The sequence below is a fragment of the Dendrobates tinctorius genome, unplaced genomic scaffold (genome assembly GCF_039654945.1).
Source record: "Dendrobates tinctorius isolate UK_male_01 unplaced genomic scaffold, ASM3965494v1 ptg000104l, whole genome shotgun sequence".
NCBI lineage: Eukaryota > Metazoa > Chordata > Amphibia > Anura > Dendrobatidae > Dendrobates > Dendrobates tinctorius.
In genome coordinates, this window is record NW_027361772.1 from 17,030,050 (window position 1) to 17,318,407 (window position 288,358).

General features: G+C 44.8%; 1 protein-coding gene across 1 annotated transcript; it reads right to left on the reverse strand.

Annotated features, from left to right (window-relative positions):
• Positions 1 to 80,876: 80,876 nt before the first annotated feature.
• Positions 80,877 to 201,007, reverse strand: FGFR1 (fibroblast growth factor receptor 1). Its single transcript, XM_073588839.1, has 18 exons — positions 200,399 to 201,007; positions 175,154 to 175,319; positions 140,599 to 140,862; positions 138,799 to 138,885; positions 130,632 to 130,798; positions 129,435 to 129,558; positions 123,774 to 123,964; positions 118,896 to 119,040; positions 115,942 to 116,138; positions 114,102 to 114,247; positions 113,882 to 114,003; positions 103,061 to 103,171; positions 98,211 to 98,401; positions 97,869 to 97,991; positions 85,443 to 85,513; positions 85,187 to 85,324; positions 82,408 to 82,513; positions 80,877 to 82,289 (listed from the first exon to the last, which is right to left on the reverse strand). Exons 2-18 carry the CDS (start codon positions 175,242 to 175,244, stop codon positions 82,125 to 82,127), a joined length of 2,439 nt encoding a protein of 812 aa, XP_073444940.1. The 5' UTR covers positions 175,245 to 175,319; positions 200,399 to 201,007; the 3' UTR covers positions 80,877 to 82,124.
• Between the last annotated feature and the right edge of the window lie 87,351 nt (positions 201,008 to 288,358).

Below are 288,358 nucleotides of genomic sequence, written 5' to 3' on the forward strand. Positions count from 1 at the left end.
TTGGCGTTGTGGGGGAACGTGTCTCTTCGTGGGGAATGCCAAATTGGAGTAAGGAGACTTTTAGGCCATGCAATACTCCAATACTCCTCTGGAAATTTAAATCTGCATGTAGCCTCTTTAGAGAGTAAAGCTGACCAGACGCATTAGATCAGCCGACAGCTGTCTATTATTATTTATTATGCATTGCTTATCATATTTTGCAGCCTCATTGGGGCTCACAATCTAATTTCCTATCAGTATGTCTTTGGAAGAAAACTGGAGGAAACCCACACAGACACGGGGAGAACATACAAACTCCTTGCAGATGTTGTCCTTGGGGAGATTTGAACCCAGGACCCCAGCGCTGCAAAATAACTGTGCTGCTCATCTCACTCAATACTCCCATACACAAGAATGCTCGCATCACTGAGCACTCCTGCGTTCTCTGAGAAAGCTGTCGACTGACATGTTGGCCGGTGGCTTATCTCTTGGAGAACAATGCGACCAGCAGTCCAAAATCATACGTGTCTGATCGACATTTCTCCCGACCATCCGTCGGGCAACGCCCCATACACATTAAATAGTCTTCCAAACCAGTCGATTATCAGCGTGGTCAGCCAACTTTAGACTAATGTGTATGGGGGCCTTAAGAGGACTGGATCTTTAGTGCCACGTGTTTTCTGTATGTATGCCTGCATTTGTACAGATGATTCTCACAAAATTAGAAGATCATCAAAAAGTTAATTTATTTCAGTTCTCCAATACAAAAAGTGAATCTCATACATTATATAGAGCCATTACACACAGAGTGATCGATTTCACGTGTTTATTTCTGTTAATGTTGATTATTATGGCTGACAGCCAATGTAGTGTTGAGCGATACCATCCGATATCGTGAAATATCGGATCGGACCGATACCCAAAAAGTATCGGATATCGCCGATTCCGATACCGGAAACCAATGCAAGTCAATGGTACAGAAATATCGGAATTAAAAAAAACCCTTTCTTTCCTTGTAGGTTAATTCTACATGAAGAAAAACAACTTAGAATAATGTAGAATGTATTGGGGGAGGTGGAGGAGATATTAAAGGCATAGAGGTTTAGCCCAATCAAATGGAATAGCAGGAATATATATATTTTTTTTCTAAAGACGTTCGGAGTTACAAAGATATTGACTATGTTAACCTTTTTTATATTTTGTCAGATATGTATGTTTCCAGGACGTCCACCTGACAGCACCATGGAGGACGTCCTCCTCCTCCTTACAGGGACAGGAAAACACACGAGAGGTTAAAAGGCCCCGTCCCACCCCTTTCCCTGAGTGTCTTTCCTGTCCCTGCATGGAGGGACATACGAGAGGAAGAGCAGGAAGCTTACCGGAGGGCGCAGGGGGATCGGGCGGCCAGTCCAATCCTTCCCCCTGTCAGGATGCCCAGGGCCGACACTTCCCTGTGGAGAGTCCCTCTGCCCCAAAGCCAGGAGCAGGACGTCGCTCCTGGAGGGAGACGCTCCTCCCGGTGGGAGGCTCTCGGCTCCAGGCAGGACCGCAGTGCCGTGGTAAGCCGGGTCCCCGCACGCAGTGGGCGGTGGGGGCGCCGGCGACAGAGAACCCGGGCTATGCTGCAAGGGCAGCTAGAAGCCGTGTCCCCGCAGAAAGCTGGGTGGGCGCCGCCATTGCAGGACGCCCGGTGGGCGGGGCTTCAGAGCTGGGCAGGAAGCGGAAGTGGCCAGCGCGATCTCAGTCATCGCGGGAGGACCCGCGGCGATGACGTCACGCGCCAACTTGAAATCAGCACGCCAGCAGCCTGGGCACACAGCAAGCTCAGCGCACGCCAGCAGGCTTAGCGCACGTCAGCGGGCTCACCGCACACCAGCGGCTCACTGCACGCCAGCAGCTCACCGCCAGCAGCTGCTTCGGTGGTATGGACCCAGAGGCGCCAGCCAACAGAGGGGTAAGTGCGCCTGGCGCAATCCAACCCCCACACGGCCTTCCCCGCAGCCCAGGACAACTGACCCGACTATCCCTGTTCTGTATCGTAAAGGAGAAGGGTACCCCAGCCCCCCCGACAGGTTAAGGATTCGGCAAAGGCCACATCTAAATCTGTCAGATGCCCGGTTTGCAGGGTAAAGCTGCCAGACACCTATATCAAGACTCTCTGTGGACCCTGCACTTCAAGGGTTGTAAGAGCAGCCGTCCCTCCTTGCTGAGATGCGATCCTTGATTCGGGAGGAAGTACAGGTCTCCAGATCCAGTCTCACGGCAGCAGTCCCCTAGTCCGGGGCCAAGCCGGAAGCGGCCGAGGTGGGAGATGGAGCTAGCCTCGGAGACAAGCTCGCCTGAGGGGTCAGACCCCCGGGACTCGGATCCCGAGGAGGAGGGGGAGAGCCCGACTGATGGGAGGGACCAAGGCAGGAAATACCTGTTTAAGTTAGAGGACACTGATGACTTGGTGCAGGCGGTAAGGAACACCATGCAGATCGAGGATGTTTCAAAACCGCAGTCCCGACAGGACCTGATGTTTGGGGGACTGGTCGCTCGGAAACAAACGGTGTTCCCTGTAAGCGAACACATTAAGACAATGGTCCTAGAAGAATGGAAAGAGGCAGAACGTCGACTCGTAATGTCTCGGGACTTTAAGAGCCGACTGCCCTTTGACCCAGAGGAAACACGATTGTGGGAGGGAATTCCTAAAATCGATGTTCCTGTAGCTAAGGTGACCAAAAAGACCGGCATCCCCTTCGAGGACTCATCAAGTCTCAGAGACCCGATGGACCGGAAGGCGGATGTTCTATTAAAGCGAACATGGGAAATGGCAGCTGCCCTTACTAAGGTTAACATAGCAGCCACCTCGGTGGCCAGGTCCATGTTCCTATGGGTGGGGCAGTTGGAAGAGCATTTATCCAACAAGACCCCTAGATCTGAGATCCTAGCTTCCCTCCCTCTGATGAAATCAGCCACTGCGTTCCTTTCAGATACGTCGGCCGAGTCAGTAAGCTTCGCAGCCAGAAACAGCTCCCTTTCCAACGCAGCTAGGCGAGCGGTTTGGCTAAAGTCTTGGTCTGGGGATAATGCTTCAGGCAAAGCTTTGCTCCATCCCCTTTTCAGGCTCAAGGGTGTTCGGGCCAGCTCTAGATAGCATCCTAGAGCAGGTGTCTGACAAAAACAAAGGGTTTCCAGAAGAAAAACCCAAGCGTCCCCAGTCCTTTTCATAGAGGGTCCTTTTTCAGGAGACAGACCAACTTTAAAAGCCAGGGTAGATCCAACAGGGGCTCCTTTAGAAACACTCAGCCAGGGAGGGAGAACCAAAGCCCCTCTTTTCGCGTCATCCTCCAGGTCTAGAAGGCAATGACGCCATAGGTGTCGGGGAAGACTGCGACGATTCTGCGACTGTGGATCCTCAGAACCATCACAGAAGGGTACAGCATAGAATGTTATTCCCCTCCCCCCAACAGATACATCACCCCCACCCTAGTCCCGGAAGACTCTACCATGTGGGCAGATCTACAGGACCTGCTCGGGTCAGAGGTCATAGTGCCAGTTCCGCAGCAGGAGAGGGGAAAGGGTCATTACTCTTCCCTATTCTCCATTACAAAACCATCTGGCGAGGCCAGAACGATCATAAACTTAAAACCCCTAAATACTTGGGTGGTATACAAAAGGTTTCGAATGGAATCAATACGTTCGGCAATTCAACTTATAGACAGGAATGCCGTCATGTGTACTCTGGACCTGAAGAGTGCATACTATCAGGTCCCCATCCATCCCTCATCTCAAAGCTTACTAAGATTCGCAATCAGTCTACCGTCCCGGACCTTCCAGGTCCAGTGCCTTCCATTCGGGCTGGCTTCGGCCCCCCGAATATTCACAAAGCTGGTAGCGGAGGTGGTAGCCTACCTGAGAAATTAGGGAGTCATTCTAATACCGTATCTAGACGACTTTCTCCTAGTCGCAGGATCAGAAGAAAGGCTCATTCAGGACAGGAGCCGAACGATCAGAACACTGGAGTAGCTCGGCTGGCTGATCAATGAACAGAAGTCAGACCTAAAGCCAGAAAGCAGGAAAATCTTCCTGGGAGTCCTTCTAGATTCAAGAGACAGAATATGCCGGCTACCGAGAAAAAAGCAGCAGATAATTCAGGACAGAGTCAGGGGACTACTGAAACATCGTTCCTCCATAAGAGGTGCAATGGAAGTCCTGGGTCTGATGACGGCTTGCATTCCATGCGTCAGATGGGCCCAGTCCCATTCGAGGCCCCTGCAAAAGGAAATCCTCGCAGGATGGAACAGGCGTTAGGATTCTCTCGACAGGCCCATATCCTTACCAGACACGGTAAAAAGATCCCTACGGTGGTGGATACAGCCCCAGAACTTACAGGTGGGTGTGCTATGGCCAACCTCGCCGTACGTGGTAATCACCACAGACGCCAGTACGTGGGGATGGGGAGCCCACGTAGAAGGGAGAATTTTCCAGGGAAGATGGCCGGTCAGCATCAGAAACAGATCCTCCAACATAAGGGAGCTCTATGTGGTCTGGGAAGCCCTGCGTCAGAACCGGTCGGTAGTGAGAAATCGACATGTCCGGATATTGTCCGACAACACAACGGCAGTCTCATTCCTGAGGCACCAGGGAGGTCCGAGACATCGACCACTCCAGGCACTTGCAGGACAAATATTCGCCTGGGGAGAAGAGGTGGTCCTCTCCATAACGGCAATCCACCTGGTGGGTTCTCAGAACATAGTAGCAGACTATCTAAGCAGACAGCAGGTCAGCCCGACAGAGTGGGAACTAAACGAAGAAATCTTCCATCAGCTATGTCAGCGTTGGGGGACCACCAGTATAGACCTGTTTGCAAACCGGAAGAACTCAAAGGTCGCCAGATTCTACTTCTTGAACCCAGCGGACCACCCGGACGGAGTGGATGCCCTGAGCCAGGCCTGGAGGGAACCCCTCTTGTATGCATTCCCACCACTGGCGCTGAAACCAGGCCAGCAGGAAACCGATAACATCTGCAATCTACAGGAAAATATTGAAGAGATTCTGCCTGGAAGTGGCAGGTCCGACCTCTCGGCAGGTACCCCCGACCTCCCTAGTGTCTTAGACTTCCTACAGTCGGGATATAATAAAGGCCTTAAACCCAGCACATTAAAGGTTCAGATTTCGGCTTTGAGCGCCTTCTTCGACTACCCTTTAGCCTCCCATCCTTGGGTGGTAAGATTCATAAAGGCCACGCAGCATCTTCGCCCCACAGTTAGGCAGCTCACCCCGCTCTGGGACCTCGGCCTGGTACTGAGATCCTTATGTAGAGACCCCTACACGCCTAGTGAAAGAACTACCATTTCAACTCTCTCTCGGAAGACGGCTTTCCTGGTAGCCATTACCACACCCAAAAGAATAGGGGAGATCCAGGCCCTGTCTACCAAAGATCCATATCTCCAGATCAGAGATGATCATATAACCTTAAGATTAGATCCGGCATTTATCCCCAAGTTAGCCTCTTACCAGAATATAAATCAGGAGATAGTGCTACCATCCTTCTGCAGCAATCCCCGCAATGAGAAAGAACAGCGTCTCCACTCCCTAGACGTAAGACAGGCAGTTATAAGCTATCTAGAGGCCACCAATGACTGGCGTATTGACTCAAACCTGTTCATCCTCTTCGGGGGTAAAAACGGGGAGAAAAGCCTCTAAGGCGTCCATCGCAAGATGGATCACCTCAGTAATTTCAGACGCCTACCAGTCGGAAGGCGCCAGCCCACCAGATACCTTAAGGGCCCACTCTGCTAGGGCAGTTTCAGCCTCCTGGGCCGAACGCGCAGGCGCCTCAGTCGAGCAGATTTGTAGAGCGGCAACTTGGGCCAGCCTGAATACATTTTGCAAGCACTACAAACTTGACGTGCTATCAGGCCAACATACCGCATTTGGGAGAAAAGTTCTCCAGGCGGTGATCCCACCCTGAGGAGGTGCTTTGGTACTCTTCATGGTGCTGTCAGGTGGACGTCCTGGAAAATAGGTATTAGACCTACCGGTAATGATGTTTCCAGGAGTCCATCCTGACAGCACGGGTAGTTCCCTCCCTGTTATGTTATGTCATATGATGTAATATGGTATCATTAAGAGTTATGGCATTATCCACGCTGTGGTACTTGTTAAATCACTGAGGGAAAGGGGTGGGATGGGGCCTTTTAACCTCTCGTGTGCTTTCCTGTCCCTGTAAGGAGGAGGAGGATGTCCTCCATGGTGCTGTCAGGATGGACTCCTGGAAACATCATTACCGGTAGGTCTAATACCTATTTTCACTACTTCCATGCTCTTCACCTTCTTTTTTACTTCTCCCACACTTTCTCCTTCATGATCCTCAGCAGCAGCATCTTTTTCATCAACTTCTTCACCTTATTCATCTTCTTCTTCACATTCTTCATATTATTCTTTTTTTTTTACATTATTCATATTCTTCTTATTCAACTATTATTCTTCATATTCTACTTCTTCATCTTCTTCCTATTCTTCTTCATCATATTCTTATTTGTGACAGTCATTCCTGTAGTTATCTATAAAAGTTTGAAGATTACACCTTCCGTTCTGCCTGTCACAAAAGATTTACAACAGGATTTCTCCGCGTTCAGTTTGGCCTGCAGCATGCATTTTCCAGGGGCACCACGAGGAGGAACGGACTCACCCCCATACACTGCTTAGTCGTCTTCTGCTTATAATTTAGATAATATCTTGTGCTCTGATTTTTAGTCTTATGCTTAATGTTCTTCTGCTTTTTGTTCTTCTGCTTTTTGTTCTGCTTTCTGTTCTTCTGCTTTTTGGTCTTCTGCTTTTTGGTCTTCTGTCTCTTGTTGTTCTGTATCTTGGTGGTTGTCTTCATGTTCTTTGTCCTCTTGGTCATCTTCTTCAGGGTCATCTTTTTGGTCTTCGGGGTGGTCTTCCGGGTCGTCGTCTTCAGGGTCATCGTTTTTGTGGTCGTCGTCTTCTTCGGCGTGGTCTTCAGTGTTGTCCTCTTCAGGGTCGTCGCCAGGGAGATCCAGAGTGATAACCAAAAACCATTTCCGAAAGCTTGAACTTGGAAATGTAGCAGAAGGTACAAGAAGGCTGAGGAACTGCCGAGAACCAGCTGACGGTACTGGAACCCGGATGGGTAGCAGAAAGAACAAGAGCCAATGGCACTACCGAGGACCAACTGACGGTGCTGGAACCCAGAGGGGCAGCAGAAGGAACAAGAGCCAATGGCACTACCGAGGACCAGCTGACTGTGCTGGAACCTGGTTACTAAGCAGGAGGTACCTGTGCTAGAAAGCACTACCAAGGACCAGCAGACGTTGCTGGAACTTGGATACCGAGAAGGAGGCACCTAAGCCAAAGGCACTGCCGAGAACCAGCTGACGGTGCTGGAACCCGGATGGGTAGCAGAAGCTGCAAGAGCCAATGGAATTAGCGAGGACCAGCTGATGGTGCTGGAACCCGGAGGGGCAGCAGAAGGAGCAAGAGCCAATGGCACTACCGAGCACCAGCTGACGGTGCTGGAACCTGGTTACTAAGCAGGAGGTACCTGTGCTAGAAAGCACTACCAAGGACCAGCAGACGTTGCTGGAACTCGGATACCGAGAAGGAGGCACCTAAGACAAAGGCACTGCCGAGAACCACCTGACGGTACTGGAACCCGGATGGGTAGCAGAAGGTATCCCTGAAAAACAAAGTTGCAAGGCCGCGAGCCGGCCGCTGTTACCGAAACCCACAGTCCTACAGGGGGTGCTTGTCCTATTGGCACTACGGAACCAGCCTTTGTTGCCAGATCCCACAGCCCACATAGGAAGCTCATAAACTGCAGGCACCATAGACTCGGCTAACCCGACCACAACACGACAGGACAACGTATTGGTGGCAAAGTGATGTTGACACTACCTGGAAACAGCAGGCGTGCTGGAACCAGGCTGGGCAGGAGGGAGTACCCGTGCCAAAGACACTGCCGAGAACCAGCTGACGGTGCTGGAACCCGGAGGGGCAGCAGAAGGAACAAGCGCCAATGGCACTACCGAGGACCAGCTGACGGTGCTGGAACCCGGTTACTAAGCAGGAGGTACCTGTGCTAGATAGCACTACCAAGGACCAGCAGACGTTGCTGGATCTCGGATACCGAGAAGGAGGCACCTAAGCCAAAGGCGCTGCCGAGAACCAGCTGACGGTGCTGGAACCCGGATGGGTAGCAGAAGGTACCCATGATAAACAAAGTTGCAAGGTCGCGAGCCGGCCGCAGTTACCGAAACCTACAGTCCTACAGGGGGTGCTTGTCCTATTGGCACTACGGAACCAGCCTTTGTTTCCAGATCCTGCAGCCCACATAGGAAGCTCATAAACTGCAGGCACCATAGACTTGGCTAACCCGACCGCAACACGACAGGACAACGTATTGGTGGCAAAGTGACATTGACACTATCTGTAAACAGCAGGCGTGCTTGGAACCAGGCTGGGCAGGAGGGAGTACCTGTGCCAAAGACAATGCTTGGAAACAGCTGGCGGTGCTGGAACCCAGGGAAAATACTACAGAGTGGAGACAGAGGCCTAATTGGAGCAAGTTTTATATCTGATGTAGTTTGAATGTGGAGGCAGCAGGAGACTTTCCCGGACACACAGCAGGGGAGCAGCTGGAGTTACTGAACCCCACTAACACTGGAGCATGTGTTTTTCTCTGTGCAGACGGCACTTCTGAGCAGCAACTGGCAGTGTTGGAGCCCAGGGTCAATCATGGAGTAGACTGAAGCCTACTTGGAGCAAGTGTAAAATCTGATGTAGTTTGAATGTGGAGGCAGCAGGAGACTTTGCTGGATACACAGCAGGGGAGCAGCTGGCGTTACTGAACCCCACTAACGCAGGAGCATGTGTTTTTCTCTGTGCAGACGGCACTTCTGAGCAACAACTGGCGGTGTTGGAGCCCAGGGATTACAGTTTAGGTGGTAGAAACATGAACACAACAGGAGACCTGGATACTGTTGCCAACCAATTATTTATTCTGGAAGAGGACTCGCAAATTCCAGCGAGATCCAGGCCTTGTTCATTTTCAGAAAACTAAGCCGGTCAACATTATCGGAGGATAGTCGCATGCGACGGTCTGTTAGTACACCACCTGCGGCACTAAAGACTCGTTCCGATAATACACTAGCAGCAGGGCAAGCCAGCACCTCCAATGTGTACTGCCTAAGCTCTGGCCATGTATCCAGCTTGGAGACCCAAAACTTTAAGGGGGAAGAGCCGTCTGGGAGTACACTGACAGGGCAAGACATGTAGTCTGTCACCATCTGACGGAAACGTTGCCTCCTGCTGACTGGATGGTGTAGATATTTGTGGCAGGCACACAAAACTTTGCCACATTTGGGCCATGCTAGTCTTGCCTTGTGCTGAGGCGCTGCCTCTGCTCCCTCTTTGTGCAGAGCTTCCTCCACTGCCTTGACGCACAGAGCTGCTTTGTAAAGCACTAGCAGCACTGCTCTCGGGTGGAATGGAGAATATGATGAAATGCACCAGTGTGTCTTGGTACTCCCGCATTTTACGCTCCCGATTCAACGGTGTTATGAGGCTTTGTAAGTTGTCCCGGTAGCGAGGATCTAGGAGGGTGTACACCCAATAATCAGCCGTGCTGAGAATGTGGGCGATGCGGCGGTCATTTCTCAGGCACTGCAGCATGAAATCAACCATGTGCTGCAGACTCCCAACTGCCCAAGAAACTCTGTCCCCTGCTTGAGGCGTCATCTCCCCACCCTCGCTCTACATACTGACTACTAGAGCATTGTGTACCTCCCTCCTCTGGAGAGAGGTCTTCCTCATCCTCACAAAGTGTTCCCTGCCTAGGCCTTTGTGAGGAACCACGTTGCGCAGAGTGTCCAGAAGCAGATGGCATTTGTGACGACTCATCCTCCACCTCTTCCAAAACCTCCTCCCTTAGTGCTTGCAGTATTTTTTGAAGCAGGCAGATACGGGGGACATTCATGCTGACTAGTGCATCATCTGCACTCGCCATCCGCGTGGAATCATCGAAGGCACGCAAAACGTGGCAGATGTCCTTCACAGAGGCCCACTCAGTGGTGCTGAAGTGTGACCGGCGCACAGTGCGACTTGTTTGCGCCAGATGCAGCTGGTACTCCATTACTGCTGCTCACACAAGGTCACATATGATGCGATGTTCCGAAAGGCGGAATCGGCGCTGCAGAGCTGCAATGCGCGATCTTGCCATGCTGGAACGCCGCAAGTGAGCGCACTTTATGTGGACCTTGTGCAGCAGTGCATCAAGATCCGGATAGTCCCTCAGAAAGCTCTGCACGATCAAGTTGAGTACATGTGCCAGACATGGAATGTGAGTGAGGTTTCCTAGGCCCAGAGCTGCCACCAGATTTCGGCCATTGTCACACACTACCCTGCCTGGCTGGAGATTCGCTGGCACAAACCACACGTCACTCTCCTGCTTGATGGCATTCCAGAGCTCCTGCTCTGTGTGGCTTTGATTCCCCAAAGAAATAAATTTCAGTACGGCCTGTTGACGTTTGGCCGCAGCTGTGCTCATATCTGTCGTAACGGGCTCCTCGCGCAGGGCTGATTCAGAGGAACTGGAGTATGAGGAGGAGTCAATGTGTACAGACTGGATTCCTGCAATCCTTGGAGTTGGCAGAACACGTACAGCGCCACTCTCAAGATCTGTACCCGGCTCCACAACATTGACCCAATGGGCAGTGAGGGAAAGGTATCGTCCCTGTCAATGGTTACTGGTCCACGCATCGGTGGTCAGGTGGACCTTGCTACTGATGGCGTTTAGTAGCGCATGTTTAATTTTTCCCTCCACATGCTTTTGCAGGGCAGGGACGGCTTGCCTGCTGAAATAAAAGTGGCTGGGCACAGTGTATTGTGGGACTGCCATGAAGTTATGGAAGGTGTCAGTCTCCACCAGTCTGAATGATAGCATTTCAAGGGCCAGTAGTTTTGCAATGCCAGCATTCAGAGCCTGTGCTCGGGGATGGTTTGCCGAGTATGGCCGCCTTTTCTCCCATGCCTGTGCTACCGATGGCTGTAGAGTGGCCTGGGAGTGTGAGGATGACAGGGAACGTGGTGCTGTGGGTGGAATGTCACTGGGTCTCTGGACAACAGTGCCAGAGGTTCTTCCATGGCAAACCTGTGAGGAAGCCGAACCAGCTGTGTGTGAGCTGGAGGAAGAGGCTACAACATGAGCTGAAGAGGTGGTAGGTGGTGCTGTAGGTTGGCCTACGTCTTCAGTGTGTCTTTATAACTCCACCACGTGCTTGGTCTGCACATGTTTCCACATATTTATGGTATTCAAGTTGCTGACACTTTTCCCTCTTTTGACTTTATGATTACACAGCTTGCATTTGACAAAGCAAATGTCATCTGCAACTGTGTCAAAAAAGGACAACGCACTGCAAGTCCTGGGAGCGCCCGGTTTGGGTTTTGGAAGAGGAATGCTCCTAATGGGTGCTGAAGTGGAGGCTACAGGCAACCAAGTCTGTCCCCTCCCTCTCCCTCCTGTTTTGGCCATTTGGGGAATCTCTTCCTCAGAGCTGCTCCCACCACCTTCCTCACGCCTTGATAGGTCAAGGACCTCATCATCTACACTCCCCTCTTCAAACACCTGCTTCTCCTGGGTAGTCTCGCCAGCACAATACGCACCAGAAAGTGGCACCTGAGTCTCATCATCTGATGCGTACTGAGGTGTGCTGACCATAGGCACTGGCCCACCTGCCTCTTCAGATTCAGAGGGACAAAGCAGTTGCGCATCACTGCATACTACCTCTTCTTCACATTCTAGAATGCTGCTTGGCTGGCCCCCTGTTTCCAAGCCAAGAGATTCAGAGAACAGAAGTAGAGATGGCTCCTGTCCAGGGCTCTCTGACTGCCTGGGCAATTTGGCAGGTGGTGAAGAGACAGATGGTTGCTCTTCAGTGCTCTGGCCCTGAGAGGATGTGGAAGTCATTGAAGTCGATGCGTTAGTACCATCCATCCGACAACGGCTTCAATTTGTTCGTCCCGCAGCAGTGGGGTACGGCGAGATCCTACAAAGCTGCGCATAAAGGACTGTTGCCTGGTAATACTGGGGGATGCTGAGTCACTGGTGCCCGCAGCAGGCACAGAATCCCCACGTCCTCTCCCTGCTGAAACCCCACGACCACGTGCCTTGCTCCCTGGCTTCTTCATCTTGGTAGACTGATAAAGATAGGCAGAAAAGTACAAAGGGGGGGCTTAGTGTGCTTATTCCTGAACAGCTGCTAACAGGTATAAGAAACACTAATTTTATAAAGTGTGTGGACTACACTTTAATATGAGCTAATGTGGCCTACACAACTGTCAAGTGGAGAGTTTGGTGAACTTTATTTACGTGTTTTTTTTCAAAAAAACAAAAAGGATGTGACCAACGATGTGAAAGCGATAGTATCACAAACTTTTTGGAGCTATTACAATGCAGGAAGGTAACCTACAATGCAATAGATGAGGCTCCAAAAAATAGGCTAATACTAATCCTGCTGCAGCTGCAGGGCACAAGCCAGAAAAAAGGCTCTTCTATCTACTCCTATATAGTGTTTGCAACCAACCAATGTAGATGGATACGGATGGAAGCACACTAATAGGAGAAAAAAATCAGGAAAAATTAGCTGCAATAAAGCAAAAAAAGGACTATGTATGAGGCAGTGACGCACGCTGAGCAGACTACAACGTGAGCTGCACTCAGACACAGAGACCTCACAGACAGCCGTGAACAGTGCAGAGAACTGGGCACTAGCACTGAAAGGCTCCGCTGTCTACTCCTATAGTGTTTGCAACCAATGTAGATGGATACGGATGGATGCACACTAATAGGAGAATTAATGAACAATGAGCAGCAATAAAACAAAAATAAATATGTATGAGGCAGTGACGCATGCTGAGCGGCCTACAACCAGAGGTGGCTGCAGGACACACTACAGCGTGAGCTGCACTCACACAAACCTTGCAGACAGCTGTGAACAGCGCTGCAAGGCAAAAGAAAGCTACAGTGATTGATAATGTAGCCTGCGTAAAGCACAATATTATATAGCAAATCGCTATCTCTAACTGTCCCTCAGAGTCTTGAACAGCAGCCTGTCCCTAACTGAATTCACAGCAGAGTGAACCCTAAATGGCGGCTTTTATAGTGCATCATGACATCATTTCAGCAGCCAATCACAGCCATGCCATTAGTTTACATGCCTACATGCCTAGCAGGATGTGCCCACACTTCTGAGTATTCCTCATTGGCTGAATCAAATCAAACTGGCTCATAGCATTATGGGAACTTCCGATTCCGGTATTCGATATGCAAAAAGTATCGGAACTCAGTATCGGAATTCCTATACTGCGAATATCGGCCGATACCCGATATTTGCGGTATCGGAATGCTCAACACTAAGCCAATGAAAATCCAAAAGTCATAATCTCAGGAAATTAGAATACTTTATAACACCAAGTTGTTCAGTAAATGCAGTCAATCCTTGGTCAGGGCTCCTTTTGCATCAATTACTGCATCAATGCGGCGTGGCATGGAGGCGATCAGCCTGTGGCACTGCTGAGGTGTTATGGAAGCCCAGGTTGCTTTGATAGCAGCCTTCAGCTCGTCTGCATTGTTGGGTCTGGTGTCTCTCATCTTCCTCTTGACAATACCCCATAGATTCTCTATAGGGTTAAGGTCAGGTGAGTTTGCTGCCAATCAAGCACAGTGATACTGCTGTTTGCAAACCAGGTATTGGTACTTTTGGCAGTGTGGACAGGTGCCAAGTCCTGCTGGAGAATGACATTTCCTTCTCCAAAAAGCTTGTCAGCAGAGGGAAGCATGAAGGGCTCTAGAATTTCCTGGTAGACGGCTGCGATGACTTTGGCCTTAATAAAGCACAGTGGTCCTACACCAGCAGATGACATGGCTCCCCAAACCATCACTGATTGTGGAAACTTCACACTAAACCTTGGAAATCAAGGTCCCAGAGTCTGGAGGAAGAGTGGAGAGGCCACAATCCAAGCTGCTGGAGGGTACGAATGAAACCGTACCGTGTGCCATAGGTAAGCCATCGCAATTGAGGTGATACAAATGCTCCAGATAGGAGTTATTGAGGAGTCCAGAAGTGAGTGGGTTAGTCTCATTGTATTGACTCCAAAGCCGGACTGATTGTCATGATTTTGTAATGATTTCCAAAAATTTTATAAAGTTTCAAAATTTTACCTTTAGACAATGCCACGATGAGCTGATTAAGAGACTGGGGCAGACCCAGAACTTCAATAGCTTCGGCCTCTTACTATGAAACAGGTAAGGGCGGTCCTCGGCATCATCGGGTATTACAGACGGTTTATGCCTAATTTTGCCATGAGCTTGGCACCTGTGACCGATCTTTTAAAGTGAAGAAAATCAGTCATGGTTTGGTGTACACTTCAGGGGGATGAAGCTTTTCAATCCATGAAGTCTGCATTGTGTGGACAGCTCGTTTTCATCAGCCCCAACCTTAGGAACAGTTTTATTGTTTAAACGGATGCCTCTGAAGTAGGCTTAGGAGTGGTTCTGTCGCAGGAGGTGCACGGAGAGGAACATCTAGTCACCTACTTGAGTAGGAAACTCACCTCGGCAAAGAAAAATTATAGTGTAGTGGAGAAGACTCCTCACACAAGGCCTATAGCCAGAGAATGCCCCTCACACAGGGCCTGTAGCCAGAGAATGCCCCTCACACAGGGCCTGTAGCCAGAGAATGCCCCTCACACAGGGCCTGTAGCCAGAGAATGCCCCTCACACAGGGCCTGTAGCCAGAGAATGCCCCTCACACAGGGCCTATAGCCAGAGAATGCTCCTCACACAGGGCCTATAGCCAGAGAATGCCCCTCACACAGGGCCTATAGCCAGAGAATGCCCCTCTCACAGGGCCTGTAGCCAGAGAATGCCCCTCACACAGGGCCTGTAGCCAGAGAATGCCCCTCACACAGGGCCTGTAGCCAGAGAATGCCCCTCACACAGGGCCTACAGCCAGAGAATGCCCCTCACACAGGGCCTACAGCCAGAGAATGCCCCTCACACAGGGCCTACAGCCAGAGAATGCCCCTCACACAGGGCCTGTAGCCAGAGAATGCCCCTCACACAGGACCTGTAGCCAGAGAATGCCCCTCACACAGGGCCTGTAGCCAGAGAATGTGGGTCGCCCCCCAGGGCTGTGGGGGTACTCTGTACCGGGCCCAATGAGCTTCAATGGAAGATGTCACGGCAGCTGGGACCCGGCCCGTGGCCCTGGGCGCCCATTGTAAAAGGGGAGTTGTTTCAGTGTGCTTGTGGTGGTGAAAGTTTATAAGTGATTCGTGACACCACCTGTGGTGTTCGGCAATGGAGATGTAAGCCGACGCTGCAGACAGATCCTCTGGGACAGATGGTGTGGTGCAGCAATGATGTTATAGCCCTCCACAGGCAGGGCTGTAGTCCCAGGGCAATGTAGGTGAAGTGACACGTAGATGGTATAGTGTTTGGCACAAGGGATGTAGCAGTGCTGGACGGGCTGGCGCAGGAATGAGTGGAGGACACCAGGGCATGTAGTTCCAAAGCTTTACTCACAGTCTGCTGCACAAACAGGTGCCTGCCTCCGTGCCGTGTCCTCCGGGTCAGGGGCTCAGTCAACCTCCAGGCCAGATGGAATACTCCTTTCCAACACTCCGCCAACATGTGCCTTTCTGAACGTCTCTTCTTATAGCGCCTTTAAATGAAGTACTCCTAGTACTGAGTTACACTGGAATTCCTCCTGTCTGTTGTTCTTATGAACTCTACTTGTACGGCAGACAGCTGTAGCCTGCTTCGGGGACTCCTTGCTACGAAGTCCCGGCTCACTATCCAGTTGCTGTTGTGCCCCCAAATCTGGTGTGGGAATAAAGTGGTCACTACTTCTATTCCTCCGGTGTCTGCTGCAGGACCTTTAGTATCCATACAACCTCGGGGACCGGGCCCCGGCCTTGCGCTTAGAGCTTCTAGGAAGGGTTCTCTTCTACCCCACGTCCTCTGTTTTCTTTTACTCTTCACGTTCCGTACTAATCTTTCTTTCTATGGAGAGTCAGGCTTCCAGTCTACGTTGCTCTCTCTCTTCCTTTCCTGTGCCAGCAGACCCAGGTCACTGGGATCTGCTGCAGCACTTCCATCCATCTATCCCTCTCTCCGGGGATCTTCTCTCCAACTCTCTAACCAACTGACTTCCTCCACAACTGTCCTCTCTGCTCAACCCTTCCCTCTATTTTTGTGTAAACTAACTCCACCCACCTCCCAGCACATTTCGTGTTCCAAGCAGACAGCCACCAATGGGTGCTTTGCTATACTCCAAGCAGGGAGCCGCCGAAGGTGCTGTGCTACACTATTTTGTGGTGTGGGTTGCAGGTGCTGGAGTGTGGTCAGGTGTCTCCACCTTACCTGGATGGTGGGATACCACACCTCAGGAGGAGGTGCAGTACCTCTGTGGCGACTGAGTCTCGGGCGCCACAAATGCCCCTCACACAGTGCCTATAGCCAGAGAATGTCCCTCACACAGGGCCTATAGCCAGAGAATGTCCCTCACCCAGGGCCTGTAGCCAGAGAATGTCCCTCACCCAGGGCCTGTAGCCAGAGAATGTCCCTCACACAGGGCCTGTAGCCAGAGAATGTCCCTCACACAGGGCCTGTAGCCAGAGAATGCCCCTCACACAGGGCCTGTAGCCAGAGAATGTCCCTCACACAGGGCCTGTAGCCAGAGAATGTCCCTCACACAGGGCCTGTAGCCAGAGAATGTCCCTCACACAGGGCCTGTAGCCAGAGAATGCCCCTCACACAGGGCCTGTAGCCAGAGAATGCCCCTCACACAGGGCCTGTAGCCAGAGAATGTCCCTCACACAGGGCCTGTAGCCAGAGAATGCCCCTCACACAGGGCCTGTAGCCAGAGAATGTGGGTCGCCCTCCCAGGGCTGTGGGGGTACTCGGTACCGGGCCCGATGAGCTTCAATGGAAGATGTCACGGCAGCTGGGACACGGCCCGTGGCCCTGGGTGCCCATTGTAAAAGGGGAGTTGTTTCAGTGTGCTTGTGGTGGTGAAAGTTTATAAGTGATTCGTGACGCCACCTGTGGTGTTCGGCAATGGAGATGTAAGCCGACGCTGCAGACAGATCCTCTGGGACAGATGGTGTGGTGCAGCAATGATGTTATAGCCCTCCACAGGCAGGGCTGTAGTCCCAGGGCAGTGTAGGTGAAGTGACACGTAGATGGTATAGTGTTTGGCACAAGGGATATAGCAGTGCTGGACGGGCTGGGGCAGGAATGAGTGGAGGACACCAGGGCATGTAGTTCCAAAGCTTTACTCACAGTCTGCTGCACAAACAGGTGCCTGCCTCCGTGCCGTGTCCTTTGGGTCAGGGGCTCAGTCAACCTCCAGGCCAGATGGAATACTCCTTTCCAACACTCCGCCAACTTGTGCCTTTCTGAATGTCTCCTCTTATAGCGCCTTTAGATGAAGTACTCCTAGTACTGAGTTACACTGGAATTCCTCCTGTCCGTTGTTCTTATGAACTCTACTTGTACGGCAGACAGCTGTAGCCTGCTTCGGGGACTCCTTGCTACGAAGTCCCGGCTCACTATCCAGTTGCTGTTGTGCCCCCAAATCTGGTGTGGGAATAAAGTGGTCACTACTTCTATTCCTCCGGTGTCTGCTGCAGGACCATTAGTATCCATACAACCTCGGGGACCGGGCCCCGGCCTTGCGCTTAGAGCTTCTAGGAAGGGTTCTCTTCTACCCCACGTCCTCTGTTCTCTTTTACTCTTCACGTTCCGTACTAATCTTTCTTTCTATGGAGAGTCAGGCTTCCAGTCTACGTTGCTCTCTCTTCCTTTCCTGTGCCAGCAGACCCAGGTCACTGGGATCTGCTGCAGCACTTCCATCCATCTATCCCTCTCTCCGGGGATCTTCTCTCCAACTCTCTAACCAACTGACTTCCTCCACAACTGTCCTCTCTGCCCAACTCTTCCCTCTCTTTTTGTGTAAACTAACTCCACCCACCTCCCAGCACGTTTCGTGTTCCAAGCAGGCCGCCACCAATGGGTGCTTTGCTATACTCCAAGCAGGGAGCCGCCGAAGGTGCTGTGCTACACTACTTTGTGGTGTGGGGTGCAGGTGTTGGAGCGTGGTCAGGTGTCTCCACCTTACCTGGATGGTGGGATACCACACCTCAGGAGGAGGTGTAGTACCTCTGTGGCGACTGAGCCTCAGGGGCGCCACAAATGCCCCTCACACAGTGCCTATAGCCAGAGAATGTCCCTCACACAGGGCCTATAGCCAGAGAATGCCCCTCACACAGGGCCTGTAGCCAGAGAATGCCCCTCACACAGGGCCTGTAGCCAGAGAATGTCCCTCACACAGGGCCTGTAGCCAGAGAATGTCACTCACACAGGGCCTGTAGCCAGAGAATGCCCCTCACACAGGGCCTGTAGCCAGAGAATGCCCCTCACACAGGGCCTGTAGCCAGAGAATGCCCCTCACACAGGGCCTGTAGCCAGAGAATGCCCCTCACACAGGGCCTGTAGCCAGAGAATGCCCCTCACACAGGGCCTGTAGCCAGAGAATGCCCCTCACACAGGGCCTGTAGCCAGAGAATTCCCCTCACACAGGGCCTGTAGCCAGAGAATGCCCCTCACACAGGGCCTGTAGCCAGAGAATGCCCCTCACACAGGACCTGTAGCCAGAGAATGCCCCTCACACAGGGCCTGTAGTCAGAGAATGCCCCTCACACAGGGCCTGTAGTCAGAGAATGCCCCTCACACAGGGCCTGCAGCCAGAGAATGCCCCTCACACAGGGCCTGTAGCCAGAGAATGTCACTCACACAGGGCCTGTAGCCAGAGAATGCCCCTCACACAGGGCCTGTAGCCAGAGAATGCCCCTCACACAGGGCCTGTAGCCAGAGAATGCCCCTCACACAGGGCCTGTAGCCAGAGAATGCCCCTCACACAGGGCCTGTAGCCAGAGAATGCCCCTCACACAGGGCCTGTAGCCAGAGAATGTCCCTCACACAGGGCCTGTAGCCAGAGAATGTCCCTCACACAGGGCCTGTAGCCAGAGAATGCCCCTCACACAGGGCCTGTAGCCAGAGAATGCCCCTCACACAGGGCCTGTAGCCAGAGAATGTCCCTCACACAGGGCCTGTAGCCAGAGAATGCCCCTCACACAGGGCCTGTAGCCAGAGAATGCCCCTCACACAGGGCCTGTAGCCAGAGAATGCCCCTCACACAGGGCCTGTAGCCAGAGAATGCCCCTCACACCGGGCCTGTAGCCAGAGAATGCCCCACACACAGTGCCTGTAGCCAGAGAATGTCCCTCACACAGGGCCTGTAGTCAGAGAATGCCCCTCACACAGGACCTGTAGTCAGAGAATGCCCCTCACACAGGGCCTGTAGCCAGAGAATGCCCCTCACACAGGGCCTGTAGCCAGAGAATGCCCCTCACACAGGGCCTGTAGCCAGAGAATGCCCCTCACACAGGACCTGTAGCCAGAGAATGCCCCTCACACAGGGCCTGTAGCCAGAGAATGCCCCTCACACAGGGCCTGTAGCCAGAGAATGCCCCTCACACAGGACCTGTAGTCAGAGAATGTCCCTCACACAGGGCCTGTAGCCAGAGAATGCCCCTCACACAGGGCCTGTAGCCAGAGAATGCCCCTCACACAGGGCCTGTAGCCAGAGAATGCCCCTCACACAGGGCCTGTAGCCAGAGAATGCCCCTCACACAGGGCCTGTAGCCAGAGAATGCCCCTCACACAGGACCTGTAGCCAGAGAATGCCCCTCACACAGGGCCTGTAGCCAGAGAATGCCCCTCACACAGGGCCTGTAGTCAGAGAATGCCCCTCACACAGGACCTGTAGCCAGAGAATGCCCCTCACACAGGGCCTGTAGTCAGAGAATGCCCCTCACACAGGGCCTGTAGTCAGAGAATGCCCCTCACACAGGGCCTGTAGTCAGAGAATGCCCCTCACACAGGACCTGTAGTCAGAGAATGCCCCTCACACAGGGCCTGTAGCCAGAGAATGCCCCTCACACAGGGCCTGTAGCCAGAGAATGCCCCTCACACAGGGCCTGTAGCCAGAGAATGCCCCTCACACAGGACCTGTAGCCAGAGAATGCCCCTCACACAGGGCCTGTAGCCAGAGAATGCCCCTCACACAGGGCCTGTAGCCAGAGAATGGCCCTATGTCGATGGCTCACAGCAAAAGGGTGTTGTCCTAATTCTGTACGTGACAGCCATATTGAGAGATGAATCGGGTTCTCATGAATTAATGGTAGATATGGTAGAAATATAACAATTTTATGATCCTGTTGGTTCCAAATAGAAAACAACCAAATGAGGAGATGAGAGGAGAGAAGAAGAGAGTATCTGCAGGCTGGTCTAAGACTGAATTAGTATGTGGGTGTCCGGTGTATGTTAGCATATGGGATCTGGTAAGTATTAGTATAGGGGGTCTGGTGTGTGTTAGTATAGAGGGCCCGGTATATATTAGTATAGGTGGTCCATTGTATATTAATATAGGGAGTCGTGTGTACTAGTTTAGGGGATCTGGTGTGTATTAGTACAAGGGGTTGGGTATGTGGTATATATTAGTATAGGGGATCTGGTGTGCATTACTTTAGGGGGTCTTGTCTGGTGTGTACTAGTTTAGGGGGTCGGGTGTGTGGTATATATTAGTATAGGGGGCTGGTGTGTATTAGGTTAGGGGATTGTGTGTATATTAGTATAGGGGATCTGGTGTGTATTACTTTAGGGGGTCTTGTCTGGTGTGTACTAGTTTAGGGGGTCGGGTGTGTGGTGTGTAATATTTAATACTTAATTTCTCAAACTTTCCCAGTTGTTACTTTAGAAAAGTTTGCAATTTGCTTATTTTGTATGCAACGGCACCAGTAATTCCTCAGGTAATTCAAGAATTACTTACAGTACTAATGTATGATTGAGCCCTGTGTAAAGGAAACACAATTTACAATTATGTCTCTAACTTCTGATTTGCGGAAGGTGTAAATCTTCTTTAAAATGTTTCATTCCTCTTCAGCATCGAACTCATCCTGGAGTCAGAGGAATGGCTGAATCACTTGTGCCCTCAGTTGCTTCTCATAGATGACGCTGAATATTTTCCATTAGTCATTGACTGTATTAGTGCACATTTGATGTCAAATTGGGAACATCTTTGCCTGCTGCAGTCCCGGTGTTCTGTCATCAGATGGCGAGCTTGTATTTCAGACTTCCAGGCCATGTAGGACTGAGGCAGGAATGTTTATTTCTAAGAGCTGGAACATGAGAAGGGGGTAATTTATGGGCAGACAGGTTACCTGCCTGCTATAGCAAAACAACAATGTCTTTGTCCTGCTAAATCACATTCCCCTTCTTCAATGCAAAGCAGATTTTCTTGGCAATTCCTAGAGATTTCCATGCCCCCAGCTGCAGCCGTCCGGAAATTCCAAATATGACCATAGTCAGGATGAATCTACCAAAAAAGTTTGCCACATGACTCAACACAAAGCCTGGACCTCTGCGTCCCTTAGCGCGTCATCCTTAGTCAAAGCACGAGACCACATTACGTAACATTCACTTTGCTCGCCAGCTTCTGCTGGTCTCTGTTGTCAGATTTAAAAACATGGCTGATTCCTTCCAGAAGCAGCGCCACCACTGGCTATAGGCCGTGTACGGTATTGCATCCGGAACACATTCAGTGTATTGATCTGCAATACCGAACATGACCCATTGGCAGGAGTGGCGCGGTTTATGAAGGAAGCAGTCATGTTTCCTTTAAGCGGATCTGTCATCAAATTTCACAATCCAAATAGTATACAAGTTGCATACATTACTAAATAGAACCCTTAGACCTGATGTAGCGGATGTACTTACTTAATCCAATTGGTCTTTTTGAAAGGCTATCTCCTAGCCTGACTAACAGCTCCTCAGTGTCCTTCCTCGCTGCTGAGATCTCACACTGCTCACCACAAGTTGCTGTGTCAGGAGAGGTTGGCGGAGACTGAATACACTCGGAATAATGAGCTTTATTTAGCTGGACTCAAAAAGATGCTTGTTTTGTTATCAGGATTATACATTGACATAACTGTTCAAAAAGGACACCAGTCTCATCAGGTCTAAGAGAATTATTGAATAATACATGCTACCTAAAGTGGATCTGACTCCAGATTTCACATTACAATAGACACCTTTGACTTGGAAAAATGTGGTTTGGTTACGATTAGCTGATAAAATTGCATTAAGATTGTGTCTGATCTTCATTCTTACATTCAGTTTAAGACACCCTGATATACAGTTTTTAGTCTGATCCAAGTTTCACATTTTTCTCTTCTGGGAGCATCTCTCTCAGTAATATAGGCTGGATGCAAGGTCTGTGTGTATCCCGGGTGCTGCCATATTGATTAGCTAATATATGAGCACAGATTCTGTTCTGCACTTCTCTTTGTGCTCTCCTTTTTATTGCCTGTTTTCTCTGCTCTCCCAGAGACTGTAGACACTGTCCCCTCTTTCCACTGTTAAATTAGTGTACAAACCCCTCTCTGCTTTTACCGTGAGCAGAATTTTTGTCAGAATTGTATCATTTTTGCAAAGTAAAAGACTATTTGGAAAGTCGCTTATCTTTGCGAAGGTGTAACTAGTCTTAAATGTAATGCATCCCCTTCACTGAAACGGAAAGCAAGCTACCATTATGCCATTCATATTGAAGGGGAAAATAAATCTAACAAAACTAAAATAATGCGGTCGCACAAGTGTGAACACCCTCTTAGGGAGGTGGTTGTGTTCAGAGTCAGATAATCACATTTTTAATCATGTTACATAGTAGTCATTACAGGGATTCTGATATTATTTATTTAATGGCCTTTGGCTCGATCTACAGCCATGGCCACGTGATGGAAGAATGTTCTGTAGGAAGATCTCGTGCAAGCCTAGATAGATTCTGATTAACCCCATATAAAGTTTAGTTGTTCTAGTCTGATTTTCCTGACGTTTTCTTAGTTGCATTTTACAGCAAAAGCCATAAACAGCTGACAACACAGCAAAGGGATCTCATTGTTGAAAGCAGGGCTGCCACTAGGAATTTCAGGGCCCCACATCATGTCAACATTTTTGGCCTCCTTAAGACCACACCCAAACTCCATTCCAGCTCCGATTCTACCCCTTGAACCTTCCACACTCCCACTGCCCAATCTTGGAAAAACTTGACTCCTGCCCCATGTCCTCACCAATCACACATTAACAGTTCCCATCAAACACCAGATCACATACATAGGCATCAGCTTTTGTCCTGCCAAAAGATTTTTTAAGCCACCACCACAACAAGGTAGACACTTTTGGCCCGGCCCTACTGTACTTTAACCTATTAAATATTTGTTATAATATACAATACTTTTTTTTAGCTATACTACTATTTATTTTTGTTTTAGGCAATGTGTCACATGCATTTTTATTTTAAATGACCATTAATACCACATACAAGGGACAAATACCGTCACACCATGACCAGACCACATATTACCACCACATAGTGATCGAACACTACAATACTGATCATTAATACAAAAACCCCCCACAATACTAAGTGCCATTAAACACAGGAGCTCTGTATATATTGTCAGTGTAGAGGTAATACAGTGATCACCAGTGACATTATACACAGGAGCTCTGTATATAGTGTATAGTGTACAGGTAATAAACAGTGACATTATACACAGGAGCTCTGTATATAGTGTAAATGCACAGGTAATACAGTGATCACCAGTGACATTATACACAGGAGCTCTGTACATAGTATCAGTGTACAGGTAATACAGTGATCACCAGTGACATTATACACAGGAGCTCTGTACATAGTATCAGTGTACAGGTAATACAGTGATCACAAATGACGTTATACACAGGAGCGCTGTATATAGTGTCAGTGTACAGGTAATACAGTGATCACCAGTGACATTATACACAGGAGCGCTGTATATAGTGTCAGTGTACAGGTAATACAGTGATCACCAGTGACATTATACACAGGAGCTCTGTATATAGTATCAGTGTACAGGTAATACAGTGATCACCAGTGACATTATACACAGGAGCTCTGTACATAGTATCAGTGTACAGGTAATACAGAGATCACCAGTGACATTATACACAGGAGCTCTGTATATAGTGTCAGTGTACAGGTAATACAGTGATCACCAGTGACATTATACACAGGAGCGCTGTATATAGTGTCAGTGTACAGGTAATACAGTGATCACCAGTGACATTATACACAGGAGCTCTGTATATAGTGTCAGTGTACAGGTAATACAGTGATCACCAGTGACATTATACACAGGAGCTCTGTATATAGTGTCAGTGTACAGGTAATACAGTGATCACCAGTGACATTATACACAGGAGCTCTGTATATAGTGTCAGTGTACAGGTAATACAGTGATCACCAGTGACATTATACACAGGAGCTCTGTATATAGAGTCAGTGTACTGGTAATACAGTGATCACCAGTGACATTATACACAGGAGCTCTGTATATAGTGTCAGTGTACAGGTAATAAACAGTGACCGTATACACAGGAGCTCTGTATATAGTATACAATGTGTAGTGTTAGTGTACAGATAACACACTGACTCACCAGTGATGTCTCTAGCTGAAGTCCTTCATCTTTGCTTTTTTCCATGCAGCGCAAACCGCCATCACTTCTTCCTGCCAGGACTTGTCTCTGCATAAAATAACATATAGTTACCTACCTATAGCACCGCTTCCAGAGCACATTCCCCACTTTTTCCCTTTCTTTTACACTACACATCTGAATACAGACGTGCACCCACCATTCCAAATATAAATTATAATCCACCACTGTGCTCCTGCCAACTATAAATGCCACTTTCTCCACCTAATAACTATATAAATTAATTAGCCCCTGTACTCTTTCCCCCAATTCATTACCAGTCACTGCATCCTCAATGCCCCCCCACTATGTACCTCCCGCTCTAACCCTAACCCCGATTCATTATATTTACATGCCCCCTCCACTCAAATTCATTGTTATGTCTTCTCTTTTTCCCACCCTCCATTCATTATCAACTGCTCTCCCCCACATTCAATACATCATTTACTCCCCCACCCTCAAAAATCCTCATTATTTGCTGTCCCCTCAGGTCATCATTTGGTCTTCTCATCCCACACCTTGAAGTCATCATTTGCAGTCCCCTCTACTTCATCATTTGCAGTCCCCTCTACTTCATCATTTTCAAGCCCCCCTACTTCATCATTTGCAGTCCCCCTCCACTTCATCTGCAGTCACCCTCTCCCCCACTTCATCATTTGCATTCCCCCTCCCCTTTCACTTCATCAGTTGCAGTCCCCCTCCACTTCATTATTTTCAGTCCCCCTCCCCCCACGTTATCATGTGTAGCCCCCCTCCCCCTCCACTTCATAATTTGCAGTCCCCCACTTCATCATTTGCATTCCCCCTCCCCTTTCACTTCATCACTTGCAGTCTCCCTCCACTTCATAATTTGCAGTACCCCCTCCCTCTCTTCATAATTTGCAGTACCCCCTCCCCTCACTTCATAATTTGCAGTCCCCCCACTTCATCATTTGCAGTCCCCCTTCCCCCCATTTTATCATTTGCAGTCCTCCTCTCCTCATCCATTTAATTTATTTTATAAAGAAAAACAAAAGTTTTTCATACTTGCCTCACTGACAATCCCCTGTAGGTGCAGCTCTGCTTCTGGCGTCCTCGTACATGTCGGACATCACCTGAACAAAAGTCTACAGAAGGAGGAGGGAGCCGAAGCTGCGCAGCCATCAATGTTAGACGGCCGTGGAGCTCCGAGAAAGCTCCCAGGCCTCAGCGCACAGCACTTTAGTGCACGATGGGGCCCAGTGAGCAGAAGAATAAGAGAAGGGGTCCGAGCCCCTCTTTACTGCTGCTTACATGGCCCCATACAGTATTAGGGCAGTAATGTCCTGATGGTGGCCCTGGTTGAAAGTCAGGAGAAGGGTACAATTTTTTTTTTCCAAGGCAGTAGATCTACCATGGAACACTGTGAACACGGTCATCAAGAAATGGCTTACATTTGGCACAACAGTGACATTACCTAGAACTGGACGTCACTCAAAAATTGATGAAAAGACAACAAGAAAACTGGTCTGTGAGGTTGACAAGAGCCTTACAGCAACATTAAAGGAGCTGCAGGAATTTCTGGCCAGTATTGGTTGTGTATTGCAAGTCACCATAATCTCCCGTATTCTTCATATGTCAGGACTGTGGAGTAGGGTGGCAAGATCAAAGCTCATACAAACACCAACATCCAAGCCAGGCTATGTTTTGCCAAAACCTACATCAAATTTGCCAAAAGAATATGGAAAAATGTGCTTTGGTCTGATGAGACCAAGGTTGAACTTTTTGGCCATAATTCCAAAAGGTGTGTTTAGCACAAAACCAAACACTGTGCATAACCAAAAAAACGCCATTGCCACTGTGAAGCATGGTGGAGGCAGCATTATGCCTTGGGGCTGTTTTGGGGCAGCTGGAGCTGGGGATTTAGTCAAGGAGGAGAGAATTATTAACAATTCAAAATATCATTCAATTTTGTAACAAAATCTTCAGGCCTCTGCTAAAAAGCTAAAGATGAATTTCACCTTTCAGAGCAGCAATGACCCCAGCAACCACATCAACTAAATAATGGCTAATTAATAATACTGAAAGCTGTGATAAATTCAAAGGATTCATCAACAAAGTATTAGTCTAAGGCTGTGTGCACACGCTGCGGATTCTACTGTGGTTCCGCAGCAGAACCGCAGCAGTTTTTGCTGCGGTATACAGTACCATAATATCCTATGGATCCTATGGATTTTTCCGTGTGGTTTTCCTGCGGTTTCTAAACCGCAGAAAGAATTGACATGTCAATTCTTTCTGCGGATTCCGTTGCGGTTTGCCATCTTCTCCATTGTGGAGATGAAAAACCGCAGGCCAATCCGCAGGTAAAACCGCAGGTCTTTTGACCTGCGGATTTTACAAAATCCGCACAGCCAAATCCGCACCCCATTCTGCAGCGTGTGCACGTAGCCTAAGGCTCTGTGCACATGGTGCGGATTCTGCTGCGGATCCGGCTCTCCAGAATCGCAGCAGAACTGCATGTGATGTACAGTGCCATTCTTTTCTATGTAAAATAAAATCCACTGTGCACATGGTGCGTTTTTTTCCGTGCGGATTTGGTGCGGAATGAAAACTGCAGCATGTCACTTCTTTTGTGCGGTTTTGCTGCAGTTTTCCACCTGCTCCATTCTAGAAATCTGCAGGTGGAAAACCACAGGGGAAAACCGCACTAAAACTGCACAAAAAATGCACTAAATCCGCAGGAAAAATGCAGGTCATTTGACCTGCGGATTTAGTGAATTCTATGCGGAAAATTCCTAAACAGAATACGCACCGTGTGCACATAGCCTAAAGGTGTGCAAATTTATGCAACCACATTATTTTAGTTAATTTTCTTTTACCACTAGAAAATATTTCAGTAAAATTTTTAACGAATTTGCACAAATTATGTGGAGTCGGGAAGGAATTTTTTTCCCCAATGTGAAGCTTACTGTTGCCACATGGGGTTTTTTTGCCTTCCTCTGGATCAACATGTTAGGGCAAGTTAGGATAGGATATGGGTTGAACTAGCAGGGCCGTTTTTAGGGGGGGGGACGGGAGGTGTGATCACCCGGGGCACCACCCAAGCCAGGGGGCGCCTGCAGGGCCGCACCTATCATGAGCCAAGTTGAGCTATTTGCCTCAGGCGACAGTGCTTCCTGAAGACAGGGGGCGGCAGAGTGGCCCCCTGTCAGATAACGTGGTGCCGACTCTCCCTGTAACCCCTGCTGTGTCACATGTCTGACAGGGCAACAAAGTTTTTCTGTGGGTGGAGTTTGTGCTCTGTCCCGTTGTCTCTATGGAGTCTGTTCTGTGCCTGTATTGTCTATGGAATCTGCTCTCCGTTCCCGCCTTTCATCTTCCCCTCTTCAGGATCTGGGTGAGTCCAGACATGGAGCATCTGTTACTGTATGCACAGTCCCGGCCCCAGTGATGTGTATATACCCCAGTGTCTGCCCCAGTGATGTGTTTACACCTCAGTGTCTGCCCCAGTGTCTGTATATACCTCAGTGTCTGCCCCAGTGTCTGTATATACCCCAGTGTCTGCCCCAGTGTCTGTATATACCCCAGTGTCTGTATATACCCCAGTGTCTGCCCCAGTGATGTGTATATACCCCGGTGTCTGCCCCAGTGATGTGTATATACCCCAGTGTCTGCCCCAGTGTCTGTATATACCCCAGTGTCTGTATATACCCCAGTGTCTGCCCCAGTGATGTGTATATACCCCAGTGTCTGCCCCAGTGATGTGTTTACACCTCAGTGTCTGCCCCAGTGTCTGTATATACCTCAGTGTCTGCCCCAGTGTCTGTATATACCCCAGTGTCTGTATATACCCCAGTGTCTGCCCCAGTGATGTGTATATACCCCGGTGTCTGCCTCAGTGATGTGTATATACCCCAGTGTCTGCCCCAGTGATGTGTATATACCCCAGTGTCTGCCCCAGTGGTGTATATACCCCAGTGTCTGCCCCAGTGATGTGTATATACCCCAGTGTCTGCCCCAGTGATGTGTATATACCCCAGTGTCTGCCCCAGTGATGTGTATATACCCCAGTGTCTGCCCCAGTGTCTGTATATACCTCAGTGTCTGCCCCAGTGTCTGTATATACCCCAGTGTCTGTATATACCCCAGTGTCTGCCCCAGTGATGTGTATATACCCCGGTGTCTGCCTCAGTGATGTGTATATACCCCAGTGTCTGCCCCAGTGATGTGTATATACCCCAGTGTCTGCCCCAGTGATGTGTATATACCCCAGTGTCTGCCCCAGTGATGTGTATATACCCCAGTGTCTGCCCCAGTGATGTGTATATACCCCAGTGTCTGCCCCAGTGATGTGTATATACCCCAGTGTCTGCCCCAGTGATGTGTATATACCCCAGTGTCTGCCCCAGTGATGTGTTTACACCTCAGTGTCTGCCCCAGTGTCTGTATATACCTCAGTGTCTGCCCCAGTGTCTGTATATACCCCAGTGTCTGCCCCAGTGATGTGTATATACCCCGGTGTCTGCCTCAGTGATGTGTATATACCCCAGTGTCTGCCCCAGTGATGTGTATATACCCCAGTGTCTGCCCCAGTGATGTGTATATACCCCAGTGTCTGCCCCAGTGATGTGTATATACCCCAGTGTCTGCCCCAGTGATGTGTATATACCCCAGTGTCTGCCCCAGTGATGTGTATATACCCCAGTGTCTGCCCCAGTGATGTGTATATACCCCAGTGTCTGCCCCAGTGATGTGTATATACCCCAGTGTCTGCCCCAGTGATGTGTATATACCCCAGTGTCTGCCCCAGTGATGTGTATATACCCCGGTGTCTGCCTCAGTGATGTGTATATACCCCAGTGTCTGTATATACCCCAGTGTCTGCCCCAGTGATGTGTATATACCCCGGTGTCTGCCTCAGTGATGTGTATATACCCCGGTGTCTGCCTCAGTGATGTGTATATACCCCAGTGTCTGCCCCAGTGATGTGTATATACCCCAGTGTCTGCCCCAGTGATGTGTATATACCCCAGTGTCTGCCCCAGTGATGTGTATATACCCCAGTGTCTGCCCCAGTGATGTGTATATACCCCAGTGTCTGCCCCAGTGATGTGTATATACCCCAGTGTCTGCCCCAGTGATTTTGGGAGGCTTCGCTGATGTCACTTGTCATGTCCTGGTTGGTGGGGGGATGAGTGATGTAATGGCACAGGAGAGGGTCGGAGGCTGCACACAGAAGTCTGCGCAGGCTCCTATAGATGATGATGGACCATTACTGGCTCACAGATGTTCGGTGAGGACGGGAGCTACTCTCGTTATTCTCATACGTTATCATCCCAAATGAAAACCATTGTTTCCTAGAATAGAGATGGATGTCTTACATACATTGTTCACACACTGCAATCTTTGCAATTTGCAGATTGATAGCGCAGGGTCTGTGAGTCACTGTGTGTGAGGCCGGTTTCACACGTCCTGATATTTCTGGTACCGGGAAAACCGGTACCGGAGATATCCGTGACTGAGTGTGTAATACTTGCGGCACACGTGTGGCAACCGTGTGCCGCCCGTGTGCCACATCAGTACAACACAGGAGGCCGCCGGGGAAGAAGCGCTACAGTAAGCGCTGTTCCCCGGCAGCGGGCGCTGAAGACGGCTCTCATCATTCTCCCCTGCTCTGCCGGCGATTGGCGCGAGCAGGGGAGAATTGTGAGCATTATATTAAGGTGAGAACAATGACAGCAAGTGGAGGCTTTTGGGACTATTACTCCTATCAACCTACGCGCTTTTTCGATGTTCGCCCTGTTGGCAAAATTCCCTAGAAACTGCCCTGTGAACTAGATGGACTTAAAGTCTTCCTTCAACCTTAATAACTATGTTACTATGTTATGGTCAACATTAAATTCGGGAAAAGTTTTCAGATGACAAAAACCTGGCATTTTAATGGGTGTGAGACTTTGTGTATCCATTGTACATGTTCACATTGGCTGAGACCTCAATCTCCTTATGTCCACTTCTGTAGTAACAAATGTTGAAGGGGTGCATGAACTAAAAAAAATTGAGGTGTGTATTATGAGGTTCTTGAGTAGCTGAGGTGTGTATTATGAGGTTCTGCAGCAGCTGAGGTGTGTATTATGAGGTTCTTGAGTAGCTGAGGTGTGTATTATGAGGCTCCGCAGCAGATGAGGTGTATATTATGAGGTTCTGCAGCAGCTGAGGTATGTATTATGAGGTTCTGCAGCAGCTGAGGTGTGTATTATGAGGTTCTTGAGTAGCTGAGGTGTGTATTATGAGGTTCTGCAGCAGCTGAGGTGTGTATTATGAGGTTCTTGAGTAGCTGAGGTGTGTATTATGAGGTTCTTGAGTAGCTGAGGTGTGTATTATGAGGTTCTGCAGCAGCTGAGGTGTGTATTATGAGGTTCTTGAGTAGCTGAGGTGTGTATTATGAGGTTCTGCAGCAGCTGAGGTGTGTATTATGAGGTTCTTGAGTAGCTGAGGTGTGTATTATGAGGCTCTGCAGCAGATGAGGTGTATATTATGAGGTTCTGCAGCAGCTGAGGTATGTATTATGAGGTTCTGCAGCAGCTGAGGTGTGTATTATGAGGTTCTGCAGCAGCTGAGGTGTGTATTATGAGGTTCTTGAGTAGCTGAGGTGTGTATTATGAGGTTCTGCAGCAGCTGAGGTGTGTATTATGAGGTTCTTGAGTAGCTGAGGTGTGTATTATGAGGTTCTTGAGTAGCTGAGGTGTGTATTATGAGGTTCTGCAGCAGCTGAGGTGTGTATTATGAGGTTCTTGAGTAGCTGAGGTGTGTATTATGAGGTTCTTGAGTAGCTGAGGTGTGTATTATGAGGTTCTTCAGCAGCTGAGGTTTGTATTATGAGGTTCTGCAGCAGCTGAGGTGTGTATTATGAGGTTCTGCAGCAGCTGAGGTGTGTATTATGAGGTTCTGCAGCAGCTTAGGTGTGTATTATGAGGTTCTGCAGCAGCTGAGGTGTGTATTATGAGGTTCTCCAGCAGCTGAGTTGTGTATTATGAGGTTTTTGAGTAGCTGAGGTGTGTATTATGAGGTTCTGCAGCAGCTGAGGTGTGTATTATGAGGTTCTCCAGCAGCTGAGTTGTGAATTATGAGGTTTTTGAGTAGCTGAGGTCTGTATTATGAAGTTTTTGAGTAGCTGAGGTGTGTATTATGAGGTTCTGCAGCAGCCGAGGTGTGTATTGAGAGGTTCTGCAGCAGCTGAGATGTGTATTATGATGTCCTGCAAAAGTATTTCTTTCCTGGTGCTGCTACACGTTACCACAGCCATGGAGCGCAGGCACCTGGTGTATGTGCACCTATGGGGATATAGGTGACTAGTGCTTATATGTCGGTGTAGTCACAGTTTTCCCCTCCCACCTCGTTGCTCCCTTTGTATAATGGACGTCAGGCAGCCGACTCCTCTGACAAGGTTGTACAGAAAAGACATGGGCGGATTTGCATTGTATGAGTGATGGCTGACAGCAATAGACTTGTACCAATCGATTTCTAAATCTTGTAACAGCTTCATCTGTCTAAAGGGTCTGAGGGAAGAATAAAACGCCCTCATGAATAATTCAGGCCTTTCAGTGTGAAACACATGGGGTCGGCCTCTGTGGAAATAGAAGAAAAGGCCCCTTAAAGTGAATTAACGTGATGAATTGGACGGGTTCCTTTTCAAGGGGATAACTCAGATGCTGGGAAGGATTGATAAAGGCAAAGAGCTTCATCTGTACTTGTCAGTACTAACTCCCATGCCGCTCCTCAGAGACTCCGGTTTAGGATGCTGAGATATGAAGAGCTGTTTGTCCATCGGCCGTTCATGAGCTGCTTCTGATATACAGTATAGGGGATTGATATATCGGGGTGGATTTACCTATAGAGGCAAAATAATACTAGCAATAGGGGGATACAAACAATTACATATGACAAAAATACCTACTTGTTCAATGGATATATGTCATTGTAAGGAGACTTGTAGGCCATGCACTTAAATACGCAAATAGCCTCTTCAAAGAGAAAGGACAGAGACTGTATGGCTTATAAGTCTCTTTATGCCGACTTGACAAAGATAAACTTTACCCCTTAGATCTGCTATCAGAGACCTCTCACCCAGCCAAACTAGTTCTCCTACTTTTCACTGAGGAGGGGCAAACACCCCAAAACACAAGTCTGCAAATGATTTTGCTGGTTTGGCCTCTTATACTAAGACATGTGGCAAGGCTCATAAAAGGGTCGATATTGACTTTTAGGATTGCAACCAGTCCAGAAGGTGGCACTAGATGTCCTGACCTCTTCCTTTCTCTAGAGGCTGACAGCAGAAATCAACTAGCATACCGTGATATGAGTGGGGCCTCCTTTTGGGCACCCATTAGCCCCTCTACAGTGCCATGGCAGCTGGGATCCTACTGAAGATAGGTTGCCTGTGGCTGGATTCCCTAGGGGATCATTAAATTCACTATATACTGGAATACTGAAGTATTGTTAATACCTAGCACAAGCAATCAAATGATCAGTCGTAGGTTTAAGCTTCCTGGAGGGGGGGGGCAACTTTGAATAAATGACTGGGAAGAACTACAACTCTCGGGCCACATCCGGCTCGTTGGCTGTTCCTGTCGAGCCAGAGGACCAGTACAGTCAAAAGGACTGAAAATCAACTGCAATGTAGGCCGTAGAGCTGACCCTTAGACACAAATCAGGAGTGCACGTGACATTGGAGAACAGGATCAAGACAAAGAGAAGGGGAAAGAGAGTCGGAACTGTGATAGAGACAGAGATTGGGACAAGGATAGAGACCATGGGAGAGATCGTAGTGCGGATCACAGCCAATCAAGGTACGTCTATGTTTATTATTCTTAAAAAGGTTGCCCAGGATTTATGCATTGATGACCTATCCTTAGGAAAATTTATCAATATCTGATTAGTGTGGGTGCGACATCCAGTTCCCACCGATCACCTCTTCCTGCAGTCAGTAGTGCACAGCTCCATCAACTGTATAGCGGCCATGGTCTGATATTGCACCTCCTAAGGATAGGCCATCAGTAAAAAAAAATAAAAAAAAAGCCCGGATAAACCTTTTAAGGATGAATAACGGTTTTGATTAACCAATATTGATAACAATATAATAAGTCCTATTGTAATATGTATTAGAAGTAGCAGTGAGTCAACTTTGTTAACACCTTCACAACCGTTGACATATAGGTATGTCATAGGTCAGCTCCCACCCTTTGATGCGGGCTACGGCGCTGAGCACACATCTTTCCTGGCACAAAACAGCTGATTTGATTGTCATCTGATCATCTGTCATGTACCTTTAACACCCATGGGTGGAATTGTTATCCACACGCGGCTGATAGCAAGGTAAATGCCGCTTTCAATCTCTAAGCGTGTCACAAGACACACCTTGCTCTGTCTCCGACATTTAATTCATAATCCCTGGTTATCTGCTTGTTAATGTTTACAGTGTTTTCTGGCTCCATCTAGTGACCAGAGTCATAACCGCAGTGTTATTGTGTGTTTACTTTCACTTTGCTGTTTCCCTCCATTTGCAGTGCATTCTGGTAAGGTTGCAATGCACCCTGGTAGCCTTTTGCAAAGGATTATGGTTAGTTCAGCCCCCATTTTCCCTCTAGTCCACCATTTTCCTTCTGCCTGCATTCAGGAAGCTTCTCATTTCTCTTCTCCCCTTGTGACAGCATCGCTGGTATGTACTTATGTTTCCTGTATCCAATTCCTGCCTCATACTACCCTGCCTAGTTAGTTGTTCCCTGCTAAGATATTAGTGCAGATGACATGTATTAAGTTTATATGTATCCCTGATGAACCCAGTATTGATTGTATGCATATATGTTTTTGTTTGTAGTTTCACCGTGCCAATATACCACTACGTTCAATAAAGCACAGATTCAACCTACAGTCTCCCTGTTGGATCCCGGTATAGCGGTTTAGCTGCCTGTATAAGCTGCAATGACGTCTGTCTCATTCAGTGAGGACAGAACACACCTATTGACACCCTGTCACATCATCACAGGACGCCGATGGGTTGGCATGACAGCTGGGGGTCTGCAGAAGATCCCCGTGATTGTCATTGCAGCCCTCCTATGAACGCCAGACCGTAGTCAGCGTTCATAGAAGATGATGATTTCTGCTACACATGTGTAGCACAAGCGATTGAATGATCGCAGCTTCCAGTCTCCTACGGAGACTATTCAAGCAAGTAAAAAGTAAAAAAAAAATGTTTTAAAAAATATTAAAAAGATATAAAAGTTCAAATCGCCCCCCCCCCTTTTGCCCATTCAAAATAAAGCAATAACAAACTAAAATAAAAACTACACATATTTGGTATCACCACTTTCAAAATTGCCCGATCTATCAAAATACAAAGTCAATTGGTAAACGATGTAACGAAAAAAATAAAAACACCAGAATTTGGGGGGGGGGGGGGGGGGGTTGTCACTGCAACATTGCAATAAGATGCAATAACAGTGAGAAACAAAGAAATGGGGGCACCACCGAAAGGATAATTAAGGGGATCCAACCTAGACCTAAATAGTACATATGTTTGACAAAAAGGAGAGAAAGAAATAGGCCATGAGCAGGGGATCACCCTGAATAGGACATAGCATATATAATACAACTTTTATTAAACACAGCAAAAATTCTTAAAACCATTAAAAATGGTCACAAATGTGACACATACACAGATAATACAATGCTCATAATAGAGCAACCCACCTGGTACCAACTATCACCCTCACTGAGAATGATGCCTATATCCCTAGGTCCATGTAAACAGGATTCTCAATAGGAGAATTAGTAAGCCCACACATAGGTAATATAGAGCATATGAGTCAGAAACACCAATAAGATAGATAGAAATGCACACTAAATATACCTCATATATGCGTAGAGGTACCCCAGCCCAAGATCAGGCATAGGGAACATCAAGGACCAGATCAGCCAGACCATTAGGGGCTAGAGAGGGTCTAAGTGGATAGAGAAAATCTCCATAGCCACCCCAAATGATAACCACACATACAAATCAGCACAATACAAAACCCATGAGAAGTGAAGTGGGGCAGGTAGAGCCAGAGACCCGACGCGTGTCGCCACTCGACGAAGCCACCTAGAGTGGCGACACGCGTCGGGTCTCTGGCTCTACCTGCCCCACTTCACTTCTCATGGGTTTTGTATTGTGCTGATTTGTATGTGTGGTTATCATTTGGGGTGGCTATGGAGATTTTCTCTGTCCACTTAGACCCTCTCTAGCCCCTAATGGTCTGGCTGATCTGGTCCTTGATGTTCCCTATGCCTGATCTTGGGCTGGGGTACCTCTACGCAGATGAGGTCTATTCAGTGTGCTTTTCTATCTTTTTTGTACACGTCATAGTGATCAGCACTTTCTTGGGTTTACATTATCCCTTGTACTGTTTTTTTGTAATTATTGGGTTGGAATTGCATCATTTTTTCATTGTACTTGTGTATTATTGGTGTTTCTGACTCATATGCTCTATATTACCTATGTGTGGGCTTACTAATTCTCCTATTGAGAATCCTGTGTACATGGACCTAGGGATATAGGCATCATTCTCAGTGAGGGTGATAGTTGGTACCAGGTGGGTTGCTCTATTATGAGCATTGTATTATTTGTGTATGTGTCACATTTGTGACCATTTTTAATGTTTTTAAGAATTTTTGCTGTGTTTAATAAAATTTGTATTATATATGCTATGTCCTATTCAGGGTGAACCCCTGCTCATGGCCTATTTCGTTCTCTCCTTTTTGTCAAAATGCAATAACAGGCGATCAAAACATCATATATGCCCCACAATATTAATAAAAAAGTGACTTCGGCACGCAAAAAATAAGCCTTTACCCAGCCCCAGATCCCAAAAAGTGGAGACGCTACGAGACTCGGAAAACGACGTCATTTTTTTTACAAACTTTGGATTTTTTTTTACCACTTAAATAAAAAAAGAAGCTAGACATGTTTGGTGTCTGTGAACTCGTAATGACCCGAAGAATCATAATGGCAGGTCAGTTTTAGCATTTAGTGAACATAATAAAAAAAAAGAAAATTGTGGAATTACACTTTTTGTTGCAATTTCAACCACACTTGGAATTTTTTTTCCCGTTTTCCAGTACAGGATATGTTAAAACCAATAGTGTTGTTCAAAAGTACAACTTGTCCTGCAAAAAACATGGCCATATTGACAGAAAAATAAAAAAAAGTTATGGTTTTGGGAAGAAGGGGAGCAAAAAAAAAAACCAAAAGTGAAAAATTGCAAGGTTGTGAAGGGGTTAAATCTGTTCAATATAGAGCTATAAAATTAATCTTGATATAAAATAGGAATTATTTCTAAAATGCAAATTACTGTTCTCCCCAAAAGTAAAATAAAAAGCAACTGAAATATATGTAATACTAAAAAAAAAAACCGTATCAATAAAAACGACAGGCCGCCCTGCAAAAAAAATAAAAGCTCTCACCCACTTCCATTGATGGAGATGTAAAAAAAAAAAAGTTATGGCCTATGGGTTTTCAAAGATCTAAAAAAAATTATCAATTAGATAAAAAAGCAAAAAAACTGTACTAGTTTAATATCAATGTGATCGTAATGTCCGGGAAAATCATGATACTGGCTATGTCAATGAAAAGTGAAAAAAATTTGTTGCGGAGGAAGAGGGGATGAAAAAGTGCAAAAGTGGAAATTTTTCACAGTTGGTAACGAGTTAATGAGCAGAAAACAAAATGGACCTCTAGTGTGGATGTCCCAGTGATTTTTGGGGCTGAGGTTCGCTGCCATGTCGGGTTGGCCCTAAGGGGAAGCTGTCATCACAGATATAGACCCGCCACGTATCCACATTTATAGTAAATTCTACCACCAAGTAGACACTTACTAATAGTTGTATCCCCAGACTAATATCAAACCAATGCCGTCATCCTATAAATAAACCTTTAATGAATTACAATTGTCCAGGTTAAATTGGTCTAATTGCTTTTATTATGTCCCGCCATTGAGAATATGGAAAAGTATTATAAGGCCAAGCATTTACCATGAATTATGGATTAGGCGGCTGGGAGCAGTCGGATGAAAAAAGCTCAATTTCACGCTGGGTTGGAGGCTCCCGGGTCCATCAGAGCTAATAAATCTCTGATCAATATGGTATCTGGTTTGCTAAGAAGAATGAAATACTTACCTGTATGGAAAGTGGTTTTGTTACTTAGGGAATAACATCCATTAATGTGTTTCCATAATTGATGGTTATCGTTTACTGAAAATGTCGTCCTACGGAAGACTTGGCCTTACGAGAGGGGACGTGACATGGGAAACAGAGATCGTAGAATAAGGGTAGGTTCACACCATATTTTTTTCTTCAAGCAGGTTTTGGGGCAAGTCGGTTCCGAAAGCATCCTGGAAAAGCTCTAATGTACCAACATTGATTTCTATGTAAAAACGACTTGGTTTTTTTACAGTCTTTCGAGCGTATTTTAACAACTTTAGATTTCCAAAAACTCCAAAAGAAGCGACCCGACCATTCTTCAGGCAGATTCCGCATTTAAAATGCTTCATACTTACCATATTAGTCAATGGGAAGGTTTAAAAAAAATCCAAAAGATCCCCGGTCGTCTTTTTGAGTGTTTTGTCGGCTTTTACGCTAACGATTTCTCTATTCTTGAATTGAGTTTTAAAAAAATTGTTTATAAAAATGGCAATAAAAAATACTCCAAAAAAACCCACTGCAAAATAAAAAAAAAAGTCTGTTGGCAAAAAACTTAAAAAAAAAAAAAAAAAAGGGCTCAGGAAACGACCAAAAACGCTATAAAAAAGCTTCATAAAAAATGCCATTGTTTCCTGGAGCGGTTTGTGCTTGAAAACGTTCTTGTTTTCACCCTCCTGAACACATACAGGTCATCAGATCGTAACATAATGTTATCATTCCTACCTCTGCCATGTATTACCATGACTTTCAGACTATAAAGCCCACGTCACACACTGAGTCACAAGTTTTGTGACGCACCAGCGAGATCGCTGTGTGTGACACTTATCAGCGACTGGCCCCAGTGACCAGGACATTTTTTTGATCGTTGGTCTCCCGCTGGCCAGCACGGATCGCTGCGTGTGACAGGCGGGAGACCAGCGATCAGCGAGCCTGGTAATCAAGGTAAACATTGGGTTTCTAAGCGCCGCGCGGCGCTTAGAAACCCAATGTTTACCTTGGTTACCAGCTCCCTGCACCAGCGTACTGGTTTTTAACATACACAGCGGGTAACTAAGCGATGTGCGTCACTTGTTACCCGCGTGTCGCTGGTGCTGATCGCTGGTGAAGATGCCTGTTTGGCAGCTCACCAGCGATCATGTAGCGACACACCAGCGATCCTGACAAGGTCATATCGTTGTCGGGATCGCTGGTGCGTTGCTATGTGTGACGGGGCTCTAAGTCACACTTTTTTATCAAGAAAAATACTTGATAAAAACTTCCTTAATGGAAGTGCCTCTTAATGGAAGTCCCTCTGCCCGATCATGTAACAAACTGTGCGGCTTTTCACCTCAGCTCAGTTGTCATTCTCGCTATCTGGTACTGATCCGTGTGATTGGTGCAATGACGAAGAAATGGAAAATTTTGCAATTTACATCCAGAAAACACGATTTTCATCCACATTGTCATCCGTGTGCCGTTCATGTGTCTGTATTTTATGTCCATGATACATCCATGTAGTGTCTGTATTTCTCCATCAACATTTTAAAATGTTCATCTCTAAATATGGCTTCCTATGTTAATATAGGCAATGTATCCATTCAAAATCAGATGTTATTGTGACGGACTCAGCTTCTGCTGAGCCGTTTTTTGAGTGGACCCTCTGGGTCGTGGCACCCACCCACCGAGGGCGAGCTGACCTTGTGAGAATCCAACCCCTATACAGGGAGGGTCAGGGGCAAGACCAAGGGGGTAAGCCAGCACGACTGCTGGGACCAGACGGCCAGCTCAGGGGGACACTATGTGCGAGTGTCTGACAACAAGGATGAGCAGGAAGCAAGACAAGACAAGACGTAGGTGCAAGGTATCTTCATTAGGAACTTCAGGATAACATTCAGTGCAAACGTGAAAGCAAGCAAACACAGCAAGGTGCGTGCGTGGGCACGCCAAGGTCCATAGCATGGTACGTGCCAGGAGGCAAGCCTGGGTACAGGCAAAGGCACAATGGCATCGGACTCCGGACAGCTGGCAACGATCGACATGATCAGGGCATCAGGCTGTGGACATCAGCTCCGGAGAGCAGGTTGCAGTCATCAGGCTTACGATCTCTGGCAGTGATCGGCAGGTTCCGGACATCCGGCAGGCAAACCAGGGTTCAGGCAAGGAGGCATGACAGATCTCCAGGCATGGTACGTGTTAAGGAACACGCCGAGGTCCAAGGCAGGATTCCAGGCAGGGTGCAAGCTAGGGGCACACCAGGGTCAAGGGTAAGGTGCAAGGCTAGGTGCATGTGTAGGGGACACGCCAGGGTTCAAAGCAAGGTGCAAGGCAAGGTGCATGTGTAGGGTACACGCCAGGGTTCACAAAACAAGACAGGGTGTGTGTGTAGGGACACACCAAGGTACAAGACAGAGTGCGTATGTAGAGACAAGCCAAGGTACAAGGCAGAGTCTTACGCGTGCAAAGAGACACGCCAGGGTCAGGGTTCGAGGCAGGGTGCGTGCTAGGAGCCACGCCAGGGTTCAAGGCAGGGTGCATGCTAGCAGCCATGCCAGGGTTCAAGGGAGGACTGCGTGCTAGGAGCCACACAGGATGCACGCCTCACTGGCCAGTGCACACGGCTGTACACAAACACGAGGCACGACTACGGCACAGGAGGCGGACAGGGATGCGTGCTAGACAGCCACGCCAGGGTTCAAGGCAAGGGTGCATGCTAGGAGCCACGCAAGGGTTCAAGGCAGGCTGCGTGCTAGGAGCCACGCCAGGGTTCAAGGAAGGGCTGCGTGCTAGGAGCCACGCAGGAGGCACGCCTCTCTGGCCAGTGCACACGGCTGTACACCAACACGAGGCACGAATACGGCACAGGAGGCGGGCAGGGTAACACACGCCGGATTCGAGGCAAGGCAAGGACAAGGAAGAAGGCAAGACTAGGTGAGAAACAAGGCAAGACAGGGTACGGACACGGAGCGGAACATAGGCAGAAACAGAGCCAGGTCAGAGCGAGGACAGAGTCTAGCAGCGGAGCGTAGGCGAAAGTCCAGAGCCGGGCCAAGGCAGAGCCTTGGGACTAGTCATAGAAATGTGCAAGAGAGCACAAAAGGTAAGAGAGGAGGAATGGTGCGTGTGCCAGGAGGCACTACAGAGCACCATAGGAAGAGAGCGAGGCAGAACAAGCAAGGACCGAGAACATAGAAAGGAACACAAGGCAGAGCATAGCGAAGGCAAGACATGGCAGAAACAGGCAAGGCAGAGAACAATGGAAGGACAACAAGTCCAAGCAGGACAAGGACGAAACATGGCACGAGAGACAACACAAGATCTGGCACGAGACAAGAGATGGAGTACAAGCACGGAGTGTGTGCAAAGACGAACGACAGAGCAGAGTGCAGGGGCACAGAATACAGGGAGCGACCCAGCAGACCAAGCAGCCATGCAGGGAAGCAACACAATAATCAGGCCCTGACCATAGGAAGGGGCAGTCTGATATAGCACCAGTACTTCCGGGTCGACCAGGGAGGGACTTTGGGTTCAGATCCTCCAGGATCATAGAGAGCATCGCTAGAACAGCCTGGGTAGAACCATAGAGCAGGTCTCATGATCAGGAGTTCCAGGAACACAGCGGATTGCAGAACCAGAGCAGGAGCATAGGAAAGGTCACATGATCAGGGGTTTCCAGGAATTCAGCGGATTGCAGAACCAGAGCAGAGCTGGAACATAGGAAAGGTCACATGATCAGGGGTTTCCAGGAATACAGCGGATTGCAGAGTCAGACAGAGACGGATAGTTACCCAGCAACAGCGTGCAGCCATGAGGTAAGGCGCGCGTGCACACTGCTCCAGGCAACTTGCGGCATAACAGACATGGCGGACGTGACAGTTATATGGATGATCCGTATGAGATCTGATTTTGTTTTTGCACGTCCATCTTCTTGTATAGGCGAGACTCATCCGAGATACAAAAAGACTTCTGCATGTTGCAACTTCTTCTTTTTAACAGAGCGACTCTGTGTGAAAAAAACCTGTCATCTAAACTGCCCTATTGAATTATATTGGTTGGTGTGCGGTCTGATTTTTACTCTATAAACAAAATCGCGATAAGAAACATGGTGACAATATCTACCGCCTCAGACCTCCATGGGTGAATATAACCTGAAAGTTGGGGATCTCATAAAATTCTAGCAGACCTAGCACATCCCATGAACAGCCCCCATATTGAGTTTCCCAAGGGGAGGTATTTGGCATAACTTCAATCTAATAAAAATCAAAGTTTAGGTTTCTGTCATAGTTAATTCTGGAAGACACAGTTCCATTTTCCTAATCGGAGCGCTTCCCTCCATAAAAATAAGAGCCATTTCTGCAACAGCGGGTTTAGTGCTTCTCTTTCATTATTCCTTTTTATGTTATGTAATTGTATAAACTGTATTGTTTTGTTCCCATTTTGTACCATCTTTGTATATTTTTTATAAACACTGCCTACCTTTCTAGATTAAACATATAAAATTTAATAGCTTTGTTCCTCTTGCTCTGTAAACCGCACCCCTGGAGCCATGCACTACATAGTAACATAGTTTTGAAGGCTGAAGGAAGAGACCTTATGTCCATCTTGTTCAGCCTATTTTTAGTGCAGCTGTTCTGCATTGTTGATCCTGGGGAAGGTAAAAAACCCACAGAGTAGAAGCCAATTTTCTCCATAGGGAAAAAAAATTCCTTCCCCTAAGCTGTGTCAACCATCTACCTATAATATTATGTTATTCGTAACCTTCTATACTGTTATACTAACTATATTGGCTGTACAGTCAACCTAATTGGTGGTGGCAGCTAGTGGTTTTTTTATGTTATTGTGCAGTTGACAGTGACCGTACCGGGGGGTAATAGACATACAGTATATTCCATGAATCAGAGGTGTACACATTATAAGCTCACTGTGAGTTCGCCAATAACCGGCCTAGCAGTGGAAACAGATGCGGCCTTGTGCATCACTCATCAGCCAGTTGCGTACCTGTCCTGACGTTTAGAGGTAGCGGAGTTGCCTTCCCTAACAAACTGGTGACACTGGTTCGATCTGCGCAACCACCCCAGCTGTTATCGCTGATCTTAAAAGCATGAAAGCCATCCCACTGCGGCAAAGTGTACCCAATTGGAAAGGACCTTAACTCTTGTAGTTTATCTCACTATGTGTCAGCAGGTGCCAAAATTGATAGTGCAGAGCAGGTCCCAGACCTGACTGTTCACGCACCTGCCAATGGAAAGCTATATAAACAAAATGTCTAGCCTAATAAGGGGGGAGCCACGACCCTGTTTGTGTAAAGTACAAAAAACTAAAGCAAAACCAAAGAAATGAGTCGGAACATATCTTGGTATAAGTGCAATGTTGAGCAGCACATTCACACAGGAGCCATTTAACAGACAGAACCTAAGATAAAAACAAAATGATCAAATACCCTGTGATAAGTAAGTACATAGTAATAGTGCATGCAAATAACATGGGGTACTTAGTTAACACTAGTTTGATCAAAAAAAGTGTAAAAGCCATCCCACCACGACAAGGTGTATCCTAATCGGGACTGGCTGAGAATTTGGATCATATAGCTCTCCACGGGCACGTGTCTGAACAGTGGGGTCTGGGTCCTACTTTGCCACCATCTATTTTGCCATCTGCTGACACATAGTGAGGTGAACTACAAGAGTTAGGTACCGTCCCAATTGGAGTACACCTTGTCGCAGTGGGATGGCTTTCACACTTTTTTGATCAAAATCGAGTTAACTAAGTACCCCATGTTATTTACCCTTCCCCAATGTACATGATGTAACATAGGAGGACAAGCTGGAGCACTCTTTCCCACAGTGCAACGCGCTTTAGCCTGCTCCACTTATGACAACACATATATTATATGAAGGATGTTGTAAGACACAACTGTTTTGAAGAGTGTAGGGCAGGCGAGGGGTCGTGATACCAATCTTGGAATGAGAGTATTACTAAAATTTATGCCAATTTCTGTTGAATAAAAAATGTGATTTTTCTGTTTTTAACTCCACTTCCACTAAGACCCACTAAGGAAAAGGTTTTTTTTTTTTTACACTGGAAAACTGGGGTTAATAGCATCATGAATCCCACATTTAGTCTTTCGAGCGTTGGCTGTCAATCCCATCTTCTCCCCTGGTTAGGAAGTGAATTCTTGGTTCCAAATCATGCAACGTGAATCTTTAATGACGAGGATATGACGTCTTAACCCATCAAACATGTTTAGCTTTCCCCTGCCTCTTAAGTGAGTGACAAACCTTCAACTAATACAACATGAAGCCGAACTATGCAACGATGGAACGTCTTCCGTCAACTGAGGACAAAACTTCTGTCGGGGTTTGTTGTTTTATGCTTTGTGTATACGGGGTTGAATCTCGAGCAGCAATTAAAATCCAACAGGGGGTCTCGTTTAATGACACAGTGAACACTAAGTTTTAACTCACAATGACATGGGAGGATTTCTCTTCCTTTTCGAACATGGGAAGACAGATGGCGATTCTCAGAGCGCTCCTGCCAGGCAGCCGGAGAGGTAAACACGTTCAGGGAGATCAAAGAGAGCAATGATGACTGAAGCCATTTTTGTACTTTGTGAAAAAATATTTACAAATGCTGTCGGTCGCCGATGATTACACGTCTGCCCACAATCACTCATTTCTCTTCAACTTGCTTTCATTAGTTCTGGCTCCATTAATGCCGCAGGTCTGATTATGTGTGAGTTTTACCTACTGTTTCAAAGTTGTTTTTTTTACATCCGTCATGCCCTCATTTAAAAAAAAAAAATAAAAAAAAAATGTGCAGAGATGTCTGTGCCCGATTAGAGGACTTAATGCCATACTATCTATGTGGCCTTTTTTTTTTTACTTAAAGGGGATAAGTCAGCAGGTTTTTCGCTATGTAATCCGAGAACAGCTTGATGTAGAGGCAAACAGCCTGATTCCAGTGATATTTCACTTACCAGACTGCTTAGTATAGTTTTCATAGAATCCCTGTTTTCTGTGCTGTAGATATAGCAGTGCTCAAGAATGCAGAGCTGTGTATAACCCCGCCCACACCACTCATTGGCAGCTTCCTGTGTACACTTCCAATCAGTGGTGGGGGCGGAGTTACGTAAATTAGCTGGGCTGCCTGGAACACAACACCTAGTCCCTGTAGTGCTAATCTGCTGATAAAACACTAATTACATTGAAACTACAGCACACATACTAGTAAGTGATACATCCCTGGAATCAGGCTCTCTTGCTCCATATGTTTCGCTTTGAATAAATAAAAAAAAATGTTGACAGAGTCCATTAAATGTATGTATTTGAGGGATAAAAATCATTTTTGCAATAGGGTTTCACTTAAAAAAAATGTTACCAGGTGATCTCGGAGATCATGTGACTTGTTTTCTGGGCAAAAATATATATATATTTGGTCAGTATTTTACATCAGTATTTGTAAGCCAAAACCAGGAGTGGGTGATAAATAGGGCAGGATGGAGACAGATGGGTCATGATGAAGACAGGTGGGGTAGCCACAGCATCATGGGACCCATGGGGCAGGATGGAGACACATGGGACAGGATTATGGTACACATGGGGCAGGATCATGGGACACATGGGGCAGGATCATGGGAGGGATCATGGAATAGATGGGGCAGGATCATTGGACACACAGGGCAGGTTCATGGAACACATGGGTCAGGATGGAGACAAATGAGACAATCATAGGGCAGGATCATGGGACACATGGGGCAGGATCATAGGGCACATGGGGCAGGATGGTGACATGAGACACGATCATGGGGCAGTATCATAGGACACATGGGGCAGGCTCATGGAACACATGGGGCAGGATGGAGACAAATGAGACAATCATAGGGCAGGATCATGGGACACATGGGGCAGGATCATAGGGCACATGGGGCAGGTTCATGGAACACATGGGGCAGGATGGAGACAAATGAGACAATCATAGGGCAGGATCATGGGACACATGGGGCAGGATCATAGGGCACATGGGGCAGGATGGTGACATGAGACGATCATGGGGCAGAATCGTGGGACAGATGGGGCAGTATCCTAGGACACATGGGGCAGGATCATGGTACACATAAGTTAGGATCATGGGGCAGAATGGAGACATCAGATGGGGCAAGATGGGATATCACATGGTGGCAGAATGGAGACACATGGGGCCAGGATGGGAAAACATGGCTGGAGCCATGAATGAGACACAAGGGGGCCAGGTTGGGGGATATTATTACTGCAGTTATATATTTTATTTTTGAGGATAATGTTTTCAATGAGGGAGGGGTCCTGTTACTGTGCAGGGCGGCACTAAGTCACCTTTTTTTCTTCATCTGGTGTAGTGTAGAAGTTGGGACAAAATTAGGTAATGTGCTCTGCAAGCAGGGCTCTAGATAACGGTGTTATTTTCTGCAGAGATGAGTCCTGGCTGGAAGATGTGATGGTGGTCTGAGCTGGATGAAGAAAAGCGAAGATAAAGGACTTTAACTAGAGACGTCACTGGTGAGTCATTGTGTTACCTATACACTATATAGCATATACAAAGCTCCTTTATGTAATATCACTGGTGATCACTGTATTACCTATTAAACTATATACAGATCTCCTGTGTGTAATGTCACTGGTGATCACTGTATTACTTGTACACTATATACAGAGCTCCTGTGAATAATGTCACTGGTGATCTGTGTATTACCTGATAACTATACATTATATACAGAACTTTTGTGTATAATGTCATTGGTGATCACTGTATTACTTTACACTATACATTATATACAGAGGTCCTGTGAATAATGTCACTGGTGATCTGTGTATTACCTGATAACTATACATTATATACAGAACTTTTGTGTATAATGTCATTGGTGATCACTGTATTACTTTACACTATACATTATATACAGAGGTCCTGTGTATAATGTCACTGGTTATCACTGTATTACATGTACACTAGGGTGCCAAGGAAATGCATGGTAAAAATTAAGTAGCAAGTTTTTGAAGGTTTTACCTCCTAATTTTGTTCCTTTTTGGTCATAGATATTTTATAATTTTCTTTTTTTAAGATTAGTTATAATTTACTGGTTGCTCAATGGCACATCATATTACAGTTTTAAATGTTTGTTTAGTATTTATCGCCATGCATATCCCGCGTTATGTATGGTATGTTATGCTGTTTACCGATCAGATTAATTGATTTTATATATTGATAGACCAGGCGTTTCTGAACGCGGCGATACCAAATGTGTGTGTATATATATTATATATATATACTGTATATAATATATACTTGAGCAAGTGGTAAATCTAAATTTAATGTCAACATATTTTACATGGTGAATCCTTATGCCAAAAGGAACAAATTTCAGGGGTAAGACTTACCAATTTGCAAAGTTCATTTTTCCTTGGCACCCTAATGTACTCTATATACAGAGCTCCTGTGTATAATGTCACTGATCACTGTATTACCTGAACACTAAGACTGTATACTACGTACAGTGCTCCTGTGTATAATGGCACTTATGGTAATATTAGCATTGTTTTTTTTATTAATATGGTGGTAATATATGGTCTGGCATTGGTATGGCGATATTTGTCCCTTGTATGTGGTATTTTTTAGCGGTTATGTGGTGGTAATATGTGATTCAGTCATGGTGTGATGGTATTTGTCCCTTGCATATATTATTGGTAATTTTAAAAATTGGAAAGTAAGAAAAATTTACCTATATGATATGGTGTTCGATGGGAACTGTTAATGTGTGATTGGTGAAGATGTGGTGCAGAAGTGGAGTTTTTCCAAGAATGGGCAGTGGGACTGTGGAAGGGTTGTGGGATGGAGGCAGAGCTGGGGGTGGAGTCTCAAGGGGACTTGAAAATTTTGCCAGCATGGGGCCCTGAAATTCCTGGTGGCAGTCCTGAGTGTGACCGTGGCCTTACCCACAGGCTATAAAAAGCAAAGAGTGCCAAATTTTTAATGGAACCCAATTGCAAAAATGATTTTTAGACCCATATACATGCATTTAGGAAAAAAAGTCCCCAAAGGAGACATCCTCCTTAAGGACATTGGTTATTTCTCTTAACCGCTTCAGGGTTTGGAAACCCTGAAGCAGTTAAAATAAAAGAAACATGTTCATTCTGCTGATGTCACCTGCTTTCTGAATATAGATATAAAGTAAAGGATACCGCTGGCAAAAATGCCAGCGCCAGAACATTGCCTGACTTTGTTTGCCTGATAATAGTCATTGTCTAATGCTAAAACTTGAAGGGAATCTGTCACCGGACGTTGCCGGCCTGTGTAAATTGCCTGTGTCCGGTCCGATGGGCGGTGCTTCTTTTTTTCTCCACCCCATCCGTAGTCCCCGTCCGTGATCTTTTCCGGAATTCTAGAAGTTCTTCTCCATAGTTTGCATGTGCGCAAAGCAATCTTGCTTCGCGCATGCGCAGTATGCTTTGCTCAACTGCGGGCAAAGCCAAAAATCATTACTGCGCATGCGCCGGTACACTATGTCCTGGAACAGCGAAATACTAGTATTATATTCTATGGGGGGCTACATTATATTCTATGAGGGGCTATATTATATACTATCAGGGGAGATTGCATCATACTATATGAGGCGGCTACATTATACAGTCATGGCCAAAAGTTTAGAGAATGACACAAATATTAATTTTTACAAAGTCTACTGCTTCATTTTTTCTAATGGCAATTTGCATATACTCCAGAATGTTATAAAGAGTGATCAGCTTAACAGCAATTACTTGCAAAGTCAATATTTGCCTAGAAAATTAACTTTATCTCCCAAAACACATTTCAACATCATTGCAGCCCTGCCTTAAAAGGACCAGCTAACATCATTTCAGTGATTGCTCCATTAACACAGGTGTGGGTGTTGATGAGGACAGGGCTGGAGATCAATCTGTCATGATTAAGTAAGAATGATACCACTGGACACTTTAAAAGGAGGCTGGTGCTTGGCTTCATTGTTTCTCTTCTGTTAACCATGGTTATCTCTAAAGAAACACATGCAGTCATCATTGCACTGCACAAAAATGGCCTAAGAGGGAAGCGTATCGCAGCTAGAAAGATTGCACCTCAGTCAACAATCTATCGCATCATCAAGAACTTCAAGGAGAGAGGTTCCCTTGTTGCCAAAAAGGCTCCAGGGCGCCCAAGAAAGACCAGCAAGCGCCAGGACCGTCTCTTAAAAGTGTTTCAGCTGCGGGATCGGGCTACCAGCAGTGCAGAGCTTGCTCAGGAATGGCAGCAGGCAGGTGTGAGTGCATCTGCACGCACTGTGAGGCGGAGACTCTTGGAGCAAGGCCTGGTCTCAAGGAGGGCAGCAAGGAAGCCACTTCTCTCCAGGAAAAACATCATGGACAGACTGATATTCTGCAAGAGGTACAGAGCGTGGACTGCTGAGGACTGGGGTAAAGTCATTTTCTCTGATGAATCCCCTTTTCGATTGTTTGGGACATCTGGAAAACGGCTTATTCGGAGAAGACCAGGTGAGCGCTACCACCAGTCTTGTCTCATGCCAACTGTCAAGCATGCTGAAACCATTCATGTGTGGGGTGGCTTCTCAGCCAAGGGAATGGGCTCTCTCTCAGTCTTGCCTAAAAACACAGCCATGAATAAAGAATGGTACCAGAATGTAATCCAAGAGCAACTTCTCTCAACCGTCCAAGAGCAGTTTGGCGATCAACAATGCCTTTTTCAACATGATGGAGCACCTTGCCATAAAGCAAAGGTGATAACTAAATGGCTCAGGGAACAAAACATAGAGATTTTGGGACCATGGCCTGGAAACTCCCCAGATCTTAATCCCATTGAGAACTTGTGGTCAATCATCAAGAGACGGGTGGACAAACAAAAACCTTCAAATTCAGACAAAATAAAAGCATTGATTTTGCAAGAATGGACTGCTATCAGTCAGGATTTGATCCAGAAGTTGATTGAGAGCATGTCAGGGAGAATTGCTGAGGTCCTGAAGAAGAAGGGTCAACACTGCAAATATTGACTTGCTGCATTAACTCATTCTAACTGTCAATATAACCTTTTGTTACTCATAATATGATTGCAATTATATTTCTGTATGTGATAAAAACATCTGACAAACACATAAAAACCAGAGGGCAGCAGATCATGTGAAAATATAATATTTGTGTCATTCTCTAAACTTTTGGCCATGACTGTACTATTTGAGGGGGCTACATTATATTCTATGGGGGCTAGATTATATTGTATGGGGGCATCATTATACACTGTGAGGGGGCTACATTATATTCTATAGGGGCTTATAAATTATGGAGGGGCTGCATTATATTCTGTGGTGGGGCTGCATTATATTTTTTAGAGGGCTGCATTATACTCTGAGGGGGATACAATATATTCTATGGAAGGACAGGACTGCATTAAACTATATGAGGGGGGCTGCATTATATTCTATGGGGGATACATTATATTCTGTGGTGTGGCTGCATTATACTATATGTGGGCTGCATTATACTGTATCAAGGACTATGGTGAATACATTATACTATATGAAGAGCTATGGGTGCATTATACTATGGGAAGTGAATTGTACTACATGGATGACTATGGTGGTGCATTATACTATATGGTCACTATGAGGAGTGTATTATACTATATGGAGGACTGAGCAGTGTATTTTAATATATGGAGGGCTATGAGGAGTGTATTATACTATGTGGAGGACTGAGGAGTGTATTATACTATATGGAGAACTATGGGGACTGTATAATACTATATGGAGGACTATGAGAAGTGTATTATACTATATGGAGGACTGAGCAGTGTATTTTAATATATGTAGGACTATGAGGAGTGTATCTTATCTCCTCTTCCCATAATCGCATACACGATTTCTCCCGTGAATCCCCCCTACTCTGGAACTCTCTACCACAGCATATCAAACTCTTGCCTACCAGGGAAACCTTCAAAAAGAACCTGAAGACCTACCTCTACCGACAAGCCTACAACCTGCAGTAACCACCGATCCACCAAACCGCTGCACGACCAGCTCTACCCTCGCCTACTGTATCCTCACCCATTCCTTGTAGATTGTGAGCCCTCGCGGGCAGGTCCTCTCTCATCCTGTACCAGTCGTGACTTGTATTGTTTAAGATTACTGTGCTTGTATTTATTATGTATACCCCTCCTCACATGGAATAAATGGCGCTATAATTATAAATAATAATAATAATATGGAGGACTATGGGAAGTGTATAATACTATATGCAGTACTGAGGAGTGTATTTTAATATAAGGAGGACTATAGGGAATGTATTATACTATATGGAGGCCTGAGGAGTGTATTATACTATATGAAGGACTATGGGAGTATATAATACTATATGGAGGACTATAGGGAGTGTATTATACTATATGGAGGACTATAGGGAGTGTATTATACTATATGGAGGACTATAGGGAGTGTATTATACTATGTATATGGAGGACTATGGGGCACATTATATTATATGGAGGACTATGGGGTGTGCATTATACAATATGGAGGACTGTGGTGCTCATTATAATATATGGAGGACTGTGGAGTGTAATATACTAAACAAGTAAAATGCTGCATATTCATTGAGTGATTGGATTGTTTATGCCAGAACAAAAATCATTGTTATCAGCAACACATCACTGGTGTAAACTGTAGATGTGCTGCTGATAACATGATACTGTATGGGGACAGATTGATCTATTAGTGACTGTTCTGTCCTCATCATTATTCCTCAGCCGGTGGAAAGAGGCCGGGAAACAAGCGTCAAACGACTTCAGTATCCTTTTTCCTCCTGTACCTGTTATGACTTGTATTGTTTAAGATTACTTTACTTGTTTTATTATGTATACCCCTTTTCACATGTAAAGCGCCATGGAATAAATGGTGCTATAATAATAATAAAATTGTCAACCACACTTGTTTAGCAGCCTGAACTCAGGGCACGTAAATACAACCGAAATACTTCTGTGGGATGTGCAATATGTTAGCATTTGGGGCCCCATTTTAAACTTTTGCCAAGGCCCCACTTTGCCTAAAATGGGACCTGGCTCATGTCAGTCTTATTGAAGGACTCGCTTTGGGATGAAGCACCAAATTCATAAAGGGGCATATGCAACGTAATCAATTCTGGGCAACTTTTCAGTGGTGTGCGCCTCACCAGAAATGCTACTTCAGTAAAGACTGGAGAATCTTTTCTGGGTTAAGAAATAGTAACACTTTTGCTGAATTTGACAGGCAAGTTTAGCCATGCCCTGTTTTGCCCTGGCTCCTCCCCAGCTCCCCCCATTTTGGCAGAGCAGCTTAAAAAAATGTGTGACTTTTCAAAGCTTTTTACATTGGTTTTCTGTTTCACTTGAAAAAAAAAATCAAAAAGACAAGTCATGCTACACTATAAGTCAATGACCAACATTGGTATACATATTGCATCGGCACATTAGATGGGTCATATGGCATGATAGCTAGATTAGATAATGATAACTAGATTCCACATCATTGTGTTGCATTTCAGCTAGCATGTGGAAGAAGGTCTGGTCAGATGAGACCAAACTAGCACTTTTTGGGCTAAATGCAAAATACTATGTGTGGCAGAAAATAAACGCTGCATATCACACTGAAAACCCCATCCCCACTGCCAATCATGCTGGTGGCAGCATCATGCTGTGGGGATGCTTTTTTCAACAGGGACTAGTAAGTTGGTCAACGTTCATGGGAAGATGGAAGGAGCTAAATACAGGAAGAAAACGTGTTGGAGGCTTCAAAAGACTTGAGACTGGGCGTAGGTTCACCTTCCAGCAGGACAATGACCCTAAGCATACTGCTAAGATCTGTTTATTCAAAGCATATTCATGTGTGTGAATGGGCCATCCAGACCTAAATCTCATTGAGACTCGCTGATCACATACGTTGCCATCCAATCTCATTGAGTGAGAGCGAGTCTGCAAAGAAGAATGGGCAAAAATGTCACCTCCAGATGTGTAAAGCTGGTAGAGACAGACCCCAAAAGACTGCAGAAGTAATTACAGCGGAAAGTGGTCCTACATAGTATTGACTCAGGGGGCTGAATACAAATGCACGCTGTAATTTTCAAATTTATATTTTTTTAAAAAATTAGAAAATAATTACAAACCCATGTATCATCTCATCTCCTTACACTTCACAAATACCTACTATGTAGTGTTGTGTTATCACATAAAATCCAAAGAAAAATCACTTGAGTTTGTGGGTGAGTCATTTTCTGGCTCTGGATATACATTCCCTTTAACTTGTTCTGACCCTGAAGATAGAGATCTTGGAGAAATGGAAACAATCTGCTGAGTGCATAAGTCTACGTGAGTGAGTGGTACGTCTCAAATCGCTTGTACTCGAAGAATGGAATTATGAACACTATGTTTTCCTGTTAAAAAAAAAAAGAGCTTTACAAGATAGGTCTTGTTTTTATTACCCTGACTTCCTAAAATTGTCTGCCTCCACACAATAGTATACACATGCTCATAAATCACAGTCTTATCATGAGATTGGCCTGTAGTGCCGATCGCTCAGGAGTCCCGGCACTTGCCAGCAGCTGTCACTCAATCAAGTAATCAGGTGAAAGGTTGGAAATGGGAGCAGATGTAATAAATCTACCCATCCGGAATTAATATAATATAAAAAAATTAAACTAAATATGTAAATCCAGACATATTCCAATGTAAAGACCAGAATCGCAATTATTAAATTAACCCAATGCTTCAGGTGAACCCGCAATGTGGACATCAAAAGGTTAACTAGGGTGGGGAGTCGTCACATGCACCAAAAATGCGGAGCAGGGAAGTGGAGCGCCATTGACAGCAGCAACAAATTGAGGATACGTATTATTGGCCTGATTCTTTGGCCCTGGGTGAACGTAAGCCTTGGTTCATCACTAAAGGTAATTTTGAAAAATGAGACTAATTTCTAAGTCTGTGTACAAGATCTGTCTATCAGACCTTCGAGAACATGAATCAAATTGTCTGCTCTAAGAAAGCTGCACTGCAAGTTAAAAACGATAGTAGGATTACATTATTTTAGCAGTACTTATTTGAACGTTACATCAAAATAAATTTTGAAATATTGCAGTTCTCATATTGCCCACTAGATGTCAGCATCACAAAAAGCGACTTGTTTTACGTCCTGTTGCAAAACTGAGCGCTATCATATTAATGTAACAAGTAGACAGCAATGGATTATCCAGTTCATCTGATTTGAGACCCACCAATCTATTATCAGTTCCTGCTGTAAGGATACAGTGGAAAAACTTGATTTCTTAGTTTTGTTGGCTGGCCACTAGAGATGAACGGATTGATTCGCGGAGGATCAGGTCTGAGTAAATTTCCTGAATTGAATGCTTTCATGCTAATAGAAACATTTTAAGATTTGATTTTCAAAATTAAAAAAATACAAAAATTACCCAGTACTTCTGAAACATCCCTGGTGACAAGCACTCGTTCACTTCTCGGTCGTAACGTGGACCTTCTCAGTAACTGCATTGCTCAGGTCACGGGTGATGTTATGGGACACGTGCAGGTATAAGGTGGGGACTGCACACCGGGAAAAATAGTGGCGGCTGGGGATCGATTACCAAGGGACAGATGCGGCCATGATGTTGCGGAAAGCCTCAGTGTCCACAAGCCTAAACTGCAACATTTCCAGGACAATCAGTCTGGAAATGTGCCCGTCTAATGTTTGGGCCTGTGGGTGGCTGGGTATTTTAATTTGCGTTCAAGGCCTGGAGTAGGGACAGCTGAACGTTGCGCTGGGACAAAGAATTGGACGTGGTTGCTGATGGTGCTTACGAATGTGCAATGACAGGTGCAGAGCGGGAAGCATCTGCGTCCTGGACAGGGGATTGGCAAGCACGACTAATAGGGAAAGAAGCAGTGGTGTCACCTGCAGACACTGATTGTGGACCCAGGCAGTCGGCCCACCTAATCGGATGCTTTGATGACACGCGCCTGTGCATACTTGTAATGGTCAGGTTGGGAATGGTCAGGCCCCTGCAGTTCTCACTGTTGTGGCTTCAAGAGTGGTGTTCCTCACCTCCCTGCAAAGTGGGACAGCAAGCTATGACTCGTGGATGACCATGTTTGTTGTGCTCCTGCAGCAGGCACAGTTTCACCTGGCCCAGGACCTCAGCCTCTGCTTTTGCCATCACGTTGACTTCCAAATCCTGTATCGTACACCTTGCGCTTTTTAAGTTGGGTGCATAATATATGTCTGCAAACTTTCTGGTATTAATAAGGAAAAGAAAATATGTAGCCCTGAAAAGGACTTTTGTTTTTCGGTTGCAGCAGCAATATACCTATAAAAAGATTGCATGGCAATAAACCCTGCCTATATGCCTCTAATCCAAAACTATCTCTCCTCCACCAGCTATCCATACACTGAATGCAGGTAACAGTGGTTTTACTAGGGAAAGGACAGTATGTAGCCCTGAAAATAACTTTTGTTTTAATGGTGTACCAGTGGTATACAAGTACTGCAATAGCAATATTAAACACAGCCTATATGCCTGCTCTAAAATACGCTCTCCCTCGTATAACATCTCTCCCTGAACTGCTTCCAGAGGTGAATGTGTCGAGCATCACATCATCAGGACTAATATAAGCCTCCATGAAGTGATGCAGCCGGCCAACATGACTACAGGATTACCGTGTACTGTATGTCAGGCAATCCCCACATGTTTATTGGCTGTCTGACATGTGCGAAACATGCGGGGCAGGGTCTCCATCATGGTGCTAGAGCACCCGTGACACTTGATCGAGTAACGAGTGGATCCACGCACCCCGATGCTCGATCGAATATCAAGCAGTGCAGAGCACACTCGTTCATCATTAGTTTTGACGCTTGAGTTAGTCCTGAGATGCTTGCAGCTAAATTTGTGGTTTGTGCCACATGCCGGCTATTAAGATTAGTTTCACTGATACAGTTGTGGCCAAAAGTATTGACACCCCTGCAATTCTGTGAGATAATACTTAGTTTCTTTCTGAAAATGATTGCAAACACAAATTCTTTGGTATTATTATCTTCATTTAAATTGTCTTAAATGAAAAAACACAAAAAGAATTGTCCTAAAGCCAAATTGGATATTATTCCACACCAAACATAAAAAAGAGGGAGGACAAAAGTATTGGCACTGTTCGAAAAATCATGTGATGCTTCTCTAATTTGTGTAATTAACAGCACCTGTAACTTACCTGTGGCACCTAACAGGTGTTGGCAATAACTAAATCACACTTGCAGCCAGTTGACATGGATTAAAGTTGACTCAACCTCTGTCCTGTGTCCTTGTGTGTACCACATTGAGCATGGAGAAAAGAAAGAAGACCAAAGAACTGTCTGAGGACTTGAGAAACCAAATTGTGAGGAAGCATGAGCAATCTCAAGGCTACAAGTCCATCTCCAAAGACCTGAATGTTCCTGTGTCTACCGTGCGCAGTGTCATCAAGAAGTTTAAAGCCCATGGCACTGTGGCTAACCTCCCTAGATGTAGACGGAAAAGAAAAATTGACAAGAGATTTCAACGCAAGATTGTGCGGATGTTGGATAAAGAACCTCGACTAACATCCAAACAAGTTCAAGCTGCCCTGCAGTCCGAGGGTACAACAGTGTCAACCCGTACTATCCGTCGGCGTCTGAATGAAAAGGGACTGTATGGTAGGAGACACAGGAAGACCCCACTTCTTACCCCGAGACATAAAAAGCCAGGATGGAGTTTGCCAAAACTTACCTGAAAAAGTCTAAACTGTTTTGGAAGAAGGTTCTCTGGTCAGAGGAGACAAAAGTACAGCTTTTTGGGCAAAGGCATCAACATAGAGTTTACAGGAGAAAAAAAGAGGCATTCAAAGAAAGGAACACGGTCCCTACAGTCGAACATGGCGGAGGTTCCCTGATGTTTTGGGGTTGTTTTGCTGCCTCTGGCACTGGACTGCTTGACCGTGTGCATGGCATTATGAAGTCTGAAGATTACCAACAAATATTGCAGCATAATGTAGGGCCCAGTGTGAGAAAGCTGGGTCACCCTCAGAGGTCATGGGTCTCCCAGCAGGACAATGACCCAAAACACACTTCAAAAAGCACTAGAAAATGGTTTGAGAGAAAGCACTGGAGACTTCTAAGGTGGCCAGCAATGAGTCCAGACCTGAATCCCATAGAACACCTGTGGAGAGATCTAAAAATGGCAGTTTGGAGAAGGCACCCTTCTAATATCAGGGACCTGGAGCAGTTTGCCAAAGAAGAATGGTCTAAAATTCCAGCAGAGCATTGTAAGAAACTCATTGATATTACCGGAAGCGGTTGGTCACAGTTATTTTGGCTAAAGGTTGTGCAACCAAGTATTAGGCTGAGGGTGCCAATACTTTTGTCTGGCCCATTTTTGGAGTTTTGTGTGAAATGGTCAATGTTTTGCTTTTTGCTTCATTCTCTTTGTGGTTTTTCATTTAAGACAAATTAAATGAAGATAATAATACCAAAGAATTTGTGTTTGCAATCATTTTCAGGCGGAAACTGAGTATTATCTGACAGAATTGCAGGGGTGTCAATACTTTTGGCCACAACTGTACCTTAGATCATCTCCATATCACTCTGCTTTGGACTCACATCTGGGGGCTCAGAAGCACTACGACTCCTACCCTGAGAACTTGTGGAAGAAAATTTATGAGTTTTTTGGGGAAATTCTGTCTATGGGTCTACCTGCCAAAGTCATAAGAGAGCTTAGCAGTTATGGTTGGGTTTAGCCGGGGATCGTTCTTCAATAGATTGACCAGGAACCTCTCAATGTCACTGTGGATTCCTTAGTGTCCGATGAAAAAGGGGGTGATGGCATTTGATGTGGCTTTCATGATTAAGTTTAATATGTGCAAGTATATTACTAAAGAGCTCATAGTTTGTCATGCGTCAAAAGGGTGGAGGAAAGGAAACCAAGACAGAGACAGTAGTAGACCAGTTACTTATTCTGATACACAGGCTTCTTCAGGTTAAAAATGACTTTTGTGTTGATAGTTATAAGCGTAGACTGTTCCGTGACGTATTCTCTTTAGATTTCTTTGCGACTATTTGCATCAGCAAACTGGTTTTGCCTAGTGTGTAAAAAGAAGGGGGATTGGGGTCTCACAATATGGTAGTTCTCACAGACAGGCTTAAAGTTTGCATTGTTTGGTCAAAAACAAACATTGAAGGGAGAGGTGAACGGCTTACCACTGGTGTCTTAAACGTAATCTGTCAGTATGATCAGACCTCCTAAACCGTCTATATGGGCATGTATGTCATAGGACACTGAATAACATGATACGTTGATATCTGAGATTTGGTATCTTATTAAAGAGAAATCCATGTTTTTCATAATATGTAAATGAGCTGTTAAGATCTATGGGCCTGACATAGATCTCCCTGAGAATCTGATTAACGGTTGTCAATCAGTATGACTTCAGCAGTCACGGCCCATCGCAGAGCAGCTTGAAAGAACTGCTGCTCGGCTGACGTAGACCAGCTGAATCTTCAGCAATAGTGATTGGTGACCACAGTGAGCCGGCGCTCAACACAACAGGCAGGTAGCTGCCTCTGTTAGCAACTGTCTATTAGTTTTTATGCCTATATTTAAAAAAATTTTATATTCCTGGACAATGCCTTTAAATATTCTGAACCGTCCTATAAAAAGATCAAAAAGGTTAGGGTTAGAGTTAGGGCTAGGATTAGGGTTAGGGTTGGGATTAGGGTTAGAGTTAGGGTTAGATTTAGGGTTAGGGGTGTGTTGAGGTTAGGGTTGGGGTTAGAATTGGGGGGATTTCCACTGTTTAGGTACATCAGGGGGTCTCCCAATGCGACATGGTGCCCGCCATTGATTCCAGCCAATTTTGCATTCAAAAAGTCAAGCTGCGCTCCCTCCCTTCTGAGCCCACCCAAACAGTAGCTTTCCCCCACATACGGTATATCGGCGTACTTAGGAAAAATTGCACAACAAATTTTGGGGTTTTTAAATTTTGAAGAAACTGTCCAGTAACTTATTTCCTGAATAATGGTGAATATTACATGGCGGTGAGCGGCCTATTTCCACCTATATGGGTTGTGAATTCTTATAAAATTATTGGAGAAGTCAATATGGTAACGTCTCCTTTATTCTAAAAATTTGCTTGTGGTTGGGAGACAAACAGAGGTGGATTTTTTAGGGAGTAATGTTGTAAACCAAAAAATAAAAACTCCGCTTTCTACACTCCTGCTTATAAGTTGTGTTTGCTCATTCCTATTCCAATAAATTGGTGTAGGGTGCAATACCAGGCACAAAAATGACGCTGTTTGTGCAAAAAAAACCACACTCAAAAAACGAGTCAATTTTCTAGTTTTTACAACTCCTTTAATGTTGAGATGTTAATGGTGACTCATCTAGGCTGCGATACATTAATATACTAATATTTGCTCAGTCATAGTGGTGTTGGTCTAGCGGCTTGGAGCTTGAGCTTGTGGTATAACAATAATTCCCAGCGCTTCCTGCAGTAAGACACACACGGTCATTTATCCATTTATTTGCCTACATAACACATGTAATTATGACAACCGAACCACAGCCTCCTTCCCCGGTGCAGTCGTGACCTCCGTACAATGCAGCCATGTTCTGTAGCATCTGGATAAGGTTGAGCGATGTTTATTTAAACCAGTTTCAGGATATCCAGACGGACGCAGATACTTCACACGTACATGTCAGCATTTCTCCTCGAGAGGACTCAGCTTAACAACTGGATATGGAATTGAGCTCGCGGTGATGTCGTTTCTGTTGAAGGAGGCCCCATCGTTGGGAAGATGTCAAAAATAACATTTTTCAATACTACACAAGTCCAGGTTTGTTCAGGAACCTTACAAGAAACCTGGATTCAACCACATCCTTCCCTTAAGAAAATACCATCAAAAATAAATGACGGTTCTTGGCAGCTAAAAGGAAATTTTGTGTTTTGAGGCAAATTCTCTTACAAGGATGTGTGTCATAGTCCACCATATTCAATGCTGAATGAACCTTCTGATGCCGGAGGATCGTGTGCTGTATTTAAAATGCAGAAGTGGTGTAGATGATCATATTATACTTTTCCTCTGTTTGTTCCACTCCTAATTTTGACTTACAGCTACTGATGTAAAATACTGACCAAATACTGAATGTGTGAATGTGGCGTAAGAGTCTAGTTATAGAAGGAAATCGCTCACGAGTCCAAGTGTATTTATTCTCCGTCTACACCACCTAAGTCTCAGCTGCAGCTTGTACGGTGCAAGGTGAGATTGCTGCAGCTGCAGGGAGGAGGGACATTAAGGAACTGTCAATCAGGCAAAGTGAGCAGAGAATCTGTCACCTCGACAAAACGCTGTTTACCTACAGATTTAGCATTAATCTGCAGATGGATAGCATTAAAATGCTGTCTAACCGCCTTCCTGAAATTACAGCTACAGGGGAAAAATGAACATATTTCATCTCAGGGACTGCTGGCTTTCAGTCATAGAGGCGTGCACAGAGAGATTACAGTCGTCGCTCACAGAAACACTGTACTGTGAACGGCGGCTGTAAGAACTCTTTGGCGCTTTGACAACTGGCTTTGCAGTGCTACTGCCAAGAACAAGCTGTCAATCAAAGTGTCGAGGCGCATATATATGTGAGCCGGCGCTGATCACAACAGGCAGGTAGTTGCCTCTGTTAGCAACTAACTGTCTAATAGTTTTTATGCCTCTATTTAAAAAATAGAATATTCCTGTAAAATTCCTTTAAATATTCTGAATCTTCCTATAAAAAGATCAAAAAGGTTAGGGTTAGAGTTAGGGCTAAGATTAGGGATAGGGTTGGGGTAAGAGTTAGGGTTAGGAGTGTGTTGGGGTTAAGGTTGGGGTTAGAATTGGGGGAATTTCCACTGTTTAAGTACATCAGGGGGTCTCCCAACGTGGCATGGTGCCCGCCATTAATTCCAGCCAATTTTGCGTTCAAAAAATGAAACGGTGCTCCCTCCCTTCTAAGCCCTGCCGTGCACTCAAACAGTAACTTTCCCCCATGCACGGGATTGGGCTGTGAGCACAACCCCCATCTGTGGATGTCGGGCACTCAGACCATCCTCATGGAGTCGGTTTCTAACCGTTTGTGCAGACACATGCACATTTGTGGCCTGCTAGAGGTCATTTTGCAGGGCTCTGGCAGTGCTCCTCGCACAAAGGCTGAGGTAGCGGTACTGCTGCTGGGTTGTTGCCCTCCTATAGCCCCCTCCACGTCTCCTGGTGTACTGGCCTGTCTCCTGGTAGCGCCTCCAGCCTCTGGACACTGCACTGACAGACACAGCAAGCCTTCTTGGATGAGCTGCACTACCTGAGCCACTTGTGTGGGTTGTAGAGTCTGTCTCATGCTACCACGAGTGTGAAAGCACAACCAACATTAAAAAGTGACCAAAACATCAGCCAGAAAGCATTGGTACTGAGATGTGGTCTGTGGTCCCCACCTGCAGAACCACTCCTTTATTGAGGGTGTCTTGATAATTGCCAATAATTTCCATCTGTTGTCTATTCCATTTGCACAACCGCATGTGAAATTGATTGTCAATCAGTGTTGCTTCCTAAGTGGACAGTTTGATTTCACAGAAGTTTGATTTACTCGGAGTTATATTCTGTTGTTTAAGTGTTTTCTTTAATTTTTTGAGCAGTGTACATGTAATTTAAATACATCTTTAGCAATGGTGCTCAGACGAAGGCTGGAAATTCTGCATTTTTGTCTCCTGAAGGCCAAAACCCAGACTCAGTAAGCTTATATTTTATTTTTTTGTGGGTTTAGATGTCTTTTAAGTAGATGCAAAGTATACAATAATTATGAAAACTGTTTCCAAAACTGGTGCCAACCATATTAAGACACCATCACCGCACATTGCTCCGTCTCACAGGCTGCAGCACATCGCCTCTTTATATATACTGCGGCAATCTGATCAGCTAAGGTTTGATCATTCGCCACCCACCAGAGGATATTTCTTACTTTTTATACTTTGTGCGTGAGATTTATGAGCTCTGATTTTTCAGACTCGGTCTGGAAACCTGTTTACGATCCTTTACTATAAAGAAAACATTGAGATTCGCTGACAAGGTGTAATAGGCAGGAGAATGTGCAGTGTGTGCCGCGGAGAGGAAGTGGCTTTGTGCTTTCAGCAGCTGTTCTGAAAGAATTGCTAAATGGCTCCAGTCCCAATTTTAGTTTGGAAAAGACCCTGGGGCATTCAGCGGATAAATTATTCTGCGGATCCTGCTGTAAAAGCACAGTAATTGTCTATTTATGAAAATGGAAGTGCTGTACAATGACAATACGAATATTTCCATACCAAAGGCGTAGCAAGAGGTTCAGCTCAGGGGGGCGAAATACTTCTGAGGGGTCCCAAACCAGGTAACCATGTTTACAACTGCAGTGGTGTACCCCAATCATAGTGGGTACAGGGGAACCTCAGCAGATGACTATGCTGTTACTGAAAATAATTCTCAATACAAAGGCCAACACTGACATCACCGCCATATGGTGACCTACAGTGGTAGGTGGTAGATACCACTTCTGCAGAACATATAAGAGATTATAGTACAGTTAGTTATAGATGGTGACTTACAGCTGACGTTCTTTCTGATGGAATCGATCACTTTTCCCGTGTTTTCCATCTGGCCCAGACCGACATGACAACTTCTCCAGCCAGCACTCGGCTGAGAGTTTAGAACTAAAAAACATTTGGGTTCTCACATCGTCCTGATCTATCCCCAACCTGCACAAACTCCTCATCCTGCTGATACCCCAATGCTGAGCCGCTGCTGCCGTATGTGTCCCTATTACTGGACCTGCTGTGTCGCATGGTCACAGTGCTCCTCTTACTGTCCCTCATAAAAATACCCATCACTGTGCCCCCTGCAAACTAAAATTCCCCCTTTGTGCCCTCTACATGGTAACATTTCCCGCTAGAAAATATAAAGCTCTCTGTTAGAGCCCTAGAAAGAAATAATGCCTCCTGTGTGCCCTTTTGATGGCTACAATACACAGAGTTCCTATAATTGAATAATGCCTCTTAATTGCCCACTTAACATTTAATATTGTCCCGAGTCCCCACCCACACATAATGACAATGGCCCTCGCGTTCCCCCACAAAAACGTAATAGTGTGCCAAAATTAAAATACGTATAAACACAGCCCCCCACATGTACAATGTCCCAAAACACAGTATGATGCTCCACAACCCCCTAAAAACAGTGTGATCTCTAAAAAGACCCACACATCGTATGTTGTCCCGATGTGCAGTATGATGCCCCATGACCCCCACACACAGTATGATCCACTCACAGCTCTCCACATACAGTATGATTCCCCCCAACTTCCTACATACAGTATGATCCCCCACAGCCCCAACACACAATATTATAGCCCTACAGCAGTCCACACATAGTATAATGCCCACACACATATCATGATCCAGACATAGTATCATGCCCCCACAGTCCCCCTACAATTATCGATTATTAAAATTAAAAATAAACATCAAATACTGACCTAACCTTGGTATCCTGGTAAATCCGGCCGCGCTGTATGAGTTACACTGTGTGTGTGAACCAATGTGGTGGTCATTGCACGGTGGCATCACAACTCTCCACCCATTGCACAACTTTTACGTACCGTGCACTCATTCTGCTGTTCTGTAGGCCACAGGCCTAAAGCGACCTGTAGCCTACAGAATGGAAAGTAAAAAGGCTTGAAGGCCTTATCTCATTAATTTTTGGCCCTTCTGCGTGAGTGCATAGTTCCAAAGTATGAATCTGAGAACATAGTTTTCTGACCACTGTACATGGGAAATATTAGGCAGTGTATATATTGATAGATTTACACATATAAGGTAGTAAGGCTGCCCGACTAATCCACCTGTCCCCCCGCTATTCCCCAGCTTCTCCCCTCTGTCAATCCCTTCACTGGCTCCCCATTGCCCAGAGACTCCAGTACAAAACCCTAACCATGACATACAAAGCCATCCACAACCTTTCTCCTCCATACATCTGTGACCTCGTCTCCCGGTACTTTCCTGCACGCAACCTTCGCTCTTCACAAGATCTCCTTCTCTACTCCCCTCTTATCTCCTCTTCCCACAATCGCATACAAGATTCCTCCCACGCATCCCCCCTATTCTGGAACTCTCTACCACAACATATCAGACTCTCGCCTACCATCGAAACCTTCAAAAAGAGCCTGAAGACCCACCTCTTCCGACAAGCCTATAACCTGCAGTAACCACCGATCGACCAAACCGCTGCACGACCAGCTCTACCCTCGCCTACTGTATTCTCACCCATCCCTTGTAGATTGTGAGCCTTCGCGGGCAGGGTCCTCTCTCCTCCTGTACCAGTTATGACTTGTATTGTTTAACATTATTGTACTTGTTTTTATTATGTATACCCCTCCTTACATGTAAAGCGCCATGGAACAAATGGCGCTATAACAATAAATAATAATAATAATAGTAGCACTCACCAAACCACGGATAATGTTTCTCTAGCACCAGACATACAAGATGGATTACAAGAAGTGGAGTCACACAGACGTAAAAGAGAGGCAAGCTCGAAAGTGATTAATTGATGCAAAAGAAGACCAGGGTGAAAGTGATTCAGTGGCCAAGTGTCTCCTAACCTGGACCCAACCGAACACCAATGGAGAATTCTGAAGAGACAAGTTATCACCGCTCTCGATCCAGCATCCGGGCTCTAAAAGAGATTGTTCTTGAAGAAAGGAGAAGGATAGATGTTGCAATACGTCACCAACTTGGTCATTCCAGGCATAGGAAATTTGGTGCTGTTATTAAGACTCATGGCGGTCATACAAAATACTAGATGTAGTCGTTTTTGATGTGGGGTGTACTCATTTTTGCATCAAGTAATTTAAGTGAAATTGGAGATTTTGTAATGGAAGTTGTATTCTTAACTTTACTTTCCTGTTAAAATTAAAATGAAAAAAATGGATGCATCTCCAAGGTGTTACGTGAGAAGTTGCTGGTATGTTCATTTTTTGTGCATTTTCTGTGTTTGTGTTCTTTTCACACCCTCCATTTGATGTGAGTGTAACGGCGACCAGGACTGTAGTCGTGGCAGGCATTTGTGGTTCTGGCACACCCTGGCCCTCTGCCACAAATACATTGTCCCTTCTGTAGTGTACCTTCTGAACCGCGCTCCTGTTCATCTGGGTCCTCTACGGTCTGCTGGGGTTTGTCTTCTGTGAACATCACACAATGACAGTCTGAGTCCGGATCCATTTTTAATAACACTTTACTCAGTGCTTTACTCAGTATGTCCATTTCAGTCACAGAAACAACATAGGGTTCTTCACAGAGTATAGCCTTTCCTTATGCTGTCCCTCACTCCTCTTTGAATATCGCAGGGTCGTACCATCGTCTCCGGTACCGCAGCATTCTGTCTGGCCAGCCTAACTATCTTCAGGAGTTCTCTATTCGTTTCGCCCCGGACATTTGGGCATCTTCACATGTAGTTAACTGTCACCATGTTGAAGCTGCCCTGTATTCCTCCACTACTGTGTGACCTTCAGCCCATAGGCCCTGGACAACTGGGCTCTTTTCTTAAATGTTACATGACTCAACTGTTCTGTCCCAGCCCCTACTGGCTAAATTCAGGAAGCCCTGTCTATCTTACACAGTTGGCCCCTCCTAACTTAACTAGTTCCTATCTTATTCTTATTACTATCCTACAATGCCCCCCTCTAGTGGGCTAATCCAAATACTACACTTTTCCTATCTATACAGCACATTACACAGCATAACAATGTTACAACACACACATATAGCAGCATTATAAGACATAGTAAATGTACAAGCTTCTCAGGGACGTATATACACAGGCAAGGGGGGGCACAAACTAGCCCTTGTACACCCCTTACATGGGTTACGGCGCTGAGCTCACATCTTTTCCAGTACACGTCAGCTGTTTTGCCTCTAACAGCCACGGGTGGATTCGCGATCCTATCCCGGCTGTTAACCTGTTAAATGCCGCTGTCAAACTCTGACAGTGGCATTTAACACGCGCTTCCGGCAAGCTCAACGGAAATCCAGCCGATTGGTGACACCTGTCACGTAATCGCGGGTCACCCATGGGTTGGCATGACAACCAGAGGTCTCCAGCAAACCTCTATGATTATCATAGCCAGATTTCTATGAGCCCTGCCCGGTGGTCGGCGCTTATAGCAATTCTGCTACATACAGGCGATCTGATCATTGCCTCTATGCAGTAGAGCCGATCGGGTTATAGCAGCTTCTAGTCTCCCATGGAGACTATTGAAGCATGCCCAAAAGTAAGAAAAAGTTTTTTAAAATATTTAAAAAATAAAAAAAATTCAAAATCACCCCCCTTTCGCCCCATTCAAAATAAAACAATAATAAAAAAATCAAACATACACATATTTGGTATCGCCGCGTTCAGAATCGCCCGATCAATAAAAAAAGGTTTAACCTGATTGCCAAACGGCGTAGCGAGAAAAAAAGTTAAAATGCAAGAATTGCGTTTTTTTCGTTGCTGCAACATTGCATTAAAATGCAATAACGGGCGATCAAAAGATCGTATCTGTACCAAAATGGTATCATTAAAAACATCAGCTTGGCGCGCAAAGAATAAGCCCTCACCCGACCTGAAAAATGGAGACGCTACGGGTATCGGAAAATGGCGCATTTTTTTTTAAAGACACTTTGGCATTTTTTTTCACCACTTAGATAAAAAGAACCTAGACGTGTTTGGTGTCTATGAACTCGTAATGTCCTGGAGAATCATAATGGCAGGTCAGTATTAGCATTTAGTGAACATGGTAAAAAAGCAAAACAAAAAACAAGTGCGGGATTGCACTTCTTTTTTTGCAATTTCACCGCACTTGGAATTTTTTTCCCATTCTCCAGTACACAATATGTTAAAAGCAATGGTGTCATTCAAAAGTACAACTTGTCCCGCAAAATAGCTTCTTTGAGAACAATTGCAAGTTTGACCTTAATCCGGCAACGTCTCCATATGAATCTGCTCTTACAACGTTTCCAATTTCTGAACCTTCGGGACACGATGATATACGAGATCCTTAATGTTAAAAACATAATTTCTCTGTCATTACAGATATTTATAATACCTGCTGACATGGGGGACTGATGAATACAGTAAATAAGCAGTTTATATGCTTGTTTGTGGCTCTTAGAGGAAGATCGTTCATCATGTGAAGTCATCCAGATTATCACACGTAACTGACCATTCCCAATCCTTATTTACATGGTAAAGTGGGTCTCGGGTGATCCGTCTTCTTAATGTGCCAGCAGGACTTATTTGTATGGAGATGTTACAGGTGTTTTCCTTTTCTTATTCCCTGATGAGGTCTGGTCCACTAGGAACCTGGGAAAAACAGTACGAGAAATATAAAAGATGATGGATGATTGATGACTGGTGCTGCAAAACAGAAAACATTCTAATATGTCACCCACCTAATCATCGTACATAGTAAGGCTGGTTACATGCGACCAAAATTCATGGTGTGAATGTGAGGGAAGGCCAGGGCCATAGTCGTGGCTGAGAGTATGTACTTTAACACGCCCTGGTCTCCAGTCTCATGAATATAGTGTTCCCTCTGCAGCATACCTTCTGCTTCACCTTCTGCTCAGTCAGGGTCCCATCGGGCTGGCTGAAGTTCCACTGCTGTCGTGTGAGGGGGAGCCAGAGCGGTAGTCGTGGATGAGAGCAATCACTGTAGTACGCCCTGGTCCACCTTCACAGTACAACAACGTCCATCATCCTGCGTACCTGGGTCTCTCGCTGCGCAATCAAGGCCCATTCTACAGTTCTGGAGGCTTCCTATAGACGGTTCCGTGTAAATAGAGACACAGTCCAATTCAACTTTTAAATAAACAGCTTTAATCGTTTCTGTACACAGAACATCCATATTCTTCACAACGTGAACGTCAGTTTCCACAATGCACAATTCCTTCTCTTTCCCTGCACTTCTGTTCCTGTCACTAAGCTCGCTTCCGGGATGAACCATACCATTCAGTTCCTCAGCGTCCTCCCTGGCCAGGCTCACATTGTTCGAGAGTTCCCTCAGCCGTTTCGCCCCCGTTCTGAGGGCATCAGTCCACACGATAAGCTGCCACATGGTGAGTGACCTGAACATACTGCTTAGTTCTCTGTAGCAACTGCAGTCCCACTTATACTGCACCACTAGTTCAGCTGTACTGCTTCCACTGCTGATGTTCTACCCCAGAGAATAGATGGCTGGGCTCTGCTCTTGTGGAAAACATTACGTGACACGTTGTTGCCCAGGGGCTATTTAGCCCATGTGAGCTGAACGTGTGCCCTGGCCCCAACTGACTCTTTCAAGAAGTCTTTCCTGCCTTATCCACTGTGCACATCCTATGTAAAATATTTACAGCTAAGTCACTATAATGCCCCAATCTAGTGGCCAAAAGGAACACTGCACTTTCCCTATATGCATACAGTATTTATATTAATAAACCACAATGATATAAAACTGAGATGTCACTTAAAGGGTTAGTGAGAGATGCTGGACTTTACAACCCCTTACATTTGCATATAAAGAGACAAAGTCCATTTCAAGCTTTAAACGTAAAACTTTACTTTCTTGTTTTCGCAGCACAAACTTCCCAGATTCAGCAGCAGCATAGAGTTCCATACAATCCACATTCTCAACTTTCCCTGCACATCTTTCTACATCCCTCAGCACGTTCCCAGGTCGTACCGCTGCTTGCAGAAACACAGCATCCTTCCTGTCCATACTCTCTGCGCTTAGGGGTTCCCTCAGCTGTTTTGCCCTGGATCTGAGGGCATCAGACCATGCAATGATCTGCCACATGATGAGCGACCTGCATCCCCGTACTGGTTGGGACCTCTTCTCTAACTTCTGCTCCACACTCTTATCAGATTGCTGCTTTAGCTGTACTTCTGATCCCTGGGCCCAAGATGGCTGGGTGCCTCAATTATAACATTGCGGGGATGCTGGGTAGCTTGGGCTCTAAGCCCACCTGAGCTGTTCAGGATCCCTTCCCCTTCTGGCTTTCTCCAGGAACTGTTCCTGACTTACTCCCCAGCTAACTTCTTCTATATTAACTGTTTACAGGGCTACTGCCACAAACTACACTCTACCCCTTTAGTGGCTAAACTGAGGCATTACACTCTCCCTATGTTAGCCATGTTAACACGTGTACACATATATACAGCTATACACAAAGAAGGCTTTACAATAAGGGAGCATTTACATTAAGGAAGGTAGTGGAGTATCACACGGTCCCGGTACACCCCTTACATGAAAATGGACCACGATGTCCAGATTGGTTGTAACACTCTTGACTTAAACCCTGCGGCATCATATATGTCTATGAGGGTGTTGAGCCCCGATCAGGAGAGTCGCAGATGGTTTGGAAATTGTGGTGCATATTCAGACCATAAGGCTGTGTTCACACACAGCGTTTTTGCAGCGGATTTACCAAAAAATCCACTCAAAAAACGCTTAAAAGAAGCTTCCCATTCATTTTAATGCATTTTGCACTTTTTGTGCATATTGATGCGTTTTTTTTTCCTTGAAAAAAACGCTTCGCGGTAAAAAAAACGCAGCATGCTCATTAATTTCGCGAAAAATTCCGCATTTCTAGCTATTTTCTATGTGTCTGGGGACACGCGGAAAAAAATCACGGCAAAAACGCGCGTTTTCTGGGACGGAGTCCGGTTTTTATGCAGAAATTTTCTGCATATGTGTGCACATAGCCTGAATGTCAGACGTACAGTATGAAAGTGGCCTTCAAGTCTCCACTATTAGTTTTTGACTCCACGCATTTTTGCTGCACAAATGATGCAATTCCAGCAATGTGGATGGGATTTATAGAAATTTCATGCGCACTTTTTTTTTTTTTACGCAGCGTAAACCTGTGGTGTGTGCTTCAACGCTCCAACATGACAATTTCTCTTGCGGGTACGCCGTGTTTTATGCGTAGATTTTTCGAATAGATGCAGAAAATCTGCAGGTTAAAAGGCACAAGCATTTTTACTGCCTTTACTCTGCAAAAACACACTAAAAACACATGTATATCAATAAATATTTGGCAAAATCAAATACCAGGGAGTATCAAAAGCCAAATTAAAAGATGCAATGAAAATGCAAAAAGCCTAATAGGTGCAGAAAAGGTGCAATATCAAAAACTCACCAAATACTCATCGTGGGAACTTAATCTAATGCTTCTATAATAGAATATTGATATCAATAAATACAATTGTGCAACTTCTTCTCTAATGCCCTTCTTGGATATTCGTAACTAAAAAAAAGGCACAACTAGGAGTTCCTAGGCTCTAAAATTGAAAACAGGGCACCCCACCTCCAATGGGCCATGTATAATACTTTTACTTAAAACATTTAATTAAAGGAGGTGTCCACCACTAGACAACCCCTGCTCAATCAGTTTAGTGCCCCACGGAAAATAAAAGTATACTCATCTCATGAGCGGTGCCGGAAGTGCGATGTCACCACTGCTGTTCCCTAATGGATGACAAAACATTGGTGCCTCACGTAATGACTGCCCCCAAACAGCAGTTGCTGATGGGCTGCAGCTCATCAATATTCCATCAGAGAGGATGTTCGACAGCTGACGAAATAGTAAAGGCTGTAGCTGATAGGTGTGCACCGGTTGATCTGTCATGTGACCGCCGATGTCTTGTCACCCATTGGGAACAGCAGCACCAATATCGCTGGAACAGTGATGCAGGAGGGGAGTATCCAGTATTTTTATTTTCTGTGGGGCACTGAATTGATTACGGTGGGGTTGTTCAGTGGTAGAAAACTCTTAAGGGCGGCCATATTTTGTTATTTTTAATATATGCTTGGGATATGATTTTGTAGCACTTACTAATATACAAGGCTTACGTTGTTTCTGCCTTCTTCACAGACTGCACAGCTCTAGCGTACATACAGTGGGTGCTGGTGGTGGAGCCCGTGACCCGATCTGTCCATTAAAAAGCAGCTTTCCCATGTGAGGTGTTTTACAATTGGAGAAGACTGATTGACAGGTCTGGTCATATGTTCCTCCATCAGCAGCCATTTATTGAACAGGTGAGCTGGGCAGTTTGTGAGGAAGGTGGCACTAATAGTACAGGAGTAGAACCTGTAATACTTATATAATAGTAAGTGCCACAAATTCATGTCCCCAAAACATTTGCAAGTCTAAAAATAAAATGGGCAACCCATCTAACTTTGAATCAGCAAAAATCTAGGTGCAAGCCCCCATCAACTCCCACTTGAATTACTGTAACATCCTTCGTTGTGGCCACCATTAAACGCTGTTGAACTCCTACAATTCATTCCCAACTGATGCCCGATTAATCCACTTTCCCCCTCTGTCAGTGTCAGTGCCTGTCAACTAAATTTGAAGGGTTATGGACTAAGAATGACTTACAAAGCTGTCCACTCCATACTTCTCTAACCTTATATCCTGCTACCTCCCCAGACAATCTTCTGTCCCCAGAACATCTCCTTGCTTGCACTCCTCTTACCTGCTCCCGTGCTTCCTCTATACTCTAGAATTTGCTACTCGAATCATAACTCTGCCTACGAAACCTTCAAACATACCCTGAAAACCCACCTGCCCAGAAAAGACAACACCTAGCTGCCAAGTGGAATAAAAAGTTGTTTTGTTTTGTTTTTTTAACATTTTGCTTTCATTTTGTGGAGATATTAGCAATCAGGTATTTGACACCTACTTAGCTAACTTTAGCTATGTCCTACAGGAAATCATATAATATTCCCTGGGGCGTGTACTTCTCCCAGTATCATATTGACCAATCATATGCAGGCAGCAACATAGAGATGCAGAAGGATCTGTGTGATGAGGTCATCAAGGTCATATGAGCCGAGTGCATAGGTCCTGTCAGCCAGTGTGTGCAGCCTAAATAAGCAGTGATATATTACACAGTACAAATGTGTGGCGTCATTAACTGCAGTTAATATTTTCACACTCGGTGCTTATTTAGGCTGCACACCCTGGCCGGCAGGACATGTGGACTCTGGTCTTGTAACCCTCATGCCATCATCACAGGTTCTTCTGCACTTCTATTTTGCTGCCGGGTTTATGATTTGTCAGCATCATACTGGGAGAAGTAGACGCCCACAGTAAAAACTATATGATAACTCCCACTTGCACATAACTAAAGTTAACTCACTAGGCGTCAAATATTTGTTTGCTAATAACTCTGCAATGGAGGGTAGAAATTAAGAAAAAACAAAAATGTTTTATTACGCTCTGCTGCCACTAATACATGGTGTGTCCAGTTAAAGATAAAAAATGTGGTAAAAGGTCCATTAATCAAATATATTTAGATAGTATCCTATAGAAGCATTGTATCTTGGGTCAAATGGTGCCAGACAGAACCCGTATGGTTGTGCATCTGGAGGATATCGCACATCATACCAACGCACTTGCGTACGTATCTAAAATGTGATGGACCTTGTAGGACACTCTACTTATGCATGACCTATTATGATTAATCTGGAATGGGCAGCACGGTGGCTCAGTGGTTAGTACTGCAGCCTTGCAACGCTGGGGTCCTGGGTTCAAATCCCACCAAGGACAACATCTGCAAGGAGTTTGAATTGTTCTTCTTCCCGTGTTTGCGTGGGTTTCCTCTGGGTTCTCCGGTTTCCTCCCAGTCAAAAAGACATATTGATAGGGAATCTAGATTGTGAGCCCCAATGGGGACAGTGCTGATAATGTCAGTAAACGCTGTGGAATTAATGGCGCTATGTACGTGAGTAAAATAAATAAAACATGCACATATTTCATTGTGAAACAAGACCTTCCCCAGCCCTAGAGACATGACCACACTAGATGTTCCACCAGAGTCTGCGGCACCTAATTCGGCAGATTATAGGACCAAAATGGCTTCTTTATTTTTGGACTGCCAGCACACAATGTAATTATCTTCTTACAACATTTACCTGAATGCCAATTTTTCTCCAAGAACTATATATAATTGTAGGCCTATATGCTGCAGAGAGTACAACACAATAAACACATATCGAGGGGATCGGCATAACATTGGCCAAGGGAACAAGCATCCCACTGCAATACAGGTTACTTGTACACAACTCTCCTAGGAACCTCAGCCCTAAAGATGAATTCAGACACCGCAAAATCTAAATTTACCATCAAATATGGGAAAAAAGGTCTCAGAATAGGGATACTGCAGATTTTAAAATCCATTTTAGTTGCATTGTTTAATATGAGTTTGAGCTGAGGGTCAACAGTGGCCTGATGTGATGACTGATGGGAGGCACAGGGAATAGGGTTGAGCGAATGTGCTGGGATAAGGTGTTATCTGAGCATGCTCAGGTGCTAACCGAGTGTCTTCGGCGTGCTCAAATAATATGTTCGAGTCCCCGTGGCTGCATGTCTTGCGCCTGTTCAACAGCCACAACATATGCTGGGATGGTCTAACAAACAGGTAATCGTTGCATGTGTTGTGGCTGTCAAACAGCGGCGACACATGCAGCCGGAGGATTTGAACATATTATTCGAGCACACATTACATTAAAGGGAATCTGTCACCCCATTTTAACCCCCATCAGCTGCGGCCACCGCCATCAGGGGCTTATACAGCATTCTGTAATGCTGTAGATAAGCCCCCGATGTAACCTGAAAGATAAGAAAAACAAGTTAGATTATACTTACCGGAGGGGGGGGGGTGTCGCGGTCCGGCGCCTCCCATCTTCATACAATGCCGTCCTCCTTACTTCTGCCGCGGCTCCGGCGCAGGCGTACTTTATCTGCCCTGTTGAGGACAGAGCAGAGTACTGCAGTGCACAGGCGCCGGACCTCTCGGACCTTTCCCGGCGCCTGCGCACTGCAGTACTTTACTCTGCCCTCCACAGGGCAGATAAAGTACGCCTGTGCCGGAGCCGCAGCAGGAGGATGGCATTGTATGAAGATGGGAGGCGCCGGACCGCGACACCCCCTCCTCCGATAAGATTATACTTATCTTTCAGGTTACATCAGGGGCTTATCTACAGCATTACAGAATGCTGTAGATAAGCCCCTGATGGTGGTGCCGGCAGCGGATAGGGCTAAAATGAGGTGACAGATTCCCTTTAAAGTGTAAACTTGCAAAGTTTAACAAAAAAAAATGTAATATATATTTTTTAAAGCAAAGAAAATTGTATAAATAAGGTATAAAAATCAGTGGCATAGAATGAGGGAAGCTCCAGTGGTGCTTGCCCCAAGTGCAAATTTTCTAGACTGCTGGCTGGGATCCCATGGATTGTCGGACAAGCGCCACTTTGAACTCCATCAATGTGAACATATTGTAGATACAGTCGGATTCCGTGTTACGGCAGGGAGCCATAGTCTCCCTGCTCCACCACGCTGTCTCCTATAGTCCACAGACATCGGGGTCCCACTTCCAGCACAGGTGGCACAATAATGTCACAGCACCATGCTCTTTCTGCCGACCCGCTTTATGTGCCGGGAAAAAGTGGATTCAGTTCTTAAGACTTAAGAGAATGGAAACTTCGTTTTATTGTGTGGTGTGTGGGGGATGATGGCACGAAAGTCTCATTATTACTTTTCAAAGTGGCATTAATACTTGGGCCTTTAAATGTGAGGGGGGGGAAAAAAAAAAAAAAATCAGTAAAAAGTGTCGGAGGTCACTATTACCACCTGTGTGTTGCAAATGGACGTGCCATTAGGTCTTAATTCCAGTGATCCAATGAATGGACCCAATAAAGGCACAACAAAAAAAATTCAAAAACCTACAACATATACCATAAAAAAACAAGCCCCTTTACTGCAATATTTATGGAGGATTTATGGAGGGGGAAAAAAAAAAAAAGTTGGCGTCTCAGAAATAGGTGACAAAAATATTTTTTCCCCCATCTCCATAAGCGATCCAGTAATGTATTCCTATGCGGCAGGAAGTGAACTGCGATGGTTCAGGCCCCATTCTAATGGATCATGATAAAAGATCAATGCAAAACGCATTTCTTTTCTTTTTGTGGCGCGGACTGATTATTTATGGTGCTATGCCGTCTACCCACAGCTTTAATTAGACATAGCAAAACAAGCGTGTCTCTGCAATTTCCCGAGGAGGCCATAGAAAATGAAATGAGTCATTAAGCCCAGTTAGCTCATGGAAAATATACACACACCTCATCCCTCAGTCTATCCTCTACCTGATCAACCATCTGAATGCCAAATGCCAACAGACGACTTTTTTCTGCATCGCTGCTAAGGATGACATTATGGGTTTGGTTTTTTTTATAGACAAATTACTCAACATTTTCCATTTCGTATTTAAGTTTATTCCCCTCTCAGATTCCAGAATTTTTTTGAATGGAATGAAATGTACTGTTACCAGAAAACCAAACACAGCCGGTCTGCAATTATACCACATGCTGAAAGTTATTCTAACATAACCATACTGCTTAATATCCATTTCTCGCCTCTCTGAATGGAGAAACCTCCTGGAGGCTTCAGGTGGGTCAGGCAGGCACGGGAGCTTTGCCATCTTCTACACGAATTCAGAGTTCTCCCTTTATTCCGGGAGAATCGGATAGTATGGACAGGCAAGGTTCACATTAATACAGTTCTCTGCGTTTCTGTCGGAATCCCCGAAAAACTGTATTCCGAAGAGAACTCCTATGTAGCTACTCACTTGAACTAAGCCATTGTCCTCCCCATCGGTGGACACAGACAGAAGATGGCCCCTGGAGCAAGAATAGTATATGGGTCTTTTGCAGTCCAATAGCTAGCTCATCATAATACACAATTGCACCTGCTTTGGAGGTGATAGGGGTACCCTTGCCTTTTGGGCCCCTGTGTGGCTGCGTAGAGTGCACCAATGATATGTTTACCCTTGGGCTGGCCTCAATTCTGACAGTAATCATTCAGATGTGCACAAAAACATGGTTAACTATATACAAGAAAATAGGGGGGGGAGCCAGCACTGCTTAAAGTTAGAACACATAAATTGGAGTGCATATGCACATAATGTCTATCTGTATTCAAAAATGAGATATTTAGCAAAAAAATTGATCAATTCAATTGAGCCACCCCGCCACGCCAAGGCAATCTCATATGGGGGGTCCTACTCTATATATTTTTAATAAATGCTGTGCCATTACGGCCTCCTAAATACATTTAGAGCATGACCACATCAAGTGCAATCTGTACCTGAACATTACTGGATCGCTCCCATGAAGCCAGATGAAGCAAGTGCAGATGAAGGCCAACCAGGTCTGAACACAGACATATCAGGAATGGCCTCCACACATTGCCTGACCAGCAAACAGATGAAGGGCGATATTGGCCCAGACACAGGTGCACAATTAAATAAAGCTTGGGGCAGGGTGGGGCTGCCGTGTATGTGCACAGCAGCCTAATCCATCACAATGAACACAGAAAAATTATGGCGGACATAACCAAGCGTGCACGGCAACAGTGGTGGTGAGCCACAAACCAACAACAAGAAAATAGGGGGGGAATGTTCAGGTACAGATGTTCAGGTACAGATTGCACTTGATGTGGTCATGCTCTAAATGTATTTAGGAGGCCGTAATGGCACAGCATTTATTAAAAATATATAGAGTAGGACCCCCCATATGAGATTGCCTTGGCGCGGCGGGGTGACTCAATTGAATTGATCAATTTTTTTGCTAAATATCTCATTTTTGAATACAGCTAGACATTATGTGCATATGCACTCCAATTTATGCGTCCTAACCTTAAGCAGTGCTGGCTTCCCCCCCTATTTTCTTGTTGTTGGTTTGTGGCTCACCACCACTGTTGCCGTGCACGCTTGGTTATGTCCGCCATAATTTTTCTGTGTTCATTGTGATGGATTAGGCTGCTGTGCACACACACAGCAGCCCCACCCTGCCCCAAGCTTTATTTAATTGTGCACCTGTGTCTGGACCAACATCGCCCTTCATCTATGTTTGCTGGTCAGGCAATGTGTGGAGGCCATTCCTGATATGTCTGTGTTCAGACCTGGTTGGCCTTCATCTGCACTTGCTTCATCTGGCTTCATGGGAGCGATCCAGTAATGTTCAGGTACAGATTGCACTTGATGTGGTCATGCTCTAAATGTATTTAGGAGGCCGTAATGGCACAGCATTTATTAAAAATATATAGAGTAGGACCCCCCATATGAGATTGCCTTGGCGCGGCGGGGTGGCTCAATTGAATTGATCAATTTTTTTGCTAAATATCTCATTTTTGAATACAGCTAGACATTATGTGCATATGCACTCCAATTTATGCGTCCTAACCTTAAGCAGTGCTGGCTTCCCCCCCTATTTTAACTATATACAGTTGGGTAGCACGGTGGCCTTGTAGCGCTGGAGTCCTGGGTTCAAATCCCACCAAGGATAACATCTGCAAGGAGTTGGTATGATCTCCCCGTGTTTGCGTGGGTTTCCTCACACATTCCAAAGACAGTTTTTCTGGGATTCCAACCGAAACACCCTAAGGTAGTGCTTTGTATTAATGGAATTATCCAGCTGTTGGCTACAAGTCTGCAATCACTCTGGTCTCCGGTGCTGGAGGCGGCAGGCAAGTGGTATGTGAACTGCATACATGTGATCATGTATCAACTACAAGTGTGCTGTCTCACTCAATGCGTCTGGTCAGAATTTGGATGAAAGTAAGAAAATCGCATACTTGTGGTGATATGACCACTCTCGGCACCAGAGAATCCTCACAGCGTACACGCTATGCAGATTCACAAGTCTGCAGTTACATAGAATGACTGCAAACTTGTAGTCTAAAGGACAAACAACCCCTTAAACTTAGTCTAACCTTTTGTTATTCCATACAGCGCTGTGTAGGATATTTTAAGACAGCCCCCCCATTCAAGTGACGTTACCTCTACAATGGGTGGTCACTGGTCAGTAGTGACGAGCGATAAGGTTCTAACAGGGTGTCTTTGGCGTGCTCGAATAATATAAGTCCCAGTGCCTGTTTGTTTTGCGGCTCTTCGACAGCCGCAACACATACAGGGATTGTCTAACAAACAGGCAATTCCTGCATGTGTTGCGGCTGTTGAACATCCGCAAGATAAGCAGCTGGCGGCGGGACTCGAAGATAATTTTCGAGAATGCCGAAGACACTCATCTAGCACCCGAGCATGTTCGATCAACACTACTGGTCAGGAATGCCATTCTGCGAGTAAACATGGTTAATGAGTAGAAGTACTTAAAGGGATTGTGACATAAGGATCACCTCAGTCAAAATGCCCTAATGAGGCATATGGACACAAAAAAATGGGATCTAAACATCCTCCAAGAGCAACTTCTCCGAACAATCCAGCAACAAATTGGTGATGAACAATGCTTTATCCAGCATGATGGAGACCAAGTCAAAAGTGAAAAAAATGATAGCTCAGTGGACAAAACAGTGACATTTTGGGTCCATGGCAAGAACACTCTCTGCTTCTCAATACCATTAAGAACCTGTGGTCAATCCTCAAAAAGCAAGAGAACAAACAAAAAACAGAAATTGTGATAAACACCAAGCACTGATGAGACAAGAATGGGTCATCAGTCAGAATTTGGCCCAGAAGCTGATATAAAGCTGCTGAGGCAAGGGGCAGAAGCCTGGAAAAATAATGGTCAGCAACAAGTATTGAGTCTTTATATAAACTTGATGTGTGATCAATAAAAGTGTATAAACTTCTGAAATGCTGATAATTGTACTCCAGTAACCAGTGGACCATCCGACTAAAAGATCAAAAAATCTGTAGCAGCAAAATGTGACAACCAAAATTTGTGTCTCAAAACTGTTGGCCAAGACTGTAGCTTGTCATCATGTCAAGTCTCATGTGAGCAAAAAATTGCCTTTATGACTTATCATAAAGCATATAAAAAACCCAAAACTTAAAATTTATATACACAAGATGATATCCAATAATTTTAATCTGATGTCTATTCAAGGCCATAGCACCCAAGGGGGTGGGCGGTTTTTCAACTTTTTAAGGAAATGTTGGATAATGTGGCATTTTTCTCTTTCTAACTCATGTTACAGCACCAGGATATGCTATCACTTAATGACCATCGGGTACATGAGGTGGGTTTACTTAGTAGACCAATGATGGATTTGGTAAATTCACATCAATAATGGATTCTAAATTCAATGAAAGGGTTTATCATCTTCAGAAGGTTCCTGTTCATGTTGCAGATAAATAATGAACAGATGATTTTGAGGCCCCACTCCAAAGATCAACACCTTGCATAAGCTCCTCACAATTACCTTCCTACACAAATCTTACAGAACATTAAAACCACTTGGATAATACTATTGAGTTGTGTTGCCTAAAGAGATCTGAGTCATCAAGGATGGGTTTACCCAAAACCTCTATCCAGGATTAACGTTCCCATGAGGGTGCCCATGACCCGATCGCTGGTTGCCCCCCTTGGACCACTTTTGGTACTTGTAGCCTACAAGATGTGCAGTTTTGAAGATGACTGACTAAATTAGCCTTTGCAATGTAGCCCTGGTTGAAGACAGCTTGATCCTCCTTCTGCTTTCCCATTTTTCAACATAGAAACCTTAATCATTGATTCTGCACCTAACCTTCACTCTGGGTCAGTACTTTCTGCACTGGGTAGACCTCAGGCCAAGCACAACATAACGTTGTTTGAGACCTATGCTGTTCCACTGCTGAATGAAGACGCAGCCCGCCATGAAGACATGGTGAAAGAGAGGCGTATACCATTTTATCTATTAAGCCCCACATATATTAATGCTCTTGGGTTTGGCATAACCAGGCACATTCGCTTCGAATTGAACAAATTTACTCATCATTAATGTAAGAAGCGATGGACGGCCCCTCTAAATGGAACCTGGCCAAACCATGGCAGCATGAATCTGAGCTTGGCTCCACAATTGCAGCCAGGTATATTTTCCTCTGAAACGCTCTCGTGCTTCAGAGAAAATATATTTTGAAGATCCGTCCAGGGAAAATAGGGAAAGACCAGACTAGTCTAGTCAGGTGGCGCCACTTCAGATGATTGACAGGTGTCTCATGTGTGTACTTAGCGAGAGAACTGTCAATCACCGTCAACACAGCTGGAAAAAGCGCTGGATTAGTCCTGCGTGCCCATATGGTCCCTGGGCGGGTCTTCAAACCACACAGAAAAGTTTACCTGGTTGAAATCATCAAGCTAGGCTTTGAGTCATGCTGCCTGTGGTTTCGGCAGCATAAATCAAATATATATTCTGGCTTTTCAGAAAAAATACAGCTGAAGAGACTGCCATGGACCACAGTGAAAGACTATACTAGACAGTCGCCACTCTCAGCCGCGTTGTACCAGCGCTGCTAGCGGTGATTGATAGGTCTCTCCCTAAGTACACACATGGGAGAGACGAGCCATCAAGTGGGACGGCGCCTGACAAGTCTCATTTCTGTTCATGGTTTCCGGATGGATCTTCAAACTACGGTATATATTGTTAGGTCATATCTTGCAGCCAGGCTCTGATTGATGCTGCTCTTTGTTTGCGTGGCATGAATAGACTCAAAGGTTCCCTTTAATTGTAGTGCAGTTTACCAATTGCAGTACCACTTTTCACCACCATAGTAAGTAATACATCTCAATGAATTAGCGCCCCCCTCTCGAAACCGTTTTTGAAAAAAAAGGCAATATGCTAAAAACTGACTGAGTGTTACACAAATTGTCTTTTTTTTTAACAACTTCTTTCTTACAGTAATTTACTATTCTGTTCATCTAAACAACCCTTTTTAATACACAGATCTAAGGACCTAGCTCATTTTAAATACTATTTGTAAATGTATGCAAAGTAAAAATGCATGCAATAAAACAAGAAAACAAAATTATATAAATAAAAAATTAAACAAAATTGACATTCAGAAACGGGTCCAAAATGACCAATTTGAAACCATATATAAAAAATATGAAATTAAGCCGAATCTCTTTATTAAGGGACATGTACTGGAAATAAGAAAGTTTTTTAGAACATAATTTAAAAAATACAAACTGAAAACATAGCAAAATATATGATTTTTTTTGTTTATAGCAACTGAGAGCTACCAGCCAATTTACTACCAAACTGGTATATATTTCATAATATTTTTTTTTTCTTAAAAAGACATGTAAATATATAATTCATATTTATACATTTTCTAGCTATATACACAAGGAAAGCATTTACCATTTTGCTGCCCATATTTATATTACATAATTAGCTTGAAACCTGTAAAAAAAAAAAATTCCTGTTTCCAGGATGAGTCGATCTAGGCCTTTATTCGGGAAGTTGCCCCCTGCGGTGTAGGTCTGAACTAGATTTAAGACTAGAATTACACTACAAGGTGGCTTCGGCTAAGAGCGACAAAATAGGCATGACTCGAACAATCAAGAAAACCAGCGGTAAACTGGAATATGCCCCGTACCGAGAGCTGGCCAGCAGAATTTCTTTTGATATGGAAAAACAATCAGTGTGCGAGATTTGAGCACAGTTCATTTGTGATAGGTGCTTAAACATTCCTTCGATTTATTAAGACATGACACATTCATAAGATATGAAGCATAGCGGAGTCCTCATCAGCTTGTCTGTATTTAAGATTCAGTTCAACTAATGGCGGACAGAGCTACATGGAGACGTCTTTGGAGAAGGACCTTATCCCAACTTTTCGCGCCAAAGGACATAGTCAACTGTATCTGTATCTTCTTAATGGCGAAGGCATGCCCTTAGTATGTAAAAAATACCCTGCCAAATAGCAAGATCAATATGCACCAAATAGACTCCAGATCAAAAGTGAATGGTGACGTGAAGGTAGAAGACCAGAACTTGAGATGACATCTTTAAAAGGAGAAACTGGTGGGTGCTCCTCCAACGATGAGGTCACGAGTTAGCCCACAAAAACTTCTAACTTTGTACCTATCAGATCAGATGTTCTGGTACCAACACTACTAAAAGTGCACCGGGCCATGAAAGTTAAATAATACTTGGGTCTCGTTTCCATTCCAAACATCTGAAATATATGGAGTTCCATCAATGCATGAGGTAAGACTAAAAGACACAGGGCTCAAATTGGTCCGTTAGGTCTTGGAAATTTAGAACTGGTCTGAAATAGGTTTTTCTCTTATTGGAATGCATAAAACCAAGTGTCCATTAACTAGGGTGATGACCTAAGGTTAGGTGATCAACGCTTTTTAAGTCCTCCGTTAGCATATTTGGGAAGACAGGGTTCATCTGGTAAAGGATCGTGAGAAAAAACAGAATCTTCCCCCGATGAACACGTGGAGCTTCGTGTATCTGGAAAACACGGAGAATACTGACCGACCGGCATGACAAGGTCGAGGTACTCCTGAGGGAGGAGAAAAAAAAGGAGGACATAGGTTAATATGCAAATAATACCGGAGTGATCAGATATTGCCTGGCTCACAACCCACAATCCTTCCTCTTATACGACAGAAATTTCTTACCTGGTTAGAGCTTAGCGCAACAATACGGTCCAGATCTTCCACCAGTTGTACAAAGGTTGGTCTCTGACTGGGAACTGCATGCCAGCAATCTCTCATCATCATGTATCTGAGAAAAAAGGCAAAGGGACCGAACATCATTACAGGAATGACTGACCCTAGGCTTCAACCTTGTATTTCTCCCCAAAAATTCCAGTAAGAAGTGAACTAGAGCAAATCATGCGAAATTGTTTTTGCAAAACAACCAAGGGTAATTGAAGTTTATAAAAATTATTACTACAGGCATGTGCACACATTTTCTTTAAACTCAAGCCAACCTGTTCAGTTTTTCAAGCACAAGACGCTTCAGGAAACTCTAGTGGTTTTTTTTTTCTGAAACACCTTTTGAGTCTTATTTTTTGGTCATTTCCAGAGTGATTTTCCAAGAGTTTTTGGCCGCTGGTGGGTTTTCCCACGGTATTTTTGATGTCTTTTTTTTACTCTTGTTTCCAGTCGTTTTTTGGATAATGAAGAAACAATTTTTTAAAGGGAACCTGTCAGCAGGATTGTGCTCAGTAACCTACAGACAGTGTCAGGTCGGCGCCGTTATACTGGCTACAATGATAACTGGTGAGGAAATGAAAAAACAAAAGTCTGTTTGAAAATTGTGCCGGGGCCTGCGCAATAGCAGCCGATTGCCGTTATTGCGCAGGCGGTGCCATCTTGGGAGGGGGACATTTTTTTCTCTAGCAAGATGGCACCGCCAACAACTGCGCAGTAGATGCTATTGGATCACCGATAGCTGCTACTGCTCAGGTGCAGCCGGCGCCAGTTTCAAAATATTTCTTTTCTTTAGGAACAATCTGCAAAGAAATTATTAACACATTACATATGCGATCATGCTGTAGTGCAGGCGCCACCGCTGCCTGCAGAAGGGGATTTTTTTAATATATAATATTCATTATGTAAACTGGGGGCAGGTCAGTGAGGGATCAGAGACTTGTCAGAAGCCATAAAGATGAATCAGAGCACGACATGAAGACCACCCCCCCACCTACAGCCCCGTCCACAGGCCGCCCTGAAGCAAGAGGATATCATTAGGCCTGTTTCACACTTCCGTTTTTTCAAATCCGTCAAAATCCGTTGGTTTCCGTAAAAAAACGGATCCGCCATTTTTTTGCAGGATCCGTTTTTTGTCCCATAGACTTCCATTAGTGGTTACCGCGGATCCGTCAAAAAAACGGATCCGTTTTTTTAAAAACGGATCCGTTTGCATCAGTTTCCGTCAAAAAAACGGAAACGGATCCGTTTGGCGGACACAAAAACGGAAGTGTGAAACAGGCCTTAACTCAAAACAACAACTACAAGACGGATTTCATCACCTAGGTATCTTTGTAATCAGTAGAACGGCGCCAACTTGATACTGTCTGTAGGTTACTGTGCACAATCCTGCTGACAGGTTCTCTTTAAGCAAAAACAATTGCAAAATGCTCCAAAAGATGTCTGGGTGTTTTCCGGCCATCTTTTGAGTCTTCCCATTAACTTGTATTGTAAAAAAACAGAGCGTCTTCAGAATGTAAAATGCCAGAAGAACGGACTGGTCACTTCTTTTAATTGCTTGTCATTTTTAGAACCCTGAAGTGATTAAAATACATTGAAAAGTCTCAACATGTTCACACCAGATCTTTTTACATACAAATGTTTATATTCATTCTTTTGAGCACTTACTGGTTTCTATGGTGGAATCAACCTGAAAAAGACATTGTGTGCACGTAGCCTTACTTATCCATAACTCCACCATTCTTGCACTAATCCAGCCGTCTCCGCTGATTCCAAAGTCCTGACCATTTTGTCAACCAGACTATTTTGGTCAGAGACAGACCAGAGGAGTGGTGCTGATTTAGAGGGGTAAGGCTGGTTTCACATTAGCGTTTTTTAGCGCAGCGCATCGTGCACGTCCATGCGCCTTGCACCCCTATGTTTAACATGGGGGCGCATGGTCTAGCGTTTACACGCGTTTGTATGCGTTTTCGTGCACATGCGGTTTCTTGTAGTGTGCGCCTAGGCGCGCCGGACGCAACCTGTTGCATTTTTGGTCCGTCCAACCTGTGCAAAAAAAAAACGCATGCACACAGAATGCGCTAAAATAACACATTACAGTCTATGGCAACGCAGGTGTGCGCATAGATATGCGCACGCCTGTGCTTAAAATCGCATGCGGTTTAAGAGTTAAAATGGCTAGGAAAAGGTTAAAACACATGCGCCTAAAAAAAACAAATGCATGCAAAACGCATGCACGGGGCTTAGCGGCGCCGTGCGCTGCGTCGAATAAACGCTAGTGTGAAACTAGCCTTATAAATTATATTTGTTGGAGTCGAGCATACACAAATAAAAAGCATTTCAGGCAAAGAAATTTACCAAAACGAGAGCCTTCGGTGGTATATGGATTGGTCGTAAGTAGTGATAAGTGAGTATACTCGATGCTCGGGTTTTCCCGAGCATGCTCACTTGGGTGTCCTCCGGGTATTTTGGCATGCTCGGAGATTTAGTTTCTGTTGCCGCAGCTGCATGATTTGCGGCTTCTTGAATACATGTGTGGAATGCCTGTTTGTTAGGGAATTCCCACATGTATTCAGCCCGTCTACAAGTCGCAAATCATGCAGATAAGACGACAAAAACAATCTCTGAGCACACCAAAATACTCGATCACCCGAGCGTGCTCAGGAAAACCCGAGCAACGAGTATACTCGCTCATCACAAGTCGTAAGACAACTTGTCATGGATCAATCCGTTCTATACTCACAACTCATTGGTGCAATTTGTAGGCTTGTCCATCCGATGTCCTTCCTTCAGTAATTTAAATAGTTCTTCCATGGGGACACCAGGGTACGGAGAACCTCCGAGTGTGAATATTTCCCACAATAAAACCCCAAATGACCACCTACAGAACAAATCAAAAATACATAAAAAATGTATTAATAGAATAATAATTTTATATTAGTCACCAAATCAAGAGTGTGTAAAATCTACAGGAAGTCTCAATATGAAATGATACTTACACATCACTTTGATGCGTGTAAATTCGATCAAATAGGGCTTCTGGAGCCATCCATTTCACAGGCAAACGGCCCTAAAGAAAAAAAAATAAGATATAAATAAGAATATAAAAGTTTAACAAAAAAAATAAGATTAAAAAAAAATAATTCAGAATCGCTCATAAATAGCCAGATAATCTATAGTATGACCAATCCTACGTTTCATGTCACTTTAGCACAATAAATTGGTTGATATATTTTTATATGGCATTTTTTCCACTAGATATTACCTAGTAAAACCTCCACTCCTTTCCCCAAAGAACAGGAATGACTGATAGGATGTCAAAAGTAAAGCAGATCTCTGTGCGCTGACTGAATGCAAAAATGGATAGCCTACGGACGGTACATGGACCAATGCAAATCAATGTGGTAGGTCACATGAACGTTGTTACAGACAGACTTAAAAAAAGTATAAATAAAAAAATTGCAGCATGAGCTACTTTTACCCATTTTTTGGATCAGACTTGCCCATTATAAGTATGTGCACAAAAGTCGGACCACTTACGGGTTACATCCGTATATCATTTTTCATGGATCCATTGCAATTATTAAGATAAACTGTATTTGGCCTATTATATTTTGAGATGTTTTTAGACACTCCTCAACATGGAGATCGTAAAACCAAGAAGGAAAAATGATGGGATTATGAAAATTACAGGATCAATCTGACGTCCCAGATGTGCTCGATGGAGACAAGTCCAGAAACGCTACATGCCATGGTAGCACATTTAGGCCACGCAAGATGTAGCTTGGTATTGTCGAGAAACTGCTCTCATGACACTTGAAAGAAATGGTCGTACCACTGGTTCCACAACTGATTCTGTACTGCAAATGAAATTTGACGTCACATACCAAGCCTAAGGAACTAAACATTGTCTACACAAACCAAGAGAAGGCATTTGCATAAGACTGGGCTATGAGCCAGATGTCCGGCTACCGGTGATCCAATGGCCTCGCGCAACAGCCCTTAAAGACTATCATAGTGCAGAGCAAGAGGCCAACGGAAGCTCCAATAGAGGTTTGAGACCATGACTAAGGCTATCTAGTCAAAACACGTCGGTCCTGTGTAGGATGGAGGAAAATGTTTAACCAACAGGGATGGGGGGGGTGAACTGCTTCTTGCCGCAGACAGACACGAGACTGAGACAGAGTTTGTATTCAACAGGTCCATTTTATTGGTCGTCCTTCTGACGACCACCGCAGCTCATCACAGCAGTTTACACTTCTCTGTGTACAGGCCTGGGTACCTTCACTTCCTTTGCTATTATAATCGTGGCGTCCTCTGTGGCTCTTTTCACTGTGGCTGCCCTAGGCCCATCCATCTGACAGTTTATCTGACCAATGGCAGTTATTCAGTCCCACTATTACACTGTCCACTGCCCTCTAATGGTCAAACTATAATACGTCACCCTTTCTCTTTATCTCAGCGCTTTCACACCTACACTGCGCTACCCCTCTGCCTCTCACTACAGGCAGATCTGTCAGTCAGTCCAACTTCCCTACACTCTCCCTTCCTTTATCCACTGTCATCCTCGACAATCTTGCTCTACTCGCCAGGAGTGTAACCTTCCACCTTGCTCATTTTCTGTGCCCCTTTTTCCATTCGGACTGCCATAACCAAGGCCCTAACCTATCAGGTCATCGTCAGCATCCTTCTATACTTCTGGGGGTACGTGGTACTGGGGCCTGACTTAAGGACCACTGTCTGTCTCCATTCTACTTGTCTCGTCGTCCTGCAAACTTAAATAAGTCATGGTCGGCATACTCCAAGTACCCAGGACCTGTTGAACACACTTTTTTTTTTATAACACTTCAACATTTCAAATTTACTACACATCTTACCACGTTTACTGCAATACGTTTTTATCAGAACATTTTTTTTTAGACTTTCATTTTTTTTTTTTTTTAAACAAAACAATACACTCTTTAAAATGTTAATCACATGAGGACAGGGGTGCTCCCCCTTCCTTTAAAAAGAACACTCCCTCTAGGCATCCCTGCTGCACCAGGAGTAGGGTATTCTCCCCGTGGGGATGCAAAACAGTCCCCTCATTGTGCAACGGTGCACTGCAGTCCTGGCAGTCCATTGTAGTAGGTACTCTGGGCCACCTCCTGGCGGCCGATGTTTCGGCATAACAGGAGACTCCACAGCCGTGGGGCCTCTAGGATGCTTGGCCTTGAGTGTCCCTGATGCTCGAGACCCAGGAGTCCTCGTCTCTTTATGGGGGCTCATACCCTTCAGGGTACGTGATGACGGCCACAGCATAGAAGCCGCGGGGGCAATACTCTTTGTAATAGGAGACTAGGTCCCCCTCCCGCAGAAACCGGCCGTGCTTGATTGAGGCCACGTTCAAATAAATTTTGTAGCCGGTGGTGAGGTCTCGAATAAAGCCGCAGCCCTTGCCAGTATCCATATACACCAGCTGCCCGTCCGACCGAGGAGTAGACATGGCGGCCTCCCCTTTCTCATGGAGCAGCGCCCACACCTCCCGCTCTTTGGCCTTTTTCTTCTCAATAATCTCCGCAACCCAAGTGGAGGGTCTGGTATAGGCCGCAGAGTCCGGTGGGCGGGCCGCAACCGAGAGTGGAGCAGAGGCGGCCGCAGACATTGGGGAGCAGGCCGCAACCGGAGTAACAGACGGGACAGAAGCGGCCACAGGCATCATCGGATAGGCTGTGGAGTCGGCCGCAGCTGGAATCAAGGCGGCTGTGAGCTCCGGTGAGTAGGCCGCGGATGGGACAGCAGCTGTGGGGAAGGTAACTTGACAGACAGACTTGACTGGAGGGAGAAGGGATGGTTTGTGCACTGGAGACGGATGGTAGTAATGACAGAAGGGAGACAGCTGGGGGTAGATGGAAAAGGGAGTGCAATACCTAGAACTGACCACAAGATGGCAGGGGGGAGCGTAGTTCAGGACTTGACATCAGCTTAGGGAACTGCTTAGTCATGGGGGGCGGGGAGATAGGAACCCAGGCGGGGATTTCCCAAGGAGGGAGATAAATAGAACAGGAGTGGGTTCCAGAGAGTTTTAGTCCCGGGAGGAGCTCAGGAGCAGAAGACTGACAACGGTGGAGAGCTCGACCAGGGGACCGATAGGAAGAGACAGTCAGGGGGTGGCCCTGACATCAAGAACCGCAGGACAGACGAGGCCCCGGGGGTACCGATTGGACGACGACCTCGGGCAGGTGAAGCGCTGGCGGTAGATAGGTCTAGGACAGCCCAGCGAAAGATCTGCGAGGAACGTCACTACGACTGAGGAAAGGTGAAGGTACCCGGGCCTGAGTACAGAGAGCTGTAAAGGAACTGCGGTGTATGGCTATGGTCGTCAGGAGGATGGCCAATAAAACCTGGACCTGTTGCAACTGAAATCTGCCTCCATCTCGTCTCTGTGTCGGCTGTGCGCGGTAAGCAGTGGACCACCCCCCAATCTGGACCCTACTACACAGCGGCCACGGATGCCGGTAAATAGGCCGCGGTGGTCTGCGGCGGGCCTGAAGTGACGGCAGGCTCCGATAAATAGGCTGCGTCCGGAAGACTGAGCGCGGCAGGGTGGTTCCGCACCGGCGCCGCGGTTCGGTATGGTGGTCAGGAGCCATAAAGTAATCCGGGGACGTGGTTGCTGAAGAGCGGGAGGTCGGCCGAGGGCCGGTGTCAGGGCCCGGGGACCTGTCTGGTGTACTGGGCGTGGGGGCGGGATCTGTCTGTGGTGCCGCCAGCTGGACCGAGGAAACACTCACCTCCCCCGGCATCGCAGCTCCCGGCAGGCTTTCCCGCAGCTCTTTTAGTAGCCGTTGGTCTTCACCCTGCCGTCCGGCAGGGCCCGCCTCCAGGCCTGATGGTTCCGCGGGGTGAACTCGTGCCGCTTCTTCCAGTGGCGGTTCCAACAAGGTCCGGAGTATCGAGAATGGCTCCCAGGGGCAGGTCTCCCGACGGGATTAAAACTCCTGATGCCATTTCCACTCCAGGCGTATGAGGCCACGGCAGCTGCAGCGTCGCACCTCGCCAGAGTTCCCGAAACACAATGGCGCCCAGCAGCTGCACCCAGTCTCTTCACCTGGGCCACTTACGCTCGTGGGTGGGGCGTTGGTCGGCCTCTCCACCCATTTTCCAAGGTCCAGCATGGGAGGGCGGCTGTCTCCTGATGTAGGCCGCTCCCCCCAGGGACGGATGCGACATAGTCCTAGATTGTCCAATACGGCTGCAAACTCCTGTGTCTCTTCCTGACGCTGAAATGCCACAGCCATTTTGACGGAACACTTTTCTGCTCCGGTTTCACTTATTGACAGCCAGCAATCCGAAGCACAGTCCCAAATTGTAATCCACAGGAAAATATAAAATTCTTCACCCCGTACAGCTTGGCGTCCTTTAGTACTAGGTGGCAGCCTTGCCGCTTAAGGTTTTGTATTTGCGGCAAGAATCCTGCCGACTACGCCAAATGTAGGATGGAGGAAAATTGACTGGACTTTCCAGAACCTTCCCTCAGCCTTTTATACTCCCAGTCCTGGCAGCTCCGCCCACTATCACCTGACAGTTTCTCTGACCAATGGCAGTTATTCTGTCCCACTCTTAGGCTAGTTTCACATTAGCGCTTTTGAGCGCAGCGACGGCCTGTGCACGGCCGCCGCTAAGCCCCGCCCCCTGCCGCGCCTCCGCCGGTAGCTCCGCCTACCGGCGCATGACGCTGCATGCGTCCTACATCCCCTATCTTTATCACTGGGGGCGCAAGCCGTGCGCAGTATGCGTTTGGCGGCGCATGCGTCCTTTTGACGGTGCGCCGACCTGCGCCAAACGCAACCTGCTGCAGTTTGGTTGCGCTCGGCGCACCGTCAAAAAGGCGCATGCGCCGCCAAACGCATACTGCGCATGGCCTGCGCCCCCAGTGATAAAGATAGGGGACGCATGCAGCGTCATGCGCCGGTAGGCGTAGCTACCGGCGGAGGCGCGGCAGGGGGCGGGGATTAGTGGCGACCGTGCACAGGCCGTCGCTGCGCTCAAAAGCGCTAATGTGAAACTAGCCTTACACTCTCCCCTGCCCTCTAATGGTCAAACTATAATACGGCACCCTTTCTCTTTATCTCAGCGCTTTCACACCTACCCCTCTGCCTCTCACTACAGGCAGATCTGTCCGTCAGTCCAACTTCCCTACACCCCCCCTTGTGTTGTCAAAAACAGGATTTTTGGGTTGCTTACCGTAAAATCTCTTTCTCGGAGCCTTCATTGGGGGACACAGAGACCATGGGTGTATGCTGCTGCCACTAGGAGGCTGACACTAAGCAAATAAGAAAGTTAGCTCCCCCTCCGCAGTATACACCTCACCGACAGGAAGTAAGATATCCAGTTAGTGAGAAAGCAGTAGGAGAAGCAACAGAATAGAGAATAAACAGACAACTCAACTGTAAACCTAAAACACATAGCAATAACAGGAGTTGTAAAACATGGGAGGGTGCTGTGTCCCCCAATGAAGGCTCCGAGAAACAGATTTTACGGTAAGCAACCCAAAAATGCTGTTTTCTCTATCGCTTCATTGGGGGACACAGAGACCATGGGACGTCCCCAAAGCAGTCCCTGGGGAGGGAAATCAAACTTCCATCAGGCCAGCGGACTCACCACCGCTGCCTGCAGGATCCTTCTTCCTAGGCTGGCATCCGCCGAAGCGTAGGTGTGGACCCTGTAGAATTTCACAAACGTGTGAACAGATGACGAGGTTGCAGCTTTGCAAAGCTGCAGAGCAGAAGCTGTGTGGTGCACCGCCTAGGAGGCACTCACTGCCCGGGTAGAGTGAGCTCTAATTCCAGGAGGGACCACTCGATGCTTGATACGGTAGGCTTCCAAAATTGCCGATCTGATCCAGCGAGCAATAGTAGCCTTGAAGGACGGCTGACCTTTCCACGCATCATCTGGAATGACGAAGATAGAGACTGTGTTCCGCAAGGGTGTCGTCCTAGCGAGGTAGACTTTCATCGCCCTGACCAGGTCTAGCTTGTTCAAGGAGCGTTCAAGAGGATGAGTTGGACCTGGCCAAAAGGACGGGAGAACAATATCCTCATACAGGTGGAAAGTGGACACCACCTTAGGAAGGAAAGAGGGCGGAGGCCGCAGGACCACCTTATCCTGGTGGGGTACCAAGAAAGGGGAGCGACAAGAAAGTGCCATCAATTCCGACATGCGCTGGATGGAGGCGATTGCCTTCCTGGTTGCCACTTTCCAGGAGAGAAGGGATAGGGAAACTTCCCTGAGAGGTTGGAAGGGTGGACCTTGCAGAACCTCGAGAACCAGATTAAGATCCCATGGATCCACAGGCGTGCGGTACGGAGGTGCCGCATGAGCCACCCCTGAAGGAAGGTCTTGACCTGCGGATGGGAGGCCAACGTCTTCTGGAACAGAATGGAAAGCGCCGAAACTTGACCTTTTAAAAAGCTGAGGGCAAGGCCTGCATCAAGGCCTGTCTGGAGGAACGCCAGGACAGAAGGGAATGAAAAAGGACATGGGCGGAATGTGATTGGCCTCGCTCCAAGTGAAATAGGCCTTCCACGTACGATAATAAATTTTGGAAGACGAAGGCTTTCTAGCCCGGATCATGGTCTGAATAATCCGTTCCGAAAAACCTGACCGTTTCACAACCGCGATCTCAACAGCCATGCCGTTAAATAGAGCAGCTGAGAATTAGGGTGGCAAATCGGACCCTGAGACAGCAGATCTGCTCTGTCTGGAAGCTTCCAGGGGGCGTCCGCGAGCAGGTTGACGATGGCCGCAAACCAAGATCTTCTGGGCCAATCAGGAGCGACGATGATTACCGGAACCCCTACCGCCTTGATTTTCTTCAACAATTTGGGAAGAGGAAGGGGAGGGAAAAGGTAGGGGAGCTCAAACTGAGACCATGGAATGGTCAGAGCATCGGCGCCCACTGCGAGAGGATCTCGGGCCCTGGATACGAACTGTGGGACTTTGCTGTTTAGGCGAGACGCCAGCAGATCTACGTCTGGAGTCCCCCAACGACGGCAAAGCTGATGAAAGACGTCCGGATGTAAGGACCACTCTCCCGCTGCGAGGCCTCGCGGCTGAGAAAAACAGCGGTCCAGTTGTCCACGCCGGGAATGTGCACCGCAGAAATCGCTGGGACTGATACCTCTGCCCAGTGAAGAATCTTGGACACTTCCGCTAGAGCTGAGGAACTTCGTGACCCCCTTGGAGATTGACATATTCCACCGCTGTGGCATTGTCTGTCTGAATTTGGATTGCAGACCCCTGAGAAGCTTTTCCCAGTGAATGAGAGACAGGTAAATCGCCCGTATCTTGAGGACGTTGATAGGCAGAGTTGTGTATTGAGTCGACCACCGACCCTGAACAGCGTGATTGCGAAACACTGTATCCCAGCCTAAAAGACTGGCATTCGTTGTCACAATCTGCTAGTGAATCGGAAGGAATTACCTGCCCAGAGAAAAGAGGTGACGCCAGCCACCAATTGAGGGATTGTTTGACCCGGGCGAAAGGTGAATTGGCCGATCCAGGGAAAGGACAGACCTGTTCCACCGAGACAGGATGGCTTGTTGAAGCGGTCTTGAGTGAAATTGGGCAAAGGGAACCGCTTCGGCCATCGCCACCATCTTACCCAAGACTTTCATGGCTGATCGGAGAGATGGAAGCCGTGTGCTCTGCAGCGACCGTACATCTCGCCGCAGAGAGATCATTTTCTCTAGTGGGAGAAAAACCCTCGATCGACGGGTGTCGAACAATAGGCCTAGAAACACAAGACGTTGTGTCGGAACAAGGCAGGACATCGTTTGTTGACGAGCCACCCTAAATTGGACAGGGTGTCGAGAATGATGGGAAGACTTTGGAGAGTCTGGTGAAAAAACGAAGCCTTGATTAGAATGTCATCGAGGTACGGAAAGAGGGCGAGACCTCTGATCCTCAACAAGGCGATCAACGCCGCCACGATCTTTGTAAATACTCTGGGTGCGGTGGCGAGACCGAACGGCAGTGCGACAAACTGGTAGAGGACCTGGTGAAATTCGAAATGCAGGAATTTCTGATGCCCGGAAAGGATGGGCACATGCAGATAGGCATGTTGAATGTCTATTGAGCACATGAATTCCTGCGCTTCCATGGAAGCGATTACTGAACGAAGTGACTCCATCCTGAAATGTTGTAGGCGGACCCTCCTGTTCAGTAACTTGAGGTCCAGGATGGGCTGGACCGCGCCGCCCCCTTATTTTTTTTTGGTACTACAAACAGGTTTGAATAAAACCGTAAAACGTTCTGACTCGGGAACGGGCACAATCACCCCGGAACGGAGGAGGGAAGCGATGGATGCAAAGAAACCCGGATCTAAGGCAGGGTCTTATGGAGGTCGGGACTCGAAGAAACGATCCCGGGGCCGAGAAGCGAACTCTATCTTGTATCCTGAGGATACAACCTCCCCGACCCAAGAGTCTTCTACTGAGGCAAGCTAGACGTCTCTGAAGAAAAGGAGTCGACCGCCAAGTTGTGAAGGCGCCTCGGGGTTTCGTTGATAGTCATGCTGATGTGGACAATCCAGTTCTAGACCTGGAGGATATGCCCTGGGAGGAGTGAGATAGCCAGGAGGGAGTGGGCCTAAAGAAGACCTTCTTGCTATCCTGGCGTGCTTGCGGCCTTTGTTGGCTGGAAAAGGTTTCTGCCGTCGCGAAGCAGCGGAAGGACCGAAAGGGCCGAAACTGACGCCTTGGAGGAGGTCTACGAGGCTTGGACTGAGGGAGAAGAGAGCTTGTGCCTCCAGTGGCGTCCTTAATAATCTGGTCCAGCTGGGATTCGAAAAGACGCGCTCCCTGAAAAGGCAGATTGGTAAGGGACTTTTCTGAAGACACATCCGCCTGCCAAGCCTTGAGCCAAAATGTACGCCGGATTGCTACCACGTTGCTGGATGCTTGAGCTGCGCTAGATGCAGCAACCAAGGAGGCCGAGACCAGATAATCCCCTGCATGGGAGATTTAGTTGGCTATCTCAGCCAAACGCTCTGGTTGGGCTTTATCTAAAATGCCCTGGTGGAGATCCACCGCCCAAGTAGCTATGGCTTTAGCTATCCAAGTTGAAGCGAAGGCAGGGCTCAGCGCCATCGCAGCCGCTTCGAACGCTGACTTTGCTAAGGATTCTATGATCCTATCATTAGAATCCTTCAGAGACGCCACACATGAAATCGGGATGACCGTGTTGTTAGATAGTCTGGACACAGGAGCGTCTATAGAGGGAGACGCCGACCAATTGTCGGTGAGCTCCTTTAGAAAATGGATACAGCACGCCGAGGTGCTTCCCTCTTTGAAAGTGCCTGGTCGGATTTTCTGTCTCCCTGGTAAAGAGCTTGCCAAACTCAGAGTGTGGGGCGAAGACTCTGGAAAGGTGTTTCTGCCCGTCTGAACGAAACCTCCTGATCTGAGGGTTTTGCAGGGGAGTCCGTGATTTCGAAAGTGTGGTAAGTCGCAGCAATGAGGTTCTGTACCGTAACCTTCATGTCCGCGTCCTGGTCCGAATCCAGCTCTAAAATCTCTTCGGATGGCGCATCCGAGTACGCTTCGCCAGATTCGTGGGAAGTACTATGAGGAGAGATGGGGCGAGGGGAGGATTCCGGCCGGAGATCCTGCCTGGGCTTTTGCGGCTCATGGTCGCTGGCTCGGATGGAACCTCTTGTGCCCTGCTGGATACTGTAGAAGTGTCCAGGGGCAGCTTATCAAGAACGGCAACTAGGGACTGAGACACCTTAGTAAGAACCGCCACCGATTGTGAGAGAGAAGAAGCCCAGCCAGGAATGGGGGGTTCACTCTCACGGGTAGCCATAGGGGGCTCCTGGGCGGCAGGTTGAATGGAATTGCTGCAGTCGAGGCAGAGCAAGACATAATGAAGGGACAGTCACTGAAGGTGTAATGGAAGGTTGGGGGACAGGGAGGAGGGTGTCAGTCTGCAGAAGCAGAGCTACTCACGGTCCATAGTCCTGTGGATAACCCCAGCAAGCGATGCTGCGCAGCTTGTGGATTTGCAGGGTCGCGTGCAGAGTCCGGCTGACGGTGTCCGGCTGACAGGTCAGTGAAAATGGCGGCCGCCAGAGGAGACTGAGGGAGAAGCGCGCTCTTTCAGAGAAGACGATGGGCGGAGCTAACCGCCTCGCTGAGAAAGGTACCGCCCGCTGGAAAAGGTGGGCTGAGCGCTGCGTTGTGCATAAGTCAGGGCGCTAGGAGCAGGAGGAGAGGCGGTGGGCGGGCCTAGGATGGGTGGGAGAGAAACTCGCCTGAGAATGACGGCGGGGGGCGTGGCCGCGACGCTGTAGTAGGCCCAAAGCGAAGCCGGGGCCTAAATTAATAGCAGCAGCCGCCTGTCAGCATGAACGCTGCCGAGAGAATCCTGGCCGGGGTGAAGGGAGCGGGCTGTAGGGCAAATGTGGTGGCTGCCTGGAGGCGCGGGACGGCCACGGAAGCCCGCAGCGCTACCGCAGCCCCACTCCAAAGAATACGCTGTAGCTGCGACCGTGCCGTCTGAGGCGAATGGGGCCCAATACTTACCTGCTGAATAAAGGTACCTTGCTTGTCCTGGATTGAAGTATGTCCGCGCCTCATCCAACCGACAGGCTCTGGTAGGCGAGTGGGTGGGAGACGGACGACAAGGACCATCTGAATCGCTGACACGTATTCGTGTTGGCGTCCGCCTGGAAGGCTGCTGGTCCTGCTGCGGAGAGCTGTGAGGATACGGGGTGGCAGTACACGCCGTACTCACAGTCTCTTTGTGGGACTACAGATGTGACTGTTCACTCTGAATCCCTCCGGAAAACCTGAAAAGAAACGACGCACATCGAGGTAGATATGGGTCTAATGAAAGACCCGTGTCCACCTCCTACTGACACTAAGCTAAAACTGGATATCTTACTTCCTGTCGGTGAGGTGTATACTGCGGAGGAGCTAACTTTCTTATTTGCATAGTGTCAGCCTCCTAGTGGCAGCAGCATACACCCATGGTCTCTGTGTCCCCCAATGAAGCGATAGAGAAATGTCCTTTTTTAAAACAAGTACTTAATAAACTTTTTTTCCTAGCTATGCTGGAGAACATTCCTATCTATTTCTGTCTAAAGAAACGCCCAAGACCAGAACTGCTCCATGTGTGGACTCCTTTGACTACCAAGAGCCAGATATACGGTGAGCTGACTATTTCCCCCCTCTCTACACATGCAATAGATGTTTATCCTCATCAGGGAGGAGTCCTGTTTTTGTGTTGAACGCAAAGATAACCACAGATTGGTCTAGAAACCACTTGCCCAACATCATAAAAAGGCCTTCATGAGGGAATGATAAACCGGTCCTACTCCCGGGATTATGCTGTGGGATAACAAAGTATGATAGCCAGATCCCTTTCGTCCTAATTGCAGGTGACTAAAACTTCGTAGTTACATTGATTTGGTTGTGGAACCAGTGGCATGGACACTTGTCCAAAGTGTACTTGGAGCCAATTTTCAACATGACATTGCTGTGAGCAGCCTGCACGGCCTTAACAAGCACATTGGTGGGAAATTGCAAAGGAAGCTGCCAGCAGCAGATTTTCATGATTTGCCCAAGTGCACTTAGCAGTATGAACATTTCTCAGGCAACCATTATTAACCTCATTGATAGCTGCCAAGGCTCTAATTGCAGGGATTTCTGCACGTGGCGTTCATACTTGATACTGAATAACATTTTCATTATTTGCAGATCGCTAACATGTCTATCCATCCTGTGATTTCCATAATTTCACGACTTATTGGTGTCGCAATTTCAATGTGGAGGAGCGTATAAAACGGATGCTATATGGGAGTAAAAAAACTGACATATGTTTGCTGTTTACCGTTACTTCTTTACTACAGAGTATTTTTATACGTTTGCTTTACTGTGCTTTTCTGTGTTTCAGTCTTTTGGTGGTGTGAACATTGTCCTACAGACTTGTTCACTGTGTGCATGGCCCATGTGTTTGTATTTAATTGGTTTCTTGTTTTTGCAAGATTAGGGAGGTTTTCCACCCCTCCCTTGTGGCCCATGCACATAAAGGCCGTCCTCTGCAGTGTATCCACATCGGACATTACCTTTCTGAATCCTGCTCATATAGGTACTATACACATGGTCAGGTTTTTAAATACATTGGATAGGACTGCTCTGAGATGGGTATACCGTGACATTGGTAGAGCGGCTTAGTATACATTTTTTGCAAAAAAAGTATCAACCAAATATCCTGTTTCTTATCTTTTTACTAGCACTTGCTGTTTACGGTTATTTCTTTACAACAGAGTATTTTTATACGTTTGTTTTACTGTGTTTTTCTGTGTTTCATATGGAAGATATAGTGGTGGCATATGACTGACGCACAACTCTAATTGTAAAATACTTTACTAAAACTCTTACGTTTGTTGTCTTTTTGTAATAGTCAATGTGATGGATATCCCGAGCGAGGCCAAAATCTGCAATCTTCATGACGTTATCTTCTGTGACGAGAACGTTACGTGCTGCTAGGTCTCTATGAATGCACTGCACATAAAAGTGTAAAACCGGCAATTAATTCTAAGGTGTCGGGAGATGGACTACACGTACACAACAGAACCTTGAAAAGGCATTAAATACACTGCACAATATGTAAGTAGTGCATATATTATATTGAATAATCTAACAAAAAAAAGTCTCAGAAAATATTTGAGCCTAGGAAAGGTTTTAAACGTACTTTTTTTGCCCACAGCATTTGTAAAATACCTTTTTAGAAGCCAAATACTCCATGCCCCGAGCCACCTGATAGGCACAGGAGACCAAATCTTTGAAGGAAAGCAACTCTTCAGGGGCACAGCTAGGGTTGTAGCAATACTCCATGCCTGGTGGTCGTCGTGCACGCAAGTATTCACGCAAGTTGCCTTTAGAGGCATATTCTACAATCACATATAGAGGACCTAGAAAACCAAACCAAGACAAGAATCAGTCGGGAGTGAAGAGATCTATCTGGATAGAAGTATATCTTAACTTTCGGAAAAAAAAAAATTCTGTCTTGCCTGAAGTATCATCTTCCGAGAATTTGCAAAGATCCTTACAATCTGGTTTTATATTTTGCAGTCTATCATACAGCAACTTTCCCTATGCTCTCAAAAAGATTACATTTGATTGGTCTAAAACTATTACAAGGGTTATCCAGGACTAAATTAGCTTTATTCTGGGTCCCAATGCAAAAAATAAACAGGCAGGTACAGGGGTTTCTCACTAAATTAGAATATCATCAAAAAGTTAATTTCAGTTCTTCAATATAAAAAGTGAAACTCATTATATAAAGTAATTACATACAGAGTGATCTATTTCACGTGTTTATTTCTGTTAATGTTGATGATTATGACTTACAGCCAATGAAAACCCAAAAGTCATTATCTCAGGAAATTAGAATACTTTATAACACCACCTTGAAAAATGATTTTAAAATCTGAAATGTTGGTCTACTGAAATGTATATTCAGTAAATGCACTCAATACTTGGTCGGGCTCCTTTTGCATCAATTACTGCATCAATACGGCGTGGCATGGAGGTAATCAGGCTCTGGCCTGCTGAGGTGTTATGGAAGCCCAGGTTGCTTTGATAGCAGCCTTGAGCTTGCATTGTTGGGTCTGGTGTCTCATCTTCCTCTTGACAATACTCCATAGATTCTCTATGGGGTTAAGGTCAGGCGAGTTTGCTGGCCAATCAAGCACAGTGATACTGTTTGTTGTTTGTAAACCAGGTATTGGTACTTTTGGCAGTGTGGACAGGTGCCACGTCCTGCTGGAGAATGAAATTTCCATCTTCTATAAGCTTGTCGGCAGAGGGAAGCATGAAGTGCTCTAAAATTTCCTTGTACATGGCTGCGGTGACTTTGGTCTTGATAAAACACAGCGGACCTACACCAGCAGATGACATGGCTCCCCAAACCATCACTGATTGTGGAAACTTCATCTCCAGCAGCTTGGATTGTGGCCTCTCCACTCTTCCTCCAGACTCTGGGACCTTGATTTCCAAATGAAATGCAAAATTTACTTTAATCTGAAAACAACACCTTGGACCACTGAGCAACAGTCCAGATCTTTTTCTCCTTGGCCCAGGTAAGATGTTTCTGGCGTTGTCTATTGATCACGAGTGGCTTGACACAAGGAATGCGACACTTGTTGCCCATGTCCTGGATACATCTGTGTGTGGTGGCTCTTGAAGCAATGACTCCAGCAGCAGTCCACTCCTTGTGAATTTCCCCCAAGTTTTTGAATGGCCTTTTGTTAATCCTTTCAAGGCTGCGGTTATCCCGGATGCTTGTGCACCTTTTTCTATCACAATTTTTCCATCCACTCAATTATCCATTAATATGCTTGGATACAGCACTCTTGAACAGCCACCTTCTTCAGCAATGACCTTTTGTGTCTTACCCTCCTTGTGGTCAATAATTGCCTTCTGGACATCTGTCAAGTCAGCAGTCTTCCCCATGATTGTGGAGCTACTAAAACAGCCTAAGGGCCTTTTTAAACGTTTAGGAAGCCTTTGCAGGTGTTTTTTGGGTTTTGGGTTTTCATTGGCTGTAAGTCATAATCATCAACATTAACAGAAATAAACACATGAAATAGGTCACTCTGTGTGTAATGACTCTATAATATATAAGATTCACATGGGATGCATCTTGATAGCGCTGGGCAGCCCGCCTGATCTAATAGAAGGGCGTCACTAATAGGCTGGTAACATGGATGCTGTGCATCTCCACTGTGTGAACAGTGCTACATACAAGTCCTCATTGTGCAATCATACACTAAGCAGCCACCTCCTCCATGGATTGGTAGGTAGTGAGTGGCTGTCATCAGTATTTTTGCACCTGTGTTACTGCCATCTTAACCACATGGGCCTGCTGCACCCTGAAGTGCATTTGGCTGGAGGCCTAGGCAGGTAAATACATTGCTGCCTTTTCTTCTTCTGTCTTTTGGAGCTACTGAATCAGCATAAAGGACCTTTTTAAATGCTTAGGAAGCCTTTGCAGGTTTTTTTTTTTGCTAATTATTCTAATTTATTGAGATAATGACTTTTGGCTTTTCATTGGCTGTAAGTCAATCATCAACACTAAGAAATAAACACGTGAAATGGATCACTCTGTGTGTAATGACTCTATAGCATATAAGATTCACTTTTTGTATTGAAGAACTGAAATAAATTAACTTTTTGATGATATTCTAATTTAGTGAGAAGCACCTATAGTTGCTAACTACCTGCCTGTTCTATTAGGCCACGGCTCAGAGCGGTCACTGACTGCTCCTGTCATCAATTCATCGTCCACATGAACAGAGCAGCTCTTCCTCTTCCAGGCTGTTCTGTCGATGGGGCATGACTGCCAGCATCATGCCGATTTGACAGCCAGCTTCCCACAGGTAGACAGCAAGAAGCCAGCTGTCAATCATCACAACATCGGCAGTCACGCCCCGTCAACTGAGTAGGGCACAAGAGAAGCTGCTGCTCTATTGATGTGACATCAGCAGAAGCCACAGAATCGGCAGGAGCGGTCTGTGACTGCTCTGAGATGGCATAGATTGGCGCTTAACAGAACAGGCAGGTAGTTAGCATTTACCTGCCTCTTATTTTTTTTCTTCTATGGGCCTAAAAGCTAAGTATAGTCCTTGATAACCCCCCTTTAAAGCTTCAAGGACATTCAATGAAGATGCCTGGGTATTTCATCCCAAAAAAGAGCCTTCCACTGGATTTTTTCATTTAAATGGACTACCCCCTCCAATGATTGTGGAACAGTTTTTCTTTTGTGCCTCTCCACTCCAAAGTTTTGCCGTACCCCGGAAAACAAGAAAAATTTTCCCTCCATCCAACTGGGTGTATACCACAGAACTTCTGTGGGCGTTGTCATGTTTTGATTGGCCAGCATCAAAGGAGAAAAAGGAAACTCCTACCTAGAAGTTCTGTAGTTTATGCCCCGTTGGTTGAAGTGAAAATTTGCATCTTAATTTTTGTGGGGAATAACATTCAAATGGAGGGGCACAGAAGAAAAAGGAAACCTGTTCCAGAATCATTGGAGAAGCATCAATTGGAGGAGATAATTTTAAATTTCAGTGAACGGTCCTCTTTTAAAGGGAGTCAATCAGCACAGAATGACTGTTCAAACATGGATGCTCAGTGCACAAAAATGGTTCCGTGCACCTTCCAACTTACTTGTTTTCCATCTATCTCCACCCCATTTTCTTAAAGGGAATCTGTCACCCTTTTTAGCCCCTATTGGCTGCCGGCACAGACATCAAGGGGGCTTATCTACAGCATTCTGTAATGTCCCGTCCGGCGCCTCCCTTCTTCATACGATGACGTCCTCTTCTCCCGTCCTGTAATGGCTCCGTAGCAGGCGCATTGCTCTGCCCTGTTGAGGGCATAGCAGAATTCTGCAGTGCGCAGGCGCCAGACCTCTACCGACGCCTGCGCACTGCAGGACTCTGCTCTGCCCTCAACAGGGCAGAGCAGTGCGCCGGAGCCATTACAGAACGGGAGAAGAGGACGTCATCGTATGAAGAAGGGAGGCGCCGGACGGGACGGCGACACCCATCGGACCGGCCCGCCCACCTTGGTGAGTATAATATAACGTGTTTTTCTTCTCTTTCAAGTTACATCGGGGGCTTATCTACAGCATTACAGAATGCTGTAGATAAGCCCCTGATGTCTATGCCGGCAGCTAATAGGGGCTAAAAAGGGTGACAGATTCCCTTTAATGGACAGCTTTGGCTTTAACAAGAGCAATCGAAAGGTGTAGATAATTTAAAATCATTTAGGTAGAAATGTGCAACTGTTTGGCCTCGCCATGGGTGCATCACGTGTTTGTGCTTGGTTTGAACAGTCAATTTGTGCTAATAGACTCTCTTTTACAGCACCAAAATGAGTTCGGATTCACCTAGTGATATTGATTGCATTGGGTCAAAAACTAAAATTAGTTATTCTTAAAATATTATATATACAACCATTGTTTACCAGCAAAAAAATACAACATATGAAATAAACATTTATGGAATAAAAACAAAATTTGGCATGAAACTGTACAGCATTGTAATAAGATGTAGATAACACAAACCCCTGCTGGGTGATCGTTAACACCACCACAAACCTATGCCAAAGGCTTAGGGACCGGCTGCTATTACCCCTTTACTACTATTTTTGAAAGGAATGACACGGAACAGTTCTTTTAATTCTATAGTGCTGCTTGTGAAAAATGGGTAGGTGTACGCTCCCTTTGGGAAAGAGGACAAACCTAAGCCATGGGCTCCTCTTCTCCAAATAAAGAGGTTACCTGCATAGTAAGTTTACTGACAGTATATTTTTAAAGTTAAAATTTAATTTTAAGTTTGTTAAAATGGTTATTCAGGGCATTTTTTTTTATTATGAGCCTAAAAGGAGAGATCGGTAGCAGGCAGGTAAGTAGCAACTACCTGAAAGAATATTTTTATTTTTTGTTTTTTTTACTATGGACCTAAAAAAAATAGCAAACCATCGTTCCAGATATCTCCTTTAATTATTTTCATGCTCAAAGTACATTTAGCTTTTGTTACGTTAAGTTCATTATTGCAAAAACCTACCATCTTGTGTACAAGCTCCGAGAAGATTTATGATATTTTTGTGCTTTCCTATCATCTTCATCATTTCCATCTCCGAAATTAGATCAGAAAGGTCCTTCTCACTGGCGTCAGCTAAAACAGGAAGAGTACAGGTAATGATAGAGTATGGTAGGGATGAAAGCAGAACATCCTCCTCCCCACCACCAGCTTTCCATTTCAGATCTTGCTAACATTGCACTGGCTGACTGTTACTAGAACAGCAGCATTTTCCAGATCCCATTGCAATCTCGGAAACGCTACGTAAGGCTATCCTATAAAGTAAAAGTTAAATCAGGACTTGCCTCCGGGCGCATGACGCTGCATGCGTCCCCTATCTTTATCACTGAGGACGCAGGCCGCGCGCAGTATGCGTTTTGGCGGCGCCTGCGTCCTTTTGACGGTGCGCCGACCAGCGCCAAACGCAACCTGTTGCAATTTGGTTGCGCTCGGCGCACCGTGAAAAGGACGCAGGCGCCGCCAAACGCATACTGCGCACGGTCTGCGTCCTCAGTGATAAAGATAGGGGACGCATGCAGCATCATGCGCCTGTAGGCGGAGCTACCGGCGGAGGCTTGACAGGGGTGGGGCTTAGCGGCGGCCGTGCGCAGCCCAACGCTGCGGCCGTAAACGCTAATGTGAAACCGGCCTAAGACATTAAAATGGGTTGTTCGCTTCCACACTAGGAAATGAAGGGTACTAAAGGCGTTGTGTTTCCAGATTCCTGCCAGGACGCATGCAACATCAACAGGAAGCATGCACGTGTCCCGAATAAAATAGGTGCACAATACCTGACGCCCTGGCAGGTAACTGTTGGTGCAACAACATCAACGCCGCCCACCTCCCGAGGTGGAAATGAGCAGTGTCGGACAAACATTTTAAATTGAATGTACCGTACATGCTGCAAAACAAACATGGTCTTAATTATTTGGCTTGATAGAGTCCCAAAAAATATTTGAGACTATAACTGACAGCCTAATCCAAAGAGACAATGTGTCATCTGCGCAAAATGGGTCATCCGTTTAAGACCCCATTTACAGCTCCAGTTTTGATGTACCTGTGTGATTTGATTTTTGTTTTTCTTTTTTAATAGATCGCATAGACACATGACCCTTTTCACTGCTACATATATGATTTGGGTCCAATTTGTGGACCCAGCGGACCATGAAATTTAACAGCACACGTAAACCATTCATTTGCTTTTCTTTTTTCAGAATGTTGGAAAAACTCCTTAAGTTTTTTTCTCCCAAAAAACAGAAACAGATGATAAAAAAAGGCTATGAAGACCAAAAGCAGATGAAAACTGGAATCAGTGGGCACACTGATGAAAATCACTTCATTTTCTGCGTACGAGAAAAAAGTCAGTGTGATTTCGGTCTAATGCTGGGCAAAACAGGTCCTCTACGTCAGGATTTCTCAATTATATTTGTAGATTGTGAGCCCCGCGGGCAGGGTCCTCTCTCCTCCTGTACCAGGCGTGACTTGTATTTTTTAAGATTATTGTACTTGTATGTATTATGTATACCCCTCCTCACATGTAAAGCGCCATGGAATAAATGGAGCTATAATAATAATAATACAACTCAAAAACCTCAACCTATAATACTAAGAATCCCCAAATACGATAAAGTACAGTATGTTTTCTAAACTGAAGACACCTTTAACCCTTTCGCACCAGAGCCTGTTTTTGCCTTCGTGACCGGGCCAATTTTATCAATTCTGACCAGTGTCACTTTGTGAGGTCGTAACTCTGGAACGCTTCCATGGATCCCGGTGATTCTGACATTGTTTTCTCACGACATATTGTACTTCATGATAGTGGTAACATTTCTTTCATATAACTTGCGTTTATTTGTGAAAAAAACGGACTTTTGGCGAAAATGTAGAAAATTTTGCAATTTTCCAACTTTGAATTTTTATGTCCTTAAACCAGCGAGATGTGGCACACAAAAAACTTAAGTAACATTTTCCACATGTTTACTTTACATCAGCACAATTTTGGAACCAAATTTTTTTTTTGTTAGTAAGTTATAAGGGTTAAAAGTTGACCAGTGATTTCTCATTTTTACAACCAAATTTACAAAACCATTTTTTTAGGGACCACCTCACATTTGAAGTGAGTTTGGGGGGCCTATATGACAGAAAAATACACAAAAGTGACACCATTCTAAAAACTGCACCCCTCAAGGTACTCAAAACCACATTCAAGAAGTTTATTAACCCCTCAGGTGCTTCACAAGAATGAATGGAATGTGGAGGGAAAAAATAAACATTTCCTTTTCTTTCACAAAAATTTTCCTTTAGACCTTTTTTTTTTTTTTTTTTACTTTCACAAGGGTAACAGGAGAAAATGGACCATACATTTTGCTTTGCAATTTCTCCTGAGCATGCCGATACCCCATATGTGGGAGAATACTACTGTTTGGGCGCACGGCAGGGCTTGAAAGGGAAGGAGCACCATTTGACTTTTGGAATGCAAAATTGGCTGGAATCGATAGTGGACGCCATGTTGCGTTTGGAGAGCCTCTGACATGCCTAAACAGTGGAAACCCCCAACAAGTGACCCCATTTTGGAAACTAGAGCCCTTAGGGAACTTATCTAGATGTGTATTGAGCACTTTGAACCCACCGATGCATCACAGAAGTTTATAACATAGAGCCGTGGAAATAAAAAAAGCAACATTTTTCACAAATAAAATTGTTTTAGCTTTATATTTTGCATTTTCATAAGGGTAACAGGTGAAATTGCTCCATACAATTTGTTGAGCAATTTCTCCTGAGCACGCCGATACCCTATATGTGGGACAATACTACTGTTTGGGTGCACGGCAGGGCTTGAAAGGGAAGGAGCACCATTTGACTTTTGGAATGCAAAATTGGCTGGAATCGACAGCGGAAGTCATGTTGCATTTGGAGAGCCCCTGATGTGCCTAGTCAGAGATTTACACAGAAACCCTGGTGTAAGCGCTCAGCACAGAGCGCAGGATAAATGTGCGCCAAGCCTTACTGCGATCTTTGGGAGGCAGAATGAAAAAACCAATAGCCTGTGTAGAAGTAGTTTATTTTTATGCCGTTCCTTGTGCGGTATTAGTGATTAGGTGACTTTATTCTTCGAGTCGGTGCGATTACAGCGATACTAGATTTATACCGCGTTTTTATGTTTGGCAGCTGTCACACACTAAAAAAAATGCTTTTTATTGCGAAAACTAGTTTTTGCCTCACCACATTTTGAGAGCTATAATTTTTCCATATTTTGGCCCACAGAGTCATGTGATGGCTTGTTTTTTGCGGAATGAGCTGACGTTTTTATTGGTATCATTTTCGGGCACATGAAAATTTTTGATCGCTTTCTATTCTGATTTTTGGGAGACAGAATGATCAAACGCCAGGAATTCTGGAAATTTATTTTTTTTTATTTAATGACGTTCTGTGGGTAGTAAAATTAATAAGCCAGCTTTATTCTTCAGGTCAGTACGATTACAGTGATACCACATTTATATATTTTTTTTTACGTTATGATGTTTTTGCACAATAAAAACTATTTTATAGAAAAAATAATTGTTTTTGCATCACTTTATTCTGAAAGCTATAACTTTTTTATTTTTCCGCTGTTGGAGCTGGATGGCAGCTTGTTTTTTGCGGGACAAGATGACGTTTTCATTGCTACCATTTTTATTTTGATATGACTTTTTGATCGCGTCGTATTCTACTTTTTGTGTGGCGACATGATGAAAAAGCAAAGGTTTTTCTGCCTTTTTTTTTTTTTCTTTTTATGAAGTGCACTGAAGGCGTTAACTAGTGTGACCATTTTATAGGTTGGCTCCTTCCGGACACGGCGATACCAAATATATGTACTTTTTTTGTTTTTAAAAATATATATATGTATTTATTGGTTTAATATTTTTTCTTTTTTTTATTTATTTTGTGATTTTTTTTTTTTTTAATAGTTTTAAAACATTTTTCTTTTTTTTTTTTACTATTCTACTTAGTCCCTGTATGAGACTTCAATTTTCATTTGTCAGATCACTGGTCTCTTACAATGCAATACACATGTATTGCATTGCAAGATACCTGTCAGTGCTGCAGAGGGAGATCGCTTGTAAAGCCCCCGTTACACACTGCGATATCGCTAGCAATGTCGCTGTAAAGTCACCGATTTTGTGACGTTGCAGCGATATTGCTAGCGATATCGCTGCATTTGATACTTACCTACAACCCGCTCCCCCGCTGCTTATCGCTGATTGCGCGAGAAGCTCCTGGACCATTCCTCGTCGGCCACTTCCTGCGGCGCCGACGAGCAACGCGTGGAGCCAGGCGGGAGGACGCAGGATCGCCGCGTCTGACAGGTAAGTAGCGATCCCCGACCCCAGCGATGTCGCTGGTGAGATTTGCCTGTGTGGCAGCTCACTAGCGACCACCTAGCGATGCACCAGCGATCCTGACCGCGTCATATCGCTGGTCGGGATCGCTGGTGCATCGCTAGGTGTAACGGTACCCTTAGACTCAGCTGCAGGCTGAGCCTAACAAGCCACTGTAGCTGACAGAGCCATAGGATATCACGTGACCTCCGGCTGCCAGGCAACGCTGATCTGACTGCGGGGGGCGTCTGAAAGGTAAAAATAGCAGGGGTCTCCTCCTGATATCTTCTAAATGCCGCGATCACGGCATCTAGAAGATAGCAAAGGGTTAACAACATTAGGACCTGATCTAATCAGGTCCCGATGATGTCACCTGTCAGAGCAACGGCTCTGCACAGGAATCTGTTGGTAGTTCATTTTCCCCTTCGTCACTGAGGTCTGGTGAACTCCCTATTCTGGTGAAGGAAGGTAATGAGCCTGATTATCAGGCACCTGAGCCTGATGAGGATGACTGGCTGAGTGGAGTCACGGACTGGATATAAGGCTGCCGACGCCCTTCTGCCCTGCGGGTGACTTCTCTGTGGACTTCTAGGACACCAGTCTGATTCCTGCTCCTCTAAGCTAAGTTTTTCTGCTTTGCCTGTTTGCATTAGTGTTTAGTTTTTGTTTTCCTTGCTTTTCTGGATTCTGCCATTCTCTGCTGGGGTGAGCTGAATCTCCTTTTACCTGTAGCTCTGTCTTCAGAATATTCCTGAGTACTGACATAGCTTTTTTGAAGCCTAGCGTCTTCAGGGCTTTTTTCACTATCAGTCTGTTGGCTCTTATTTTCATGGGGTTTTTCACGGATTGCAGACAGCAGCCTTCCTGTCCTTTTTCTATCTAGCTAGATTGGGCCCCGTGTTTGCTCAGTCTGTCTTTCTGCCTGTGTTAGTGTTTTCGTCTTGCTTCACCGTCATTATATGTTGGGGGCTGCCTATTGCTTTGGGGGTCTGCTCTGGGGCAGTTTAGTTTTCCCCTTTCTTTCTTTAGGCCTAGTTATTTCTCCGGCTGTGATCGAGGGGTCCAGGGCATCGTAGGAACCCCCCACGGCTACTGCTAGTTGTGTTGATAGGTTCAGGGGTCTGCAATCCGATAGCTGCCAACTTCTCTGGTTTTCTGGACTTAGCTAGCATTTCTGTTTTTGCCTCCTACGGTGACTCAATTATAACAGAATCACCCGCCATACCGCAGATCCTAGGGTACTCAATAGCAGGAAAGAATTGTGTTTAAAAAAAAAAAAAAAAATGATGTGTGTATATTCTTTCCTCTATATCTCTGGGCCTTAGGGGGAATTTTTTTTTCTCTCAATGGAGATAAAGCAATTGTCTGATCGTGTGGAGCAGCTCGCTGCGGAAGTGCGGGGAATTTCCGCCTACCTTGCTTGTTCGCATGCTGTTGAACCAAAGATCCCTACACCTGATGTATTTTTTGGGGATCGATCTAAATTTTTGAGTTTCAAAAATAATTGTAAATTATTTTTTGCCTTGAAGCCTAACTCGTCAGGGAGCTCCGCGCAGCAGGTTAAAATTGTCATCTCTTTGCTGCGTGGCGATCCCCAGGATTGGGCGTTTTCTTTGAAACCAGATGATCCTATTCTGACTAATGTGAACGCATTCTTTCAAGCTTTGGGGTTGTTGTATGACGAACCTAATGCTATTGATCAGGCTGAAAAGACCCTGTTGGCATTGAACCAGGGTCGAGATTCTGCAGAGTTGTACTGTCAAAAGTTCCGAAAGTGGGCGGTCCTTACTACCTGGAATGATAGTGCCTTGGCTGCTCTCTTTTGGAAGGGTTTGTCAGAAGCCGTAAAAGATACTATGGTGGGATTTCCTGTTCCCTCTGGTCTGGACGATTCTATGTCATTAGCCATTCAGGTTGATCGGCGTTTACGTGAACGCAGGATTGCACGAGAGGTGTTGCCACCGGTTGAACAGACATCTGAACCTATGCAATGTGATAGAGTTTTGTCTAGGGCGCAACGTCAGTAGTTCAGAAGGCGTAATAAGCTGTGTTTTTTCTGTGGAGATGCCTCGCATATTATTTCTGTTTGTCCTAAACGAGAGAAACGCTTTTCACACACGTTTTCTGTTGGTGGTGTTCAACCTAAGTTTCTTCTGGCAATTACTCTGATCTGCTCCCTGTCCACATTTTCCGCCAAGGCTTTTGTGGATTCGGGAGCAGCGCTAAACCTAATGGACTTGGATTTTGCTAAACGTTGTGGATTTCCGATGACACCTCTGCAGACGCCTATCCCTTTGAGGGGGATTGATGCTACTCCTTTGGCTAAAAATAAACCTCAGTTTTGGACCCAGGTGGTCATGCGGGTCGCCCCAGACCATCAAGAAAATTGCAGATTTTTGGTGTTGCATGGTCTGCATGATGCCGTTGTTCTGGGGTTTCCCTGGTTGCAAATTCATAATCCAGTTTTGGATTGGAAATCTGTGTCTGTGGTGAGTTGGGGTTGTCGGTGTACCTTTAGTGAGGCTCCGGTTTTTTCCACCTCTCCTCAGTCGCATGATGTTCCTGACTATTTGGCGGACTTTTATGATGTATTTAGTGAGAATGAGTCTGCGTCCTTGCCTCCTCATAGGAGTTATGACTGTGCAATTGAACTAAGCCCGGGGTGTAAATTTCCCAAGGGTCGGCTCTTCAATTTATCTGTACCCGAGCACGAGGCTATGCGGTCCTATATTAAGGAGGCATTGGAGAATGGTCATATTAGACCATCCTCTTCACCCTTAGGTGCCGGTTTTTTTTTTGTGGCCAAAAAGGATGGTTCTTTAAGGCCTTGTATTGATTATCGTGCCCTCAATAAAATTACTATTAAATATCAGTATCCGTTACCCCTGATTTCGGATCTATTCTCTAGAGTTAGAGGTGCTTGCTGGTTTACCAAGCTTGACCTCAGGGGGTCGTATAATCTTATCCGCATTAAGCAGGGGGATGAATGGAAGACGGCGTTTAATACTCCGGAGGGACATTTTGAGTACCTGGTGATGCCTTTTGGGCTCACTAATGCCCCTTCTGTCTGCCAGTGCTTCATGAATGATATTTTCCGAGATTTTGTCGATAAATTTTTGATTATCTATCTGGATGATATTTTCATCTTCTCCAAGGATTGGGATTCTCATGTGGAACATATTCGGACTGTGTTCCGGATCTTGAGGGAGAATTCCCTGTATGTCAAAGGATCAAAATGCCTTTTTGGAGTACAGAGGATTTCATTTTTGGGATTTATTTTGTCTCCGTCAACTATTGAAATGGACCCGGCCAAGGTACAGGCCATTTATGATTGGGTTCAGCCCACTTCTTTGAAGGCCCTCCAGAAGTTTTTGGGTTTTGCTAATTTTTATCGGAAATTTATAGCAAAATTTTCTAGTATTGCCAAGCCATTGACTGATCTGACTAAGAAGGGTGCTGATGTGTTGAATTGGTCTCCGGAGGCTGTTGCTTCCTTTCAGGAGCTGAAGCGAAGATTTACCTCCGCCCCAGTTTTGCGGCAACATGATGTCTCACTCCCGTTCCAGATAGAGGTGGATGCTTCTGAGATTGGTGCAGGAGCTGTTTTGTCCCAAAAGGATCCTGTAACAGCTAAAATGAATCCCTGTGCTTTCTTTTCCCGAAAGTTCTCTCCATCTGAACGTAACTATGATGTGGGGAATCGGGAACTGTTGGCCATGAAATGGGCATTTGAGGAGTGGAGACATTGGTTGGAGGGAGCTAAACATCAAGTTGTGGTCCTCACTGACCACAAGAATTTGATTTACCTAGAGTCGGCTAAACGCTTGAACCCTAGACAGGCTAGGTGGGCCTTTTTTTTTTTTTTTTTTTTACACGTTTTGATTTTGTGGTCTCTTTTCTTCCTGGAACTAAGAATGTCAAGGCAGACGCCCTCTCTAGGAGTTTCTTTGCCGATTCTCCTGTGGTGACCAAGCCTGCTACCATCTTAGGCGAAGGGGTAGTTCTTTCTGCCATCTCGCCCGATTTGAGATTTGCTCTGCAAGAGTTCCAGGAGGACAAACCTGAGCGTTGTCCCAGTGGAAAGTTGTATGTTCCTGACCAGTGGAAGAAGAGAGTGATGTCTGAAGTTCATTGCTCTGCATTGGCTGGTCATCCAGGTATTTTTGGTACCAGAGATCTGGTGAGTCGCTCTTTTTGGTGGCCCACCTTGTCTCATGATGTCAGGAATTTTGTGCAGTCCTGTGGGACTTGCTCCCCGTCTAAATCTTGTTCTCGCTCTAGTGGGTTGTTGATGCCTTTGCCTGTCCCCAGGAGGCCATGGACCCATATTTCTATGGATTTCATCTCTGATATGCCGGTCTCTCAAAGAATGACTGTTATTTGGGTGATTTGTGATAGGTTCTCTAAGATGGTTCATCTTGTACCACTCCCTAAGTTGCCATCTTCCTCTGAGTTGGTGCCCCTGTTTTTGAAACAGGTGGTTCGCTTACACGGGATTCCTGAGAACATTGTATCTGACAGAGGAGTTCAGTTTGTGTCTAGATTTTGGAGGACTTTCTGTTCCAAGCTGGGAATTCAGTTGTCCTTCTCTGCTTTTCACCCTCAGACCAATGGGCAGACAGAGAGAACAAACCAGACCTTGGAGTCGTATTTGAGATGTTTTATTTCCGTTGATCAGGATGATTGGGTTTCATTTTTGCCCTTGGCCGAATTTGCTTTAAATAATAGAGCTAGTTCTGCCACTTTGATGTCACTTTTTTTTGTAACTTTGGGTTTCATCCTCGATTTTCTTCAGGGCAGGTGGAGCCTTCTGCCTGCCCAGGTGTTGACACTGTGGTGGAGAGAATGCACCAGATCTGGGACCAAGTGGTGGATAAGTTCTCTCTCTCCCAGGAAAAGGCCCAGCGGTTTTCGAATCGACATAGGACCATTGGTCCCCAATTTAAGATTGGTGATATGGTGTGGATATCATCAAAAAATATTGCTATGAAGGTGGCTTCTCCTAAGTTTAAGCCTAGATTTATTGGACCTTACAAGATTTTGGAGATTATTAATCCGGTCTCTTTCCGTTTGGCTCTTCCTGTCACATTTAAAATCCATAATGTGTTCCATAAGTCCTTGTTGAAGAGGTTTGTTGAACCAGTTGTTCCTGGGGTGGCACCTCCGGACCCTGTATTGGTTGAAGGTAACATGGAATATGAGGTAGAGAAAATACTGGATTCCCGTATGGCTAGACGGAGACTCCAGTATTTGGTTAAGTGGAAGGGTTATGGTCAGGAGGATAATTCCTGCGTCTCTGCCTCTGATATTCATGCCAAAAGATTGGTGCGTGCCTTTCATCGGGCTCACCCTGATCGCCCTGGTGGCGTGGTTGAGGGTTCGGTGACCCCTCCTCAAGGGGGAGGTACTGTTGTGAGTTCATTTTCCCCTTCGTCACTGAGGTCTGGTGAACTCCCTTTTCTGGTGAAGGAAGGTAATGAGCCTGATTATCAGGCACCTGAGCCTGATGAGGATGACTGGCTGAGTGGAGTCACATACTGGATATAAGGCTGCCGACGCCCTTCTGCCCTGCGGGTGATTTCTCTGTGGACTTCTAGGACACCAGTCTGATTCCTGCACCTCTAAGCTAAGTTTTTCTGCTTTGCCTGTTTGCATTAGTGTTTAGTTTTTGTTTTCCTTGCTTTTCTGGATTCTGCCATTCCCTGCTGGGGTGAGCTGAATCTCCTTTTGCCTGTAGCTCTGTCTTCAGAATATTCCTGAGTACTGACATAGCTTTTTTGAAGCCTAGCGTCATCAGGGCTTTTTTCACTATCAGTCTGTTGGCTCTTATTTTCATGGGGTTTTTCACGGATTGCAGACAGCAGCCTTCCTGTCCTTTTTCTATCTAGCTAGATTGGGCCCCGTCTTTGCTCAGTATGTCTTTCTGTCTGTGGTAGTGTTTTCGTCTTGCTTCACCGTCAATATATGTTGGGGGCTGCCTATTGCTTTGGGGGTCTGCTCTGGGGCAGTTTAGTTTTCCCCTTTCTTTCTTTAGGCCTAGTTATTTCTCCGGCTGTGATCGAGGGGTCTAGGGCATCGTAGGAACCCCCCACGGCTACTGCTAGTTGTGTTGATAGGTTCAGGGGTCTGCAATCCGATAGCTGCCAACTTCTCTGGTTTTCTGGACTTAGCTAGCATTTCTGTTTTTGCCTCCTACGGTGATGCAATCATAACAGGAATCGCAGCGCTTGCAGCCTCCTGGGGGTCCTGAGAGCTGTGAGACCACCCACCGTAGACAAACGCCGGCGCTGCACAAAGCCCAGCTAGCGCCGGCTTTTAACTACTGTGGGCGATCGGGAAGCGGTTAAGGACAAGCATCACAACAAACATCCCAACATTGTGAGACGGGAAGAAATTTGGTCCAAATGTGAACCAAGGAAATGGATCCAACAAAACATCTAAGACTCACATTTTAACATCTTCACTGCAACTTTGGTGACCTTGTTTGGTTTCTCCTTGTCCAAACCTATGGCATCAGCCATAACTACTTGACCAAAGCAGCCTTCTCCAAGCGGCTTTCCAAGACTCAACCTACGAGGAAGAGCAAAGTCAACCATGTGTAGATGGACAAGGTAGTTTGAAGGAGGAAAGACAGTCACAGAGATAAGAAGTTCTTAGAGTCTACTTACCTATCTCTTGCTACTTCCCATCTGGGGTCTTCTGGAAGCTCATATTCTGACACCCCAGCCAGCATTGGTGTCCCACTTGATGACAGTCGAGAAGGTCTTACCAATATAACTCCGGAGTTCATTGAAGAACTTGAGTCTGCCGATACCTGTATTGGAATGTCAAAACCAGCAGGTTATCATACGATTACGATTCTTACACATTTCATTAAGAAATTCAGTGTTCTTTAGATTACACACGAAAAAGGAACAGACTTCAGCCTAGTTTGGATAACAGTCCAAGCTCAGCCTTACAAAATGATCTTCAGAATAGAACTGGGGACTGGATGCCCTAGCTCTAAAACAAACACACAAATGGCAGCTGAGAATAAATGTGGTTAGTAGGTCAGTCAATGACATCTGGGTTAGCGGATGAGTCAGAGATAATAGTATTTACCTGGAGGTGATACAGAGGAAGTGGGAAAGTATAGGGATTGCACGAAAAAGCAGTTATTTTAAGTAACAGTCATGCAGGGAGATGTAGGCACAAAAACACACAAAGCAAGCTTAATGTATTTACAAAAGTTTACTGAATTAAAAGGGTGGCCAAGCAACACAGAAAAACAACCCTGTCCATCTGTCCCCATTAGGGCACATAGCTATTATAAAGGGAGGTCGTGGGGACTCCCTGGTTTGTGTTTACCGTCAATGCTTATTTTGGCACACCTTGGACCTGGTACAGCTAGAGGTGAAGTGATTGTCACAAATTAATGGCCCGTTTTAGAGCTACCAATATTTTTTCAAGGACAATATTATAACGCAATGTCATGTGTTCTCTCTTTTTGGCTTCATTTAGATTGGTCACAAAATAAACAATATCCCTAAAATCAAAAGTTGTCTATTTGCAGCCCATTTACTTACTGAATATAAATGTGATAAAACTAGGAGACATTATAAGAATGTCTTAGAAAGGCACAATTTTATTGTTCTCTAAAATGGGTGGTCTTGTTTAGAAAGCTAAATTTTCATATACTTTTTATTAGACACTTTTTAGCTAATAGAGGTAGACTTAATACTGTTCAAGATCCTCATACATGGACCAGAGTGAAGTTTGTTTACCAAGAACACCTCTCACTCTGGAGGACCTGACCTATACAGCAATGGCTATTCATTCATGTGAATGGGCACTGTGTTATGATTAATTTTTCCGGAAGCACTTCCCCACACATAAGAAATGATTTTTGGGACCACAGCAGGGATAAATTGATATTTTTAAAGGATACAGCTAAAAGTAAACAAATCACAAAGTGGAGATCCTTATCAGAAATCAGGAACGCCTTTACACTGAGATGTCGGTGTTGACTACCCTAGGTAAAGGATTCCAGGGGACAGATGAAGACTGAGAAGATCAGAAGATGGGACCAAACCAGGGTCATGGGTGAATCACAAAGCAAAAGGTGAGTTTATGTGTTGTAGGAAGCAGCAGTTGCGAGGATGGAGACTTTCTTGGATGAGAACCAGTATTTTAGCGATATTTAAGAGCAAACAGTGTAATTAATGAAAGGTTAATAAAGAATATCAATGAAGGATAAGTTACAATAGTCAAGGAGAGAAATGCTTATGGCCAGGACTGGTGTTTTAACAATTTCAATGGTGTGGTAAGGAAAGATGCAGAAGACATACTGTATTGAAGAGAGCATAATTCGGCAGTGAAGTTAATAAGAATGAAGTTCTAGAATTTATGGTAATAGGAAAATGAAGGACATCAGATATGAGTGATCCTGGTGCACTGCAATCCACTAGACCAGTTTCACAAGTGTGGTGTAGGTAATGCATAATAAACCCCCTATATACTTTCTGTTACCTGTCTGCGCAGCGGTATGCTCTTGGCCAGCTTGTGGACAGCCATCTGACTATGAAATTCTGTCTTCTTGGATGGATGTTTCATCTTAAGGATGATGATGGTCACCAACATGGCTGACACAATGGTGGCACCAGCACAGTAGATGATAATCTCCAGATGAAGGGAGGTCTTCATAAGTGATGGTTTATCTTCTGTAGCTGTACTCATGCGTACAAAAAGTTTGCATTTATTAAACAATTTTTTTTTAATTATAGACTATTCCAGAATGCACATACATTCGTACATTGTGTATTACTCTCTATATAACCAATAGAAGAAGCTCATTGACTGGTATATAAAATAACAAAAAGTACATGCAATGCAAATATAATCACTAAAACATTATGCAAAACAAAGGAAATTGTTTAATTATTGCATTAAAAATGTTTACAAATTTGAGAGAAATAGTTAATATATGGCTTAAGGAAATAAAGGCCATATATTCAGATTACCCATGCAAAGAGTCAGAAAAGGACGACAGAAACACAACATGAAAATTCTGTTAGCTACCAGTGTATTTTTTTCATTTATATATTAAATATTTAAACTTGTATTTAAACTTTTTTTAAATTTTAATATTTACTAAAGAATTGTATCATATTGTGGAAAATGAAATAAAGAAAAAATGTAATAAAAAGTTAAGAAAAAAAAAAACACACTGGAGCTCTCAACACAACACATGCATTTCATTGAAGCCAAAAAGGATCCAATTTTAGGGCCAAAGTTAATCAGTTTAGATCTATAAATTTCATTGCAATCCCCCAATTGAGAGTTAAGTAGAAGAATACAGGTCACATGGGCTAGCTAAATATTCCACTTAGCCATGTGTAAAGTCAAGAACTATAAAATACGAAGTCCCAGTCTGAAGCAAATTTTATACGGACCGGCCTGAGAATGCAGGGTGGGGTAAAGGATTTAACAATGCATTAAAACGGTGCAGAAGGGCATGGCCGATTTGTCACTTTTTACAAAACCCTTTTTATTAAACATAGAGAGCATTGATTAAGGTGGGGCCGGGTGCTTGGTTGTTAGAACTTTGAATTGCTTTTAAAATGTGTGGATAAAAAAAAGTTGACAAGACTTTTTATACGCTAGTCTAAGATAAAGCTGGCAACACACAGACTTATGTTGGACCAAGCCGCCAACGACTGGTTCGGCCGACAGTGATGAATATGGGGGCGCCAGCCAAATGAAGGTTGGGAGTGATATCGATCAGGCATGTCTGAAATCAGACTACTAATCACATTGTTCTCCGGTAAATTGCCGTCCAATGTGTCAGTCGGTGGCTTTCTGATAGACAACACTGAGCGCCCGGCCAAACGAGCGCTTCTGTGTATGGAAGAGTCGACTGAGATGGCTGTCAGCCAAACAATCTTTCGGCTGACAGCCATCTAATGTGTATGGCCGGCTTAAGTCCCTGGAAAGGTCCTCAAAATTAGATCAGTCCGACACCCAACATTCTCACTGATCAGTCATTTTTAGCTCCGGTAGCGACATTATGCAAACCGTAAAAGAAGCGCCAATTGAAATGAATATGAGCAGCTCTCAACAGCGTCCACTACTCAGAGTATGGAGCCATGTCATCCTGGCTCCATTCACTGGTTACATCCCATTGCTACTGGAGATGAAAATAGCTGATCAGTGTGGGTGATGGATGTTGTATCCCCACCATTCTCATACTGATGACCTTGCAGAAGAATAGATCATTAAAATCATAACCTCCAAGAACCCTTTTAAATGGGGTTGTAAGGGATTAGAAAAAACTTGACCGATTTGTTTGGAGTCTTGGAATTGTAGCTCAGCCCAACCTTAGACAACCAATAGACAGGTATTGCCTAGTTAAGAAAACCTAAATTTCAAAAGAACCTATTCGAGAATTCAGAGCCAATGGAATGGAATGGTTCCATTGAGGATTCTATCTATTGGAAGAGTATGGTTTCAAAGAGCATCTCTCACTCTGGAAGATGAAACATCTGCTCATTACATGACAGCTCATTAATTTCACTGGGTGTAGTGCCCCATTTCACCTGCGGTGGTGCTGCAGGAAAAATGAAGACTTGCGGCTAGATTACAGTTAGTTGCTAAAGTTCCACCCACAGAACACTGTGGAATCCGCTAATCACAGAGGGACTGATCTAACAAATAAACAAATTATCTAAAATGTGGACAACTGTTTTAAGCTAGGTTGGTATGGCATTCAGAATGTACAGCAGTCGCTCAGTGAATTTTGTTGTAATTATATTGATCCAAGTTTGTGTTCACTTTTTTTTTTTTTTTTTTACTTCTAATTTATTTAGGTTAAGAATTAAACTGTCAAAATTGGAGTAGATGTTAATAAAAACTGTGGCTGTAGGCAACATCGGGGCTTTCAGCTGATATTAAAAAGGGAATTAAAACCTACGCTTGTATACAGCTTGGCTGACTCAAAAAGGCATAATTATTCCCCTTGAAATTGCTAACACGCTATGTAATACAGAATGCTACGATTTATGGAACGATCACTAAAACTTTAATACATTTATTTTCCTATGGGTAATGTTTGCTTATTTGCACAACTCCATCATTGCCTGCCTACATATTTTTTTTTTTTGCTTTAAAAGTTAAGAGGTTGACCAAGATTAGAGAAACCTTGACTACTTTCTTACAGAAAGACCAGTTCTTCTGCCTATCGTGTATCTGGTATTCCAGCTCAGCTCCACTGAAATGAATAGGGCAAGCTGTAGCACCACACACATCCTGTGGGCAGCTATGGCGCTAAAGTAACCAAATATGTTTTTTCTTATCCAGGACAATCTTTAAATTGAGAAAAAAAACCCAGTCAAGGTATAAAATTTGGGTACAGCAACCTAAAGGTGGATTCTTTTGGGTCTGAAATGCATGCCACATTTAAGACGACAGAAGAGAACCTTATATACCTTCAAGAACGGTCAACCATGCAGAATGATAAGAGTGCCCAATGGAATTAGCAGCCAAGCAGGTATACTGGCCAGCATCCTCAAAAGTAACATTCGTCAGGTGGAGAACCTCCATTTCCTTGTCGGTGGTGTTGACTCCTGCAGTCTATAGAGAACAGCATCGAAAAAAAAGGGGGGAGGAAATAGACAAGCGAAATGCCATGAGAACTAGAAGAGATGTGGGCAGGTACCGTCCTGAAACCATGCAAGGTGCCATGGACAGGAAGAGAAACCACTGGAAGAAATTTGTTAGAAGATTTGAAGAATACTTCTCCCTTAAGCCTGACCTAAAGAGAAGCTACTTTAGTTGAACCCATCACCAAAATCGAGACCTCCTGCCCACTTGAAACATGCTAAAGATTGACAACATGGAAAAATTAGACCTGAGTGCGACAGCCTTGTTTGTTTCCATAAGAAAGGCAGGGAATAGAAAGGAGATCAATAGAAGGAAAAAAAGGCAAAATATTAGATCTACTGTAATTAAAACTACTAATTTTCTGAGAAGTTGGTTGATGACTAATATGGACAGTCATTTTATCCCTCAAAGCTATGTAGGTATTCTCATCATGATTTTTAAGACTTCCCAAATATGTAAAAATATGGAAATTTGCAGGGGACATAGCCATGGTGAGTAGTTTGACTATGGCCTTAAGGCCTAAGAGAGCTCAAAGGCCCTCTGCCAGATTAAACAACTATAATTAATGTCCCATAGATGGGAGCCCTTCCAAAACACATTTTGTGTTAGGGCTAGAGATTACATGCCTAATATGATTGGGTATGATCGCCAATTTGAGAGTTACAAAAGCTTTTCAGAGATGGATATAGCAAATTAAAAAAATCAACACATGTGCAGAATGACTCTTGGATGGCTAAATATTGGGAATTCTTCAGTTTCAGTGGATATTCTCTTTAAGGTTAAGACTTGTATGTAGTAGATAATTTACAATTATGTACATAAATCAAAAGGACATGACTTTGTTATGAATCTCCAGCTCTACAGCAAAGAATCAGATTGCACTACTTCCTGTTACAACCATTTTGGAACACTTTCAGCAATCAATATGACGAAGACCAGCTCCAAGAGCCAAGAAGAGCAGCCAAGCAATCTGAAGTTCTAAACAGTTCAGCTGGAATAGAGAAGATTTTCCACTCTTGATAGACAAAATCATCTATAACCTCCAGATGGATGGTTACTATGTGATATAATTTATGGATTCTATCAGTAATGGGAAACAATAATTTAGGAAAGATTAGGAAGAATGTCAATCCAGGGCAATGGTCTTCAACCTTTAGTTATCAAGTAACGCTGGGAGTCTCCCACTAGCTGGAGACCACTGATCTGGTCAATGAAGAATAAAGGACAACTGTTATAAAATTAGTCAGGGAAAGAGCAGAAGAACGAAAGAAAGGGCATCAGAAACTAAACTAGGCCGCACACACAAGTAATTTTCCATGGAAGTAAAGCAGACAAAAAAGGGAGAAATACAATTTGCCCGCCAAGAGTTTTGCAGAGCAAATGTTCCAACGTTCTAAATTTCACTTGAGTTTTCTGGTCTCAGGAGGTGCCATCGATTTTTTTTTTACCTTGTATCTCGGGTCTGGTGACGGTAAGCCACGCAGACTGATTGGCCTCACCAATATAATTGGACACTTTACATATGTATTCCCCACTTTCTGCATCTGTCACATTGTATAAGGTCAAAACTTCTGCGTCTGAGCTATAAATCCCAGAGTGCTGAAATAAACCGATAACATGAGTGGGGTCAACAGAGCAACATCATCACTAATTATACGTCATATCACCTCATAACCATTGATACGGCCCTCACCTATCCTAGGTCTGCCCCAGATCATCCTGGATCTTCTGGAACAGACTAGGATGTTCTATCAATGGCGTGCTTGCGTGTTTTGTGCACTGTGAGATTGCATATTGCCTAGTCAGTGCCAGGAGATATGGACCATAAACCTATTAAAAGCAAAATGTGGACCAAACAGGCGGCGCGACTGCAGGACACCTGAAGGGCAGACTTAGGTCAGGTGAGCATAATCTTTTATTAGGTTTTTAACCTTTTCCTTGCCCTCAAATGCATCTAACAAAATGGAGGCCAGCAGGCTGCGATTCTGCCTCATTTATGAGAAATGAATCCTAAAGATGTGTGATTCTGGCAAATTTAAAACTATTGGGAAAGTACGAACAAATTTGATTGGTTTCAAATCATTTAAATGCTACACACAACCGATGGATAGATATGAGACTATTTCTGGAAAAGAGCAGCCTGTGACGACCAAGTGACTACCATTGGACAGTACAGCCATCAGTAACATTCATCGAATTGTGGTAGTTATGGGCATCACGGTATCCACAGGATAGAAGAATTGTCCCTGAATCAACCAGGAGGCTCTAGTAATGCTAAGCAACCTCTTAATGTTACTCTTTTTAAGACAAAGCCGACTTCTTACCATCGACAGTCAAGATAGAGATATACAGTGCCTACAAGTAGTATTCAACCCCCTGCAGATTTAGCAGGTTTGATAAGATACAAATAAGTTAGAGCCTTCAAACTTCACACAAGAGCAGGATTTATTAACAGATGCATAAATCTTACAAACCAAAAAGTTATGTTGCTCAGTTAAATTTTAATAAATTTTAAGCATAAAAGTGTGGGTCAATTATTATTCAACCCCTAGGTTTAATATTTTGTGGAACAACCCTTGTTTGCAATTACAGCTAATAATCGTCTTTTATAAGACCTGATCAGGCCGGCACAGGTCTCTGGAGTTATCTTGGCCCACTCCTCCATGCAGATCTTCTCCAAGTTCTCTAGGTTCTTTGGGTGTCTCATGTGGACTTTAATCTTGAGCTCCTTCCACAAGTTTTCAATTGGGTTAAGGTCAGGAGACTGACTAGGCCACTCCAACACCTTGATTTTTTGCCTCTTGAACCAGGCCTTGGTTTTCTTGGCTGTGTGCTTTGGGTCGTTGTCTTGTTGGAAGATGAAATGACGACCCATCTTAAGATCCTTGATGGAGGAGCGGAGGTTCTTGGCCAAAATCTCCAGGTAGGCCGTGCTATCCATCTTCCCATGGATGAGGACCAGATGGCCAGGCCCCTTGGCTGAGAAACAGCCCCACAGCATGATGCTGCCACCACCATGCTTGACTGTAGGGATGGTATTCTTGGGGTCGTATGCAGTGCCATCCAGTCTCCAAACGTCACGTGTGTGGTTGGCACCAAAGATCTCGATCTTGGTCTCATCAGACCAGAGAACCTTGAACCAGTCTGTCTCAGAGTCCTCCAAGTGATCATGAGCAAACTGTAGACGAGCCTTGACATGACGCTTTGAAAGTAAAGGTACCTTACGGGCTCGTCTGGAACGGAGACCATTGCGGTGGAGTACGTTACTTATGGTATTGACTGAAACCAATGTCCCCACTGCCATGAGATCTTCCCGGAGCTCCTTCCTTGTTGTCCTTGGGTTAGCCTTGACTCTTCGGACAAGCCTGGCCTCGGCACGGGAGGAAACTTTCAAAGGCTGTCCAGGCCGTGGAAGGCTAACAGTAGTTCCATAAGCCTTCCACTTCCGGATGATGCTCCCAACAGTGGAGACAGGTAGGCCCAACTCCTTGGAAAGGGTTTTGTACCCCTTGCCAGCCTTGTGACCCTCCACGATCTTGTCTCTGATGGCCTTGGAATGCTCCTTTGTCTTTCCCATGTTGACCATTTATGAGTGCTGTTCACAAGTTTGGGGAGGGTCTTAAATAGTTAGAAAAGGCTGGAAAAAGAGATAATTAATCCAAACATGTGAAGCTCATTGTTCTTTGTGCCTGAAATACTTCTTAATACTTTAGGGGAACCAAACAGAATTCTGGTGGTTTGAGGGGTCGAATAATAAATGACCCTCTGAATAAACTTTTCACAATTAAAAAAAAAATTTAACAAAGAAATAACATTCTTTTTTGCTGCAGTGCATTTCACACTTCCAGGCTGATCTACAGTCCAAATGTCACAATGCCAAGTTAATTCCGAATGTGTAAACCTGCTAAATCTGCAGGGGGTTGAATACTACTTGTAGGCACTGTATATCTTACCCAAAGCAACCAGATTTCATTGTCACCTTAGAAACCATGAAAGCCTAGTAGCGTATTAGTTTGTATTGACTCAAACATTTTTAGGTCTCCACCGTTTCTAGGTCTTATAAAAACAACACACACTTGGGTTAATTTAATTTACCCAACATTCACAGTCCGAGTAAGGATCGCCCGAGAGGGCTTCATCCAACTAGACCATACTGAAACATTGAATGATGGGTGTGCGAAACCAACATAAAAGTCCACCCCGCAATCAGGCACCATCACTGGAGGCTCCACTCGCTTACATGCTAGATAGGGTTGGTCCTACCAGACCGTTTAGAGACGGAGGGAGCAGAATAAAGTCCAGTTGAGTTTCATCATGGATTGCAGACCATATAGGGACAGTTAAGCTTGTGAAAGGTTCCTAATCTGGTTCTTTGTTTAGACTAGGATCTTCCAGTTAATTGTAAACCATGTTCGGCACAGGAAAAGATTTTATAAATCACAAAATATAAAATGACACAAGGAAGTACGAGTAGTGCTGTTCATAATGTGGAGGGGATGAGAAATCTGCATCACAAAGTCGGCGTGTTGTTAGGATATGCTCATGGATGGATCTATATTTAGCAATGCCTTAGTTAATAAATAATACATATCCTCGTTCGACACACTTGATGCATGTAGCTGACTGCTTGACACCTCAACCTCTTCATCTTTAGAAATCACACCACCAATGACACATTTAACATGTTATTTGCCTTTGCATACCTTGAGAATTTCCACATAAGGCAAACTGTCAGTTCCTATTTTACTCCCATTGATTTCAAGGTGCCTGAGCCATTGGATGTGAGGCTGAGGGTCACTGTAGACTTTGCAATGAAACTCAACGTTACTTCCTACAGTGACCGTCTTATTTGCTGGCAGACCAGCCTGGAGGATTGGCCGATGTGGAGAACGTTCTGAGGAAAAAAAAAAAGAATTTCACTTAGGCCTCATTCAGACATAGATATAAATTTTCTCACACGTATAAACCTGAACCATTGTTCAGCAGTGTTCTAGATCAAATTTTCATCAGTATTTAGTTACTTCGCTAGTTTTTACCATCAGTGTTTAAAGTGAACCTGTCATGCCTCAAAACGCAATTAAGATACAAATATGGGGTCAATCTGCAGGTTAATAGTGTTCTAAAGCCATGCAGCCACCACACTGGGAGCCTGGATACTGGAGGGAAATTAAGTTTATTCCTGGTGGCAGCCTCCAGCCTTCAGTTGTAAAGGCGTGACTTCAGTCAACGATCAGTACATCGTAAGCAGCAGCTTTAACCACTCCCCAGCACAGACTGACTGACAGCCAACTCAACAGTGTATCATAACAGAGCCAGCTGTCCGTCAGTTCCAGGACGTGGTTACAGCCACCGCTCACTATGTACTGAGTGGTGACTAATGCTGCGCCTCTATGACTGAAAGCCGGAGGATGCCGGGAAGAAAAAACTTGATCTCTCCCTCCCCAGCACGGACTGACTGACAGCCAACTCAACAGTGTATCATACCAGAGCCAGCTGTCAGTCAGTTCCAGGACGTGGTTACAGCCACCGCTCACTATGCACTGAGTGGTGACTAATGCTGCGCCTCTATGACTGAAAGCTGGAGGATGCCGGGAAGAAAAAAACTTGATTTCTCCCTGGTAGCCAGGCCATCAGGGCGGCTGCAGAGGTGCTTTAGAAAGCAATTAACCTACAGATTAACCTCAATTCTGCAGATTAATTGCGTTTTGTTTTTTTTTTACACAAAAAAAAAAAAAAAAACACACAAAACCTGCAAAGCTTCCACTACAATATTAACCATGGACAGCACATGGATGGCACATGGTTGCCATCTGTGTGCGATCAGTGATTTTCCGGACTCAATTGAATGAGCAATTTTGGTGACTGTGATCAAAATAGTACATGTAATTTTTTTTACAGACCAAAAAGACTAGAATAGGTACAAGTTCTGTGAAAGACAAAGAGCATGTACGCGATTCATGGATCTACGTTTGCGATTTTTTTTTCCCATCATGTTAAAAAAAACCCAAAACAAACCCCAATACAGTGGATTAAATGAGAATTTCAGATTAGCAGCAAGATAAATTCTGAACAGGTATAGTAGTAGTAAAAAAAAATAAAAAAAAAAATATAATAATAATAATAATAATAATAATAATAATAATAATAATAATAATAATAATAATAATAATAATAATATTATGACTACACAAGGAGGCAGGAGACCCAAAAAGTCATTATGGTGCCACATGATTAATAATAATAAAAAAATTGAAAAAAAAATTTGCCGGGAAAAAAGAGAAAAGGAAATGTTTTCTAGAGGCGAACTGTAATTTATTCTGGCCTTTAGACATGCGTAATTAAACTATCTACAAGACATGGAAGGTAAAAGAAAAAAAAAAAAAAAAAAAAAAAAAGCTGACAGTCCAAATAAACACTGCACCTCAAGTAGGCCTCACATTGCCCCCTGAACAGGAAATACCTGAAATTTAATACAATCTGTGAGGTGGAAATGGAGGGAAGCCGGAGAAAAACTAAAATATGTCAGATAATTATAGGCGGATGTTGAATGAAGGAAATATTTGTGAGGAGAATTGGCTACTTATTGGAGGAAATGGAGGATAATTTCATGATTTGTCAGTTCTAGGCCAGAAAAACAACCAAGTCCCCCCCCCTTCTCATTGAAAAGGCCCGAGTACTATCATAACATGCACAAATTCCTGATTTCTTTCCATTCACGTCTCAAATAACACAGCTGTTTGTGAAATTTTTGTTGTGATTTTTTTTTTTTTTTTTTTATCTGGAGCGTATCATAGAAGACATCTGTGTGGGGGAATTAGAAAAATGTCCAACTCAGACTTATTACATATTGTTCAGCCATGATATAACGTGGTGGAATCACCAAATTACCTCAGTTCCACGACACATGTAATCAGCATTGTGTAGTGTAACGCCAGGTATTTATTATCTGACGGACTTAGGCCTGAAAGCTTTTACCACTTCAGAATTTATGCATAATAGTAATACCGGCGGGATAATAGATTAGCCGCAGCGACCTTCACAACAGTCTATCTGCACAGCAAAGCCAAGATTACATTGGCTATAGGTCACGAGGAGCCATTTCACGGCCTTGAAGACTCCTATGTAGTTATAGTTACAGCCTTCGGCCTCTTTTACCAATACTTTATCTTGGCATTTTTTCATGCTTTTTCCCCCCCGACTTCCTACCTTTTCCATACCCCATAGAAATCAAAGACCGATTATGGAAATTTATTTATTTTTTGTGGGATTCCTTTTTTTTGCTGTTTTTTCCCCACCTGATTTGTATCGGTTTTCCGGCCTTTTTAAAAATCTTTTATTACTTCTCTTATTTGTGCACAAATATCGGCACATTCAGCAATTTCCAGATGTTTTCACCCAATTTATCATTTGCGACTTGTCATACTTGCATATTATTGCGTGTGCGAGTGTGCATGCGCGGGCATGTGTGTGTATGTGGGCACGTATATGTATGTGATCTTTTGGTGAGTTTCTGCACATATTTAAATTAGGTTACCAGCTTTATTTTATTATTGTACTTTTTCTATGCAGTTTAACATGATTTTTTATCATATTTTTGATGCTGCATTTTTTTGGCTCTTTTTTGTCTGTCATGTTTTAAATGAAGCTGCTTTGTTTTTTATACTTCCTGGTATTTGGCACTGACAAAACTTTACTGTCATCCACACATGACTGGATCAAAATTTTATGAAAGCCAAATACCAGAAGAATATATTTGATAACCACCATCATAGACCGTTGCAGAATTTCCCTACGACTGCAGCTTGGAGGGCAAGGTTAAGGCCAGGATCACACATGTGAGAAACTCGGACGAGTCTCACATGTTAATACCCGGCACTGCTGCCGGCACTCGGACCGGAGTGTGCGGCTGCATTTATTTCTATGCAGCCGCACGCTCCGCTCCCCACTGCCGGCGTCAGTGCCGGGTATTAACATGCGAGACTCGTTCGAGTTTCTCGCATGTGTGATCCCAGCCTAACACAAACTTCAGCTTTGGCCTAGTGGAGGAGTGTTTTGGAACACCAAAAAAAGCCGATTGCAGATTGTGGTCCCACTGGTGCTTGGAAATGTGTCTGCATTTTACCTTTAAGTGACTTTTGTAATCTAAAGGCAGCCGCAATGATTTAATTATAAGGCCTCTTTCAGATGTTCGTTTTTCTCACATAGGAGAAAAAGGAACCGATTATTTTGATCTGAGTATGGTCCGAGCGTCCTCTGTTTTTCTCATACTGAAAAATTAAAAAAACAAAAAAGTTTCTCCCCTTGTCTTTTCTGACAGTCTGTGAAAATTGGACCACTATCAGATGTCATCCGAGTGCGGTCCGATTTTGTCATGGACTCCTTGACTTGCATTGCAGATTTTGATTTGACCCTTGGATCAAAATCGGACACATATCCATGATTTTTCATGGACCAAGAGGTCTGGGGAAAATCGCGGACATTTGAATGACTCCACAGGCTATCACAGATACGAGTGCTGTCTGTGAAAAACTCTGATCGCACTCATATGTGAAAAACGGACATCTGAATGAGGCCTAATCCTATTGGGAACTTTTATAAAGATTTGCTGCAGATCTGCGACAAAATTTACAGCAAAAAATTTGGATATAAGAGCATACTAGTACTTTTGGAGGAGCTTGGAATTGGACAAGTTTTCAATCCATCTAATTCTACAGTGTTTTAGAGGTGTCTGGCCACTTATCTGGTTTCATCCCTAGAATATATATGCTTTGGGGATATATACAAGAGTCGATGAGCTATATGATGTCTATGGCCAGGTTTACAGGAACTTATAGTCGCAAAATGTTTCCTCTATACAGAATATCATGGCAGTAAGAAGGAGGCATATTACAGATTCCCACCAAGTGTCAGACCTTCAGAAAATTGTTCTCTTCTACGAAGTCTATAAAGCAAGACCTTCAAGTCAAAAGAAGACTATAGATCACGAATCCCCAACATGCAATGGGGCAGACAGCTGCCAAAGATTTTGAGTTCAAGACCAACCGGAGAACAATGGCAATGGTAACACAAGTGGTCTGGGAACAGCTGATGAACTGCTGCCAATGTAAACTTTGTGGATGTGGCAGTAAAAAATAAAGAACTGGGAAGAAGTTGGCAGCATAAACGAAGTAAAGGAAAATTTGTACGGTATGTACACAAAAAGAAAACCGCAAATTCAGCAAAATTAACTTATTTCTGTATAAAGAAAAAGGATAAAAAAAAAAGAATTTCACGTGAACAGAAGGGAAAAAAAATTGTGAGTGGCGCTAAACTAAAATGAGATCTCATGATTAAAAAAAAAAACAAAAAAAAAAAACAAGAATTCAGTTAAAGGGAATCTGTCACCTATTTTTTTGCATATACGAAATATACGATCGACCAAACCGCTGCATGACCAGCTCTACCCTCGCCTACTGTATTATCACCCATCCCTAGAAGATTGTGAGCCCTCCTGTTCCAGTTATGACTTGTATTGTTTAAGATTATTGTACTTGTTTTTATGTATACCGCTCCTCACATGTAAAGCGCCATGGAATAAATGGCGCTATAACAATAAATAAATAAATAATAATAATAATAATAATAATAATAATAATAATATTATTATAAGATGCGGCCACCGCCATCAGGGGCTTATCTACAGCATTCTGTAATGCTGCAGATAAGCCCCCGACGTAACCTGAAAGATAAGAAAAACACGTTATATTATACTCACCCATGGGCGGTCCAGTCCGGGTCCGATGTGCGTCGCGGTTGGGTTCCAGCGCCTCCCATCTTCTAGCGATGACGTCCCTGCAGGCGTACTGCTCTGCCCTGTTGAGGGCAGAGCAAAGTACTGCAGTGCGCAGGTGCTGGATCTCTCTAACCTTCCCGAGACAGAGGAGGCGCTGGACCCGGACCGTGACACCCATCGGACCCGGACCGGACCGCCCCTGGGTGAGTATAATATAACTAATTTTTCTTATCTTTCAGGTTACATCGGGGGGTTATCTACAGCATTACAGAATGCTGTAGATAAGCCCCGATGGCGGTGGCCACATCTTATATACGAAAAAATAGGTGACAGATTCCCTTTAACTTATTGAACCATCTTCTGAAGTAGCATGTGGTATACGAATGCCAATCAACCAATAAAAAAGTTCTTACATTTTTGGCAATCCCCCCAAAATCCCACAATAAGAAATAGAAGAAACAACAACTTTGGGTGGTGGGCAACATTCGTAGACCCTAGTGATCATGATTATGGGCAGTCAGTTAGATTTTTGTTTTATTTGGCGGAATGCAGAAAAGAGGAGCCCTGGTTGTAGAGATGTTTGGGTTCTTACCGACTACATCAAGCTGGTACGTGTGGTTGATGCTGCCATACTTGTTCTCAACAATACATGTGTAATTTCCTTTATCAGATGGGACCACTGAATCCATAATAAGACTCCAAGATTGAGAACGGACCTGGAAGTGAGCAGAGTGTGGAGTTACTTTAGGTCGACTGCTTATAAAAACCGATAAACAAATTGATCTTTATAACACTCAGGAGGCTGGATTCCTCAAGCCCTCTTTGCCAGAATTCTGAGAATTCTGGCATAAAGCCGTTTGAAATGTCACAAAATTTTTGCCAAACTGGTAGTTGGGCAAAAGTGTCACAATTTTTTGTTGTTATTTTTCCAACTTTTTAAAAAAGTGTGCATAGCTTTGTGGAAAAATGAGGGAGGGTTTCGAACAAATGAAGCATGAATTTATTCCACAAAAGTGGCAGAAATTAAGGCTAAAGTACGTCAGTCAGGGACTGGCGTACAAGTTTTGCGGTGGTACATGGCAGCTGAAAAACGTTCCAATTTCATTAATATTTGCACACTTCTTAATGAATTTCATGAATCTTTTTCCATCGCACACATCAAAGATTGGAGTGGAAAACATTAGTCTTGATGAATCGGAAACATGGTGTTCGTTCTGGCACTATGCACGGTTCAGTATTTTGTAGCCCAGTGCTAAATTATGCCCCATAGATAAGTCAGCGAGAGGGAACAATATGATAATTAAGTTAAAACATTTGAGATATCTTAATGTGAGCATCATATCAACTGGCCTATTCACTACATGTACTAAACAGTAATGAAGGAACTCGTAGATCATCTACTTGACCGGATCTACAAGATGACCATCTGCAAAAAGAAGAACACGAGCAATAGGTCGGAGAACAATGTCACCACCATCACTTTCTCCTTTCCATCTATTTGTTAATTACCCTCAGTTTGTCGAACCATCTAACGAGCTCAGTAATCAGCAGGGGGAGAGATTAATGAGCGTCGGCTTCTAAACCAGCTCAGACATCATGTACAGCATGCTGGGCGGGAAGAAAAAAAAAATAAAGTCCCACTTCAAAGCCCAGCCTGGCATGCTAGGTGATCTCATGCTCTGGCAGCAACCCAGTTAAAGTGGAACATCACCGATGTTTACACGCATACCCCACAAGTCACTATATAATGAATAGAAGAGTCAATGTTTAAGCCTAGGTTTGTTTGTACCTTATATCCACCAATGCGATGATCCGGTTTAAACTCTTTGCCATTCTTCAGCCAACGTAGTGTAGGCATTGGTGTGCCCCCTGCTGGACACCTGAATCTTATGGTCTTGGCTGCTGGAACAGCATGAAGCTTCTTCTCCATTTTCTCTGGGTTTGCCCAAAAAGGTCCTGTAGTTAATGAAAAGGAAAAATAAAAATCAGGTGTACTAGTTGGTATTGGAAACAGCAATAATCTTGAAAACTGAATAACCATTTTGATGATAATCATATGGCTGAAAATAATTTTGTAATTTCTATTCCTGTGCCTACAATTGATCAAACGGCTTAGGCCTGTTTCACACTTCCGTTTTTGACCATCAGTCAAAATCCACCGTTTTGCAAAAAAGAAACAGATCCGCCATTTTTTTGGCGGATCCGTTTTTTTCCACTTTGATTTGCATTAACGGTGGATCTTGACGGATGGCCATCCGTTGGATCCGTTTTTTTGCGGATCCGTCAATTTTTTTGCATCCGCCAACATGCCTGGACGGACCATGCAACTTTTTTTTGCTGCAGGATCCGCATTTTATAGTGCGCATGCCTGGAGGAATGAAGTCTTCCGGAAATTTAACCCTGAAATCATTTCTGGCGGACAGAAAAAATTCTCTCTCTCTCTGGACTGCGGTTCCTTTAACATTCTTCATTCATCGGATCCGTCAAAAAACGGTCCGGTGGCATCCGTTCACATCAGTTAGCAACGGATCCGCTTTGCGCCATTTTGGCGGATTTTAACTGACACAAAAAACTGAAGTGTGAAACAGGCCTTAGTGAAACACAACACCAAAATTTACCCATAAATCAGTCAAGGATTGGAGTTCACCAGGGCTCCTAGAATTGTGTAAAAAAGTGCCGTATATAAGGTTTATTTATCAGAATACAAATTATAGGCACCGAACAAGCAGGGGCTGCAGTTAGAGTTAAGCTTAGAAGCTTGCAGCATTTTGCATACAACTTCGAATGATCATAGAATATAATGTAGCCTAACTGTTAAGTAATTTTGTACAATTTTGTAAGTGCAATATATTTATGTATGGACTTAAATATGGTGCTCGAAAGTTCTAAAAGAAAGGCTACTGGCAAAACTAAGTGTAGAACCTTAGGGGGCAGTATAAAACTTCTCTAGCATTCTTTTGTTATGCCTGTCTTTCCCCAGAAGATTTGCACTAGACAAAACACAGTACATCGGCTTTGCCTAAAGGTTTTCTTTAACACCCTACCAAAAAATATAAAATAAGGTAAAATGGTTTGACAAGTTTAAAGACTTGAGAGTCATAAAAGTGTTCTACAGTTGGAAGATCTCCCAGAAATAACAGTGGACATGTGTCAAACTTGCTTCCCATCTGGCCCTAGTCCAAATGCCCCTCAGCTGTGAGTATCATAAATGACACATGGTAGGTGGACTCCATCTTCGATGGGGCCTCTACTTTCATTTCGGTCCTGACAAGTTGGCATCCCAGTAGTGAGAAGGTTAATGCTACTCTATAGCCAGGCTTTATTCAGTTTAGGATGGCATGGGGCCTAGAGGAATCCCACAGGAATTTAAGGTATGTGTTGTCTAAACGCAAATGATTACCGGAGAAGAAGAGGAGGATCATATGGCAGCCTGTCCTGATGGTTTCATCATTAGTTAAGGTTAGATGATGAAGAGAAAGGCCAGTTTTGGGAATAAAAGACAGATGGGGTGAAACTCACAGAAAAAAAAAAAAGTGAACCAGTTAATTGATGTTCTTGTTTAATAGTTTACCGGGGTCCAACTGTAGTTTGCGTAGTAAGCACTGTAGAATAGAATTTTTGGGGGTCAAATTGGCGACAATTTTTAGAGGGCTATTCGTGGAGGTCTTTTGGTTGGTCGTCAGAAATATAAAATATTGCTGCAACTGTTTTATTACATATTCTATGCACCAACAGAGAGCCTCCATCAGGGCAATACTGCCCTTACTGGTGTACAGGGCCTGGTGAACAGAAATAAAGAGGGGGCCCTGACCAAGTCTGGGTCCCACCTCTTGTGCTACTCACCAGGCCCCATGGTATAATAAAAGTATTATGTGCCGGCAAGTACTTTTTTTTTATAAAATGAAGTAAATGGGCTGGGGGTGGGTAAATGATAATGAATTAATGAGGGAGAGCAGTTGATAATGAACAGAGGGTGCAGTGGCGGAGAGAGAGAGACGGCATGACAATGAATTGGGTTGGAGGTGGGCATGTAAATATAATGAATCGGGGAAGTGGGAAATAGAGAGTTGGAAGTGATGAGGATGAAGGAGTGTGACTGGTAACGAAATGGGTGAAAGAGTACCTAATCAATTTATTGGGTGGGGAAAGTACGGTAGCTATTAATAGTTAGTGGGGGGCACAGTGGTTGATTACAATTTATATCTGGAGTGGTGGGTTGCATAATGACTAATTACAGTTAAGTCCATATACAGTGCCTACAAGTAGTATTCAACCCCCTGCAGATTTAGCAGTTTTACACATTCGGAATTAACTTGGCATTGTGACATTTGGACTGTAGATCAGCCTGGAAGTGTGAAATGCACTGCAGCAAAAAAGAATGTTATTTCTTTGTTTAATTTTTTTTTAAATTGTGAAAAGTTTATTCAGAGGGTCATTTATTATTCAACCCCTCAAACCACCAGAATTCAGTTTGGTTCCCCTAAAGTATTAAGAAGTATTTCAGGCACAAAGAACAATGAGCTTCACATGTTTGGATTAATTATCTCTTTTTCCAGCCTTTTCTGATTATTTAAGACCCTCCCCAAACTTGTGAACAGCACTCATACATGGTCAACATGGGAAAGACAAAGGAGCATTCCAAGGCCATCAGAGACAAGATTGTGGAGGGTCACAAGGCTGGCAAGGGGTACAAAACCCTTTCCAAGGAGTTGGGCCTACCTGTCTCCACTGTTGGGAGCATCATCCGGAAGTGGAAGGCTTATGGAACTACTGTTAGCCTTCCACGGCCTGGACAGCCTTTGAAAGTTTCCTCCCGTGCCAAGGCCAGGCTTGTCCGAAGAGTCAAGGCTAACCCAAGGACAACAAGGAAGGAGCTCCGGGAAGATCTCATGGCAGTGGGGACATTGGTTTCAGTCAATACCATAAGTAACGTACTCCACCGCAATGGTCTCCGTTCCAGACGAGCCCGTAAGGTACCTTTACTTTCAAAGCGTCATGTCAAGGCTCGTCTACAGTTTGCTCATGATCACTTGGAGGACTCTGAGACAGACTGGTTCAAGGTTCTCTGGTCTGATGAGACCAAGATCGAGATCTTTGGTGCCAACTACACACGTGACGTTTGGAGACTGGATGGCACTGCATACGACCCCAAGAATACCATCCCTACAGTCAAGCATGGTGGTGGCAGCATCATGCTGTGGGGCTGTTTCTCAGCCAAGGGGCCTGGCCGTCTGGTCCGCATCCATGGGAAGATGGATAGCATGGCCTAACTGGAGATTTTGGCCAAGAACCTCCGCTCCTCCATCAAGGATCTTAAGATGGGTCGTCATTTCATCTTTCAACAAGACAACGACCCAAAGCACACAGCCAAGAAAACCAAGGCCTGGTTCAAGAGGCAAAAAATCAAGGTGTTGGAGTGGCCTAGTCAGTCTCCTGACCTTAACCCAATTGAAAACTTGTGGAAGGAGCTCACAATTAAAGTCCACATGAGACACCCAAAGAACCTAGATAACTTGGAGAAGATCTGCATGGAGGAGTGGGCCAAGATAACTCCAGAGACCTGTGCCGGCCTGATCAGGTCTTATAAAAGACGATTATTAGCTGTAATTGCAAACAAGGGTTATTCCACAAAATATTAAACCTAGGGGTTGAATAATAATTGACCCACACTTGTATGTTTAAAATTTATTAAAATTTAACTGAGCAACATAACTTTTTGGTTTGTAAGATTTATGCATCTGTTAACAAATCCTGCTCTTGTGTGAAGTTTGAAGACTCTAACTTATTTGCATCTTATCAAACCTGCTAAATCTGCAGGGGGTTGAATACTACTTGTAGGCACTGTATATTTGGACAGAGACATTTTTCTTATTTTTGTTCTAGACATTACCACAATGAATTTTAAACAAAACAATTCAGATGCAGTTGAAGTTCAGACTTTCATCTTTCATTTGAGGGTATCCACATTAAAATTGGATGAAGGGTTTAGGAGTTTCAGCTCCTTAACATGTGCCACCCTGTTTTTAAAGGGACCAAAAGTAATTGGACAATTGACTCCAAGGCCATTTCATGGACAGGTGTGGGCAGTTCCTATGTCATTTTCAATTAAGCAGATAAAAGGCCTGGAGTTGATTTGAGGTGTGGTGCTTGCATTTGGAAGGTTTTGCTGTGAAGGAAACAAGCTGTCAAAGGAGCTCTCCATGCAGGTGAAACAAGCCATCCTCAAGCTGCAAAAACAGAAAAAACCCATCTGAGAAATTGCTACAACATTAGGAGTGGCAAAATCTACAGTTTGGTACATCCTGAGAAAGAAAGAAAGCACTGGTGAACTCATCAATGCAAAAAGACCTGGGCGCCCACGGAAGACAACAGTGGTGGATGATCGCAGAATAGTCTCCATGGTGAAGAGAAACCCCTTCACAACAGCCAACCAAGTGAACAACACTCTCCAGGAGGTAGGGATATCAATATCCAAATCTACCATAAATAGAAGACTGCATGAAAGTAAATACAGAGGGGTCACTGCACGGTGCAAGCCACTCATAAGCATCAAGAATCAAAAGGCTAGATTGGACTTTGCTAAAAAACATCTAAAAAAGCCAGCACAGTTCTGGAAGAACATTCTTTGGACAGATGAAACCAAGATCAACTTCTACCAGAAAGATGGAAAGAGAAAAGTATGGTGAAGGCGTGGTACAGCTCATGATCCAAAGCATACCACATCATCTGTAAAACACGGCGGAGGCAGTGTGATGGCTTGGGCATGCATGGCTGCCAGTGGCACTGGGTCACTAGTGTTTATTGATGATGTGACACAGGACAGAAGCAGCCGAATGAATTCTGAGGTATTCAGAGCCATACTGTGTGCTCAGATCCAGCCAAATGCAGCCAAACTGATTGGTCGTTGTTTCATACTACAGATGGACAATGACCCAAAACATAAAGCCAAAGCAACCCAGGAGTTTATTAAAGCAAAGAAGTGGAATATTCTTGAATGGCCAAGTCAGTCACCTGATCTCAACCCAAATGAGCATGCATTTCACTTGTTAAAGACTAAACTTCAGACCGAAAGGCCCATAAACAAACAGCTACTGAAAACCACCGCAGTGAAGGCCTGGCAGAGCATCAAAAAGGAGGAAACAGCGTCTGGTGATGTCCATGAGTTCAAGACTTCAGGCAGTCATTGCCAACAAAAGGTTTTCAACCAAGTACTAGAAATGAACATTTTATTTACAATTATTTAATCTGTCCAATTACTTTTGGTCCCTTTGAAAACAGGGTGGCACATGTTAAGGAGCTGAAACTCCTAAACCCTTCATCCAATTTTAATGTGGATACCCTCAAATGAAAGCTGAAAGTCTGAACTTCAACTGCATCTGAATTGTTTTGTTTAAAATTAATTGTGGTAATGTCTAGAACCAAAATTAGAAAAATGTTGTCTCTGTCCAAATATATATGGACCTAACTGTATATATTAATGGTGGGTGCAAATCTGCATTCAGCAGCGTAGAGTAGACGAAAGGGAAAAAGTGGGAAATGTGGCCCGGACATGGTGCTCTAGATAACTGTTATTTTATGCAGAGATGAGTGCTGGCTGGAAGAAGTCATGGCGGTCTTGCTGGATGAAGAAGAAAAGCGAAGATGAAGGACTTCAACTAGAGACGTTACTGGTAAGTCAGTGTGTTACCTATACACTTACACTATAAACTGTATACAGAGCTCCTGTGTATATCACTGGTGATCACTGTATTACCAGTACACTGACACTATATACAGAGCTTCTGGGTATAATGTCACTGGTGATCGCGGTATTACTTATACAGTATAAACTATATAGAGATCTCCTGTGTATAATGTAACAGGTGATCACTGTATTACCTACACTTACACTATACACTGTATACTAAGTACAAAGCTCCTGTCTATAATGGCACTTATGGTTAAATTAGTATTGTGTTTTTCAATTAATGATCAGTATTGTAGCATTCGGTCACTATGTGGTGGTAATGTGTGGTCTGGTCATGGTATGATGGTATTTGTTCCTTGTATTTGGTATTATTGGTCATTTAAACAAAAAAGAATGCATGTGACACATTCCCTTAAAGAAAAATAAATAAAAATATACCTAAAACGAGTATTAGGTATTTTAAGAAATGTTTAATAGGTCAGAGTAGAATCGGGCCCTGCCAAAGAGACTACCTTGTTAAGGTGACAGCTTAAAAAAAAAAATCTTTCGGCCAAAACAAAAGCTGCTGTCTATGCATGTGATATTGTGTTCGATGGGAACTGTAATGTATGATTGAGGAGGACATGGTGGAAGGTTGAATGGGTGGAGGCGGAGTCTCAAGATGGCCCGAAAATGTCACCAGTATGGGACCCTGAATTTCCTGGTGGCAGCCCTGTAACCACATTAGCATACACTGAAGAGCATTGGCTTTATAATAAAGATTAATAGCCACCATTCCCTATTGTAGTGCTAAGTTATTGCCACCCAGGCAAGCCCTTTCCATGGACCAATTTAACACCCTCTTGTTTGTCATGAGACACTGGTTCCTCCTGTCTCCAAGGGTCTTCTATCCACCGCATGCCAGTCTCTGTGTTAGGCCGGGGTCACACTAGCGTTGAATATGGAAGAGTGCTTTTTGAGAAAACATTGCATAGCACTCGAACCACTGTTAATCTATGGGGCAGCTCTCATCACCGTTTCATTTCTCGGCCGTATTCTACGTGCAAGAGAAATCGCAGCGTGTTGCGACTGGCATCGAGACTCGGCTCACTCGCACCCATACAAGTCTATGGGGGCGAGTGACACAGCGCACATCACTCGGATATCATCCAAGTGCTGTGTGATATACGCTGACCCCGGAAATGGAGGCGCTGGAGAAATTAGTTTCTCTGCCGCCTCCGAAGCTGTGCGAGAGGCTCGGAGCACAGTAGCATGACACTCGGCTCCCGCTCGCAGCAGAACAGGAACCAAAGGTCACTAACATCTCGCATCAGATGCCATACGCTAGTGTGACCCCGGTCTTATTCATGACCTATGAATGGTAGACCTCTGGCCGTGTCCAGTCTAGCTCCCGCTGGCTCTACAGCTTGGCAGAAGGGAAGACTAATACATTGGTACATCGGCAAAAGGGAAGGATGCATCATTTTAAAATTCAAAGAATGTTCACTATCGGTGCAGATTCCGCATGGAAAAGCCATTAGACGGCCAATCGGCCGGTGAAATCAGAGTTTAAACTCTGGCAAGTCCATGTTGTGTACACTGGATATTAATCTTCATGAGAATTCGGATTTATCTTATTCTGAGTTACTGAAACCCCCATTGTGTTGGAGTCAGACCATGTGTCTACAGGTTTAACAATTCCCAAAAACCTATTGGCCAAAGAAAGGTTTTGAACGTGGAATTTTTTTTCTATATTATTTTTTGTTCAAGGATTAGAGTCACATGTAGACTGTTTTCTTCTTACAGTTTCATAATACTAATGTAAACTTTAAATTTGCAGCCTGTATACAGGTCTCATAGCATGCAGAGAAAATCGCATTGGTGATTGCACAGAAAATTTGTGGACTATGTCTGAATAGATAATGTTTTTAGCAGATTAAAATCAACATTGAATATTGCATTTCAATTGAGCTGGATACTTTTACTTAAATTGCATTAAATTTTAGGAGATACATAATGTGTTGAATGATATTACTGCAAAACTTTCATTTTACTATTGGCAAATATGGCAGATTATTAACCAAACCCCTTTTCCACAAAGCTTTGTGTTGAAATTATTGCAAAATATTAAATTTTTCCTCTGTGAAATTATAAATGCCCATCACCCTGTATCCATATACTCCAGCCAAGACAGATGAGCTTATCATCTAGGGGAAAAAAGCTCTTCGAGCAACCCAAAGATCTGGCAACATCTTGGTTTCACACAACAGGTCTTCAGTTGATAACTTACGGTTTGGTTTCGAATTCTCTGAAGCTTTCTCTTCCGAAGAAGAATTATCGTCATCGTCGTCATCATCTTCGGCAGACGGTAGTGCATCTGTGATGGCACAATAACAAGAAACCAGTTATGGTTGTACCAAAATAGTCTAGATTCAATAAAAGTACTTTTTGAAGGAAGTAGGCATTCACTTGCCAAGACATATGGCTGGACATAGAATACACAATATGGATAGAGTTTTGACTTGAACCACCCAAGGATTTTAAAAAATAAAATAAAGTGGTCGGGTTGTGTAGAAAAATTCTGCTTTAAGTTTAATACATTGGTTCCAACGAAAAACCATGACAACTTTTTTTTCTTTAAACATCTTAAAAATATTAGAGAAAATTTCAGCTTTCGTTGACTTGGATGACAGAGGACCACCTGTTATCTGTTTTGTTTTTATTCCCTTCCACCTAGGATCAGTGAGACATCTGCCAGTTCTTGGACTCAAAAGGGTGGAGACTTTTCAACACAATAACATGAACAAAAAAAAGAGCATTCTATGCCCAATATTAGGTGGAGCCTCGGGTCTGGCACTACCTATTTCTTGAGGAAACAAAGGCATTGAACGGGAAAATATTAAGCGGATCAGCCCTGTGCCATATGGACAATTGATTTTTGGCAGATCCTCATGACAATATATAATCTCTATGGGTAGCTTAAAAGGGATCTGAATTATGGTATTAAACAAAGACTGAAGCAAATGAAGAAAAATAACCATTACATTTACTGATCCCCCCGAAAAAAAGAGTGTAGAAATACTATTGTCTATAGACAATTGGCCAAGAACTGAATTCTCCATTAGATGAGGTGTCAAACTCTGATAAGGGATGACACAAAAGGGACACGTTATATTGATAGGCAAAAGGAATGTAGGCAAATGGTTACAAAGGTCTGATAAGAAACCACTTAACGCCAGGTCTCTGTCATAAGCAGGGTGCAGTCCAAAAGGTGACCGATCTGGACAAAAGCTCAGCCAAGTCACGGATTATTTGCAATTAGAGAAATCATTTTGTCTCCTCTCTGATCAAATAATGGAGGTCAAATGAGCAGTGAGGGGTCCTGAAGGGCCTTTCTGCCATTTCTTTAGGAAATGTTAATGCTATGCATTTCGTTACAGATTAGTGTGCAAAGGCCATTCATAGGAGAGCTCTACTGCAGTGACGCATTTGCATGTCACATGAAATGGAAACAATGGATATTGTGACAATCTTGGTAGGGTTGCACTTCTATTCCATCGCCATTGGCAGTGTGGAAGGCATATGGAAGAGACCTGTTCCAAAAATATGGGAATCTTGTAGATGAGAATGGGAATCTTGTAGATGGGAATCTTGTACATGACTTCATTCTCCTACTTTTAGCTGTGACAGTGTTAACACCAATTTACATAAATTTCAATGGTTGGAGGGGAGACTATTTGACATCTCTAGTGTTGCTGTTTGTATATTTTGAGGATATATAGAAAAATCAGCCCTCTCAAAAAAAAACATGGCAGAGTGACTCCACATTCCCTTTTCGATAAGAAATGTTCTAAACCAGCTCAGTATGGAACATACCATACCCATTTCCTTCTTCCATACTTCTAGCACTCAAAGGCTAATCTTCATAAAAGTTAGGAACGGTCCGTAAAGTAAGAATTATTTAAAAAAAAAATTAAAAAAAAAAATGGCAAAACCCTTTAAAATTTTACAACACACAAAAAATAAAAAATTTTTTTACATTTTTTTTTAATATATATAGGTCACAATCAGGTAGACACCGGCTACAAACCTGATATGTTAACTTTGAATAAAACAGTATCTGTTCCAAATGGGCCACTAGTAACGCAGACATACAACCCAGAATCCTCCTGCCTGGCGTTGAGAATCTGGATCGCGTCGCCCGTTATGCGAGTGCGGTTAGTCTCCGAAAGCTGAACTCCGTTTTTCACCCAGCTGATGCTCTGAACATCCTCTCGAAGCCTGCACTGTAAAATTATCGGGTCTCCAGGATGAGCCAAAAACGATTCCATTTCTTGTTTGGACTCTGGGCCAACTAAGTGGTGGAAAAACAAAAAATTGGAATTAATTTTTTTTTTCAAGTAGAAGGCTTTTTATGTGAGCCTTTATTTTTAAAAGGAATGAGGATTTAAATGAAAAGACTTTGGGATTGGATGAGAGTAACTATCTCCAAATGATGGGACAATTGAAGATTTCTCGCAAGGGGTTTTTGAACATTTCTAATTAAAAAAGGTAGGCCGTCCATCACAAGATTTAGGCCAAATTTTGATGGTTTGACCAAATTGAGGATATTCTTCAAAACAAATTTCACACATAGGTGTATATTCTTAAAATCCTCCCTACTGAGGATCTGCGTGGAAAACATAAGATATGCAGGTACTTCATGGGTGAAGAACAGGTTGGATAGCAAGCTAGAAAATGTTAGTGCAATATAACATTAGAAGAAAAGCGTAATACCAAATTAACAAATGAACATTTTCGACGATAGTGATGGATCATAATTGCCTGGAAAGAAGCTGCCTGTGATTACATTTTTTGTCCAACAGCTAGTCTGCAAAAGATGTTTCCATGAAGGAACATTCTCAGAACTCTCTCAAAAAGATCATCTATCCATTTCTCAGCGACACTGGACATGTATGGTCTAAGTGGCTGTTGTTCAACCTATATCCTTCCATCATATATGGCCCCCTTTATCTTTTGAAAAAATAAATTTGAAAAGGTTTGTAGAAATGTATATATGGTACTAGTTAACTTCACTTGTACAATGTGAACAAGGGTGTCGGCTTTCATCTATCCCATTTTGTTAGAAAGAGTCCCCAAAAATAAGCCAAGGTCGCTCATTTCTGCTGCTGGGTCCGTTAATGATCTATGCAGGACCCTGGCAGTAAGTATTTTATTTCCCTGCAGTGCCTCACCAGGGGAAATAAAGTATTACAGCATTCACATTAACATGAATGTTTTTATTTTACTCCCCATCAGTATGTCTTTGGAGTGTGGGAGGAAAATTCGGAGGAAACACATAAAAACATAGGGAGAACATACAAACTTCTTGCAGATGTTGTCCTTGGTGGGATATGACCCCAGTACCTCAGCACTGCAATGCTACAGTGCTAACCACGGAACCTCCATGCTACCATGTAAAGCATGGACTTGCTAGATCTTACAGAGTAAAGGCTTCCATACACATTAGATACCTGTTGGCTAAATGTTCGTTTGGCCAATATCTATCTCTCCTTACTCCCCCATACAGAGGAATGCTTGGATCGGTAAAGCAAATTGTGTTTTTCATGAGAGCTGCTGCCAGATTCCACTGGCAGTGGCTTTTCTCCCTGCCAAACAAAATTATCGTTCATTGAAATTCCAATGGCGGAATACCTTTGCTCCTCTGACATCACCTGTCGGGGGATGTGCCCAAGTACCAATAGACATAAAACTGTTTTATGAACAGTATCAATGGGTTCATCTGACTTTAATGTGTATGGAGACCTTTAGAAACCCTCTTTACCTGCTCACCTCAGCTTAATATGGGGCCTAACCAATTAGGGATCTGAAAATAGGGTTTTACTCTAAACCGTTAGTTATAATACAACATGAAAACTCTATATTCTTATTAAAATGAATTTGTATAAGACGACCTTTAAAATACACAGCCCTTATACAGCATATACACCACCCCTCATAGGCCAGAGTCCAAGAATCCATGAACCAGTACCGAGTGTACTTTCAAAAGGCAAAGTGCAATCGAGAAGGAATTCAACACCGAGTGAGCCAAGATGGTAAACAGTCATAACATCTTCACGGATTCACCGCTTTCACTTCTCTCACAACTAAGTAATAACCAGTCAGTCATTTATAAGCCATTCTCATCCCTTGCCCCACAAAAAAATACTTTATAAAAAAGTTTATTGACAGGTTATTAAAAAAACAAAAAAATAAAATAAAGTAAAAAGTGGTTTGTTGGCTTGTTTACACATAACCAGATTTCTAAAATCTCTGTCACATTTAACTTTTGATTTTACTGCATTGTCCATTTTAGTGTTTTTGCCACTTTTTCTATAAAATAATAAAAGTATGGAAAAAAAAAGCATAAAAAATGCACGTAAAGGACGCAGCATTTTTCCTGCCAACTATTTTTTTTTTCTTTCTGCATACACTGAGTATACGCTCCTAAACCCTACAAAAGCATTATAATAATTTAAAAGGGATTGTCCTGGACTTTAACATTGGTAGCATATCGTTAGCATAGGTCACCAATGTCTAATCGGCGGGGGTGTAACTCCCGCCGATCAGTTGATCACTATGTTGGCGGCGGCCTGAAGTACGAAGCTGCACAGCACAGATCTGTCTACGAAATAGTGGCTGCAGTCGAGTACTGCACATCCGCCACCGACTCAAATCAATGGAGGGGCGGATGAGTAGTACCTGGCTGCGGCCACTATTCCGTAATCAGAGATTTGCAGCACCGCGACTGAGCAGTTCCGAGCACAGCTGACATCAGGGAGAGCTGGTTGGCAGGGGTGCCGGATGTCACACCCCCCGCGGATCAGACCTTGATGCCCTTTCCTAAGGATCGCCCATCAATGATAGAAAAAACGAACAGCATTCCATCCGGGTGAAGATAAAGTATCTTATGACATCTTTATTCTGCCAAATGAAACATTTCGACCCATAAACGTTTGAAAAAGACCTTTATGGGTCGAAACGTTGCATTTGGCAGAATAAAGATGTCATGAGATACTTTATCTTCACCCGGATGGAATGCTGTTCGTTTTTTTTTTATGATGGTTTGCTCTTCAATTGGGTTATTGGACTTTTGAACCTGCATTCTGATGGTTGAGTGCTGCTGGCTGTACCTTTTCTATTTTGGACCATCAATGATAAAAGTCCCGGACAACCTCTTAAAAAAAAAAAATCGTACAGAGCTGCAGGATATGTTACCGCTATATGGACGCCATGATATAAATAAAAAGAAATAAGATACAGGAATTGTTTTTTCTTCTGGATGACAATTTACTTGACTCCTACAACAAGAAGCTTTCGAGAAGGTAATGCGTTGCCAGGGAACCATTATAATCGGGAAGCGTTTTACAAGCTAGCTTGCATTTTTTAAAAGGCAGTTGTTTTTTTTTTGTTCTTCATCTTTAAGAGTGTAGAAAGTGACAGATGCAGCTTCCCTTTTTATGCCGGTTTATATGGTCATAAAACATTAAGCTTCGGAGCAGACCTTAGATGATTTAAATAAGTGAATAACCCTGTTACACCCATAATGGGGCCATTACGGGAATGGCCCTAAACGAGGTCACACGAGCTTGGAGATGCCAAACAAGCCCATTTTTATTGTTTAATGACATTTAATGCCAGCGTTTCTGATACGTTACATGGCCGATCACTTACGGTTATTGCCAATTGCAGGTTTTCTGACAAGTCAAGGGAAGAGCCTTATTTAATCTGTTGTTGTTCTCCTTGTGACAGGAGAGACGCTGGGAAAATTAACTTAAGGGCTCAAATTCTTGCTGAAGGCAACTGATGTAAATGATGATGCTCTGGCGGTACGTTGGACACAAGAGGGGATTTAATTTCAGACCTGCTCTGGGCTACGTATATAAAACACCAGGACAACAATCAGTGAACAGCTCAATCATAAGAATAGAGGGTAGTCTACAGCGACATTTTTACCCCAGTCGGGGGAAAGAATCGCTTTTTTGTAGTAGTAGAAGGTCTTGTTTTCGGATTAATACTGTCCCAACAGTAGATAAATAATACCGTCAGACAGGACTCACATAATACTGTTATATAATGCTTACAAAATTTGTGAAAATTGTATAACAATGCCATGGTGTAATTGGGTAGGAAAGGCAGTAAAGGTCCTCAAATGTTGGAAATGAAATTTCCTATTTATCCTTGATAAAGTCTCCAGGGAAATGTAAAGCCCCAAGTACCGTCCTGCTATCAGAACATCTATATGGGTCTCCAGATCGTAATCCATTATAGTAGAAAAAAGTGAGACATACCCACGTGCCCAAAGTACAATTTGATCCAAAGCTTTTTTGCCGTGTCATTTGATATATTACAAAGGAAAAAAAAATTCTTAGGTAAAGAATCAGTATCAGGACAACTCATTCTTGCCATCAGTTTCTCAGATTCACCCTAAAAGAAAGGTATTTCCTCCCTGAGGCGCAAACAAAAGGGTTCTCTTATATCATGCGTTCGTAAAAATCTTACAAAATCAGTGATGAGTCATAAAATGGAATAATAAATTATGATTTTTTTTTTTTGGAAAAAACACAGAAGAAAAAGAAAAGTAGAATAAACTTTAAAACAGGTTTTTCCATTTTATTTCTCACTGGAACCAAGCAAAAGTTTCAGTGTTAATTCCTACATTTATGGTGATTGTAGAAAACCAAACTTCAGCAAAGACTAAAATGCGGCCCAATGATGCTTAAATGATGCACAAACTACATACCGCACAATAAGCCATATGTATCATGCTCCTTATAGTGACCACTGCATATACAGAAAAAGTTTGTCTAAATGGGGATGGTACCATATTTGCAACTCTAAAGGATAGCTGATCCGTTGGTGAACTCTGGGGTTCTACCAATCACAAAAATAAGGGGTCAGAGAGCCCTGCATGACTGGATCGTCAGCGTGCATACTTGAAGCCGCTTTATTAAAGGGATGTTATACAGCTTTATCTTCAGGAGCAGACTGCTCCTCTGCCACCAAACTTACTGTTTACTTAGGGGGGGCAGTACCCTCCTGAAGATTGACAGGTCGGACCAGAGGCATAGTTGTGCTGCTGGCTGTAACAGTGCACACTTTAAGGGTACCGTTACACCTAGCGATACACCAGCGATCCCGACTAGCGATATGACGCGGTCAGGATCGCTGGTGCATCGCTAGGTGGTCGCTAGTGAGCTGCCACACAGGCAGATCTCACCAGCGACATCGCAGGGGTCGGGGGTCGCTACTTACCTGTCAGACGCGGCGATCCTGCGTCCTCCCGCCCGGCTCCACGTGTCGCTTGTCGCCGCCACAGGAAGCGCCGCAGGAAGTGACCGACGAGGAATGGTCCAGGAGCTTCACGCGCGATCAGCGATAACCAGCGGGGGAGCCGGTCGGACGTAAGTATCACATGCAGCGATATCGCTAGCAATATCGCTGTAACGTCACAAAATCGGTGACTTTACAGCGATATTGCTAGCGATATCGCAGTGTGTAATGGGGGCTTAATACTGCAGCAACAACAGGAGTGAAGGGGCTGATATAACTAATCTCCAAGATTAGCACCTTAGATAGCCTTTCTTTCAATGTCTGAATTGAACCAGTACTCACACCAAGAAACTTCATCAGATAGCTTGACTCGACTGCGAGAGGCACGTTTGAAAATTTCAGAAGGGGTTTATTCTCAGCCTGAATTCTTGTATTATGCAGCTACAACAAATGCAGTAGGTAAAAAGACAATTCTGAACCAAAGATATACAGAGATAAACCTAGCATATTGGCTGATAAACCCTAACGAAGGAGTAAGTGCACTCCAGTGATCCAGACAGCTTTAGATCAGTGCTTTCAAGATCCATTTAAAAGAGTTTGTTAATGGAGATGGCCGAACCCAAACAGAAATGTTTGGCATTCCTACCGAACAGTGATTGTTTGGGCTTAAACGCCGAATAAAGATTTTCAGCTGAAGAAAAGGAGAGAGAAGGCGAGAGAAGGAGAAGGCGAGAGAAGGAGAGAGAAGGCGAAAGGAGAGAAAAGGAGAGAAAAGGAGTGAGAATGCGAAAAAAGGAAAAAAAAAAAAAAAGAAAGAAAACTGTTCATGCACGACCACTTCTAATAGACTGCAGAGGTAGACAGTTAAACAATACAAATTAAAATTCCCTCCTTCATTGAGGATTTTTAATAAGATTTAAAATTTACAACCAAATTGTAATAAATAGTGATGAAGTCTATGGGGATTGCCAAAGCTATCCAATTGCTGTACGTGGCATCTCAGCCATTCTTGGTAGAAATCCCAGTGGTGGGAATTCAGACAACAGAAATTCGTCACTAATTGGCTGAAAATTAAGAACAGCACAGGACTGTTAGGCTGGAGTCACACATAGCGACTCACCAGCGATCCTAACAAAGATATTAATGCGTCAGGATCGCTGGTGAATCGCTATGTGATCGCTGGTGCGCTGTCCAACAGGGATCAGCACAGCGACGCCGAGCGCCCGGCGTCGCTGTGCACGTTAGTAACCAGCGCGCTGATGCAGGAAGCTGGCAACTAACGTACACATCGGGTACCTAAGGGACGCACGTCCCTAGGATACTCGATGTGTACATTAGTTATCAGCAGATCGCTGGTCTCCAGCCTGTCACACGCAGCGATGCGTGCTGGCCAGCGGGAGACCAGCGACCGAAAAAAAAGTCCTGGCCTTTCCTGCAGCGATCCCGGCAGGGGGGGCCGGTCGCTGATCGCTGTCACACACAGCGATCTCGCTGGTGTGATCGCTGTTGTGTCACAAAAATTGTGACTCAGCAGCGATCTCGCTAGCGAGATCGCTATGTGTGACGGGGCCTTTAAACCTAAAAGCACTATGGGGGCAAATGACAAGATTCTATCCACCTCCGCAATTTACATTCCAGGACCAGATGACATTAAACCCACCATATAGGCTGTACGAAAAGCGTTCACGAATAACATTCAACTGCAATGCACCGTCCCGTTATGGGAACCTTATCACTGTGGTCGATTAGATGGAGGATTTCTGTTTCACTAAACACCATAATACTTTATTAACTCAGATTACCTATAACGAGTCATCAACTTTTACCCTGTGAACCTCGGATAATGTTTAACCATGTTCTGCTTCACAGAATAGGGTAAAGAGTACACAGTCACACTGCCCTACTGTGCGCCATCATAGAATGCCCTTTAATGACCACTCGAGAAAATATAAATAATGAAGGGCACATACATGTCATGCTCATACCCCATACATTGGTCATTTTTTAGTTATTTTTGCTTCAGGCTGGAGGGGATCTCATATCTGAAATGCTGGTGTAGTGCTCTCTTACAAGGTTGGAAAATGTGGTTTCTTTTTAAATTAAACCTCTTTCCTCTGAAAAGTGAGAAAACACAAAATGAAATACTATGGTAACCTTACATTTGCACCTATAATTGGAAAGCTAAGACAAGACATGTGTGTATGTATGTGTAATATTATATATACACATATATACATACACCTACCTACAATATAAAGAGATATATATATACATATATATACACACACACATATACACCTAGGTTATATATTTTATACAAACTCGGTATACACACGTAGATAGACACATGGCACATGGAAGGGACACTTGGTAACAAGCACTGAGGGGAATCTGATGCAACATGCTTTCAAGAAATGGAAGGCTGAGGAGGGGAAAAAAAGTTGAAAACAGGGATACTTTCAAATGCAAATCGAGCAAAGCATGGGATGCAAACTTTAGTTAAGCTGATGCTGATGGAGATTTAGCCATAAAGGCCTTAAACAAAGCCTAACTAGGACAAAAGATAGTGAATGACTCTAAGCAGCAGGCGCTGGCTGGTTTCCATGGAAACACCAATGGGGCCTAGTTAAATTTTTCCCTTCTACTTCCTGAAGCATACAAAACCGGCCCGTGGGTACCCTAATCCCAAAACCTTAGTGGAAGGATGGGGGTCAGAAGTTTCCCACATATTAGAGCAGGAATAAAGCAGAAGCACTCAGCCACGTAACACCTTTTAATCCCCTTTCAATGACAGGAAAGCAGAATGTTTATATTTTACTCATCAAAAATCACAGGGTTAAAGCTATAGTTAGGTCATGTGGAAATGCGGAAAAATGTTCTATGATCAATACGTGTTGAATGAACACTAAAACTGGCAGGAATTATAAAACAGACAAATAGAGACAAAAACAGCAAATAATAGGGTCAAACATTAATTTATAAGAAAATAACTACCGTAAGTGAAAATATTAGGCCAGGTTCACATTAGGTCTGTGTCGCCGTTCAAAAGTTGTGTGACCTTCATCTGAATCCAGAAAAACTAGATTTCAGTCATGCTGAATGATCAGTAAAACTGGAAAGAATTATAAATATATCATATGAGATGGAACAAATAAGTGTTTACAACGCTATTGTGCGAGACTAAAAAGACAGAAACCACCAGAAGAAAAAGTCAAGTGGGGCTTTGGCTCCATTTGACCCATTGAGCTAAATGGCTCTGTTGGGGGCCCGATAAACAGGATTAAGATGGGTCATGAATGGAAACTTTATTCTCATTTGCACAAGGAAAGACTAGAAGCAATGGGATGAAACACATTAGATATTAGAAAAATCTTTTTGACAGTTAGAGTGATCAATGAGTGGAACAGGCTGCCACGAGAAGTGGTGAGTTCTCCTTCAATGGAAGTCTTCAAACAGAGGCTGGACAGACATCTAACTGGGATGATTTAGCGAATCCTGCTTTGAGCAGGGGGTTGGACCAGATAATAAGAGATGGCTCCAGCCGACCATTTGGCCGACAACAATCTAATGTGTATGGCCAACTTTAAAGCCGTCATACACTGCAAATTAAAGTTAGCCAATGATGCCTATATCGGTAAAATTGGCTGACCATTAAATGTGTATTCCCTATTGTCTGTACAAATCCCCTCTGAAATGTAAAGTGCTGCGGAATATGTCGGCGCTATAAAAATAAAATTTATTATTATTATTATTATTATTATTGGTTGGGACATATAAGGATAAAGAAATTGGAATTAATTTGCTTGATCCTTTTGTTTGGAACCGAGATAAAATGCTGCCAGAGGTCTCCCAAGGAGCCAAGCATTCTGGTTTATCAAGAGCGAGCAGTCAACCCAAAATATCTAAAGGGCTGTCACATTGTAGAAGGATCAACTTTATTCTCATTTGCACAAGGAAAGACTAGAAGCAATGGGATGAAACTGAATGGGAGGAGACACAGATTAGATATTAGAAAAAACAGTTAGAGTGATCAATGAGTGGAACAGGCTGCCACGAGAAGTGGTGAGTTCTCCTTCAATGGAAGTCTTCCAACAGAGGCTGGACAGACATCTGACTGGGATGATTTAGCGAATCCTGCTTTGAGCAGGGGGTTGGACCAGATGGCCCAGGAGGTCCCTTCCAACTCTACCATTCTATGATTCAATGACAGGTCAATCGACCACTAAAGGGCCCATTACACATAGCGATATTGCTAGCAATATCGCTGTAACGTCACTGGTTTTGAGACGCAGCAGTGATATTGCTAGCGATATCGCTACATGTGATACTTACCTCCGACCGGCTCCCCTGCTGGCTATCGCTGATCGCGCGAGAATGTCCTGGACCATTTCTCGTCGGGCGCATCCTGCTGGGCTTCCTGTGGCGCCGACGAGCGACGCAGGCGGGCGGACGTCAGGATCGCCGCATCTGACAGGTCAGTAGCGACCCCCGACCGCTGCTATGTCGCTGGTGAGATCTGCCTGTGTGGCAGCTCACTAGCGACCACTTAGCGATGTACCAGAGATCCATATCGTTGTCGGGATCGCTGGTGCATCGCTTAGTGTAACGGTACCCTAATGTGTATGGCCGGTTAGTGAATCAAAATGAATGATTTCAGCCTTAAAGGGAATCTGTCACCCCTTTTTTGAGATATCACATAATGATATAATTCAATTGTGTGTCACATAAGGATTCTCTTAGTACTTTTGTTTCCCCCTGACCCCGCACCTTTCATGCATGAATACCTTTTTTATATCGGTTCAGATGTATGTAAACGGCCACGGTCCGGTCCGATGGGCGGGGCTTATTCACCTGCTCCTCCCCTCCCTGTCTTGCTCTACACAAGAAGAAATGCATAGAGCAAGACAGGGAGGAGGGAGCAGGTGAATAAGCCCCGCCCATTGGACCGGACAGCAGCAGTTTACATACATCTGAACCGATATAAACAAGGTATTTATGCATGAAAGGTGCGGGGTCAGGGGGAAGCAAAAGTACTAAGAGAATCCTTATGTGACACACAATTGAATGATATCATTATATGATATCTCAAAAAAGGGGTGACGGATTCCCTTTAATGAGTGTCCAACAGATGAAGTTTTAGGGTGTGTTCACACGTTGCGTTTCTTTCACGGATTTACCAAAAAATCCACTCAAAAAACGCTTAAAAGAGGCATCCCATTCATTTTAATGCATTTTGCACTTTTTGTGCATATTGATGGGTTTTTTTCCACGAAGAAAACACTTCGCGGTAAAAAAACACAGCATGCTCATTCATTTCGCGGTAAATTCCGCATTTCTGGCTATCTTCTATGTGTCTGGGGACGCGCGGAAAAAAACGCACAAAAAACGCGCGTTTTCTGGGAAGGAGTCGTGTTTTTATGCAGAAATTATCTGCATACGTGTGCACATAGCCTAATAATGATACTTTAGCTGACACCATCATCATCCAGAGCATGTGCTCAAAACGCATTGCTCATCCTTCACCCGATATTATTGACCATTTTGGCCACTTTGGAGGGTAATGAACGATATGGACTACAACGTGTATGGCTTGGTTAAATGATCATCTGGTGAATGATCATTTCGCCAACAATCAACTTCTAGGTTGTGTGTAGGACCTCTCTTATTCGATTGACATTAGTTGATTTAATTGGAGGATTTAAAACAAAATAAAACAATATATAACATTGTTTAGGGAATTATTTTTATGCTTATGGGAAATACAAATTTAGGGCTCATGAACATGAAGGTAATATAAGTTCTCTACATTCCCCGAGGTGTAATATGGCTACCAAAGTATGTGCACACGTTCAGTAGCTCCAGTCAAAAATTCTACGGCAAATACTGAGGTATGTAAAAGCATGCAAAACACAAGCCGCGGAGACACCATCACATGTTTCTCAACGCAAGCAATGACTAGCCAGGTCTTTCCCCGGTAAGGAACAAGCACGGGAAAGGCAGTCTCCAATGAAGGAAACCACCTATGCCACAACATGGTATCCATCCACAGACAGCTGTTTCGGGGTATTGCCCCTCATCAGTGTGGAGTAGGAAACTGGCTAGTAGGAGCAATGCCTAGTAGAAGACTGTGAAAAATGAGGATGAATGAACTCATGGAGATCAACATCCAACACTGCGGAGACACACAGTCTTCTACTAGGCATTGCTCCTACTGGCCAGTTTCCTACTCCACACTGATGAGGGGCAATACCCCGAAACAGCTGTCTGTGGATGGATACCATGTTTTGGCATAGGTGGTTTCCTTCATTGGAGACTGCCCTTCCCGTGGTTGTTCCTTCCCGGGGAAAGACCTGGCTAGTCATTGCTTGCGTTGAGAAACATGTGATGGTGTCTCCGCGGCTTGTGTTTTGCATGTTTTTACATATTTCCCATAAGGGATGGGGGCATTGCTCTAGAATCACTGCGTTGAGAAACATGTGATGGTGTTTCCGAGGGTTGGATGTTGATCTCCATGAGTTCATTTTTCACAATACTGAGGTTATGGCAGGAAAAATAAGTGTGATTTTCTTTTTTTCCCCTAACACGTTTTTGATGCTTTTTTCCCCCCATTTATAAGTATGGATGAAAAAAAAAAATTAAAAAAAAAATTAAAAGAATGTAAATATAATTTAAAAATATATAAAACCAGAGAACATGCAACTTTACAATTTAAAAAATATTGTAAAATCAATATTCTAATTGGCACATACCAAAATTTTCCCAAATATGTCTATCGAGAGGCAGTACAAATGTGTTCATACAATCTGGTTGGGTAAGACTTGCAAGTTCCAAGTTTCCAAATGATGCTTCATTATTAATATGCATGCTGGGATAAATATCATTTAATTGCTAGTGACTAATTACAGCTTGGAATCCCCCCAAAACTATCCCTGGTTTCATGACTCCCCCTAAGAAAATGGAGGGGGAAAAAAAAAAAAAAAATGGTGTTTTCTCATTAAACACTTGAATCCCTTATCCATCCTGACCTGACCCAGGAAATACCTCCAGGTCAAGCAAACACAATTTGTCTGCTGGGGGGGAGGAGGCGATTCACTCATTCAAGCTGAGTGCATGGCTGCAAAATCATCTGTATAAGTGATTATACAAAACCTGGATTATCTCTATACATAATTGGGTTAATTAAAAATGCACAAAAGGTTGAGAAGTGCACTTACAGGTAATGAGCAATTTACAAAAACCAAGAGAGTCTGCTAGGATCCCGAATAAAATTTGCAATCGAGATTACATCAACCCTAGAAAACAATGTATATGGGCAGCACGGTTGGCTCAGTAGTTAGCACTGTAGACAGCCAATTTGCATCTGGGATCTCAGATACCCACTGACTTGTAAGGCCGAGCCTGATCAATAAATGCGGATTAGAATAGGCTTGGAATCTCAAAATCGCATAGTCTGATCCGTTCAGTTAGCAAGTGAGGTTATGGATATAACAAAAAAAAAAAAAAAAAAAAAGATATTGGCTATCCGCGCCTATGTACGGACAACATTCTGACGACTTGTTTTTTTGCGTACAAGGTCTATGCTTTCACAGATCACACTCGTACCTACAATAGTGAAATGTCGCCATTCACGTGTGATTTTTCAGGAACCAATTTCAGACGTGTCCGATATCGATCAGAGTGCTGGATCGCAATTGGCAATGCAAGTCTATGGATCCGTGAGAAAAGACGGACAGCTCTCAGATACCATCCGAGTATGGTCTACATTCATGGACTGTTAGATTGGAGAAGGTGGAGAAACTTTTTCCCCCCTCTCTCCATACAGGAGGAACACCTGATGAAAAATCGGACCAAACTCTAAGGAACCTTGTAGAACACTAATGAAATTCACTGATGAAACTTGGTCTGTTTTCTTCGCGTATGAAAAAAAAACAATGTCTGAATAAGCTCTAGTGGTGTGGCTGATCAGAATTTGTGGGTGGCTTTAATTTTTTCTCAACAGCCAATACTAAAAAAAATAAAGGAGTTTTCCAAGATTATGTAAGGAAGATTGAATCCGGCATCCGGATAAAAATGTGAAGTTTATTGGGAATGCATTAAAAAATCTCGAGGAGCACAGGACAAGAGATGTGCTCAGGCGAAATGAACAATTTAGGACGCATTGAGAAGTCCGTACAAATTGGTCTGAGATCGTATCGCAATGCATGGACTGGCCACGGGTCTCCTGACCCAGATGTGAAAGCTTCATAGAAATACATGAAGCAGTGATGTTTGGGTCAGATGACCTCTGGCGAGTCCGTGCATTGCAGGCCAATCTCTGACCGATTTGTACGGACGGCCAAATGTGCCCTAAGAGCTGAGTGAAGTTTTCATCATGTACGAGGATCCCTAGCCCACATTTCCAAAATTATTCCATACTTGTGATATTCCTCAGAACATCCAAGAAGCTACAAGAAAAAAAAAAAAAAAAAGAGACTTCTCAGACTCCAGTTAAACATATTGGTAACATATCCTTGACACTCCCAAGCCTCCCAGAAAACAGGTTTCGTTGGTGCACAAAAGCATATGGGGCGCAGAAAGGGTGTGGAACAGTCGTGGAGGTTCAGTGCCTATAATGGAAACCATTTCAACCACTTTTCTCCAGGATGGTCACAATGAAAAGTTGGCGAGTATAGAGTATACATGAGTGCCTAATTTTAGGATAGACAATGGATGCCTAAATCAAATGGTTGGAAAGTTGGGAACTCTAGTACTCTAGCATACATACAGATGAACCTATTTGCCAGATGAACTGGGAATTTTGTAAGAACAGACCTGCGCATTGGTGGGGATCCCAGGAATCTGACCCTCACCGATCACGTTTTAATGGCTAGTCCTTATGTATCTTATTGGCCTAACCTAGTTCAATGTACACTGCTGGAAAAATACTTTAATGTCAAGTGATTCCATAATTTGTGATGGATTAATGCACATACTTGAGCAGATCCCGGTGTCCTGTCTCCGAGAATACTAGTGATACCTTCACTAGATATACCACAGATGGACGTTTGTTCCTTTTAAGGTTTCCATAGATGCCATTCATCCTTAATGTAGGGATTCCAGTGGCTAGACACCAAGCAATTGAAATTTTATGGCTTTTCTAATTGACAAGTCATAAAATTAACTTAACTTTCCGCGACAATAGGAAATCATTGTATGTGCGCTTCCTAGAATGCAGATAAACAAAAAATACTGAAAACAATCATAAGCAAAACCTTCCAGTTTGTGGTCCGGAAACTTTGCTTTGCCTCATGTGTATATAAGCAAGTGAATCACCATCTCTCACACTTGAATTCTTATCTTTGATAAAGTGTACTTAACAAATACAGATAAGGTTACCATTTGGGAACAGATATTATCACCAATGTGCATGGCATAGGAAGTAGACATATGCATAGGTTTAATGCAAATGACATACTACACCGGTTTACACCCTTCTACTTGGGTACACACAAAAGACAAACAAAAGTCGATTAGCACAGGTTCTATAAGTCAAGAAACTGTGGATATCGGCTCTTTAAGCCAGTGATTGGGTGGTAATTAACTTACATTGATAATTTAATTATTTAGATTAGTAAAAATTAAAGGGTCAAACAAGAAGGAGATAATCATTCCAACCATCATTTCCAATCACTGTCCACTGTAAACATGTAGTGCAATTGAACAATGAACTATACAGAATTCGCTGTCATTTATTGCACCTTTAAAGCCCGACATCTAAAACTCATTATTTGTTGGCGGCATATGTAACCGGATTCGTTGGTCACGGGGCCCTAAATACCCCCATACACATTGGATGAAAGTCAACAGAACCTGTCAATTTCGACCGGACTAGTCAATCTGATACACATGGTGGTCTCCTGATTCTTCCCTCATGATATCAGCGGAAAGAAGGATCAGTCTTTGGAATTTTAACTCCTGATTCTTTTGGATTTCAGGAAAGATAATTTGCTGTCAGACGGCAGCTTTCTTCGCTCTCCCCAAGGAAAAGGCATGAATGCTCAGCTGAACACTCATGTGCAAGAGGGAATCAGGAGCGATAGTCTGTCGAATAAGCGTTCGGCCATATGTATGGCCAAATTAAGGATTTTAGTTGCTTATTTAGCAACAATAATTCCACAGCACTTTACAGACAACATCATCACTCTCCCAACTGGAGCTCACAATCTAAATTCCCAATCAGTATATATATTCCCACAACTAGGGCCTTAGAAAACATGGCGCTTCCCACCAAATGTATATACCAAACAGACTAAGGGAGCATGTCGCCATAAAATACACATTGCTTTATTAGATAAATGACATACAAGACATACATACACAATAAAAGGAGATGTGTATACCAGCGGGTGTCATAGATACATAACATCCAAAATAGACAATAGAGGGCTCAGTACAATATTACACCGCCAGAGAGAGAATACAATATAATAGTAATATGGGCACTATGTTACAATTAACTATAGTTATGTGCCCAATTGTATCATATACTATGAAATTGTACATGGAAAATCCTGAGTATAAACATCATCATGACGGTAAAGCAAAGGGCAAGATACATACAAGTTTTCCCCCAAAGAAAATTATGCATAATAACTGTCCCTCATAGTAAAGTATACATGACCTGCGACACCGCAAACCCCGACGCGCGTTTCGCCTTAGCTTCGTCCTGGGAGGTGAATGATTATAAAACTGAGGTGCATGAGGATATATATAGGGGTGTAATTGCCAAAGAATTTCCTGCAGCCGAAGGTAACATGGCGCCCGGCGTGTGACGTCATCATGGCGCGCGCCTCCCGGCCCCACAGCCACTCCCCATCGCACACGTCACGATGTGGAGACAGATGAATGGGGCCTGAGAGAACGCGCAACCATGGCAACCCACCACGCTGCAAGATGGCGCTGAGGACATGCAAGCCACTCCCCCGCCCGACGTGTCAGGACGGAGAAGCGGCCCGCACATCGAACAGACGCCTCATTACAGGGTGTGCACAGTGCTCCAAGTACCACAAAGTGAAATAATGTAAACACCTTATATAAAGGATTTAATATCATATTACAATTATGCAAATGGGTAGAGAAAATGTTTTGTAAATATTTTTTAGGTTTCCGCCATATAATACTGAGAAAATAGGTATTAGACCTACCGGTAATGATGTTTCCAGGAGTCCATCCTGACAGCACTATGGAGGACGTCCTCCTCCTCCTTACAGGGACAGGAAAGCACACGAGAGGTTAAAAGGCCATGTCCCACCCCCTTTCCCTCAGTGATTTGACAAGTACCACAAGGTGGATGATGCTAGTAACGGTTTAATGAAACAATCATATTACAGCATATGACATAACATAATACAACATAGTATAACATAACAGGGAGGGAACTACCCGTGCTGTCAGGATGGACTCCTGGAAACATCATTACCGGTAGGTCTAATACCTATTTTCCAGGACGTCCACCTGACAGCACTATGGAGAGTACCAAAGCACCTCCTCAGGGTGGGATTACTGCTTGGAGAACTTTTCTCCCGAATGCGGTTTGTTGGCCAGCTAACACATCTAGTTTGTAGTGTTTGCAGAATGTATTAAGACTAGCCCAGGTTGCCGCTCGACAAATTTGATCAACTGACGCCCCCGCCCGCTCGGCCCATGAGGCCGATACCGCCCTTGTAGAGTGGGCTTTTAAGGAATCAGGCGGGCTGGCGCCTTCAGCCTGGTAGGCGTCCGAGATTACTGAGGTAATCCAACGCGCTATGGACGCCTTAGAGGCCCTCTTCCCTTTATTCCTACCAAAGAGAACGAACAGGTTCGGGTCGATACGCCAACTATTGGTGGCCTCTAGGTATTCTATAACTGCGCGCCTCACGTCTAGCGAGTGGAGCCGCCGCTCCTTCTCATTTCGGGGATTATCACAGAAAGAGGGTAACACTACCTCCTGATTCAGATTTCTTGTAGAGGCTACCTTCGGGGTAAATGCCGGGTCTAACCTTAGGATTATACTATCCTCTCTTATCTGGAGGCATGGATCCTTAGTGGATAGGGCCTGGATCTCCCCTATTCTTTTGGCCGTGGTAATGGCTACTAGAAAGGCCGTTTTACGAGTGAGAGCAGGGATGGTTATCTTCTCACTAAGGGCGAAAGTGTCCGAGCAGAGGAACCGAAGTACCAGGTCCAGGTCCCATGGCGGGGTGAGCTGCCTAATCGTGGGACGCAGGCGCTGTGTGGCTTTTATAAACCTTATCACCCAGGGATGTGCAGCTAACTGATAATCAAAGAAGGCGCTCAAAGCTGAAACCTGGACTTTTAGAGTGCTGGGCTTGAGGCCTTTATTAAAACCTGCCTGCAGGAACCCTAGTATGTTAGGGAGATCCGGGGTACCTGCCACGAGCTCGGACCTGCCACCCTCCAGACAGAATCTCTTCCATATCTTCCGATAAATTGCCGACGTCACCGGCTTCCTGCTGGCCTGTAGGGTGGATATGACCTGCTCCGACAATCCTTTTGCCTTCAGGATGTCCCTCTCAGGATCCAAGCCGATAGATGCAGTCTTGCTGGGTCCGGGTGGTGGATCGGGCCCTGGTGGATGATGTTCTCCCACAAGGGCAGCTCGACTGGATCTTCTACTGCCATGGCTCCCAGAAGGGAAAACCAGCTTCTCCTCGGCCAGTATGGCACTATCAATATCACTCTTGCGTGGTCCTCGCGTATCTTTCTGAGCACTGCCGGTATGAGGGCCAGTGGTGGGAACGCATAAGAGAGGGATTCTCCCCAAGTCTGACTCAGGGCGTCTACGCCCTCTGGATGGTCCATCGGATTTAGGGAGTAGAATCTGGGAACCTTCGAGTTCTTGCGGCTTGCGAAGAGATCTATACTGGGGTTCCCCCAGCGCTGACAAAGCTGGTTGAAGATCTCTATGTTCAATTCCCACTCTGTCGGGTGGATCTGTTGTCTGCTCAGGTAGTCCGCCACTTCGTTTTGGGAACCCTCTAGATGTACCGCGGTCACGGATCGAACTGTCCGTTCTGCCCACGTGAATATCTTTTCCGCCAGTGCCTGTAGTGGTTGATGCCTGGTTCCTCCTTGGTGTTTCAGGAATGCCACTGTCGTTGTATTGTCGGATAAAATGCGAACATGACGACTCTTTAGTACCGACCGGTTTCTCCGCAACGCTTCCCAGACCGCGAAGAGTTCCTTGAAATTGGAGGATCTGGCCTTGATGCTTGCTGGCCACTTCCCCTGGAAGATCTTCCCTTCTATGTGGGCTCCCCATCCCCACGCACTTGCGTCTGTGGTGACTACCACGTATGGAGAGGTTGTCCAATGCACGCCCACCTGAAGGTTCCTGGCCTGTAACCACCAGCGAAGGGACTCCTTTGCTCGTCCTGAGAGTCTTAGGGGTTTGTCTAGCGACGCCTGACTCCTGTCCCACCTCGCGAGAATTTCTCTTTGTAACAACCGCGAGTGGAATTGGGCCCAACGGACACACTGGATGCAGGCCGTCATGAGGCCCAGGACCTCCATTGCTTCCCTTATGGAGCATTGACGCTTCAACAGACCTCTGGTTCTGGCCTGAATGGACTTCTGCTTCTGCTCGGGTAGCCAGGATATTCTGTCGGCTGAGTCTAGGAGGACTCCCAGGAATACCTTTCTGGTGTTTGGTGTGAGGTCCGACTTCTCCCAGTTGATCACCCAACCCAGGAACTCCATCACAGTAGTTGTTCGGATCCTGTCTCGGATAAGCGCTTCTTTGGATCTTGCCACCAGTAAGAAGTCGTCCAGGTACGGCACAATCACAATACCCTGATCTCTCAGGTAGGCCTCCACCTCTACCACCAGTTTCGTAAAGATTCTGGGAGCTGAGGCCAGCCCGAATGGAAGACCCTGGAACTGGAAATGGCAGGTCCGGGCTGGTGAACTGATCGCGAACCTTAGTAGGCTTTGGGATGAGGGATGAATAGGAACCTGATAATATGCCTTTTTTAGGTCTAGGGTGCACATAACTGCGTCCCTGTCTATCAGAGGAATCGCGGATCGGATTGATTCCATCCGGAACCTCCTGTATCTGACCCAAGCATTTAGTGGCTTCAGGTTTATGATGGTGCGGGTCTCGCCGGATTTCTTTGTAATTGCAAACAGGGAAGAGTAGTGACCTTTCCCTCTTTCTGATGGTGAAACTGGTATTATGACCCCTGAGTCTAACATGTCCTGAAGATCCGACCACATTGCGGAGTCCTCCTGGACGACAGTGGGGGCAATATATCTGTCGGGGGGAGGAGAATAGAGCTCTATCCTGTAACCTTCTCTGATGGTTCTGAGGACCCACTGATTGTTGGTGACTCGCGACCAGTTTGCTGCAAAGTGGCGAAGTCTCCCCCCAATGCCTATGGCGTCATTGTCTCCTCGACCTAGATGTCGATGCAAATGGGGGACCTCTGTTCTTCCCACTTTGGCTGAAGGAGCCTCTGTAGGAGCTTCTATTAGAACTCGCCCGGCCCCTAAACTCTGACTGTCCTCTGAAGAAGGAGCCTCTCCGAAAGGACTGGGACCGCCTGGGTTTTTCTTCCGGGAATCCCTTATTTTTATCAGACACCAGCTCAAGGATATTATCCAGGGCTGGACCAAACACCCTCAGACCCGAGAAAGGGATGGCACATAACTTGGCCTTAGAAGGGTTATCCCCCGACCAGGATCTAAGCCAGACTGCTCTCCGGGCCGCATTAGAGAGGGAGCTGTTTCTGGCCGCAAACCTAACTGATTCCGCCGACGTATCCGACAGGAACGCCGTGGCTGATTTCAAAAGAGGAAGAGATGCTAGTATCTCTGACCTCGGGGTCTTGTTGGTTAGGTTTTCCTCCAACTGCCCCAACCACAGGAACATAGACCTGGCCACCGAGGTGGCTGCTATGTTGGCTCTAATCAGGGCCGCCGACGTCTCCCATGTTCTTTTTAACAAGACGTCCGCCTTTCTATCCATTGGGTCTCGAAGACCGGATGAGTCCTCGGCTGGGATAGCCGATTTCTTCGTAACCTTGGCAACCGGGACGTCGATCTTAGGGACTTCTTCCCACGCCCGAGTTTCCTCGGGATCGAAGGGCAGTCTATTTTTAAAGTTTCGGGAGAGTGTCAACCGACGCTCTGCTTCTTTCCACTCCTCCTGGATCATTGCTTTGATGTGCTCGCTCACAGGGAACACCACCTGTTTGCGGGACACCAGTCCTCCAAACATTAAGTCCTGTCTGGACTGTGGCTTAGGGACTTCTTCCATCTGCATGGTATTTCTGACCGCGTGTACCAGCTCGTCCGTATCCTCCAGTCTGAACAGATACTTTCTGTTCTGTTCCTGACTATCCCCCAGGATCTCGCCTTCTTCCTCCTGATCTGAGTTCCGGAAATCGGATTCCTCGCTAGGGCTCGCCTCTGATACTGGGACTGGTTCCCACCTTGGACGCTTGCGACCTGGCCCAGGGCTGGGGGATCGACGCCGGGACGTAGAGGCCTGAATCTCTTCCCTTATCAGCGACCTCATTTCAGAAAGCAGAGACGGCTGTTCCTCGCCTATGACCCTGGAGGTACAGGGACCGCATAGGGTCTTGCTATAGGTGTCTGGCAGCTTTACTCTGCACACCGGACATCTGACTGATTTGGCGGTGGCTTTCGCCGGGTCCTTCCCCGAGGGGGACTCAGCCGGGGTTCCCTTTTCCTGATAATATAAGGGGCACCTCATCAGATCTGGGCTGTGGGGACGGGTGGGGAGGGTGGTCTGCGCTATGCGCACTTACCCCTCCACCAGATGCAGTGTTGCCTTCCATCCCCTGGCGTCCGATGCAGTCACACAGTCTGGAACCACCTGTGACGACTCTGGAGAACGCTTTGGTCCAGGAGCGCGCGCGCCCTGGATTTGAAACCGGCGTCTGATGTCACCGGATGTGACGCTGGTAAGCCGCGCCTCCACTTCCTGCCGGGCATCTGCGCGCGACCGCGCTCGGCGCGAGCAGGGAGCCTTTCCTGCTATGGCGCTCCGGCCTCACTGCCCAGCGTCAGCGCGTCCTGCGGGTACTCGGCCCGCCGCCCCACTTCTGTCGGTGCCCGCATGGCCAGCCGCCTGCGGGGAGCCGACCCGTCCTGGAGCCGAGAGCCCCCCCACCGGGAGGAACGGCTCCCTCCAGGAGCGCCGTCCTGCTCCTGGCCTTTGGAGCCGAGGGACTCCCCACCGGGAAGTTTTGGCCCCGGGACCTCTTGACAGGGGAAGGATTGGACCGGCCGCACGATCCCCTGGGTCCCTCCGGTAAGCTCTCGCGTGTCCCTCCGTGCAGGGACAGGAAAAACACTGAGGGAAAGGGGGTGGGATATGGCCTTTTAACCTCTCGTGTGCTTTCCTGTCCCTGTAAGGAGGAGGAGGACGTCCTCCATAGTGCTGTCAGGTGGACGTCCTGGAAATAAGGTTTTAAATATATGCTGCATATTATCATATACTGCACAGCAGTGTACCCAAAAATATAATATAATATTCAAGCCTTAAAGAAAAGGAACATATATACTTCCCACCAAATATGTAAATATATCAGATATATGCAGGCAATATACAGAAGGTACAGTACCATCTTCCAACGAAATTCATTAATTCCAGTGCAATACATCTCAATGAATGATATTACAAATATATATCCCACTAGATACAGTCACATAAATAAATGACGCATCAAAACTTTCAAAATCATCTCCACATTATAAATGTGAATGTAAAGAGAATTTTTCACAACAGATATAAAAAAATCATAGTGTGAGAGTTATCCAATAAATGGCACATAAAAATATACAGATTAATTCCTGAAGTAGATACATCATACATCCTATGGCCTACAACATCACATTGATTAATTGGTGAATATGTCCCCTTTTCCCTATGAAGGTTTAAAATCAATCAGATTTTCTTTGAATATGGGCCACACATGTTCCAAATATTCTCCAAATGATGATGATATGACAGATCCACCAGCACGATGCTGGAAAACGACATTCCAACCCAGTGTTCACAATGCACCTCATGCCCATCACGTCGATAGTACGAAGAAATAGATACACTAGAATAAAAACTGAAAATAAAATAAATTAAAAACATATAATCCATCACCATAGCTGAAGCATCCTACAAAAAGGGGGCAAAGCTCAGGACCTCATTAAGTCCCTTAGGTTGAGCTGTACCTAATTTGTATATCCATTCAACTTCTTTCTGAGCTAGTTTCTTCTTCCAGTTGCCACCACGATGGTCAATATGGACCCTATCTAATCCACAAACTTTAAGTAATGTGGGATCACTCTCGTGGTGCAACTTAAAGTGTCTCGGAATGGGTTTAAGCATCATATCATCCTCTATCTTAGAGGCATTCTTAATGTCTCTATAGTGTTCTCTTACTCTGATTCTCAAAGGTCTAGAGGTCATACCAACATAAATCCTTTCACATGGACATACGGCATAATATATTACACCATTAGTGTTACAAGTGATATGTTGTGTGATGTTGTACGTGATGCCACCATCACTAGATACAAAAGAGGATGCTTGTTTCATGTTTGGGCATGCAATGCATTCTCTGCAAGGAAAAAATCCCCATTTAGGGCCTTTGGAACCAAATGCTTTCTCAGGTCTCGGACCCTCATAATAGCTATGCACTAATTTATCTCGCAAATTGCTTGACCTCTTATATGTAATAGAGGGATATTTGGGGATATACTTTTCCAAAGTCCTGTCTGTCATAAGAATAGGCCAATATTTGTTCAAGGCCTGCTTCATCTCATACCACTTGTCATTGTACGGGGAAATAAATCTTACTTTTTGTGTCAATGTGGGTCTGTGTTTAGGGACAAGTACTTGGAAAAGTATATCCCCAAATATCCCTCTATTACATATAAGAGGTCAAGCAATTTGCGAGATAAATTAGTGCATAGCTATTATGAGGGTCCGAGACCTGAGAAAGCATTTGGTTCCAAAGGCCCTAAATGGGGATTTTTTCCTTGCAGAGAATGCATTGCATGCCCAAACATGAAACAAGCATCCTCTTTTGTATCTAGTGATGGTGGCATCACGTACAACATCACACAACATATCACTTGTAACACTAATGGTGTAATATATTATGCCGTATGTCCATGTGAAAGGATTTATGTTGGTATGACCTCTAGACCTTTGAGAATCAGAGTAAGAGAACACTATAGAGACATTAAGAATGCCTCTAAGATAGAGGATGATATGATGCTTAAACCCATTCCGAGACACTTTAAGTTGCACCACGAGAGTGATCCCACATTACTTAAAGTTTGTGGAATAGATAGGGTCCATATTGACCATCGTGGTGGCAACTGGAAGAAGAAACTAGCTCAGAAAGAAGTTGAATGGATATACAAATTAGGTACAGCTCAACCTAAGGGACTTAATGAGGTCCTGAGCTTTGCCCCCTTTCTGTAGGATGCTTCAGCTATGGTGATGGATATGTTTTTAATTTATTTTATTTTCAGTTTTTATTCTAGTGTATCTATTTCTTCGTACTATCGACGTGATGGGCATGAGGTGCATTGTGAACACTGGGTTGGAATGTCGTTTTCCAGCATCGTGCTGGTGGATCTGTCATATCATCATCATTTGGAGAATATTTGGAACATGTGTGGCCCATATTCAAAGAAAATCTGATTGATTTTAAACCTTCATAGGGAAAAGGGGACATATTCACCAATTAATCAATGTGATGTTGTAGGCCATAGGATGTATGATGTATCTACTTCAGGAATTAATCTGTATATTTTTATGTGCCATTTATTGGATAACTCTCACACTATGATTTTTTATATCTGTTGTGAAAAATTCTCTTTACATTCACATTTATAATGTGGAGATGATTTTGAAAGTTTTGATGCGTCATTTATTTATGTGACTGTATCTAGTGGGATATATATTTGTAATATCATTCATTGAGATGTATTGCACTGGAATTAATGAATTTCGTTGGAAGATGGTACTGTACCTTCTGTATATTGCCTGCATATATCTGATATATTTACATATTTGGTGGGAAGTATATATGTTCCTTTTCTTTAAGGCTTGAATATTATATTATATTTTTGGGTACACTGCTGTGCAGTATATGATAATATGCAGCATATATTTAAAACCTTATTTCTCAGTATTATATGGCGGAAACCTAAAAAATATTTACAAAACATTTTCTCTACCCATTTGCATAATTGTAATATGATATTAAATCCTTTATATAAGGTGTTTACATTATTTCACTTTGTGGTACTTGGAGCACTGTGCACACCCTGTAATGAGGCGTCTGTTCGATGTGCGGGCCGCTTCTCCGTCCTGACACGTCGGGCGGGGGAGTGGCTTGCATGTCCTCAGCGCCATCTTGCAGCGTGGTGGGTTGCCATGGTTGCGCGTTCTCTCAGGTCCCATTCATCTGTCTCCACATCGTGACGTGTGCGATGGGGAGTGGCTGTGGGGCCGGGAGGCGCGCGCCATGATGACGTCACACGCCGGGCGCCATGTTATCTTCGGCTGCAGGAAATTCTTTGGCAATTACACCCCTATATATATCCTCATGCACCTCAGTTTTATAATCATTCACCTCCCAGGACGAAGCTAAGGCGAAACGCGCGTTGGGGTTTGCAGTGTCGCAGGTCATGTATACTTTACTATGAGGGACAGTTATTATGCATAATTTTCTTTGGGGGAAAACTTGTATGTATCTTGCCCTTTGCTTTACCGTCATGATGTTTATACTCAGGATTTTCCATGTACAATTTCATAGTATATGATACAATTGGGCACATAACTATAGTTAATTGTAACATAGTGCCCATATTACTATTATATTGTATTCTCTCTCTGGCGGTGTAATATTGTACTGAGCCCTCTATTGTCTATTTTGGATGTTATGTATATCTATATAGATATCTATATAGATGTTATCTATATGTCTATTTTGGATGTTATGACACCCACTGGTATACACATCTCCTTTTATTGTGTATGTATGTCTTGTATGTCATTTATCTAATAAAGCAATGTGTATTTTATGGCGACATGCTCCCTTAGTCTGTTTGGTATATAAATTCCCAATCAGTTTGTCTTTGGAGTGACGGAGGAAACCAAAAATATCAGGAGGAAACCCATGGGGAGAACATAAAAACTCCTTGCAGATGTTGTCCTTGGTGGGATCCCAGTACCCTATCGCTAATCAGTGAGACACTGTGAATATGCAACAATTCATCAATATGGGGTGTTCTGATTCCGCAAAACCCAACTACGCACTTCACCCAGGGTCCACTATATATTTTGGTATAACAATTTAAAATATCAAACACAAAAGCAGCGAAGAAACTGTGAGATGTCTAAGGTCTTGGACTTCTTGTGGCCATTAGTGATGAGCGAACATGCTCGGATAGCTGCTTATCCAAGCATGCATGGGTGTTATCCAAGCATCTGGGACTGCTCGTATATTTTGTTCGAGTCTCTGCAGCTGCATGGCTTGCGGCTGTTAGAAAGCCTGAACACATGTGGGGATTGCGTAACAAACAGGAAAATCATGCAGCTGCAGAGATTGGAACATAACATACGAGCACTCCCAGATGCTTGGATAAGACGTTATCCAAGCACGTTAGCTCATCACTGGTGGCCATGCATCATAAGATTGCCATATTGGCACAGCCACATCAGAAGCAAAAATATTGCTTAGGGTTGTTATATGCCCCACAAGTGGCCATAACCGTAAGCTAACATTTAGCAGAAATCCATTCGTGGATTTCTTCACAACCGCTATTACTAACATTACTTCCGATTATCGCAGTAGAATATTGTGATCTTATGTTATTTGGTCAGATGTCGTTTTGTCTCTTATTCGTTACATTAGCCAACTGAGGTCAAGGAGAACAGTTAAAAAAAAAAAAAAAGGATCTACAATGGAAATCATCAAGTTTTTGCTAGTGTACCCCAAAGGGCTACATCCCGTGTCTCTGGACGTTAATGGCATAGTACTTTTATTAGACAGCAGTTCAATCTAAATTTTTTGAATAGGGGGGTTCTTGGCTAAGGAAAGTAGAGAAACAGTAGCCCTAATACTTGGGGTGGTTCAGCTGTTCCTTCTTTCCACTATGGAATTGGATTCTGATTGATTTATTTAGGTGATGTATTCATGACTTTATGCCTTTTTACAACGGTTGCTTTAGGATATGAACAATACATAGTGTTTTTCTACACCTATATCTATACCACTTTTTGGATCCTTTAGTGGCCAGCTTATTTTTGTGCCATTCCCCGTAGGAGGCCCTCTTCCTATTTCTGTCATTTAGTGTATTTATTGGTTATTTTTATTTTTTGTGATTAATAAAGAATATTCAATTTTAATTTATGCTACAATCTTTTCATTTTTTGTAAAGCAGTTAAGAAATAGGGTTATAATACGGCTTAGAAAAGGTGACGTTGTTATGAGGGTATGGTCTAGCACCTCAAAAAAAATCTGGGACATCAGTTAAATGCTAAGGGTGTGTGCACACGTTGCGGATTTGGCTGCGGACACGCAACAGTTTTCCATGCGGTGTACAGTACCATGTAAACCTATGGAAAAAAAAAAAAAACCGCTGTGCACATGCTGCGGAAAATTCCACGCAGAAACGCAGCGGTTTATTTTCCGCAGCATGTGCGGATTCCGCAGCGTCTTTACACCTACTCCATTATAGGAATCCGCAGGTGTAAAAACGCAGGCGAAATCCGCAGGTCATTTTACCTGCCGATTCTGCGCGGAAAAATCCGCACACGAATCCGCAACGTGTGCACATACCCCAATAGTGCATTAGCCTGGATATACATCAGTGTACACAAAACAATTGTCAAAGCTATGGACCAGAGGCTGTCGATGGACTCCAGATCACATGTAGACCAAGGGCGGCATCGCAGGGCAAATTTTTTTTCTCTGCCTTGTAGTTCTACTGTACATCGTAAAAAAAAAAAAAAAAAAGCTACTACTTACACAACGTCTAAATACATTCATGCGATATCTGCCTACATGTTATATGAAGCTAGACTTGGAGAGAAAGCAGGAAATCGTAGGAAAAAAGTTTTTTAAAAAACGAGTCAATATTCCCATTATTTGACCACAGAGTTCATAGTGCAAAGCGATAGATAAGATAGAAGAGGATGCTTGGCAATTGTAATCATGCAAAGCTGCTAGACTTCTCTATGGCCAGGAAATAAATGTCTGAGGAAAGGTCAGGAAGATGCCGCACGGCTCAGTGACTTCTATATTTTCAACTCTGGTGAGTAAAGATTTTATTCCTCAGAAGAAGGATTAATTCCTCAAGGAGGGAAAAAAAAAAAAAAAAAACACACAACATAGGACCCCAGCTGTTCCAGTTGGCCTCTGACCTTCTTCCTCACTAAAGTGTGAGTTTTTTTCCCCCTCACCCCTCTTGTGAAGCTTCTGCTCCCCCTCCCCCACTTTCCTCACAAGCCCAGACACAAAGGCTTCCTCAGTGCCTCTTGTTCAGGCAGCACAAAAATGTTTCTGGCCTCTTTGGCTAATGAAGTGTGTGGGTCAAAATGACTGTTTATATATGTTAATCTACTTCCTCTCCGCGCTGGAAACCGGCCTCTCCTAAACACAAGCTGAGGCAAGAGCCATTATAAATCACTCACATACATGTGGAATGGAAAGGAGAACTTCTACAACCATTTTGTCGTAGGCCTTTATCCATCAGTTTGCCCAAAAAAATAACTTGTCAATAAGCAAAAAAAAAAAAAAATTATCCTTGTAGCAAAAAGCTATTTTTTTTTCCCCAAAAAAAAGTTAAGATTTTTTTTTTTCATGGGGAAATCATTCTCATCATTCCATTTAGAATTATCTGATGATCTCCCTCGGTATTGCCCATCATCCTTTAGAGCCAACATATGTCCTCAATGATGGTCAAAAATGGACAAACGTATCCTAATCAGGCTTTAAACAGATCTTTGGATCACCTATTCTTGAGGCGGTAAGAGCTTTTGTCACTAGTGGAACCTATATGTGACAACTATCCTCCTCCTTTTTGCGAGAAAATGGATGAGTAGTATGAGTAGCTAAGTTTGCCATACACTAAAACCTTCACGGGGACATTTTCTCGTGAGCCTCGTCATTAACGTTTAGTCTGTGAAGGATCATGTCTTAGAATCCAATATTATATATTACAATTGCTGATAGACCTTGGCTTGATCTGTGGTCAGGTCACCTAACTGGGCTTCTATTGATGGAATTATTCACATCTGCCATTTACCAAAAATGATTTTTCCAAGTACTTCCAAAAAGTGTAACCAACAATGACCAAAATGGTCTAAATTGGCCTTTTAGTCCACCTAAAATTTCTTAATTCTGGCCTAATGTTTACTTATTGGTAGTCCCCCATATTTCACTCATACATAGTCTGATTCTTCTCTGTACCAAAATCATTCTATGATGCAACTGCTACCTCTCCACCGAAACAACTTCTATTTAGGAAGGGTTAGGATCCACAATTACAGATTCTATTAAATAAGATGGAAAATATAGTGGCTATATATTATTTAATAAACATGAAGAACACCATGATGGATAACCGAATGACTCCAATGTTATCAAAGGGGTCTGATGGGCACCATCATTTTTAGTTAGGACATTAAATTCTCTTTTCTGCTCCTATGACAGAATGCACATAAGGAATTCTTAATGCAAATGTGAACCATCCTCATCAAAACATAACTTAGGCTGATAGGTCATACAATCAAGCTGACATGAATGGTAAGGCCCAATCGATAGTATTTGCCCATACTTAACCCATGATCAAAGTTGGAACAGGACTTTTTTTTTTTTTTTTAAAAAAAGGCTCTTCAATCTACTATATGTAATTAAAAACATGGCTGACAACAAGCTTCACCAGAAATTTAGAACTGGTACTAGGAATTGTTGGACTAGGCAAGTAGTGTATAGATCATCACTTATTCGGGAATGTCAAAGTCTTCAACATATGAGTCAATCTTTACACTCTAGCTAATGATTGCCGACTGGGCAACATCTTCTGTTAGGTCTCATAAACAACTTGGTTTAGAGGTGCAAATATTTAACCAAGAACGTCTAGAATCCTAAATATTAAGTGCTAAGCAGCCTGGACAAAAAAGGGGTGGTGACAATGTAACCCCATCCAGGTGAACTTCAAATTGTCACGAGTAGATGAAGATTCGTCAAACAGAACTGTGATAATACATTTTTTGAGAGAGGTTCTACACCTCACTGGTGGCTTATGAGCAACAGGATTTAATGCTGAAGATCTCTAGCTGAAGTGCTACAAGTGATTTATTGGCAAGAAGAAGAGGTAAACCAGATGTTCTCTACATGGAAGACAGTCGGAAGGAAGTAGTATATGCAAGAACATTTTTTTTTGGGAAGCAATTACAGGGTTGTTTCTGCCCTGGAATTATCATACTCCGAGAATTTATAGTTCAAAAATGTTCCATCTTGTAAAGCACAATTTCATCAAGATAATGCAAACCAGTTCCTAACTATGGGAGCCCGGTCATCGTCGGAAGAGGACTTTAAGCACCAATGGTTGGTGTAACCCATTAATAACCTTTAAGTCGTTGATTTGAGTTGTACCAAACTTCTCCACATTGACTGCAAACGTACATGAAAATAGACCTCCTAGTGCTGATTCTAATTCTACCAAGGACACTTCAACCCCTTTCCTCAGCACAGGAATTGATCACCTGTCCCTTTTTTAAATTTTATTATCAATAGGAGAGAACAGTGACATTATCTATCCCCTGGCATCTAATGAGAGGTGGTCATGTACAGACGAATACTGATCCTGGGGATATACCTACACTAATTACCGTAGGCACTACCGTCCATGTAATCTACATGGACTTCCATCAAAGTATCTCTAAAGACTCCATGTCTCTCACATACCCAGCATTTACCATGTCCCTAAAGACCCACAGATTTCCCAGTGTCAGTATAAGGTATCTCGCACTACAGTTGTGGCCAAAAGTATTGACACCTCTGCAATTCTGTCAGATAATACTCAGTTTCTTCCTGAAAATGATTGCAAACACAAATTCTTTGGTATTATCTTCATTTAATTGGTCTTAAATGAAAAACTACAAAAGAGAATGAAGCAAAAAGCAAAACATTGATCATTTCACACAAAACTCCAAAAATGGACCAGACAAAAGTATTGGCACCCTCAGCCTAATACTTGGTTGCACGACCTTTAGCCAAAATAACTGCGACCAACCGCTTCCGTTAACCATCAATGAGTTTCTTACAATGCTCTGCTGGAATTTTAGACCATTCTTCTTTGGCAAACTGATATTAGAAGGGTGCCTTCTCCAAACTGCCATTTTTAGATCTCTCCACAGGTGTTCTATGGGATTCAGGTCTGGACTCATTGCTGGCCACCTTAGAAGTCTCCAGTGCTTTCTCTCAAACTATTTTCTAGTGCTTTTTGAAGTGTGTTTTGGGTCATTGTTCTGCTGGAAGACCCATGACCTCTGAGGGAGACCCAGCTTTCTCACACTGGGCCCTACATTGTGCTGCAAAATTTGTTGGTAGTCTTCAGACTTCATAATGCCATGCATACGGTCAAGCAGTCCAGTGCCAGAGGCAGCAAAGCAACCCCAAAACATCAGGGAACCTCCGCCATGTTTGACTGTAGGGACCGTGTTCTTTTCTTTGAATGCCTCTTTTTTTCTCCTGTAAACTCTATGTTGATGCCTTTGCCCAAAAAGCTCTACTTTTGTCTCATCTGACCAGAGAACATTCTTCCAAAACGTTTTAGGCTTTTTTGGGTAAGTTTTGGCAAACTCCAGCCTGGCTTTTTTATGTCTCGGGGTAAGAAGTGGGGTCTTCCTGAGTCTCCTACCATACAGTCCCTTTTCAATCAGACGCCGTCGGATAGTACGCGTTGACACTGTAGTACCCTCGGACTGCAGGGCAGCTTGAACTTGTTTGGATGTTAGTCGAGGTTCTTTATCCAACATCCGCACAATCTTGCGTTGAAATCTCTTGTCAATTTTTCTTTTCCGTCCACATCTAGGGAGGTTAGCCACAGTGCCATGGGCAAAATTCAGGTCTTTGGAGATGGGCTTGTAGCCTTGAGATTGCTCATGCTTCCTCACAATTTGGTTTCTCAAGTCCTCAGACAGTTCTTTGGTCTTCTTTCTTTTCTCCATGCTCAATGTGGTACACACAAGGACACAGGACAGAGGTTGAGTCAACTTTAATCCATGTCAACTGGCTGCAAGTGTGATTTAGTTATTGCCAACACCTGTTAGGTGCCACAGGTAAGTTACAGGTGCTGTTAATTACACAAATTAGAGAAGCATCACATGATTTTTCAAACAGTGCCAATACTTTTGTCCACCCTCTTTATGTTTGGTGTGGAATTATATCCAATTAGGCTTTAGGACAATTCTTTTTGTGTTTTTTCAGTTAAGACAAATTAAATGAAGATAATAATACCAAAGAATTTGTGTTTGCAATCATTTTCAGGAAGAAACTGAGTATTATCTGACAGAATTGCAGGGGTGTCAATACTTTTGGCCACAACTGTATATGCTTATATGGATCCTCGGAGATATAACATGAGCACTTCTGATATAAGTATCACAAACGGTACTGTACAGATGAGACGTTTACAGGCAACGCTTCTTTTTATCCACCCACAGCTTTACACGTCTGTAAGAAAACTTATCTACTTGTGCATAGAAGGATCAGTAACCCGGGGCTGTGTTCTGGTAGATTCACAACAGACTGCCAGAGAGGTATGCAATATGTTTACCCAGAAAGATGAGTGGAGACACCCTGGGGCTATGGAAAGGAAGACAAGTCCTTCGTTGGGACAAAGGCAGAACAGGAAGTCTGTGCCGGATTATCTGAGCCCCAAGGCTGGGAACCTGCTTTACGCTATACGTTTTGTCAGCTATCAGGGATAGGATTTCATTTATCTCCACTGACAAACATAGGCAAGTGGAATGCATAAAAAGGCGTATAATGATCCACTCATTCATAAAAAGAGCAACAGAGACAACCACCTGAATGATTTCTGACCACATCATGCAGAATATTTTTTTTTGCTCTTATTGGTCCAAAATATTTGTAATTATGGATTTATTTTCTCTACAGATGGTCGTTACTGATGGTTCAAGGCATGTAGCTGACAATCTTCCGTCCAGTTTCTATTACATTGGTTTAAGAAAATGGATGTTTTAAAAGGAGGCCAAACGCAACAAATTCGGTGAACTGGTTGCCTATCATATTTATGAGGGACTCCTAACTCTCCCCTGACCAATAGTTTTTGGGAAAGAAGAACTGGGCACATTGAATGTGATCACCCAGTCACTAGATCTCCATAAGTTACTGCCGGAGGTGTCTAGTAGAGATGGTGAAAATGTAACCGGTTCATTGTCCACGTCAGTAATGTGAGGCTGTTGGATGAGACTCCGCGAGGGTGTTAGCAGGGAGACCACAGAAAAGGATGTTGCAGTAGTCAGGCGGGAGATGATGAGGGCATGCACAAGCATTTTATTAGATTGAGGGTTGAGCAAAGGACGGATTCTGGAAATATTTTTGAGCTGGAGGTGACAGGAGGTAGAAAGAGCTTGGATGTGCAGTTTGAAGGACAGGGCAGAGTCAAAGGTTACTCCGAGGCAGCGGACTTCCGGTACTGGGGAAAGCGTGATGTCATTAATTGTTATAGCTAGGTCAGGTAAGGAAGATCTGTGAGATGGAGGAAAGATGATGAGTTCAGATTTGTCCACATTGAGCTTGAGGAAGCGAGAGGAGAAGAAGGAGGATATGGCTGATAGACACTCTGGGATTCTGGACAGCAGAGAGGTGACGTCTGGGCCAGAGAGGTAGATCTGAGTGTCATCAGCATAAAGGTGGTACTGGAATCCATGGGACTTTATGAGTTGCCACAGACCAAGTGTATAGATTGAGAAGAGTAGGGGTCCTAAAACAGAGCCTTGGGGTACTCCAACAGAGAGAGGGTGGGATGAGGAGGTGGTGTGGGAGTGGATGATGCTGAATGAGCGGTTGAAAAGGTATGAGGAGATCCAGGATAGGGCGAGGTCTTTGATGCCGAAGAAGGAGAGGATCTGTAGTAGGAGGCAGTGGTCAACTGTGTCGAATGCAGAGGACAAGTCTAGAAGCAGGAGTATAGAGTATTGTTCATTTGATTTGGCTGTAAGTAGATCGTTAGTAATTTTGGTCAGGGCTGTCTCAGTGGAGTGATGGGGGCGGAAACCAGATTGTAGATTGTCAAAGAGCAAGTTACATGATAGGTGGGAGGAAAGTTCAGCGTGGACGTGCTGCTCCAGGAGTTTGGAAGCGAATGGGAGCAGCAATATTGGGCGATAGCCGTTGGGTCGAGGGTTTGCTTTTTAAGGATAGGCGTGATTGTGGCATGTTTGAAAGCAGAAGAGATGGTACCGGACGTTAGCGATAGGTTGAAGAGGTGGGTTAGGGATTGGATAAGTGTGGTGGTGAGGTTGGGGAGGAGGTGGGATGGAATGGGGTCAAGTGCACAGGTTGTGAGGTGCGATTTGGAGAAGAGACAATTAAGATCCCCTTCAGTGATGTTGGAGAGTGAGGTTATGGGGTTTGGGCATTGGTCTGGTATACAAAGTGGTTGAACGATGAAGACTGACATGACATCATCATTGCGATGTGACATCACGCAAGGCTGGCTAGGCCTAAGAGTTGCGGATGCTGTCAGGTACGGGGCACTTCTAAGGGTTCCCATCAAGAGATTGCCAACATGGCTGATGGACTTGGTCATTTGAATCGATTTGCACCAACTCGAATGTTTAGTTGTAGTTCACTCCCCTCTGCCGATTAAAAACATCCACATATGGCAATATCCAGTTAAGTGGTGAGGGTCTCCACTAACATATGTTTGACAGCCATTCCTCCCAACCATCACATAGATACAAACTTGGCTTAGTTAGCTTATATTCCACAGGATAAAGTACAGGACAGGTTGAAAGCGAATTTGTCCGACCTTAGTTTTCAAGAGATCTACAGTCGGGGACACTGCCATATTTATTAGATAATCTCATCTGGTTACCAACCTAAATTGCCAGGTTTAACCGCCTTCCATCTTATGTGAATGGGCATTCTTAAACTCTACCCGATAGACTACAAGCTGGAATATGCCCATCTAAAATAAAATTGTGTACTTTGTTTATATGCTTCAAACTAGCCCTTTAAAATTACACTAATAAGGCAACAAAAACCTACCTTGATGTGGCAAGGTGGAAGGGGGCCGGGCAGCTGAAAGAGCAGCGCCAAGTAGGACACCCCATAGAAGCAACGACCTTCCAGAGAACATCCCAACTCGGCTAGTGCAGGCCACCGGAATCCATGAGGCCTCCAGTGTCAAGAGGAGATGAGCCTCACACTGTTTCTGAAAAAAACAAAAAACACGTAAACAAGTTATAGTCCAGCCATTCACCAATCCTCATTTAATAAAAAAAAATAAAAATGAAGTAAAAATGACAATTTACAGCTGATGCCCTTATGTACACCAATAATCATGGAACACTGACTACTTTCTACTTTATTATACTGTATACACAGGTTAACCACATTAAAAATTAAGAACTTTTGTTTAGGAATTTTTAGCAATTTTCATTAAAATTATCTTTTATTAAAGAAGCACTCGCATGAAAATTTTTTTCCGCTTCAAAAATTGCAGTTAACATATTATATAGCACTGTGTACTTACAATTGCTCATTTTGCACCTTTAACCTAGTTAATTCTTCTCTTTCCATTAGGTCTATGGCATCACGTGATTAAAAACTGACTAGCTGAATCCTTCTAAGCTCTCTATAGAACAGGAAGTATTTTCCCTGCATGAGTCAGCATTAGAACTACAATTCTACATCAGTGCAAAGCCCCAAGCAAGAGAGAAGAATGGAGAAACTGGGTCAGGGAGTTGAAGAAGGGAATGACTTATGCAGGGAAAAGAGACTTCCTATTTCTACATAGAATAGAGAAAAGAGAAGAATCAACTGGGTAGAAAGGCAAAATGGGCAATTGTAAGTACATAGTGCTATATAATATGATGACTGCAATATATTAAGAGAATAAAAACATCATAAAAACATTGATGGGAGGAGGGAGGAGTGCTTCTTTAATGATCCTGTGACAGAGGCCATTTATTTTAAAGGGAATCTGTCACCTCATTTTTACCCTATAAGCTGCGGCCACCGCCATCGGGGGATTATCTACAACATTCTGCAATGCTGTAGGTAAGCCCCGATGTAACCTGAAAGATAAGAAAAAAAGAGTTAGGGCCCCATGACACATTGCGATGCACCAGCGATCCCAACAACGATATTACCTTGTCAGGATCGCTGGTGAGTCGCTACATGATCACTGGTGAGCTGTCAAACAGGCAGCTTCACCAGCGATCAGCACCAGCGACGCTGAGCGGGTGCGTCGCTGTGTACGTTAGTTACCAGCGCGCTGATGCAGGGAGCTGGTAACCAAGGTACACATCGGGTTTCTAAGCGGTGCGCGGCGTTTAGAAACCCGATGTGTACCTTGGTTACCAGCTCCCTGCATCAGCGTGCTGGTAGCTAAGGTACACATCGGGTTTCTAAGCACCGCGCTCCTCTTAGAAACCCGACGTTTACCTTGGTTGCCAGCTAGCCAATCGCTGGTTGTTGCTCTCCCGCCTGCCACACGCTGCGATGCGTGCTGGCCAGCGGGAGACCAACGACCCAAAAAAAGTCCTGACCTTTCATGAACGATCAGCGATACCAGGTAGGGAGGCCGGTCGCTGATAGCTGTCACACACAGCGATCTCGCTGGTGAGATCGCTGTTGTGTCACAAAACTTGTGACTCAGCAGCGATCTCGGAAGCAAGATCGCTGTGTGTGACGGGGGCTTTAGATTATACTCACCCGGGGGTCTGGTTCGGTCCGCTGTTGAGGGCAGAGTAAAGTACTGCAGTGCGCAGGCGCTGGGAAAGGTCAGAGAGGTCCAGCGCATGCGCACTGCAGTACTCTGCTATGCCCTCAACAGTGCAGATAAAGTACACAAGCGCAGGAGTCGCGGCAGAAGTAAGGAAGAGGACGTCATCGCATGAAGATGGGAGGCGCCAGACCGGACCGCAACACCCATCGAACCGGACCCGGGGGCGAGTATAACATAACTTGTTTTTCTTATCTTTCAGGTTACATCTGGGGCTTATCTACAGCATTACAGAATGCTGTAGATAAGCTTCTGATGGCGGTGGCCGCAGCTCACAGACCAAAAATGAGGTGACAGATTCCCTTTAATACTGCATACTATATTGTACAAAATGAAGGGTATGTGCATACAATGTGTTTTCAAGTGGAAACTGTTAGGCAACACTCCTTCTTTGGGGAGTTTTTGGTTTCCTGAAGTAGTTATGAAAAGTTTTGGATGTTTTTACTCCCAAAGCAATTTTTACAGCCTTTTGATTGGTCACTGCCTAATTTGAAGCAAGCAAATTCCATCTGCAGCCATTCCAAAGAAGTGACAGATATTTTATTCCACCAGGCATTTTTCAAGACTTTAAGTGGAAAAAAAAACCCTCAAAAGACTAAGCATATAAAAAGCATAATATATATATATATATGAATAGAAAAAGGCAATTTTTGAATCAGACCAGCTCCAAAAAGAAAAAAAAAATTCAGCAGAATTCACAATATAAACTTTATATGGTATTAATTAAAATCTTAGACCTAATAAGGCTGGAGCAAAAAGAAAAAATCCAAATGGCTATAGAATTCAGATATAAAAATTACCTGTTAAGTATTAGAGCTGACATTATACCATGATAATTTTAATATCAAGAAGGAAAACTTTAGAAAAAGGATTATAAAGTCATTTTTTTTTTTTAACATTGGTTTTCAAAGTAAGTATAACAACCTCATTGGGTCCAACTTGTATTTAATAAATGTACGCAGTCTGTATTGAGAAATTTGGTGACAGATCAGCATTAAATAACGTTCCCTTATTTTAGTCTTTGCGACGTGGAGTGGGAACAGACAGGAAACATATTAGGCTGATTATACATTTTAATCAAACAAAAGAACAGACATATGACGGCAGCCCGGCCAAGATTTTGATTTCAATTTTTTTTTTCCTGAACGCAGCACTGACCCAGCAACCGGATCAAAGTCAGACATTCCGCTTAGATGCCACAATTGGCGGAGGTGAACATGGTGAATAAGCAATAATATTCAGCTTTGATCACCTTCACTGGAGGAGTGAAATCTGATAAACATTCTGATTTTTTAATAGGGATTTTTACACCCTAGCCATAAATTCTGGACTGTTATTTTGCTGTGGATTTGTGCGACGGAACCAACAAAGCAAATCTGGGAGCAAATCCCGCAGGCCAATTCCAACCTGCTAACCAGCGCCGATCCCCTATACAGCCTGACGAACCCTGATGGGGAGTCAACGATCATTAAAACGATCGCTCTTTTCTCATACAGAATAAGACCCAATTCAGACGTCAGCGAGTTTCATCAGTATTTGGTCTGTGTTTCAGTTTTTACTATCAGAGTTTCATCAGTGAAAAAAATAAAATGACAACGTTTCTATCCATTACGTTGTTAATCATGGTCAGCACACTGATGTTACTCCTTTGTGGTCCATGATTTTTATTGACCCATAGGCTTATATCGGCGATTTTCATCCCTGATGCCCATAAAAAAACGGACATGATTAATTTTTTTGGGAGGAAACACAGTCTGCAAGAAAATACAGACATTTGAACATCTCCATAGACCATAACGGGTAAATGTTCTACTCGTGAAACCTGAGGATAGTACGTGAAAAATGGATGACCAAATGAGGGCTACGGTTATCGGCACCGAATCCCCTGTTCACATCACAATTTGCAATAATTTTATGCCAACGTGTTTACATCGTCTCGTTTGCCAATTGTTGGCCAAATTGAATACACCTTTAATCAAATATCCACAAAAGTAATCAAGGTATCCTCTTAAACGTCCACTACTCAAACAATCCCTTCTAGCCTCCTATGAATCTAAAAGCTCTCACTTTCTCCAGATGTCTTCATTTGTCTGAAAGATGGGAGAGTGAAGCCACTGGGATTGCGTGTCATAATGTCACGCCATCCCAGGGAAAGCTAGTGGCGACAGCGTTGCGGTGGCAAATATAGGTGTAATTATTTTACTGTTGTCCAAGTAGTGGGCGATCCCCTTTTAATGGTTCTGCAAAGAGCATCAAAATTAGATACAGGACAAGAATAATTGAAGTACTACTCTAGACATACATAAATCATCCACAAATTGTAATCAATTTTTTTTAAAAAAGTTAAAAATGTAAAAAATGTTACCGTATATACCAATAAAATCTAGGTTGGGCGTTTTGGCGTTGGAAAACTTTAGGATTGACATTCTATGGCCCATAATACAAATGAATTGGTCCCAACATGTCCAAATCTGAAGCCATCAAATGTGAACTCTAGACTCTTCAGTACCAAGGAAACATTTACTGAAATGGGGGCTTGACTATCGTGAATAATTAATAAATTACAGTACATAAGTTTATCCAGTAAATGGATGGATTACAATTTAACCAAGGTCGCGTTCATGCGAATAGAAACCCTTTAGAATTCTCAAGTCTACAAAGGAAAAACACATTAGATCCAATGGAAGAAAGTTTTCTTCTCTAGAACAAGTTCCTCACCATGACCTCATGCCATTTCTTTTTTCATAAACTGTCCTTCCTGAAATGCAAGAGGTCTTTGATAGAGTTGAGCAAATTTGTTCGGATTCGGGCGTCAAATCTTGATTTGCCATATACGTGCCATAATGGAACCCTATTTGTGCCGAATGTATGTTTTATGATTGGTTCCGAACATATTCGGCAACTTCTACTCCCATGGACTCTAATGATTTTCGGCTCTGTTCGACGAATATAGCGAAAACCATATTCGATTCCAATCATATTCTTAACCAAATCCGAACAAATTTGCTCAACGCTAGTATCTGATGATCTCTGACATCAAGGACAGCGGCATATAAGGAAAATGTGGAGGTTGCACACAACACCAAACATTTGGGAGACGTAATGGGAAAGCCTCTCATGATTGGCCTCATTGTGCTATGGCTCTGTACAAGGACAGAGGAGCATGAAGCTGTAATGAGCATCCACAAAAATTGGATCTCCGATTTCATATGGAGACATACAAAATGTTTTATAATTTATAACATTACATAGCTAAGAATTTAGGGAAGACCACATTGTGTTATAGCGTCATGTGAAGGCACCATGCAATGCCCCAAAGAGTGACTTTATAAGTATGAAAGTACAGGACCTCAACGTCTTTAACCAAACTATGGACCTTAAACTCTGTAAACCCCTTAAAATGAAATCTGACAAAATGCCATTTAGACTATACATAGATATAGAATACTTCACCCCCATAAAAATCACATCATCAATGTACCTATTACTGAAACAGTGTTTGTGAAAACCGCTTTTAATCCACATGGAAACGAGGGGACTATGATGCATCCACGGCATGTCCATGAGCTCGATGTACTGATACACCCCCTCAATTTGCATCTTTAGGACTGCCCTAGCTTGTGCTGGACAGCGCTAGCTCCTAGAGCAAACACAGCCCTGCAGATGTGCACATGTGCATGGATACTGGCTGTGACAGCTGAGCGCACACATTCTTCTACCTGGTTCTCTGTGGATGCCACTCAACATTTCTAGATGTACGAGGGGCATCCTCAAAAGAATAACCAGTAAGGAGAAAGTGTCCAGCCAATGTGTGCGCTCAGCAGGCACATCCAGTATCAGTGTGCATGCACACACATGCAGGGCAGCATTTGCTATAGGAGCGAGCATCATCCATCACAAGCTAGAGCACTACCAAACATGCACATTGGGGAAGCAGAACAATGCACCTGTCCTTGAGTAGTCAGAGCAAATAATCTTGATTCTGTGAATACCTGAGTCCTGAGAATCTGGAATTGTACTTAAACTGGTCATGCATAAGATAGCTGTCTTTTGAACTTTCCTTCAGATGAAAGCTATCCATATAGTATACACATAATTCACCATGGTGTAGAACAAATAAGGTGGATTGTGGTGGACAGTTAGGGTAAGTTCTAGGGATGATCAAATCTTTTGAAGTTATATTTCAACAGGTTCATTGAATTTTTTCACGTAGATATGATCAATTTGCCACGAACTGCAATATTGCAAAGCCCCCAAGAGTCTTGAAAATCATGTGTGACGAGGTTTCTCAGTATCCCACCCATTATTTAAGCTCTGCAACACAAACCCAGCCTCAGTAATGTCAAAGGGACTTCACCACGGATAAACCGGATAATAAAGGGTAATAACCAATAGCCCACTTCATAACATCACACTGAAAGACTTGGGAATTGTGATGGTATAGTAGTGTGTACAAATGTAAAATTTAACTAATGAAAACAAAAATACGAAACAAAAAAAAATTGCCTGCAACATGCACTTTGTGTGGTAGACAGTCTCAATTAATTGTCTGGATTATAGGAAATTTTATTTTGTATTTTTAAAAAAACAATAATTATTCCCCCCATTCACAAAAAAGGACAGCATCACATATGCAAAAAAACAAGTACAGTTGCTTGTGGTAATCAAGCGCACTGCTTCTAACTTACACAGATTACAGAATTTTTTTTTTCTACAAAAATATTGTACTGTCTTACTGTTGCTTTCTTGTGCATTAAGCATGAAGAAAAAAAAATGGTGTAATTGTAATTTAGGACAGATGCAATAAGCTACACAATATCACTGATCAAATGGAGATTGTCACCGCTTTTGGCACCTTCTCTATCCCCCCATATCAGCTGAATCTCTATTATCCACAAACTACTACTACTCATGTTTTTCACTACTGTAGTTGTACAACATATCTGTAGTATTTTGCCGATACTTTAGGGCACTTTCTGATATCTTATTACGGAGCTGTGAGCTCAGACGTCCTCTTACTATTCTAAATCACCCTAAAATGGCTGTTGCATTCCTTGCCTCAACTTTTATACAGGCTACGATGGTTCTTCCTAATCAACTGCACCATACCATGCGAATTGATAGCTGCAAGCCATTATGGGTAAAACTCAAGCAGTTGCCCCTGAGGTCATATCAGCTTTCTAAATGTTGGCAGGTATTTTTGGGTGGGGGTCGGGGTGAGGGGAAATTTGTATGTATCATATTGAGAAATGTTTGAATTTTCTGGGACCGTCAAATTTCATTAAAGGTGAACTCAAATTGAATTTTTATCAAAATCGCCCACGTCTTATCACGTTCACATGGAGCTTTTTGCTGTGGAAGGGCTTTAGGGAATACTTTATGCTAACGCTATTAAAGGTTATGACAGAATGGGTGTGCACATGTAATTTTCTATAATATAATCAATGAAAAATGGCTATACTGTGCTCAGGGTTGTCCATGTTGAGTCGGGCCTCGCATTCAAGTAAGCGATCAACTGTAAGAAGTGGAGACTGGTGGAAACATGCTTCACTGCTATCTGGAATGATCTATGCAATAAATTAAAGTCCAATTAACCCAAACAGATTGCCCACTGCTATTTCATACTCCGGTGTCTGGTCTTAAAGAAACAAATAGATCCAAGTACTACACAAACATAGTGCCAAAATGATTGCATACTCGTAAAACAGTAAACTCATACAGTACTCAGCCTCCCCGGGTCCAGAGTCATCTTTTCACTGCTACTCCGGTCTGTGTGTACAGGGTTGACATCATGACTACAGTGCCCATCACTGCTGCAGCCAGTCGCCAAGCTAAGCTGATGTAAATGGCACAAACCGCTGAGATCAGCGATTGGCTGCGGCGGTGTAGGCATGACGAGTTTGTTGTTTCACAAGTATGCAATCATTTGGGCACAAGTAAAAAATACATGCTTTAAAACGGAATCTGTCAGCAGTTTTGTTTTGCTATGTAATATGAGAGTAGCATAAAGTAGATGCAGAGCCCCTGATTCCAACAAGGTGTCACTTCGTTTACTGGGTGCAGAAGTGATAGGATCACAGGTATCTCAGTTGCAGATCTAGAAGAGCTTAGAATGCTGTGCTGTCTATAACCCCACCCACACCGCTGATTGGCAGCTTTCTAGGTACAGTGTATATTAACAGAAAGCAACCAATCAGTGCTGGGGGTGTGGTTGGACCAGGAGGCACAAGACACCTAGTCCTGCAGTGATAATCTCCTGCTGATAAAACACTGATTTTACTGAAACATCAAAATACAGCCTAATAAGTCATGATCTCTATCATCACATCATACTGCTCTCAGATTACACAGCAAAAACCTGCTGACAGATTTTCCTTAGGCCTGTTTCACACTTCCGTTTTTGTGTCCGCCAAACGGATCCGTTTCCGTTTTTTTGACGGAAACTGATGCAGACGGATCCGTTTAAAAAAAAAAACGGATCCGTTTTTTTGACGGATCCGCGGTAACCACTAATGTAAGTCTATGGGACAAAAAAACGGATCCTGCAAAAAAATGGCGGATCCGTTTTTTTACGGAAACCAACGGATTTTGACGGATTTGAAAAAACGGAAGTGTGAAACAGGCCTTAACGGTATGTGCACACATGGTCTCTAAGGGTATGTGCACATGTTGCGGATTCGCTGCAGATCCGCAAGTGTTTTACAGTAAAATGTTATTCTATGGGGAAAAAAAATTTGCTGTGCACATGCTGCGGAAAAATCAGTGCAGAAATGCAGCGGTTTATTTTCTGCAGCATGTCAATTCTTTGTGCGGATTCCGCAGTGTTTTTACACCCATTCCATTATAGGAATCATCAGGTGTAAAAACACATGCCAAATCCGCACAAAAACTGCAGGAAATCTGCATAAAAAACGCACGGATTTTGACCTGCGGATTCTGCAAAGAGATGCAGATTCCGTGCAGAAAATTCCGCAATGTGTGCACATACCCTTAAACTCAAGCAAACCTGACAAGTTTTCAAGCAGAAGTCAATTCAGAAAACTCTGGCCTTTTATTCCCCCTGAAGCATCTTCTGTCATTATTCTGGTTGTTTTTCCCACGGTTTTGTTTTTCTGGAGGGTTTTTCCATGGTTTTGGGATGTCTTTATACAGTTGGCCTCATTTTTTTAAAATCTGGCCAGTGTCACTTTATGAGGTAATAACTCTGGAACGCTTCAATGGATCCCACTGATTCTGAGAAAGTTTTTTCATGACATATTGTACTTCATCATAGTGGTAAAATTTCTTCGATATGACTTATGTTTATTTGAGAAAAGATGAAAAATTGTGAAAAAAATTTTGCCAAATTTTCTAATCACTAAATTCTTATGTCGCACAAAATAGTTAATAAATAACATTTCCTACAGGTCTACTTTACATCAGCACAATTTTTAAAACAATTTTTTTTGTTAAGTTAGAATGGTAAAAAGTTGAACAAGTTCTCACTTTTCCAACAAAAAATTTTTTAGGGACCATATCACATCTGAAGTGACTTTCTTCGGCCTATATGACAGAAAATACCCAAAACTGACACCATTCTAAAAACTGCACCCCTCAAAGTCCTCAAAACCACATTCAAGAAGTGAATTAATCATTCATGTGTTTCACAGAAATTAATGCAACGTGGAAGGAAAAAAAAAAAAAACATTTTACTTTTTCCCCCCACAAAAGTTATTTTAGCCCCAAAATTTTCATTTTCACAGGGGTAACAGGAGAAAATGGACACTGAAATGTGTTGTATAATTTATCCTAAGTGCGCCGATACCCCACATGTGGGGGAAAACTACTGTTTGGGCGCATGGCAGAGCTAGGAAGGGAAGAAGCACTGTACGACTTTTCTGAATGCAAAAATAGCTGGAATCAAGAGTTAACACTGTCACGTTTGGAGAGCCCCTGATGTGCCTAAACAGTGGAAACCCCCCACAAGTGACCCTATTTTGGAAACTAGACCCCTCAAGGAATGTATCCAGATGTGTGGCGAGTACCTTGAACCCCCAGGTGCTTCACAAAAATTTATAACGTAGAGCCGTGAAAATAATTATAAAAAACAAACAAACATTTTTTCCCCACACAAATGTTCCGTTAGCCTCCAATTTTTTTTTATTTTAACAAGGGTAACAGGATAAATGCACTGTACAATTTGTTGTGCAATTTCTCCTAAGTGCACCGATACCCCATATGTGGTCAAAAACATCTTTTGAGGAACAGTGCAAAGCTCAGAAGGGAAAAAGCATCATATTAGAGTTCAGATTTTGCTAGAATGGTTTGGGTGTGCCATGTCACATTGGCAGAGCCCCCCTGAGGTGGCCAGAACAGCAGAAACCCCCCATAAGTGACAATTTTATAAACTACACCTTTCAATGAATTTATCTAGGGCTGCAGTGATCATAATGGGCGAAGAAAGAATAATTACATTTTTACCGATAAAATTTTGCTTTAGTCACAAATTTTTAATTTTTGTAAGGGCTAATATGAAAAGATGGACCTCAGTTTGTTGTGCAATTTCTCCTGATTGCACCAATACCCTACATATAATCGGGAAATACTTTTCAGGCACAGTACAAAACTCCAAAAGGGAAGGAGCGGCATATTATAGTGCAGATTTTATTGTTATGGTTTGCAGGTGCCATGACCCTCTGGGAGAGCCCCTGAGGTGCCGGAACAGCAGAACCCCCGATATGTGACCCCATTTTACAAACTACACCTCTCAATGAATCTCTCTCAGGTGGCAGTAATTATATTTTCACCACAGGTGGTTCACAGCATTTTATACCATTGGACAGTGAAAAACAAAATTATGACATTTTTACCAAATTTTTTTTTTAGCCCCAAATTTTACATTTGCACTGCGGGAAATGGGTAAAAATGGCACCTAAATTTCTCACACAATTACTGCTAAATGTGAAAATGCCCCATATGTGGCTGTACAGTACTGCTTAGCCACACGGCAAGACACGGGAGAGACGGAGAGCAGATTTTCCTGGAATAGTTTGCGAACGCCATATATACAAAGCCCCAAGTGCTGGAAGAGCAGTATACCCCCAAAAGTGGCCCCATTTTAGACATGATTCCCCTGCCAAACATGTGGATGCTAAATGTGGTTTAGACACACTGTGAGGCTCAGAAGGGAGAGTTATATTTTGATTTGGGAGCACAGGAGCCATTTCGCTTTTCTAAGGCCTTTGTGCTACTAGTAACATCCCCTATGATGGACCTGAGTGGGGACTTCTTTTTTTTGTGGACTGAGTTGGTTTTTATAATATTTGGGATCACATTTATCCAGCGCTCTACACTGAGCACTTACTTTAGGGTTTCCATCTGAATCTCTTAGTGATGCAATGGAGATGAAACCCCCGATGGAGCCATTCATTATCATGATGCAGCAGAGTTACTCAAGAATCCGTATGGCCTCTGTTCAGCGGTGTTCTTTTCAGAAGTGCACAAAACTGTGGTGGACCGCACTTCTTATGCACACCTAAAAAGACAGACACCACTGAATCATAGGGCAGACAGCGTCCACAGTGTCTCCATTCGGCTCATTATAGGGAAACTTCTGCCGGGGGCTCCGTCTGAATCATGTATTTCAAAGATTTACATGGAAACCCCGGAGTAATTGCTCAGCGTAGAGCGCAAGATAAATGTAAGCCAAGCCTTACTGTGATCTTTGGGAGGCAGATTGAACAAATCAATAGCAGGTGAAGAATTGGTTTTATTTATTTTTACGCTGTTCCTTTTGAACTTTGATAACAGGTATAATGTATTGCAATGCTGCTGCAGCCTTGCAATGCATTATAATACCACAAGACTTGCCCAGACATCCATTATCAACAAAAAAAAAAAAGTTTCTTTCTTTTGATTTTCATGCAAACAGCAGTAGCATTGTTTAAAAGGGGGTTGTGCAGACTGCTGAATCGCAACAGTGTGCGGTCAATATGCCGTCCTGATTCCCCCGCCAGTGCAAGTGAGCATGTGGACACGAGACCCAATGTATAAAATTTGTGTACAGATTACAGGCATCCTGGCTCCTCTCAATTCTCATATATTGAGAGAACCTGAAAGAATGCAAATTGCATTCATATGGTGAGGCAACCACCCACTCGTACCAGCAAAGCCGAGGAATTGTGACAGCGTGCGTATCCGATTCAGCAGTCTGCAGTCACAGAGACCTGTCCCAAGCTTGGACATGGCCTTTAAGGAAGAAAGCAGCCACGTTTTTATAATCCTTGGCAGAACGGATGTACATTAGTTAGTTTTCTTTAAGTACAGACAATCTATTAAAAAGGAAGAATATCAGGAGCCTCAAAGACTGGAAACCAAACATGTCAAAGGAGGACGACAGACTTCCTCAATTGATCACAGGGCATGTCAAGGATCAAGAGATTCATAAACCACTCAGACACATCTTGACTGTCGAGCGATGGTCAATTCCACTGGGATCATCCGCTTCCCCTCACGTTCCCGATTATTACATTGGCAGAGAAATAGAGGAGAAGGTTAGATAGGTCTGCCTGCTACAGACCTTGATGGAGGTTGGAGTCTAGTCCTTTAGAGAAAGCCAATAAACACAGCGCCAAGGCTGCAGAACGCTAAAGAATAGATGGAGGGTAGGTCCTAAGGCCATCTAAGACACGACAGCCAACATTACTATTACAGCTTAGGTTTCAAGTCAAAATGTAGGAGGAACATTTCTTTTATAAAGGCATCAACTTGCAAAGATATATTAGCCAAGTTTTGTGCCTTATGGAAAACCCGTCAGCAGGATTTACCCTCTATAAACCAATGCTGCCAATATTTGTGACCTTAAAAATATTTTTATAACTTTATATCGTTAGTCAATTGCATACCTTACAAAAGTATTTAAAAAAAAAAATAAAAAAAGTCAAACACTCCCTTGCCATATCGAATCTATAGTCCCCCCCCATACACATACTGACAACCAAAACAGCCAATATCGACAGACTCGGCCAACAGTCTAATGTTTATGGAGTCCCCCAAACGATATCGATGGAAAGTTTCAGGCTGCAGACCCATTTTTTCCTTTTAAGAGGTGAGCTCTCAAATGGTGCATTCAGACGGTCTTATAAATCAGACTTTGTAATATCTCTCATCAGAGAAATTTGCTTCTTTCTCCTCCTGGACTGGTCAGTTAAAATTTTCAATTTTTAGGTAAAATCTTTATTTTGTGAAGACAGATTTTCCCATTAGTGAGATAGGAGATGACAGTTGGTGCTGATAAGATTCTATGTAGAGGGGAGGAGGAGGGAGACGCTAGAGAGCTCCTCCCCCTCCAGTCTACATAGAATCTTATCAGTACCAATGGTCATCTATGTAGATCAGAGGGGGAGGAGCTCTGCCACTAGCTCCTCCCTCCTCCTCCCGTCTGCATTGCTGATAAGATTCAGAGTGCTCTCATACAGATTAGCTTGCATATAAAAGAATGAGCGCTTCCTAGTAAAACTCTGTTAACAGTATATATAGAATGAGTGAGAAAAGGGGCTTCCCAGGTGTGATGGAAAAATTACTGCAAGTGACCCCCCACGCACACATAGGTATTAAACTCTCAGTATATCCCAATGTTCATATGTGATAATGACGGTAATAGTAGTCATCAATGTAACAACAGCACCAAAACACCGGGACCATGTTCATTACATAGAAGAGAGTTTATTAAGATTCAGGGTTTTGAGTCATCTACCCATTACCGGGTTGAAACTGTTCCTTCCTTAGGATAAAAAAACCCCACTACCATACACATGTATAAATACATACAAAAGGCACCAAAAGGATTTTTTTTTCATACCACATTCTTTATTAAAAAATTAAAATTAGCAATCTTGCAATTTTCACACTGGCCACTAGGACTATTTTACACTTCCTATCTTTTCAGGAAAAAGTTTACAGCATTTTCCTTATCAGAGGCAGGATTACACCGCTATAAACAGCTGTTACAGGATCCACCATTCACAATAGGTAATGCTACAGTTCACCCTGTTCTCCCTCCCTTCACGGTGATTTTTGCACACGCTCAGATACTTGAATAAAAATAAAAATAGGGTCGGGGCCTGACCATTGCAGCTAATGTACGTGTGCATTTCCTGAACTAACAGGATGTTCGAATGGAAAAAAAAAGCCCTAGGGGTCAATGTGAAAATTGCAAAATTTCTATTAATAAATGATCATGAAGAAAATTAAAACATTGCCAGAAAAAAAACAAAAAAAACATTTAATATAAATACCGGATTTAACCAATTTTGAGGCTATATATTCCCTTTAAGAAGATCTGTTGTAATGAAGCATCTAATGGGCATGTGCAAAGATCACTGTGATTGGTGTATCACGTGTTACAAGCTGTGCATAGAGGATTACCTGTCATTGTAATTTTCCATTCTAAAGCCCCCGTTACACAGTGATATCGCTAGCAATATCGCTGTAACGTCACTGGTTTTGAGACGCAGCAGTGATATTGCTAGCGATATCGCTACATGTGATACTTACCTCCGACCGGCTCCCCGCTGGTTATCGCTGATCGCGCGAGAAAGTCCTGGACCATTTCTCGTCGGGCGCTTCGAGGACGTCAGGATCGCCGCGTCTGACAGGTAAGTAGCGATCCCCGACCCCTGCGATGTCGCTGGTGAGATCTGCCTGTGTGGAAGCTCACTAGCGACCACTTAGCGATGCACCAGCGATCCATATCATGGTCGGGATCGCTGGTGCATCGCTAAGTGTAACGGTACCCTAAGACCTACATATGCCATACAATTAAAGCCTTGTCTACTATTCCCCACATTAAAGAAGCACTACTCCTCCTCCCATCAAAGTTTTCATTATCTTCATATATTGCAGCCAATATATTATCTAGCACTGTGCACAAACAATTGCTCATTTTGCCCTTCTACCCAGTTAATTCTTGTCTTTTCCATTAGTTCTAGGACATCACGCGATTAAAAACTGACTAGCTGAATCCTTCTAAGCTCTATGTAAAAACAAAGTGTCTTTGCCCTGCATGAGACATCATTAGAACTACAATTCTATCTCACTGCAAACTCCCTGGCAGGAGACAGGAGTGGAGGAGCTGGGTCAGAAGTTGAAGAGAGGGTGAAGGGAGGCTGTCACGGACATTGCAGTGATGTAGAATTTTGTAGTTCTAATGATGACTCATGCTGGGTAGACAGACTTCCAGTTTCTACATAAAGCTTAAAGGATTCAGCTAGTCTGTTTTCAATAACGTGAAATCAAAAGTCTAGTGGAAAAGAAGAGTTAACTGGATAATAGAAAGGCAAAATGAGCAATTGTAAGTACACAGTGCTGTATAACATGATGACTGCAATATATTAAGAGGATAAAAACTGATGGTGGTGCTTCTTTAAAGACACAGACAATGAAAACAGATCACAATAGGTCTTCACGCTTCATTGAGACACACCTTAAAATTTGATATTTCCCATGGAGGTCATAAGAAATATCAAATGCTAATGCAACACAAGCCTAATACTAGTCAAAAGGAACTTACACTTCCTATTCTAGTTTTTTTAAAGTGGAGTTGTGACATTTCCAGGTCACCATAACATGAATGTAATATAATCAACACAGCCAGAGTACGAGGAGACTCCGCGATACATTGTGCCATAACTTCCTTCATTAAGAAAAAATAATCTGCCAGAAAACGATATCCATTTAATGCAAACATTGTTGGAATCAGACGCCGGGGGCCAAGCGGAGTAATATAAAAACCTAACTGGTTTATGGAGCAACGTGTTATTTAATACTTAGAAATGAATATTTTCCAAAGCCAGCACCAGCGATAATTAACAGAAAACACCATCGAAAGCTAAGACTAAACTAGCCAGCAGCACGTAAATTACATTCATAGAACATCATTCCGATAACATCTTTTGTATCCTTGAAGAACGCATACCGTCATTTATGGAGGGTTTGTAACAGCGCTAGTGGGGGAGGAGAAAGGGGCAACGGCTCTAAACTGGCAATACATACTAGATGGCGGTCAATCCAGCGATAGCGGTCGGCCGATAGTCATCAGTCCCCACTCTTCAGCTCGGCCAAATATTCATGTGTTCTCTATGAGAGAGCTGCTGCTGGAATAATCTGTAAGCGGCTCATCTCCCCACGGAACAAAAGGATCGGGATATTCCATCTACACTTGAGTCCCCTATACACATTGGATGGTCAATCGATCCCGCTAAAATTGGTTGGTTCAGCCGACTTTTATCTAATATGTATGGGGGCCTTAAAGAGGTTGTATACACTTGTATGGAGAGAGGCCGCGTCCCCTAATGGGGCACGGCCACTGGACTGCCGCGTTACTGGTCGGGCCGGGACCTCAGCTCAATACAAGTGTATGGAGCAAGGCCACGCCCACTGGAGGGAGTATATATAACTCATACATATCCTCCGGTCTCGAGTCCCCACAGCATACCAGTGACTGTAGACTTATTGATTTGGACTGGACAACCCCTTGAAGTAGTTACTATTTTGTAGGCCAAAAATAAAGCCACACCCTTACAACCGAAGATGGTGAGCCACACAGTATTTAAAGAGTAACCAATTAATTTTATAATTCAATAGTACATATTTTATAAAGTTACTTATTTCATATCTAAGAGAAATCTGCTTCTTTCGCCTCCCGAATTGATCTTTTGTTCTAAAAACAGCGGTCATATCTGTATTTAGTGTAGACCGAAGTTTCCATTACGGAAGTATAAGATGACAGATGGAGCTTATAAGATTCTATGGAGAGGGGAGGAGCTAGAGGTAGACTCCATTCTGCTGCAAGTTCACCAGAAATGACACTTTAAATTATTTTTTTGCCATAGATTTCAAAGTGTAACTGTCATTTCAGCTGAACTTGCAGCAGAATGTTTGAGTCGTCCTCTAGCTCCTCCCCTCTCCATAGAATCTTATAAGCAGCAATTGTAATCTCCTAAGTAAGAGGTAAATGTGTCTTCACTGAATACAGGTTTTACAATTTTTAACCTTGAATTGAGATTGAAAGATCAGTCCTGGAGGAGAAAGAAGCAGATTTCTCTGATAAGGTATTACCGTATATCATTGATTTATGAAATAAAAATTAAAACATCGGTTACTCTTTAAAGAAAACAAGCATATTAAATAACCAACAGGCATAGATTTTTACCTAATTATTTCCAGTTATCTACTTTTGACCCCTGTACTGTATCCTAGTCATAACATCTATGATATCAGTAATATCCAATAGCATGTGAAATGGCCTAGTTTTGGGCTGGAGGCCCAAGAAGCTCCACTGTCTACCAAGATCCTGGTTGGGAAGCAACATTCAGTTGATGGTCTGATGAATCTGAAAAGTTGTACTGCACCACCACTGCCAGTTTGGTCAAGAGGATGACAAAGTCTAGGATAAGATTTTGATGGGTTGACTAAAATGTACTCTAGGGGCACGCAGAACAGTCTAAATAGGTGGCCAGATAGGACAATATATTTACCAGAATGTCCACCGTGTGGAGATACATATTTGTTTTGAAGGTACCAGAACCAACCCCGTTGACAACTGTATTCACCTATGACAATCCTTAAGAGAAAGCCTGTCGGAACAAAATGACTGTTCAAACCAAGCACTGGTGCTGGGTGCACCCTTGGTATGGCCAAAAAGCTCAATGCATCTTCCAACCTACTTGTTTTCTGTCCATCTCAGCCCTTCTTTGGCTTTGGTAAAACCTGAGTGGTCAATCAAAAAGAGGGGAGAGATAATAATAAAAAAAAAAAAAAAAATCATCAAGCATGTGGGAATGTGTACTAAACTATTTGGTCAACCCATGTTGGCACCAAACTCCTGTGTTTGGTATAATCAGTCATTTTGGAAGGCTAGACTCATGGTATACTCCTAAATGTTGACCAACATGGCTGAACTTTCAAATATTTTGGGCAAAGCATTTTTTTTTTTTTTTTTAAATTGGATGAAAACAATCACTCGTAATGGACAATGGCAGACTATGGTCTGGTTTGACGTGTGGGGTTCCACTATTACTCCTCAGCAACATGCCCTCTCTCTTGGGGTCATACTTGATTCAGAGCTTTACTTTGTCCTCCACATACGATCACTGGCTCACTCTTGTTATTTGCACCTCAAAAACATTTCTAGAATTCGACCTTTTCTTACTTTTGATTCCGCAAAAACTCTTACTGTTTCTCTTATTCATTCTCGTCTCGACTATTGTAACTCTCTTCTAATCAGTCTCCCTCTTACCAAACTCTCCCCCCTCCAATCTGTCTTGAATGCTGCTGCCAGGATCATATTCCTCACCAATCGTTACACCGATGCCTCTACCTTGTGCCAGTCATTACACTGGCTACCCATCCACTCCAGAATCCAGTACAAACTTATTACCCTCACCCACAAAGCCCTCCATGGCTCAGCACCACCCTACATCTCCTCCCTTGTTTCAGTATACCACCCTACCCGCGCCCTCCGTTCTGCTGATGACCTGAGGTTAGCATCCTCAATAATCATCAGAACCTCCCACTCCCGTCTCCAAGACTTTACACGTGCTGCGCCAATTCTTTGGAATGAACTTCCCAGGTCAATACGATTAGTCCCCAATCCCCACAATTTTAAGCGTGCCCTGAAAACTCATTTATTCAGACTGGCCTACCACCTCAACACATTAACCTAATCTATCCCTATGTGGCACAGCCAAAAGTTTTTACCATAACCAGGTTCCCCGCATCATGTTCCCACATGCTTTATGCATCCATTAGCCCTCTGTGTCTGTACTGTTACACACTTAACATTATGGCTGGTCCATACAATTAGGGCAATTGTTACCATCCACCTTTCGTGTCTCCCTTTTTTCCCTCATAGACTGTAAGCTTGCGAGCAGGGCCCTCATTCCTCTTGGTATTTGTTATAATCTATGTGATTATTGTTATGCTGTAATGTCTATTGTCTGTACAAATCCCCTCTGAAATGTAAAGTGCTGCGGAATATGTCAGCGCTATAGAAATAAAATTTATTATTATTGGTTGTAAGATCAGTCCCAAGGGAATTTGTCAGCTAGAAGTACATGTATATGGCTGATGGCAATCGAACTGTGGACACTTTGATCATGTACATTTTCATGCAAACGATCCAACGTTCAACTAATTGGCTGCATTTGGGTCAAACCTAATCCTATGTCTGTGGCCAGTTTCAGAGAAACAAACGTGGTCAAAGTGGCTAGTCACGCGAGAAACTTGAAAATGTTTCAGACTTTCGGGCTAAGTGCACACGTAGCAGAAAATTTCTGCTGGAAAAACCTGACTCCCTTCCCAGAAACCGCGTGTTTTTTTCCGCGCGTTTTCAAAACACATAGAAATAACCAGAAACGCGGAAAAATCAGCTAAATTAATGAGCATGCTGCGTTTTTTTACTGCGATGCAGTTTTTTCGTGGTAAAAACGCGTCAGTATGCACAAAAAGTGCAAAATGCATAGAAATGAATGGGAAGCTTATTTTTAGTGGTTTTATTGGAAAAACCGCTAAAAAAACGCTATGTATGAACACAGCCTCATAGTCTAAAGCAGGGTTCCCCAACTCCAGTCCTCAAGGCCCCCCAACAGGTCATATTTTCAGGATTTCCTTTGTATTGCACAGGTGAAGCAATTATCACCTGAACAATACTAAGGAAATCCTGAAAACATGATCTGTTGGTGGGCCTTGAGGACTGGAGTTGGGGAACCCTGGTCTAAAGCTGCCCATAGAAAGTCGTTCCGCACCACAAAATGCTCCGGATCCAGTATACAGTAAACTACATACATTACATAATTGAGGTATGATGGAGCTTTGGATGAGCAATGATACTGGTTATTTTCTGGGTAAGGAGAAGGCCAATATAGGATCAACCGAGAAAGGAGAACCAGTCGTGGCAACAGACACTAGTAGACTATGGTGAAACTGGTGGTCTTTTATGGCCAACTTAAAAGGGTAGACAGATTCTTCCACTTTGAACTCTCCCCTTTTAATGTCAATTGACAGGTCATGTCTCATCTCAACACTGGTATCATACAACCCTTCCCTCAATGATGTACAGTAATTAGTAGTTTAGAGTGTTTCGTTGTATACTTGCCTTATACAAGTAGCTTCCTCATCAAGGAAGACTACAGGAAGCCTAGTTCCACCTATAGAAGCAGCAATCCAAAAAGTCAACATAGACCCTTTAAACGAGCCTTGCCCCACGACTTCAGATAAGAAGCCAAACCGGAAACTCCATTTTCAGACACGTATTTCGGGGTGTGAGTGGTCAACACCTTGAAACACTGCAAGTGGAGTTTCTGGTTTTGGCTTCTAATCCGAAGTCATATGGCAAAACTCGTTAAAGGGTCACTATTGAATTTTAGGATTGCTAATCCCATAAATAGAACTTGACTTCCTGTCCTCTTCCTCTCTGAAGAGGCTACTTGCATATGTAAATTTCTGGGGGGATGATTGCATGGCCTATAAGTCTCCCTATGCCATCTTGGTAGGCTCCACAAGGAGTAATGTTAACCCTTAATTTATAGTTATCCGGCTAGGCGTCCAATATAGGTGAGAACAAAGGATTTTCTAGCAGCAAGCTACAAAATGCTCCTATTACTGGACACACCTAGGAGGCAAAAAATAAAGGATAAATCCAGCAACCAGATGGTACTAGCCTGCGATAATCTAGGCTTCCAGACATGAACTAGTTTTTTCAATTGCCAAATGACTTCATTCAGTATTTAGGCAAAATTTCCACCATCATTTACACTGTATCAGACTATAGGATTTTTCTTCCTATAAGAGTTGGTTGAGTTCATGGGTTTATCCAATCCACAATTTCCCTAAATTTTCAGATCAAAAGAACTTTTCATATAACCATCATCTGAACAGGTATACAACTTTAGCTCTACTAATCTCAAGGCTCTTTGCCTCGTCAATACATTTCTCAACATAAGCTTGGCAGTCTACACAAGGCGAATAAGCGGCATTGCCTAACTAATAAGTTGATGAGGGCTCATTGACTACACCAGAACTTTACAACACTGCTCTTCTTACCAATCATTTAATTGGTGCACTATAATTTAGTACCTGAACTCTTTTGGTCAACGGCCTCAGAGAAATTAACCGCAATTATAATAAAACTATTTCTCAGAAAACAAATGTCAGCAGTTTAGGAATTGAAGAGGCGTGAACACAGCAGGAAAGGACATCATGTTCTTGAACTCATTTCCGGGGTTCTTTCATTAACGGATTTGGAAGAATATAAAAGTAAATAGCTTCATCTTGGTCAAAGACAAAATGATGGAGGAGTCCAATTGAATGGGGCCTTTACATCCTAGACTAATGTCAGCTGAACCCAACGATATCAGTCAGAATGTATAATGTGAATGGGGGCACCGGCCGACAGATGTTGACCGGACATGTTCGATTTCAGACTGCTGATTGCATTGTTATCCCGGAGATAAGCCGCCGGCCAACATGTCAATCGGCGACTTTCTCGAAGAGAACACAGGAGCGCTAGACCGAGCAAGCGACCTATGTACGGGAGAGTCGACTGAGATGCCCATCAGCTGAACGATCGGCCAAAGTAATAACAGCCATCTAATGTACATGGCCAGCTTAGAAGGCTTGTCCCAGGATTGTCCTACATGGCATTTGCCATCTCTGATCTATGCTCAAAGTGGCAGCAGAGTTCTAAAAGTGTCATGCCACTTGCTCTCCTGTCGGATCCTTTGGTCTATCTCCATAGTTGACCCAATATTAATAATGGTTAATATCATCATGTATCTCCCCTGAAAAAGCAGCATTTACAGGAGACAAATTAGCTAAATTGATATCCCTGCACTTCGTTCTGGTGCAAGGTAAAGATTAAAAAAGAAATGCTACCAATGCCAAATCAACCCCTTCTAAACGGGGAAAAAAAATAAATATAAATTGGTTCCTTTGAGCTCAATCTTTGTAGGTTTCACCGAATGGCATCCGTCATTGCTACTTGCTTTAATAATTGTTAAAATGGCAAATATGTTGTTCTCTGACACATTACTTATCCATTGTTGGAGTTACAATGATAGCCCCAAGATCTGGGACCTAACTTTCTTAGGAACTGGTATAAAGGGATCAACAGAAGGCGAGAACTCAAAAGCAGGGGCGAACATATCAGTGGTGCAGGTAACGTCATGTATAAATCAATATTACCCAACCAACATTATATTAAACTGTCCGTGGCAAGCATAGCAAACACTAAATAAAAATCAATGATTACCGCGAGTGGATAAAAAGAAAAGACTACCTATAGAAGGGAGCGTCCTTCAAAACTCGTATTCCAAATGTAAAACCTCATCCTCAGCCCCCCACCAAAGTGCAAATAAGAAAAATTAATTACAAAGGTAAATCTCTTTAAAAGAAAAAAAAAAAAAATCTGGTAACATGAGAAAAAAAAAATCCCTCCAAAACTAAAATGTCTCCAGTCATACTGGAGTCCGATGGAGCCAGTCCATCTGGAAATCTAATATTTCCAAGAGTTTGCAAACCACCTGTGAAAACAATTTCATGTTTAGATTATGTGGGCTACAGCTTCTTCACACCTAACCTTATGTTTCTATCCAACAGGGCTACTTCAAAGGCCAGCCATTAAAGCAGATGGTCATTGTCGCCTATTTAGGACTGGGAAGACCTGCAAAACAGCCAGTTAGACCCGAAAAACAAACAAACCTTCCATACACAACCAGCTTTTATGACACACATTAACATTTACGCTGAATATGCACGCCTCTTAGTACATACAATCGGAAATGTTGTTACTCCACTGGTTTTAGTTTTCTGTGGGCATCAGAGGATTCAAGAGTGGCCCTCAATGTCCCATCACAAAAGTTCTACACACCCAAAAAGTCCTTCATGTTGGAATTTGGTTGTGGCAGTGTGTCTCAGTGGGATATATAGTTCCAATGTAAAGGCCCTTGTTATTCGACAGGTGACCAAAATAATTTTTATGGTTGTGATCGCCCACTCCGTGACACCTAACAATGCCATGACGCAAAGCTGCATTTTCTACAACTTAGTCATAACGTTGCGGCGTCAAGGACAACCTACCAAGTGTTTTGGTTTTTTTTTTGATTACTCGCTTATATAGCACCATCCTACTCCATCGTCATCACTGTCCGCATTGGGGCTCACAATCTAAATTCCATATCAGTAGATCTTTGGAGAGTGGGAATACACTGGAGTTCCCGGTAGAAGACCACGCAAACATGAGAACATACAAACTGCTTGCAAATGTTGTTCTTGGTAGGATTTGAACCAAGGATCCCACCGTTACAAAGCAACAATCCTAACCACTGGGCCACCATGTCGACCCAATAAACAAGGAAGACGTGTCGTAGCCACTGAACAAGGCCGGAGATTGACTCACTGAATGATGCTGCTGTTTGACAGCCATCACCATTGACTGCTCATCAACATGCGGTTCAGATCCTCGGTTTCTTGGACAGAAGAAGACCATCTACTGGGCTCTATATTCATTGGAGGATTGATAGTGCCCAATGATATTGTCAGGATTGGATGACTAACCTGTGGGTCTTTAGGGACACCAATCTACTTGTCATAGGAACAAACACCCACCAGGCCTGGAAGATAGACACTTCACTAAATCAGTCGTATATAACTGGGGCAAACTATATCCATCTGTCCAAACCATGGAAAGGTCAATGTTTGAAAATCTCAAACGTTCAAAGCTAAAATCCTCACACGTTCCCCAAGAAAGATATAAAATAAAATCTAATCTATCATAACAATAAATGACCGCATGAAGCAGACATACGTAATAAGAGTCTTCATTATTAGGTGTCCAGGTCCTGAGACGTCACCGTAAAGTCACCCTGAGGCAATCTCTTCAGCCAATAGGTTGAGATAAGCAAGACAAATTATGGACGTATGTGGAACGCCAGCATTTAATCTAATTATTTACTGCAAATCAGACACATTTGTAACACACGACTGGAAACAATAGACAGAGGATTGAATAAGCAAAAGCTGGAGAGGAATACTCGCCGGAAATCAAGCGTCACCTACAGCCAAATTTCCACACCACGTCAATGCTCGGGATACAGAGAATATTTTTGTCACACATTTTGTGACTCATCTCGTGTTGGATCACAAATGTCGACCTAGATAAAATGAACACGCTGGGAAAGCTGGTGCAAATTTTGGCAATTTCTGGAACCTCTACCACCATCTTAGACTATTTTTGACGGGTTTTTATTACCCATTCAAGGCTAGCTATGGAAGTTCTTGAGTTAAAAACCTCAAAATAAAAACAACAAGAACAAACCTCCGATACAAAAACAAGATACCAACCATCAGACCAAGAAAGGATTTATTTATGCTCCTTTGGATAGAAAGTGGGTTTACTAAGTGTCTATGGGCATATTTCTGAATAACTGATTATTCATATACTTGTGCATGCTACTAGTCCGAGCCTTGCAGCTGTATAACCGGAAAAATAAGAGGCATGAATGGGTAACGGATGCAAAGGTGGAAGGATGGGTGGAAAGATAGGTAGAAGCATAGGTAGAAGCATAGGTAGAAGCATAGATGGAAGCATAGATGGAAGCATAGATGGAAGGATCCCTATGGGTATATATGGAACAAATTTCTGATCCTGACCCAGCAAAGAATTTCATCCAACGGCGGGATTTATGATGGAGTCATGGAACATTCTAGTTCAAATACTTTCCGAAACCTCTTTCTGAAAACACCGTCTACACACTGTACGGTAATAGTAGCAAAAGAGAAATAAAATATTGCTGTATAGATCGTTCATACCATTCATTCACTATACTGAGAGATATACAAAATGTCCCTGCAGACAAGTTTCCGTGAAACTACAATTATCAGCAGTAGGGAAAGTGCGCTGACAGGCATCGGCATATTTTTCAGCAGACGGGAGAGAAGGAGGTAGTGCAATTATCATAGAATACAAAAAAGTACTGTACATATATAAAAATAAATAAAAATGTACTAAATAATACATATATATTAAGTAAATACTAAAAATATATTTATAGTTCTCATTTAAAGGACTCCTGGCTGGAATGTTGGGACAGAAAATCATAGCAAAAGCAGACACTCAAGTCACCTATTGTACAAGTATGAAAACATAGGAAGGAGCAGGAAACTCTGATAGAAAACATATGTGCTGAATGGATCTCACTGACTTTGCCATCAAATCAAAAACAGAATTTTTTCAGATTTTGTATTAGTCTTTGCCTGATGAAGAGACCTGAGTAGTCTGGAAAGCTTGCAATGTGTTACCATCTTTTCAGTTAGCCATTAAAAGGTATCAACCACTTCGTTTTTATACAGTCACCTAAACCCATTTTGTTTTAAATAATAATACATAAAAATAAAAACTGTGATCAACCAAGCCTGATACCAGCAGAAAACATTGGAATGCAAGTAAAAAAAAAAATGTATTTACCCACTTGAAATGTTTGGATCTCTGCTCTCGGAGTCTTCTACTTTATCCTTCTGTAGATTTCAACAGTTTAAAAATATATATATATATATTAAAAAAAAATGTAAAAAAAATAAATAAAAGTAAAAGTTTTGTTTTGGCCCCCCAACTTCCAAATAGTCTTAACCCTTTTGTTTCTCTCCCATAAAATAAATTACCAGGTTGGGATTAAAAAAAAAAAAAAAAAAGTTAAAAAAGGAGGAAAAATAAAAATAAATAAATAAAAAGTCTGAAGTATTTGAAAAAAAAAAAAAAGTTGGAGAGAGAGTTTAATTTAAACCATCTGGTGCCCTTAAGACAAAAATGTGCACTGTATGAAGCACCTATAGGAGATCCAGGCAGGACACAAAGTTAGAGATGCAATAAAAAAAGTTTTCTTTCCAGTTATTTAAAAAAAAAAAGAATCTTGAAGATGATAAATAAAGAAGATTTGTGAAGCAATGTATCCAGCTCTGCTCAGGGGACATGAGGCAGAAGTGTATCCCTCCAAGTGTGCAGGATTCCTTGAGCATGGAGAGAAGTGAGGCAGCTCCTATTCAGACCTAACAATACACTGCAGCCCCATCCCCCATGTTCCCTACAAGAATTTGCAGCCCCTCCCAGGTAGAGTTCATTTCCACAATCCCCTCCCAGCCTCTCACATTTCTCCCTGTGCACACTGGGGCTTGTAGTTTACAGGCCAGACTGCAGTGACTGGAGTAGGAATGCTCAGAAGGGCTGCAGGACATGTGCAAGCAAAGGGTCAGAGGGAAGAAAGCTGGCACTGTGAAAGGACTGTATCCCCAGTGTTGTTCTAAGGTGCAAAATCCCACAGCACTCCCTCCACACAAGAATGGGAAACACTGGAATACTTTATATATGTCAGGCTCACTGTTTGAGCTGCCTTAAAAGTAGGAAGCTCGAACGGCACATTTGGCATAAGTGGCTAAAAAAAATTCCCCATTTTTTTCACTTTGCAATTTGATCTATTAGTGATGAGCGAACGTGCTGGGATAAGGTGTTATCTAAGCATGCTCTAGTGCTAACCGAGTGTCTTCGGCGCAACCCCGCACTAGTGTGAGCAGGTTGCAGCATGCGGTGACGGCCAGGAGACAGAGCAAGGGTTAATGCTTTTATTTAACAAAAGGTATATTCCGCGCACGGAGTTTAAAAGGTTAATGGGGAAAACAGTTCGGAGTATAGAATGTATGGATTTAAAGAAACAACGAATGTGGCAACAGTATAGTTCTGTAAGGTGTAACTTATCCCATCAGGTGGTCCTCAGGCAGTAGGGACTGCGCAGCAAATGAAGGCGCCAGTAACAACCGGCGCGGGGTTGGTCCGGTGGAGTCCTGTGTAGATGACGACGGTCCAGGTCCTGGCGGCAGCGGTTAGTCGCTGATATCTTCCGCGGAGTCCATATGCTGATATGACAGAAGGGGTACAGGCCACAGCATCACGCGCTGCAGCACTAACGGGCCCAGAGCGTTTGGAAATTTGTCTTGTGAGGACCAACTGGCGCACGTCACGTATATGCTCACAGTCTCTGCGGGGCCTGCACTGCTACGGTGCCAGAGGTACGGAGCGTCTGCTTCTCCCTGCTGCGCGTCGTCTGTTCCCGCCAAGTCTGACTGCTTCCACGTGCGCTGAGTCCCCAGCAGCTTAGCCACGCCCCCTACTACCCGAGGCAAAGGTCGGTCCGGTCCTCTAAGCTAAGCTCTCCCCCGGACAACAGAGGAGACAGCCTCGACAGTTCCGGACCCGCCAAAGGGCAGGTGCCCATGGGCCAGTCCTTCTTTCTACACATGCAGGGTATGCTTGTTTGTGAGACAATGCCTGCATGTGTGGGGGCTTTCCAACAGCCGCGAATCATGCAGCCGCGGGGATCTCAAACATATTATTTGTGCACACTGAAGACACCCTGTTATCACACGAACAACACCTTATCCCAGCACGCTCGCTCATCACTACTATCTATATATTATCTATCCATTATCTATCCATCTTTTATCTATCTATTATCTATCTCATATCTATCTATTATGTATCTATTATCTATCTATGTATCTATATATTATTTATCTATCTATTATTTATTATTATTATTATTATTATTATTATTATTATTATTATAGCAGCGCCATTTATTCCATTGGCTTTACCTGTGAGGAGGGGTATCTATATATATAAAGCTGAGTGTATGTTTGTGTGTGTGTATGTATCAAGCCACGCTCAGTCCACATAGCCACGCCCACTGGCAGCTGGAGAGCGGGGTTGCAGAGGGAAAGTGAGGGATGCAGGTGGAGAGCGGAGCTGCGAGGGAGAGAGCAGAACATGGATGGAGAGCGGAGCAGTGTAGGGATAGAGTGTGATGGCGCATGGAGAGCGAGGCTGTGGAGGGAGAGAGCGTGGCTGTGGAGGGAGAGTGCGAGGCTGTGGAGGGAGAGAGTGGGGCTGTGGAGGGAGAGCAGGACATGGATAGAGAGCGGGGCTGCGGAGGGAGAGCGGGGCAGTGGAGGGAGAGAGCAGGGCTGTGGAGGGAGAGAGTGGGGCTGTGGAGGGAGAGCATGATGGTGGGTGGAGAGCGGGTCTGTTAAAGGGAGAAAGCAGGACGCGGGTGGAGAATTGGGCTACTGATGGAGAGAGCGGGACGGCCAGTGGAGACAGGGGCTGCGGAGGGAGAGAGCGGGTCGGCGAGTGAAGAGCAGGATGGCGAGTGGAGAGCGGGGCTGCGGAGGGAGAGAGCGGGATGGCCAATGGAGAGCCGGGCTGTGGAGGGAGAGAGCGGGACGGCCATTGGAGACAGGGGCTGCTGAGGGAGAGAGCGGGGCTGAGGAGAGAGAATGCGGGATGGCGATTGGAGAGTGGGGCTGTAGAAGGAGAGAGCGTGATGGTGGATGGAGAGCTGGGCTGTGGAGGGAGACAGTGGGGCTGCTGAAGGGGAGAGAGAGAAGGCCAGGGGCTGCGGAGGGGGAGAGCAGGACGGTGGATGGAGAGTGGGGCTGCTGAGGGAGAGAGCGGGACGGCGGGTGGAGAGCTGAGCTTCGGAGGGAGAGATTGAGATGGCAAATGGAAAGCGGGGGTTGCGGAGGGATAGAGCGGGACGGCAGTTAGTTACTATGTCCGGGCAATGCCGGACTCTTCAGCTATTATATAATAAAAACAAGTACAGTAATCTTAAACGATACAAGTCACAACTGGTACAGGAAAAGAGAGGACCCTGCCTGAGAGGGCTCACTATCTACAAGGGCTGGGTGAGGATACAATAGGTGAGGGCAGAGCTGGTCATGCAGCGGTGATGCAGTGATGCAGTGACCCCTGTGACAGCTAGGGGGCGCAGTATGGGCTTCCCAGGACATGCATGCAGGCGTTTCCTTTATTCTGATGGGGAAATGGTGAGCGGCAGGGTTGTGAATGGCCGATATGTATTACAAGGGTGGGTGCCTTGTAATGGAAGCTGGAACATGTGTTGATCAGCAGAGGTACTGCTGAGGGTTTGCTGCAGTGTAATAGGGAGAGCTTCCAGGTGGCTGGTGAGATGGGTGGGACCAATCACCTACAAACTCACCCAGGGGCATGTTTCTGAATGCACAAAGTATGTGTGTGTGTGTATGGTTGGGTGTCTGAAAGGACCTACAATGAGGTCATAGCCATGTGATCACCTGTGGGTGTAGCTATGTACCATATAATGTGCCTGAGGTCTGGTCACATGGGGGGAGAGTGTGTACCTGAATGGTTCAGGGTGGAAGGTCCTGGAGGTTCTAGGTGTTGGACGCTGTGCTGCCTTCCTGAATAGCACCTGCTGCGACCTTGGACCTGGTGAGGCCGGTGTGTTGGGAGTCCCTGGGAGTAGGGACGGATCTATCTATCTATCTATCTATCTATCTATCTATCATCTATCTATTATCTATCATCTATCTATCTGTCATCTATTTATTATCTATCTCTCTATCTATCTATCATCTGTCTATATATCTATCTATCTATCTATCTATCATCTGTCTAGCTATCATCTATCTATCTATCTTTCTATCGATCTATCTATTATCAATCTATCTATTATCTATCATCTATCTATCATCTATCTATCTATTTAAGGGCTCTTGCAGACGATCGTAATATAATAATCAATCGAGTGCTATCCATGGTTTTGACGAATCGCACAAGGACCAGTGTTATTTTGTGGGGCTGTGCACATGTCCGATTTTGTTTCTTTCAGATCGCACTCGGCCATCCAAGGCAAGAAATGTGTGGAAAGCAATGGATGGCACTCGGATGACATCTGACTGCAGTTGGATTTCCACGAACTAACCAAATATAAAAGTTGGAGACATTTTTTCTCCATCTTCTCCTCATCCGAGATAATCGGATCAAACTCTTTTTATAGTTTGATCAAAGTGTGATTTGCATTATCAACCTGATTCTCTCGGGTAAGAAATCATACAGTCGTCTGCACCTAACCTAATAACTGTCTGTCTATGTTAAAAAAACAAGCAAACAGGAAAAATTGATCACCACTGAGATTTAACCCCTAAGAGCTGCTTCAGACGTCCGTTCAAGTTGGTCTGAGCATAGAGATCAATGTATGGGACTGGCTGCAATTCTCCCAATCTAAACAGCCACGGCCAGTCCCCAATTTGCTCGGGCGTTGATAGCCGTCCTTAATGATGGAGTCAATTTTGACCTGAATGACCAAGTACTATTTTTCAAATCTAATGTGCCATTTTACATGGTAACAACTCTGGAACACTTCCAACATATCCCACTGATTCCGAGATTTTTTTGTGACTCATTGTACTTTATGTTAGCGGTAAATTTATGTCAATAAATTTTGCATTTTATTATTTATTTTTTTGGAGCGTAAATTTTGCAGACACCATGTCGTATTTACAGATCTTCTAAGGTGACAAAACAGCCGAAACCCCCCCACAAGTGACTCCATTTTGGAAACTATACCCCATCAAAGAATTCTTCCAATTACCGGTATATCTTATCTATTTTCTTATCCAAAAATGGACGGCACATCTGGAGTTAAAAAAAAACTATAAATGCTTTATTTAATGCAGATAAAAAAACACATCCCACAAATTCTCCCATGACTGGCTGATGCGTAGCTGGCGCACATATCAATCTCACTCATAGTCTATGTCACAGTAAGTAAGGGCGATGTGTGAGCTAGAAACGCGTTATTCTGCCATGTGAGATTTCTTGGGACGGTTGTTCTTTATATAGATTGAGTAAAGCATTTACAGTGGAGTGAAAAAGTATTCAAGTCCCCTGGCATTTTTCGTGTTTTGCTACCCCACAGCCTGTAAATTCACTGGTTTTTTTTTTGAGGGTTTGCATCAGTTCATGTAAAGAACACACCTGCAACTGTGAGCATTTAGTTTTCTTTTTTCTTCTCAAGCAAACAACAAATAAGACAAAATATCTGAAAACTGCAGTATACATAACTATTCACCCCCCTAAAGTCAGTACTTTGTAGAGCCTCCTTTTTACAGCTGCAAGTTGTTTTGGATTATTATTATTATTTATATAGCACCATTGATTCCATGGTGCTGTACATGAGAAAGGGTTACACACAAAATACAGATATCACTTACAGTAAACAAACTTACAATGACAGACTGATACAGAGGGGAGAGGACCCTGCCCTTGCGGGATTACATGCTACAGGATGGTGGAGAAGGAGACAGTAGGTGGGGGGTTGCAGCAGCTCCAGTAGTGGTGAGGAGGCAGCGGGGTCATTGCAGGCTGTAGGCTTTCCTGAAGAGATGGGTTTTCAGGTTCTGTCTGAAGGATCCGATTGTGGTTGATAGCCGGACGTGCTGGGGCACAGAATTCCAGGGGATGTGGGCTATTCGGGAGAAGTCTTGGAGGCGATTAGGTGAGGAGCGAATAAGTGTGGAGGAGAGAAGGAGGTCTTGGGAGGACCTGAGATTACGTGAGGGAAGGTATCAGGAGATTAGTTCAGAGATATAATATGGAGGAGACAGGTTATAGATGGCCTTGTAGGTCAGTGAAGAGATTTGCAGAGGGGAGAAGCTGAGGAGTAGCGAGGAGAGAGATGAATTAATTGGGCAGCAGAGTTAAGGATGGACTGGAGAGGTGGGAGAGTGTTAGCAGGGAAGCCACAGAAAAGGATGTTGCAGTAATTGAGGTGGGAGATGATGACGGCATGCACAAGCATTTTAGTAGATTAAGGTTGAGGAAGGAATGGATTTTGGAGATATTTTTGAACTGAATGCGACAGGAGGTGGAAAGAGCTTGAATGTGCAGTTTGAAGGACAGGGCAGAGTAAAGGGCCTGTCACACTAAGCGATATCGTTAGCAATATCGCTATAACGTCACTGTTTTTTGTGACGTTATAGTGATATTGCTAGCGATATCGTTATGTCTGATACTTACCTCCGACCGCTCCCCCGCTGGCTATCGCTGATCGCGCGAGAACGTCCAGGACTGTTTCTCGTCGTCAGCTTCCTGCGGCGCTTCCTGTGGAGAGACGAGCGACAGGCGTGGAGCCAGGCGGGAGGACGTCTGGATCGCCTTGTCTGACAGGTAAGTAGCGACCCCCGACCCCTGCGATGTCGCTGGTGAGATCTGCCTGTGTGGCAGCTCACTAGCGACCACTTAGTGATGTACCAGCGATCCTGACCGCGTCATATCGCTGGTCGGGATCGCTGGTACATCGCTAAGTGTGACAGTACCTTAAGGGGTTACTCCGAGGCAGCAGACTTTCGGTACGGGGGAAAGCGTGATGTCATTAATTGTGATAGACAGATCAGGTAAGGAAGATCTCTGAGATGGAGGAAAGATGATGAGTTCAAATTTATCCACATTGAGTTTAAGGAAGCGAGAGGTGAAGAAGGAGGATATTGCTGATAGACACTCCGTGATTCTGGACAGCAGAGAGGTGACATCTGGGCCAGAGAGGTAGATCTGAGTGTCATCAGCATAAAGGTGGTACTGAAATCCATGGGACTTTATGAGTTGTCCCAGGCCAAGTGTATAGATTGAGAAGAGTAGGGGTCCTAGAACAGAGCCTTGGAGGACTCCAACAGAGAGAGGATGAGATGAGGAGGTAGTGTGGGAGTGGGAGACGCTGAATGTGCGGTTGGAAAGGTATGAGGAGATCCCGGATAGGGAGAGGTCTTTTATGCCAAAGGAGGAGAGGATCTGCCGTAGAAGGCAGTGGAAAGCTGTGTCGAAAGCAGAGGACAGGTCTAGAAGAAGGAGGATAGAGTATTGTCCGTTACCTTTGGCTGTAAGTAGGTCGTTAGTAATTTTGGGCTGTCTCAGTGGAGTGATGGGGATGGAAGCCAGATTGTAGATTGTCAAAGAGCAACTTAGATGAGAGGTGGGAGTAAAGTTCAGCGTGGACGTGCTGCTCCAGGAGTTTGGAAGCGAATGGGAGCAGCGATATTGAGCGATAGCTGGACATAGCGGTTGGGTCGAGTGTTGGCTTTTTAAGGATAGGCGTGATTGTGGCATGTTTGAAAGCAGAAGGGAAGGTACCAGAAGTTAGTGATAGGTTGAAGAGGTGGGTGAGGGATGGGATAAGTGTGGCAGTGAGGTTGGGTGGGATGGGATGGGTTCCAGTGCACAAGTGGTGAGGTGTGATTTGGAGAGGAGACAATTAAGCTCTCCTTCAGTGATGTTGGAGAGTGAGGTTATGGGGTTTGGGCATTGGTCTGGTATACAAAGAGGTTGTGGTGGTTGAACAATAAAGACTTGCCTTGTTTTGTCGATCTTATTTTTGAAGTGTGTGGCAAAGTCTTCGGCAGAGATGAGGGAGGTTGGAGGGGGCAGTGGTGGGCGGAGGAGGGAGTTAAAAGTTTTGAATAACTGTTTGGGGTTGTAGGATAGGGAAGATACGAGGGTTGTGAAGTAGGCCTGTTTAGCAGAGGTGAGGGCAGTTTTGAAAGCGAGTGTTGCCTGTTTGAATACAGTGAAATCATCTTGCAAATTTGTTTTCTTCCAACGTCGCTCTGCAACCCTGGACATTTGTCGGAGCTTTTTAGTGATGTTATTGTGCCAGGGTTGTCTATTGATACGTCGCACTCTGCCATAAATGAGAGGGGCGGCCGTGTCAATATCTGATTCGAGAGTGGCATTGTAGTGGCATTGGATAAGTCTCTATGAGCTTTCCCCATCTTGCCACTGGAATTTTTACCCAATTTCTCAAGGCAGAACTGCTCCAGCTTCTTCAAGTTAGATGGTTTCCTCTGGTGAACAGCAATCTTTGAGTCTGACCATAGATTCTCAATTGAAGTATGGTCTGGGCTTTGACTCGGCAGTTCAAAAACATTTACACGTTTCCCCTTAAACCACTCAAGTGTTGCTTTAGCCGTATGCTTTGGGTCATTGTCTTGTTGGAAGGTGGACCTCCGTCCCAGTCTCAAATCACTGACAGACTGAAACAGGTTTTGCTCCCTGTATAATATCCCTGTATTTTCCACCATCCATCTTCCCCTTGACTTGGACTATTTTCCACGTCCATGCTGCCAAAAAACTTCCCCACAGCACGATGCTGCCACCACCATGTTTCACTGTGGGGTTGTGTTGTGGGTTCATTTTCCCCTCCGTTACTGAGGCCTGGTGAATTCCCTATTCTAGTGAAGGAAGGTAGTGAGCCTGATTATCAGGCACCTGGGACTAATGAAGACGATTGGCTGAGTGGAGTCACTGACTGGATTTAAGGCAGCCTACGCCCTTTCTGCCCTGCGGGTGATTTCTCTGTGGACTCTTGGACACCAGTCTGATTCCTGCTCTCCTAAAGCTAAGTTTTCTGTTTTGCCTTTTGCATCTAAGATTTGTTTTTGTTTTTCTTGCTTTTTGGATTCTGCCACTCCCTGCTGGAGTGTGCAGTGTTCCGTGAGCTCTGTCTTCTGAAAGTACCTGAGTGCTGATTTAGTTTTTGAAGCTTAGTTGCTTCAGGGCCATTTTTATATCAGCTTGTTGGCTTTTGTCTCTGATAGGGTTTTGGCAGATTGCAGACAGCAGCCTTCCTATCCGTTCCTATCTAGGTAGTTTTTGGGCCCCGTCTTTGCTCAGCCTGTCTTTCTGTCTGTGTAAGTGTTTTCATCTTGCTTCACCGTCATTATATGTGGGGGGCTGCCTATTGCTTTGGGGTCTGCTCTGGGGCAGTTAGATTTTCCCTTTCTTTCTTTAGGCCTATGTATCTCTCCGGCTGTGATCGAGGGGTCTAGGTCATCGTAGGAACCCCCCACGGCTACTGCTAGTTGTGTTGATAGGTTCAGGGGTCTGCAATCTGATAGTTGCCAACTTCTCTGGTTTTCAGGACTTAGCTAGCATTTCTGTTTTTGCCTCCTACGGTGACTCAATCATAACAGAATCACCCGCCAAACCGCAGATCCTGGGGTACTCAATAGCAGGAAAGAATTGTGTTTAAAAAAAAAAAAAAAAAAAAAAGGTGTGTGTATATTCTTTCCTCTATATCTCTGAGGCCGTAGGGGGATTTTTTTTTTCTCTCAATGGAGATAAAGCAAGTGTCTGATCGTGTGGAGCAGCTCGCTGCTGAAGTGCAAGGAATTTCCGCCTATCTTGCTCGTTCACATGCTGTTGAACCAAAGATCCCCACACCTGATGTATTTTTTGGGGATCGATCTAAATTTTTGAGTTTCAAAAATAATTGTAAATTATTTTTTGCTTTGAAGCCTAACTCGTCAGGGAGCCCCGCGCAGCAGGTTAAAATTGTCATCTCTTTGCTGCGCGGCGATCCCAGGATTGGGCGTTTTCTTTGAAACCAGATGACCCTATTCTGACTAATGTGAACGCATTTTTTCAAGCCTTGGGGTTGCTGTACGACAAACCTAATGCTATTGATCAGGCTGAAAAGACCCTGTTAGCATTGAACCAGGGTCGAGAATCTGCAGAGTTGTACTGTCAAAAGTTCCGAAAGTGGGCGGTCCTTACTACCTGTAATGATAGTGCCTTGGCTGCTCTCTTTCGGAAGGGTTTGTCAGAAGCTGTAAAAGATACTATGGTGGGATTTCCTGTTCCCTCTGGTCTGGACGATTCTATGTCTTTAGCCATTCAGGTTGATCGGCGTTTACGTGAACGCAGGATTACACGAGAGGTGTTGCCACCGGTTGAACAGACGTCTGAACCTATGCAATGTGATAGAGTTTTGTCTAAGGCGCAACGTCAGGAATTCAGAAGGCGTAATAAGCTGTGTTTTTTCTGTGGAGATGCCTCACATGTTATTTCTGTTTGTCCTAAACGTGAGAAACGCTTTGCACACACGTTTTCTGTTGGTGGGGTTCAGCCTAAGTTTCTTTTGGCGATTACTCTGATCTGTTCCCTGTCCACATTTTCCGCCAAGGCTTTTGTGGATTCGGGAGCAGCGCTAAACCTAATGGACTTGGATTTTGCTAAACGTTGTGGATTTCCGTTGACACCTCTGCAGACGCCTATCCCTTTGAGGGGGATTGATGCGACCCCTCTGGCTAAAAATAAACCTCAGTTTTGGACCCAGTTGGTCATGCGGGTCGCCCCAGACCACCAAGAAAATTGCAGATTTTTGGTGTTGCATCGTCTGCATGATGCCGTTGTTCTGGGGTTTCCCTGGTTGCAGATTCATAATCCAGTTTTGGATTGGAAGTCTGTGTCTGTGGTGAGTTGGGGTTGCCGGTGTACCTTTAGTGAGGCTCCGGTTTTTTCCACCTCTCCTCAGTCGCATGAGGTTCCTGACTATTTGGCGGACTACTATGATGTATTTAGTGAGAATGAGTCTGCATCCTTGCCTCCTCATAGGAGTTATGACTGTGCAATTGAACTAAACCCGTGGTGTAAATTTCCTAAGGGTCGGCTCTTCAATTTATCTGTACCCGAGCACGAGGCTATGCGGTCCTATATTAAGGAGGCGTTGGAGAAGGGTCATATTAGACCATCCTCTTCACCCTTAGGTGCCGGTTTTTTTTTGTGGCCAAGAAGGATGGTTCTTTAAGGCCTTGTATTGATTATCGTGCCCTCAATAAAATTACTATTAAATATCAGTATCCGTTACCCCTGATTTCGGATCTTTTCTCTAGAGTCAGAGGTGCTTGCTGGTTTACCAAGCTTGACCTCAGGGGGGCGTATAATCTTATCCGCATTAAGCAGGGGGATGAATGGAAGACGGCGTTTAATACTCCGGAGGGACATTTTGAGTACCTGGTGATGCCTTTTGGGCTCACTAATGCCCCTTCTGTCTTCCAGTGCTTCATGAACGATATTTTCCGAGACTTTGTCGATAAATTTTTGATTATCTATCTGGATGATATTTTGATCTTCTCCAAGGATTGGGATTCTCATGTGGAGCATGTTCGGACTGTGTTCCGGATCTTGAGAGAGAATTCTCTGTATGTCAAAGGATCAAAATGCCTTTTTGGAGTACAGAGAATTTCTTTTTTGGGATTTATTTTGTCTCCGTCAACTATTGAAATGGACCCGGCCAAGGTACAGGCCATTTATGATTGGGTTCAGCCCACTTCTTTGAAGGCCCTCCAGAAGTTTTTGGGTTTTGCTAATTTTTATCGGAAATTTATAGCAAAATTTTCTAGTATTGCCAAACCATTGACTGACCTGACCAGGAAGGGTGCCGATGTGTTGAATTGGTCTCCGGAGGCGGTTGCTTCCTTTCAGGAGCTGAAGCGTAGATTTACCTCCGCCCCGGTTCTGCGGCAACCTGATGTCTCACTCCCGTTCCAGGTAGAGGTGGATGCTTCTGAGATTGGTGCAGGAGCGGTGTTGTCCCAAAAGGATCCGGTAACATCTAAAATGAATCCCTGTGCTTTCTTTTCCCGTAAGTTCTCTTCATCTGAACGTAACTATGATGTGGGGAATCGGGAACTGTTGGCCATGAAATGGGCATTTGAGGAGTGGAGACATTGGTTGGAGGGAGCCAAACATCAAGTTGTGGTCCTCACTGACCACAAAAATTTCATTTACCTAGAGCCGGCTAAACGCTTGAACCCTAGACAGGCTAGGTGGGCCTTGTTTTTTTTACACGTTTTGATTTTGTGGTCTCTTTCCTTCCTGGAACTAAGAATGTCAAGGCAGACGCCCTCTCTAGGAGTTTCTTTGCTGATTCTCCTGTGGTGACCAAGCCTGCCACCATCTTAGGCGAAGGGGTAGTTCTTTCTGCCATCTCGCCCGATTTGAGACTTGCTCTGCAAGAGTTCCAGGAGGACAAACCTGAGCGTTGCCCCAGTGGAAAGTTGTATGTTCCTGACCAGTGGAAGAAGAGAGTGATGTCTGAAGTTCATTGCTCTGCATTGGCTGGTCATCCAGGTATTTTTGGTACTAGAGATCTGGTGAGTCGCTCTTTTTGGTGGCCCACCTTGTCTCATGATGTCAGGAATTTTGTGCAGTCCTGTGGGACTTGCTCCCGGTCTAAATCTTGTTCTCGCTCTAGTGGGTTGTTGATGCCTTTGCCGGTCCCCAGGAGGCCATGGACCCATATTTCAATGGATTTCATCTCTGATATGCCGGTCTCTCAATGAATGACTGTTATTTGGGTGATTTGTGATAGGTTCTCTAAGATGGTTCATCTTGTACCACTCCCTAAGTTGCCATCTTCCTCTGAGTTGGTGCCTCTGTTTTTGCAACAGGTGGTTCGCTTGCACGGGATTCCTGAGAACATTGTATCTGACAGAGGAGTTCAATTTGTGTCTAAATTTTGGAGGACGTTCTGTTCCAAGTTGGGAATTCAGTTGTCCTTCTCCTCTGCTTTTCACCCTCAGACCAATGGGCAGACAGAGAGAACAAACCAGACCTTGGAGTCATATTTGAGATGTTTTATTTCCGCTGATCAGGATGATTGGGTTTCATTTTTGCCCTTGGGCGAATTTGCTTTAAATAATAGAGCTAGTTCTGCCACTTTGATGTCACCTTTATTTTGTAACTTTGGTTTTCACCCTCGATTTTCTTCAGGGCAGGTGGAGCCTTCTGCCTGCCCAGGTGTTGACACTGTGGTGGAGAGAATGCACCAGATCTGGGACCAAGTGGTGGATAAGTTATCTCTCTCCCAGGAAAAGGCCCAGCGGTTTTCCAATTGACATAGGACCATTGGTCCCCAGTTTAAGATTGGTGATATGGTGTGGTTATCATCAAAAAATATTGCTATGAAGGTGGCTTCTCCTAAGTTTAAGCCTAGATTTATTGGACCTTACAAGATTTTGGAGATTATTAATCCGGTCTCTTTTCGTTTAGCTCTTCCTGTCACATTTAAGATCCATAATGTGTTCTATAAGTCCTTGTTGAAGAGGTTTGTTGAGCCAGTTGTGCCTGAGGTGGCACCTCCGGACCCTGTATTGGTTGAAGGTAACTTGGAATATGAGGTAGAGAAAATTCTGGATTCCCGTCTGGCTAGACGGAGACTCCAGTATTTGGTTAAGTGGAAGGGTTATGGTCAGGAGGATAATTCCTGGGTCTCTGCCTCTGATATTCATGCCAAAAGATTGGTGCGTGCCTTTCATCGGGCTCACCCTGATCGCCCTGGTAGCGTTGTTGAGGGTTCGGTGAGCCCTCCTCAAGGGGGGGGGTACTGTTGTGAGTTCATTTTCCCCTCCGTCACTGAGGCCTGGTGAACTCCCTATTCTAGTGAAGGAAGGTAGTGAGCCTGATTATCAGGCACCTGGGACTAATGAAGACGATTGGCTGAGTGGAGTCACTGACTGGATTTAAGGCAGCCTACGCCCTTTCTGCCCTGCGGGTGATTTCTCTGTGGACTCTTGGACACCAGTCTGATTCCTGCTCTCCTAAAGCTAAGTTTTCTGTTTTGCCTTTTGCATCTAAGATTTGTTTTTGTTTTTCTTGCTTTTTGGATTCTGCCACTCCCTGCTGGAGTGTGCAGTGTTCCGTGAGCTCTGTCTTCTGAAAGTACCTGAGTGCTGATTTAGTTTTTGAAGCTTAGTTGCTTCAGGGCCATTTTTATATCAGCTTGTTGGCTTTTGTCTCTGATAGGGTTTTGGCAGATTGCAGACAGCAGCCTTCCTATCCGTTCCTATCTAGGTAGTTTTTGGGCCCCGTCTTTGCTCAGCCTGTCTTTCTGTCTGTGTAAGTGTTTTCATCTTGCTTCACCGTCATTATATGTGGGGGGCTGCCTATTGCTTTGGGGTCTGCTCTGGGGCAGTTAGATTTTCCCTTTCCTTCTTTAGGCCTATGTATCTCTCCGGCTGTGATCGAGGGGTCTAGGTCATCGTAGGAACCCCCCACGGCTACTGCTAGTTGTGTTGATAGGTTCAGGGGTCTGCAATCTGATAGTTGCCAACTTCTCTGGTTTTCAGGACTTAGCTAGCATTTCTGTTTTTGCCTCCTACGGTGACTCAATCATAACAGGGTTGGTGTTCTTGGGGTGATGAGCTGTGTTGGTTTGGTGACCAACACAGCGTTTACCTTGGTGGCCAAAATGTTCAATTTTGGTCTCATGTGAACACAGCACCTTACATTTGGGGAGTCTCCCATGTCTTTTGGCAAACTCAAAATCAGCCTTACAATGTTTCTGTGTAAGTAAAGGTTTTTTTCCTTCCACTCTTCCATAAAGTCCACCTTTATGGTGTGTATGGCTTATTGTGGTCGTATGGACAGATACTCCAGCATCTGCTTGGGAAGTCTGCAGCTCCGTCAGGGTTACCTTTGGTCTTTGTGCTACCTGTGTGAGAGTTTTGGTGGGCGGTCCTTTCTTGGCATTTTTTTTGCAGTACCATGTTCTTTCCCTTTGATGATAATACATTAGATGGTGCTCCGGGGGATCACTAGAGATTGGGATATTTTTTATAACCCGACCCTGACTTGTACTTCTCAATAACTTTGTCCCTAACTTGTAAGGAGATCTCCTTGGTCTTCATGGTGTTTGGTTAGTGGGGCCTCTTGCTTAATGGTGTTGCAGTCTCTGTGGCCTTTCAGATAAGGTAAAGTGCGTATACTTACAGAAATGTGACACTTGCACAAAGGTGGACTTCCTTTCGCTAAGCATGTGACTTATGAAGGTAAATGCTTGCACTACAAATTTTTAGGGGCTTCATAGCAAAAGGGGTGAATACATATGCACATGTCAATTTCCAGTTATTTCATCCCATAAATTTAACGTATGCCTATATTTTTATCACTTCATTTCACCAACTAAGACAATTTAGTGCTGATGCATCAGACACAAATTTGATTACAAAAGTATTTAAACACAGGTTTTAATGTAACAAAATAGGTAAAAAGCCATGAGGATGAATACTTTCACAAGCCACTGTATTTTTTTTTACTTCCAGATGTGCCATACATTTTTGAATTGCATATGCGGTTTTAGTCATCATGTGGCCACTCATGCGATTTGCACACTTACATTCTGGCAAACTGATCTTCCTGATTCTCTCAATGTTCAGTGAAATGCTACAGCCCCAGCATCATTGAGAGAGGCAGGAAGAGAAGCCAGTTGGCACATGACTGTAAAGATCACACAAGTGGTCATGTGATGACCGCTGGAATCGGCAAGCAGAGCTGTTTCTTGACAGTGAGTTTGTTGCACACTGTTAAGACTGGGCATGCTACAGGGCTTCATTTTATAATTAAAGGGAACCTTTCACCTCTTTTGGCCGCTATAAGATGTGGCCACTGCCTTTCAGAGCTTATCTACAGCATTCCTTAATGCTGTAGATAAGTCCCCGGTCCGACCTGCAAGATAAGAAAAATAAGTTTTATTATACGCACCTGGGGGGGCGGTCTAATGCGGTCCGGCCCGATGGGTGCCGCAGGTCCGGCTCTGGCACCTCCCTTCTTCTTGTGATGCTTTCCTCCTGCTTGCTTCCTCGCTCCCGGCATCGCGCTCTTATGCAAGCGTACTTCTCCTTCTCTGCTTTGTTGAGGGAGGAGCAAAGTACTGCAGTGCGCAGGCGCCGTGAAAGGTCGGAGAGGCCCAACACCTGCGCACTGCAGGAATCTACTCTGCCCTCAACAGGGCAGAGAAGTACGCCTGCGCAGGAGCCCGATGCTAGGGAGCTATGAAGCAAACAGGAGGGCGGAATCACAAAAAGATGGGAGGCGACGGACCTGCGACACCTATCGGACTCGACCGCATCGGACCGCCCCCCCGGGTGAGTTAATAAACCTTATATTTTTTATCTTGCAAGTCAGACCGGGGACTTATCTACAGCATTATAGAATGCTGTAGATAAGTCCTAAAAGGTAGTGGCCGCATTTTATAGCAGCCAAAAGAGGTAACAGGTGCACTTTAACGCCCCTAACATAAATACAGGTGTAGTATTCCATAACTTGTCAAATGGTGCGATACTTGCTGTAGCCATGTAACATGTTGTTTGACAAGTTATCTTTGATAACTTATATGTGCACAGGATCATAACCCATAATAGTACAGGAGTACATCACCACAAGCCCCAATACTACAGGAATACATCACCAGATCCACCATCAGTACATGAATATAGCACCAGAACCACCATCACTAAATAAATACATTACTACAGGGTGGGCCATTTATATGGATACACCTAAATAAAATGGGAATGGTTGGCGACCCAGATCGGAACGCTGAATTTGCAGAATGGGCAAAACAAAAATTGGAACAGGACCCTCAGTTTATGCAGAACATTATGTTCAGTGATGAGGCAAACTTTTTTCGGTGGGCCATTTTTATGGATACATCTAAATAAAATGGGATTGGTGTCAGTTTTCTTGCGTAGGGTGTCTTGCATTGAAATCTGCTGCCATGACCTGGGTACTGTGTTCACAAGACATCAATTTCTATCCGCTCCTCAAGTGTTAACCTCTGCGACATGTCAATGGCTGTAAACAAAGAGAAACTTGTAAATAACTCATGAAAGAATAAAGTTACGTTAAAACCAAGCACACCATTATTTTTCTTGTGAAATTCTCAATAAGTTTGATGTGTCACATGACCCTCTTCCCATTGAAAAAAATAAATAAAGTTGGATCCAAAATGGCGACTTCAAAATGGCTTCCATGGTCACCATCCATCTTGAAAAGTTTTCCCCCTCCCATATACTAATATGCCGCAAACAGGAAGTGGATATCACCAACCAATCCCATTTTATTTAGCTGTATCCATATAAATGACCCACCCTGTAGAACCAGCAACACTACATAAATGCACCATTAGTACATGAATAATCACCAGAACCACTATCAGCACAGAAATACAGCATCACAACCACCCTCAGCACAGGAATACATAACCAGAACCACCAACAGTACAGAAATAGATTACACTGTGCAACAAATTTCAGGGAAGTTCTTGTCCCCTGAGAAAATGTTATTGTATCTTATAGATTTTGATATGCTGAACACGAATATGTGCTCCAAAAGTCTGTATCACATAAGGTTTTTAGTACCTTCATGACCAGAGCTTTTTTCGATTTTTCAGTTTCGTTTTTCGCTCCCTTCTTTCCAGAGCCATAACTTCTTATTTTTCCATCAATATGGCAATGGCAGGGCTTATTTTTTGCGGATGAATTTTACTTTTGAACGACACCATTGGTTTTACCATGTCGTGTACTCGAAAATGGGAAAAAATTCCAAGTGCGGTGAAATTCCAAAAAAAGTGCAATCGCACACTGGTTTTTTGTTCGGCTTTTTTGCTAGGTTCACTAAATGCTAAAACTGCCCCGCCATTATGATTCTCCAGGTCATTACGAGTTCATAGACACCAAACATGTCTAGGTTCTCTTTTATCTAAGTGTTGAAAAAAAATTACAAAGTTTGGTAAAAAAGAAAAAAATTGCGCAATTTTCCGATACCCGTAGCGTCTCCATTTTTCGTGCTCTCGGGTTGGTTGTGGGCTTATTTTTTGTGTGCCGAGCTGACATTTTTAATGATACCACACTTGTGCAGATACGTTCTTTTGATTGCCTGTTATTGCATTTTAATGCAATGTCGTGGTGACCAAAAAAACGTAATTCTGGTGTTTTTATTTTTTTTATCGCTGCGTCGTTCAGCGATCAGGTTAATTTTTTTTTTTTATTGATAGATTGGGCGATTCTGAACACAGCGATACCAAATATGTGTAGGTTTGATTTTTTTATTGTTTCATTTTGATTGGGGCGAAAGGGGGTGATTTGAACTTTTATGTTATTTTATTTTTTTATAGTTTTAAAAACTTTTTTTTTAATTTTGACATGCTTCAATAGCCTCCATAGGAGGAGGCTAGAAGCTGCCATAGCGCGATCGCCTATGCTACATAGAGGTGATACTCAGATCACCTCTATGAAGCAGAATTATAGGCTTGCTATGAGCGCCGACCACAGGGTGGCACTCATCACAATCTGCCATCAACATCCATAGAGGTCTCGAGGAGACCTCTGGTTGTGATAGCAATGCAGCGATGACCCCCGATCACGTGACAGGGGTCATCGCTGTGCGTATTTCCGGACCGGCGTCCGGAAGTGCATTTAAATACCCGCTGTCAGTGATTTTGACAGCGGAATCTAATTACTTAATAGGCGCTGGCGGATCGCGCCTATTGCGGGCACATGTCAGCTGTTAAAAACATCTGACATGTCGCGGCTTTGAGGTGGGCGCACCGCCGGAGCCCACCTCAAAGAAGGGGAATACTGCCAGCTGATGTACTATTCCGTCAACTGGCAGTAAGGGGTTAAGAAACAACAGTAGACACTACATACATGTGCATCGATGTCAATAGCAAAAGCAATTGTTCAAAAGTGTTTTGCAGACGACTTTCGTTTATAATCCGTGTCAGATCCTTCTTGAATAAGATTCCAGCAATAGTCAGCCAACATTGACGTACTCCACTTTCCCTGGTACCTTTTCTCCATCAGCACAATGTCTTGGTGAAATCTTTCACTGTGTTCATGGCTAACGGCACCAAGATTGGCTGGAAAAAAGTCCAAGTGAGAATGTAGAAAATGCATTTTTAATGACATATTGCATTTCTTCAAATGATATGCTGTGAGCATGTTGCCCAAGAGTTGTTCAAAGTTTGGTGCCCTGCTGTTGCCAAGTTGAAAGTCACATCTTTAAAGGCTCTCCATGCCACTTGTTCAGCACCTTGCAAAAGACCATCAAAGCTACTGTCATTCATTATATCTCTGATCTGTGGGCCAATAAATATACTGTGATGGTCACGTGTGACTGGACACATCGCCTCCAGCAGGGCGAATTTCTATGGCACACGTCACCCCGGATACACCGCCTCCAGCAGACGAATTTAAATAATATAACGTGCAGCCGGATACACCGCCTCCAGCAGGCGAATTTCAGAATTACACGTGAAACTGGATACTCCGCCTCCAGCAGGGCGAGTTTAAATAATAAAGGGAAACACCAGGGAAACCGATATAATGGAGGGCCCTGCAATAGGGAACGGGGACTTGGAGACCTCCTGCACTCCCCTGAGCCAGTCTCTACACTCCTAACAGTCCCTATACAGGCTCCGCACCTGTCGCCGAGCTGGAACCTAAGAACCCTAGCTCGCCCTGCACCTAGCCCTTTCTAATGTAATGGACGGTGCAGAAACTAATCCCACCACTGCACTGAAACACACATAAGGAAAGTGACAAACAGGGAAACACCACTTAGCTTTGCTCTGTTGCTCTTGCTCCCAGCAACAGAGTCCCCCACCAGAATGCAGCTTTCCTCCTGAATAGCTGCCACCAAGCTCTGTCAGAGCTGAAAGGAAATCCCCTCTGTGACTCCTTCCACACCAGGTGTTATGCGAGGCTTAGGTCGAAGGAGGCTGACAAAACCCGGGCCCCTGCGGAGTCCCTCAAACTAGGGAAAACCCTGTCTGACCCTCAACCCAGGGTTTTTGCTAAAGGTGCAAATGCCTGAGCCTCCAGCCTCTCCTTATCTCCTGCTCAGCCCTAAGCTGAACCCTCCACCCTCCACCCAGTGAGTTGTCAAACCACCAAAACCCACACAGTAATGACAGACAGGGAGAACTCAAACCACACCGCGCCGCGACCACACAGGACAATACTATAATGTGAACAGGGCAAAACAAAGCACAAATATAGGAAGACGAAAAGGTAACAAAGGATCATACGACACCAGCTATGAATTTCTCTCTCCAACACCTCCACTCCAGACCGGAACCACTTGGCACAAAACACAAGCTATAATCGGCGACGCCCACAGGCCAGCACGACTATTTAAAGACCGTGGGCGTGACCAAACATCCCACCTGATTTCCAGCTATATTAACCCCAGATAACCTGAGTAAAATCAAGCCGGCGCCACTGAGGCTATAGTGGACGGAGATGGAACTACCGATGCCTGCCGGACGCTGTGGTGTGAACAGCGTCCGACATGACAGTACACCGTCTTCTACGAGGGACCCCAGGGCCCTCAAGACTCATAGGACCCGGCTTGTCCGGATGACGGCGGTGAAAGGAACTGACCAGCCGATCCGCATGTATGTCTGAGGCTGGAACCCAAGACCTCTCCTCCGGACCATACCCCCGCCAGTGCACCAAATACTGAAGAGTACGGCGCAGTACTCGAGAGTCCACCACTTTGGAGACTTCAAACTCTAAATCGCCATCCACCATGACTGGAGGTGGCATCGGCGTCGTGTCCACAGAGCCTACCACCTTTTTCAATAAAGACCTGTGAAACACGTTGTGTATCTTGTATACCGCAGGAAGCTCCAACCGAAAAGCAACCGGGTTTATGATGGCAGCAATCTTAAAAGGGCCAATAAACCTTGGACCCACTTTCAATGATGGAATTTTGAGTTTTATGTTTTTAGTAGCTAACCACACCCAATCACCCAAACACAGGTCCGGACCTGGCACGCGTCTAGAGTCAGCCACACGTTTGTATCTTGCACTCATGCTCAGCAATCGCTGTTTCACACTCCTCCAGACCGATGATAGTTGAACTCCTAACCGGTCCTCCTCTGGGACGCCCCCACAGCCCCCCTGATGCAAGGTACAAAATTGAGGATGGTGCCCATAAACACAAAAGAACGGAGACTCTCCCGATGATTCTTGGCGGTGATTATTTAATGCGAACTCGGCCAAGGGAAGGAACGTCGACCACTCCTCTTGGTTGTCAGACACAAAACATCGCAAATACTGCTCCAGATTTTGGTTCATGCGCTCAGTTTGACCATTTGACTGCGGATGAAACGCCGACGAATGAGACAACTTGATCCCCAATCGTGAGCAAAAAGCTTTCCAAAACTTCGCCACAAACTGGGTACCCCTATCAGACACTATGTCCGACGGAACTCCGTGCAGTCTGACCACCTCCTGCACAAAGACCTGAGCCAACGTCTTCGCGTTGGGCAAGGAAGGCAACGACACAAAATGCGCCATCTTCTAAAATCGATCAACCACCACCAGGATGACCGTGTTCCCCGCCGAGGCAGGCAAGTCTGTGATAAAGTCCATGGAGATTTCTGTCCATGGCCTACTAGGTATCCCCAGAGGCTGTAGAGTGCCAGCAGGACGGGTTCTGGGCGACTTGGCCCTGGCGCACGTGATGCAAGCTGTCACGTAGGAAACCACATCCTGCCGGATTTTTGGCCACCAGAAGCGGCGCGATACCAGTTCCAAGGTGCCCCTAACCCCTGGATGACCGGCCAGGACCGAGTCGTGGTGTTCCCCCAACACTTTAAGACGAAGATGAAGGGGTACAAACGACTTATTAGCGGGAAGTCCTGGTGATACCTCCTCCTGGGCCGCGGCAATCTCCGCCTCTTCCTCAGTCGTGAGAGCCGAAACCACTACACCTTCCTGGAGGATGGGTACCGGCTCTTCCCGAGGTTCTCCCCCCGGAAAACACCTGGACAAGGCATCCGCCTTGGTGTTTTTCGCCCCAGGACGGTAAGTCACCAGAAAGTTAAAACGTGTAAAAGACAATGCCCAGCGAGCCTGCCTGGGAGACAGACGCTTGGCCGTCTCCAGATAGAGCAGGTTTTTATGGTCGGTGATGACTGTGACCTGGTGGGCCGCCCCCTCCAAGAAGTGGCGCCATTCCTCAAAAGCCAATTTGATGGCCAACAACTCCCTGTTGCCGATGTCGTAATTCCGTTCGGCCGGCGACAGCTTCTTGGAGAAGTAGGCGCATGGACGCAAATTGCTCAAGGACGAGCCCTGTGACAGTACTGCCCCCACTCCCACCTCAGACGCATCGACCTCCACCGTAAAAGGTTTAGATACGTCCGGTTGCACCAGAATGGGGGCTGAAGCAAAACGGTTCTTCAGAAGCTCAAATGCACGCACCGCATCCTCAGACCAGATAGCGAGATTGGTACCTTTTTTCGTCATGTCCGTGAGCTGTTTAGCTATAGTAGAGAAATTCTTAATAAACTTCCAAGCGGATCCTTGGCAAACCCAAGGATCCGCTGGAGCACCTTTAGATTACCAGGCCGTTCCCATCGCAGCACCGCTTGCACCTTCGCGGCATCCATTTTAAACCCTGCGGCGGACACAATATATCCCAAAAAAGGCAACTCTTGAACAAAAAACAGGCATTTTTCAAGCTTAGCATAGAGCTTATTCTCACGGAGCAGCTGTAACACCTGCCTGACATGCTCTAAATGAGTGTCCTGGTCGCTCGAATAAATAAGGATATCATCCAGGTACACAATCACAAATTTCCCCAGCACATGAGCAAATACATAATTTATGAAATGTTGGAGCACAGCAGGCGCGGTTGTCAACCCAAATGGCATAACTAGGCTTTCAAAATGACCCTCAGGGGTATTAAATGCCGTCTTCCACTCATCCCCCTGACGGACCCTTATGAGGTTATATGCCCCCCTGAGGTCAAGTTTGGAAAACCACTTCGCACCAGCCACCTGGTTGAACAAATCAGGGATCAGAGGCATCGGGTAGGGATCACGGACCGTAATCTGGTTTAACTCCCGGAAATCCAGACACGGGCGTAACCCCCCATCTTTCTTCTTAATAAAGAAAAACCCCGCTGCTACAGGTGAGGATGAAGGCCGGATGTGCCCTTTACTTAAACTCTCCGCAATGTAGTCCTTAAGAGCTTGTCTCTCTGGACCAGAAATACTAAACATCCTCGCCTTTGGCAATTTAGCCCCGGGTTTTAACCTAATTTGACAGTCATAGGCTCGATGTGGAGGTAGTTCTGAGCAACCCCTCTCAGAGAATACGTCCGCAAAATCCAGCAATGCCTCCGGAAGGCTGGACTTCACGGCGGACACACATGTGGCCAAGCAATTTTCCTGGCAGAAACTGCTCCACTGGACTATGTCCTGGGTTCTCCAGTCAATCACCGGGTTGTGCTTAGACAACCATGGGAAACCCAGGACTATTTGTGCTGGGAGATTATTGAGTACCTTACATGTAACCCACTCAGAATGTAGGACCCCAATGTGGAGTTTAACCTCAGCTACAAACTCAGTAATCTCCCCCTGTGGGAGGGGAGCGGCATTAATGGTAACCACGCGAATAGGATGAGGGAGTTTTTCGATCTTGAAACCTGCCATGCGTGCAAACTCCTCATCCATGAGATTGGTGGCTGAACCGCTATCCACAAACACTGATATTGGTAGCTCTCTGCCCGCAATAATAACCCTGGCAGGGAGCATACATTGAGATACCATCATGGAGGATATGCATACGCTCAGTTGGGTCTCCTCCATACCCTCTGAGCTTACCAGTTTTCCGCCGGTGCGACTTTCTTTGGTAGCACAGGACAAGCATTTACATAATGATCTCTTTTACCACAGTAATAACATGCTCCATGCTTCCTGAACCCAGGAACGCGACGCTGCACATGTGATAACCCAGCGATTTGCATAGGTTCCATGGGCTCATCTGCAGCAACCACACTGGCACCCCTGCTTTCCCCCAGAGGCAGCGTCTCCTGCGCCCCTTGACGCAAACGGCGATCAATACGGATAACCAAACTCATGGCAGATTCTAACGATGCAGGAGTCTCATACATCAGGAGGGCCTGTTTAACTCTTTCTGAGACCCCATGAATAAACTGACTCCGCAGCGCTGGGTCGTTCCACTGTGTGTCTACTGCCCAACGGCGAAATTCTGAACAATAGTCTTCCGCCATACGTTCCCCCTGACGGAGGGCGCGGATCTTAGATTCTGCTAAAGCCAATATGTCGGGGTCATCATAAATGAGCCCGAGTGCTGAAAAAACATTCTCAACCGAATGAAATGTAGCAGAGTCGGCTGGTAAGGAAAACGCCCATGCTTGGGGGTCCCCACTCAGTAATGATAACACCAGACCCACCCGCTGAGCCTCATTACCTGAGGAGACCGGGCGCATGCGAAAGTATAACTTGCAGGCCTCCCGAAAGATGACAAATTTGCTGCGTTCCCCAGAAAATCGTTCAGGCAGCGGAATCTTAGGCTCTGCACCTGCACCTGCAGAAGCCGCTTGTACATTAGCTACAACCAGGCCCTGCTGCTGAACTGCCCCCTTCAACTCAGTGACCTGTAAGGACAGCGCCGCCAACTGGCGGTTTATGGAAGTCATGGAATCCATGGAAAAATGTTGGGCCGATTATAATGTTATGCGAGGCTTAGGTCGAAGGAGGCTGACAAAACCCGGGCCCCTGCGGAGTCCCTCAAACTAGGGAAAACCCTGTCTGACCCTCAACCCAGGGTTTTTGCTAAAGGTGCAAATGCCTGAGCCTCCAGCCTCTCCTTATCTCCTGCTCAGCCCTAAGCTGAACCCTCCACCCTCCACCCAGTGAGTTGTCAAACCACCAAAACCCACACAGTAATGACAGACAGGGAGAACTCAAACCACACCGCGCCGCGACCACACAGGACAATACTATAATGTGAACAGGGCAAAACAAAGCACAAATATAGGAAGACGAAAAGGTAACAACGGATCATACGACACCAGCTATGAATTTCTCTCTCCAACACCTCCACTCCAGACAGGAACCACTTGGCACAAAACACAAGCTATAATCGGCGACACCCACAGGCCAGCATGACTATTTAAAGACCGTGGGCGTGACCAAACATCCCACCTGATTTCCAGCTAGATTAACCCCAGATAACCTGAGTAAAATCAAGCCGGCGCCACTGAGGCTATAGTGGACGGAGATGGAACTACCGCTGCCTGCCGGACGCTGTGGTGTGAACAGCGTCCGACATGACACCAGGACTCTGACTGTGCTGTAAGGAACTCTCTCTAGCTCCTTCCTCCACCAAGGATGGTTGGAAATGACCACTATCACCAACAGTGATTGCAACCACCTGACACTCTTTTATAGGTAAGAGCCAGCAATCACACCTGCTTCATCATCACGTGCACTAAACTAAAGTAACCAGAGTGGAATGACCCTAACGGCCACCGGGGGGGCAAAACTAGAACTGAAATCACCACAGTGCAATGACCCTAATGGCCACCGAGGGCAAAACTACCTTAAAGCCAAAGGCTTGAAGGAAAAAAAAGGTTACTAGTGCATTTATCTGTCATAATCCAACCTGGATCATGACATATACCTTCTTTAATCTTTGCATCACTTATTCTTGGAAATTTCTGTCGCAAGTAAGAAAAGGCTTCCGATTCTTTGTTCATTGCTTTGACAAAATTCTTCATAAGCCCAAGTTTAATATGCAAAGGAGGGAGAAATTTCTTTGCTGGATCAACGAGAGGTGTTGTGAGCTCATTTTCGTGTTTGCCTCTGGCTTCTGGTGAGGGTTATGGAGCTGGCTGTGCTGACAGAGGAGTAGTGAGTTCTCTATCTGGACTCCCTCTGTTGGTGAAGGGAGGTAATGAAGCTGATCTAAATGGCAGAGACCGGCCACCTGAGGAAGAGGACTGCGATTGGACATCAGGAGTTTCTGATTGGATTTAAGGCAGCCGACTACCTTTTTTCTTGCTGGTGATTTTTCCTGACTGTGGCTCCTGGTTTCCAGTTTGGTTCCTGCCTTCCTAAAGCTAAGTTTTCTCTGCTATTGTTCATATGAGTTTTTGTCTGGTTTACTTAGTTTTTGTGTTCAGCCAGCCCTGGCTGGGACTGGGCTGAATCCCCATTTTTGTCTCTGATCAGTTGATCTCTTTTGCTCTGTCTTCAGAATATACCTGAGTGCTGATATAGTGATTTGAAGTCTAGCGACTTCAGGGCCTTTCTCTATCAGACGTGTTGGACATTCTTTTTGGCAGGGTTTTTTGCGTGATTGCAGACTGCAGCTTTTCTTTCCTGTCCTTTCTAGTTAGCGAGGGCCCCATCGTTTGCTCAGCCTATCTTTCTACCTGTGTTTGTGTTTTCATCTTGTTTCACCGACAATACACGTTGGGGGCTGTCTATTGCTTTGGGGTCTGCTCTTGGGCAGTTTAGATTTTCCCTTTCTTTCTTTAGGCTTATGTGGTTCTCCGGCCGTGACGAGGTGTCTAGGACCGCTGTAGGCACGCACCACGGCTACAGCTAGTTGTTGTGGATAGGATCAGGGGTCTGCAATCCGCTAGTTACCAACCTCTCCGGTTTTCTAGGCTTAGCTTGCTTTTTGTTTTTTCCTCCTCGGTGACTCATTCATAACAGAGAAGATTATGTTTAACATTCTTCTGTTCAGCAACCAGGTTTTCACGGAGTGGCCAGTCCTTTCTGAAATAGTGCATTTCTCGTGCACGACTGTCCCACTCAGAAATAAAAAAACAATACTTGGTATATCCAAGCTGCAGTCCAAGAAGTGCAACAACTTTTAGATCACCACATATGTTCCAGTAATAATTTGTATAATTAATGTGGGTCAACAGTAACTCCATATTGTCATACATTTCTTTCATGTGTACAGCAGGTCCAATAGGTATAGAAGGATAGATATTTCTGTTGTGTAGTAAAACAGCCTTCAGGCTTAAAACTGACGAGTCAATGAACAGTCGCCATTCCTTCGGGTCATGTTTTCATCCAAGAGCACCAAACAACCCCAAGACGTCGTTGCAAAAGGTTAAACTGTCGACATGGTTGAAAAATTAATTATTAAGGTCTTCTTGACGAATGCGAAAAACAGAAACTCTTGTTCCTGGTAATAAGAGATTCCGTTCTTGTAGCCTTGATCCCAATAATTCTGCCTGCCTCTTTGACAATTTCAAATCTCAGACCAAGTCACTCAGATCAGCTTGACTGAACAGATGTGGATTAGATGTAGAAGGCTCAAAGTCTGGGTCTGCAGCAGTTTCATTTTCCACAGACATTGTTAGTTCATCTTCGTCATCCTCCATTGTCCATACTTTGGGCGGCTTTGGAACACGAAGACTTTCATCATGTGGCACTGGTCTTATGGTTGAAGGAAAATTAAGATATTCTATTGATTTCTTGTTCTTTGCTGAATATCCTGTTACATTTGTAAGGCAGAAGTAGCAATCTGTCACATGATCTCTCTGCTCTCTCCATATCATTGGGACAGTGAACAGCATTGAAAGTCGTGATCCATTCAGCCATGCTCTAAGTATGTCAGTATTGTCTTTTGATTCCTCCCCTGCCCAGGAGATGTGGTATGCTCTGTACACAGTCAGCCGAATGATTCACTGCGCCTGTGTGGAATTCGCTTAATAAGTGCTTGCATATGTGTAGATCAGTGATTTATGTTATTTCAGTGGAAAATTCAGAATATACTGTTTCAGAAAAAGTTCATATATGAGTTTTTAGAATTATAACAGAATATTATCATGTTTTGTATCATTTCTCAAAAACCTTACGTGATAGGAAAAATCTGAAGTCATTTCTGAAATCAGCATGAAAAAATCTATCAGGAAAACTCAAAATTCTCCGAGGGACAAAACCTTGCTAACACAATGTTACCAGAACCACCAACAATACAGAAATATAGAACTAGAACCAACAACAGTCCAAAAATACAACACCATAACCACCAATACAGAAATACTCAATCTTGCCTTACCCATACTCTCTTCTCACACCCCCTCCACACTGTCTTTTCACATATTCCCCCCACCCTGCTGTCTGTTGTCATACTTACCTTAGCCGTCTCCTCCTCCTATGCGGATTAGTTGATCTGATCATGCTGCTGACTTCTCCATGTTCTGGAAGTGCTGGCAGTTAAGGCTTCAAGTTCACCCGTGCATGATAGAGTTGAATGCTTGGAGTCAACATTTTACATCTTCTCTCAGCTAGCAATGCAGCCACCTGGGAGACATCTCAAACCAGTGTCAGACTGAAGAACATGGGGCCCACCAGAGGATTTGATCCTTAAGGCCCATCTTTCTCCCCCACTCAAGGTGCCAATAGCAGCTGCAAGGTTTGCACTATGAACTCTCCTGAAGGAGAAATCAGGGCCCACCGGAGGATTCTCCGGTTCTCTGGTGGTCCAGTCCAAACCTGTCTCAAACAACCACATCAGGCAGCCCGACAGCAGCCTCTACTGGCTGTGCCCTGGGTAAATACCCTGCCTGCCCTCCCCTAGGTATGCCTCTTCATTACAGTGGGGAAAATAAGAATTATTTGATGGCGATTTTGCAAGTTATCCCACCTACAAAGAATGGAGAGGTCTGTAATTTTTATCATAGGTACATTTCAACTGTGAGAGACAGAATCTTAAAAAAAATCCAGAAAGTCACATTATCACATTGTATGATTTTTGCATGATTAATTTGCATTTTAATGCATGAAATAAGTATCTGATACAATAGAAAAACAGAACTTAACATTTTTTACAGAAAATTTGTGTAACGAATGGAAGCGGAGGCACAGATGGTGAAGTTCACATTCGTTTTTTATTTTTAGAGTGGAACCTCGGGACCAAGGTCCAGGGGGCTCCGAAGGGGGTGTGACTTGTGAGCCCCAGGTATCCGTAGTAAAGTCCCTCGAACAGGACCAGAGTGGAATACCTGGGGGACACAGGTGCTACCTCCAGTTAGACCCCGAACACGTGGCATATGTCCCAGCGGGACCAACGGGTAACAGATATAACAGACCTTATGAAGCTGACCGTCAGACACCGGGTAAACGTGGTGAAGCTGGCACTGGTGAGGAAGGTCCGGTTCCAGGTAAACGAAATGAAGCTGGCTCCAGTAACCTTGACGTAGTCCTCGGGTTCAGATGGCGATTGGCGGAACAGGATGGCATTTGAATAGATGGATACTGATGTCGTCTGAGATAGTTGAACACTGGTCACTGTCACTCTGTGGAGACAAACAGTATGAGCAAGTGCAAATGGATAGCTAACGCAGCGCAGACAGAAAAGAGACTGTACCGGATGTAGCAAGAGTAGATACTTGTTGCTCTGGCACTCTCCCTATGTAGGAGAGGCCAGAAATAGTAATCAGTGCGCTGCCATTGGATAATTGCTATTTTCAAAAAAATGCACTCTGTCCCTGTAAGAGACCAGAGAGAAGCATGCTCATGTCCTAAGCACTCTCCCTGAAGGCCTGCTGGCAGCATGCCAGGAAGTGGGGGAGAGAGAAGCAACAGCAGGACTCCGAGAGACAGACAGAGCATGCGGATCCAGACAGGGACCTCACTCAGGTACAGGGGCAGCGTGGAAAGCAGGAGGAGGTGAGGGACCAGAACTGGGGGGCAGCACCAGAACCGGGTGCAGGGCCAGAACCGGGACCAGGTGTAACACTTTGATTGCAATTACAGAGGTCAGATGTTTCCTGTATTTCTTGACCAAGTTTGCACGCATTGCAGCAGAGATTTTAGCCCACTCCTTAATGCAGATCTCAAGATCTTTCAAGTTTCAGGACTGTCACTGGGCAACATTGAGCTTCAGCTCCCTTCAAAGATTTTCTATTGGGTTAATTTCTGGAGACTAGCTAGGCCATTTCAGGACATTAAAATGCTTCTTACAAATCCACTTCTTAGTTGCCTTGGCTGTGTGTTTTAAGTCATACTCATGTTGGAAGACCAGGACACAACCCATCTTCAATGCTCTGAGTCATCTTGTGTTTCTTCCATCTAATATATAAAGCTCAATGTGGGTATGTATGTGTGTGTGTGTGTGTGTGTGTGTGTGTGTATGTCCGGGATTGGCCTCCGCACCGTCGGAGCTACAGCTACAAAATTTGGCACAGTCACACGTCTGGGCCCCGAGAGTGTCCTAGGCTATGTTGTAAGGCGAAATTTTAACCCCGCGCGTTCCAATTCACCAAACAGTTTTGACCCTATCCACATAATGGGGAAAAAGTGTGTGTGTATCAAGCCCCACCCCTCATTATGATGTCATAATGGTTGCCATGGCGACGCTGATGTCATCATAGGTTGCAAGCCCCGCCGCTCATTATGATGTCATAATGGTTGACTATGGGATGGAGGATGTGTGATGGGAATATGGACACTGGACTATGGGATGGAGGATATGTATGACGGGTATATGGGCACGGGACTATGGGATGGCGGATATGTGTGACGCGTATATGGGCACGGGACTATGGGATGGAGGATATGTATGATGGGTATATGGGCACGGGACTATGGGATGGCGAATATGTATGATGGGTATATGGGCATGGGACTATGGGATGGAGAATATGTGTGATGGGTATATGGGCACTCGACTATGGGATGGAGGATATGTATCATGGGTATACGGGCACGGGACTATGGGATGGTGGATATGTATGATGGGTATATGGGCACGGGACTATGGGATGGAGGATAACTATAATTTGTTATAACTAACCACAGTTAGTTACTATGCCCGGGCAGCGCCAGGCTCTTCAGCTAGTTTACTAATAATTGTGCCAACAGTTGTTGCCTTCTTACCAAGCTACTTGCCTATTGTCCAGATTTGTGCAGGTCTACTATTTTGTCCATGGTGTCCTTAGACAGCTCTTTGGTCTTGGCAATGGTGGAGAGGTTGGAGTGTGATTGATTGAGTGTGTGGACAGGTGTCTTTTATACAGGTAACAATTTCAAACAGGAGCAATTAATACAGGTAATGAGTGCAGAGTAGGAGGCTTCTTAAAGAAAAACTAAAGGGCCTGAGAGCCAGAATTGTTGTTGGTTGATAGGTGATCAAATACTTATTTCAAGCATTAAAATGCAATTCAATTATTTAAAAATCATACAGTGTGATTTTCTGTTTTTGTTTTTTTTCTTTTAATTTTTAGATTCTGTCTCTCATAGTTGAAGTGTACATACGATAAAAATTATAGACCGCTCCTTTCTTTGTAGATGGGAAAACTTGCAAAAATGCGTAAAAAAGTGTATCAAATACTTATTTTCCCCATATATGTGATGAAAAGCTAATGTTGACACGGTGCCATTTTTATTCTTATCACTTTTTTTACATACTACTTTTTCATTGCTTTTAATTCCATTTTTTGTTTGTAAGTATGATGAAAAAGCTACATTATTGGTATGTTTTTTTTTACGATGTGTGAGGTCACTGGTAAAATACTGGAGGGAGGGATATGTGTCACTGAGGATGTTAGCCTCAGTGATATAAATCCGAAAGTATGCTCCAGCATATTATGTGCTGAAAGGGGTTAATTGGCTATTATAAGGGCTGTTTTTTTTTGTGAATGGGAGTGGGTGGGAGGCTGTTCACATATCTCCACCCAAGGGTGTGGTCCAGAAAGTAAATGTAAAGATTTTCGACTCTCTCGGTGTTTGTATATTCTGGAGTGGAGTGGCGCGGACCTCCAGAGCTGGGACTCTAGGTAAACAGAGCTGAATATTGTTTACTGTGTGGGCGAACTCAGCAGTTTTAAGGACTATAGTGAGTATATGTTTTGTTTATGTAAAGTAAACTGAATATGTCTATTACTTGTGTTTGGACTGGTCTATGAAGCCTGTATTCATAAACCAGCTGAAAATTTAAACGAGAAGCATTCTTTTGACTACCGTGTTAAGCAGCCTAGCGAGCCGAACTACCACAGATGTGTACCATACGGAATAAATATCATGATAGTTTTATAGTTCGTATTGTGCCAAACATGGAAATAACAATTATGTATACGCTTTTTGTTTATTTTTACACAAAAGCTGCATCTCTAATGGGGAAACAGCTTGCTGTGATTTTTTTCATGGTTTTTCTTTTTCAGTTTTTACAAATTTTATTGAATTTTTATATTACTATTTTGACTTAGTCCCACTGTGGGGCTGGAATATTTTTTACTCTGATTGTTGGTCTCATGCACTGCAATACTCATATATTGCAGTGCATAAGACCTGTCAGTTCATACTAACATAGCCTGTAAGACCCAGCAGGTGGCAGGGTCTAACAGGTCATCGTACCCCAAAGTCATTATCTCTGGTTGTGATGGCATTTGTTGGCAGCCATGATAGTGGGGTACTGATAAGGTTAAGAAGGGAGTCATCTCCCTCTTTTAACCATCTAGATGCCGCTGTTGTAAATGACAAAGAGGTTTGCTTCTCTTTACCTTTTGGTCCATTGGGCAGTTGCATAGGTTGTTTTCTAACCCTTTCCATGATGTAAAATATGTCTATTAGTTAACTGGTAATAAGTAATTGAACTAGCCTACAAAAAGAAATTAGGAAACTCTATTGACAAAATAGACAAATCTTTATTAATTACAATGATACATAATAAAACATACACATTAAAAGTGGCACATGATTAGACGACACGTGGTACCTCCCAATAAAATGTGGTATCAATAATACATACTGTATTTTTTCAGGATGCATAATTATCCTCTCACAAAGTCGTCCACATTAATTTATTAGTAGAAGGAAAATATATATGAAAAAAACATTTTGGATGATGCATACCATGATGGTTCCATTTCTAAAAAACAAAGGGATATCTCTATGTAGATTATCCAAGGACCCCATGTTTTTACACGCTTCCCAAAGTCCATAAATATTGTAAAGCACCTCCTGGTCGCCCCATAATATTGGGGAATGGGAACATGTGTGTACCAATATGCTTGCCTATTGCAGATTCGGTCTTCCCAGCTTGGTGCAGGGCTACAATTTTGTTTCTGGTGTCCTTCGACAGCTCTTTGGTCTACACCAGTGTTCCCAAACGCCAGTCCTCAAGAGCCACCAACAGGTCACGTTTTTAGGATTTCATTAGTATTGCCCAGGTGATGGAATTATTGCCTGTGCAGGTACTGCAATTATCACCTGGGCCATACTAAGGAAATCCTGAAAACATGAACCGTTGGTGGCTCTGGAGTACTGGACTTGGGCAACACTGGTCTACACCATAGTGGAGTTTGGAGTGTGACTGTTTGAGGTTGTGGACAGGAGTCTTTTATACAGTCACAGAAGAAGAAGTAAGCAGGCTCCTTGCATCTTCTCGCCCAACTACTTGCACCAGTGACCCATTTCTGTCACATCTCCTCCAGTCCCTTTCTCCTGCTGTCACCCCTCACCTAACTAAAATATTTAACCTCTCTCTCTCTTCTGGTATTTTTCCCTCCTCATTTAAGCATGCCATCATACATCCACTACTTAAAAAACCATCCCTCGACGAAAACTGTGCCGCTAACTATAGACCTGTCTCTAATCTTCCCTTCATCTCTAAACTCCTGGAACGCCTGGTCCACTCCCGTCTTATCCGCTATCTCTCAGAAAACTCTGTTCTCGACCCTCTCCAATCCGGTTTCCGCTCTTTACACTCCACTGAAACTGCCCTCACTAAAGTCTCTAATGATCTGCTAACAGCTAAATCAAATGGTCATTACTCCATGCTAATTCTCTTGGATCTCTCTGCAGCATTCGACACTGTGGATCATCAGCTCCTCCTCACTATGCTCCATTCCATTGGCCTCAAGGACACCGTTCTCTCCTGGTTCTCCTCCTATCTCTCCGACCGCTCCTTTACTGTTTCTTTTGCCGGTTCCTCCTCCTCTCACCTTCCCCTTACTGTTGGGGTCCCCCAAGGATTGGTTCTAGGCCCCCTCCTCTTCTCCTTGTACACTGCCCCTATTGGTCAAACAATCAGTAGATTTGGGTTCCAGTACCATCTCTATGCTGATGACACCCAATTATACGCTTCTTCTCCTGACATCACGCCAGCCTTTCTAGAAAACACCGGCGATTGTCTAAACGCTGTGTCTAATATCATGTCCTCACTATATCTGAAACTGAAACTGTCAAAGACTGAACTCCTGGTGTTTCCTCCCTCTACTAATGTACCTATACCCGACATTGCTATTTCTGTGGGTGGCTCCACTATTACTCCCCAGCAACAGGCCCGCTGTCTTGGGGTCATACTTGATTCCGAGCTTTCCTTTGCCCCCCACATTCGCTCACTGGCTCGCTCTTGTCATCTGCACCTCAAAAACATTTCTAGAATTCGACCTTTTCTTACTTTTGACTCTGCAAAAACTCTTACTGTTTCTCTTATTCATTCTCGCCTCGACTATTGTAACTCTCTTCTAATCGGTCTCCCTCTTACCAAACTCTCCCCTCTCCAATCTGTCTTGCATGCTGCAGCCAGGATCATATTCCTCACCAATCGTTACACCGATGCCTCTACCTTGTGCCAGTCATTACACTGGCTACCCATCCACTCCAGAATTCAGTATAAACTTATTACCCTCACCCACAAAGCCCTCCATGGCTCAGCACCACCCTACATCTTCTCCCTTGTTTCAGTATACCACCCTACCCGCGCCCTCCGTTCTGCTGATGACCTGAGGTTAGTATCCTCAATAGTCAGAACCTCCCACTCCCGTCTCCAAGACTTTACACGTGCCGCGGCAATTCTTTGGAATGCACTTCCCAGGTCAATACGATTAGTCCCCATTCCCCACAATTTTAAGCGTGCCCTGGAAACACATTTATTCAGACTGGCCTATCGCCTCAACACATTAACCTAATCTATCCCTGTGTGGCACAGCCAAAAGTCTTACCATAACCAGATTTCCCGCATCATGTTCCCACATGCTGTATGCATCCATTAGCCCTCTGTGTCTGTACTGTCACACACTTAACATTATGGCTGGTCCATACAATCAGGGCAACTGTTACCACCCACCTTTCATGTCTACCTCTTTCCTCATAGACTGTAAGCTTGCGAGCAGGGCCCTCATTCCTCTTGGTATTTGTTATAATCTACTGTATGTGATTATTGCTATGCTGTAATGTCTATTGTCTGTACAAATCCCCTCTGAATTGTAAAGTGCTGCGGAATATGTCGGCGCTATAAAAATAAAATTTATTATTATTATTACTGATAAAAAGTTCAAACAGGTTCCATTACTACAGGTAATGAGTGGAGGACAGAGGAGCCTCTTAAAGAAGAAGTTACAGGTCTGTGAGACCAAAGAAATCTTGCATATTTTTAGGTGACCAAATACTTATTTTCCACCATAATTTGCAAAATAAATCTTGCCAAATCAAACAAGGTGATTTTCTGGATTTGTTTTCTCACTTTGACTCTCATAGTTGTGGTCTACCTATGATGTCAATTACAGCCCTCTATCATCTTTTTAAGTGGGAGAACAATTGGTGGCTGACTAAATACTTTTTCACCCCACTGTACATTTACACTGTATATTCTACAGTATATGTATGTAGTATAACCCTCTGTCCTTTATCTCTCTTTTCTGTTGGCTTTATATCTATTTTTCCCTTTGTCTTTATAGTACCACCATATTTAGGAGGACTGTACACAGATAGTGCCTGATAGAGCTCACAATCTAATCTCCCGATCTTTGCTGTGTACTAGGGTCTATCACATAGGAAGTCAATGGGCACTTTCGATTTGAGTCAAATCAATTCAGATCCAAATCAAGTTTTTCAGACAAATTGAACTTGAATCAAATTCTTAAAAGTTTGCTCATCTCTAGTCATGATTTCAGAAACTAAATTCCCAGCAGGTTCTGACTACTGCTCTTATGGCATGCTGGTGTTATACACTTATCGGGGGTATTCTGGGCTCCGCTTCCTTCACATGGATCTGCAGCCCTCTGTATTGCTCCACATCGGGTTTTGCAGGATGCCAAGAGAGGATCAGTGACATCATCTCCCTAGACCTATTTAAGGCCCATTTAGACACACTCCTGTGTTACATAGTTATAACGGATGAAAAAAGACCTAGAGACATCAAGTTCAACCTTTCTCCACCAATTATACATTTTGTCACTAAATTATCTACAACCCATAATTTTATAATTTTATGTGTACTAAGGAAATCATCCAGCCCTTCTTCCACCCGTAATGAGTGCCCCCTTGGTCCTTAGTGTGGTCTTTACAAGGAATAAGTCATGTGCCAGGCCTTTGTATTGCCAAAGCATGTATTTATACACATAAATGAGACCTTCTGAGACGTCTTTTTTCTAAGTTGAACAAGCCCAACTTTTCCAACCTCTCATCATATGAGAGGCCTCCACCACTTGTAATAATCTGGTTTCCGCCTTTGAACTAACTCTAACTTTTGAATATCCTTTTAGAAATGTGGACCCCAAAACTGTATTCCATATGAGACTCTAGCCCTATGATTGTGTATTCATCCCTCCTGGGTTCCACTTCATTCATCCTGCTGCTCCTGAGCTTTCTGAGTGTACCAAGCCCATGCCACCTACATTCCTTCCTACTTCTAGTATAAGAATGGTGGCCTGGACTGTCACGTTCCTACCCCTGAAGACACTAATTGCGTCATGTTCATTGTGTAATGTGTCATGCGTCTTTGTATATATTGAGATGTGGTTATGTATAGTGTATACTAGTATAATTTCTAAGTTATGTGTAGTGTAGGATGTGATAATGTAAAATAGGTAGTATAGGTAGTGACATTAAGGTAAGTTAAGAGTTAATGTTTTGGACTAGCCCATAATGGAGGGGGGTTCTCAGTGTTAGAGAAAGAGACTTTTTCCTGTAGTCAGATAGGGTTTGAGGACAGGGATAGCGAGATCCTGAAGTGACCTAGGAGACAGAGTAACCTTCCGGAAAACGGTCCTTGAATAGGACAAGTCACAAGAAAACCTGAGCTTGCAGAACGCTGAAGGTAATGAATCTAAACAGGACTGAGTTCATGGGACTAGTGGGGGTCCCAAGCGGTAGACCCAGGCTGTCAGCAGTGGAAGAAATAGAAAGCGGAACCGCTGAGTGAGTAGAGAGACTTGCTGAATAGGAATGTGGCGACAAGCTAGGTTGTGATGAAGTAGGGTGAAACAGTGTAGTTCACCGAACCTGGAGTAGACTACAGAGGAAGGATACTGTGTAGTGAAAATAGTTTGTACCGCAAAGGAAATGTCCATAGGACTTTGTAACAACTATCCCTTGTACATAACTATCTCATTCAGTAAAGACTGTATTTTTGAATGGAAGTCTCCTTTATTGAACTGTGGAACATATGGTCTTGGCCAGCCAATCCAACTGGCTATAAGCGCCCTGCACGGGCACAAAGCCCTCTCAACACGAATACAACCACCCAGCCAGGACCAACACTTTCATGTAAAACACCAGGGCATAAAAGGAGGAGACAAGTGCCTCGTCTACGGCTACACACTACATCTGCACCAGCTCCTGGGGTCCGTGTGCCCTCCCGGACCTAGACTTAGTGAATCCAACTCACCTAGTGAGCCTTTAGAGCTGGAAGTTGTAGTTTTGCAACAAGTGGAGATTCCTAGGCTTTATAACATTGAAAAAGCGAGAACACAATAAACCATAATGTTCAGACCACCATGGGTGTCCTGACCGAAACTCAACAACTTCACCGGCTGTTTACTTTGGGGTAGGAGACCGACGACCAAACTGGATATCATTGTACATACTTGGATCGAGTTTCATGAATGTCTGAAAAACAACCTAATTATGTCAACTCTGCAGTACTGAGGAAATCCTGAAAACATGACCTGTTGAGTTAAAATACATATCCATAAAACACAGTGCTTTATACTGGGCCAGTATTTACTATCTATTAGACTCTCGGCAAATTGGTAATGTTAACCTTACCTATGCCATACACAACATAGTCGTTGGTCAGAACCTCCGTTTTATTTGGAGTGGGCCAACAATCTCATATGAATTGGGATTCCTGACTCTCCCTCAGTGGGAGATCATGGAGTAGAGATACATGTGGAGAAACTACTATTAGTTAATAGGACATTTCTAAAGTAAATTTCTCTGTTGGCCTATTTTTTTTTTTTATTATGCTGCGTATGCACCAGGTATGCCATAATCCTTATGCGCTCAGTGATATGCATCATCTTACCTATTACTGGAAAGAGTAGTCTGTTGATACTTACCATGCTGAAAATCCCATGCGGTATACTTACTCTATAGTAGAAATAATGGCGGCACTCATCAATCTGTAAAATCTTTACTTTATTGCATCATCTTAAAAACAGCAGGAAGCACAGCGTGGAATGCATGGATACATGATCAACAGCTGTTTCGCATCAGCCAGGGGCTTCTTCATGGTCCCTGAAAATCACCCCTATACACATTCATATATATTGCAGAATGGATCCAGTCTGTTTCCTGTGACACCTGTTTCTAACTACCTTTTGGCTTCTGAATCCAAAAGTGACCCCAGTTTTTCTCTATCACAAGTTTTTAAGCTACGGGTTACCCTCCCTTTGTCTCCAAAACCATACAAAATGTACATACAATGGAAAATAATGCAAAAAATGATTTGAATGTAATGTTTATTTAAAGCTATTTTGTTCAGACAAAGGATATATTGTTCCTGTAAGACAAATTGTGTGCAAGTAGTAAAGTTAGGTAGCAATAAGGTAAAAATTTATGCTTATAGCTTTTCCTCGAGTGTTCAATCTGTGGACAATCTCACCTGATGCTCCAACAATAGTCAGCCATCACATGGACATCCTATCTACACTGATATCGTCCCTCCATGATCTTAAAATCTTGGTGGAATTGTTCCCCTGCTTATCACTGACGGCAACAAAGTTTTCAGGGAAGTTAGCAAGATGGCTATGCAGAAATTGCACCTTGATGCTCATGTTGCAACCAAGCATTTTGTTTCTCTCCAAGAGTTTCTGGACAATTTTGGTGTAATTGTTTGCTCGTGTGTTTCCAAGAAAGTCTTTGACATGGTCTTTGGACGATAACCAAGCATTCTTTTGGAGTTCTGACATTGTCCCCATGAAATGTTCATCTTTGAAGAGCTGCTAAATCTGTGGACCATCAAACACACCAGCCTTTATTTTTTCAAACAGGTTAGGAAAGGCCAAGATGAGGCACTTGAAACAGTCTCCTTGAGTTGGCAAAGCTTTAAAAGAATTGCTTCTTGAGACCCAATTTCATGTGCAGAAGTGGGAATATAATGCTCTTTCTGTTAACAAGTGGCTCATGCAGAATGTTTGGATCATCAGGTTTTGAGGTCAGATTTTGGAGGCCAATTTCTCTCCACCCAATGCTTCTCATGAGCTCTGCTGCCCCACATGTGAAGAAACAAGGATATTTGCTGTATCCGTGTTGCTGTCCAAGAAGTAGAAATGGTAAAGAGAGGGGCACAATAGCGCAGTTACCAAATTTTAACGAATGGAAGCGGAGGCAGAGATGGTGAAGTTCACATTCGTTTTTATTTTTTAAGTGGAACCTCAGGACCACAGTCCGGGGTGCTCCGAAGGGGTCGTGACTAGTGAGCCCTGGGTACCCGTAGTAAAGCCCCTCAGACAGGGCCAGAATGGAATACTCGGAGGACACAGGTGCTACCTTCAGTTAGACCCCGAACACGTAGCAGCTGTCCCAGCGGGATCAAAAGGGATAACAGTAGTTACAGCAGACTCCATAATGAGCTGGGTCCTGGATCCGGGTAGATGGTAAGGAGTCGGTTCCAGTGACCTTCACACAGTCCTCAGATATGGATAGCTGTTAGCGGAACGGGATGGCTTAGACCCAGATGGTTGCAGATATAACCAGGAAGCACAGGATACTGATATGCTGTGGAGACAGAGAGCATTAGACAATGCACAGAGACTGGAGACGCAGAGCAGACAGGTTAGCATGAGAACCGGATGTAGCATTGATAGATACTCGTTGCTCCGGCGCTCACCCTGTGGAGGAGAGGCCAGAAATAGCAGCCAGTGCGCTGCCATTGGTTAATTGCACTTTTTGAATAATGCATGCCGCCCCTTTAAGAAGGCAAGAGAGCGGGCGGGCGTGCCCTAATAGCCTTAGCAACGGATCTCCTCACAGGATGCCAGGAGGTGGAGGCAGGAGGGAGGCCAGAATGCTGAGCAGCAGCATGAGATCCAGAGGAGGCCGGCTGCTGCCTATGTAGGGCTCGAGGTGAGTGCCAAGAACGGAGAGCAGCAGCAGGCCTGGACGCAGCGCCAGGACAGGGACCAGGCGTAACAGTGGCAGACCTGGGCGCCGCGCCAGGACAGGGACCGGGTGTAACAGTATCCCCCTCTTTACACCCCCTCTTCTTCAAGCCTGCGTAGAACCGTTTAAGGAGAAGAGCCTGGATGTTCTCCCTAGGCTCCCAAGATCTCTCCTCAGGACCAAAACCCTTCCAGTCCACCAGGTAGTAGGTCTTACCCCTTACTTTTTTTACGGCCAGGATATGTTTTACCTCAAAAACATCATCCTCCGAGACAGGGTCAGGAGTGGGAACCGGATCCTTAAAGAAGGGGCTCAAAACTACTGGTTTGAGGAGAGAAACATGAAAGGAGTTAGGCACATGTAGGGAAGTAAGCAACTTCAGTTTGTACGAGACTGGATTGATCTGTCTCAAGATCTCAAATGGTCCGATGAACTGGGGACCCAATTTATAGGATGGCATCTTTAAACGGATATACTTTGAAGAGAGCCATACCTTGTCTCCGGAACGAAAGATAGGCGCATCCAAACGTCTCTTGTCCGCATGCCTTTTCATACGCTGGGAGGCTTTCTCCAGAGCTGTTTTGGTGTCCCTCCAGACCTTAGAAAAATCTTTGGAGAAAGTATCGGCAGCTGGAACACCAGATGATCCGGAGATAGGAAGAGGTATCCCAGGTTGCAGTCTGAAGACAATCTGAAAGGGAGACTTTCCAGAAGATTCACTTACTTGGTTGTTGTAGGAAAATTCGGCCCAGGACAGAAAGTCTACCCAGTCGTCATGGTGCGCGTTGATAAAGTGACGCAGGAAACCAGCCAGGATTTGATTTGTCCTCTCCACTTGTCCATTGGACTGGGGATGGTATGCGAGGAAAAATCCAGTTCAATACTTACCAGTTTACAAACTGCTCTCCAGAATCTTGAGGTAAACTGGACTTCTCTGTCGGAAACGATGTGGAGAGGGAAACCATGGAGACGGAAGATGTGCTGGATGAACAGATGCGCCAACTCAGGAGCAGTTGGAAGACCGGGTAGCGGAACGAAGTGGGCCATTTAAGAGAAGCGGCCCACCACTACCCACACCACAGAACAGCCGGATGAGATCGGAAGATCTGTGATAAAGTCCATCGCGATGTGTTGCCAGGGAGCAGACGGAATTGGTAGGGGCTGAAGCCTACCTGCGGGTAGATGCTTGTTACGGGCACAAGAAGGACAGGCTGTGACATACTCCTGAATGTCCTTAGCCATAGCAGGCCACCAATAGTACCGTGAGATGAGTTGCAGAGTCTTTCTCAGACCGGCGTGACCAGCCAACTTGGATGAGTGACCCACCGAAGGACACGAGTACGTTCAGATGCTGACACGAAAGTCTTCCCAGGGGGAAGTCGGGTAAGGTCAGAAGAAGCGACAGCGACTAACCTTGAGGGTTCAATGATGTGCTGCGGTTCTTCCTCCTGATCAGGAGGTAGAAAGGCTCTGGAAAGTGCGTCTGCTTTGACATTTTTGTCAGCTGGGCGAAAATGAAGAACAAAATTAAAGCGACCAAAAAACAAAGCCCAGCAAGCTTGACGAGGATTCAGCCTTTGCGCAGTTTGGAGATAAGCAAGGTTTTTGTGATCGGTGTAGATGACTACCTGATGAAGAGCTCCTTCTAGAAGATGCTTCCACTCCTGCAGAGCCAACTTGATAGCCAACAATTCCCGATCTCCAACGGAATAATTTCTCTCTGCGGAAGAAAAAACCTTTGAAAAAAAGCCACAGGAGTGCATTCGCCCGGTGGGCGATTTCTGGGTTAGTACGGCTCCCGCACCTACTGAAGAGGCATCGACCTCAAGAAAAAATTGTTCGCTAGAGTCAGGACGATGAAGAACAGGTGCGACAGCAAATGCCTTTTTTAGAGAAACAAAAGCCTCCTCTGCATCAGGGGGCCAATCCTTGGGATTTGTACCTTTCCGGGTCAGAGTCGAGATGGGCGCCACTCGGGTGGAGAAGTTAGGAATGAATTGTCTGTAGTAGTTGGCAAAGCCCAGAAATTGCTGTATGGCCTTCAGCCCAGATGGACGAGGCCACTTGAGTACAGCCGATAACTCCTCTGGATCCATTTTTAATCCTGTGGAGGAAACAATGTAACCGAGGAAAGGCTAAGAGGATTGTTCAAAAAGGCACTTTTCAAACTTGGCATACAGTCTGTTCTCCCTGAGCCTCTGTAAGACTAGGCGTACTTGCCTCCGGTGCGAGACCATGTCAGTGGAAAAAATCAGAATGTCGTCCAGGTAGACAACAACACAGGTGTAAAGCAGGTCCCTGAAAATGCCATTGACGAACTCTTGGAAAACAGCGGGTGCATTGCTTAGACCAAACGGCATTACCAGGTACTCGTAGTGACCATCATCGGCGTTGAAGGCTGTTTTCCATTCGTCTCCATCCCTGATTCGGATCAAGTTGTAGGCACATCTGAGATCCAACTTGGTGAAGATCTTGGCCCCTCGGAGACGGTCAAACAGTTCTGAAATTAGAGGCAAAGGGTACCTGTTTTTTACCGTGATCTGGTTCAGTCCTCAGTAGTCGATACAGGTCCGCAAGGATCCGTCCTTTTTCTTCATGAAGAAGAAGCCTGCTCCTGCCGGTGATGATGATTTTCGGATAAACCCTCTGGCCAAATTCTCCTGGATGTAGTCCGACATAGCCTGAGTCTCTGCCTGGGAAAGGGGGTAAACGCTCCCACGGGGAGGAGATGTTCCAGGAAGAAGGTCTATTGGACAGTCATACGACCTGTGGGGAGGACGTTTTTCAGCCTCCTTTTTCCCGAAGACATCCGAGAAGGACCAGTAAGCGGATGGTAATCCAGGCAGGGTAGCAGGTTCGACCGGGAGCGAAACTGGTTCAATCCGGGTTAAGCAACGGTCCGAGCAGGAATCTCCCCAACGTAGAATTTCACCTGTTCTCCAATTAAGAACTGGTTCGTGTTTCTGAAACCAAGGCAAACCTAGAAGCAAGGGGTGAGACAAACCAGAGTACACATAAAAACAGATTCTTTCAGAATGCATAAGACCTACCTGGAGTTCCAGTGGGACCGTCTGGAACTGGACGGGTTCGGTCAGTGGCTGGCCATCGACAGCGGTCCCCCGCAGCGGATTGGGAAGAGCTTGAACTGGTAGGTGGTAACGATCCACAAGCGTCTGCTGGATAAAACTCCCGGCGGCCCCGGAATCCAACAGACAGAGTCCAGAAAAATGTTATTGCTCTGCAGGTCACGGAGACTGAGATCTGCAATGAAGGAGAGGAATGTTCTCTACCTAGGGTGGCCTCTCCTACCGAACCTAGGCACAGGAGTTTCCCGACTTCTTTGGACAGGAGCAGATCAGGTGTTCGGAACTACCACAATATAGGCAGCTTCCGTCTTTGCGACGCGCCTCCTGGCGGCGGCTGGCCAGACTTACTCGATCTACGTCCATAGCTTTGGGAGAAGAAGATGAGGTAGCCATTTTGGAAGACCTAGAGTCCAGGTGGTAGGACCTCTTGTCTCGCTTAATCTCCATGGAACGCTCCTGAAAACGCAGGTCAATCCGGGTTGCCAAGAAAATCAGGTCATCCAAGATGGTAGGCCTGTCCCGTCCCGCCAGCTCATCCTTAATTTTTCCAGATAGGCCCTCCCAGAAGGTAGCCAGCAAGGCCTCATTGTTCCAGGACAGCTCAGACGAGAGGGTGCGGAACTGAACAGTATACTGAGCCACCGTGAGGGTTCCTTGGCGTAAACGCAGCAGGGAAGAAGCGGTCGACGTGACCCGGCCAGGTTCATCGAAGGTCCTGCAAAAAGTCTCTAGGAAAGATTGAAGATCATTGACCAGCGGGTCTCCTCTCTCCCATAACGGGTTTAGCCAGGCAAGAGCCTCTCCGGCTAGATGCAACATAATGAAGCCCACTTTGGCACGGTCAGAAGCAAAAATGTGCCCCAGTATTTCGAAGTGTAGGGTACACTGATTGAGAAAACCCAGACACTGAGTGGAGTCACCATGGAAGCGGGGAGGAGCCGCCAGGGGCGGACCCTTGCTTGCCGTGACAGCAGGTACCTGGATGTTGATAGGTGATTCAGAAGCAGCCGGGTTCAGCAGAGAATCCATGCAGGTGGACAGGCTACGTAGGTAAGACGTGATCTTGTCCTGTTGATCTTTTAAGCGGGTCACCTCTTGGCACAGTTCCATAGTCGGAGGCCTCTGGGGTCCAGCGGATTCCATGGCCGGAGCAATCTGTGACGAATGGAAGCGGAGGCAGAGATGGTGAAGTTCACGTTCGTTTTTATTTTTTAAGTGGAACTTCGGGACCACGTTCCGGGAGGCTCCGAAGGGGGCGTGACTAGTGAGCCCCGGGTACCCGTAGTAAAGCCCCTCAGACAGGGCTAGAATGGAATATCCGGAGGACACAGGTGCTACCTCCAGTTAGACCCCGAACACGTGGCAGCTGTCCCAGCGGGATCAAAAGGGATAACAGTAGTTACAGCAGAGTCCGAAATGAGCTGGGTCCTGGATCCGGGTAGATGGTAAGGAGTCGGTTCCAGTGACCTTCACACGGTCCTCAGATACAGATAGCTGTTAGCGGAATGGAATGGCTTAGACCCAGATGGTTGCAGATATAACCAGGAAGCACAGGATACTGATATGCTGTGGAGACAGAAAGCATTAGACAATGCACAGAGACTGCAGATGCAGAGCAGACAGGTTAGCATGAGAACCGGATGTAGCAATGATAGATACTCGTTGCTCCGGCGCTCTCCCTATGGAGGAGAGGCCAGAAATAGCAGCCAGGGCGCTACCATTGGTTAATTGCACTTTTTGAATAATGCACGCCGCCCCTTTTAAGAAGGCAAGAGAGCGGGCGGGCGTGCCCTAATAGCCTTAGCTATGGATCTCCTCACAGGATGCCAGGAGGTGGAGGCAGGAGGGAGGCCAGAATGCTGAGCAGCAGCATGAGATCCAGAGGAGGCCGGCTGCTGCCTATGTAGGGCTCGAGGTGAGTGCCCAGAACGGAGAGCAGCGGCAGGCCTGGACGCTGCGCCAGGACAGGGACCAAGTGTAACAGTGGCAGACCTGGGCGCCGCGCCAGGACAGGGACCGGGTATAACACAAATTAACAATTAGTTTACTGTATGGTAAAATTCTCACCTTTACACGTTGTGAGTATGCACAACACATATAGTAAGTATGATAGGAGAGCTGCAGTTGGCACCGGACCCGAAAGGATCTTCAAGAAATTCTGGATAGGATATTCAAGATGCCAACAATTCCGCGCTCCTCCAAAATCAGGCAAGGGAATCACAGAGTTCAGAAGAATTGCATACTTTATTCATGGCTATAAAACTACGCATTTCATGGACTTCCTGTCCACTTCCTCAGGTACATAGCCAATCAGGGACAGGAAGTGTTGCTCAAGAATATCCCTGTATTTCGCACCTTCCATCTTCCCCTCAACTCGGACCATTTTACCTGTCCCTGCTGCTGTAAAACATACCCAGAGCATGATGCTGCCACCACGTTTCACTGTGGGGATGGTGTTCTTGGAGTGACGAGCTGTAGTGGTTTGGAAACAGCATTTATCTTGGTGGCCTAAAAATTAAATTTTGGTCTTATCTGACCACAGCACCTTCCTCCATACATTTGGGGAGTCTACCACATGACTTTTGGCAAACCCAAAATGAGCATTACAGTTTTTGTGTGTAAGAAAAGGCTTTTTTTCTGCTCACTCTTCCATAAAGGCCACATCTATGGAGTGTACAGCTTATTGTGGTACTATTAACAGGTACTCCAGTCTCTGCTTGGGAACTCTGCAGATCCTTCAGGATTACCTTTGGTCTCTGTGCTGCCTTTGTAGTTATTGCCCTCCTTGCCTGGGCTGAGAGTTTTGTTTGACGGCCCTCTCTTGGCAGGATTGTTGTGGTACCATGTTCTTGAGGGAGGAACGGCCCCCGTCGAGTGTCCGGGCCGGAACCAAGGGAGCCGTCATCTGGGTTCCGGGGGAAACTGTCCCCGGGGGACAGAGTTCGAGGATGGACCGTTGTGACAGACAGACCAGTATAAAGGAGGCGGGGAATCCCCGGAACGATGAGTCAACAGACCGGGACAGAGGCAGCAGGAGACCGTGGGAGCGACTGCAAGATAGAGCGACCTACCAGTGCCAGGGAAGCCGCCGACTGAGGACTCCAGAGGGACGGCGCCAGGGCGATCATCCGAGATTTGCTGCCCCGCTCCAGCCCGCGGCCACTGCGGCCCCAGTTCGACCCGCGGCTGCTGCCGCCTCGCTCCAGCCCACGGCTGCGGCATGCTGCCATCTCGCTCCGGCCCGTGGCTGTGGCCTGTTCCCCACCACCCGCAGCCGCCCTGCTCACACCAGTGGCCGCGGCAAGTACAGTGCTGCCGGCGGCCACCACTGTCCCGCTCTGGTCTGCAGCAGGGGCCGAGCCTGATTCGCAGGTGATTCACCACCCTACATCGCTGCCGCTTGCCCCAGTCTGGGGACTGTGGCCCATCCGTCTAAGGACTCCTCCGGGGCCGGTGGGGCTCCAGTGTTATCAGCGCGCCGGAACACGCAAAGCCTTCGCCAACGCCTCAGCAACTGGGCCCAGCAACTACTACGCCGAAAGACCCCCATCCCGAACGGCGAGGGACGTCTGGACGGCTAAGTTGACTATATTTTTATGGACCCGTAGTCTGCCATACCGCGGCCCTATACTTTAGTGACCGGCTATTGCCGGAAGTACTCGTGTTCTACCGCTTGTGTTTGCTTGTTTTAGAGCCCATGCGAGGGCAACCCGTGTTACCCCTTTTGGTGATCAAGCCGTGACTGAGGAAAGTTCCCTCTAGTCTTATAAACGTTATAATGGAAAGCACCAAATTGTCTCGCGACTCGTCACTGCATCCTGCGTACCTGCAATTACCACATTTGGCGTAGTCGGCAGGATGCAGTCGCCGAGCGCGGACAACGAGGGCCCCCGGCCCAGCATTTCTTTGGGGGCCATGCTAAGCAATCTACACAGGTTCTCGGGCAGCAATACTATGCTGTGGAATTGGACGGAGCGAATGCGTGGGTTATTCAGGATGCATCCGCTTACCCCTGACCTAGAGGCAGAAGTGGCCCTGATGGCGTTGGACGAGGAAGCCCGGGATACCGTAATGTTGAGGCCCCGGGGGCAGCGAAACACCTTCGTCAGGGTGATACAGGTTTTAGAAGAGGCCTATGGGGACCCGACCGATGTGGGGGAACTGAGAACCCAGATGTTTAGATGCATGCAGAAAGAGGGGGAAACAGTAACCCAGTATATGAATGTTTTGCAGGAACTGTTTTTAGCCATTGAAAGGAAGGATGGAGTCAGCGTGGGGACCGTGGACGTAACATTACGAGACCTGTTAGTGACCGGGTTATGAGACACCCTGACAAGACAGGCTTTGCCAGAGCGGGTGCGAGTGGACCCACATCTGACCTTTTCAGAGATAGGGAAGGAGGCACGGGTACGGGAGCAGGAGCCAGAGGTGACGGTCCCCGTGGGGATGGCTCGGAGTATCAAAGCATCCGTAAGCGCCTTGAGCGAACCCCACTGGGTACAAGAGGTGAAGCAAGAGATAGAGTATTAAGGGTGAACTGGCCAAAGCCAAGAAAGCGGCCACACGGAGTGGGCCAGGGCCGGGTAAAGGAGGCATGAACCATCGCGGCCCCCACCCAAGTCGGTCCCCACGACCATTTGCCTGTTACGATTGTGGAGAATTGGGACGCTCCGCCCGAGAGTGCCCACATTCCAGGGAGAACCTGCCCCGCTGGCCAAGAGGAGCAGAGGTCCCTGAGCCGTGGGGATGCCGCCCGGAGCTGGAGCTCATCACACAGGGTGGAGGAAGTCACGAAGACCTGGTGGCGCGGTGCCCAGCGGTCTGGGCATAGATCGAAGGCCATGCCGTGAGATGCCTAGTAGATACGGGATCGCAAGTTATGACCATGCCAGAGACTTATTTTCGGCAGCATTTTCCCGAAGCAGTGAGACCTCAGTGGGGTACAGTGATAAAGTTGGTAGCCGCCAGCCAACTACCAGTTCCTGTCGTCGGAGTAGCCTGGATGCAGATTTCGATAAGCGGCAATCACTCGGCCGCCGGGGAGTGGTCCTGACCCAGGGAGACACAAACAGCAAACATCTGGTTATTCTGGGTATGAACATACTACGAGAGTTCGGCAACCTCCTCCTCAATGAACCCACACAAGAGACTCTGAGCCACTGGGGTTCTCGCACGGCCCAAGGGCAGGTCTTCCAGCGGTTGGTGCGGGAGGCGCGAGTGCTCCAGGAGTACCAGGAGGGTGAGGCGCTGGGCAAGGTCATCGCTCCGGCGGCCCCCCCGCTCATGCTTCCTCCAGGGCAGACGGAGGTAGCTCTGCCGATCCGCGCCCCGATGCCACTGGAGGGCGTGGAGGTGCAGGTGGAACCATTTTACTCGAGCGCCTGAACGCTGGCATACTGGTAGCCCGCTCCCTGGCCACGGTGAGGGAGGGGACTGCCCTGGTGCGTTGTGTCAACCTGGAAGACCAAGATATCATCCTGAAGCCCCGGGCCGAAATGGCCAAACTAGTGAGGCCTTTGGAGGAGATGCTGCCGGACCCTGCGGTCCAGTTGAAGGTGCAGCCCGAAGATCCTTGGGCAGTAATGGTACGAACCCAACAGACTGCCGTATCCTCGACCCAGGAGAAAGGTCGAGCCATCCTGGAGAGAATGCGGGCCGAACTTTCCGGCCTAGCGCCAGCCCAACTTCTCCAGGTAGAGACACTTCTTGGACAATTTTACAGTGTCTTCGCCAGCCACGAGGATGACTTCGGATGTACCACGGCCATTACGCATGGGATCCCCATGGCAGGAGCGGCCCCCATCCGGGAGCGATATCAGCAAATACCACCGCAGCTATACCAGGAAGTGAAGACTCTATTAGCCCAAATGCTCCGGAAAGGGGTCATACGAGAAAGCCAGAGCCCTTGGGCAGCCCCTATTGTCCTGGTTCGGAAAAAAGATGGTACTCTGCGTTTTTGCGTGGATTATCGGAAGTTGAACGCCTGCACCATCAAGAATTCGTATCCATTGCCTCGCATAGAAGAGTCTCTGTCCACCCTGGGGAACGTGACGTACTTCTCAACCCTAGGCCTGGCCAGTGGGTACTGGCAAGTGCCGATGTCAGAAGAAGACAGAGCCAAGACGGCACTCATCCTTCCCATGGGACTGTTCGAGTTCAATCGGATGCCGTTTGGGTTGGCCAACGCCCCAGGAACTTTTCAGCGGTTGATGGAGCAGTGTCTAGGAGACCTCAACTTTGAAGCCACGTTGATATACCTGGACGATATTATCATCTATTCCGCCACGTTCGAGGACCACCTGAAGCGGTTGGGGCAGGTGCTCGGCCGGCTGCAGAAGTACGGGTTAAAGGTAAAGCCACAGAAATGCCACCTGTTCCGCACCCAGATCGAATACCTGGGGCACACCGTCTCGGCAGAGGGCATCCTACCATCCCTGGAAAAGGTCGCTGCCATCCAGGGGTGGCCTACCCCCGAAACGGTAAAGGACGTGCGGGCCTTCTTGGGGTTGGCCGGCTACTAGCGTCGATTCGTGAAGAATTTTGCACGCCGAGCTCGAGCCCTGCAAGACCTGCTGAAGGGGGCTCCTGCCGGGGCGAATGGACGGAAGATCCAGTGGCAGCAACCGCAAGAGGATGCATTTCAAGATCTCAAAGCTGCTCTCTCGGACGCCCCGGTATTGGCGCATGCGGATTTCTCGCAACCGTTCATCCTGCATACCGACGGGAGCCTCCAGGGACTAGGAGCTGTGTTGTCACAGGTGCAGGACGGCCGGGAGAAAGTTATCGCCTACGGTAGCCGGTCGCTGCACGTCTCAGAAAGTAACCCGGATAATTACAGCTCCTTTTAGCGCGAGCTCCTTACGGTAGTGTGGGCAATGACGGAGCGATTTGCAGAGTACCTGGCGGGCTCCGAAGTAGTAGTGCGGACCGATAACAACCCGTTAGCCCATTTGGAGAATGCCAAACTGGGGGCCCCAGAGCAGCGGTGGGTGGCGCGGATGGCCAAATTCAAGTATAAGATCATCTACAAGCGGGGTGCTGAAAACGTGCACGCCGACGCGCTCTCCAGAATCCGACACACCACCCCAGGAAGAAGTCGAGACGACGAATTAGAAGCAGACGAGATGCCATTCGCCCTCACCACCACCGCCCCTACAGTCAACATGCAGGAAGTGCCTCATCCGGGGCTCCTAGGAGGGATGCTGGAAGAGCCCCGTGACAAATGGATTCAGCAGCAACAGGAAGATACAGAAGTTGGACTCCTGCGCTGATGGGTGACCACCGGTAAATTGCCCACGGACTCACAGAGACAGGCTTTGACCCAAGATATGTTGCTAATGTTGCGCCAGTGGGAAAAACTAATCATCAAAAAGGGACTTTTATATCAAAAAGCCATGTCACGAACCACGTCAGCTACGATATGGCAGGTGATCGTACCGGGAGCCCATCTCAACCAACTGGCCCGGGAAGCCCATGAGAAGGGGGCTCATTTTGGGGCTCAAAAGACTTTACAATGGTTGCAGCAGATAGCATACCACCCACGCTTGCACGCTGCTGTAGAAGAAGTTTGCCGAACCTGCTGCTTGTGCAAGCTCGCTAAACCCCCCGCGCAACGAGCCCCGGTGCAAACTATCGTAACATCAGCCCCTCTGGAGCTTCTTACGGTGGATTATCTGACCATAGGTCCTGCCTATCAGGGATATGAACATTGTCTCGTTATGGTGGCCATTTCACCAAGTTCGCCGTGGTCACCCCCACTCTAGACAAACAGCGGAGTCGGCCGCCTATGCGATTTGTAAGAACTTTATTTAAGTGTATGGCTGTCCACAACGAATACATTCGGACCAAGGAGCGTGCTTCCTAGGAAAAGTCATGGAAGAGCTACACCATCTTTACAGTATCGATAAATCGCGGACTACGCTGTACCACCCGCAAGGAAATGGAGCCTGCGAACGATTCAATCGCACGCTAATCCAAATGCTGCGCACCCTGGAGAGCGATCGCAAGGCCCGCTGGCCTGAATATGTCCCCGAGCTGGTGTGGATATATAACAATCGGGTGCATTGAGTGACTGGTTACACCCCCTACTTATTGCTGTTCGGCCGGGAAGGCAAAGGAATTACGGAAGTGGAGCCCCAACCCTGGACCGGGGTATCCTTGTGGGTCCGCAACCACCGGCACCGGCTGCAGACCCTCCACCGTATCGGCCATACGAAGCTCCAGGATCTAGAACACCAAGGGGGAGCACTGCCCCGCCCACTGACTTTCAGACTGGGGATCGGGTACTCGTACTTGATCAACGTCCCCAAAACAAGTTAGAACCACGGTGGGAGGTGAACCCGTACCGAGTGTTGTGCCGAATAAGCCCTGACGGGCCTGTGCATGAAATACAATCTGAAGGAAGCAACGCGCCCCTCACTCGGGTTGTGCACCGTAACATGTTACAGCCTTGTACGTCTACCGATCCCCCACGGCTCGAACCGACCCTTCAGGTCCCCGACCCCCCACCCACGGTCGGGGACCTGGATGACGAAGAGGACTTCCCCGTCGCAGCTGCGGGTCGCCCCAGTAGTGGCACGACCATAGATCCGGGAATTCCACCAGAACCAACTATGCGACCACCCTCCACCACCCCAGAAGACTCCACTACACCCGAGCTTCGACGCTCCGCAAGCCCCCTGAACGTTACGAACAGGACCAGTTCGTATGGCGACAAGGACTGTCGTCTCAAAAAACTAACCCGAGTCTACGAAAAGCCTCGCCCGAGGACTGGCGAGCATACAGGGCGGGGGAGTGTGGGAGGAACGGCCCCCCGTCGAGTGTCCGGGCCGGAACCAAGGGAGCCGTCATCTGGGTTCCGGGGGAAACTGTCCCCGGGGGACAGAGTTCGAGGACGGACCGTTGTGACAGACAGATGGGCTGGGGGAGGGACCAGTATAAAGGAGGCGGGGAATCCCCGGAACGATGAGTCAGCAGACCGGGACAGAGGCAGCAGGAGACCGTGGGAGCGACTGCAAGATAGAGCGACCTACCAGCGCCAGGGAAGCCGCCGACTGAGAACTCCAGAGGGACGGCGCCAGGGCGATCATCCAAAATTTGCTGCCCCGCTCCAGCCCACAGCCACTGCGGTCCCAGTTCGACCCGCGGCCGCTGCCGTCTCGCCCCAGCCCGCGGCTGCGACCGCTGCCATCTCGCTCCGGCCCGCGGCTGCGGCCTGTTCCCTGCCACTCGCAGCCGCCCTGCTCTCACCAGTGGCCGCGGCAAGTACAGTGCTGCCGGCGGCCACCACTGTCCCGCTCTGGTCCGCAGCAGGGGCCGAGCCTCTGCTGGCCGCGGACTCCCCGACGCAGCCGTTAGCTGCGCAGGTGGTCTGTGATTTGCCACCCTACATCGCTGCCGCTTGCCCCAGTCCGGGGACTGTGGCCCATCCATCCATCAGCGCGCCGGAGCGTGCGAAGCCTTCGCCAACGCCTCAGCAACTGGGCCCAGCAACTACTACGCCGAAAGACCCCCATCCCGAACGGCGAGGGACGTCTGGATGGCTAAGTTGACTATATATTTACGGACCAGTAGTCGGCCATACCGCGGCCCAATAGTGACCGGCTATTGCCGGAAGTAGTCGTGTTCTACCCATTTGTGTTTGCTTGTTTTAGAGCCCCTGCAAGGGCAACCCGTGTTACCCCTTTTGGTGATCAAGCCGTGACTGAGGAACGTTCCCTCTAGTCTTATAAACGTTATTATAGAAAGCACCAAATTGTCTCGTGACTCGTCACTGCATCCTGCGTACCTGCAATTACCACATTCCTTCCATTTGATGATAATGGATTTGATGGTGTTCTGGGAGATCATCAGAGATTGGTATATTTTCTTATAACCCAACCCTGACTTGTACTTCTCAACAACTTTGTCCCTGACTTCTTTGGAGATCGCTTTGGTCTTCATGGTGTTTGGTTAGTGTTGTTGTTAATGGTGTTGCAGCCTCTGTGGCCTTTCAGAAAAGGTAAAGTGTATATACTGATGCTCCATCATCTGGGTAGTGGTGGATTGCTCATTTTACCTCTTTGCCGGGCCTTTCGTCTGCTCCAGGGCTTGCAAAGAAGTTTATTCAACACATCTTCCGTCTTCATGGATTTCTCTTCACATCATGTCTGAAAGAGGTGTCCAATTCACATCCAGATTCTGAGTAACAAGAAAAAAAGAAACTTCACTTGATAGTGCTTTTGCTTATTATTTGTTTTTTTGTTACCTGAGGAAGGCTGCACTGTAAAAATAGCAGCGGAAACGCGTTACACTGTACTTTCAGATAATTTAAAACATTTTTTTTTTTTGCTTTTGAGAAAAATTAACTTTTACTAATACATTTTCACTGGAATTGGATGTATTCAAGAAATCCTAAGGTGATTAGCGCCACATACGCTTGGAGTTTCTTTTTACATAGAATTCATCACCTATGTAGATCTGAAGTAGGATCAACACATAGTTCTCCAAAGTGAGCTGCACTCCTTATTAGATTATAGAAGACACGGAGGAGAGGTGCCTAAAGAATTGATTCCTTGAGAATCTGAATGTGCATTTCTTACTGATTGAAGGTGAGCATAACCACAGCCAAAATAATTTTTTTCACTGTTGGTAAAAATGTATTAAGCTCAGAGGAAGCGCTGCACTTGTCTTTTTTCCCCTCTCTCCCTAAGCCAGGGTATTTCTAAAGACATCCAGATTCTAGAGAGCTTACTGCAAACATCTAAGCATGGTGCTGGACTTCTCTTCTACATACCACTCTCAATCCAATGGACAAATGGAGAGAGTTAATCAGGTTCTGGTCAACTGTCTGCGGCACTTCACGAATGTGCATCATGATGACTGGGTAAAGTTCTTACCATGGGCAGAGTTCTCCTATAACAATCACGTTAAGCTATCCACATTCTTTATTATCTTTGGGCAAAAACCAGGAATCCCTCTTCCGGTGTTGGTCGCTTCTGGTGTACCAGCAGCCGAAGCTCTCACTAGGGATTTCTCAAAGATATGAGAGGACACCAAAGCCACTCTAGAAAAATCATCTGAGCGTATGACGAGGCATGCGAATAAGAGAGACTTGTATCCGCCTAGTTATCGTCCTGGGGACAAGGTGTGGCTATCCTCAAAGTACATCTGTATCAAGAACCCTTCCTACAAATTGGGTCCTCGTTTTATTGGTCTCCTTGAGGTTATCAAACAAATTAATGCAGTGTCCTATAAATTGAAGATTCCAGCCTCATTACGCCTACCAAATTCCTTCCATGTATCTCTTCTCAAACCAGTCATCTTGAGTTCCTTCCTCAAGGATCCTGTGCCATCAGCTCCAAAGATGTCTTTGAGGTAGAATGTATCCTTGCCATGAAGAAGGTGAGAGGGAAAACTTATTTCCTAGCAGATTGGAAAAGATTTGGTCCCGAAGAAAGATCATGGAAACCTAAAGAAAATATTAATGCCGCACTTCTGCAGAAATTCTGTGCGGGATGGAAGAAGAGGGGGCGAAAAGGGGAGGGTACTTGCACGTTCCCTCGCTCTCCATCCGACAGAGACGCCGACATGCACCTATTCTCTGTGTTCCAGTCATCGTCGCATCTGCTTCCTCCCAGGACCTGAACATGGCGCGCAGGTCTCCTGGGAGTGTGGTAAGGGCACGCACGCACTCCCTGGTTCTTAAAGGGGCATCACACACTCTTCTGAAATGTCCTCAGCCAATAGATGGCAGACTTTTGATATTTATGGCACCCTTTCCTATAGGGAGGTGCCTTAGCAACATTAGGTACCTGTGCTCCCTGAATCTGATCCTGTCCACCCTGTCTGCCCCTGATCCTGCCCGTCCTGTCTCTACCTAGCCCTCAGCCTGATGCGCCTTGTGTGCACCTATACCGCAACCCACACCTGCCCAGTCTGAACCAGCACCTGTGATCCTGCACCCGAGTCTGCCCTTTGTTCCTGAACCTATTCTGTCCGTGATTGAATCAGCATCTGTCCTGTCTACCAGTCTTATTTTGAAGCTGTTTTGCTTAACCAGCCACATGTCCTCCTGTTAACCAGTTCATTGTCACTCCTACTTCCCTACTCCTTTGGGGTCAGCTGCTGTGGCTCTGGGGTCTGTCCTAGAGTAGCACCTTGCATACAACTGGGTTCAAGTCTAACCACAGTCTAGTGAAAAACCAGGTGGTCGATTAGTTACACCCCTACAGGCTCTCCCCGGACCATGGCACAGAAGTTCCACAACCAAATGTGTAACACAGACTTTCGGAATATGTTTCACAAAATAGAGCGGCACACAACCTCTCACTACACTGTCTCACGTGTAACTGAATAGCCTATACAAATAATAATCTGTTGCCGGTCACCAGGTAATCCTTCTCCATCCCTTCCCACTCAAGGGTGATTTGCTCTCAGACAATAAGAGAGCATTAGTGCAGAAGTGTATAAAGGTTTTCTGGAACCCAGGGTAAGAATTTAGTTTGCCGCCAAAAGCTCCTCCCCCCAAAGCAGATATGCGATTTGCACACTTGGCCATGTACAGACGAGCTGCTCTTTCTAATTCTCTCAATATTCAGTGAAAAACTGAGAGAAGCAGGAACTGGGCATTACTGCCCTGACTGGTGTATGGGGCCCGGTGGGCAGAGTGGGCCCGCATCAGGCCCGGTCACCTCTGCTCACCGGGCCCTATCGGCACGCTAAACCGGACCCTCGGCGCTGCGGCAGTTGATCGCTGTTGACATGCGGGCCCGTGCCCACATGTAAGTAGTTAACAGCCGCCAGCCAAACGGAGGCTGGCAGCTGACGTCCGCCGCAGCGCGCATCTTGCCAGCATCTGGGGCAGATGGCAGAATACTGGACACGATGGGGCAGAATGCTGGTGACGATGGGGCAGAATGCTGGACATGATGGGGCAGAATGCTGGTGACGATGGGGCAGAATGCTGGACACGATGGGGCAGAATGCTGGTGACGATGGGGCAGAATGCTGGACACGATGGGGCAGAATGCTGGACACGATGGGGCAGAATGCTGGACACGATGGGGCAGAATGCTGGACACGATGGGGCAGAATGCTGGACACGATGGGGCAGAATGCTGGACACGATGGGGCAAAATGCTGGACACGATGGGGCAGAATGCTGGAAAAGATGGGGCAGATTGCTGGTGACAATGGGGCAGAATGCTAGACACGATGGGGCACAATGCTGGATACCATGGGGCAGAATGCTGGACACAATGGGGCACAATGCTGGACATGATGGGGAAGAATGCTGGACACGATGGGACAGAATGCTGGACACGATGGGAAAGAATGCTGGACACGATGGGAAAGAATGCTGGACACGATGGGAAAGAATGCTGGACACGATGGGACAGAATGCTGGAAAAGATGGGGCAGAATGCTGGAAAAGATGGGGCAGATTGCTGGTGACAATGGGGCAGAATGCTAGACACGATGGGGCACAATGCTGGATACCATGGGGCAGAATGCTGGACACAATGGGGCACAATGCTGGACATGATGGGGAAGAATGCTGGACACGATGGGACAGAATGCTGGACACGATGGGAAAGAATGCTGGACACGATGGGACAGAATGCTGGACACGATGGGGGCAGAATGGTGGACATGATGGGGGCAGAATGCTGGACACGATGGGGCAAAATGCTGGACACGATGGGGGCAGAATGCTGGACACGATGGGGGCAGAATGCTGGACATGATGGGGGCAGAATGCTGGACATGATGGGGCAGAATGCTGGACACAATGGGGCAGAATGGTGGACACGATGGGGCAGAATGGTGGACACGATGGGGCAGAATGCTGGACATAATGGGGGCAGAATGCTGGACATAATGGGGGCAGAATGCTGGACACGATGGGGGCAGAATGCTGGACACGATGGGGGCAGAATGCTGGACACGATGGGGGCAGAATGCTGGACACGACGGGGGCAGAATGTGACAGTGAGACACAGGAAGGGGCAGAATGAGATACGGGGCATGAATGGAGACACAGGGGGCAGGATCAAAGACATGGGGGCATGACTGGAGACACTGGGGGCAGGATTGGAGATATATGGGGCAGGGTTGAAGACAGATCGTGCAGGATCATGGGGCAGGATGGATACGATGGAGACAGATGGGGCAGGATGGGGAGATCATATGGGGCAGAATGGATACTAATGAGGGTGGGATGGGAGAACGTATGGCTGAAGCCAGGAATGAGACACACGGGGGCTAGGATGGGGGATATTATTACCACAGGGCCTAATTAAGGGATATTATTACTGCAGTGATGTATTTATTTTATTCTTTGAGTATACTGTTTTAAATGGGGGGGCGGTACTGTTACTGTGTAGAGTGATACTATGTTGCCTTTTTTTCTTCATGTGATGTAATGTAGAAGTTGGCAAAACTAAGTAATGTGTTCTGCAAGCAGAGCTCTAGATAACTGTGTTATTTCCTGCAGAGACGAGCCCTGGCTGGAAGAAGTGATGGCGATCTGTGCTGGATGAAAGATAAAAAACAAAGTTGAAGGACTTCACCTAGAGACGTCACTGGTGAGCTAGTGTGTTACCTATACACTGACACTATACACTGTGTAGAGGCCCTGTGTATAATGTCATTGATCACTGTATTACCTGTACACAGACACTGCATACTAAGTACAGATCTCCTGTGTATAATGGCACTTTTGGTGATAGTATCGTGTTTTTTTGTTACTGATCAGTATTGTAGTATTCAGTCACTATGTGGTGGTAATATGTGGTCTGGTCATGGTGCGGTGGTATTTGTTCCTTGTATGTGATATCATTCGGTCACTGTGGTGGTAATATGTGGTCTGGACATGGTGTTGCGGTATTTGTTCCTTGTATGTGATATTATTCTGTCACTGTGGTGGTAATATGTGGTCTGGACATGGTGTGACGGTATTTGTTCCTTGTATGTGATATTATTGGTCATTTTAAAAATCGAAAAATAAAAATATACCTAAATTGTATCACATATTTTAACAAATATTTAATAGGTTGCAGTAGATTAGGGCACAGCCAAAAGAGTCTACCATGTTATGGTGGCGGCTTAAAAAATCTTTTGGCCAAAACAAAAGGTGCCGGCTATATGTGTGATCTGGTGATGGGAACTGTTAATGTGTGATAGGTGAGAAGTGGATTTTTTCCAAGAGAGAGCGGTGGGACTTTGGACAGTTCGAAGGGTGGAGGCGGGGCTGGGGTGGAGCCTGGGCGGAGTCTCAAGGGGGCCCCGAAAATTTTACCAGTATGGGGCCTCGAAATTCCTAGTGGCAGCCCTGGTGAGTATACTACCAACTGTTAGGATTGGCAAGCTACAGTGCTTCATTTTATAATTAAAGGGTGAGACTAGGTTTGAGATGAAAGTCTGCAGTCACTATAGGTGGCTGCAGGCTTCTAAATTCTCCCAGCAAATTAACTACACACTCAATTTTCATTGAGTGAGGCCACACATGTTTAGTCGGCACATGACCGCTGTCACGACCCAACAGGGGTCGTTCCAGCAGATGGCACAGTGCACACACAATGGGATGGTAAAGGGGAGAGGAAGGCCCTAACAATAGGGAACGAGGGATGGGGCACCTCCTGAGCTCCAACCTGAGCCTGTCCCTGAACTCCCTTAACGCCCTAAGTGGGTCCTTCCCTTCCTGAAATGAAAAAAGCTACATTTAAATTATAGTGGAACCAGAGCTGCCCTGAATCCAAACCTGAATCGTGACAGTCATATGTATGCAAATCGCTATCATGAGAGAAACCTGACAGCGTGCGTGGCGCACTGTGAGAATTCAGAAGTTTGCAGTCAAAAAGGATTTCTACAAACTTGGACAACCCCTTTAAAGAGAACCTGTCAGCAGGATTGTTCACAGTAACCTACAGACAGTGTCAGGTTGGCGCCGTTATACTGATTACAATGATACCTGGGTGATGAAATCCGTCTTGTGGTTGTTGTTCAATCTTTTTTTTTCAGTTAATGAGATTCTCGTGCTCCGGGGCGGCCTGTGGGGGGTCTTCACGTCACGTCTCTGATTAGTGCTACCCCAGATTCAGCCTAGAGTAATCCCATTAAGAAAAGCTGTAGAGAAAAAACCTGACGTGATAGCGGAAAACTAACCGCAGTTTTGACATTGGCATGCCTGTTTAAATCAGCAGAAAAATCGAACTCGGCAAAAAAAATGTTCCAAATTGTTCCACAGGGAATCCAATGCCCTTCTTTGCAGATTTTCTCCATGTCTATGACATTACCACATGCATTACAAATTTACCATATTTACCACAACTTCTCTGTATCTTTCACAGCTTTCTATATCCGTCACAACTCCGCCATATCCATCACAACTCCGCCATATCAGCCAGAACGTCTCCTTATATATTCCAAATCTTCATATCCACTACAACTCTCTATGGCTTTGCTTCAGGTCTAATAATTCATTTTCATGTACATTTATTCAGGATTGTTCTAAAACGATCTATTAATAATCTTTCCTGATTACACACCACAGGGCCCTTCATCTAGAAGCTCCAGTGTTTTATTATGGCTTTCCATACATTGGATGCAATATAAGGTCATACAATTCCAAAAACATTTTATCAATCCATCCTGTAACTTCTCAGTGTAAACATGTGGAATACAGGAGGCACGAAAGTGTTAGTGTGTTCTATCTTTTGCCATGAATGTTCTCTAGGTGGGAAAACAGCTTGCCTAGGTTTAAGAAACAACTCCTGTGTAAATATTTGCCATGGAGTGAAGCCGTCTTGTATCATGTCACCTGATTTTTTTTATTTTTCCACATAAATTTACTAGAGGTGCGGAACGTTATTTTTTTGTAAATATCATGTCATCATCCAAAGAGTATAATTAAAACAGGGGGCAGCACTCCAATGTCAGATGGTGAAAAAACGGATTTTTATCACCATATGGACTGATTAAAACCAGTTTTCTCCCCTTTTGAATTAGGGGTGCTCTCCCTTTTTTTTGGATTTGTAAATAAAAGGCTTTTGGTGATAACCATGGGGACTTTGCACCCATTTTTGCTTGAAAAGCGCTGTCTTTCCTTCTTTCTCTGTATTTGGTTGAGCACTTTCAGACGATTTTTTTTTTATATGGATGTATGAACTTAGCCTTAGGTTGTTTTTTAAGTAGTGCTCTATTCTACCTGCCCTTCATATTTGTAGGTCTTGGCTCAGGGCAGGTATGTCTGATAAAAGTTAGGGTTGCATCATAAAAGGTATTCCTTGCCATGGCTGGTGGGCACACATGATTGGACCAATTTGTGTGCTAATTACTTCAACTTATTAAATACTAGCTGAAGAGCCCGGCGCTGCCCGGGCATAGTAACTAACTGTGGTTAGTTATGGCAAATTATAATTATCCTCCATCCCATAGTCCCATGCCCATATACCCATCACACATCCTCCATCCCATAGTCCCATCATACATATCCTCCATCCCATAGTCGAGTGCCCATATACCCATCACACATCCTCCATCCCATAGTCCCGTGCCCATATACCCATCATACATATCCTCCATCCCATAGGCCCGTGCCCATATACCCATCATACATATTCGCCATCCCATAGTCAAGCGCCCATATACCCATCACACATCCTCCATCCCATAGTCCCATGCCCATATACCCATCATACATATCCTCCATCCCATAGTCCCGTGCCCATATACCCATCATACATATCCACCATCCCATAGTCCCGTTCCCTTATACCCGTCATACATATTCTCCATCCCATAGTCCAGTGCCCATATACCCATCACACATCCTCCATCCCATAGTCCCGTGCCCATATACCCGTCATACATATCCTCCATCCCACAGTCCAGTGCCCATATACCCATCACACATCCTCCATCCCATAGTCAACCATTATGACATCAAATTGAGCGGCGGGGCTTGATGACATCAGCGTCGCCATGGCAACCATTGTGACATCATAATGAGGGGCGGGGCTTGATTCGCACACACTGTTTCCCCAGTATGTAGATAGGGACATTATGACATCATAATGAGGGGCGGGGCTTGATGCACACACACTTTTTCCCCAGTATGTAGATAGGGGCAAAATTGTTTGGTGAATTGGAATAGCTTAGGACGCTCTCGGGGTCCAGACTTGTGACTGTGCCAAATTTTGTGGCTGTAGCTGTGACGGTGCGGATGCCAATCCCGGACATACACACACACACATACATACATACATACATACACACTTTGAGCTTTATGTATTAGATAGTCTATATGGCAATAATGCAGTTCAAAATTCATACAGTCATTGTTTGCAAATATCCTAGTGTGCTGCTGCGCTCTTTGGTTTCTTTTTATTCAACTATCTTTCAAGGTTTGGACTGGCGCACAGTGAAACTGATGATTCCCGCGGCGGGCCCAACTGCCTATATGAGCAGGAGTTGGCAAAATACGCTTGATTCTTTTATGTACAGACAAAGGCAGCATCTCATCATTCATTTAACAAACTACTCAGTGTATTTTATGGAAGCACAACTAAATTTGTGGATGCCGGTAAAGTTATATTTGCGTATAGTAGAACAGTGGGCCCTCAAAGTAATGTTACTGGTGGGCCGTTTGCACTCCACTCCGACACTCTCTATCTATCTAGGCTTTGGACTGGCCTACGTGTGAATAGGTGAATCCCCTGGTGGGCCCACCTCCTTATATGAGCAGTAGTTGGCACAATACACTTGATTCCTTTATATACAGACAAAGGCATTATCTAATTATTCATTTAACAAACTACTCAGTGTATTATTACATAGAAACATAGGTAAATATGAGGGTAATGTAATATTTCCGTGTAGCAGCAAAGTGGGCCCTCAAAGTCAATGCTACTGGTTATTTCCATGTCAACCATGAAAATCTGATTGTGAAATAGCCATGTAAATTAGTGTCACCAATTTATTAAATTTTGCATATGGCGTGATTAATTTGGGGCATCTGTAATTTACAAAGAACAGTGTCTATCTATAATGAATTAGGCAACTTATGTGAAAAAAGTTCAGTCCTTGTCCTACAGTGGACTGGCGATAAATTTGAATCAGCGAGAGAATAGTCACTGGGGTCCTTCGAGTGTTGTCCAAGTTTTAGCATAGTCTGTGTTTGGTATTGCAGCTCAGTCCATTCACTAGAAATGGGACGAGCGACTGTAATACCAGGCACTGCCCAGGGACAGTCACGATGGTGGTTTTCAAAATAAAATCAGTCACTTCTGACTGATTCTGTCAAACAAGTAATCAAAATTTGCAAATCGTGTGATCTAGGCTTGATGCATTTCACCCACGTGTTTCATTGCTGACATGGTCGAATCGTAGAAGAAAAACAACTTTCTGGAGGAATTTTGTTGGGAAAATGCTAGAAGTAGTATTTGCTGTAAGAGATATGCATGTTGTAGATTTGCTGAATACACTTGGGAGTATTGCATTTTTCTTCATCCGTTCCATTCAGGATTCATCCGGCCATTACTGAGCAAATCTCACCTCACCAGGGAAGGCCATGAGATGCCTCCCTAAATCCATCAGCTCCAGTCTTCATGACATGACCAGATGTACAGCTGAACCTCAGCTCTGCATGACATCTTCACCTTTTGTAGTCCCTGGAGAGTCCACTGAACACTTGGAAGAATGCTCTTTATTCCATATATTCACCTTCTGGTTTACTGGTGAGAACATCTAAGTGGGCTTACCACAGAAGATCAACAAAGATTTCTCACCTTCTACTTCTAGGTGGTAACAGCTGTACAGTACAGCTACTGTAAGTTATCTGTGATTGCTCATGCAGTGGAGGTTGCCTCAGCTCTGGTTTGCAGAAAAATACAATATCCATTTTTGGTGACAATTTTCTTTTTCTTTCTTAAATATATGGATTTTTGTGCCTAAAAATAGTTTTTTCCAAGTGGGTCCTATTAAAACTTTGGCACCGTTTTTCTTCTATAGCCTTTGTGTAGCCCAAATACACGTGTTTAAGTAAAAAAAATGGTCCCCAGAGTGGTACAACCCCAAAAAGTTTCTGACTCTTTCAGTAAGGCGGGAGTCACACTACTATAGAATACAGCCAAGTGCTATGCGAGAAAACATCACATAGCACTCAGACCAGTGTTAATCTATGAGGCAGCTCACATCAGCGTTTATTTTTTCCGCTAGATTTCGGCGTGCGTGTAAAATCACAGCATGCTGCGATAGTCACCGAGACTCAGCCGAGACACTAATGCAAGCCTATGGGTGTGAGAAAAAAAAAAAATAAAAAATCGCACAGCACTCGGACCATGCGAGTGCTGTCTTATTTTTACGCACTGATGTCCTTTGAAAAGCTGGCAATTCATGTGCTGCTACTGTAAAATCACAGAGTGACAGGTTAGAATAAATAGAATAGATATATGTGTGGTGCCCCTGAGGGTTCAGTCGCCACAGAGGTACTGCACCTCCTCCTGAGGTGTGGTACCCCACCATCCAGGTAAGGTGGAGACACCTGACCACGCTCCAACACCTGCATCCCACACAACATAGTAGTGTAGCAAAGCACCCTTTGGTGGCTCCCTGCTTGAAACACGAAGCGTGTTGGGAGGCGGGTGGAGTTTAGTCTGCACTAAAAGAGCGGGAAGAGGATATGATTTTGGCAGTTTGTCACAGGAGTCTGACGAGTTCAGTCTGTGAAAGGATATCCCCTGAGTGGGATGGATGAAGGAAGTGCTGCAGCCGACCTCAGTGACCTGGGTCCGCTGGCACAGGACAGGAACATTGATAGAAAGCCTGACTCTCCATAAGAAGGAGAGGATTAGTACGGAACGTGAGGAGAAGAGAACTAAGGATTAGGGTTAGAGGAGAACCCTTCCCCAGTTCTAAGCGCAAGGCCGGGGTCCGGTCCCCGCGATTGTATGGATACTAATGGTCCTGCAGCAGACATCGGAGGAATAGAAGTTGTCACCACTTTTTTTCCCACACAAGACTTGGGGGCACAACAGCAACGATAGTGAGCCGGGACTTGGTAGCAAGGAGTCCCTGAAGCAGGCTACAGCTGTCTGCCGTACAAGTAGAGTTCATTGGAACATCGGACAGGAGGAAATCCAGTGTAACTCAGTACTGTGAGTACTTCACTAAAGGCGCTAAGAGGGAGACGTTCAGAAAAGGCACATATGTTGGCGGAGTGTTGGAAAGGAGTACTTCATCTTGTCTGGAAGTTGGCTGAGCTCCTGACACGGAGGACACGGCACGGATGCGGGCTCTTGTGCCACAACAGACTGTGAGTAAAGCTTTGGAACTACATACCCTGGTGTCCACTTATTCCTGCGTCAACCTGCCCGGCACTGCTACCTCCCCTGCGCCCGACACTACACCATCTACGTGTCACTTCACTACACAGCCCTTGGACTACAGCCCTGCCTGTGAAGGGCTACACCATCATCGCTGCACCATACCATCTGTCCCAGAGGATCTGTCTGCAGCGTCGGCTTAACATCTTCATTGCCGAATACCACAGGTGGCGTCACGAACATTCATAAACTTTAATCATCATAAGCACACTGAACATTCCCCCTTTGTTACAATGGGCGCCCAGGGCCACGGGCCGGGTCCCAGCTGCCGTGACATCTCCCATTGAAGCTCATCGGGCCCGGTACCGAGTACCCCGCAGCCCTGGGAGGGCGACCCATATGCACATGGAATAAATAGATATATAGATGTCAGTGACACACATATATATATATATATATATATATATATGTGCATATATTACATACATAGATAGAATAAAAGTCGGCAATTCAGCTACCGTGTAGTGTAAAATCACAGTAGGAACGGACAGGGCAGGATAGAAGAGATGGATTACACACAGTAAATACAAATGGGTATAGGCAGATATACAGATGTATGTGACAAAAACGTTTAGTACAGTGTGTGCAGCTACCCTGTACATATATTTAATTAGTAAAAGATAATTTTTCTGAAAAAAAATGGCTTGGGCTCCTATGTAATTTTGATATCAAGTAGAGGGAAAGCCGACAGCTGGGGGCCGATGCTTATAGCCTGGGAAGGGGTTAATACCCATGAAACTTCCCAGTCTATTAATATCAGCTCACAACTGTATGCTTAGCCTTTACTGGCTACTAAAATGGGGGACCCTAAACAAAAATGATGTAGGGTCTCCCTATAATTAATAACCAGCAAAGGCTATGCAGACAGCAGCGGGCTGATATTAATAGCCTAGGAAGCGACCATAGATACTTCCCCCCCAGGCTAAAAAAATCAGCTCTCAACTGCCCCAGAAAAGGCGCATCTCTAAGATGCACCAATTCTGGCACTTAGCCTCCGCTCTTCAGACTTTTCTATAGCGGTGGCAAGTGGGGTGATAATTGGGGGGTTGATGTCACCTTTGTATTGTCAGGTGACATCAAGCCCCAAGGTTAGTAACAGAGAGATGTCAATAAGACGCCCCATTACTAATCCCATAATCACATTGTATGAAAACAGACACCCAGAATAAAGTCCTTTAATTGAAAGAATGACACAGACTCCTTTAATAAATCTTAATTAAACCATACTTATGACCTCGCCCATTCCACGACCACATGTTTTTCAGTGAGGCAGAGCTCTTGTCCAATTTTTTCCTCGGACTGTTTCGGTCTGAGAAACAAATCTTGGTATGTACGAGTTGCCTCCTATTGAATGGCACTCTCCCATTTATGCCTGTGGGAAACCATCAGACTGTACTTGGATGGTTTTCACGGGAGAACCCTTTTTTCTCCACATCCAAGAAAGTCTGAGTACACCATGATCACACTCTGATCAGAGTTTGATTAGCATAAACCGACCGATTTTCTCATATGAGGGAAAATCGGTCATGTGAATCTAATAGTTAAGCTGGCCATACTCCTTCAATTGGTGTCTTCCACAAGCTCATTTGGCCAACAGCTATTTGCTCCAACTTACCACCCCCTTACACATGCACATTCGATTTGGCTGATTGTGCATGTTTTTCCATTGTGGAGAAAGAATTAAACCACTGCAAGACTACTTTGATGGTGACTTATCTTCTCTGAGAACAATAATGTCCAATGTTAGGACTCAACATACCCGACCCTTCTTTACCCCAACATCATCTCTCAGGGGAGTGTCGGGAGGTCCTCATACGTATAAAATAGTCATCCACCTTGTCGAAATCGTTGAGGTCAGACAACTTTGATCACCTTTAGGTATTGATTGTGGCTTTTTTGGTTGTATTTTTTTTCCAAATGCAAGGTCCATAACTCAATTGATACATTTCCATAAACCAATATTTTCCAAGAGTTTTTGGAATATCTTTCAAGGAGCTGATTGTTAATTATTTCTTAAAGGAAATAAACTGAACAAAGCCTTATTGTAAACCGGCAACCTTTTCCAGAGAAACAAAGTGACCTCTACTGTGTGGTCAACTTAAAGGGACATTACTGTTTGCATTTGACAGGACCACCTCCTGTAGAGGAGTAATGATCGCTCCCTTGCTCCTTTTGTTAGCCAAGAAAGGATTACTTCTTCTTTTATTTTGCTTCGTTTATCCATTTAGACATTTATGCCCAGATGGGGGACATGCCTCGGCAAGTACAGTACGGGCATAAATGGCAGCCTTATTTGCAGTTGGGTGTGTATTTAAGGACATTAGTCAAAGGTCCAGTATAAAAGCTTCTTCTTATAGGATGCTAATTGGATGGATAAAGGTCGCCATACACATTTATTAAAAGTAGTTTTATGACTGAACAATCGTTACGCCTGCATAGCCAATTTTGGTCCAGCTTGGACATACATGTTCGGTGACACCAGATGACAAATGAAATAACCTGTCTTTCTGGGAATATTCTTCCAATGAATGATCGTTCATGGACAGAAGATCTTTTTATAAATAAAAGAACTTTCACCTGATGCTTGGCCAAAAAAAAACATGGACATCTTCATTTCAGATGATGGCGGTCTGGGGTCAGTTGGCTTAAAAAAGTTCTTCATTCTTAAAGCACCACTTCCCCATTTTTTTCTGTATCATCTCTGGATTGGTGTCATTAATGAATGTTCCCTGCTTGTAGTAGAATAATTACTGGTCACTGTCCTCTGGTGCTCACGGGACCGCTCCAGTCGGCTTCTGCTATTTGTGACTGGTTGGTGGCTCCAGTGTTTGATAGGTGGATCGTAGATCACTTCTCAATTTAAGGCCTCATTCAGACCTCTGATTTTCTGATGTATGAGAAGTGGACTGATTATTTTGATCAGACTCTAGTCAAAGTTTTATCAGTTTGTTCCGAGTGTCATCAGTTTTTCTCATTCATGAAAAAAAAAAAGTTTCTTCACCTTCTCCTTTCTAACAGTCCATGAAAATTATTTGGCACCCCATTGGCTTGCATTGGTGATTTTGATCCGACCCTCGATCAGAATCAGACTTGCCTCCGTGATGTTCCAGTCCATGAAAAATCAAGGACATGTGAATGGCCCCAAAGACAATCACAGGTACGAGTACAATGGATAGCCCTCGTACATCAAAAGCGGAAGTCTGAATGAGCCCTTAGTTAATGAGCGCAAGAATGAGGCTCTTAAAGACTTACATTGAGAGCTTGTGACTGCCCTCCACATGGGGAAAGCAACATAATGAATCAGAAGGAATATACTACATTTTTAATTATAGGTATTTCCTAATGTTATTTTTATTACACCTCCTACATATTGGGATAGGATTGGAGATGGGAATACCCTTTTAGGTTTTATGCAACGAAAGATCATTTTGCGTGAAATAATCAATTTTCATCAATTTAAGTCTATGGGTTCCCTGTGTACTGCCGTATACCTGTCGGAATCCCCGATTCCTCTTCTGATTGATCATCATTGTAGTGTGACGCAGAAATGACGTTGTACTGGGCCTGCTAATGAGGAGAGGCACCGAGAAGGCAGTACACAGGGCTCTCGTCTGGCAGCCATGTGTTCTACTGGTGTGGCTGCTGAACCAGGAACCTGCAAATTGATTTGCTCATCTCTACTTGCAATCTGTCAATAAGTTGGTGGGTCTAGAGACATGTTTTCATAGACGGCCTTCTGTTATGTTGTTCGTTATCCAGGCTGGCAAATTGTCTCTTTATCAGTAGCTTCTCTGTTCTTACTGCCCTGCCATAAAATCTATCACAAAGACCCTCTTTTGTCTTCCAAGGACCCAGTTTATGTGTCGTTTATTGCTAACAAATCTTGTGGTTTTAAACCATCCATAATAGTGACTGTGACTAATGTATATGATACATGTGATTCTTACCCGTGTTAGCAAGGACATCATGGTGTAGACAGACAAAGCTTGGTAAGAGACTGATTCATTTGTGGCTCAAGAAGGTTTTTAATTCCGAAAAGCCCTTTATCCCGAGACATTACTTATTCAAGAACAATAAACGTTTTTCTTTTACAGCCCTTGTTTCGTCTTGCCGCATAAAACCGCGCTCCATCTGTGTAGGTCATTCATAGTAGACGTATTAAGTTTTCAGGATCGCCATATTGTCATGGTATGCCTAGGTTACTTTAGGCAAAACCCCCGGGACCCCTGCGATGTCCCTCAGACTAGGGGAACCCTGTCTGTCCCTCTACCCAGGGTTTACACTGAAGGTGTGCCTGCCTGAGCCTCCACCCTGTCCCTGTCTCCTGTCCAGCCCTAAGCTGAACCCACCACCCTCCACCCAGTGAGGGGACCAGACACCAGACCCCACAAATACGTATGGACAGGGGTAAAAGAAACACCACACAGATAATACACAAGGGAATACAATAATGTGCAAGGGCAACCAAATATATATATAACAGATTGGAGAAAGAACCACTGAGGGATATACTGCACCAGATATCAGACGCTCCAACACCACCACTGCTGACCGGTATTGCTAGCACTAGGCTAAAGCTATAGTCGGCGACGCCCATAGTCAGGACGAACTATTTAAAGACCAAGGGCGTGGCCCAGCCCTCAGCCAGCATGACAACCTGGTTAACCCTATCCCGACTGGAACAGAATACCCAACAGGGTATTACCGCTGTCTGCCGGACACCCTGGTGTGAACAGTGTCCGACATGACACATATACAATCTTAGACCAAGTGGATGCCATGCAGCGAAGAACCGGAGCAGCTTCTCTTACAGCCGGTGCCTGATGTATACGGTATGGGAATGTTCATAGAAGGTCGTTTTTGCAGCATGTAAGACAGGAAAAAAGCTGGCCTACGTTACTTGCGCTTTTTATGCTTTTTTGATATGCTGTTTGTTGCATTTTTTGTTGCGCTCATTTGAATGGGTAAAAAAAAACACTGCAAAAAAACGATGAAAGAAACGTCATGCTGCAGATTTTAAAAATGCATTGATGGTTTAAAAAATACAGCCTGTGGATGACATTTTGGGAATCATATTTTTTTATGCTGGGACTGTAAAACGCTGGTGAACAAACGACGGGTGGAGAAAATGCTGCAAAACACAGCATGTGAAAAATCCCTAACAGTTTCTCTCTTGATGATCGACCTACGAGTGAAAAATTGAAATAACAAATAGTAGAATACATGTTCTCCCTTTGTAAAGTATAAACAGCATGACCACCGATTTTCTCAGACAAGTGTTATCTTTGGTTTTCACGAATAGCACTCATACCTATGATAATCTATAGGGCTGTGCACATGTCCGATTTTTTTTCCTCTGATCTAGCGGTTCGCGGGAAAAATTGGAGACATGACCGATTTTGATCCGAGTGTCACAGCAAAATCAGCAATGCAAGTCTGTGGGTCTGTGAAAAACGGAACGCTCTCTTATAAAATCTGAATGTGGACCAATTGTCATGGGCTGACAGCATGGAACAGAATAATTGCACCAGTTTTCTTGAGGGTGGAAAAATTGGTTGTGTGAACCTATCCTAAGAACAACTGCTCAAAAAATAAGTCTATGCATTGCCCTAAAGTGGCAACACATGCTGGAGCAGAGGCAGCCAAAGCAACCGATTTTGGGGAGATCGGTCGTCAAATATCTAATGTGTATTTAGTTGTCCCAGAAGTGGCAGAGGGAGTAAGGGCCAACATCAGTTGATTTTCAATGCCCGATCCTTTTGTTTCCAGGGATGAAATGTTACTAAAAGCAATTTCTTCCTTCTTTCCGTTACTACAAAACCAACATATTCCATAACGATGTACAGAGTGTCACCATTCACATCAGTCTTTATCCCCTTTGGTAGATCTCACTCGGCTACTTAATGAGATAGTCAAAGGAATGCTTCTAGTTTAAATGTTTAACTTTTTTTTATTTAAACAGGCTTCAAAAGCCAGTCCAAACACAAGAGATAGACATATTCAGTCTTCTTGACATAAACCAAACATCACTCACTATAGTCCTTAGAACTGCGGAGTTTGACCACACAGGAAACAGGATTCATTCCTGTTAACCAATAGCCCAGCCCTGGAGGTCTGCTCCCATCCATAGCACACAGAACAATCATTAAGTCCAAAGGCTTCACTTTTTACCTCCTGGATCCCTCCCTAGGGGGGGAGATATGGTGAACAGCTGTCCACCCCACCTCTTCAGCTGTTCATAATAGACCTGGGCCTGTCATGGCCGATTAACCCCTCTCAGCATCTAACATGCTGGAGCAAAACTTCCAGGTTCATATCACAGAAGCTAATAACCTCAGTGAAGCATATCTCCCCTCCAGCACATTGCCAGTGACTCTGTTAGATCCAAATGGGGTTTCCAATCTATATTTTTGCTATATTAGACACACAAGCTAAGGACAAGTTGATAGAAAGCCAATTCGCCTCTTAGTATATTTTTGGAGGGTAACATACGAGCTCCACACAGATGTTGTACTTGGTCATACTTGAACTTCGGATCCCAGTGCTACAATGGAACAGCACTAACCACTGAGCTACTGCACTGCCACATGCCCACTCACTGTAATCGACCATGCAGGTGTACCATAGTGGGAAGGCACAGCTGTCAGCCAAATGAGCGTTTGGCAGACATGTATTGGAGCTGTATGTACATCTTCATTAATGCTATACTACACTTGTATTTAAAGAAGACCATAAATATGCTTTCTTTACCAGTTGTAAATGCCGCTGTTCTCCTGAATATATTACTTTTCTCTATTTACTGTGCCTCTCCTTCCTGAGATATGGCCCCCTCTTCCCTGTATGTAAATCTAGTCTTTTTATCCAAATGGGTGTGGTCCTCAAGAAGACGCCCACAGAGTAGAGTTAAGGATAATACCCACTTGACTAAAAAGGCTAAATTTACAGAAAGAGATCAATGGGCCATATTCCGAGAATATTGAGGCTCAGGAGCAAAAGAAAAGTAACGCCGGTGTCATATGTTTACCATGACAGAGAGGAGCCAGAAGACCACAGCGTCTGATTTCGTCTATTCCTGCATTTATTAGAAGCACTTCACCTTCATATTAAATGGTGCAGTTTTCATTTAGCAGTGCAGGGGTTAATCTTCTCAGTTGAGAGCTCCTGGAAGCTTTCCTGCATTAAGGTTCAGCTGTTCACTGTTAGCCACTCCCATCTCCACTATGATCTGGGTCCTGGCTAGCACTCATTGTCAGAGTAGCTTTTCCTGCATGGCTGGAGGTTATTGGTGATTGTTGTTGGAGAAGGCGTTTGGTGGATTTATCTGCAATAACAGTGTCTTGCAATGCTCAAATAGCTAGTCCATAAGGTGCCTAACTTTTACCTTCATATAGATCTCAAATGATAGCTGTAAATAATGCTCCAGTAGAATTTGTATGCCTCCATACAAATGTCATCCAAAGGAACACCGGAGGCATACAAAGAGATAGAAGAGGCCACATCCTGGGTGAAGGAAAGCATAGCTATGGCCAGGCTTCATAAAATAGTTGTCTCTCACTGTAGAGAAGTATTGAGACATGTTTCACGGGGAAGAGCACGACACAGTTGGTGTCAAGTTTGTTGATCAAGTCTGGTGGGATTGTGTATTAAGGTACTGTCACACTTAGCGATGTACCAGCGATCCCGACCAGCGATATGACGCGGTCAGGATCGCTGGTACATCGCTAAGTGGTCGCTAGTGAGCTGCCACTCAGGCAGATCTCACCAGCGACATCGCTGGGGACCGGGATCGCTACTTACCTGTCACACCAGGCGATCCTGCGTCCTCCCGCCCGGCTGCACGCGTCGCACGTCTTCACAGCAGGAAGCGTCGCAGGAAGCTGACGACGAGAAACAGTCCTGAACGTTCTCGCGCGATCAGCGATAACCAGCGGGGGAGCGGGTTGTAGGTAAGTATCAGACACATCGATATCGCTAGCAATATCGCTATAACGTCACCAGTTATAGCGATATTGCTAGCGATATCTCTTAGTGTGACAGGCCCTTTAGAGGTCCTTAAATAGCTAAATGGGGCTGGTTAATTGCCTTTTATTCCTCTCTATAATCCATCCTTGGCAGCTCTTGTACAGTGGGTTGTTTTTAAATCTTCATACATTAAAAAATGAGTACTAGAAAATATGACGTCACTCCGTGAAAACTGAAATGTACATTTGAAGAGTCATTTAAGACAATTTGCTTAACAAATTGGAATTTTACATAACCCTCCTATCATGTTCTCATCTCCTGGTATTGAGAAAAGCAAAGAAGTATCAGTTATGACAGTGACAGTAAAGAGTGAATCTTCCCTCTCATATCAGACTTTTGTTGTGGTGATAACATTTGGATACAGGCATTAAAATTAAAGGGGTCTATCAGCATAATTTCACACCCCAAACTATTTATATGTGCATGTAGCTCTTTCAAAAACAAGTTCAGCAATACCTTAACATGGCCAGTCTGTTCCTCCACGACTGAGAAACCTGTGTTTTAATTTATATGCAAATGAGGCTGAAGAGCTATTTGTAGATCTGAAGCCTCTGTCACTCCAGCTCTGTTCCAAGCCCAGCGCTTCCTCCTCCTGCTTGACTGACAGCCTATATGCTGTGTGTCCTCAATCAAGCAGGAGGGATCAGCACTGAATGAGGAATAGAGCTCGATTGACGAAGGTTTCAGATCTACAAATAGCTATTCTGCCTCAATTTTGATCCACACCCACTAGAAATTGAGTAGGGAATCAATATCTTGACCAGATAGGGGCTCATGAGTGCTCTAAATCTTTAAATAGTTTGTGGGAACAAGAAGTGCAATGAATGAATGGTACTATCTGGATGATTCTTTCTCTGAGTCTTGACGGTTAGGGTGGATTCATACGGCATGTCATTTTATTCACCTTTAACAAATTCGGTGTAAAATCTACATTTTTTACTGTCATTATTTGGACAAAGCCACATAAGAATCTGCATGTAAATAAAAATTGCAGATTTTGAGGCAAATAGGTTCACGATCCTGACCAATCCTTACAGTTTACTAAATACATCTAAGCAGCCACAAATCCTATATTTGCCACCCCATATGGTATATGGGTCGCCCTCCCAGGGCTGTGGGGTACTCGGTACCGGACCGGTCTCTCAGAGGGAGGTGTCACAGCAGCGGTGACCCGGTCCGTGGCCCTGGGCGAACATGTAAAAGGGGTTGAGTGATGGAATAAAGTTTATGAGTGATTCGTAACGCCACCTGTGGTGTTCAGCAAGGGAGGTGTTAAGCCGACGCTGCAGACAGATCCTCTGGGACAGATGGTGGGGTGCAGCGGTGATGTTATAGCCCTCCACAGGTAGGGCTGTAGTCCCAGGGCGGAGTAGATGAAGAGAATAGGGGTTGAGGAAGAGGGTGCAGTGTCTGGCACAGAGATGTAGCAGTGCTGGAGAAGTTGCAGGAAGAAGGCAAGGACACAGCAAAGTGTAGTTTCTTTACCTTTACTTTGTAAGTGCAATCCAGGTTCCAGATTACAGATGGCACAGGAGATGATTAGCCTGGAAGCAACTTAGGAATCTCTCTATCAGATGGGTTGTGTGGTCTCCTCTCTAGCGCTTACTTGAGGTACATGCAGTACTGTGTTACACTGACGTTCCTCCTTCTTCCCTTTTGGATCTACCTCATATGGCAGACAGGTGTAGCCTTCTATCTCTTCTCTTGGCTCACCCGTTGCTGTTGTGCCTCTGAGTCTTAGGTGGGAATAGAGCATTTACAGCTTCCCATTCCTCTGGTTTCTGTTGCAGGACCATTAGTATCCATACAACTGTGGAAACCAGGCTCCAGATCATGCGCTCCAGCTGGGAACGAGCTCTCAACTCCGCTCAGTCCCCCATCTTCTCTCTCCACGCCAACACACTTCGCCCTCCTCACAGAACTAACTAATTTCCCTTCCTGGCCCTCAGAGAGCACTCCTCCCCCAATTCTGGTTCTGAGCTCCCTCTGCTGGCCCGGAGTGGGAACTGTTTTGCATGTTATGGTTATCATAGAATCATAGAATCGTAGAGTTGGAAGGGACCTCCTGGGCCATCTGGTCCAACCCCCTGCTCAAAGCAGGATTCGCTAAATCATCCCAGTCAGATGTCTGTCCAGCCTCTGTTTGAAGACTTCCATTGCTAACTGCTAGAGAGACCCTTCATTGCTTCCAAGCCTGACATCACCCTCCCTGGAGGAAGGCAATGCCAGTGTGGCGACCATACTCCTGGGGGCGCCACACTTACTGTGTGCAAATAAGCAAATATTAAATCATAGTATTGGTACAGTATGGCACCAAATAACGCTGCCATACAGGTACCTAGAATATGCCAGCATTGCCAAAATATAATATACTGTACAATATCTGAACAGCAATGTCACGCAATAGCTAAAAAATACCACCATACAGGGCTCATAGTTGTCACGCCGTTCTGTTTGTATTTGATTGTCGGCATGACAATGCATGTTTTTTGCTTTAACCCCTTACTCCTTTCCCCCTAATTGAGCTGGGATACTGCTGGTTTTTACCTGTATGGAGCCTGCTCAGTTCCCTGCTCTGCTGCGTAGCTGCACATGTGGTGTTAGGTCTTTGCTCTGCTGCTTGACCATTCACATGTGCGGTCCCTGGTCGCCGCTGTGGAAGCTGTCCGTGGGTTGTGAGGTCATTTGCATCTGGTGCATGACTTTCCATGTGTGTCTAGGCTTGCAGACAATGCCAGGTGCTCTAAGCTGCAGTTCCTGCACTGATTGTGCTGCAATGGTTTCTGTGTGTGCTTAGGGCGTGCGCAGCCACATCTTCCCTGCTTTTATCAGGGTTAGTGTGTGTACTTGAAATGCTGTCCCCAGCCAATTGCTGAGGGACAGCTCCTTTATAAACTTACCTGCCCTATGGGCGGGGCCAGAGCTACTCACAACTCACAAAGCTCCTGGACTTTGCCATGTGTGTCTCGTGTCTGTGGACCTCGTCTGTCTCGGTTATGGTACCAAATTCCCTGCCTTGATTCCTGCTTTTTCCTGTTCCCTCGCCCTGCCCCGAAGGCGGTATATCCGGGTCTGAATCCCTGATCCTGTACCTGTCCTTTACCTGACCCCGTCTAAATTCGCCCTGGCCTGGAGGTGGTGTATCCAGGCTTGAATCCTTGATCCTGTACCTATCCCGTACCTGACTATGTCTGAACTGTCTGCTGTGTTATGTTCCTGGAATCCCTCTGTGTTTGGAGCCCCGCACCCAGTGACTCTGAGACTCTTGTAACTGGTGTTCCTGCTGAGCATCTACTATCCTGTGCTCTGACTACCATGCGGTGCTAGCTCCATGCAGGCCCAGCAATCCTGCGGTGTTAGCACCATCATGCTTGAGTTCCTTCCTAGGTCCTATGGCCAGAGCTTCTGTCACGCCTGCTGGGCCGCGTCTGCGGCTGCAGTCGTGACAATAGTGTACCTACATGCAGTGATCATATAACTGCTCCAAAAATAAAATAATATGTACTGTCTAAATAATACTGCTATATAATTGATTCATAGTGATGACATGCCTCAAACGCTTGGTCATTGGTGATGGTTCTCATCCTATTTGTGAACCACTTTTCCCCGTATGGACCCTCCTAGCTCATCAACATCCTTTTTATGCTGTTTATCCTAAAAATCTGAATCCTATAATTTTAAAAAAGTCCACCTTACAAATGAGGCATAGAGGGGCAACCATACCACTGGATCACATGTTGTTACGCAAGAGTTTTTAGGTCAGTCTCCCACACTTTAGCTAGCTGGCGGTTGAACCACCATAATTGGGCCAAGCAATACTTTGTTCCCTATGAGAGCACAACTGCCAAACATCTTTGGCGGCACCTTGTCACTAGAGAAAAAGAGGATCGTCAGTCTGAAACTAGACATGCTGGTTCTTATCTCATCTGTCAAAGGCCCGATGTGTACCTTAGTTACCGTGCACCGCTTAGAAACCCAATGTGTACATTGGTTACCAGTGGAGCGCCCTCACTCGCCAGGGCTGTGGGGTACTCGGTACCGGGCCTGTTCATCTTCTCAACAGGAGTTGTCATGGTAGCAGTGACCCGGTCCGTGGCCCTGGGGCTCCATTACAAAAGGGGTTGTTTCAGTGTGCTTATGGTGGTGAAAGCTTATAAGTGATTCGTGACGCCATCTGTGGTGTTCGGCAAGGAAGATGTTAAGCCGACGCTGCAGACAGATCCTCTGGGACAGATGGTGTGGTGCAGCAATGATGTTATAGCCCTCCACAGGCAGGGCTGTAGTCCCTGGGCAGTGTAGGTGAAGTGACACATAGATGGTGTAGTGTCGTGCGCTGGGGATGTAGCAGTGCTGAGTGGGTTGGTGCAGGAATAAGTGGAGGACACCAGGGCATGTTGTTCCAAAGCTTTACTCACAGTCTGTTGTGGCACAAGAGCCCGCATCTGTGCCGTGTCCTCTGGATCAGGAGGTCAGCCAACTTCCAGGCAAGATGAAGTACTCCTTTCCAACATTCCGCCAACATATGTGCCTTTTCTGAACGTCTCTCTCTTAGCGCCTTTGAGTGAAGTACTAACAGTACTGAGTTACACTGGAGTTCCTCCTGTCAGATGTTCCTATGAACTCTACTTGTACGGCAGACAGCTGTAGCCTACTTCAGGGACTCCTTCTACCTAGTCCCGGCTCACACACGTTGCTGTTGTGCCCCCAAATCTGGTGAGGGAATAAAGTGGTCACTACTTCTATTCCTCCGGTGTCTGCTGCAGGACCATTAGTATCCATACAACCTCGGGGACCGGACCCCGGCCTTGCGCTTAGAACTTGGGAAGGGTTCTTCTCTATCCCTGGTCCTTGTTCTCTTATTCTCCTCACGTTCCGTACTAATCCTTTCCTTCTTCTGGAGAGTCAGGCTTTCCTTCAATGTTCCTTTCTTGTGCCAGCGGACCCAGATCACTGAGGTCGGCTGCAGCACTTCCTTCATCCATCCCACTCAGGGGATCTCCTTTCACAGACTGACCTCGTCAGACTCCTGTGACTAACCGAATCCTATCCTCTTCCCGCTCTTTTTATGTAAACTCAGCTCCACCCACCTCCCAGCACGTTTCGTGTTCCAAGCAGGGAGCCACCAAGGGGTGCTATGCTACACTCCAAGCAGGGAGCCGCCGAAGGTGCTGTGCTACACTACTTTGTGGTGTGGGGTGCAGGTGTTGGAGTGTGGTCAGGTGTCTCCACCTTACCTGGATGGTGGGGTACCACACCTCAGGAGGAGGTGCAATACCTCTGTGGCGACTGAACCCTCAGGGGCGCTACACCAGCTCCCTGCACCAGCGCGCTGGTAACTAAGGTACACAGTGGGTAACTAAGCGACGTGTGTCGCTTGTTACCCCGCGTCGCTGGTGCTGATCGCTGGTGAAGCTGCCTGTTTGGCAGCTCACCAGCGATCATGTAGCGACACACCAGCGATCCTGACAAGGTCATATCGTTGTCGGGATCGCTGGTGCGCTGCTATGTGGGACGGGGCCCTATCACACTTGATGCATATTACCATAATTGAGATTCTCTAACCATGGGCTGAGGGCTCCACTCTTCTTACCAGGTAACCCTTTTGGTGACATAAGGGGCACTACGTCCGCACAATTGACCATATGGCAGAGTTTACTGACATACAAGTAACTGTGTATAGTCACAAAATGTCATGCCCACCTTCTAAATGTGTATAGTCATTTCAGGACTTAGACATCAAAGAATACAAATTTTTCAAATACACAAAGTTCTTCACTCCAACATCTAATAGTGCACACAAGGTTTTTATTTTCTTTTTCTCCACACACAACTAGTGTTGACACAAAAAGCTGAGCAGAGATTTGAGACTTATACTGGTCTAACCTGCCAATTTCTTGAGGACCAGACAACCATCTAAAGGGTATGGGAACCACTGAGTCCCCCCCCGAAGGCAGATGTCAGGGGAGAAAAGAATTTGGAAGTTGGATTGCATTTGCCCAAACTTTTTGTTCCTGGGGAGATAAGCAGTTGCCAGAGAAGTTTCCAATTATCGAGATGCTGGTGCTCGGATGGGAGCAAAACCAGAGAGAAAAATAATTAGAAAGCAATTTCTATTTTTTTTTTTTAATATTTAAAAAATAGTCCCCGTTTCAATGATGCCATGGTCGATCATGCACACCTCACTCCATTCATTCTTATTAGAACAACGTAGATGAGCGTTCATCTATCATTTACGGTCCCATTAAGAATGAACGTAGTGAGGTGCACATGATCGATCACCATTCCGTTCACACCGGTCTCTTCATAACCCTGGTTCTTAGGATCGGTGGGGTTCCCATTGGATGGATCCTCAGGAATTGGCAAATTATCCCCTATATTCAGAGCTCCAGTTCTCCGGATCTGTGGGAGTATTAGCAGTTAGATCTCTAGCAATCGGGAAGTTATCCCCCTATCAATAGATAAGGGTAACTTCTAAATTTTACAATAGACCAACGTTAACTACAAGGGTCTCTTCAGAGGCCTGATTATCAGGCTGGGGTCCTAGCGGTCAAACTCCCAGCTTTCAGGAAGTTATTTCCTTTTCCATGGAAACTGTATAACTTCCAAATTTGAGAATATTCCTTTAATTCATCTTGAAAAATCAGCACAATAGCTATTTATCTCACTGCAATATGAAAGAATTGTGCACGTGCACATGAGCTAAATGTGAGTTACTTTAATGGCTGCTTCACATGCCCATATGTCTTCAATAGCTCTTGGCTAAAGACTCTTTTGATTGACAGCTATTCCTTCTTCACTCTATATATGCACACTCAGATCATCCAAGCATGCATGTGTTCTTAGTGAAATGATGGGAGTAAACCGCTGCCAGACACCTCTGGAGGCAACTTGCTTCCCGAGAGATCAGGTGTTGAAATTAAACATGTCTGATCCTTCTTTCTCTAAAATCATCTGTTCTAGGAAAGGTTCTAGGTCTACATACTGTATACATGAGATAGTCCTCCAGTCCTACTAAAACCATTGTGGTCAGCAGATGTTTCTCCAATGTGTATGGCCAGATTTATTGGTGTTGGATGTCTAAAAGCTTCCTAATGAGTATGGCCATTAATCCTTTTAGCACAGCCTCTTTAAAAAAGTCCTTTTCACAATAATTTGTTAACACAATATCTTATTACTTAGACCTCAAATGATTAAGTATAAGCTATGTTGACTAGCTTTAACGATGTTGGCTTTAAGTGTTCTATTTCCCTGCAGCGCCACCACAGGGGAAATGAAGCATTACACATCTTACACTGGATAAAATAGACTTTGTATGTAAAATATGGACATAGTGGACTCTCCAGAAGAGGACAGATGCTTCACACTTGCTAATGGGTAAGGGACCTGAACAAGAGACTCTCTTCTATTAATTCAAATGTGTTTTTTTTAACCTTTTTGGATAGTAACACAATCATTTTTATGTACCTGCTGGGAGCTCACAATAACTGATAATAGAGGCAATACCGTATGTTTAGCCAAACATCTCACCCCCATGTCACTGTTCTCCAAGACCAGTTTGAGTTACACCACTCAATATTATTGAGTAACATAGTAACATAGTTTTGAAGGCTGAAGGAAGACCTTATGTCCATCTAGTTCAGCCTATTTTTAGTGCTGCCGTTCTGCATTGTTGATCCTGGGGAAGGCAAAAATCCCATAGAGTAGAAGCCAATTTTCTCCATAGGGAAAAAAATTCCTTCCCCTAAGCTGGGTCTACCATCTACCTATAATATTATGTTATTTGTAACCTTCTATACTGTTACTCACAAGAAAAGCATCCATTCCTTTCTTAAATTCATTCAGTGAGTTGGCCATCACCACTTCCTCAGGAAGAGAATTCCAGAGCCTCACTGCTCTTACCGTGAAGAACCCTCTTCTATGCTGGTGCAGAAATTGTCTTTCCTCCAAATGAAGAGAATGCCCCCTTGTTCTTGTCACAGTCCTTGGTACAAACAGTTCATTGGAGAGATCTCTGTTTTGCCCTCTGATATACTTGTACATATTTATTAGGTCTCCCCTAAGTCTTCTCTTTTCTAGAGTAAATAGACCTAATTTTGATAACCTTTCTGGGTATTGTAGTGAACCAACTCCATTTATCATTTTAGTAGCCCACCTTTGAACCCTTTCAAGTTCAGTAATGTCTTTCTTGAGCACCGGCGTCCAAAATTGCACACAATACTCCAAGTGTGGTCTGACGAGTGATTTGTACAGAGGGAGAATTATGTTTTCATCTCGTGTCCCCAGACCTCTTCTAATGCATCCCATGACCCTATTTGCTTTGGTGGCAGCTGCCTGACACTGGGCACTCCAATTTAGCTTCTTATTGACTAAGATGCCTAAGTCTTTTCCATGTCTGATTTCCCCAGCAGTTTCCATTTAGTAAGTAATTGTAGCATCTGTTTCTCCTTCCCATGTGCATAACCTTACACTAATCTGTGTTAAACCTCATTTGCCATTTTTCAGCCCAATTCTCCAATTTACTCAAATCTGTCTGTAGTTGCAAACTGTCCTCCTTTGTGTTAACTACCTTACATAGTTTTGTATCATCTGCAAATACTGATGTTTTACTGTGTAAGCCATCCACTAGATCATTAATAAATATATTAAATAGTAGGGGGCCCAATACAGAACCCTGTGGTACCCCACTAGTAACCCTGGCCCAATCTGAGTATGCACCATTAATAACCACTCTTTGTTTTCTATCACTTAGGCTAGTTTCACACTAGCGTATTTTCCATGCAGCGCACGGTGCCGCTAAGCCCCGCCCCTGCTGGCACCCTGCCCGCCCCAACCGGTCATCGCCGCCTACTATCGCACACAGCCGCATGCGATCTGCGCACCCTATCTTTAGCATAGGGTGCGCAGACCATGCGCTGGCCGTGCGCTAGTAGGATTTTAGCATGCGCTGCGCACTTTTGAAGGTGCGCCGGTGTGCACCGAACGCACCATGTTGCATTTTGGCGCGCTCGGCGCACCTTCAAAAGTGCGCAGCGCACGCTAAAATCCTACTAGCGCACGGCCAGCGCACAGTCTGCGCACCCTATGCTAAAGATAGGATGCGCAGATCGCATGCGGCCGTGTGTGATAGTAGGCGGCGATGACCGGATGGGGCGGGCAGGGAGGCGGCAGGGGGCGGGGCTTAGCGGCGCCGTGCGCTGCATGGAAAATATGCTAGTGTGAAACTAGCCTAAGCCAGCTACCTACCCATCTACACACGTTTTCCCCTATTAAAAACATGTGACATGCACAAGTGTGAACAAGTCGGTAAGACAATGCTCACACCACCCAATGGCTGAAACACAACAAGAGAACACAAAATGACAAATTTGCAAAAATACTCTGCAGTAAAAAACATAACAGTAATCAGCAAGTGCTGTATAACAAATACAGGGTATTTAGTCGATACGTTTTTTGCAAAAAATGTATACCAAGCCGCTTCACCACGTCACGGTAACCCTTCACGAAGCAGTCCCTATCTAATGTATTTAAAACCTGAACATGTGAACAGTGTCTAAATGAACAGGATACAGACAGGCGCCTCCTAGTATATGGGCTAGTGGTGTAAGACAGCTCATTTATGTGCATGTCACACAGGAGAGGGGTGGGGTCTCCCAAACCATACGTATCGACTAAATACCCTGTATTTGTTATACAGCACTTGCTGATTACTGTTATGTTTTTTACTGCAGAGTATTTTTGCAAATTTGTCATTTTGTATTCTCTTGTTGTGTTTCAGCCATTGGGTGGTGTGAGCATTGTCTTACTGACTTGTTCACACTTGTGCATGTCACATAAGTTTTTAATCCGTTTTTCCTTGCTAAGCATGGTTTGGGAGACCCCACCCCTCTCCTGTGTGACATGCTCATAAATGAGCTGTCTTACACCACAAGCCCATATACTAGGAGGCGCCTGTCTGTATCCTGTTCATTTAGACACTGTTCACATGTTCAGATTTTAAATACATTAGATAGGGACTGCTTCGTGAAGGGTTACCGTGATGTGGTGAAGCGGCTTGGTATACATTTTTTGCAAAAAACGTATCGACTAAATACCCTGTATTTGTTATACAGCACTTGCTGATTACTGTTATGTTTTTTTACTGCAGAGTATTTTTGCAAATTTGTCATTTTGTGTTCTCTTGTTGGGACAGTGTCAAATGCTTTAGAGAAGTCGAGATAAATGACATCCAATGATTCTCCTTGGTCCATTTGAGAGCTTAGATCCTCATAGAAGCTGATCAGGTTAGTCTGACAGGAGTGATCCTTCATAAATCCATGTTGATATGGAGTTAAACATTTATTAACATTGAGATATTCCATAATGGTATCCCTTAGAAACCCTTCAAAAATGTTACCCACAACAGATATTAAGCTTACCGGCCTATAGTTTCCAGGTTCCCTTTTACACCCCTTTTTGAATATTGGTACCACATTTGCTTGCCGCCAATCAAAAGGAACAGACCCTGTTTCTATAGAGTCTTTAAATATAAGGAATAGAGGCCTGTCTATCACATTACTTAACTCCCTTAATACCCGAGGGTGAATGCCATCAGGGCCTGGTGATTTGTCAATTTTAATCTTACTAAGGCGGTTCTGCACTTCTTCCTGGGTTAGGCAGGTAATACTTAATGGGGAGTTTACATTATCACTCTGCATTTCCCCTGGCAAATCCTTTTCCTGTGTGAACACTGTTGAGAAAAAAGTATTTAAAACATTTGCTTTTCCCACATCGCTCTCTATGATTTCACCCTCATTGTTCTTTAAAGGGCCGACACCATCAATTTTAATCATTTTACGGTTTATATAATTAAAGAATAGTTTGGGGTTTGTTTTACTTTCCTTAGCAATGAGTCTCTCAGTTTCCACTTTTGCTAAATGTATTTGTTTTTTACACATTTTATTTTTTCTCTATAACTTTTTAATGCTTCTTCATTGCCTTCTTGTTTTAGCTTCTTAAATGCCTTGTTCTTGTTATTTATTGCCCTTTTTACATCCTTATTTAGCCACATTGGTGTTCTCCTGTTCCTAGCCCTTTAATTTCTGTACGGTATGGCTAGCTCACAGTGGGTGTGTAAAACTGATTTAAATATTTCCCATTTATTTTCTGTGCTCCTATTTTTGAGGACATTGTCCCAATCAATTCGGCGAAGGTCCTCTCTAAGCTGATCAAACTTTGCTTTCCTGAAATTCAGCGTTTTTGTAACCCCCTTCCAGGGCACCTTACTGAAGGACAAGTGGAATTGTATTATATTGTGGTCACTGTTCCCTAGGTGCCCATCGACTCGTACTTCTGTTATTCTATCTGGCCTGTTGCTTAAAATTAAGTCCAGAAGGGCTGTCCCTCTAGTTGGGCCCTGCACAAGTTGTGACAGATAATTATCCTTGGTCCCAACTGCTCCCACTTCCAATATGTTTGGACAAAGTACATTAATGTAACTCAATACCTGCTCTGAGCTGGATAGGTGGCTACCTCTCACGGTTTGGAGAAGAGTAACTAGGCACGATGGGTGAACTAGGCTTCTCGAAGTCTACTCATCCACTCATAGAAGGGGGCACACTCTGCAGTTCATATTCCGCTCAGGGCTGGAGATCTGAAATGTTACCCATGTTCTCACCATCCTGACCATGACACTACCGATTTCTCTCTGAAGCCTAAAAACAAAGAACCCATAAAACAATAAAAGGATTATTAAAGTGGAATAAAACCCCGACATGTGTCCGTTTGGTGTGCACGGACACAAGTCCGTGTTAAAACATGGACATGTGAACAGCCCCATAGGTCTATGTCTGGGATCCATGAAAATATGGATACCACATGTACTGCAAACACGGATGTGTGAAGGAGGCCTATGGCCTACTTTTCCACCACCCAAAAACTGTATGAAAAATGTACCAAATATTTCATAAAAAAAAGGCTCAATCAGTTCTCAAGGGGAGAAAGCGTAACAGCTAAATATGTGTTGGAGCACTGGTGACTGTATATGGGGTCTTTTCACCTCAATATGGGAAGCTCTATACTACCGCTATATTAGATATGGACTGATTTAGCCTTTTTTCCTGTCTTTCAATATTATACTGCATGATATACATATAGACGGACTGATTATTTTTGTCACTATACTATCTTAATAGTCTGCACTAAGATTTACGGTATCATGCCTTACATGCAAATTCTTATGTGAATCATGGAAGTTCATTAGTATTCCCTGCTTTGTCTGATATAGACTACCTTGCTACCCTTTACTTTTTGTGAAAACCACCTCCCGTCTTTACCTACTTGATTGTATCCCCTTAAATGTCCCATATACTCTCTGGTTCATGTCTTTTTTTTACATTTAATCCTTAATAAAATTTTTACATTTCATACTCTTTTATGGGTACTTTGTATCCTGACTTGGGTTGTATATGTCATGAGAACCCATCGGCTATTGATCTTTATATGATGGGAAAATCCCTATAACCAAGTTATATATATAAAAAACTAGGTATGATTATGCTCTCTAGTGGTTGGTCTAATTGGATTTTAATTTAATGCTTTTGTCAGGGGAAAAAGCAATGCGAGAGCTGCCTGGTAGCCACCTTCTTCCATAGTTTAATTGGGAGTTTTGCTCCTATTATTTCAGTGGAATGTCACACTCCTATCTAATATGCTGCTTATCTACCTGTGTACGTGAGCAATGCAATTCAATCGAAACAGGGCATTTTGGGTTAATAAGAGAGGCTCCCAATTAGAAACCTTAAGATGCAGAATAAAATCACTTGTTATTCATTATTTTTTGTTCCAAAGGTTGGAAAATTCTATCACCATGAGTGGGTATGTTTTATATCCACGGGGTTCAATCACTGGGTGAAGTTGCAATCATATTGTGTTCAAACTATGAGAGTGATTGATGGAAACAGCAGAGTGCAGCAAATAGGAGAGATGGAAACAGCAGAGTGCAGCTAAAAGGAGTGATGGAAACAGCAGAGTGCAGTAAAAACAAGTGATGGAAACAGCAGAGTGCAGTAAAAACAAGTGATAGAAACAGCAGAGTGCTGCAAGTGGGAGTGATAGAAACAGCAGAGTGCTGCAAGTGGGAGTGATAGAAACAGCAGAGCGCAGTGAAAATATTTGATAGACATAGCAGAGTGCAGTAAAAACAAGTGACGTAATAACAAGTGATAGAAACAGCAGAATGCGGTAAAAACAAGTGATAGAAACAGCAGAGTACAACAAGTGAGAGTAATAGAAACAGCAGAGTGCTGCAAGTGGGAGTGATAGAAACAGCAGAGTGCAGCTATTTATTCTAAATTAGCTATTGGCAAAGGATTGGGGCAGTGGTCTTTTCCATTGCACCCTCTTCTATGGGATCAATAACACAGGGCTACCTTCTATGAACTATGTGATGTTTAATAGAAATCCCTCTATCCTGATATTCGCAGACATGTTCTGGGAAGTACGCAGCTGCATAAGACAGGTCTGTGTGTGCAGGTCTCTACATCAAAAAATGTCCTTTATATGTTTATTCCCAGGTTACTTATTAAATGAAGTTATTACGAGACATTTTTTTTTATGGGAAAGGAGAGTCCTTCCGAATATAAGGGAAATAACAAACCATCTGAGATATTATTGTGCAGGTTTGGGAAGGAAATACATTTTCATAATGCATGGACATATATATTTTCATGCATACAGCCAACCTGTGTTTGGGGATCAGACATAACATTTCCGCTATTTATAAAAGGGCCTAAATATTCCCAAAATACCAAGTTAGCGCCTATCCGAGTACAACACTCGTCTGTTTCCATCAGTCCCATAGACAATGAATGGACAGAGGTTCAGCATGCGCTCCTATGCTTCATTCAAGTCAGGGCAGCAAAGTGGTTGAGCCTCAACGATCATCAATATATACCGTACAGATAACTTGATATATTTGGAATAACCCTTTAAATGGGCATTCTCAGATTGGTAAAAGGAGATGGAAATAAAGTCCCTGATTATCTAGAAAAGTTCCAGTGTAAATAGAAAGTGTTGGCCCCATACAAAAATATAAATGGCACAACCTCTACATCCCTCCCCAAGAATTTGCTCTATGCATTGGACCACCTGCTGATGATGTCTTCTTCTCTCACCACGCAGAGTGGCCTCACTCCCCAGTCCACCTATTTCTCCTCTCTTTGGCACAGACGACCATGATGATGTCTTCCAGCCATTACTCTGGATCGCCCCCAGGGCTGTAGGGTTACTCGGTACCGGGCCAGTGTCTCAGAGGGATGTGTCACGGTGGCGGTGACCCGGTCCGTGGCCTTGGGCGTCCATTCAAAAGGGGTGAAACGTAGCCAAATAAAGTTTAAAGGTAGATGATGCGTGACGCCACCTGTGGTGCTCGGCAATGAAGGGGTTAAGCCGACGCTGCATGCAGATCCTCTGGGACAGATGGTATAAGGCAGCAAAGATGTGATAGCTCCCCACAGGTAGAGCTGTAGTCTCAGGGCAGTAGTAATAGGTGTTGAGGAAGAGGGTGTAGGTGTTAGGCACAGAGATGTAGCAGTGCTTAAGATGTTGCAGGAAGAAGGCAAGGACACAACAGGTGCAGTTTCCTTTACCTTTACTTTGCTTTGTAAGTGCAGTCCAGGATCCAGATTACAGGTGGAACAGGAGTTAATCAGCCTGGAAGCAACTTAGGAATCTCTCTATGCAGATGGGTTGTGTAGTCTCCTTCCTAGCGCTTATTTGAGGTACTTGCAGTTCTGAGTTACACTGAAGTTCCTCTTGCTTGCTCTCTTTTAGAACTTCCCTCGTATGGCAGGCAGCCATAGTCTCCTATTTCTGGCTCACACACCTTGCTGCTGTGCCTCCGAGTCTTAGTTGGGGACAGAGCATTTACAGCCTCATTCCTCCGGTTTTTGCTGCAGGAACATCAGCATCTATACAACCTCGGATACCGGACTCCGGACGAGACACGAGCTAGGAGTGAGCCTGACTTCGGCTCGATCCTCCAGCTCATCTCTCCCACGTCCACACACTTCGCCTTCTCCACACGAACTCCCCTAACTTCCCTTTCCTGGCCACAGAGAGCAGCTCCTCAGCAGTTTGGGTTCAGAGCTCCCCCTGCTGGCTTGGAGTGGGAACTGTGCTGTGTGCTGGATTTATCTGACAGAGAGAGCCTTCATTGCTTCCAAGCATGACATCACCCTCCCTAGGAGGAAGGTAATGCCACTGTGGTGACCATACTCCTGTGGGCGCCACAGCTCAATCATGTCCCTTAGAAAAAAATGCTAGATCAATAGCAACTTAACTATTAAGTCTCCCAGATGGTTATAGTGCCCTGCATAGTA

What these genes read in the sequence shown, in the direction of transcription:
- FGFR1 (XM_073588839.1), bottom strand. Translation starts at nt 175,244, where the DNA reads ATGTTCTCTGGAAGGTCGTTGCTTCTATGGGGTGTCCTACTTGGCGCT. An exon ending in TGCAGTGAAGATGTTAAAAT is followed by an intron (nt 103,172 to 113,881) that starts GTGAGTCTTAGA and finishes TTCCTGTTTTAG; the next exon opens with CTGACGCCAGTGAGAAGGAC. An exon ending in TACACGCATCAAAGTGATGT is followed by an intron (nt 85,325 to 85,442) that starts GTAAGTATCATT and finishes TTTGTTCTGTAG; the next exon opens with GTGGTCATTTGGGGTTTTAT.